The sequence below is a fragment of the Somniosus microcephalus genome, chromosome 5 (assembly GCF_052327205.1).
Source record: "Somniosus microcephalus isolate GS21.2 chromosome 5, FLI_Smic_1.0, whole genome shotgun sequence".
NCBI lineage: Eukaryota > Metazoa > Chordata > Chondrichthyes > Squaliformes > Somniosidae > Somniosus > Somniosus microcephalus.
Window position 1 is genome coordinate 239,520,050 of NC_140991.1, and position 233,382 is coordinate 239,753,431.

The window sequence follows — 233,382 nt, forward strand, 5'->3', positions numbered from 1 at the left end:
TACCTTCTTCCTTCCTTCACAGGGGTCCATCGGGCCAAGTTCCCCCCCAGTCGCACTCTCTCTTCCCCCCCAGTCACTCTCTCTCTTCCCCCCCAGTCGCTCTCTCTCTTCCCCCCAGTCGCTCTCTCTCTTCCCCCCCAGTCGCTCTCTCTCTTCCCCCCCAGTCGCTCTCTCTCTTCCCCCCCAGCCGCTCTCTCTCTTCCCCCCCCAGTCGCTCTCTCTTCCCACCCAGTCGCTCTCTCTCTTCCCCCCAGTTGCTCTCTCTCTTCCCCCCAGTCGCTTTCTCTCTTCCCCCCAGTCGCTCTCTCTCTTCCCCCCCAGTCGCTCTCTCTCTTCCCTCCGTCGCTCTCTCTCTTCCCCCCCAGTCGCTCACTCTCTTCCCCCCCAGTCGCTCGCTCTCTTCCCCCCCAGTCGCTCGCTCTCTTCCCCCCCAGTCGCTCTCTCTCTTCCCCCCAGTCGCTCTCTCTCTTCCCCCCACAGTCGCTCTCTCTCTTCCCCCCACAGTCGCTCTCTCTCTTCCCCCCCCAGTCGCTCTCTCTCTTCCCCCCCCAGTCACTCTCTCTCTTCCCCCCCCAGTCGCTCTCTCTCTTCCCCCACCCAGCCGCTCTCTTTCTTCCCCCCCAGTCGCGCTCTCTCTCTCTCTTCCAACAACAACATGCCCTCAAAAGACACTCAGCACCGCCGGGCACTTCAGCTAGTATATACTTATAAAACACCTTAGGATTTTCCTTTATTTTGCTCGCCAGTGTTATTTCATGGCCCCTCCTCGCTCTACTAATTTCTTTTTTAAGTATCCCCCTGCACTTTTTATACTCCTCTAGGGCTTCCTCTGTCTTTAGTCCTTTGTATCTGCCAAAAGCCCCCCTTTTTTTCCGAATCCATTCTCGTATATCCCTTGACATCCAAGGTTCCCTGGGCTTGTTGGTCCCACCCTTGACCTTTACGGGAACATGTTGCCATTGTACTCTCTCAATTTCCTTTCTGAAAGACTTCCATTGCTCCGATGTGGATTTTCCTTCAAGTAGCTGATCCCAGTCCGCATCGGCCAGATCCTGCCTTATCATATTAAAATCGGCCTTCCCCCAATTTAGAACCTTTATTTCCGGTCCATCCTTGTCCTTTTCCATGACTACCTTAAACCTCACCGAATTATGGTCACTGTCACCAAAGTGCTCACCTACTAACACTTCTACCACTTGCCCGGCCACATTCCCTAGAATTAGGTCCAGTACCGCCCCCTCTCTTGTAGGACTTTCCACATGCTGGCTCAAAAAGCTCTCCTGGATGCACTTTAAGAATTCTGCACCCTCTAAGCCTTTCACACTCTGACTATCCCAGTTAATATTGGGGAAGTTGAAATCCCCCACTATAATTACCCTATTATTTGCACACTTCTCTGAGATTTGCCTACATATCTGTTCCTCTATCTCCCCCTGGCTGTTTGGGGGCCTATAGTACACTCCAAACAAAGTGCTAGCCCCCTTTTTGTTTTTAAGTTCAACCCATATGGCCTCATTAGAGGAACCTGTTAATATATCATCCCTCCTTACAGCAGTAATTGTTTCCTTAATTAATATTGCGACACCCCCTCCTCTTTTACCCCCCCCCCCCATCTCGCCTGAAGATTCTATACCCCGGAATATTGAGCTGCCAGTCTTGCCCCTCCCTCAACCATGTCTCCGTGATAGCAACAATATCATATTCCCATGTGTTCATCCACAACTTCAGTTCATCCACCTTATTCGTAAGACTCCTTGCATTAAAATAAATGCCATTTAGCCTTGCCCTATTCCCTTGTGTCGTTACATATTTGCTCTGCCTTCCAGCCTGACTTATTTTTTCCTCTATATTTGGCTGTACATCACCCCCTATTATAGCTCCACTCTGTATCCCATCCCCCTGCCAAGTTAGTTTAAGCCCCCCCGAACAGTGCTAGCAAACCTCCCCGCAAGGATATTTGTCCCGTTTTGGTTCAGGTGCAACCCGTCCGACTTGTACAAGTCCCACCTTCCCCAGAAGCAGGCCCAGTGATCCAGGAAACTAAAGCCCTCCCTCCTGCACCAACTCTTTAGCCATGCATTCATCTGCTCTATCCTCCTATTTCTATACTCACTAGCACGTGGCACCGGGAGTAATCCAGAGATTACAACCTTTGAGGTCCTGCTCTTTAATCTGCTACCTAGCTCCCTAAATTCTTGCTGCAGGACCTCATCCCTCTTCCTACCCATGTTGTTGGTCCCAATGTGAACCACGACCTCTGACTGTTCACCCTCCCCCTTCAGAATGCCCTGCAGCCATTCAGTGACATCCTTGACCCTGGCACCAGGGAGGCAACAAGCCATCCTGGAGTCACGTCTATGGCCACAGAATTGCCTATCTATTCCCTTTATGATAGAATCCCCTACCACTATTGTTCTCCCACTCTTTTTCCTCCCTTCCTGAGCAGCAGAAGCACCCCTGGTGCCAGGAAGTTGGCTGCTGCTGCCTTCCTCTGGTAAGTCATCCCCCTCAACAGTATCCAAATCGCTATACCTGTTTGAGAGGGGGATGGCCACAGGGGTCCCCTGCACTACCTGCCCGCTTTTACTGCTCCGCCTGATGGTCACCCATTTCCCTTCTGCCTGTGCAGCCCTTACCTGCGGTGTGACCTGTTGTGCATGTACCTTTAAGAGAAGAACTGATTTTATACTGCAGTAGCGGCAGTGACCACCTCTGTATAAAAGACCCTAGCAGGCTTCTGTACTTCAGTCTGACGTTACCCTCTGTTCAGTAAAATACCTGTTTAATTGTTCTCCCGAAGTCCGTGTATTATTGAGGCGCGGACTTTACAGTGGTGACGAGCAAGTTCGAACTCACCTGCAGTACTGCATCACCTCACGGGGACCTTTCCCTGAGAAGAAGTTTCTTGGAGGTCGAAGTCAGAGCAACGGGCGTCGACCGTGGGCAACCGCCCAAGGATCCAGCGGTGTTCGGAGAATTGCGGGAGAGGCTGTGGAGAGCTGAGCTTGGCTCCCCAGTCAAGGTGTTCCAGCAAATTGTGCTGGTAGCAGGTAGTGCGCTGACCCTTCCGGACTGCGGCGGGCTCGAGCTCGATTGAGCGGCTCTGCAAAAGGGGCCACGCAGCGTCACCGGGAGGAAAGAGAGAGAGAGAGAGGGTGGAGCGCACAGGGCGTGGTCGGTGCTCAAGAACCGGGCAGCAGAAAGAAAATAAACGAGGGGAAGGAAAAGTGAGATGCGCCAAAGCCGCGGGTCGCCGCCATTACCCTGTAGAACACTAGGAGCAGCGTGGCAGCAAGGGGAAGAAGGAAAAGCATGGGAGGCGCCATTTTATTCCATTGGGGAAGAAGGAAAAGCGCGGGAGGCGCCATTTTATTCCATTGGGGAAGAAGAAAAAGCGCGGGAGGCGCATTTTAAATCACCCAAGATGCCAAAAAGTGGCAGTATCACTGTTTTCAACAACGAGGTAGAAGACTGGACCACGTATGTGGAAAGAATTGAAGTGTACTGCAAGGCAAATGAGGTGGCCGATGGAAAGAAGGCGTCGATATTATTAAATTTGATGGGTGCGAGAACGTACGGCCTATTGCGGAATTTACTTACCCCAGCTAAACCAATGGAGAAAAGTTTTGAGGAGATTGTTAATATCTTACAGGAACACCTAAACCCTACACCGCTGCTGATAGCAGAAAGATTCAAGTACCATAAAAGAAACCAGCACAAAGATGAGAGCAATGCTGACTATCTTACGGAACTACGCAAGTTATCGAAGCACTGCCAGTTCGGAGCAGGACTGGCAGACACTTTACGGGATAAGTTTGTCTGCGGGCTCCAGAGTGAAGGAACCCAGAAACGACTACTTTCGGAAAAGGACCTGACGCTAGAACAGGCTTTCAGCGTGGCAGTATCCTACGAAGCAGCAGCACGGGGAGCTGCAGAAATACAACAGAAACCACAAGAATACAGCGCTAACGAAATGGTGTATGGAGCAGAAAAGTGCTATCGCTGCGGCAGAACAACCCATGATCAGAAGGACTGCTGATTTAAGGACAAATTATGCAGGCAATGCGGGAAAATGGGACACATAGCAAGAGTCTGCAGGTCGGGAAAGAAAACCAACACTACAAGAACTACTAAGGAAAAGGACAAGAAAGTAAAAAAAATGACAGACAGTAGTTCGGAATATCAGGAGAGTGATAACGACTCCGGGAGCAGGAGACTAAGTTGTCCAAAGTTACACAACATGATCGCAAAGGAGGATCACCGAACCATTTGGGTCACCCTCATGATAGCAGGGTCCCAAGTAAAGATGGAATTGGTTACAGGATCAGCCCTAACTGTCATGAATCGACGAGACTATGAGCGGCTATTCTCACACATACCCTTAAAGGACACGTCCATTGTATTGAAGACATACATGGGGCAAAAAGTCTACCCCAGTGGAAAAATAAGGGTGCCAGTTAAATATAACGGCAAGGAAACACAGAAACTGTATCTATATATACTACAAGATGGAGGACCACCATTATTGGGACGTGAATGGATCCAAAAAATACAATTGGATTGGCATTCCATTCAGGTACTAACTGTGACTGACAAAAAGGATGATGACGTCGCACCTGGACGTCTGTCACAAATTCTAACTGACGCGAAAGAGGTGTTCCAACAAGGACTTGGGACTCTAAAAGGAGTAAAGGCAACGATAAAAATCGAAGATAACGCAAACCCAACATTTTTTAAGGCCAGACCGGTGCCGTACGCGATCCGCCCAGCCATCGAAGCAGAACTGGAGAGTCTGGAGTGTTCGGGTGTGCTGTCCAAGGTGGATTGGAGCGAGTGGGCCACACCCATCATTCCTGTAATGAAGAAATCATTGAGCAGCACGCCTGGGGAGCCAAAGAAGGTTCACATCTGTGGGGACTTCAAGGTAACTGTGAACCCAGTCCTGCACACAGTACAATATCCACTTCCACGGATAGAAGATATTTTCGCCTCACTATCTGGAGGGAAACGCTTTACGAAGATTGATCTGGCCCAAGCGTATCTACAAATGGAGGTGGAAGAAGCATCCAGGAAATACCTCACGATAAACACTCACAAAGGCCTTTACCAGTACAATCGACTGGTATTCGGGGTAGCATCAGCCCTGGCTATTTGGCAGAGGGCAATGGAACAAGTCCTGCAAGGGATCCCAGGGACCCAGTGTTATTTGGATGATATCCTGGTGACGGGCGAAAATGACAGTGAACACCTTGCCAACCTGGAGCAGGTGCTCACTAGATTGCAGGAATATGGGCTACGAGCCAACCGCCCCAAATGCGAGTTCTTCAGGAGACAAATCTCATATTGTGGCCACATGATTGATGAGGAAGGGTTGCATAAGTCGCCAGACAAGATTGAGGCTGTAGTCAAGGCTCCAGCACCGGAAAATGTGTCGCAACTGAGGTCGTTTCTCGGGCTGGTGAACTACTACCATAAGTTCTTGCCGAATTTATCTACAATTCTGCACCCACTTAACGCCCTGCTGCAAACTGGAGTAACATGGAAATGGAGTGATGAGTGTAAGCGTGCCTTTCAGAAATGTAAATGCCTAACCACTTCAAAAGAAGTATTGGCCCACTACAACCCAACACTACCGATTCGGTTGGCATGTGATGCGTCTCCCTACGGCATTGGAGCGGTGCTGTCACACAAATTCCCTGATGGTTCAGAGAGGCCAATAGCCTTTGCGTCGCACTCGTTAACCTCAGCCGAGCGTAATTACGCCCAGATTGACAGGGAGGCCCTCAGCCTGGTGTGGGGGGTGAAGAAGTTCAATCACTATCTGCACGGGCAGAAATTCACCCTACTGACTGATCATCAGCCCCTGGTCTCCATTTTTAACCCAAAGAAGGGCGTTACGGTGATGACGGCGCAACGGCTGCAAAGATGGTCACTTTTTCTAGGGGCACATCAGTACGACATAGAATGCAAGGGTATGAAGCAGCATGGAAACGCTGATGGGCTGTCGCGCCTACCGTTACCTACGGTAGAGGAAGCACCTGCAGTGGACCCTGTTGAGATATTCCATGCGACCATAGTCGAATGTCTGCCTGTTACAAACTCAAGTATAGAGAAGGAAACCCGAAATGACCCAACACTCTCTCGGGTCTATGATTTGACGGTGAAGGGATGGCCAGCACATGGCGACTCACTGTTGCCAGCATTCTCGCCAAGGAGAGAACAGCTGTCAGTGTGCCGGGGGACCTTGATGTGTGGATCCCGAGTGGTAATTCCACCCAAGTTGAGAGACAGGGTGCTCAATGAGCTTCATGAAGGTCATCTGGGAGGGGTAAAAATAAAAAGCCTAGCCAGGGCTTATGTGTGGTGGCCGGGAATCGATAAACAAATCGAGGACCTGACCAAGAGCTGCTCAGGATGCCAGAAAGTCCAAAATGCACCACCACAGGCCCCTCTACACCCATGGGAGTGGCCCTCATCTCCATGGCAATGGGTACACATTGATTTTGCTGGTCCATTTATGGACTCAATGTTTCTAATCGCTGTGGATGCCCATTTGAAATGGCCAGAGGTCATCAAAATGTCCTCCACCACCACGGAGAAAACTATTGTAGTCCTACGGACCATCTTCGCCAGGAATGGCTTGCCAGAACAGATTTGCCCCAACAATGGGCCACAGTTTGTGTCTGAGGATTTCCGGAGGTTTCTGAGGAATAATGGGGTGAAACATTACACATCTGCCCCATATCATCCAGCCACAAATGGATTGGCTGAAAGGTTTGTTCAGACCTTTAAAAAGGCAATAAAGGCGATGTATAACGACGACATACCACTACAACACAAGGTAGATAATTTCTTGTTTGCTTACCGGAATGCGACACATGCAGTCACCAACCAAGCTCCAGCCATAATGTTCTTCAACCGAAGGCTAAGATGTCGCCTGGATTTGCTCAAACCAAACATAAGACGAGATGTTGAGGATAAGCAATTCCAGCACATCAACGAGAAGCCAACCAGGAGCTTCAAGATAGGACAACCAGTCTTGGCCCGCGACTACCGAACAGAAAAATGGCAGCCAGGAACGATATGCACACAGCAGGGACCACTAATGTACACAGTGGACGTTGGAGAGAGTATCGTGAGACGCCATGCTGACCAGATTCTAGAGTCACAGGAACAAGCCAAACCTATACCACGAGCATGTGCACCTGGTAATGAGCCCGAAGTACAGATTGCGTCTACCTCAGAAGCAGTGGTATTGGAAGCTGACGAACCAACCAATGACAATGAGCCAGAATCGACTCCGCCGCAAGAACAGGATACTCGAGAAAGGCGCTATCCAGTCAGGATTAGGAAGCCTCCTCAAAGACTGAACTTATAAATGATTATTTCAGTTGATGTACATAGTACCGAGAAAATTGTAATTGTAATTAGTTATTATTTAGTGGTTAAATGAATGTTATGTACTGTTTATCTAAAAGGGGAGGAATTGTTGTGTATGTACCTTTAAGAGAAGAACTGATTTTATACTGCAATACCAGCAGTGACCACCCCTGTATAAAAAGCCCTAGCAGGCTTCTGTACTTCAGTCTGACGTTACCCTCTGTTCAGTAAAATACCTGTTTAATTGTTCTCCCGAAGTCCGTGTATTATTGAGGCGCGGACTTTACATGACCAACTCACTAAACGTGTTATTCACAACCCTCTCAGCATCGTGAATGCTCCAAAACTCATCCATCCACAGCTCCAGCGCCGCAATGCGGTCTACTAGTAGCTGCAGCTGGATACATTTCTGGCACACATGGCCATCAGGTACACAGGCAGCGTCCCTGAATTCCCACATAGAGCAAGAGGAGCATAACACGGGGCTGGGCTGTCCTGACATGACTTACCTTTTAATTAATTTAAATTAATTCAATACCACCAATTAAAGATATACACTAGGGCGCTTGTATGGTTTACCAACAGTCCCCGCTACACCAGAAAAACCCTTAGCAACTATAAACCACAGAGTTAAAGTTTACAAAAATAGAGAAATACTCACCAACCAATCACTTACCTGCTTCCTGGTGACGTCACACTCTGATTACTTTTTACCTCTCTTCCCGTTGCTGAGTTGGTATGCCTCACTGCTGCCACCGCTTTTATGCTCCGCCTCGGTCGCTGCTCTCCCCCAGGTCCAGCCGCTGTGGTCGGGCCTCGCTGCTGCCACCGCTTTTATGCTCCGCCTCGGTCGCTGCTCTCCCCCAGGTCCAGCCGCTGTGGTCGGGCCTCGCTGCTGCCGCCGCTTTTATGCTCCACCTCGGTCGCTGCTCTCCCCCAGGTCCAGCCACTGTGTTCAGGCCTCGCTGCTGCAGCCGCTTTTATGCTCCACCTCGGTCGCTGCTCTCCCCCAGGTCCAGCCACTGTGTTCAGGCCTCGCTGCTGCAGCCGCTTTTATGCTCCACCTCGGTCGCTGCTCTCCCCCAGGTCCAGCCGCTGTGGTTGGGCCTCGCTGCTGCAGCCGCTTTTATGCTCCACCTCAGTCGCTGCTCTCCCCCAGGTCCAGCCACTGTGGTCAGGCCTCGCTGCTGCCGCCGCTTTTATGCTCTGCCTCAGTCGCTGCTCTCCCCCCAGGTCCAGCCGCTGTGGTCGGGCCTCGCTGCTGCCGCCGCTTTTATGTTCCGCCTCGGTCGCTGCTCTCCCCCAGGTCCAGCCGCTGTGGTCGGGCCTCGCTGCTGCCGCCGCTTTTATGCTCCGCCTCGGTCACTGCTCTCCCCCAGGTCCTGTCCACAAAAAGCAGGACAAATCCAATCCAGCCAATTACCGCCCTATCAGTCTACTCTTACCTTCCAGCACTTTGCTGATGATTATCATCGACATTGCTATCAAGCGGCACTTACTCACCAATAACCTGCTCACCGATGCTCAGTTTGGGACCACTCGGCTCCCGACCTCATTACAGCCTTGGTCCACACATGGGCAAAAGAGCTGAATTCCAAAGGTGAGGTGAGAGTGACTGCCCTTGACATCGAGGCAGCATTTGACCGAGTGTGGCATCAAGGAGCCCTAGTAAAATTAATGTCAATGGGAATCAGGGGAAAAACTCTCCACTGGTTGGAGTCATACCAAGCACAAAGGAAGATGGTTGTGATTGTTGGAGGTCAATCATCTCAGCCTCATCATTGCAGGAGTTGCTCAGGGCAGTGTCTTAGGCTCAACCACCTTCAGCTGCTTCATCAATGACCTTCCTTCCATCATAAGGTCAGAAGTGCAGATGTTCGCTGATGCTTGCACAGTGTTCAGTTCCATTCGCAACTCCCCAGATAATGAAGCCCTCCGTGCCCGCATGCAACAAGACCTGGACAACATTCAGGCTTGGGCTGATAAATGGCAATTAACATTCGAGCCACACAAGTGTCAGGCAATGATTATCTCCAACAAGAGAGTTTAACCACCGCCCCTTGACTTCAATTGCATTACTATCGCTGAATCCCCGACCATCAACATCCTAGAAACTTAACTGGACCAGCCATATAAATACTGTGGCTACAAGAGCAGGTCAGAGGCTGGGTACTCTGCAGCTAGTGTCTCACCTTCTGACTCCCTAAAGCCTTTCCATCATCTACAAGGCACAAGTCAGGAGTGTGACAGAATACTCTCCACTTGCCTGGATGAGTGCAGCTCCAACAACACTCAAGAAGCACGACATCATCCAGGACAAAGCAGCCCACTTGATTGGCACCCCATCCACCACCTTAAACATTCACTCCCTCCACCACCGGCGCACCGTGGCTGCAGTGTGTACCAAATCACACACCATCGTGACTTGGAAATATATCGCCCTTCTTTCATCGTTGCTGGGTCAAAATCCTGGAACTCCTTCCCTAACAGCACCATGGCAGTACCTTCACCACATGGACTGCAGCGGTTCGAGAAAGCTGCTCATCACCACCTTCTCGAGGGTAATTAGGGATGCGCAATAATTGCTGGTCTTGCCAGGGATGCCCACATCCAGTGAATAAATAAAAAAGTAAGAAACAAAGAATATTTGGGGAACCAAGGGTCTAATGAGAGTGAGGAACTTATCTAATTAATATTAGTAAAGAAAAAGTACTGGAGAAATTAATGAGACTAAAAGCTGACAAATCCCCTGGACCTGATGGCCTACATCCTAGGGTTTTAAAAGAGGTGACTGCAGAGATAGAGTTACATTAGTTTTGATCTTCCAGAATTCTCTAGATTTGAGAACAGTCCCCGTGGATTGGAAGGTAGCAACTGTAACCCCACTATTCAAGAAAGGAGGGAGAGAGAAAACCAAGAACCGTAGACCAGTTAGCCTGACATCAGTAGTCGGGAAAATGCTAGAATCTATTATTAACTATGTGGTAACAGAGCACTTAGAAAATCACAATATGATTAAGCAGAGTCAACACGGTTTTATGAAAGGGAAATCGTGTTTGACAAATCTATTAGAGCTTAATGAAGTTGTAACTAGCAGGGTAAATAAGGGGGTAGCAGTGGATATAGTGTATTTTTATTTACAAAAAGCATTCGATAAGATGCCACACAAGAGGTTATTACACAAAATTAAGGCTCATGGGATTGGGGGTAATATATTAGCATGGAATGAGGATTGTTTAACGGACAGAAAACAGAGAGTAGGAATAAGCGGATCATTTTTGGGTTGGCAGGCTGTAACTAGTGGGTTACGGCAAGGATCAGTGCTTGGGCCTCAGCTATTTACAATCGATATCAATTAATCCAAGTTTGCTGATGATACAAAGCTAGGTGGGAAAGTAAGTTGTGAGGAGGATGCAAAGAGGCTGCACAGGGATATAGATAGGTTAAGTGAGTGGGTAAGAACATGACAGATGGAATATAATGTGGAGAAATGTGAAGTTATCCACTTTGGTGGAAAAAATACAAAAGCAGAGTATTTTTTAAATGGTGAGAGATTGGGAAATGTTGGTGTTCAGAGGGACCTGGGTGTCCTTGTACATGAATCACAAAGTTAATATATAGGTACAGCAAGCAATTAGGAAAGCAACTGGTATGTTAGCATTTATTACAAGAGGATTGGAGTATAAGAGTAAGAAGTCTTACTGCAATATATAGGGCTCTGGTGAGACCACACCTGGAGCATTGTGTACAGTTTTGGTCTCCTTACCTAAGGAAGGATATACTTGCTTTAGAGGGAGTGCAACAAAGGTTCACTAGACTGATTCCTGGGATGGGGGGATTGTCCTATGAGGAGAGATTTAGTAGACTAGGCCTATATTCTCTGGAGTTTAGAAGAATGAGAGGTGATCTCATTGAAACATATAAAATTGTTACAAGGCTTGACAGGGTAGATGTTGGGATGATGTTTTCTCTGGCTGGGAGTCTAGAACTAGGGGTCACAGTCTCAGAATAAGGAGATGGCCATTTAGGACTGAGATGAGGAGAAATTTCTTCACTCAAAGGGTTGTGAATCTTTGGAATTCTCTACCCCAGAGGACTGTTGATGCTCAGTTGTTGAGTATATTCAAGATGGATTTTTGGATATTAAGGGAATCAAGGGATGTGGGGATAGTGCAGGAAAGTGAAGTTGAGGTAAAAGATCAGCCATGATCTTACTGAATGGCAGAGCAGGCTCAAAGGGCCAAATGGGGTACTCCTACTCCTATTTCTTATGTTTTAATGTTAAATTTTGATATTCAGATGGGTTTGGGAGTCCCTGTACATGAATCACAGAAAGTTAACATGCAGAAACAGCAAGCAATTAGGCAGGCAAATTGTATGTTAGCCTTTATTGCAAGGGGGTTGGAGTATAGGAGTATGGAAGTCTTGCTGCAATATATAGGGCCTTAGTGAGACCACACCTGGAGTACTATTTACAGTTTGGTCTCCTTACCTAAGGAAGTATATACGCAGAGGGAGTGCAACAAAGGTTCACCAGACTGATTCTTGCGATGGGGGGATTGTCCGATGAGGAGAGATTGAGGAGACTAAGCCTATATTCCCTAAAATTTAGAAGAATGAGAGGTGATCTCATTGAAACATATAGAATTGTTACAAGGCTTGACAGGGTAGATGTTGGGATGATGTTTTCTCTGGCTGGGAGCCTAGAACTAGGGGTCACAGTCTCAGAATAAGGAGATGGCCATTTAGGACTGAGATGAGGAGAAATTTCTTCACTCAATGGGTTGTGAATCTTTGGAATTCTCTAACCCAGAGGGCTGTGGATTCTCAGTTGTTGAGTATATTCAAGACAGAGATTGATAAGTTTTTGGACATTAAGTGAATCAACGGATATGGGGATAGGACAGGAAAGTGGAGTTGATGTAGAATTTCAGCCATGACCTTATTGAATGGGGAGTAGGCTTGAGAGGCCAAATGGCCGACTACTGCTGTATTTCTTATGTTCTTCCATCTCCTTGTCCTTTGGGCACTCTACATTTGCTTTACCTGAGAGGGAAGACAGAGAGAGGGATTAGTATTTAGTATGAAAGATAGGACGAGATAGATGAATAGCTGTTGAAAGCAGCTGAACTTTATCATGCATAGTGCATGAGAGTGAGATTTCAGTAAGATGTGAAAAAGTGTAAGATAGCCAAGAACCCTGCTCGACCCATCCTTCAGCCTCGGCTCTCTGCACATCTCTGACGCAACCCATCCCCACGATCTCCATGATGTCCTCCTCAACTGGGGAGAGGACCTCAATGGATGCTCCACCTTCTATTATTCTCGCCATCCTCTGTACTATTGCTCGTGATCTTTCCCTGCAATACAAAAGGGAGAGTGTTGGTGGTAGCCTAGTGAGATGCTTTGAGGCTGTTCATGTGAAGTTAGAAAAGGATGCTGGTGTGTAAAGCATGGTAGAGATATGAGGATGTGAAGGATGTAATAGTGAGGAGAGAAGCAGGTGCAGAGTTTGGCATTAGGTGCAGAAGGAGATGGAGTGAAGTGTGCTACAGTGATTAAAGGAGAGTGCTGGTAATTGGGGCAGGGAAGGATTATGAATACTGGGGCTACAGGTAGTGCAGGGGTAAACAGGGATTAATGTGAGATTTGAGTTTGGAGGCTTACTTTAGCAACCCTGGTCAGGCCATTAAACCCGCTCTGCCACCTCTGCCCACTGCTGCCGAGCAGCTTGTCTGAACACATTCCACCTTCCTGCTACCTGGTGGGAAGTGGACGTCCCTCTTCCTGCCAACCTCCTCTACCAGGACCTCTAAATCGGCATCTGAAAAGCAGCATGTGGACCATTGCAGATTTTCTTTTGCCTACCATCTGACAAACCTTCAGTAACAGTTGTCTGCATCCAAAGTGCACCTGCCCTTCAAGGGGTGCAAGCTACCTTTAAATAGTGTCAGGACGCCTGATAGTCCCACTACCCCATTAGGCATACTGCCAATCAATAGCACTAGTAGCACAGGCAGTCTGCTTATTTCATGATAATGAGGGCACCTGACCAATTTTGGTTCCTAATTGCGCCCACATGATTGGGCGCATGCGCTGATTCTGGGCCTGAGAACGGGACAGCTGAAATTCTACCTCATTAAAGCCAAGGAATGGGCGGTGTCAGTAGAAAAGTTGGAGAATTAGCGCCAGGCGCAAATGCTTTAGGCTGCACGAAAAATTCGTGCTCACTGCTCAATAAAATGATTGCAGACCTAAATCAAGTCTTAAAATCCAAGCTCATTGGCGTTAGACTAAAAGGGTGGACCAATATTACATGCAGTCTAATCACAACTCATCATTGCCACAGGCTTTTTTCACTACTTAAAGGGGAGGTTCATTGATGCTGCAGCACCTAATTCTCAGAATTGCTGCCTGCGATGCTGCCTCAGCAAGCAGAAGCAGAATAAGGAGAAGGAGTCGGAGGACTGAACCAGGTGTGCTCATGACAGGTCCACGCCCCAGGGAGAGAGTCCACAGATTCTCTGATGAAGCATTGGAGACATTGGCTGTGGCGAGACGGAGGGCGGTGCTCTACCCGGCAACTGGCAGGAGGCCCTTGCCAGAAGTCTTCCTCACCTTGAGGAGGGAGGTAGTGCAGCACGTCTCGGGCAGCACTGTGGTCTCCAGGACCCACGCACAGTGCAGGAAGAAATTTAACGATCTCACTTGGGTGGGCGGGGTGAGTGAATGCTTCAACAAATGCTACATACCACCATCTGTACCACAATCTTCACACACTGCCCAAAGCACCACACCCCCAGCACTCACCCACCAACAATCTCTACCTGCCAACACTTACACCCACATCTCACACCTTGCACACAATGACAGCTATTCAACTATGGCAGACACATCACCCAAACACATTGCTCCACACTCACTCACACACTCATTGGGCGCCAGGTGGTGTGCGCCATGGCCACTGGCGACGTTGACCCCCTTGGGGACAACAATGGTATGTTCATCCTTACATCTTCTCCCACTTCCCCCCTCACCCCACAAGACTTTCGTACTTTCCAGCTAATCATGCTGTATGCATGCATTTCTCCCTTCCTGCCCCTCTCCCCTCACCATAACCCGACTCTTGTGCCTTTATGCTTTCAGATAATCAGCAAGCACTTGAGCATCCTGTCCCTGAGGGCATCGTAGAGAGCGAGGCGGGAGAAGAGGAGGAGGAAGCACACACTGCGTCACTGCATGTCTCACCCACAGACACCAGTTCAGAAAGTGGCACTAAACGTTCTTTAGAGGCTAGTATAGTATCGGGATCTGCACAGGGTGAGGCACCGGAGACAAATGGCCTGGAGCAAGGCCAGGGGGGAAGGGTAGCTTGGGGGCCAGCTCCCTGGAGGGTGATATCGCACGTGAGTTCTGCTGCACAGGACTCAGATGAGGACCTCGATGGGGAGGCCTTTAGAAGAAAGGTGATGGGCAGTCACATGGAGATAATAGGTGCAATGGCAAGGGTGCCTGAGAGGTTCTCGGCAATGGTACAGAGCATGGAGGAATCCATCTCCAACATTGCACAATGCTCTGCGCACACCATGGAGCCCATCATTTGCAGTCTGCAAAGGATGGTAGACTCCCAGAGAGACCGTGGGCGTGTGTTAAGGGCAATCTGGCAGTTTCCATTGCAGCACAGGCGGAAGCGATGCAATGTCTTAGTGCTGTAATGGAATCGATGCTTGGTGGCATCCAATCTCAGACTGCTCTCATGCAGCCTCAGCTTGATGCCACGTAAGCTCTGACTGCTGCTATCGTGGCTGGGTCTACTACCATCGACTGGGGCTTTCACGGTATCGCAGCAGACCAGCAATCTGTGATCCAAAAGATTGCTAGGGATGCTGAGGCGCTGACCCGGGAGAGTGGCAGTGGGTCAGTGGAGCAGAAACTGCTGTCCTCTCTCAGGATGACAGCATTCCTGCTCCCACCACTGCCACTCCGCCATTGCCCTTGTCACTGCCTGTCATCCAGCCAGCCCAGACTGCTGCCGCCCAGGCTGAGGTGGTGCAGTCTACAGCTGGGCCTTCCAGGTCAGAGCTGGTCGAGGACATCCTGCAAGGCCATCTGAAGTCTCCCGCACGGACACTCAGCAGCCTTCCACCAGCCGTAGGAGCATAGGAGCACGAGAGCAGGCAAAGGCACGGTAACGAGAGGCACTAAGGAATTGCACAAGGGTAAAAAGTAAATATTTTTGGTGTAAAAGTGTGTCCACTACTTTTTTGATAAATTTATTACTTCACTTACCATTCTTTTGTGGTGTCTCTCATTTCAGCTTTGTGCTGTGATATGGCCTGCGAGAGGGATGGAATGATGGGGATGTGGTGAGCAAAAGGGATCTGGGGTTTAAGTTATCCTGGTGTGAGGCTGGAGGTCTGTTTGGAGGAGGTGGCAGTGTTCTGTGACCACCTCCTTGGTGAAGTGGAGCCATCGAATACACACCTCCTCGCTTAATTGAAGGTAGGAGAAGTGCTCTCGGAATATCCTCGGAAAAAAGAAAAAGACTTGCATTTATATAATGCCTTTCATGAGCACCGGACATCTCAAAGGACTTTACAGCCAATGAAGTACTTTTGAAGTGTAGTCACTGTTGTAATGTGGGAAAGGCGGCAACCAGTTTGTGCACAGCAAGCTCCCACAAACAGCAATGTGATAATGACCAGATATTCTGTTTTTGTTATGTTGGTTGAGGGATAAATATTGGCCAGGACACCGGGGATAACTCCCCTGCTGGTAAAGGCAAGGCCTCTTGGTGATAGCCCTGATAAGAACATAAGAAGATAAGAAATAGGAGCATGAGTAGTCCATTCGGCCCCTCAAGCCTGCTCCACCATTCAATGAGATCATGGCTGATCTGATCTTGGCCTCAACTCCACTTTCACGCCTGCTCCCCATAACCCTTGACTCCCATGTAGCTCAAATATCTGTCTATCTCAGCCTTGAATATATTCACTGACTCAGCCTCCACAGCTCTCTGAGGTAGAGAATTCCAAAGATTCACGACCCTCTGAGAGAAGAAATTCCTCCTTCATCTCCGTATTAAATGGGTGACCCCTTATTCTGAAACTATGCCCCCTAGTTCTAGATTCCCCCACGAGGGGAAGCATCCTCTCAGCATCTACCCTGTCAAGCCCCCTCGGAATCTTACATGTTTCAAGAAGATCACCTCTCATTCTTCTAAACTCCAATGAGTATAGGCCCAACCTGCTCAACCTTTCCTCATAAGACAACCCGTTCATCTCAGAAGTCAACCTAGTGAACCTTCTCTGAACTGCCACCAATGCACAAAAAGCAGGACAAATCCAATCCGGCCAATTACCGTCCCATCAGTCTATTCTCAATCTTCAGCAAAGTGATGGAAGGTGTTATTGACAGTGCTATCAAGCAGCAGTTACTCACCAATAACCTGCTCACTGATGCCCAGTTTGGGTTCCGCCAAGACCACTCGGCTCCCGACCTCATTACAGCCTTGGTCCAAACATGGACAAAGGAGCTGAATTCCAGAGGTGAGGTGAGAGTGACTGCCCCTGACATCAAGACAGATTTTGACCGAGTGTGGCATCAAGGAACCCCAGTAAAACTGAAGTCAATGGGAATCGGGGGGAAAACTCTCCACTGGCTGGAGTCATACCTAGCACAAAGGAAGATAGTTGTGGTGATTGAAGGTCAATCATCACAGCCCCTGGACATCACTGCAGGAGTTCCTCAGGACAGTGTCCTAGGCCCAACCATCTTCAGCTGCTTCATCAATGACCTTCCCTCCAACATAAGGTCAGAAAAGGGGATGTTCGCTGATGACTGCACAGCGTTCAGTGCCATTCACGACTCCTCAGATAATGAAGCAGTCCATACCCGCATGCAACAAGACCTGGATGACGTTCAGACTTGGGCTGATAAGTGGCAGGTAACATTCACGCCACAGAAGTGCCAGGCAATGACTATGTCCAACAAGCGAGAGTCTAACCAGCACCCCTTGACATTCAATGGCATTACCATCGCCGAATCCCGCACCATCAACATCCTGGGGGTCACTAATGACCAGAAACCTAACTGGACCAGCCACATAAATACTGTGGCAACAAGAGCAGGTCAAAGGCTAGGTATTCTGCGGTGAGTGTCTCACCTCCTGACTCCCAAAGCCTTTCTATCATCTACAAGGCACAAGTAAGGAGTGTGATGGAATACTCTCCACTTGCCTAGATGAGTGCAACTCCAACAACACTCAAGAAGCTTGACACCATCCAGGACAAAGCAGCCCGCTAGATTGGCACCCCATCCACCACCTTAAACATTCACTCCCTCCACCATCTACAAGATGCACTGCAGCAACTCGCCAAGGCTTCTTCGGCAGCACCTCCCAAATCCGCGATCTCTTCCACCTAGAAGGACAAGGGCAGCAGATACATGGGAACACCACCACCTCCAAGTTCTCCTCCAAGTCACACACCATCCTGACTTAGAAGTATATTGCCAATCCTTCATCGTCGCTGGGTCAAAATCCTGGAACTCCCTACCTAGCAGCACTGTGGGAGCACCTTCACCACATGGACTGCAGCATTTTAGGAAAGCGGCTCACCACCACCTTCTCAAGGGCAACTAGGGATGGGTAATAAATGCTGGCCTTGCCAGCGATGCCCACATCCCATAAACGAATAAATTAAAAAAATAAGGAGACCAAAACTGTACACAGTACTCCAGGTGTGGTCTCACCAGCTCCCTGTACAGTTGTAGAAAGACTTCCCCACTTTTATACTCCATCCCCCTTGCAATAAATGCCTGCATTCCATTTGCCTTCCTAATTACTTGCTGTACCTGCATGCTAACTTTTTGTGTTTCATGTACGAGGACACCCTCTGTACCATAGCATTCTGTAGTCTCTCTCCATTTAAATAATATTTTGCTTTTCTAGTCTTCCTACCAAAGTGGATAACTGGGTGTCCTTGTGCACCAGTCGCTGAAGTTAAGCATGCAGGTGCAGCAGGCGGTTAAGAAGGCAAATGATATATTGGCCTTCATAGCGAGAGGGTTTGCGTACAAGAACAAGGATGTCTTGCTGCAGTTGTACAGGGCCTTGGTGAGACCACATCTTGAGTATTGTGTGCAGTTTTGGTCGCCTTATCTGAGGAAGGATATTCTTGCCATGGAAGGAGTTCATCGAAGATTCACCAGGCTGATACCTGGGATGGCAGGAATGACATATGAGGAGAGATTGGGTCAATTGGGCTTGTACTCGCTGGAGTTTAGAAGAATGAGAGGGGATCTCATTAAAACTTATAAAATTCTGGCAGGACTGGACAGACTAGATGCAGGGAGGATGTTCCCGATGGTCGGGGAGTCCAGAACCAGGGGTCACAGTCTAAGGATAAGGGGTAGGCCTTTTAGGACAGAAATTAGGAGGAATTTCTTCACCCAGAGAGTGGTGAACCTGTGGAATTCTCTACCACAGAAGGCAGTAGAGGCCAATTCATTAAATATATTCAAGAAGGAGTTGGATATATTTCTTAAGGCTAAAGGGATCAAGGGGTATGGGGAGAAAGCAGGGACCAGGTACTGAACTTGGATGATCAGCCAACTTGGATGATCACCCATGATTGCATTGAATGGCAGAGCATGCTAGAGGGGCCGAATGGCCTACTCCTGCTCCTACCTTCTTCTATGTTTCTATAACATCACATTTTCCTACATTATAGTCCATCTGCCAAATGTTTGTCCATTCAATTAACATATCTATATCCCTTTGCAGATTTTTGTGTCCTCCTCACAACTTGCTTTCCCACCTCTCTTTGTACCATCAACAAATTTGGCTATAGTACACTTGGTCCCTTCATCTAAGTCATTAATATAGATTGTAAATAGTTGAGGCCCCAGCACTGATCCCTGTGGCACCCCATTAGTTACAGTTTGCCAACATGAAAATGACCCATTTATCCCGACTCTCTTCTGTTAGTTAGCCAATCCTCTGTGTAATGATCAGTAACATGTCATTCTAGAATGGTACACTAGGTGGAGCTGTATGTTTAGTAGGGGGCTACCCACAAGGCAGTAGTCAAGATGGATGCCTGTACACTAGTCCACATGGCTGAATAAATGACTAGCTCAAGCTAGCTGTTCATAATGAAAACGTCTATTTATTTACGAACATAACATGGTACCAGGATTGGTAATATCTGCTGAATATTGTGAAACACGACATGGAGAATTTGAAGCCACCAGAGGGTTTGAAACTCATGGGGAATGTCGACTGCAATTAGCGGACTTTCAATCAACAATTCGAACTCTACATTGCTGCCATCGGGTTCGGTATGAAGCCAGACGCAAGGAAAATAGCGTTGCTGCTCATGGTTGCAGGCCCGCAGGTGATAGAGGTATTTAATACATTTGTATTTGATCAAGAGGAGGACAGAGAAAAAATGGACGATGTGCTAAAGAAGTTTGATACACATTGTTCTCCCAAAAAGAATGAGACCTATGAGAGGTACGTGTTCCGTTCACGGACACAGCAGCAAAATGAGACTTTAGATAGCTTTGTGACCGATCTGAAACTGAAAGCACAGACATGTAATTTCTCTGAACTGAAATCATCCATGATTCGTGACCAGATTGTGTTTGGTATTCATGATAAAAAGGTCAGGGAACGTTTGTTGAGAGAAACCGAACTAACATTGGAGGATGCTGTGAAAATATGCCATGCCAGTGAGCTAGCTCGGCAGCACGCAAAGACTTTCAGTGAAATTAATAATGATGCGACTGTAATGAGTGACTGTGCTGCTGTCGGTGCTGTGTCCTACAAAGGGAAGAAACATGGGCAGAACAGAAATGCAAAGCAATCGGAGGATGGAACTTTTAATTGTAAACGCTGTGGTTACAAACACCAGTCAAGACAATACCCAGCGTTTGGGAAAATGTGCACAAAATGTAATGGAAAGAATCACTTTGCCAAACAATGCTTTTCAAAAGTAAAAACAAAGAAAGGGCAACAAGTCAATGTGATTGAGGACACTGATTTAAGTGAGACATTTTTTGTAGGAATGGTGTCATGTGACAATATAGAAAAGGATACAGAAAATGTGCAGCCCTCAGGAATGGACAATGCTGAACATAAAGTTAATGCAGTAAAAGAGGACAAATTGATGATGCCACTGCGTGTAAATGGAGCATTAGTTACATTGAAACTAGTCACTGGGGCAAAAGCAAACTTAATCAGTATGAGTGACATTAAAAATATGAAAGAAAAGCCCAAAATACAGAAAAAGTCAGTACTACTGAAGAACTATAATGGACAGAAAATAGATAGCTTAGGTGTATGCACACTCAAAGTGACAGTCAAAGACAAAGTGCATCATCTCATGTTTTCTGTTGTGGCTGAAGGACTTGATTCACTACTAGGTGACAAAGCTTGTGAGGACTTAGAACTGGTCAAGAGAGTCTACCGTATAAACAGTGCCATAAGCAGACCAGATGACTCAGTGGATTCTGTAGTGAGTAATTTCCAGGATGTGTTCAAAGGATTTGGAGTTCTACCATTCACTTACAAGATCCAGCTAAAGGAGGATGCTCAGCCAGTGGTACATGCTCCACGGAGAGTTCCAGCACCCCTGCGTGACCGGCTCAAGAACGAACTGGACAGAATGACCACACTAGGAGTCATCAGGAAAGTCGAAGAGCCAACAGATTGGGTTAACTCCATGGTATGTGTAAAGAAAAAGAACAATGATCTAAGAGTATGCATGGATCCAAAGGACTTAAATGCAAACATAAAACGTGAACACTACCAGATTCCCAAGCAAGAAGAAATCACCAGTGAAATGTCAGGTGCCAGATACTTCACAAAGCTCGATGACTCACAAGGATTTTGGCAACTAAAACTGGATGAAGAGAGCACCAAATACTGTACCTTCAACACACCATTTGGCAGGTATTGTTTCCTCAGAATGCCTTTCGGGATAATATCTGCATCTGAAATCTTTCATAGAGCGATGGAAAACATAATTGAAGGTCTGGAAGGAGTTCGGGTCTATGTTGATGACATCATCATCTGGGGCTCCACACTGAAAGAACACAATGAGAGACTGACTAAAGTGCTACAGAGCATTCGCCGGAATGGACTGAAGCTCAACAAAGCCAAGTGTCAGTTTGGCGTCCAGGAAGTCACTTTCCTAGGAGATAATCTATCTGGTAAAGGAATAGAGCCAGATATGGAAAAAGTAAACACCATACTCAAAATGCCCCGACCCACTGACAAAAAAGGAGTGCTACGCATCATGGGGATGATAATCTTCATTGGAAAGTTCATTCCTAACTTGTCAGCCAAGACAGCCTGTCTGCGTGACCTGCTACATAAAACAAATGAGTTCGCATGGACAGAAAGACATGAACAAGAGTGGATGAACCTTAAAACAGTGCTGACAACCACACCTGTACTCACCTTCTTTGACCCAACAAAGAGAATCAAAGTGTCAATGGATGCATCAAAAGATGGCCTAGGTGCAGTCTTGCTACAAGCAGAGGGTGAAGATTGGAAGCCTGTTGCCTATGCCTCCAGGTCTATGACTGATTCTGAGTGTCGATATGCCCAGATTGAAAAGGAATGTCTAGGCTTGGTAGTTGGACTAGAAAAGTTCCATGGCTACATATATGGACTTCCCACCTTCACAGTTGAGACAGGCCATTGCCTACTGGTTGCCATCATAAAAAAAAATCTGAATGAGATGTCTCCAAGGATTCAACGACTCATGATGAAGCTGCAAAGATATGACTTTGAACTGATCTACACACCAGGCAAACACATAGGCCTAGAAATTGGGTTGAGGCACCAAACTGGCGCCAAGTTCGCCTGAGCACAGGATTTAGCGTTCGAGTCTTCAGCGATCGTCCAATATTCAGTTTCATTGCCCCTAGAGGGAGACGGGGCAAGGCTCGAGGCGCTCCGCGTCCCTCTGAGGGCGCTGAAACTGAATATCACAGCGCAACGTGCCGCAACGCCACACGCTGCGGCACGGCACGCTGCGGTACTGCAGGCCTTCCTCCCATTGTTAAGGGGGAGGGGCCTGCAACAGCGCGATCCCCGATCGCGAATGCCGGCAAAAGAGCCCGGCACCGAGGAGAAGTGCCGGGCTCTCGGGAAACAGCTGGCAATGCCGCGGGGGGGGGGGGGCATCAGGAGGCCGGGGACGGAGGTGCTGGCAGGCGGCCACCGAAAAAGGCAGCCGCCCCGCACCTCCACCTTAACTTAACTTGCGCCGGCACAGTAAGGCCCCGTGAACCGAGCGCGGGTAGCGAACGGCGCAACTGCGGTGTTCGCAACCAAATATCGTGAACGGGGCGTGAATGGGGTGCTGCGCACACCAATGACGTCATCGGTGGCGGCGCTGCGCAAAAGGCTAACGCCACCATTATCGCCCCAACTCAATATCGCGGGAGGTGCAGCCAGTGGCGCTACAGCCACTGCCTGCCTCTTTAGGCGCTAACAAGTGGTGCTACTCACCCAATTTCTCCCCCATAGTGTTAGCAGATGCACTATCCCGAGCACCCACAATGAGTCATGTGAGCTCTACTGAGGAAGACGTGGATGTTCATGTGAGTATGGTCACTGCTGCGCTGCCCGTGTCAGACACAAAATCAAAGCAAATAGCAGAAGAAACAGTAAAAGATACAGGCCTAGAAATTGGGTATAGCCCCGCTTGAGGCGTTAGAACTGGCGCTGCGCAAAGTTTATAGCCAGACGAAACTTATCGCCGCCTGGCGCGATATTGGGTTGCATCGCCCCCAAAGGGGATTGAGGCGCTAATTCAGCTGTTGCACGGTGCTCCTAAGGCGCAAAAGTTCAGGCGCTACTCAATATCGACGCGGACGGGCGCAGCGCAGGTGATCTCAATTACGGGAAAGCACGAGACTTGCAGGCACCGGCCGGCTCTTAAAGGGGTGGGTCAGTCAGCCTGAGCTTCAACACCCAACGCCCTGTAGTCCTCAGAATCGGCGCTCGCCCTTCTCTGGCGTTAGAAACTTGTTGAGCATGGAGAAGGTTAGACAGAGAGCAGAGCGCTTCAGCACTGAGGCTCTGGACCACTTGGTGGCTGCAGTTGAGCGCCGTCGAGATGTCCTGTATCCAGACAATGGCAAGAGGCCGAACCAGAAGGCTTACCGACGATCTTGGAGGGAGGTTGCTGTGAGGGTCAACTCCAGCAGCATGGCTACCAGGACCCCTGTTCAGTGCAGGAAGAAATTCAACGACCTCACACGGATCGTTAGGGTGAGTGATGGTTTACCAAACTTCTAATTCCCTCCATCTGCAGCTGACTTCGGGCACCCTGTTGTGATGATGCCCCAATGGCCATCTGCCTGCAAGCACCCATGGCCCTTTCTGGCCACACACATGGACAGATGTCTCAAGGCCTCATGTAAGGGCTCTTGCACCATGGGGGGCATGCGATGATCTCTCAAGGCCTCATGTAAGGGCTCTTGCACCATGGGGGGCATGCGATGATCTCTCAAGGCCTCATGTAAGGGCTCTTGCACCATGGGGGGCATGCGATGATCTCTCAAGGCCTCATGTAAGGGCTCTTGCACCATGGGGGGCATGCGATGATCTCTCAAGGCCTCATGTAAGGGCTCTTGCACCATGGGGGGCATGCGATGACCTCTCAAGGCCTCATGTAAGGGCTCTTGCACCATGGGGGGCATGCGATGATCTCTCAAGGCATCATGTTACAGCACTTCCCCTTCTTTCCCCTGCAGTCCAAGCTGGCGATGATCCGGAAGGAGCAGCGTCGAACCGATGGCGGTCCTCCACAAGTGGTCACTCTCACGGATCTGGAGGAGAGAGTGCACCAGATTCTTGGAGGACGTCTGTCTGGTCCTGTGACCACTGCATCTGCCGACCCCATTTCCGACAGCGAGGGTAAGAGTCTCACCTTTTTCACCTGTTGCCTTCCACTTGGTCCCCCCGCCAGCATGCATCCTCAGTGTGCAGCCATGTCAGAGCCTTGCCGCAACCTGGCATGCCTTTCAGCAAACCTGTCCTTTTGTTAAAGCCACTCTTCCACCTCCCTACTTTCAGATGAATCAGCACCAACTCGGGCTCAACGCACTGAAGCTGCCAGTGCCAGTGCCACCGGAGGTGAGGAGCAGGAGGACTCCGGACCAGCCATTGCAGAATCCGGGGAGCGGACACATCTACAGACTGGGGATAGTAGTCCCCTGGAGGGGAGGGGGGGTGCTCTGAGGCTGAACCAGTTGCCGGACCAAGCGGCATGCAGCAACGTAAGGGGGATAGGCAAGTTCGGCCGCCGTCTCCCCGGAGGGCAAGGCAGGTAGCCATGACTGCTGCACAGAGTGCAGATGAGGTGCATCGCCTGGCTGAAATGAGCAAACAGGCCCGGGTCAGACACAAGGAGCTGATGGCTGCAGTGGAGAAGATGCCTGAGTCAATAGATTCATTGGTTAAGAGTATGTTGGACTTCGGGGCAACAATGGAGAGGACTCTCCAGGGCTTTGGGGCAACAATGGAGAGGACTCTCCAGGTCTTCGGGGAAACAATGGACAGGTCTATCCAGGGCTTCGGGGCAACAATGGAGAGGACTGTCCACGGCTTTGAGTCGGCCATGGAAAGGACTGTTCAGGGCTTCGGACAATCCCTGGAAAGGTCTGTCCAAGGATTGTCCGAGGCAGTGGAGCGGTCGGCACCTGCCTTGTCCGAAGCAATGAGAAGAACTGTCCAGGGCTTCTCCGAAGCACTGGCACCTGGCACACAGGTCCTCACTGTTGCCATGCAGTCACTTGCTGGGCTCCTCCACTCCCAGATTGAGGCAACGCGATCTCTCACTGCAGCCACCCTCTCTGCATCAGTTAGGATCACCCCGGGCCCTTCCAGTCCCATACAAGGCCAGGAATCAGTGGAGCATGCGATTGTGGCGGATGAGCCGAGCCGCTCCCCTCAGATAGCCAGTGTGTCGTCCGACCATGGTGCAGGTGTCCTCTCTCGGCAGGAGACCATTGCACATGCCAGCGCTGGGATGTCTGCATTGCAGCTGCCACCACCTGCAGGGCACACTGCTTCCAGCCATGGTCACATCAAGCATCCTGCGTCCGCACCCTCCAAGCCCAGAGGTCGGCCAGGCCGTGCCTCAGGGGCTTCTGCGCTTCCACACAGTGAGCAGGCGTCCCCCAGCATTGAGCCCGCCACTGGGGTCCAATTACGTAGGAGCAGCAGGGAGGGAAGGGGCCGGGCGCGAAAGAGAAGTCGTTCTCCCTCAAGGGGCCAGTTGTAGAGGGAGGTGCTGAGACGTTTCTTTGTCCAAATTCAAGGACACCCTCACCTGTTGTTATATTTGCATAAGGTTTGTTGAGTTTTGCAGCTTTGCTGAAGAGTTCACAGTTATTTAGTAACTTATGGTTTCTGTTGACAAAACGTTGTTTTGCTGTAATGAAAGACTTTTGTGCCAATAAACAGAAGTTTCAATGTGGCATGGTGCACGTGACTACTTTCAGTGATGCTGGCATTCAGAGGCCGTCAAACATCCAAAGTGCGCATGAGTTAAGACTCTCCTCATTCCGCCACAGGGGTATCGAAACGAGTCCTGATGAGCCTCTGACGTATGGCCCTTCCACTTTCAGCAGCCCTTCCATCTTCCTCCTCCTCCTCCTCCTCCTCCACCTGCTCTTCCTCCTCCTCCTCCTCCTTCTCCTCCGCCTGCTCTTCCTCCTCCTCCTCTTCATCCTCCTCCTCCTCCACCTGCTCTTCCTCCTCCTCCTCCTCCTCCACCTGCTCTTCCTCCTCCTCCTCCTCCTCCTCCTCTGCCTGCTCCTGCTCCTCATCTTCCTCCTCCTCCACCTGCTCTTCCTCCTCCTCCTCCTCCGCCTGCTCCTCCTCCTCCTCCTCCTCATCCTCCTCCTCCTCCACCTACTCTTCCTCCTCCTCCTCCTCATCCTCCTCCTCCTCCGCCTGCTCCTCCTCCTCCTCCTCCTCCTCTTCATCCTCCTCCTCCTCCACCTGCTCTTCCTCCTCCTCCTCCTCATCCTCCTCCTCCTCCGCCTGCTCTGCTGGTCGTTGAGGGACAGCTGGAATTGGCTGGGTGCGTCGATTCGCCAAGTTGTGGAGCATGCAGCAGACGACGACGATGTGTCCCACTTGCTGCGGCGAGTACTGCAGGGATCCCCCCAAATGTTCCAGACATCGGAAAGGCTTTTTGAGAACACCAATAGTGTGCTGTTTACTGTGCCTGGTCGCCTGATGGCCGCTGCTGATCAGCTCTTCTGCTGGGGTGTCGGCCACATGGAGTGTTGTCATCAGCCATGGCCAGAGAGGATAGCCCTTGTCCCCAGTAAGCCAGCCTCGTCTTCGAGCCAGCCCCTCAAAAAGGTTACAAACTGAGGTCAACCGCAGGATAAAGGCATCGTGGCTGCACCCTGGGAAATGCGCGGTGACTGCCATGATGATTTGGCGGTGGTCACAGACCAGCTGCATGTTGAGGGAGTGGAGCCCCTTGCGGTTGCGGAAGTCCTAAGGATGATGGCATGGCGCCCTCAAAGCCACGTGTGTGCTGTCAGTCGCCCCCTGCACCATGGGGAAGTCCGCAATAGAACCGATACCCTGCGCGCTCCGCCTGCTTGTGCAGGGTCAGAGGCAAGGTCATGAATTGATGCCTTCGCCTATAAAGGGCATCTGTTACTTGCCGGATGCAACAGTGGACTGCAACCTGAGTGACAGTCGCAATGTCCCCAATGGCTGACTGAAAGGATCCGTTGGCATAAAAATTGAGGCCATCACTCAGTTTAGCGATCACGGACAGAGAGGTTCTGCACCGTTCACGTGGCTGCAGATCCTGACCAAGCAGGTGGCACAGATCAGTAACAATGTCCCTCCAGAATCGGAGCCTTCCCAAACACTGCTCCTCCGACATGTCAAGGCTTGTCACCTGCTGCCTAAAGACCCTTGCAGCATCCCGTCGGTTTGGCCGACCTCCATTGCCCCTCCTCCTTCTGGCCAATCCCGGCCCTGTCTCCCGCCGTCTCTCTGCCCCTTCACAGTGTTGGGCGATGAGGCCATCGCCCTACAAAGAAGCTCCCATTCCGATGCAAGTTGGTCAAAAGGCTTTTAGGTGTAGTGCTGCAAGTGCTTCGGTTTGAAGGTCCCAAGTACTGTAAAGCTCAATTCCCAAAACTCCGCTCCACAGTAGCTCGCCAGCTCTATCCAGCAACGATCGCAATGAGCAGGCCAAGTGGCTGAGGATTCTGCACAAGAGCTGTCCCCTTTAAATAGCGCCCCCTACTCCGAGAAGGGCCTGCTAGCCCTCCCTCGAACTGTCACTAATAGCGCTAGGCGTTAAGGCTCCGGGCGCCACCCAATATGCGCTCAGGCGTTCCTAGAAGGTGTTGCACACTGAAATGACGTCATGAACTGCTTGCGCTCGCGGGCGCGCGCAAACACTTAGCGCAGGCGCTAAATGTATAGTCAATATCTGAGTTGTCGCTATCTTCATAGCGTCCGCCCCAACATAGGGCATCGCCCCAATTCTAGGTCTCTTTAGGCGCTCAGCGCCGGTGCTACCAACCGAATTTCTAGGCCACAGTGTTACAAACAGTAATAGAGAACATTCATCATGGTTGGCCAAAAGGTTCCTGTCCAAAGTGCTATCACATCAGGTCAGAGTTAAGTGTCACAAGTGGACTATTACTAAAACAGAACAGAATAGTCATTCCACAGGCTCTACGTCAAGACATGCTCAAAAGGATTCATGAGGGACACCTCGGAATTGAAAAATGCAAAAGGAGAGCAAGAGACACTGTTTATTGGCCTGGCATAAATAAGGACATTGAGAACATGATAGGCATATGTGAGACATGTCAGAAACACCAAAACAAACAAGCAAAGGAACCAATGATAGTAGCTGACATACCAACAGCACCATGGCAAAAGGTTGGTATGGACCTCTTTCATTTGAATGGTAAAGACTATCTAATAGTGATTGACTACTATTCTAACTATCCTGAGATGGCGCTGCTCTCAAGCACTTCAGCAAGCAGTGTCATAATGCATGTTAAATCCATCTTCGCCAGACATGGAACTCCCAGGATTGCCGTTAGCGACAATGGTCCATGCTTCAACTGTAAGGAGTGGCAACAGTTTGCAACACATTATGACTTTCAACACATCACATCCAGTCCGCTGTATGCTCAGTTGAATGGTAAGGCAGAGAAAGGTGTTCAAGTTCTCAAACAGCTACTGAAGAAAGCAACAGAAAGCAAGTTTAATCCTTATCTCACCCTGCTGAGCTACCGAGCCTCCCCTTTAGACTGTGGTTCTTCACCTGCTGAACTCCTAATGGGTCGCAAGTTGTGCACCACGCTACCCTGCTGTGCAAAAGAAAAGCAGAGTAAGGAACTGAGACAGAGACTTCAACTGTTAAAGCTGAAACAGAAATCACACTATGACAAGTCATCCAAAACTCTGAAACCATTGACAAGGGATGATGTTGTCAGGATTGAGGATCCAGATGCATGGAACAGGAAAGCTACAGTTCTTGAGGAAGTAGGACCAAGGTCATACACTGTTAGAACTGAGGAAGGACAGATTCTCAGGAGGAACCGCCGTTCCCTCCTGAAAACACAAGAAACTATCCAAGAGCAAATCGATGACAATGCCGCAACTGAATCTTGTCACTCACCACCAGAACAATCTAACACAAACACACATACAGGCTCTCATGAAAACACATCAGACTTACCTGTGCTGAGAAGATCCACACGTGAAGTAAAAAAAGCCTGATAGACTTAATCTTTGAGTACAAAGAAAACTATAATAAAAGAATGAAAAGCTTAGAGTTCATAAAGTAAAGCTTTGAAAATGTGTTGACTGTTGTAAAGATGTTTATGTCGTTATGATTGATTGATATTGATTGATATTGATTTTGCTTAACCTCAAAGAAAGGGGGATGTAATGATCAGTAACATGTCATTCTAGAATGGTACACTAGGTGGAGCTGTATGTTTAGTAGGGGGCTACCCACTAGGCAGTAGTCAAGATGGATGTCTGTACACTAGTCCACATGGCTGAATAAATGACTAGCTCAAGCTAGCTGTTCATAATGAAAACGTCTATTTATTTATGAACATAACACTCTGTCCATGCTAATATATTACCCCCAACACCATGAGCTTTTATCTTGTGCAGTAACCTTTTATGTGGCAGCTTATCAAATGCCTTTTTGAAATCCAAATACACTACATCTACTGGTTCCCCTTGATCCACCCTGCTCATTACATCCTCAAAGAACTCTAATAAATTTGTCAAACATGATTTCCCTTTCATAAAGTCATGTTGCCTCTGCTTGATTGTATTATGATTTTCTAAATGTCCTGCTATTACTCCCTTAATAATGGATTCCAGCATTTTCCCAATGATAGATATTCGGCTAACTGGCCTCAAGTTTTCTGCTTTCTGTCTCCCTCCTTTCTTGAATAGGGGCGTTACATTTGCGGTTTTCCAATCTGCTGGGAGCTTTCCAGAATCTAGGGAATTTTGGAAGATTACAACCATGCATCCACTATCTCTGCAGCCACTTCTTTTAAGACCCTAGGATGCAGGCCATCGGGTACAGGGGATTTGTCAGCCTTTAGTCTCATTAGTTTGCCTAGTACTTTTTCTCTAGTGATAGTGATTGTTTTAAGTTCCTCCCTCCCTTTTGCCCCTTGATTATCTACTATTATTGGAATGCTTTTAGTGTCTTCTACCATGAAGACAGATACAAAATATTTGTTCAAAGTCTCTGCCATTTCCTTGTTTCCCATTATTAATTCCCCAGTCTCATCCTCTAAGGGACGAATGTTTACTTTAGCTACTCTCTTCCTTTTTATATACTTGTAGAAGCTCTTAAGGCCTGCTTTTATATTTCTTGCTAGTTTACCCTCATAATCTATTTTCTCCCTCTATTTTTTTTATCCCTCCTCATCTCTCTGTGCACATGATCCCATATTTCTTGCTGCCTACGCTCCCTCTGCCATAGATCCTGGAGGGCGAGGTGGCATGCCAGTACAGCCCCCATTAATGTTAGCACGTATAGCAGTTTGAATCTTTGAAGAATAAATGTAGCTACTTTTTAGTTGCCAGAAGACTCCTGATAAAAAAGAACCTTGAAATTACTGAATGAAACTGCTGCAGTGGGTGAAACTAACAAAAAACCACTGAAACTGCACTAACCTGACAGCTGGGAGTGATTACTGATGATCCCTTTAAATAACGTCGCTGGAGCAAGCTTCCTGGTGCTGCATGCCAGCTCTCTCTGTTGGTGTTTACTCCAGGCGGTGAGGTAAGTTGCGAGAATCAATTTTGCAAATCGGGCGGTCAGTGAGTGTTGTATACTCATTGACGTCACGATCTACCTGGTGTTGATGTTCTGGCGATAACTCTTACTGACAGCTCTTACGGGGGGTGGGGGGCGGGGGTGCGGATTTGGCCTGCGGCGCTGGATTCACCTCGCCCTGGCGATAGTGGTCTAGCGCCCCAGTGGCGCCATCTACTGGCACTAACGGGAGGTGCTAAGGAGACAAAATTTTCCCCCCATGATTTTATTTTTAAATGAAAAATTCTCTTTTGAGAGAGTATGAAATTGACATCTCCTTTTGTATGCAAAGTCTCTAAATTTGATAAATCTTGACCTTAACTATAAGGCAAGTAATTGGCTAAGTTGTTAATCACCACCTGTACTTGCACAATGTAGCAACTCACTCTGCTGGACATGTTTCAATCTGAAGTATCACAAATGACTTACCTAAGGCACATTCTTGGTATACAATGTGACAACAGCAAAAACAACTTACATTTATATGTAAGTGTTAAGGAAGAATGAGGAAAGGCAATATAAACTAAATAACCAGTAGGGCCATACTGCCCCGGCCAAAATGCTGCAGTCTGTAGCTAGGCCCTCAAGGTCCAGAGTTACTAAGGATCACCCTACAAGGCCATCTGAAGTGTCCTCAATGGAAGCTCATTAGCTTTCCACCTCTCAAGCTGTAGCCACAGGGGTACACTTCATAGGAGCTCTAGGATAGGTAAACAAGCACAGAAGACAGGCCATAAGGATTTGAACAAGGTTGATTCTCAATTCAGCAAGGTGACTGTTTTATAAATATGAACTGAGTTGTTGAAGTAACATTTTTTATTCTCGATTTCATGTTGGTGCTAATATTTGTACTGAAGTGAGGGCAAAACCCATAAGGCTGGATTGCAGGAAGGCAATCCAATAGTAGTTGTGAAGACAGTGGCTATAAGGATGGCAGGACTGTTTCTGTATTGGGGAGGGGAGGGATGGTTCATGTTAGGCGCTGTTGTATCTGTTGTTCTCTAAGAGCTCTGGCAGCTAGGGAGCCTGGTGGTTGATGCTGCTCCTGCTCTTCCTCCTCTTTATGCTGCTCTTCCTCCTCCTCCACTTCTTACTGCCCAGCCATTTATATATATTTTTCAGCTGACCAGCCAAACAAAATTACGTTTTTTAAAAAAGTTTTCCCCTGAGAATCCCAGCTGTGGGCTGGGACAATTTTTTTTTAATTGACCAGCCAACAAAACCAATTTTTGTGGCTCATTGGCCATAGCCACAGGCTGGGTTCCTGGCCATGGCCAGCTAACAGCATTTCATTTCACTTTTGCAACATAAAGACTTGCATTTATATAGCACCTTTTACAACCTCATAATATCCCAAAGCGCTTTACAATCAATAAAGTACGTTTGCTGTGTCATCACTGTTGAATGTAGGAACCGTGGCAGCCAATTTGCACACAGCAAGGTCCCACACAGCAATATGATAATGACCAGGTAATCTGATTTGGTGATGTTGGCTGAAGCATAAATATCGACCAGAACACTGGGGAGAAAGCCCCTTCTCTTCTTTGAAATAGTGCGATGGGATCTTTTACATCCACCCAAAAGGGCAGATGGGGCCTCGGTTTAAGGTCTCATCCAAAAGACAGCACCTCCGACTATACAGCATTTCCTCAGCACTGCACTGGAGTGTCAGCCTAGATTATGTGCTCAAAGTCCCTGGGGTGGTACTATGAACCCACAATCTTCTGACTCAGAGGTGAGAGTGCTACCACTGAGCCACAGTAAAGAGATAGAAATGGGGCAACAAAGAGACTGGAGGAAGTGACAGAGAGAGAGACTTTGAAGGGGGTGCAGAGAGATGGGGCAGATTTTTCAGATGCCCTAGTGCCATCAGTGGGGCCTGGTACACACAGGGCTTATTGCATCATTAATGCCAATGGATAGAAAATTGCAGGTAGTGCATCTCTAATTATCCAATAAGCCATCACTGTTTCCAAGTCTCGGACCTCAGAAAATTCTGCCTGGAGAGAAATGGGGAGAAGACTTAGTGAAAGAGACACAGACAAATTTCACGGGGGCAGCCAACTCACTGTGAGCCAATGACATGAGAAATCTATTAATGAGTAATTAGTAACTGTAGATTATATTAAGTGAATATCCCCATCCCACCAGATCTCTCAGTTAAGTCGTCACTTTGAAAAACATGATGTCAATTGACCATTGCCCCAGTAGTGACGTCAGTCACTCGCCACCCCTTCCCATGACGTTAGTTGCTCTGCCCTCCTCCCGCCAATAAAAAGTCAGTTTGCAACCTTCCCCTCCCGACAATGACGTCATCGCGTAACACACAGGAGGACCAAACCCCCAACAGTGGTTAACTACGTCAGGGCGCAAGAAGCAGCACAAGTAAACACATTGGGAAAACAAAAGATGGCGAGTGCGGGGATGTGGTGGTCGCTGGGCACCAGTGACGGGCAGCCGGAGAAGGCGGCCGCGGGCTCTGGCCATCCCAGTCCGGAGGTCGGCCTGGAGGAGTCGGAGCTCCGCGTTCAGGGCGACCATGAGCCGGGCTCGGCTGATTCAGACTCTGCCTGGCGCTGCCTGCTGAATTACATGGAGACCGCTCTAACCTGGCACAGACCGGGCTACAGCATTGCAATGTTCATCTGCTGCAACGCTCTCTTCTGGTAAGGGCAAGCTGGGTAACGAGTATAGTCTTCCAAAAAAATAGGATTATGTGAGAAAGCATTTATATTTAACAGCCAGGGCGCACAGGCGACCGAGACAAGCTTGGGCATAGCTTACTTTACAGTCCGTTTACACAAGCTTTTGGCTTATTTTTGTAACTGAATTTGACTTGCATCCGATGCAGCATTACATCAGCTTTGTTGAATGACAAATGAGGCTGGCTCCTGAGACTTGTTCCACTTGACAAGGGGCTTGTGGCCGCAGCGTCCAGGGTCACTGTTTTGTGTTGTACTGTAGGCCTGTCGTATACTTTCGTTTTACAGTCGGGTTGAGTGCACGATTTTAAATATCTCCTCCTCACGGTAAAATGTATTTCTATGATTATGGCTCACTTTGGATGATACATCTCAATATGACATTGCTGATTGGATTATTATTCACAAATAAAGAGGAACAAACACACGAGTTGCGTAAACAGCCGAAACAATATTCAAATGTTCAGTGGGAACCATTATGCCGTGTTTCTAAGTGACGAATAGTTTCGAGTTTTGTGGCAATATACACCCATAATTCTAATGGTTATATTGTTGTTTATAACGGGCAGCTCGATCTACTATATTCTCAGGATTAAATATTGAGAAATAAAAGCTCGATTGAGCAGCGTACACTTGAAAGCAATAAAATAACCAATACATTGGGTGGGTCTTAGGTGATGTCTGATTTGAAATGACGGTTGCTGTATTTTTAATCCCTCTCTCTCCCCTGCCCCTGTGTTTTCCCAGGTTTCTAGCTTTAACGCCTTGGAGGTTATATTCCCTTGTTGCTTTGGGCTTCCTTTTGTTGGTTGTTATGGAAAATGTAAAGGCTTTGATTTTGTTCGTCACGAAAGGTAAGGAAGACGAGATAACAAGTGTCGCTAGTAACAGCCGTTACAAATTGCAATACCAAGGCTCACAAGTAGAAGGAGTCGTCCAATATCGACAATTCATGGATCACCTTTATTTAGAAGTCAGAGAAGGCTAATGTTAAATGCCACAACCAACAGCCTCATTTTATCCACTAAGCCCTGGAAAAATAAACAGTTAATACAGTTTTTACGTGCCACATCACATGGCTCCAGAAAAATAGTTTTGAAAGTAAAATACTTGCCTAGTTTAAACATTGTAGCCTAGAATTTCTTGCGTGGGCGCAACCAGAAGTTGCACCCAAAATCACGCCCATTCTGTCGATGTTAAATTACACTCAAATTTCCTAGAGTAGAATACACCCAAACACAAAAATGGGCATAAATCAGCGTAAACTCATGTACAAGACTCTTAACTTGGGGGTGGATCCAGTTTTATGGGCGGAGATGCGTTTGGACAGAGGGATCGATAGACGATTGTAGAAAATCGAGGCAATTTGGGACAAAAAGAAAAACTTACATTTATATAGCGCCTTTCACGATCTCAGAACGTCCCAAAGCACTTTACAGCCAATGAAGTACTTTTGAAGTGTGGCCACTGTTGTAATGTAATGGGCGCATTGTACTTGAGCTCGCAACTCACACCTCAAATTCTGCTGTCTTTTAGGCTGTGTATTTGCTTTGCGCGCGTCTGGGTGCTAATATGCAGGAAATTCCAGGCATGTATTTCAAAGTGTCCCATATTTTTGCATCAAATATTCTAGTTATTTTGAAAGACCTTCTGAAATACTCTGTAAACTAAACAAAAAATTGCCTGATGGATTAGTTATTTTTCTTGGTTGTTAGTGCCTACAATAAAACGACAGACTTTTTTTAAAGCTCTCTGTTCATGTGCTATAATACAAATTTTTCTGTATTTAGCTGGATACTGTAATATTTTTCTTTACATTAGTACTCGTATCGGTACAACAATCACATAGATTTATTTCTGTACTCTCATTTTGAGTATCAATCTGTATTGACTGGTACATCGGAATTCTAAGTACATTTCTGCTGGCCTTGACCTGACAATAGCAGGCGTTAAACTGGAACTTGATCACGTTTTTGACCTTTGTGTCCCAGGCAACAATCTTAAACTCTTAAAACAAAGTTTTTGATAGTGTAAAAAAAGAGGGTGGAACCAAGATTTGGGGAAATTTGTTTCTGTTCAAAAATAAACTCTGGAAAAAGACTAGAAAATTGCAACTCAAAAGAGGAGCATCACATTTATGAGGAAGGAAGCGCCCAGAGGAGCCGTAGTTTATTTTTTACACCAGGACATCTATGTCAACACACTGTTTTCTGATGTAACTGGTACTATTGTGATGTGAAAAATATTTTTGTCATTTGCTTACAAATTGTACCTGAAAACATTCATACAGATTAAAAATATATATAATGTTTAGAACCCCCTGCTTTTTAAAAAAATTGGAGTGGTGAAAGTTGCTGAAATAAAGTAATCTGACATAGTTTCACTTTTCTGAGTAATTTTATAATATATACTTATTGCAACTAAGCCTAGTACAACTTGTGTAGATTCCTGCGATTCATTTTTCCAGCGTTTGGGGAGGGGGCTGGGCAGCAGGAAACAATGTCAAAACAAATCTTTGGTACCTGATAACCAGCTATTTGGGTAATGACACTTTAATCTCTGATTAATATAGTGTAAAAAGCTAAGCAGAGCTGTTACGTTATTTTTGTTTTATATTTCTATTATAATTATGCATGCTTATAAATAGAATCTGACTGTTGCAGCCTGGTACTGATTGTCTCCTAGACCTAACAAAACAGCATTGCTTATTATTCTTCCTAATAGGTTCAGTTAGGATCTTGTTATGTGCTTTTAAAAAAAGGTTGTCACTATTTTAATTGTTTTCAAAATATATTTATTTATATATATATATATATATATCGTTACATCACGGGAAGCCTTTCATTTTGTGATCAAGTACTTTGGTGTGCTTAGTGATGGTAATTTTATAAATTCCCTAAACTGTGTAACTAAATTCATTTCTTTAAGCTTAAATAAAAATACGCAAGTTCGTTTTTTGATAATAAGTGCATATGGATAACTATGGATTATGACTGGTAAACTTAGCATGATTATGTCATGATCAGTAATCCTTTATAGTGAATGTCATCGTACCCAATTACATGCAGTGCATAAGCTTATGACACCTGCTGCTGGTATTTTTTTACTAAAACTGAATAAAGTCGGCACTCTTAAGCTCCCAAGGTATATGTTTACGTAAACCATTTTTTAATATATAAAGATACATGTAATGTAAAGACTATATTCTGATTTTAGGGTTCAGATAAGTTACAAACTGCTTGAGCTTTATTCCTGTTATTTGGCACCCTTAATCTCTTGATTTAAATAACTACTTTGTATTTGCTCCTGGGCATCTGTTATTCTCTGTACAACCAATTTCATGTAAGTGCTTACCTCTATCTCCAAACCAGAATAATGATACTCAGAGTGACATTCATAAAGCAGAAACAGATTTCTTTGTAATGTTCCTTGCACCATTCTTCATATGGCCATTTAAAGCAGATATGCTGATATTATAAACCTTTGTCACAATTTATACTGTGGGTGTGCAAATATGTGTAAATACTGTAGGATGTGAAGAATGAAATCTATGGGGCCATTTTAGCCCAAAGTAGAATAACAATTGCCTTACTTGATTCATTGAATTGGTTGTAAGAGAAAACCAGTAACACATACTCTAAAATGGGAGTTTTACTACTGTATGGAGTAATTGAACTCTAAGAAGTATTTGATATTGTTTGGCACTTCTGTTATGTGTTTGCTCATCTTCTAGTGACTCAGACTGCTTGTGAAATAACTCCAAAAGGAAATGTATTTCTTGTGGACATTTAATATGTGGCTAAGAGACACCAGAAGGAATGTTCAGTGAATGTTACAATTTGATTAGCCTTGCAGATTATTATATTAATAATGTCACTAATTATTGGCATCTAGTTCTAATACATACTAAGAAATTAGAATATGGAGAATAATGCATAGGCCTTTAAATGAAGAACTGTGAACCCTGTTGGGGATCCCAAAGAGTTTGACAGCTCATTAGATTTCTGTCCATCAGGGGCCAGGCATTGTGAGCACAGTGTCTTGAGTGTGTGTGTACTTTCTGCAGCAATAACCCTTTTCCATTGTGTAACTGACACTGTCTTTCAGAATTTAGGACAGGGGATCCCGAGGGGTGCGTTAATATTTTCAGGGGGTTACCAGGAGTGTATTAGTATTTGCTGGAGACTCCACACAGAAAAGTTTGATAAAGTACTGGAATAACGAGCATAAGGGAGTAATTTTACCTTTTTGGCGATAGTGTAAATGGACCGCTTCGGATTGGCTGTCCGTTATATACACCCTGATTTTTGTTAAAATTGCATTGGGTAGATGGGAGAGGAATTTGAAGTGGAGACTCCCTAGGAAGTGCTTTCGGATGGACCAATAGCTATTTTTTTGCTTCTACCTGTTGTGCCCGTCAGTAGTAAGACACAGACTGCAGGAGAATGGTACAACAGGTGTTTACTCAACGTGGCTCACTCTGGAACTGACTGTACAGATTACTACTCAGTGCTATATACAGGTGTGGTTACTGCCGGTACTGCAGTATACATGAGCTGTAAAAAGTAGTTCCCTCCCTTAAAGGTATATACATTACAATTCCTCCCCTTTTAGATTAACAGTACCATAACACTCATTTAACAATTAAATATCAAACTAATTACAATTAACACTTTTAACATACAACGTTAGCTGAAAATAGTCCATTTATATATTCAGTCTTTGGGGAGGCTTCCTGATCCTTTCTGGATAGCGCCTTTCCCGAGTGTCTTGCTCTTGGTGCGGAGGCGATTCGGGCACCCTGTCGTTGGTTGGGTCATCAGCTTCCGATGCTACTGTTTCTGGTGTAGATGCGACCTGTACGTCGGGTTCCTCACCAGGTACGTATGGCCGAGACATGGGGTTGACTTGTTCCTGTGACTCTAGGATCTGGTCAGCATGGCGTCTCACGATGTTCTCCCCAACGTCCACTGTGTACATTAGTGGGCCCTGCCATGTGCATATCGTTCCTGGCTGCCATTTTTCTGTTCGGTAGTCGCGGGCCAAGACTGGTTGCCCTACATTGAAGCTCCTTGTTGGCTTCTCATGGATGTGCTGGAATTGCTTACTCTCAACATCTCTTCGTACGTTTGGTCTGAGCAAATCCAGGCGAGATCTTAACCTTCAGTTAAAGAACATCATGGCCGGGGCCTGGTTGGTGACTGCATGTGTCGCATTCCGGTAGGCGAACAGGAAATTGTCCACCTTATGCTGCAGCGGAATGTTGTCATTGTACATAGCCTTTATTGCCTTCTTAAAGGTTTGTACGAACCTCTCAGCCAATCCATTTGTGGCTGGATGATACGGGGCGGATGTGTACTGCCTTACCCCATTCTTCTTCATAAACCTCCGGAACTCTTCGGACACAAACTGTGGTCCGTTATCGGAGCAAATCTGTTCTGGCAAGCCATTCCTGGCAAAAATGGTCCGTAGGACTGCAATAGTTTTCTCCATGGTGGTGGAGGACATTTTGATGACCTCAGGCCATTTCGAGTGCGCATCCACGGCTATTAAAAACATTGAGTCCATGAATAGACCAGCAAAATCAATATGCACCCGTTGCCATGGAGATGAGGGCCTCTCCCATGGATGTAGAGGGGCATGTGGTGGTGCATTTTGGACTTTCTGGCATCCTGAGCAGCTCTTGGTCAGGTCCTCGATTTGTTTATTGGTTCCCAGCCACCACACATAAGCCCTGGCAATGCTTTTCATTTTTACCCCTCCCAGATGACCCTCATGAAGCTCATTGAGCACTCTATCCCTTAACTTAGGTGGAATTACCACTCGGGATCCACGCATCAAGGTCCCCTGGCACGCTGACAGCTGTTCTCCTCTTGTCGAGAATGCTGGCAACAGTGAGTCGCCATGTGCTGGCCATCCCTTCACCGTCAAATCATATACCCGAGACAGTGTCGGGTCATTTCAGGTCTCCTGTTCTATACGAGCGTTAGTTACTGGTAGGTAGTCAACTATAGTTGAATGAAATATTTCGACAGGATCCACTGCTGGTGCTTCCTCCGCAGTAGGCAGTGGCAGGCGTGATAGCCCATCAGCATTTCCATGCTGTTTCGTGCCCTTATATTCAATCTCATAGTGGTGCGCCCCTAGAAAGAGTGACCATCTTTTGTAGTCATTGCGCAGTCATCACCGGAACGCCCTTCTTTGGATTAAAAATGGAGACAAGAGGCTGGTGGTCAGCCAGCAAGGTGAATTTCTGCCCGTGCAGATAGTGATTGAACTTTTTCACTCCCCACACTAGGCTGAGGGCCTCCCTGTCAATCTGGGCGTAGTTACGCTCGGCTGAGGTTAGTGATCGTGACGCAAAGGCTATTGGCCTCTCTGAGCCGTCCGAGAATTTGTGCGACAGCACCGCTCCAATGCCGTAGGGTGACGCATCACACGCCGACCGAATTGGTAGTGCCGGGTTGAAATGGGCCAATACCTCTTTCGATGTGATTAGTATTTTGCTCTTCTGGAAAGCTCGTTTACATTCGTCACTCCACTTCCATGGCACCCCAGTTTGCAGTAGGGTGTTCAGTGGGTGTAGTATTGTAGACAAATTTAGCAAGAAGTTATGGTAGTAGTTTACCAGCCCGAGGAACGACCTCCGTTGTGACACGTTTTCCGGTGCTGGAGCCTTGACTACTGCCTCAATCTTTTCTGGGGACTTATGTAACCCCTCTTTATCGATAACGTGGCCACAATACGAGATCTGTTTTTTAAAAAACTCGCATTTGGGGCGGTTAGCTCGGAGCCCATATTCCTTCAATCTAGTGAGCACCTGCTCCAGGTTGGCGAGGTGATCACTGTCATTTTCGCCCGTGACCAGGATGTCGTCCAAATAACACTGGGTCCCTGGGATCCCTTGCAGGACTTGTTCCATTGCCCTTTGCCAAATAGCCGGAGCTGATGCTACCCCGAATACCAGCTGGTTGTATTGGTAGAGACCTTTATGGGTATTGATTGTGAGGTTTTTTTTGATGCTTTTTCTACCTCCATTTGCAGATACGCCTGGGCCAGATCAATCTTAGTGAAGCGTTTCCCTCCAGATAGTGAGGCGAAAATATCTTCAATCCGCGGAAGTGGATATTGTACGGTGTGAAGGACTGGGTTCACTGTTACCTTAAAGTCCGCACAGATGTGAACCTTCCTTGGTTCCTCAGGCGTGCTGCTCAACGACGTTTTCATCACCGGGATGATGGGTGTAGCCCACTCGCTCCAGTCTACCTTGGACAGTACTCCTGTGTGGTAAACCACTGTTTGTATTCCACTGTGTACATGCCTGGACATGCCTCGGCTGACTCCTCCCACAAGTCCTAGTATAAAGGTGACTGCTCCCCAGCCCTTTGTATTTCTGGACCGGTCGACCACTCGAGGCAGACCTTCATTCTTTTGTTAATAACAGCCTTTAGTTACTCTCTTAACTCTCAGTCTTTTATGAGTAATTGATAGCGCATCAATTTTATTAACAAAATTTTTATAATGGAGAAGATCCTCACACCAGCATGCCTGGACTTAGATCATCGGGAGGCGGACTCATCCACCAAGTTTACTCACTGGCTTAAGTGTTTCGAAAAATTCCTGACCGCCTCCGCAGCAATCAAATCGGACGAGGACAAACTGGATGTCCTGACCTCCAAAGTGAACCACCGAGTGTACTCGGTCATCCAAGACGCGACCTCGTACGCGGACGCTATCAAGCTCCTCAAGGACCAGTACACGCGCCCAGTGAACGAAGTGTACGCCAGGCACCTTCTGGGGAGTCGTAAACAACAACCTGGGGAATCGACCGTGGAATACCTTCAGGCACTGTCTGTGCTTGGCCGGGCCTGTGGTTGTAAGGATGTAAAGGCCGCCGTGTACACAGAGGAACTTATCCGGGACGCTTTTGTAGCGGGCCACAGATCCAATTACACCCGACAGCGAATGTTGGAGCAGAGTGACCTCGACCTCAACAAGGCCTCTGAACTCGCACTATCATTGGATGCAGCCTACCGGGGCATGGATGCCTACTCCTCTGCACCGTGGACACCGCGGGGAATGACAGCCTGGGACACGGTAGGACCGCCTCATAGCGCCGTGCCACCCCAGCCACACCCCAGCAACGGCCCAACTACCGCAGCAGTGTCCCAAGGCCAGACAGCAGTGCCCCAAGGCCAGAAATGCTACTTCTGTGGCCAGGCAAAACACCCCAGAGCGCGCTGCCCGGCGAAAAACGCGATCTGCTCGGGCTGCGGGAAGAAGGGACACTACGCTAGCGTCTGCAGGGCCAAAGCCACCCCGAACCCCAGCAGCGCCGCGTGTGGGCCATGCGGGCCGCCATCTTGGGCCTCCCCGGCCATGTGCGAACCACCGGTACAGCAGCCATTTTGGACGCCTCCAGCCACATGGGGATCATGGACGCCGCCATCTTGGACGACAGCCGGAACGCAGCAGGCCCCCAACACCGCCTCATCTGATACCCGCAGCGACACACCGACCCCTACGCTGGCATCCGTTACACTGGACCAAGCGAGACCGCACCAGCTGGCCAGTTCCACAATGGACATTAAGGTAAATGGTCACGATACAATCTGCCTTTTTGACTCTGGGAGCACGGAGAGCTTCATCCACCCCGACACGGTGCGGCGTTGCTCTCTCCCAGTCCTGCCTGCGCACCAGCGGATTTCTATGGCCTCCGAGTCCCAGTCGGCGGACATCGGCGGCTACTGCATGGTGACACTCGTAGTAGACGGGACTGTGTACGATCATTTTAAACTTCTGGTCCTGCCCGACCTCTGCGCTGCCGTCCTGCTGGGGTTAGATTTTCAGTGCCACCTTAAAAGTGTTACGATGGCGTATGGTGGACCCCTACCCCCACTCACAGTCCGCAGCCAGCAGCTTCCAAATTGCCCGCCGCGCACCAGGTGCAACCTCTCCACACTCAGTCACCCCCCCCCCCCCCCACTGTTTGCTAACCTCACCCCCGACTGTAAGCCCATCGCCACAAAGAGCAGGTGATACAGTGCCGGGGACAGGGTTTTCATTAAAACCGAAGTGGAGCGGCTCCTGAAGGAAGGGATTATTGAGGGCAGCACCAGCCCCTGGCGAGCCCAGGTTGTGGTCGTTAAGCCCGGCGAGAAGCAGCGCCTGGTCATCGACTACAGCCAGACAATAAACCGCTACACCCTGCTGGACGCCTACCCACTCCCCCGCATAGCTGATATGGTCAACCAGATCGCGCAGTACCGCGTCTTCTCGACCATTGACCTGAAATCAGCGTACCACCAGCTCCCTATCCGCCCTGAGGACCGCCAGTATACCGCCTTTGAGGCAAACGGCCGCCTCTATCACTTCCTTAGGGTTCCCCTTGGCGTCACCAACGGGGTCTCCGTCTTCCAAAGGGAGATGGACCGGATGGTAGATCAAAATGCGTTGCAGGCCACTTTCCCATATCTGGACAATGTGACCATCTGCGGCCGTGACTTGCAGGACCATGACGCAAACCTCGAAAAATTCCTCCGCACCGCCCAACTCCTGAACCTGACATATAACAAGGAGAAGTGCATATTCCGCACAAACCGCCTCGTCATCCTTGGCTGTGTTGTGGAACACGGAGTCATCGGCCCCGACCCCGACCGGATGCGTCCCCTTATGGAACTCCCACTGCCTCAAGGCCCTGAAGAGGTGCCTAGGGTTTTTCTCCTATTACGCCCAGTGGGTCCCCTACTATGCGGACAAGGCCCGTCCGCTGATCAAGTCCACCTCTTTTCCCTTGACGGCAGAGGCCCGCTTAGCCTTCCACCGTATCAAGGAGGACATTGCCAAAGCCACCATGCACGCAGTGGACGAATCCATCCCCTTCCAGGTGGAAAGCGGCGCGTCCGACTTTGCCCTGGCCGCTACCCTCAATCAGGCGGGGAGACCCGTGGCCTTCTTTTCACGAACCCTCCAAGGCCCGGAGACCAGACACTCCGCTGTTGAGAAGGAGGCCCAGGCGATTGTGGAGGCTGTGCGTCATTGGAGGCACTACCTGGCCGGAAAACGATTTACCCTGTTCACTGACCAGCGTTCAGTTGCTTTCATGTTTAACAACAAGCAGAGGGGCAAAATCAAAAATGACAAGATCTTGAGGTGGAGAATCGAACTTTCCACCTACAATTACGAGATCTTGTACCGGCCCGGGAAGCTCAATGAACCCCCGGATGTGCTATCGCATGGCACCTGCGCCAGCGCGCAGATCGATAGACTGCGGGCCCTCCACAATGACCTCTGCCACCCGGGGGTCACCAGGTTCTTCCACTTCATCAAGGCCCGCAACCTGCCTTACTCTATTGAGGAGGTCAGGACCATGACCAGGAACTGCCAAGTCTGCGCTGAGTGCAAACCACACTTTTATAGACCAGACCGGGCCCACCTGATAAAAGCCACTCGCCCCTTCGAGCGCCTGAGCGTTGATTTTAAAGGGCCTCTCCCCTCCTCCGACCGCAATGTGTACTTCCTCAATATTATTGATGAGTACTCCCGTTTCCCGTTCGCCATCCCCTGCCCGGACATGACCAGTGCCACGGTCATTAAATGTCTGAACGACCTCTTCACCCTGTTCGGTTTCCCCAGCTATATCCATAGCGACCGGGGCTCATCGTTTATGAGCAACGAACTCCGTCAGTTCCTGCTAACTAGGGGTATTGCCACAAGCAGGACCACCAGTTACAACCCCCGGGGGAACGGACAGGTGGAAAGAGAAAATGCGACAGTTTGGAAGGCTGCCCTGCTAGCCTTAAAGTCTAGGGGCCTTCCAACCTCCCGCTGGCAGGATGTGCTCCCCGATGCGCTCCACTCTATTCGGTCACTGCTCTGCACTGCCACTAACGCCACCCCTCATGAGAAAATGTTTGTCTTCCCAAGGAAGTCCACATCGGGGACATCGCTACCGCCATGGCTGACGTCCCCAGGGCCGGTCCTACTGAGAAGACACGTGAGGACCCATAAAACGGACCCCCTGGTCGAGAGGGTCGACCTCCTCCACGCCAACCCCCAGTATGCTTACATTGCATACCCGGACGGGCGGGAGGACACAGTCTCCATAAGAGACCTTGCACCCTCGGGGGCCGCAGTAACCCACTACTCACTACCACCCCCCCCCACGATCCGATATCCAGCCCCAGCAGACGGCAGGCCTGGGCCCCGCGACCCGCTCGACATCTACGAGGACGACACTCCTGTGCCACAGCCTACGCAGGACTCGACGCCGGAAGCTCCACTACCTCTGCCGTCGCCACGCCGATCACAGCGGCAGACAAGACCTCCGGAGAGACTCCAATACACTAACTTTTAATACACTTCACCCCGCCGGACTCAATTTTAAACAAGGGGTGAATGTGGTAAACCACTGTTTGTATTCCACTGTGTACATGCCTGGACATGCCTCGGCTGACTCCTCCCACAAGTCCTAGTATAAAGGTGACTGCTCCCCAGCCCTTTGTATTTCTGGACCGGTCGACCACTCGAGGCAGACCTTCATTCTTTTGTTAATAACAGCCTTTAGTTACTCTCTTAACTCTCAGTCTTTTATGAGTAATTGATAGCGCATCAATAATAGCGCATCATCCTGAACGTTCCAAACACTCCAGCTCTGCTTCGACGTCTGGGCGGATCGCATAGGGTACCAGTCTGGGCTTAAAAAATTTTGGGCTTGCGTTTTCTTTGATTTTAATTGTTACTGTCATGCCTTTTAGTGTTCCGAGTCCTTGCTGGAACACTTCTTGCGCGTCGGCTTATGACTGTTAGGGCTGATCATGTGTCCAATTCCATTTTTACCTGGACTCCTGCTATCTTGAGAATGACCCAAATGGTTCGGTGATCCTCCGTTTTGATCACATTATGTAGTTTCAGACAACTCGGCTCCCTGTTTTCGGAGTCGGTATCACACTTTTGTTCGTCTGAACTATTCTCTGTCACCTTATGTACCTTCTTGTACTTTTCTTTTGGAGATTTCTGATTGCTGGTTTTCTTTCCCGACCTGCAGACTCGTGCTATGTGTCCTACTTTTCCACACTGTCTGCACACTTTGTCTTTGAACCAGCAATCATTGTGGTTGTGTGTTGTTCTGCCGCAGCGATAGCACTTCTCTGTTCTGTATGACATTTCGTTTGTGCCATATTCTTGCGGTCTCTGTTGTATCTCTGCAGCGCCCCGTGCTGCTGCTTCATATGATACCGCAATGCTGAAAGCCTTGTCCAGCGTAAGGTCCTTTTCAGATAAAAGCCGTTTCTGGGTTCCTTCACTTTGAAGCCCACACACAAACTTGTCCCTTAAGGTATCTGCCAGTCCCGTTCCAAACTGGCAGTGTTTCGATAGTTTGCGCAGTTCTGTTAAATATTCAGCATTGCTTTCATCCTTATGCTGGTTCCGTTTGTGAAACTTGAATCTTTCTGCTATCAGCAGCGGTGTGGGGTTTAAATGTTCCTGTCGTATCGTCACTATGTCTCCAAAACACTTTTCCACTGGCTTCGCTGGGGTTACTAGATTTCGTCTTTGCACCCATTAAATTTAACAATACCAGCGCTTTCTTGTCATCTAACACCTCATTTGCCTTGCAGTATACCTCTATTCGTTCGACATATGTAGTCCAATCTTCGACTTCATTGTCAAATGTGGTGATACTGTCACTCTTCGGCATTTTGGGTGTGGTTTAAAACGGCTTAAAATGGCGTCTCCCGCGCTTTCCTTCCTCCCCCGCTGCTGCCAACGCCGCTCTCGGTGGTCCTCGTGGCAATGGCGGCGCCCTGTAGTTTTCACGCGCTTCTCCTGCGCTGCTGCCAACGCCGCTCTCGGCGGTCCTCGTGGCAATGGCGGCGCCTCGCGGGTTTCTGCGCATCTCTCTCCCTCTCCTCAACGCTGCTCGGCCCCTGAACACCGGCTGCGCTCTGCCCTCTCTCTCCCCCGTCGACGCTGCTCGGCCCTTTGCTGTGCCGCTCGGTCGGGCTCTAGCCCGCCGCTGTCCGGGAAGGGTCTGCGCACTACCTGTTGCCAGCCCGTTTTGCTGGACCACCGCAACTGGAAAGCCAAGCCTGGCTCTCAACAGCCTCCCCCCGCAATTCTAGAGTCTCTGCTGGATGACTGGGCGGTTGCCTGTGGTCGACGCCCGTGTCTCTGGCCTTGACCTCCAATCTACTGGTCTCCAGGAACGAATCCCTGGGAGGTGATGCAGAGTTGCAGGTAGGATCGAATTTGTCTCGTCGCCAATGTTGTGTCCGTCAGTAGTAAGACACAGACTGCAGGAGAACGGTACAACAGGTGTTTACTCAACGTGGCTCATTCTGGAACTGACTGTACAGATTACTACTCAGTGCTATATACAGGTGTGGTTACTGCCGGTACTGCAGTATACATGAGCTGTAAAAAGTAGTTCCCCCCCTTAAAAGTATATACATTACACTACCTACTTGGCAGAATATAATCTGTAATAATCTGCAAAATCAATCAAAATGTTTATTTGTAGCATGCCACAACTTGTTTTGTGCTCTCTCATCCATCTTAAATAAGACTTCACCCAACAACTACATTTTCAGATCTGGCTTTGCATGTTGAGCAGTCTGATTCATTGGTGGTGCAGTAGTTCTATTTTTTTTTTAACTACTATTCTGAAACCTGAGTAGATTCCTGATTTGTAGACACCATCAAGTAAAAGGAGAACAAAATATTTCATTGATTGTGTAGAATGCTTATTTTGTTTGTTGATGTGGGAAAATCTTGGTACTAATCAATACCTGAAAGTTTGCTCCAGTATAAATGCCCTACACAGAATCTATAACATCTGATATGCTAAACATGCATACTGCTGTACATAAATTTGTCATTACTGGTTACCACAGTTCTAGGAAAAACTGGCTGCAGCTAAATCCTTTGGTAATGTTATTCTGAATACAGTATGTGAACCGCTTCAGTAAAAATATTGTTGGAAATATTTCACAGTGTTAAATCCTTTTTCTTTTGTGTTTATAATCCTAATGTTTACTGTATTCATCATAAGGTCAAATTAGATACAGTAATGAGATTATAATTCATGTATGATTGCTAATACTCTCACTTTTCAATAGGTTGGAAGAAAAGCAAGAGCCTTAATGAAAGGTATGTGCCACAATAAACTCTCCATGCTCTTGAATTGGACGAGTTTTAAATCTGCATCATTTCTTACATCAGTGATTTTTAAATGAAGTCCAGTTACCCCATTCCTGGTGTTTTTCAAATAATGGTGCTTCTCTTTCATCCCCCCTCCCCGGCACTGAGGGAGTGTAAAAAAAAACCCTAAGATTCGGGAAAGGAATGCAGCTTTAAATGGTAAAATTTTGAATGGAGTAGAGGAGCAGGAGGACTTTGCTGTGCAGATACACAGGTCAGTAAAGGTGGCAGCACAAGTAGATAAGGCACAGAGGGTAAATGCTGACACTGACTAGTTGGGCCAAATGGCCTGTTTACATGTATTTTTTATGTATTCCTGTGTATGAAAAAAGCAAATGGGATCTTTAGGTTTTTTGTATCTAGAGACAGAATATAAAAGCAAGGAGATAATGTTGAATTTGTACAAGACTTTAGGCCACAGTTGGAGTATTGTGCATAGTTTTAGATACTGCATCTTTTCCACTATATTTAGGTATCGGTCAGCAGGATGTTACTAGGGATGTGGAGTTAAGAAGAGGTACTTGAGAAGTTAGGTTTCTTTTCCACTGGAGCTGAGAAGATTAAGGAGTGATCTAATGCGAGGTCTTCAAGATTATGAAAGGTTATGATAAGATAAATAGTGATTGGTTTTACTGGTAGCAGTGGACACAAATTTAAGATAATCACTAAATGAATGAAGGGGGAGGTTAGGAAACATTTCTTTACATAGATGGTTGTTTTAATCTGCCACAAACCATTGTTCGGTAGGCCAATTTTTGCCTTCAGATCCAAGTCAGTTTTAAATGATTTAGAACTGGTACAAATCCCACTTGCAAGGTCAAGTGCAAACAATTCTCCGTTCTCAGATCTAAGCTCAATTGAATAATTGTTCACAGCAACAAGTGTTGGGAAAGGAAAATTGCATGTAATTCAAATTTAAAAAGATAGGGCCAATAAAGGGTATCAAAGAGAGGCCAAAAATTCTGAAAGCTTTTGGAAAGCTTTAAAAGGCATCTGAAGCTATTAGCAGCCAAGTCTGAAAGGACAGGGAATTAAGACATGGCAGATATAAGCGACGAGAAAGGGAACCTAGGTTCAGGTATGAGTCTGCAGACAATCCCTTGTTTAGCTGCTGAACTCTACTTTGTGCTGCATGAGGTACTTGTGAGGAAGGTTGACCATTAGTGCTACTCCATTGCAGCATGCCTGCAAGGAGGTGCAGCCAAGCTTCAGGTCACAGCTGATATTGTTCCTGCATGTAGAAGCCCTGTGTTATATGGTAGCTATATGTGTCCTCCTAGCAGATGGCACAGCTCTGCACCTGTCTCTCTGACCGAGACACTAAGAAAACAGTTCCTCATGATCATTGACAGGTAGATGTACCAGAGTCTCCAGAAATGGTTGGTGGCATCTTGACATCTTCAGCCAATCAGACAGCGCTGGCTGTTGTTCACCCAGGGATGCTTTCTTTCATACAATACCACGTAAAACATGATCTGATGTGGGGTGCTTCTGAAGAACCATCCAGTTTAATGGTTAGTCAGGTATTTAAATATGACAGTGAAGCCACTGGGGATCTTATTGTGCAGCTTTCTTCGGGACAACGATCCTCCACCAGCATCGTGTCTGCCAAAGTAAAGTAAGTTCACCTTTCTCTGCTGATGTAGGTTTGCGGGTGCTGACAGCAAGGCACAGAGCATTTTTCAGGCAGTTTTCAATGCTGAAAATTCACGATTTTTTCCTACTGTTATTCATCTTCGCCACGCCTCCTATGATTGGCTACAGGGACACGTGGGTTAGGTCAGGGGTTATTCTCAAATGGGGGCCCTCGGGGACCGCAAGAAGATTTCCGTGAGTTGGTTTGCCCCATTAGTAGTCTCCCAGGAATTGGCTTACCAGGAGTTGGTTTCCCATCGTTGGTCTCCCCTGTGTATTGAGACGATTGGAATAGTCTCCGATACAAAGACTGGGCATGCGCACTGTTGGACACCATTTGCAACATGGTTGGGTGAGTTGAACCTCTCTAGTACTGCAGCCTTCTTATCACTGGCTTCTAATCTACTGATTTTTATCTCAGTAAGTTTTTTTTTGATTGCTTCAATAGCCCACTCACTGCTTTTAATAAAATAGAGGGAGTTTAGTTAGAGCTTCTAATCTTGAAACCTGAGTTGAGGGCGGGAAAGTTAGTCTGGCATTGCGTGGGCTGAGGGCGAGCCTTTTTTCAGCTTTTCTTTCCCATGCCTCGTGCCGAGCCACTCGCAGCCCTGTGTAGGTTGGAAGCCGGTCGCGTGGTTGAAAAGAGACAAGCGGCATTTCCTCATTAAACTGGTCAGTGGTTGAGATGGGGAGGGTGGCGCCATTAATGGAGAGTGTGCGTGCCACGTCTGGGCCTGCAGCAAGGCCGTAACCTGTGTTGGGGTGGTATTGAGATAAGAGGAAACTGGCTTCGAGACCAATTGTAGCATTGCTACTGCCACCCCAGCTCAGATCTGGTAACTCAGCATAGGCCAGGGATCGAATCCAGGCACCTTCCTGCTGTTACATTAAGTAAGTAAAACAAAAATAATAATGAATATATATGCTTAATTGTATAACTCATTTTTATACAGAAGAAATACTCATTGTGTTACGGGGGTTCCTGAACTTTTTTTTAACACTGGAGGTGGGCCTTGGAAGCAATAGGCCCGAGGATCGATAGAAATCTGTCCTCGGGCCACAACTGCATACTCTGGATGAGGTGCTGATACTGTTTGCGCCTCCATGGGCAGTTTGCTCGAGCAAAGACATCAATGCCAGCACCAGCCCTCAGGCTTCTTCTTTCGTATGGTAGTAGCAAAGCAAATCAAATGTCAATATCTAAGTCAGATATCCAGGCTAAAACTTCCGGTGTAACAGCGTGGCTATCTTGTAGGCTGCCTGCAAATTTCCTCTGAGTGCAGTGCTCAATGATGTGCTCCAGGGTCTGATTAGGAGCTCCACAGTCGCTTGATGTGGATACTTTAATCTTCCATCTATGGAGAAGGTGGCAGCATCTACCATGACCGGTTCTGAGGCAGTAGATGGTTGTCCACTGTTTGCGAGGAAAGTTTGATCCTTCAGGTTGTACTGTGGGGTCCCCTATAAGGAATCCATTCCATATGTCGCAGTTCTTCCAAGCATTTTGCCATCGGCCCTCAGGCAAGTCCCAGGATGGGGGCTTGGAGCGGCCTATGGCGGGGGTGGGGGGTGGGGTATGGGGGTGATCGCAACTCCTGCCTCCATGGGAAGGTGTTTCTGATTTTTATTTTCCCCAAAACTTACCTTTTATTGCCAGCTGCAGGGATTGCATTGTGTTGGGCACCAGGTGGAGGGTGGTGATAACGGGTAGGATTTTTAAAAGGTTTATTGTAAAGGATTTTCAGATGCAGTATATAGTTTTTGTAAAGAGCTGTGACCTGTTGGAGATTAATTAAAGCCACTAATGAAGTTTATAAACCAGCTGTCAATCTATATTGGTTTATGTTTGGAAAAAAATTGCAACTCATGATTTCGAGACCAAATCTCGTGATTTTTAAGAGTTTGTCTCCTGAATTATGAGGCGGTGAGGTTGGCAATACTGCATTGGCACCAGTAAAGAGAGCTTAAAAAAAAATGACAACTAGCACAAAACACATGAAATCCTAAAAGCCAGCAGGAAAAAAAACACACAAAACCTAAAATTAAATAAAACCCCAGAAATGATCAAAAAATAAGTTAAAAGACCTGCTGCCTGAGAGCACTATCCCTAGTAACTTTGGACCCAGGTTTCACAGGTGTTCTTTAAACTTGCTGTGAGTTATGTACCCCCTGCCCCTCCCCCGACTGCAGAATCAAGTGAAGGGTTTTTATGCCCTGTTTTGAATAAGGAATTAAGCCTGCTTCAAAAGGGAGTTCCCGACACTCTGCCCCGGACCAACGGGAAAGTTAAGCGCGATGGTAATCGGGTGGAACTGATTGCCACCTAATTTTGCACAACGTCCTTACTGCGTGTAAAAACAGGTGCGGACAACATGTACCAGACTGTAAAATCGGTGACTGTAAACTCATCTGAAAGGGAATTTGATTGTTTCTTGAATAACAATAATGTTATAGGTTATGGGTAGCCAGCAGGAGAGTGGTAGTAGACCAGGTGGTTCATGTGGAGAAGATATTGGCACAGACTTGATGGGCCAAATGGCTTGTATCTGTGCTGTAACATTCTATTATAATTCTACATTTTTAAGTGGACGTGAGTTTCAAGCAGGGAATTCAGCTTTATACTTAAAAACCTTTTCCTCAAAAATAGTGAAGACAGGAGGTTCACATGCTGGATTCCCTGTGAGAGCCGTGTCACTATGGGGAAATGATGAGTGGTGGCCAGATGCCAACCCACTGGGAGGGAAGAGAAATCAAATGGAGAGTCATCTTTATGCACTATCTAGTGTCTAGCTCAGATTAGCATTAGTGGAAGCCTGGGATAGCTGGCCACCCCCTTGGCTGTAGTTGGTGTTTTGCCAAGACAGAAAGCCGAAGAGAAGGGAAATACAAGTATGTGCTCTTTTTTTTCCTGGTACATTTTTTTCCTTTATTATGGAAGGAAATCTAAAATTACCTGTGGTGAAGTAAGTGTCCCAGAAGATAATAAGAAAGAAAGAGATACGAACATAATTTTTTAAAGCCCTCAAAAAGGATTTTAGCCAATTCATTTTTTTAAATGTTTCACGCAATCACTTATGTCACTGGACTTTATTGTTTGTTGCGTTTTTTGAATTAAAGGCATTTTGATTTTTCAGTTTCTTCAGAAATTACTTAAAAAATATGAAATACTAGATGGCCTTGACCTGCCTGCAGTGTGAACATCCATTCCTCCTGGTCCTGAAAATGTCTGATGGTTTTCGACACCTACATACTACATGCAGAATTCAAATTCACATATTAGATTGCTAATTTGTTGTTTTTTATTGCATGGCCCTACACTTTAATAAAAACTTTTGGAAATTCATGTGGTATCCAAAAGTGTTTACAATGATTGTCATTTAAAAAATCCCATGAAAAATATATACCAAGTAAATTTTGTTTGTGACTTGCTTGATTTGGGGGGAAATTTTAACCTGGAGGAGTATATGGGTGGGGGGTTAAATCCAGCAAAAATGCGAGCATGTCTAGAAGCCGGCTCCAACCCGCCGGTTTCCATGTTTACCTCAAGTGCCTGGTTGCACGCAATCCTCTCTGGTGAGGCGGGTTGTCTATTAACATATGGTAATCAATCAATTGGAGCAATATTTCAACACAGTTTTAAGTTTAATTTCTCATCCACGGGTTTCCCAGGCTTTCTGAAATTCGCTATTGGAAGTAAGGCAAGAACACAATTGAGGGTACTAATTAAAATTCATGGAAATACTGCAATAAATACTCAGTACTCTCAGCTGCTTTCTTGCCTACTAGCAGGAAAAGGTTTGTTCACAGTACTTTTGCTGAGAGCTTACTTTCTACACTTTGGAGGTTTTCTGAATCACATTAGGATGGGTGGTGTCTTGGCTGCCTTAGATTGGACCTCAGACGAGAAGCAATATGACCATCACCAGCAGCAGCAGTCAGCAGTTGAGAGACCTGTAGCTGAACAGCAGAAAAGGGAGCAGCAGATGGGTGCAGCTCCCGGGAGGCACTACCCGCGACACAGGTGTACAGACAGAAGCTGAGTTTCCTTGACATGTCGAGAACGGCAGTGCTTCAGGAGGCTCAGGCTGTCACGTCAGGTGGTGGCAGACATCTGCAGCCTGCTAGAAGAAGACCTGCTCCCTACTGGACCTGGTGGCCACGCGTTACCAGTGGCTGTCAAAGTGACCACTACCCTCAACATTTTTGCCTCTTGATCCTTCCAGGGCTCTGCTGGAGACATATCCAGGATCTCCCAGTCGGCGGCCCATAAATGCATAACTCAGGTGACTGATGGCTTGTTTGCCAGGGCCGGTAATTATGTGAACTGCGCCTACGATGGTGTCAGTCAGAATGAGTGGGTGCTCGGGTTTGCGTCTTTGGCTAGCTTCTCACCAATGCAGAGTGTCATTGACTGCACATACATGGCAATCCGCGCACCCCCAGAACAACCAGGAATATTTGTAAACTGTATGGGCTTCCACTCTATCAATGTGCAGCTGGTGTGCAACCACAAAGATATTTCTGCAGGTGTGCACAAGATTCCCGGGGCGCTGCCATGATGCATTCGTCCTGCGGCCATCCAAGCTCCCTGACGCCTTTGGACTTGCAAGCAGACTTGAGGTGTGGTTGCTAAACGACAAGGGATACCCACTTCAAACTTGACTCATGACATCCGTCAGAAACCAGCCAATGAAATCCAACAGCACTACATTGAATACCATATGACCACCAGATGTGTGATCTAACAAGCCATTGGCATGCTGAAGATGCACTTCAGGTGCCTAGACAGATCTGGAGGCGCCTTTCTGTACGTTCCAGCCAGGGTTTCCAGAATGGTTGTGGTGTGCTGTGCTCTGCACAACATTGCACAGCAGCAAGGTTTGGACCTGCAGGAGGAACAGATGGAAGATCGTCTATAGCCGATTCTAAGGAGGAGGAGGAGGAAGACAAGCAGGAGGAAGGTGATGAGGGCAATGCAGCACCAGCTGCTCACATTGCTGCCAGTGGACGGATGTCAGAGCCACATTTCCCCTCCCTCCCCCCCCCCCCCCCCCACCCCCACCCCCCACCAATGCCACTGACACAAAGTAGTCCAGCAAACCAGCAACCACCCCTTGCACATCACCACCATTGGTCCCCATCAATTCATGTCTTCCCATTCATCATCAGGCAAGTTAAATGGTGACTTGCCAACCAGCAACCAAGAATGGGCAAGACAGGAAAGTGGTGCAAGCTAATGAAATTTGTGATTCTACTATGGAAACTTCACAACATAACATTTTCTCATATACCCTTGTGCAACTACAAAGTTTTACTTTTCTTTTTCCTACTGCTCCTACGTGGTGCAACTGCTGTGGAAGAGAATCTCTCTCCAGCTCCTCCCAGCCCTCAGCACTACATCAAGGGAGGCATCATTGAAGGGAGGCACAGCCTTTGAGCATCCTGAATTCATTGTCATACCTTGTCTTCTCTTACTTCCAACTCCAAACACCTCCAAATTTCATCTTTAGATTGGCCCTTTTAAATACTGGAGTTAAGGTCGCATCATGCGGGTCCTCATCACGCCCGCTGCCGCGTAATCGATGCCAAACCGGAAGTAAATTATAATGAACTGGCTGCATGCCCCGCTCCTAATGTGCCTCCGAGTTAATATCGGGGCCATTGTCTTTGTTTTCTGTTGAGCTGAAATCCTGTTCACATATTAAAGTGATTATTTGGATGTATTTTGGATATCCTAGTTCGATTCTGGTACATGCCTCCTTCAAACTGAATTTATTTTAGAGGGGGAAATATCAATGGCTCCTTGTTTATAGTGGATTCTCATTCAGATGGTCAGAGTTCCAGTATGCCAGTTTTAAGTCCTTTTATCTCGATCTCACCTAAATGGGACCATTTTGTTAGCTCTTGGTTGGGATTGTTTTTGAAGCACTTTGTTGTAGCTCAGTGTTTCATCTCAGAGGGGTCACATAATGAACAGAACTCTGGAAAATTGAGAGGGGACCTCATAGAAGTGTATAAAATTCTGACAGGTCTAGACAGACTGGATGCAGAAGGAATGTTTCCCTTGGCGGGTGAGAACAGAACTAGAGGACATAATTTAAGGATAAGGGCTAAACCATTTAGGACAGAGATGAGGGGGAATTTCTTCACTCAGAGAGTGGTGAACCTGTGGAACTCATTGCCACAGAGGGCAGTGTACGCCAGCTCATTAAATATATTTAAGAGGGAATTAGATATATTTCTACGGGCAAAAGGGGTTAAGGGTTACGGAGAGAAGGCGGGGACGGGATACTGAATTAAAGGATCAGCCATGATCTCATTAAATGGCGGAGCAGGCACGAAGGGCCGAATGGCCTACTCCTGCTCCTATCTTCTATGTATCTATGTATCTATGTAAAAGCATATGTACTGTTTGCTGATCACTCATATTGATAGCAGCGGTTGCAGAGAAGTGTGTAGCTCTGATCATTCTACCCTCTGTGTAGGCGGTAGGAATTGAAGTAAATAATGGATTTTATTGTAAAATCCATGGCTTTCCTTCCTGAGTATACTCCTGTCTGATTTATATTGCACTGCACCAGATGGTTTTGCAACACTGGAACAAAACTAAATCATATTTAAATATAAAAACATGAATTATCATATTGAAGGAGTAATCAAGCCTGATCTAGAGCACAGTACTTAAGAACATAAGAAGCAGGAGCAGGCCATACAGCCCCTCGAGCCATTCAATAAAATCAGGGCTAATCTTCCACCTCAACTCCACTTTCCCGCCCGATTCCCCATATCCCTTGATTCTCCAAAGGTCCAAAAATGTATCTCTCGGAATATACTTAACGATTCAGCATCCACAGCCCACTGGGGCAGTGAATTCCAAAGATTCATAACCCTCTGAGTGAAGAAATTCCCCCTCATCTCAATTTTAAATGGCTGACCCCTTAGCCTGAGACAATGCCCCCTAGTTTTAGACTCTCCAGCCAGGGGAAACAACCTCTCAGCATCTACACTGTCAATTCCCCTCAGAATCTTGTATGTTACAACGAGATCATCTCTCATTCTTCAAAACTCCAGAATGTGTAGGCTCAATCTCTCCTCAGGACAACCCTCTCATCCCAAGAATCAATCTAGTGAACCTTCATTGCACCTCCTCTAAAGCATGTATGTCATTTCTAGATAAGGAGACCAAAACTGTGCAGTCATTGATATTATGAAAAATAAAGCTTGTAAACTGGCCATTTTACATTAAAAGAGGAGAGGGAAGTTATGGACAGGATAGTAATAGAGAAGTCATACTAAAAAGATTAGCATTACTGAAAGTTGGTAAGTCACCTGGTCCAGATGGAATGTATCCTAGGTTGCTGAAAGAAGCAAAGGTAGAAATAGCAGAGGCATTGGTCACGATCTTTCAGTCCTCCTTGGATATAGTAGTGCCGGAGAACTGGAGGGTTGCTAATGTTATACCACTGTTCAAGACTGGGGAGAGAGAAACCAGGAAACTACCACCTAACATAGGTGGTGGGAAAGTTATTGCAAACCATTATCAGGGACAAAATAAACTTTCATTTGGAAAGGCATGGGTTAATCAAGGAGAGCCAACATGGATTTTTAAAGGTAAAGCCTGTCTGACGAACTTGATTGAATTCTTTGAGGCAACAGAGAAGGTTGATCAAGGAAGTGCAGTAGATGTTGTATAGATGGACTTTCTGAAGGCATTCGACAAAGTGCCACATGAGACTTATTAAGAAGATGGAAGCCTATGGAATTAAGAGGAAAGTGGTGGCATGGATACGGAATTGGTTCAGTGACAGGAAGCAAAGGGTATGTCAATTTTGGGTTGGTTACTCTTTCCAATTTTTATAAACAACCCAGACTCTAGGGAGCAGCATTATAAAGTTTGCAGATGATACGAAACTTGGCGAAGTAGTAGATAGTGATGAGGATAGTTATAGGCTTCAGGATGACCGGCAGGATGGTGAAATAGGCAGAAGCATGGCAGATGGAGTTCAATGCAGAGCAGTGTGAAGTGATACACTTTGGGAGGACTAATATGGAAAGACACTACTATAAATGGCACAATTTTGAAAAGTGTAGATGAACAGAGAGACCTTGGTGTCCATAAACACACATCCTTAAAGGTGGCATGGCAAGTTGATAAGGTGGTTAAAAGAGAATATGGGTTACTTAGGTTTATAAATAGAGAAATAGAATATAAAAGCAAAGCGATCATGAAGCTAGAACTTTATAAATCACTGGTTAGGCCTCAGCTGGAGTATTGTGGACAATTCTGGGCATCGCACTTCAGAAGAAATGTAAAGGCCTTAGAAAGAGTACAGAGGAGGTTTACCAGGATGTTAAGAGTTGAGGGACTTCAGTTATGAGGAGAGATTAAAAACTTAGGACTATTCTCCTTGGAACAGTGAAGAGTAAGAGGTGACCTAATAGAGGTTTTCAAGATGACAGGTTTTGACAGTAGATAGAGAAAAACTATTCCCTTTGGTGAGTGGGTCAATAACCAGAGATCATAAATTCAAAATCATTGGCAAAAGATCTAGAGGGGAGATGAGGAGAAATGTTTTTACTCCAAGTTGCTGGGATCTGGAATGCTCCAGCTCAAAAGGTGGTGGAAGCTGATTCCATAAAAGGGAGTTGGACAGGTACTTGAGGATGAGGAATTTACAGGGTTACAGACAAGAAGCGGGGATGTGGAACTAAGCACGACTGCTCTCTGTAAGAGCCAGCGCAACACGATGGGCCGAATGGCCTCCTTCTGTGCTGTAAGTTTCTATGAAAATTGGAGGAAAGATGTTACCTAAAATCACCTGTTCCTCTGGTATCAGGAAGTGAAACTTAAGTGTATGCTTCAATAGCTGTTGTCATCTCAGCATGTCCACAGGCCTTTCAGACTGCAGGTTGCTGACTTTAAAAAAATATTTATATGAATTAATGGAAAATGTTTTCATTGCATTGAAAATCAGGAATATTTGACCTTTACTATGCCAGTAGCGCATTCAAATTATTTTCCTGGAGCAATATGTTCTAGAACCAACAAGAGGGCGGGCCATACTAGATTTATTAATGAGTAGTTAATCTAACAGTAAGAGAACATTTATCGAACAGTGACCATAATACATCAAATTCAATGTTAAGTTTCTCCTTTTCAAACCTAACACAGTTACTAGATTTTGGTAAGGCTAACTGTAATGGGATGAGACAGAGACTAACAACAGCAAACTGGTTAAAACTGTTCTCTGGTAAAACTACAGATGAACAGTGGGAGGTGTTCAAAAAATAATTTAGCTTAATACAGGACCAATATATACCCCCAAGGATCAAGAGCTCTACTTACTAAATAAAACCGCCATGGTCGACAAAATAAGTGAGTGATAACATAAAACTAAAGGAAAGAGCAGACAAAAGTGCAAAGAATAGTGTAGATCGATGGGAATGGGATAAATATTTGAAGTCACTGGTATTCGGGGAAGACTCCCCACTGGCTGGAGTCATACCTAGCACAAAGGATGGTGGTTGTTGGCAGCCAATCATCTCAGCCCCAGGACATCACTTACTTGCCAAGGCTTCTTTGATAGCACCTCCCAAACCCGTGACCTCTACCACCTGGAAGGACAAGGGCAGCAGGCGCATGGGAACACCACCACCTCCAAGTCCCTCTCAAAGTCACACACCACCCTGACTTGGAAATATATCGCTGTTCCTTCATCGTTGCTGGGTCAAAATCCTGGAACTCCCTACATAACAGCACTATGGGAGTACCTTCACCACACGGACCACAGCGGTTCAAGAAGGCGGCTCATCAACACCTTCTCGAGGGCAATTAGGGATGGGCAATAAATGCTGGCCTTGACAGTGACGCCCACATCCCATGAATGAATAAATTAAAAAAAATAAAGAACAGCAATGGAAGACAAAAAAGATAGAGCTTCAAAAAGGGAATACAAAGAGAAGCTTGTAAGGGATATCAAAATAACACCATTTTTTACAATTATATTAGAAGAAAAGGGTTACAGGAAACTTTCTGGTATCCGGCACTGACTACCATCAAAACTGCCGTAGAAACCAGTGCTAATGTTAAAACATACGGAGCTTTTCAGCTCCGTGTGAATCAACAAACCCTGTTGCTTAGCAACAGCTTCAAAGCAGTCGGACGCAGCTTAAAAGCATCTCTGTAGCTAAGCAACAGCTTCAGCTAGACCTTGCACAGCCTGACTGGAAAAAAAAAGCAACGAGAAGTAAAAAAACTTATAGGAAACGGCTCCTGAATTTTGCTGGTAGATAGAGCTTTCCGGACATTTAACCTCCGGTTAAACAAAAGTTTCCTGTATTTAAAAACAGATGGAAGTAATATTGCAAATGAAAATAAGGAAATGACAGACTTGTTGAATAATTCATTTGTGTCAGTCTTCACAGCAGAGGAAGAGGATAATATTCCAGGGAAAATAATAATATATCCAGGACTGGAACTCACTAAAGTTAACTTAAGCAAGAAAACATTAGAAAGCTAATGGCGCTAAAGACTGACAAATCCCCAGGACCTGATGGTTTCCACCCCAAAGTTTTAAAGGAAGTAGGTGAGGAAATTGCAGATGCTTTAGCCATAATATTCCAAAGTGCTCTTGATTCAGGAATTGTCCCTTTAGATTGGAAAATTGCAAATGTAGCTTTATTACTTAAGAAAGGTGAGAGAGAAACCAGGAAATTAAAGACCTGTTAGTCTAGCATCTGTTCTGGGGAAGTTATTGGAATCTATAATTAAGGACAAAGTGGCTGAGCACTTAAAGTTTGAGCTGATTAGAGAGAGCCAACATGGATTTTTAAAGGGTAGGTCATGTTTAATGAACTAATTAAATTTTTTGAGGAAGTAGCTAAAGTAGCAGATAGTGGAATGTCTATGGATGCAGGTTATATGGACATCCAGAAGGCATTCAAAAAGGTTCCACATAAGAGGGCTGGAAATATAAAGGGGAGGAAGTTTCCCTACAGCTCTACAAAGCCCTGGTTAGACCACATCTGGAATACCGTGTACAGTTCTGGGCACCGCACTTTAGAAAGGATATATTGGCCTTGGAAGGAGTGCAGCGCAGATTCACCAGAATGTTACCAGGGATTCAGGTGTTAGATTATGAAGAGATAAACTAGTTTTGTATTCCCTGAATATAGAAGGTTAAGGGGTGATTTGATTGAGGTTTTAATGATTTTGAAAGGAATTGATAGGTTGGATCGAGAGAATTTTTTCCTGCTGGTGGGGGACCTTAAAATCAGAGCCAGGCTATTCAGGAGAGAAGTTAGGAAACAATTCTACATGCAAAGAGTGGTAGAAGTGTGGAGCTCTCCCACAAAAAGCAGTAGATGCTAGCTCAATTAATCATTTTTAACCTGAGATAGATAGATTTTTGCTAGCCAAGGGTTTTAAGGGATATGGAACCAAGGTGGGTGGATGAAGTTAGCATACTGATCAGCCATGATCTCATTGAATGACAGAACAAGTTTTTAGGGCTGAATTGCCTACTTCTGTTCCTATGTTCCTAATAGTCAGTTTACAAGTCTAGTGTCCATTAATTGTCTTGCACTATAACCAGATGAACATATTATTGGCAAACATTCAAGAAACTTTGGCCTAGAAATTGGGTTGGGGCGCCAAAGTGGCGCAAAAGTCGCCTGAGCGCAGGATTTAGCGCAGCGATCGGAGTAATTCCGATCGCCAGAAATTCAGTTTCAGTGACGCTCGAGGGACACGGGGCGAGGCTCAAGGCGCTCCACGTCCCTCTTAGGGCGCTGAAACTGATTATCGCAGCGCAACGTGCCGCAGCGCCACACGCTGCGGCATGGCACGCTGCGGTACTGCAGGCCTTCCTCCCACTATTAAGGGGGAGGTGCCTGCAACAGCGCGATCCCCGATCGCGAGTGCCGGCAAATGAGCCCGGCACCAAGGAGAAGTGCCGGGCTCTCGGGAAACAGCCGGCAATGCCGCGGGGGGGGGTGGTTAGGCGGCCGGGGACGGAGGTGCTGGCAGGCGGCCGCCGAAAAAGCGGCCGCCCCGCACCTCCACCTTAACCTGCGCCGCTGCCGGCACAGTAAGGCCCTGTGAACCGGGCGCGGGTAGCGAGCGGCGCAACTGCGGCGTTCGCTACCAAATATCGCGAATGGGGCGCTGCGCACACCGATGACGTCATCGGTGGCGGCGCAGCGCCAAAGCCTAACGCCACCATTAGCGCCCCTACTGAATATTGCGGGAGACGCAGCCAGTGGCGCTACAGCCACTGACTGCCTCTTTAGGCGCTAACAGGTGGCGCTACTCACCCAATTTCTCCCCCACTAACTTGATGCTGTAAATTATTGGGCCAAAATTTGCGGTCTGAGGCTTCCCGTGGGGCGGATAGAATTCTTCATTAAGATGGAGAGTGAAGTAGTTGACTCAGAGACTAGGGTCCTAAATTTAAATAAAGGAAACTACGATGGTATGAGGCGCGAGTTGGCTAGGATGGATTGGAGAACGTTACTTAAAGGGTTGACGGTGAATAGGCAATGGCAAACATTTAAAGATCGCATGGATGAACTACAGAATTTGTTCATCCCTGTCTGGCATAAAAATAAAACAAAAAAGATGACTCAACCGTGGCTAACACGGGAAATTAGGGATAGCATAAGATCCAAGGAGAGGACATATAAATTGGCCAGAAAAAGCAGCAAACCTGAGGATCGGGAGCAGTTTAGGATTCAGCAAAGGAGGACAAAGGGATTAATTAAGAGGGGGGAAATAGAGTATGAGAGTGAGCTTGCAGGGAACATAAAAACTGACTCAAAGCTTCTATAGATATGTGAAGAGAAAAAGATTGGTAGGTCCCTTGCAGTCAGAATCAGGGGAATTTATAATGGGGAACAAAGAAATGGCAGACCAATTAAATACATACTTTGGTTCTGTCTTCACAAAGGAGGACACAAATAACCTCCCAGAGATGTTGGGGAACATAGGGTCTAATGAGAGGGAGGAAGTGAATGAAATCAGTATTTGTAGGGAAATGGTGTTAAGGAAATTGACGGGATTGAAGGCCGATAAATCCCCAGGGCCTGATAATCTACATCCTAGGGTACTTAAGGAAGTGGCCCTAGAAATAGTAGATGCATTGCTGGTCATCTACCAAAATTCTATAGACTGGAACAGTTCCCATGGATTGGAGGGTAGCTAATGTAACCCCACTATTCTACTGGAGTTTTTTGAGGATGTGACTGGTAGAATAGATAAGGGAGAACCAGTGGATGTGGTGTATTTGGACTTTCAGAAGGCTTTCGATAAGGTCCCGCATAAGAGAATAGTGTGCAAAGTTAAAGCACATGGGATTGGGGGTAAGGTACTGACTTGGTTAGAGAACTGGTTGGCAGACCGGAAGCAAAGAGTTGGAATAAACGGGTCTTTTTCCGAGTGGCAGGCAGTGACTAGTGGGGTACCGCAGGGATTGGTGCTAGGACCCCAGCTATTCACAATATATATTAATGATCTGGACGAGGGAACTAGATGTAATATCTCCAAGTTTGCAGACGACACAAAGCTGGGTGGGTGTGTGTGCTGTGAGGAGGATGTAGAGAAACTCCAGTATGATTTGGACAGGTTGAGTGATTGGGCAGATGTATGGCAGATGCATTATAATGTGGATAAATGCGAGGTTATCCACTGGTGGCAAAAACAGGAAGGCAGTTTATGGCAAAAACAGGAAGGCAGTTTATTATCTGAAAGGCAATAGATTGGGAAAAGGGGAAGTGCAACAAGATCTGGGTGTCCTTGTGCAACAGTCGCTGAAGGTAAGCATGCAGGTGCAGCAGGCGGTTAAGAAGGCAAATGGTATGTTGGCCTTCATAGCGAGAGGATTCGAGTACAGGAGCAAGGATGTCTTGCTGCAGTTGTACAGGGCCTTGGTGAGACCACACCTTGAATATTATGTGCAGTTTTGGTCGCCTTATCGGAGGAAGGATATTCTTGCCATGGAGGGAGTGCAGCGAAGATTCACCAGACTGATACCTGGGATAGCAGAAATGACGTATGAAGAGAGATTGGGTCGATTAGGCTTATATTCGCTAGAGTTTAGAAGAATGAGAGGGGATCTCATTGAAACTTATAAAATTCTAACAGGACTAGACAGACTGGATGCAGGAAGGATGTTCCCAATGGCGGGAGAGTCCGGAGAGCCCCAGCGAAGTTAACACCCCAAAGGGGGTGCAACTCAATTTTTCAGCCAAAATGTTTAAAATATTTAATTCAGTGGCATTTTAATTAATTAATACGTAATTTTGGTTTTTTAATTTATTTCATGTGTTCGTGTATTTTTGAAGTGGTCCTCATTAATACTTAGGGGAGTTCCGTTCATGCAGAATCCCCATAAATATGAATGGGGATTCAATTTCCCTTCTTTCATTGTCTGGGCTGGCCCACGTGATCCCAGGGGCGTTTGTGAACCGCCTGCACCCCTGGGATACATGGGCCTCTACCTGCAGGTACCCGGAGAGCCCCATGAGCGCGAATTTACAAACCTCCCGACCACCAAGTAAATTTGTAGATTTTTTTGCAGGTCGGAGGCATAGAAACATAGAAGATAGCAGGAGTAGGCCATTCGGTCCCTCGAGCCTGTTCCGCAATTTAATGTGATCATGGCTAATCATCCAAATTCAGTACCCTGTCCCTGCTTTCTCCCCATATCCCTTGATCCCTTTAGCCTTAAGAAATATATCTAACTTCTTCTTGAATATATTTAATAAGTTGGCCTCAACTGCCTTTTGTGGTAGAGAATTCCACAGGTTCACCACTCTCTGGTGAAGAAATTCCTCCTCATCTCAGTCCTAAATGGCTTACCCCTTATCCTTAGACTGTGACCCCTGGTTCTGGACTCCCCCGCCATCAGGAACATCCTTCCTGCATCTAGCCTGTCTAGTCCTGTTAGAATTTTATAAGTTTCAATGAGATCCCCTCATTCTTCTAAACTTTAGCGAACATAAGCCTAATCGACCCAATCTCTCTTCATACGTCATTCCTGCCATCCCAGGTATCAGTCTGGTGAATCTTCGCTGCACTCCCTCCATGGCAAGAACATCCTTCCTCAGATAAGGCGACCAAAACTGCACACAATATTCAAGGTGTGGTCTCACATAAGCCCTGTACAACTGCAGCAAGACATCCTTGCTCCTGTACTCGAATCCTCTCGCTATGAAGGCCAGTATACCATTTGCCTTCTTAACCGCCTGCTGCACCTGCATGCTTACCTTCAGCGACTGGTGCACAAGGACATCCAGGTCTCGTTGCACTTCCCCTTTTCCCAATCTATTGCCGTTCAGATAATAATCTGTCTTCCTGTTTTTGCCACCAAAGTGGATAACCTTGCATTTATCCACATTATACTGCATCTGCCCAATCATCCAACCTGTCCAAATCATACTGGAGTTTCTCTGCATCCTCCTCACAGCACACACTCCCACCCAGCTTTGTGTCATCTGCAAACTTGGAGATATTACATCTAGTTCCCTCGTCTTGTCAGAAACAGTCCAGGTTCAAGAAGACGAGTTGCTGGAGGACCTGATTTGTATTCATTGGTGGAGCACTTTAAAGCGCCCCTGAAACATGGCTGACATTCAAATGCAACAACTTTGCTGTTGTAGGTATGGAATAAGATTTTGCACATCTACTGACCTTGTGACTGTTCAAGCTGACACCCATCTGCAGTGTGACCTGAATGGAATAATGTCAGGCCACTTCGACTGTGCACTTGCAAGCTTGTTGCCTCAAATGAAATCTATAGCAAGGGGATGGGAAAAATGTATGTCCTCTCATCCTGGTCCTCATAATCGGAGGAACAGCAGCCACGTGGCTCAGCGCAGGTCTTATGGGGAAGAGGAGGAGAATGAGGGGTGCTGGGGAAGAGGAGGAGAATGAGGGGTGCCTCGCATGCCCTGTTGTGACCAATGCAGCATTCCTCCAGTTCACTGCTGCTCGTCAAGCAGGGTATGCACACTGCCATGCCACATTCACAAAAGCTTACTCTTCAACCATAGGTGGCTACCATATGGCTCTTTAATTGTAGGTGACATTTGTCCAACATCATACATCATCTCTGCTATACCCAGTTATTTCCTATCACTTTCACCATCAGCATTACAAAAGCAAGTCGCCCTGAGCCCTCAACGCACTTTTGCCATTTCCCAGAACACATAGGCCACACAATCAACTGTTTGCCATAATTTTTCTTTTACATATTACAAAAGGATCATAAACCAAGAACAGTCAGAAAAAAAAGACAGAACACCCACATCCCCTTGTGACTATATGTGCTTAATCTTTCTCTTACGCATGCTTCTGCGTGGTGCTTCCCCTGTGGCTTCAGCAGATATAGAGGCACCTTGCTGATTAGGATGCTGCGTCTGCTTAGACTCTTTAAGCGGGCGCCTGGGAGGGCTCTTCAACAGTCTGCTCTTCCGGCAGCTCTGCAGAGGCTGAAACGGCCATCTCAGTTGTCTCTGCAAAGTGGGTCTCTGACTGAGGGCTCTGCAGTGGCATGGTTGTGTGAGCGCTTTAAGAGGAGCCCACACTTCCTTGTGTCCTGCTAACAACACCTCTCTCATGGGTCAGCCATTCCTCAGTGCTGGCAAATGGCTGGAGAGCACCTTGCTGCACATCAGGGGGATGATGAGGACCCGTATCTGCACTGGCAGTCCTCATCACAAGGACGTCCATGAAGCTCTGGTCTCTCTGCTCAATAGCTGCCCATATCTCCTCCAGAGATTACATTTTATTTTGAACACTTATTTCTTCCACGGAGGTAGCCAGCCTTTCCACGGAGGTAGCCAGCCTTTCCACGGAGGTTGCCATCCTATCCATGGTGGTGCGTTCATACGCCATTGCCTCCACCACGGCAGTGCTGATGTTACAGATGGACTCCTCCATTCTCTCCACACTCGCACTAACCCTGGAGGCAAACCCTTCCAGAGACTCCTGCACATGTTCCTGTATTTCCCGAGATGCTCTTTTTCTAGATGGCCCCAGAGGCACAGCGTCTGCATCCAGCTCCACAGAGCTAGGAGATTGCTGCGACCTCTGCCAAGGACTCTCCACTGCTGTAGCTGTCTCCACCATCTGCTGATGCTCACTTGTGCGCTGTGATAGACCAGGTGGTAACACCACTCTAACTCGCGAGGGCCCCACCGAGGTGTGTGTTGCTGCGCTGGTGCTGGGTGCGCTGAGTCCTGGTGACGCTGCTCCCTCTGAGGCTTCAGGTTCCTCTGAGGAGTTGTCCGGCTCTTTGTCCTGGATCGTGGGGAGGGGGTCGCTTGATGGTCCTGTGGGAAAGTAAAGGCATGATTTAGACATCTGATATTGATGTAGCTGACGCATCCTTTTGAGCAGATGATACAACGCGACTCTCTATGAACATCATATGCCATTGCAGTCAATCACTAAATGTCAATGAGAGGGATGAAACTCTATTATGTCACCAGCTTCCACTTGTTTGCCCGTCTCTCCATCGCCACTTCCAGATCCTCGCTACCTCCAACAATTTTGTGTGCTGCCTCCTCAGCACTTGTCAATGTGGCTAGGGTAGGTGTACCACCTCCAGTCATTGCTCTCTCCCTCTTATTGTGGGCTATCTTTTCCTGCAAGGATGGACACAAGTGAAGTTTCAACCACAGTGATGGAGTGAGTGTGAAGAATCCCTTCCATAGAACTTTTGAGGGAGACGAAGATGAGGTAAGGTGCCAAGAGGGAGGTATCTCCCTGTGTGTTGTTAGTTGTTGTCACTGCATGACAGTGAGAGCGAGTCTAAGGGGTGCATAGGCAGGATGCTGATGTGATTCAGTGCAGAGGCAGAGATGGATAGGTAAGGGTGCAAGGAAAGTAAGGGTAAGGTGGGATGTGGAGGAGCAGGCTTATAACGCAGAGTGGTGGTGATGAGAAGAGAAGGGAAGCAGATTGAAGGTAAGTGTGATGGGATACTCACTTTTGATGTTCGCAGAAGAACATTAAAGCGTTTCCTGCACTGGATCCAGGAGCATGAACAAATGGACCTTGCGCTGACCTCCTCAGCAATGCGTAGCCAGGCTGGCTTGGTCTGCTGAGGAGGCTTCATCTGGTCATCCGGAGGGAAGCGAATCTCCCTGCGCCCTCTTACAGCTTCGACAAGAACATGGACGGACTCATCATTGAATCGAGGAGCTGCCTTGCCTCTGGAAGAAGTCATTGTGGATGGAGCAATATCACTGGTTATCAGAATGAAGAAGAGAAAGGCTTAGGCTGAATGGGAGATTTAACACCAGCTGCTATGATGACTGCATCAGAGGCAGCCAGCCAACCTGATTGCACTCATTGGACCGGCCAGCACGCCCCAATGAACAAGCTGATTTCATTAAAATTGGACATCAGCAGTTGATCCCTCGGAAGCGGCTCCGGAACCCACCCACCATGCAACCCAATTCCAACCCGCCTCGGGAATTAAAATTGAGCCCTATTTTTCTGTTCTACTGCTGGGAACAGGAAGCTACCACATTTATGTTTCTTTAATTAAAAAAAGAAGCTGGATTGCCAATTCACTTGTTGTGCTTGTTTTAAAATAAATATGTGATTGTTTTTGTATGTTTGTTTTCCTATACACCCTACCCTATTGTGTTGTCGGACATGTTTCTGTTACAACCATAGTTTCTGCCTCAGATGTAAACACTTCAGAACATAGTTATCTTACTTATGTTTTTCAAGTTAGCATCCTTTGCCAGTTTGACTGTGACTCATTTTGAATTAAACAACAATTTTCATTTATATAACACCTTTTAACACAGTAAAACATCCCAAGGCAGTTTGACACCGAGGTACACGAGATATTAGAACAAGTGACCAAAGTTGATCAACGAGGTAGGTTTTAAGGAGCATCTTAAATGAGGTAGAGAGGTTTAGGGAAGGAATTCCAAAGCTCAGGGGCTAGGCAGCTGAAGGCACGTCCGGCAATGGTGGAGCAATGAAAATCAGGGCTGCGCAAGAGGCCAGAATTGGAGGAGCGCAGAGACCTTGGAGCGCTGTAGGGAGGAAAAAGGTTACAGAGATAGGGAGGGGAAAATCCATGGAGAGATTCGAAAAGAAGAATGAGAATTTTAAAATCGAGGTGCTGCCGGACTGGAAGCTAATGTAGGTCAGGAGTGATGGGTGAATGGGACCTGGTGCGAGTTAGGATACGAGCAACAGAGTTTTGGATGACCTCAATTTTACAAAGGGTGCAAGGTGGGAGGCTGGCCAGGAAAGCATTGGAATAGTTCAGTCTAGAGGTAACAAAGGTATGGATGAGGGTTTCAGCAGCAGATGAGCTGACGCAGGGGTGGAGATGGGCGATGTTACGCTGCCTGAATTCCATTAGGTTATCTGCATTTAAAAAAAATGAAGTCGTAGAAGGAACATGAGTAAACCTTTAAGCAATTTTTAAGACCTAAAATTATATAAATGCTTGCTTTTCACTTAATTAAACCTTTCAAACCCTGAGAAGTAAACTAAGCAGCCTAAAGTTAACCACCACTTCAAAGTTACATCTGGTCAATGAAAGCTAGGGTATGGTGATTTAAGTATTAATTATAGAGAGCGACTATAATTTTGAAAGACCAGTTGTCTATCGACCAGTAGCACTGAACTGATTTGCTCAACTTTGCCTGGATTGCATGTCACTACAGATAGTTACTCTTGCCCCACCCCACCCCACCCCACCCTCACCCTAATTAGTGTTATTCTGAAATGTAACCGTACTCCATTGTTCTTGCTCTCCAATGATATTTCAGGCCGAATGTCACGGAATGATTCAATTCAATTCCTGTCATCTGTAACCTCTAAATTTGATGGGTGATAGAGCTGTAAATCTATATATCTAAAAGGATTGGACTGTCTTGTCTGTCTGTCCTTCGGTGTTTCTGTCCGGCTATACACTCTCAAGTTATAGAGCGTACCTACACGTGCGTTACGTCCAAAGAAAGCTTACGATTCCAGGACGGTCGTAAGCGTATTTACTTTTCGGTCGGACAAAAATTGTTCGCACGTTATACAAAAAACCTTCAAAATTCCACTCATTATCCGCTCATTAGCATTGATTGACTGACGTCAAGGTCGACCAATCCTGTGCCGTCATGATTGACCAATCCTACAGTTCGGTCACCTGATGGTTGGCCAATCGCTGCGTCTGTGGGCGGGACTAATCATTTTGAACTCGGGCATCGGGCAGCCATTGCTTCAACTACTTCCAGCTCAATCTGCTAATCCAGCTTCGAAAAAGTTAGTATCTCTTTTAAAAATAACATAACATTTACCAAAAACGTTTTATAACTACTTTCACTTTCATCTTTGAAGGTATTAAAAAGTACAAATGTTGCCCGGCAGCAGATTCACAGAGGGACAGAGAGACAGGGCCCAAAGCCTGGGACTCGATTTAAACCGCCCGGCCCAAAACAGCCCTGGCAACGCGGGGCCCCCCCAGCTAGTAAATCTATATTTTCCCTGCAGCTAGAAAGCCATGATTCTCTAGGTGTAGGAGTACTAAACCAATGGTCCTGAAATCGTGGTCTGTATGCCGTCGTAAGCGTTGTAAAAGACCCTGCAAGTTCTGGGTTTTCACATGCACTGCGCATGCGCGAAAACCCGGAACTTGCGACCTGTCGAGGTTTGTCTTGACAGATCGGCCGCTTACAACCCAAAAACACTTTCGCTGGTGCAGAGTTACTACTGCCCAACAAATGCCCATGAAGCCCTTAAGCCTGGTAAAAGCAGAGTTACTACTGCCCAGCAAATGCCCATGAAAATGGGAATATTTATTTTTATTTCAGTTGTGTAAATTTATTTATTTATTTGGGGATTCCGTTCGTAAATGGAATCCTCAGAAGCTTATGAGGAATCCTTTCTGATGGGAAGACTGGGCCCACGTGATCCCAGGGACGCTTCCAAACCGCCTGTGTCCCTGGGATCTGTGGGCCTTTACGCAGGCATACGCCTGCAGGCCCAGGACCGGAAAACTCCGAAGCCTGGTAGCCAGCAGGTAGGTTCGGATTTTTTTTTGGGTTGGCGGCGTACTCCGGAAGGTACACCTCCGACCGCAAATTTTGGCCCAATGTATATTGCATAAAATGCTGAAGTGTTCCTAATTTTTTAATGGGTGTAATATGCTTGTCTGTTTGTATATAGCGCTTATTCCTGCCTATTTATAACTTATTTGTACATTCGAGAACACTATCCTTGTTTTGTGCTGTGCACCTGATGAGCAGTGTTCTACAATATTCAGTACAGATGTAGCCTTGCTTTCAAGTAAGAAAAGTAGCTTTGTTAAACTCTCCCACTCTTACGATTTTTGCTGATTACTTGGGTTCATTTTTATACAGATTTAGGAAACTTTAAGATGAGTCTCTATTGAGACTCTTCGTAACTGTTTCCGATCTGTGTCCTGGGGTCTAACCATACATTTGGCTCTGTATAATTTCTAAAATCAAATTTTGGTGGGGTCCACAAAGTTGAGGAAGAGAGTATGTCTTAAAATTCACAACCATTCAACTGTTGCTTATCTCAGATTTATGCTACTAGGGTTTCAAGAATGTTCCTGGCAGATCCGCCTTATTCTACTTGTCATGTGTACGTTGGCATTTCTCCAACACTTGATTTCCCAAGCAGCCTGCCACTGCCCCATGTGTTGACAAATCCTAGAAAGCCACGCAATCCTCATTTTAATGATGGAAGACATTTTGAAGGAGTTGCTTCTCATGTTTCCTATCACTGCAAGAAACTGTAGGAGAGCACAAAGCCTTTCAGATGTAAGTATTTTCATACATTTTAGATCTGAAACAAACCATTGATGATTGAGATCTAGACTCCAAATGTTATTTATGCAATCTAATTTAAGCTTTCTAAGTTGTCCTAAACAATTTTATTTGCCCGGGTTTTATGGTAAAAATAACAGTGAGGCTATCAGTGCTCACTGTTATTTAAAGTGTAAATTGGACAGCAACTTCCGGCGGCCACACATGCGCAGTAAAACGCAGAAATCAGGAAGTTGCTGTCGGAGTTGACCTGTTCTTCCAGTATCTCGCTGAGAGACTCAGCATTGAAACACATGGAAGGGCGTGAAGTTGTGGTATTTGCGTGGTAGATACGCAGTAAACGCTCCAGAAAAAGTTATGACTTGTCCGTTCCAGTGTATGTAAATTTAGGGTGCATTAAGTCTTAATTACTGCCAAACAACCCCTGTAGCACTGAAAATTAACTTTTCAAGTGAGGAGTCTCATTCCTTCAGATTTTAATTATTGTTGAAGATTAAAAAAAAAAACTTTTTTTTGTCTTTTTCTATCTTTTATCTATCTCTCTCTTAAACCCATCTTTCTTTCCCTCCTTTATTTTGCTTTCTGTACATGATTTAGCATTGAATTAATTATTCTAACTTGCACTTCCTGGTTCAGACTCTGTGTACCTCATTAAGAATTCCTGAGCCAGATTGGTTAAAGAGATACACAGTTGCTTTCCCTGTTCACACAGGTCCCAGATCCCCTGTAGAGGGCGCTGCACTGAAATGGAATTCTAATCACCGCAAGTTCCAGTGCAAAAGCCCATAGAAAGTCTGTGGGTAAGTGTAATGAATGGCTGGCGCTGACCGCAAAATCTGGTCCATTGTTGTAAATTTAGAACCACATTTTATTTAGTTCTTGAAGTGTGGCCCCTTAATGTGCAACTCTGATAATTATTCATTTATAAATAAAAGTCTTGAGTTCGGGCATGCCTCATTATGCTTCAGAAATCATACCCCAGACAGATATTGCACCAAGACATCTATGAAAAGAGAAAGAAACCCAGGCATTTTATTCAGGATTCTTCTGACCTGTAGCCAAAAATTTACAAAGAATTTACTGACCTCTAATTAACCTAATCAATTTACAAGCAATTACAATTATCTGGATTCCCACTGGGGAGCATTTGAGCAATGGCCTTAAAGCCAGGTTCGTAACTAAACATCATAGTCCAAATTACTCATGAGCAGTGCCACAGGAGACTACCAGGTCTTTTTTTAATACAATATTGACTGTAAACTGAACCGCTTGGTATAGGATATAAGTACTGTAGCAGGGTCATTGCATTCAATGAATTTTTGCTAATTTATGTTCCATGTTTTAAGCAAAACATTGCTGGCACCTTTTAAATTGGAACTTAACTCCTTTTAAAGTTTATTGGCTTGCAGTTATATGGAGATAAATTGGACAAAGCTTAACTGCTGGCAGTTATATAATGTATTTGCACTTCGGTTTCCTCTGCTGCACACCCTGTCCTCAAGACAATGGTTTGTGCTTGGTTCCATTAGGAGGGCATCTTTCTGTTAATTTTCCCAAGTGGCAATTGTACAATTGGGATCCTGGACAGCCAATATTGAGCCAATTTACATAGGACCAGGATAGACCATCACAGCATCACAGATGCTGCCTGGCCTGCTGAGTATTTCTGTCATTTTCTGTTTATTACAGTCCAGCCCAGCCTACTTCTGTTTCACCCAATGTCCATACCTGCATATCTTCCATGGGGTTCACAGAATCACAGAAACCCCACAGTGCAGATAGAGGCCATTTCGGCCCATCGAGCCTGCACCGACACATATCCCACCCGATCCCCGTAACCCCTACACCAACACATATCCCACCCTATCCCCGTAACCCCACGTATTTAATCCCCCTAACACTAAGGGTCAATTTTATCATAGCCTATCTAATCCCCCTAACACTAAGGGTCAATTTTATCATAGCCAATCAACCTAACCTGCACATCTTTGGACTGTGGGAGGAAACCGGAGCACCCGGAGGAAACCCACGCAAACACGGGGAGAATGTCTGTGTGGAGTTTGCACAGTCACCCGAGGCCGGATTCGAACCCGGGTCCCTGGCGCTGTGAGGCAACAGTGCTAACCGCTATGCCACCGTGCTGCCCGGTTGCTGGATATATGTTTTTCTGGGGATATGAGCAGGAAGGAGGAATACAGTAGCATCTCAATTATCTGGCCACTTTGATATTGGAAAGGTATCTGAAATATTTGTACAGTTTTTGTCAAGAATTGACACCTTTTATCACTTTTTATATTTGTTTTACTGTGTACACGATGACGCACTCGTGAACATTTAATAAGCAAAGAAGTAACCATTACCATGTAATTTGCTCAGAGCTAATGATCCTTTGATAATAGATAATCTACATGCGACGTTGAAGATATTTTTTTCAAAAGCTACTTGAATAAACCAGAAGTGCTATGGACATATTGCGCAGAACAAATTTATTATGATGAACCCAGTTTGAGTACTGGGATTTGATAACATAGAAACATAGAGATAGGAACAGGAGTAGGCCATTCGGCCCTTCGAGCCTGCTCCGCCATTCAATGAGATCATGGCTGATCTTCGTCTGAGATCATAGCTGATCTTACCAGTTCAGTACCCCGTCCCCGCCTTTTCTCCGTAACCCTTAATCCCCTTAGCCTTCAGAAATATATCCAATTCTCTCTTGAAAATATTTATTGAATTAGCCTTCGCAGCCCTCTGTGGCAGGGAATTCCACAGGCTCACCACTCTTTGAGATAAGGGTGGGGAAGGTCTGTAAAGGGTATGCTTGAAAAAAGACATGATTTATTGGGCACTTTCCTTGTTGCATGAAAATAGGCATTGTTTCCAAATCCATAAACATATTAAAAATGACACAACAAACCTTTTGGATTTGTTTTTCCTTCTCATTCTTTGAATTTTAACCCACCACACTGCTAAAGTTATCATTTTTTATTTGCTTGTCATTGATGTGATTTTTGCACATTGTTCTATATATGGAATTACAGTGATACAGGGATTAGTATTGCCAAGAAAGGAAATATATTCATTACTCGAGAAGAAAGCAAAATACTCGTGTTAAGGACTTTGGTGCCTTATCTTTGAGAATATTTGTTGTCAAAATACACAGTTTGTTTAATTCTTCTATTTATTTTAGAAGTTGTGTAAAAAAGAAAGAAAAACTTGCATTTATACAGCGCCTTTCACGACCACCAGACGTCCCAAAGTGCTTTACAGCCAATGAAGTACTTTTTAAAAAAATGTATCATTTTTAACCTTGCCACAAGAGCTTCCCCCAGTGCCCTCAGTGTGGCAGTAAGCAATACAGATGAGAAGATCCCATGTTTGATTTCTGGTCTGCTGCGTAGCTGATCTCAGTTGAGACAAAAGTCAGGGATATTGCAATTGGCCTCAGTGTCCTGGGCTAGGGAGAGGTAAATTAGCTAGGGTCTTGCTATCCAGCAATCCTGACTGCAAACTTTGGGTATGGTGATCGGATGAAATGAGGACCAAGTTCTTTGAAGTAACACAGAGGGTTGATGAAGGTAGTGCAGTAGATGTGTGTATACATGGACTTTCAAAAAGCATTTGATAAAGTGCTAAAAACAGATGTAATCAGAAAATAGAAGCACATGGGATTAAAGGGCTGGTGGTAATTTGGGTATGTAATTGGCTAAAAAGGAAAGACTTGCACTTATATAGCGCCTTTCATGACCTCTGGATGTCCCAAAGCACTTAACAGCCAATGAAACACTGTTGTAATGTAGGAAATGTGGCAGCCAAGGACGATGGTTGTGGTTGTTAGAGGTCAATCAACTCAGCCCCAGGACATCGCTGCAGGAGTTCCTCTGGGCAGTGTCCTAGGCCCAACCATCTTCAGCTGCTTCATTAGTGTCCTTCCCTCCATCATAAGGTTAGAAATGGGAATGTTCGATGATGACTGCAGAATGTTCGGTTCCATTCACAACTCCTCACATAATGAAGCAGTCTGTGCCCGCATGCAGCAGGACCTGGCCGACATTCAGGCTTGGGCTGATGTGTGACGAAAATGTTACTTGTCGCTCAAGTGCCAGGTAATGACTATCTCCAAAAAGCGAGACTCTAACCACCACGCCTTGACATTCAATGGCATAACCATCGCCGAATCCCCCACCATCAACATCCTGGGGGACACCATTGACCAGAAACTTAACTGGACCAGCCACATAAATGCTGTGGCTGCAAGAGCAGGTCAGAGGCTGAGTATTCTGTGGCATATGTCTCACCTGCTGACTCCCCAAAGCCTTTCCACCATCTACAAGGCATAAGTCAGGAGTGCAATGGAATACTCTCCACTTGCCTGGATGAGTGCAGCTCCAGCAACACTCAAGAAGCTCAACACCATCCAGGACAAAACAGCCCGCTTGATTGGCACCCCATCCAGCATCTTAAACATTCACTCCCTCCAACACCGGTGCACCGTGGCTGCTGTTTGTACCATTTACAAGATGCACTACAGCAACTTGCCAAGGCTTCTTTGACTACACCTTTCAAACCTCTACCACCTAGAAGGACAAGGGCAGCAGGTGCATGGGAACACCATCACCTCCAAGTTCCCCTCCAAGTCACACACCGTTCTGACTTGGAACTGTATCGCCATTCCTTCATCGTCACTGGGTCAAAATCCTGGAATTCTCTCCCTAACAGCACTGTGGGAGTACCTTCACCACACGGACTGCAGCGGTTCAAGAAGGCAGCTCACCACCACCTTCTCGAGGGCAGTTATGGATGGGCAATAACGACGCCCACATCCCAGGAAGGAATTTTTTTTTAAATTGTGCACAGCAAGCTCCCACAAACAGCAATGTCATAATGATCGGATAATCTGTTTGTTTTTTTATTTAGTAATGTTGATTGAGGGATAAATATTGGCCGGGACACTGGGGATACCTCCCCTGCTCTTCTTTGAAATAGTGCCGTGGGATCTTTTACATGCACCTGAGAGGGCAGATGGAACCTCAGTTTAATGTCTCATCTGAAAGTCAGCACCTCTGACAGTACAGCACTGGAGTGTCAGCCTAGATTTTTATGCTCCAGTCTCTCGAGTTATCCAAAGGCTAGAAGGCAGAGATTAGTGATGAACGGATGTTTTTCTGACTGGAGAGATGTATTCAGTGGGGTCCTCCAGGGGTCAGGATTGGGACCATTGCTTTTCTTTTGTTATTATATATAAATGACCTGGACTTTGGTATAGGGAGTACAGTTTCGAAGTTTGTGAATGATACAAAACTTGGCAATGTAGTAACTAGTGAGCAGGATAGTAGTAGACTTCAGGAGGATATAGACAGATTGGTGATGTGCGCAAACACATGACAGATAATCAGAAATACACTGCACAGGTAGACTATCCTTTATCCGAAAACCTTGGGACCAGCTGTGTTTCGGTTTTTGGAATTTTTCGGATTTCAGAAGGTTTTCATCTCCGTATCTGCCAACAAACACTGTTGCTTAGCAACAGCTTGTAAACACTTGGGCCCTGCCTTGGAAGCGTCTTTGAAGCTGTTGCTAAGCTACAGAGACTCTTTCCACAGCCTGACTGTTTAAAAAAAAATGCTAGGGGAAGAAAAAAAAACTAACAAAACGGCTGCTGATTTCTGCCGTTAGATCGAGGTTTCCGGCTCCCCCTGCTCCGTATCTGAATTCCTTGACTTAGCGGGGGTCTGGGGCTCGACTGCCGCCGCCAGTTGTGGGAAAGTCGGATATCGGCTGACTCCTACACTAAGCTGGCCCGCAAATCAGGTCGGGGGGTGGGGGGGAAGAAAGACTATCGGACGGGCCGCTGCAGCTATCGGACGGGCCGCTGTATTGTTGGGTTCACTCTCCCGGTACCTCCTTCACACTGCCTGGCTCGGCCTGCAATCTCCTACCCAGGAGGGAACTCTGTGACCCCCTGCCCTGCTCACAGGGAAAGGCAGAGCTCCCGGACCACTCCTGTCATGTTTGGCGCCACTTGGGTCATGTCATGCGCACGACTTACGCTCCACGAAAAAACTTTTGGTTTTTAGAGGTTTTCGGTTTTCGGAAGTGCGGATAAAGGATAGTCTACCTGTACCATACCACCTGCACACTGCCACTTTCACCATCCAAACAGCAATTTGTCTTCCACTTCTGGCGCCGCCACTGGTAAAATCTAACTGTTCACCTGATTTTTTTTTTTTGCGTTCTTTCAGGCACCATCTCCTCGGCCTGGCTGCGCATGCGTAGCGGTAAATGCAACAGCAGCAGCGCCACTGATGCTTGTCCACTTTCGCTGCCTGTATGCACTGCGCGGTTGCATGTTAGTGGCACCAGAGCTGGATAGCAACCCTTGAAAGAGTAGGTAAGGCAAGTGAGACCGGCCTCAGCAGGGCTTGAGCAAAATGGTTCGGCGCTACGTTCGAGTTGGGAGGACATCGTGCTTCTTGGTGCCCGGTATCCGGGGCTTTGAGCTGCAGGTGATTGGACTACACTCACGGCAGGGAACGAGCGGTTAGAAAGGATTCGGGGCAGTGGTGGGTGTTTGGTTTATTACCAAGGATTGAGGTAGATTTCCGCCCTTCTCAATACATGAAGCAGTGTTTAATCATCAGTGGCATCCATAGTAAGTCATATGTTTAAACCAACATTGGTGACTCCTAATGCATGAAATTCACAGGTCTCTTAAGTTTCATTATTTTATAACTTTATCCCCCTTCCACAATGTAGATGTTGCTTTTTTGATTTCCATCTAAAGTTCCCATGTATAATCTTGCTTGGGGAGGAGAGGGATTATTATGCTTTTAAGATCCCACATACAAGCAGGTATATAGAAGCAAGCAAAATACGGCGGATTCTGGAAAAATAATTGTGTTGTGATACAGGGGCTTCGTGGAATTTTTATAATCCGTGGGGGTGGGGCTTTGGAAGCAAAAATGTTGAGCACCCCGGCATATGGGATACTTGGCTTTGTAAATAGGGGCATTGAATACAACAAGGAAGTCATGCTAAACCTATACAAATCAGCTGGAGTATTATGCGTAATTCTGGGCACCACACTTTAGGAAGAATGTCAAGGCCTTGGAGAGGGTACAGAGGAGGTTTACCTGAATGATCGCAGACTTCAGTTATGAGGAGAGGTTGGAGAAGCTGGGATTGTTCTCCTTGGAGCAGAGAAGGTTAAGGGGAGACCTAATAGAGGTGTTCAAAATTATGAGTAGTTTTGATAGAGCAAGTGGGGAGAGAAATTGTTTCCTCTGGCAAATGGGACAGTAACCAGAGGTCATAGATTTAAATTAATTTGCAAAAGAACTAGAGGGAAAATGAAGAGAAATATTTTCACACAGAGGGTTATTAAGGTCTGAAAGGGTGGTGGAATCAGATTCCATAGGAACTTTCAAAAGGCAATTGGATAGTATTTGAAGAGAACTAATTTGCAGGGTTACGGGGATAAAGCTGAGTTGTCTTTCAAAGAGCCAGCACAGGTATGCTGGGCCGAATGACCCCCTTCAGTGCTGTCTGATTCTATGATTCTAAGCTCAAGTGAAGTTGACTCCACCATTGAGTAGCCTGCCGACACTGTCTAGATTCACATATGAAGAATGGGCACTTGGCTGAAGTACCAGAAGAGTTGCTGACGCCCTTCAAACTAAACCACAGCAAAAGCTTGCACTGTCAGGATAAGAGAAAATTGTGAACAATTAAAAACTCGCTTAGTCACCAAGCAACCATCTTTGAAATGTTTTTGAGGCAAGCATTGAATCATGCAGTCTGTGACCAGCAGACTCCCATCCCCTGCTCCCCCTCCATACTCACATCCTGAAATATATGGAAAATAGCAAAGATGGCAGTTCAACTGAGTGGTCAGCCACCGTGAGCTTTTACTTTTACAAATTTTCCTTTTATTATTCACCCTGTATTCAATTAAAAAAAATCTGATATACTTAAAGATAATCCCATTGCAGAGCTCATCCTGGAATATCTCTTTAGAGTAGGAAAAACATTGACAGGGGAAATAAGGGGAGGTGCAGTAGAAAATGAAATTTTCCATGAGCAATTTTACTATAATAGCTGCATATTTGCATGGGAGCAGATAGGAGGTATCTGGATTTGAGTAAATAAGCTGGGCTAGCAGTATAGTATAGTAAGGGGTGGTTTATCACACGTAACATCCAAATCCCTCCATGGCCTCGGTCCTCCCTATCTCTAACCTCCTCCAGCCCTACAAATGCCCAAGTTCTCTGTGCTCCTCCAATTCTGGCCCCTTGCACATCCCTAATTTTAATTGCTCCACTATTGGTGGTCGTGCCTTCAGCCGTCTTGGCCCGAAGCTCTGGAATTCCCTGCCTAAACCTCTCTGCCTCGCTACCTCGCTCCTTTAAGACGCTCCTTAAAACCTACCTCTTTGACCAAGCTTTTGGTCACTGGTCCTAATATCTCCTTATGTGGCTCAGTGTTTTGATAATGCTCCTGTGAAGCGCCTTGAGAGATTTAACTATGTTAAAGGTGCTATATAAATGCAATTTGTTATTGCAATCTACAATAGGCAATTCCAATGAAAGGAATCAATTTCAGTTCAGTTTTACAGACATCATTTACATGCAAAAATTGTGACTGACTTTCCTGTTTTTGCTTTTCCTCTTCCACTGTTCTCTAAAGGTTGCAAATTGAACATTTATTTTAATACTATGTACTTAACACAGCCTATGAGCACTCACTTGATCTGTGCACAACTGTGATGCCAGATCAACAGCTGCTATGACAGTTGAATTTGTAAAAAGTATAGTGGATACCCATGAGTAATTAGAAGGCAATAATCTCATTGATGTGTTCAAATGGCATCATTGGAGCACTTGAATGTTTCAAAACCATCATCTGAACTTTGTGGTGAAATTGTTGTCTGGAAAAAATTCCCATGTATCCATTAATTCTCTTTTTTTTATATATATACTTTAGTAAACATGGGAAACTTGCAGTTATCATGTGACAGATATAATCTGCACTTAATAATCATAAACTTGTTTCAGCTGTGGCTCAGTGGGTAGCACACTTGCCTCTGAGTCAGAAAGTCTCGGAGCGGGTGCAGAGCATTCTGAAGGGGGAGGGGGATCAGCCAGTTGTCGTGGTACATGTAGGTACCAACGATGTAGGTAAAAAGAGGGAGGAGGTCCTACAAGCTGAATTTAGGGAGTTAGGAGCTAAATTGAAAAGTAGGACCTCAAAGGTAGTAATCTCTGGATTGCTACCAGTGCCACGAGCTAATAAGTTTAGAGAGAGTAAGATAGATAAGCTAAATACGTGGCTTGAGCAGTGGTGCAAGGGAGAGGGATTTAAATTCTTGAGGCATTGGAACCAGTTCTTGGGGAGGAGTGACCTGTACCAAGGGGACGGTCTACACCTGAGCTGTGAGGGAGCCGATGTCCTCGGGGTAATATTTTCTAGGGCGGTTCGGGAGGATTTAAACTAATTTGGCAGGGGGATGGGAACCTAGATAGTGGAAAAGAGGGAAGTCATATGAAGTCAGAAATAGATGGTAGAAAGGTGAGAAGCAATAAGCAAAGGAGAGAAACACAAAGGGCCAAACTAATTCATAATGAGAGTGTGAAAAAAGCAAGCCTGAAGGCTTTGTATCTTAATGCTAGAAGCATTAGGAACAAGGTGGATGAATTAGTTGTGGAAATAGAGGTAAACAAGTATGATTTGATTGGGATTACAGAAACGTGGCTGCAGGGTGGGCAAGGCTGGGAACTTAACATCCAGGGATATACAATATTTAGGAAGGATCGGCAAAAAGGTAGGGGAGGTGGGGTAGCATTGCTGGTAAAGGAGGGGATTAATGCAATGGAAAGGAAGGATATTAACTCGGATGAAACGGAATCTGTATGGGTAGAAATGAGAAATAGCAAGGGGAGGAAAACGTTAGTGGGTGTGATATATAGGCCTCCAAATAGTAATATGGAGGTGAGGGAAGGCATAAAAAGGGAAATTAGAGAAGCGTGCGATAAGAGCACAGCTGTCATCATGGGTGACTTTAATTTACATATTGATTGGACTACCCAAATTAGTAAAAATTCTGAGGAGGAGGAATTCCTGGAATGTTTTCGGGACGGTTATCTGGACCAATATGTCGAGGAGCCGACTCGAGATCAGGCCATTTTAGACTGGGTATTGTGCAATGAGAAGGGACTTATCAACAATCTTCTTGTACGAGGCCCCTTGGGTCAGAGCGATCATAATATGATCGAGCTCTCAGTCGAGATGGAGAGTGAGGAAATTGAATCAGAGACTAAGGTCCAGAACTTAAATAAAGGGAATTACGAGGGTATGAGACGGGAATTGGGTAAGATTGATTGGGTGGTGTTTCTGGGGGGATTGACAGTGGATAGACAATGGCAAGCATTCAAAGATAGAATGGAAGAATTCCAGAACATGTTTATACCGGTTTGGCATAAAAATAAACCTAAAAAGGTGGCTCAACCGTGGATAACGAGGGAAATTAGGGACAGCATAAAATCAAAAAAAAGGGCATATCAACTGGCAAAAAAAAGCACCAGACCGGAAGATTGGGGGCAGTACAGGATACAGCAAAAGAGGACAAAGGGATTAATCAGGAAGGGGAAAATAGAATACGAAAGTAAACTTGCAGCAAACATAAAGACAGACTGCAAAAGCTTTTATCGGTATATCAGGAGGAAAAGACTGGTAAAATCCCAAGTCGGTCCCTTGCAGTCCGATTCGGGAGAATATATAATGGAGAATAAGGAAATGGCAGACCAATTAAACTCATACTTTGGTTCTGTATTCACAAAGGAGGACACAAATAACCTCCCAGGAATATCGGCAAACATAGGGACTAATGAGAGGGAGGAGCTGACAGAAATTAGTATCTCTAGGGATATGGTGTTGGGTAAGTTGAGGGGACTGAAGGCCGACAAATCCCCGGGGCCTGATAAACTACATCCTAGGGTACTTAAGGAGGTGGCCCTGGAGATAGCAGATGCTCTAAGGATCATCTTCCGGAACTCCATTGACTCGGGAACAGTACCCGTGGATTGGAGGGTAGCTAATGTTACCCCAATATTTAAAAAGGGGGGTAGAGAGAAAGCAGGGAATTATAGACCAGTAAGCCTTACATCGGTTGTGGGCAAAATGCTAGAGTCCATTATTAAGGATAAAATAGCGGAGCACTTGACAAATGGGGAAAGGATCGGACAGAGTCAACATGGATTTACAAAGGGTAAATCGTGTTTGACTAATCTGCTGGAATTTTTTGAGGAAGTAACTGGTAAAATAGATGGGGGAGAGCCAGTGGATGTGGTGTACCTTGACTTCCAGAAAGCCTTCGATAAGGTTCCACACAAAAGATTATCATGCAAAATTAAGGCTCATGGGATTGGGGGCAAAGTATTAACGTGGATAGAGAACTGGCTGGCGGATAGAAAACAGAGAGTTGGAATAAACGGCTCGTTTTCGGAGTGGCAGGCAGTGACCAGCGGGGTGCCGCAAGGATCTGTCCTGGGACCCCAGCTGTTCACAATATATATAAATGATCTGGATCAGGGAATTGGATGCAATATTTCCAAATTCGCTGACGACACTAAACTAGGAGGAGGGGTGGGCTCTGATGAGGATGTCAGGAGGCTACAGTGCGATTTGGACAGGTTGGGAGAATGGGCGGATACGTGGCAGATGCACTATAATGTGGATAAATGCGAGGTTATCCACTTTGGGGGTAAAAACAGGAGGGTAGATTATTATCTAAATGGCAATAGATTGGGAGATGGGGAAGTGCAGAGGGACCTGGGTGTTCTTGTGCACCAGTCACTGAAGGAGAGCATGCAGGTGCAACAGGCGATTAAGAAGGCAAATGGTATGTTGGCCTTCATATCAAGGGGGTTCGAGTATAGGAATAGGGATACCTTACTACAGCTGTACAAGGTGCTGGTGAGACCGCATCTGGAGTATTGTGTACAGTTTTGGTCGCCCCATCTGCGGAAGGATGTTCTTGCCATGGAAAGAGTGCAGCGGCGATTCACCAGGCTGATACCTGGAATGGCGGGAATGACCTACGAGGAGAGATTGAATAGTTTGGGCTTGTACTCACTGGAGTTTAGAAGATTGAGAGGGGATCTCATCGAAACATATAAAATTATGGCAGGCCTGGACAGGCTGAATTCAGAGAGAATGTTTCCAATGGCAGGGGAGCACAGAACCAGGGGCCACAGTCTAAAAATAGCGGGCAAATCATTTAAAACAGAGATGAGGAAGAATTTCTTCACTCAAAGAGTGGTGAGCCTATGGAATTCCCTGCCACAGAGGGCTGTGAAGGCTAATTCAATAAATATTTTCAAGAGAGAATTGGATATATTTCTGAAGGCTAAGGGGATTAAGGGTTACGGAGAAAAGGCGGGGACGGGGTACTGAACTGGTAAGATCAGCTAAGATCTCAGAGGAAGATCAGCCATGATCTCATTGAATGGCGGAGCAGGCTCGAAGGGCCGAATGGCCTACTCCTGTTCCTATTTCTATGTTTCTATGATTCAAGTCCCGCTCCAGAGACTTGAGCACAAAAATCTAGGCTGACATTGTCTGAGGTGTCCTCTTTCAGATGAGATGTTAAACTGAAGCCCCGTCTGCTCTTTTAGGTGGACGTAAAAAATCCCATGGCACTATTTCGAAGAAGAGCAGGGGAGTTCTCCCCGGTGTCCTGGCCAATATTTATCCCTCAATCAGCGTCACTTTAAAAAAAAGTTATCTAGTCATTATCACATTGCTGTTTGTGGGAGCTTGCTGTGTGCAAATTGGCTGCCACGTTTCCTACATTACAGCAGTGACTACACTTCAAAAGTACTTCATTGGCTATAAAGTGCTTTGAGATGTCCGGTGGTTGTAAAAGGCGCTATATAAATGCAAGTCTTTTTCTTTTCAAACTTAACAGTTTCTTACCTCAGAAATTATATTTAGAGAATACAGGCAACTTCGCGATATCCGGCACCGACGGGACCGAGCTGCTGCCGATCTATCAAAACCTCCGGATAGACCAGCGCTAATGTTGAAGAAGGATACGGAGGTTTTCATCTCCGTATCTGACAACAACCACTGTTGCTTAGCAACAGCTTGTAAATACTCGGCCCTTGGAAGCGTCTCTGAAGCTGTTGCTAAGCTACAGAGACTCTTTCCAGAGCCTGACTGTTTATATAAAAAAAAAACTGCTAGGAGAAGAAAAAAAACCTAACCAAAACGGCTGCTGATTTCTGCCGTTAGATCGAGGTTTCCGGACATACAACCTCCGGATAAACCAAAGTTTCCTGTAATGAGTGAGTGGAATTAATTACAGATAGATCATTTAAATGTCATCCTAAATGACAATAATGCCTTAAATTGGATTATTTTGATTGAATATAATTCACCTGTTATTTGCAGTGGAAGGAATTTTAGTCCAATTTATTATTTGATGCTGTCTAAAGCATATTTTGTGGTAGGCATGACAGGAAAAGTCTTCAATTGCTGCTTGCTGGGAGGGCAGTATACTCCTGTTATAAAATGCTGCTGTGAATCATCATTCATCTCTACCAAAGTCAGGAAATATCAGACTCTGTGTCCAGCACCTCCATGTCATCATGCACCATTTTGCTGTGCCATCCAAAGGTGTGGGACAGATATTAGAAGTAAAAATACAAAGCATCAGAAATGTATGGTTGTATTATAATTTGTTGAGGTCATAAAGAAAGACAGATAGCCTTTTTGTTGTTGGTGTTCCCAAGAGAATCACCTTAAACAGTGAGGCTGATGACTCTTACTACGGTAGCTGGAAACTAGTTGGCAAGAGTCTGTGCCTGTTCTGAGGGAGCTGAATTAACCTCTAATGCTGCATTTATCTTACAGCACTGTCACTGGTGGGATCCCCGATCATTGTAAGGTAGAAGTGTCCAAGCTTTTGGTTTTCGTGGGCCACATCCTGTGAAGCCTTGGATGCCACATAGAAAGTTTAAATCCATGTTGCTATTTGTGTGTGTGTGTGTAGTATATATGTTTGTCTGTCTGTCTGTCTATGTATCTATCAGTGAGGCAACAATGCTAAGAACAGCTCTTTTCAAAATTCCAGACCCACAAAATTCAAACAGGATAAACTAGTGGAATATAATTGCTGATGGTAGTGAGTTGGTGGGGCTTTGAAAGATGGATTGCCAGGGGTCAGAGCTGTGATCCATGGGCTGTAGCTGATGATACCCAGCTCTAACTCGCGACCACCTGCCTTGTTGAACACTACACCACCTCTATGTTGTCAGATTGCTTGTCCGATATCCAGTCCGAGATGAGCTGCAATTTCTTAAAGTTAAACATTGGAAAGACCGAAGCCATCATCTTCGACCGCCGCCACAAATTCCGTCCTCTTGCCTTATAAATAGAGGCATTGAGTACAAAAGCTAGGAAGTTATGCTAAACCTATATAAAACACTAGTTCGGCCCCAGCTGGAGTATGGTGTCCAATTCTGGGCACCACACTTTAAGAAGGACGTGAAGGCTTTGGAGAGGGTACAGAAGAGATTTACTAGAGTGGTTCCAGGGATGAGGGATTATAGTTAGGTGGATAGGCTGGAGAAGCTGGGGTTGTTCTCCTTAGAGCAGAGAAAACTAATAGGAGATTTGATAGAGGTGTTTAAAATCATGAAGGGTTTAGATAGAGTAAATAAAGAGAAACTGTTTCCAATGGCTGAAGGTTGATAACGAGAGGGCACAGATTTAAGGTGATTGGCTAAAGAACCAGAGGCGACATGAGGAAAAACTTTTTTTTTTTTGCAATGAGTGGTTAGGATTTGGAATGTACCATCTGATAGGGTGGTGGATACAGATTCAGTAGTAGCCTTCAAAATGAAATTGGATAAATGAAGGAGAAAAAATTGCAAGGATATGGAGAAAGAGTGTGGAAATGGGATTAACTAGCTTGCTCTTCGAAAGAGCTGGGGAAGACACGCTGGGCTGAATGGCATCCTGTGCTGTACTATTCTATGATATCTGCACTCATCTAATTCTGCCCTCTTGAGCATCCCTGATTATAATTGCTCAACCATTGGTGGCCATGCCTTCAGCTGTCTAGGCCCTGCGCTCTGGAATTCCCTCCCTAAACTGGTCCGTCTCACTACCTCTCTTTTCTCCTTTAAGACACTTCTTAAAACCTACCTTTTTGACCAAGCTCTTGGTCATCTGCCCTAATTTCTCCTTGTGTGGCTCGGTGTCAAATTTTTGTCTAATAATACTCCTGTAAAGCACCTTGGGACGTTTTATATGTTAATGGTGCTATATAAATACAAGTTGTTGCAACAACCGTTTATGTTGCACCTTATCGAATGCCTTTTGGAAATCCAAATGTATTACATCAACTGGTTCCCCTTTATCTACCCTGCTAGTTACATCCTCAAAAAACTCAAATAAATTTGTTAAACACGATTTCCCTTTCATAAAAGTTGACACTGCCTAATCATTATGACTTTCTAAATGCCCTGTTACCAATTCCTTAATAATGGATTAACACGTAACTGTCCTGTAGTTCCATATTTTTTCTTTCCTTTCTTGAATAGTGGGGTTACATTTGCTACCTTCCAATCTGCTGGGATGGTTCTAGAATCTAGGGAATTTTGGAAGATCACAACCAATGCATCCACTATCTCTGCAGCCACCTCTTTTAGAACCCTAAGATGTTGGCCATCAGGTTCAGGGGATTCGTCAGCTTTTAGTCCCATTAGTTTCTCAAGTACTTTTTCTCTACTGATCTTAACTACTTTAAGTTCTTCACTCTCATAAGCCCCTTGGTTCCCCATTATTTTTGGCATGGTTTGATCAGCAACAGGTCTTTGGATAAAAGTCTTTGTTGACATTGGCAATGCAATGCTAAGCGATCCCACAACCAATGGATCAGATCAAAGCTCTGCAGTCCTGCCACATCCAGTCATGAATGGTGATGGACAATTGAACATCTAACGGGATGATACAAATTTACAGTACATCCATGGACTTGAGACCTCCAGCAGTGCATAAGTCGTCCAGGTACAAACTATTGCAGGAACAATAGCATAGTTCAAATCCCACCAGGACAGCTGTGGGAATTCAATTCAATTTATTCAATAAATCTGGAATAAAAAGCTAGTAGCAGTAATGTCGTAAAACCCCATCTGCTTCACTAATGTCTGCTGCCCTTGCCCGGTATAGCCTAATGTGACTCCAGACCCACAGCAATGTGGTTGAATCTTAACTGCCCTCTGAAATGGCCTAGCACACTACTCAGTTGTATCAAACTCTAGCCTCCTCCTATCCTTCCTCATCAAACTATCAGCATAACCCTTTATTCCCTTCTCCCTTATATGCTTATCCAGCCTCCCATTAAATGCATCTATACTATTTGCTTCAACCACTTCCTGTGGTAGCGAGTTCCACATTCTCACCACTCTGGGTAAAGAAGTTTCTTTTGAATTCTCTATTTGATTTCTTGGTGACTATCTTATATTGATGGCCTCTATTTTTGCCCTTCCCCACAAGTGGAAACACTCTGGCCTAGAAATTTAGTAGGCTTAGCGCCCCATTTGGGGCGCTGGAGGGCCTAGCGCCGGAGTTATGGCCAGTTGGCAAATTCAGTGGGGCCCTTCCGTCGGCGTTACACCGGTTGCGCTGCGCCGGCACCGATGACGTCATCGGTGTGCGCAGCGTCCCGGTTGCCGTGGTGACGGGCCCCAGCGCCGAAATTGAGTTACGGCCGCCTCGCCCGTGGCAGCCGCAACTAAGACTTTGGCAACCGAGTCTTGCAGGAGTTAGCGCCGGTGCATTAAGGTCCCGCCGGCCGCCTGCCCGCACCTCCCTCCCCGGACTCCTCCACCCCCCCCCCCACGGAACAGATGCGTCTGGCCTGCAAGCCCGGCACTTGTCCGAGGTGCCGGGCTCATTTTTCTGAACATTTGAACGGCCAGCGGGCGGGTGCAGGCAGCTCCTCCTTAACTGAAGGAGGAGGCCTGCATTTCCCCAGCCTGCCGCACTGCATCGGGTGCCGCAGCGCCGGAATTGCGCCGCAATGCGGCACTCAGCGCCCATTTCGAGGCGCTGACACCCTCTAGTAGCGCCGGCAGCCGTTTGGGCGCAGCGCTACTGAATTTTTGGCGCGCGCAGGGGGACTTAGCGCCGGCGCTAAATTTCCGGCGCTAAAGCCCTGGCGAACCCACAACCGAATTTCTAGGCCCCTGTGTCTACTCTATCAAAACCTTTCATAATTTTAAAGGTCTCTATTAGGTTACCCCTCAGCCTTTTTTCAAGAGAAAAGAGACCCAGCCTGTTCATCCTTTCCTGATAGGTATAACCTCGCATTTCTGGTATCATCCTTATAAATCTTCTCTGCACCCTCTCCAGTGCCTCTATATCCTTTTTATAATATGGCAACCAGAATTGTACGCAGTACTCAAAGTGTGGTCTAACCAAGGTTCAATACCAGTTTAGCATAACTTCCCTACTTTTCAATTCAATCCCTCTAGAAATAAACCCTAGTGCTTGGTTTCCTTTTTTTTATGACCTTGTTAACTTGTGTCGCTACTTTTAGTGATTTGTGTATTTGTATTCTGAGATCCCTTTGCTCTTCTACCTCACTTCGATTCATATTTTCCAAGTAATATGTGACTTTTTTTTACCAAAATGTAATACCTCACATTTATCTGTGTTGAATTTCATTTGCCAATTATGCCCATTCTTCACGTTTATTCATGTCTTCTTGTAATTTGTTGCAGTTCTCCTCAGTATTGACTATCTTTCCCCCCCCCCCACACAATTTGGTGTCATTTGCAAATTTAGAAATTGTGAAACAGTGGTCTCTGCACTGATCCTTGTGGAACACCACTTCCCTCCTTCTGCCACTCTGAATTGCTACTCTTTACCCCTACTCTTTGCTTTCTGTCTTGAAGCCAGCTAGTTATCCATTCTGCTACTTGTTCCCTGACTCCGCATTCTCTGACCTTATTCATTAGTTTACTATGTGATACCTTATCGAAGGACTTTTGAAAATCTAGATAAATCACATTTACTGCATTACCCTTGTCTACTCTCTCTGTTACCTCTTCAAAAAATTTAATGAGGTTGGTCAAGCAAGTCTTTCCCTTTTGAAATCCATACTGACTATTCATTATAAAATTTTGGTTTCTAGATGTTCATCTATTTTCTCCTTTAGTAGGGATTCCATTATTTTTCCTACCACCAATGTTAAGCTGACTGGTCTATAGTTCCCTGGACGTGTTCTATCTCCCTCCTTAAATATAGGTGTTACGTTAGCTATCTGCCAGTTCTATGGCACTATACCTTGTTCTAACAAATTATTAAATATGTGTAGTGACGCCTCTGCTATCTCTTTCGTGGATTCTTTTAAAATGCGCGGATGTAATCCGTCTGGATCAGGAGTTTTATCATCTTTCAGTTTAATTAGTTTATTATAATATTTCTCCTTTTTATTTTAAATGCAGTTATCTCCTTTCTAATCTCATCATCCGATATCATGTTCACCTGTTCTTTCTCCCTGGTAAATACTGAAGCAAAGTAATTATTTAATATTTCTGCCATCTCTCTATCGCTGCCTGTGATATTATACTGTCCATCCTTTAGTGGCCCTATTCCCATCCCAACTTTCCTTTTTTTATTTGTGCCTGTAAAATATTTTTAGGGGGATAAATTCAGTTGGTAGTGCCACCCGTTAGCGCCTTAAGAGGGCCTTAAGAGGGCGCTAAGGTGGAGTGCAAACCAACTAGCGCCCGGGCGCGGCGATATCTGTGCCTCTCGCGAAATTGACTGGACAATTTGCGGCGGCGCTAAACAATATCGCCCGATCTCCTGCGCATGCAGATCTTGACATCATTCGAGAGTGCAACGCCCTTGGGGCGCCCCGGACCGGAAATTCAGTGGCGCCCCCCTCCTTGTAGGGGGTGGTGTGGGTGGCGCGTGCGCCCAGTCAGTTATGCCCCTGACTGTGAGCGGCTCGAATCGCTCTCACGCCCCTGGGTTCGAGACACCGGACTTAGGTACAGGCGGAGAAAAGACTCGAGTAGACAGGTGGTTTGGATGTAAGAAAACCAAGATTTTATTGAAATAGAAATTAACACAAACTTATGAGAAGTCACTAGTATAAAATTACAGGCAAATACAAATAACTATATACTTATATACAGGGAATGGGGAACACACGGCACATCGAGGGAAAACAAACTATCTTAACAATCCCCTTATCCTTATCCCACCCCTTATACCTAACTAGATTAAGCTATGAGGGGCCAGAATTCATGCTCACCAATCCAAAGATAAAAGCCAACTGTTAACGAGTGCGAGTTTTGAAGTCTGGTTTCTGGTCCTTCTAGGTACCCCGTCGCCACGTGGTCTTCAGGGGCGCGGTGCTGGGTCTCCCCTCCGCTGCCGTCGTCATCTCGTCGCGATGGGTTCTCCTCCTCTTCTCCCTTGGGCAGTTGGCGGCGGCACCATTGTGCCTGCAGGGCAGTTGGTAGTTTTTAACTGCCTAGATTTTCCTACCCAAGCTTAGGAACGCCAGTCTATTCGTCGTGGTGTGGCCACCTGCGTTTTCGCAGTGTTCAACGAAGAATGTTCGTTTTCCCAAGCGCCAGCTTATAACTAGGCGCTTGGTTTTCTTATTGGTACGTTTTTCGCTGCCCTGCTCTGCCCTTATCGAGTTATTATCGTCTTCTTCGTCCCCACTCGTCTCATCTCGCCGGACTACTATACAAGTCCTGGGCTACCTGCTCGACTTCGTCTCGCCCCTTTCTGCAGCCTGGGCGTCCTGGATAGCTATGGACTTGGGCCTCGTTCCTCTTCCTTGCAGTTGGTATGGTGTAAATGGCTACTGAAAATCTGCTCTGGGGAGAGAACCCGCCATGAGGCCAGGGCACGAGTACGAGCGGCAGCCCACGAGGCCGGAGCCACGAGAGCAGAGAGCAGAGTCAAGAGCAAGAGAGCGAGATTGCTACCTGGGGCCTTCAGTTATACTCCTTACAAAAACCCTTATCTGCGCGACAAATCAGGTTAGTTCATTGTTCCAATCTTGGCGGGCTAGTTTGAATAATTGTAGCAATCTAAGCTAGCTGTTTTTAGATGGCCGGTGATCGCACCTACTGGCCTGATTATCGAGTTGTTTTATTAATGCATCTTAATCGGCCTGCCCAGCTTCGATGGCTTCCTTTAAGCTGTTCCCGATTATTTATGCAAACAACTTGATGGCCTCAAGTATAGGCCTAACTGGTTTTGGTCTGTCTGCGATTTGGCTTAATGCATCTTAATGCATAAATCAGAGTCCTGCTGTCTGCTTTTCAAAATACAAAAGTCTTTCTTCACAGAAACTGCAGTTTAGGTTTCGATTTCCCCAAAAGCTGCTTGTGTCAGAGTCCAAGCTTTTAAAATCTTGCAGGCTTTTGGCCACGAGGTGCGGACGCCATCTTTGGGTACCCTTTTTTAAATGTCCATGCAGGGTCCCTTTTATTACTAATAACCTTCGGGGGAAATGTGGAAATTTTACGAATCTTGCATCCTTTCCGCCTGGCGCTACCAACGACGGGTTGAGTGGAACGCTTCCCAGTCGCTGTGCAGCTGGGGGGGGGGGGTCGCTATTTAAAGGGGGCCTCTTCCTGGGTTTTGTGCGGTAGCCATTTTTGCACCACTCGTTCTGAGAGAGAGAGAGAGAGAGAGAGATTTGCAGAGAGACAAAGAGAAAGAGAGACTTCCGCATTGAGTCAACGCTGTCTGAGGTAGTTTTGGCTTCTGACCATAACTTTGCAGGTACTTTGCTTTTTGACCTTCATAACTTTGATTGCCCAGATACTATGGGGGCTGCAATGAATGGGAACGTCATCCTTCTCCCTCACATTCGGAGGGCACAGAGACGCAGAGAGAGAGTGGCAATCATGGCCAGACGGAGGAGGGCCAACAGGCCTCGGTACAGGAGACCTTACCCTCCCAGGGTTTTTCGCCAACAGTTCTCCTACATTACTATGTCTGAGGAGCAGTGTTTGCGAAGGCTGCGATTCAGCAAGGAGTTGGTCACTGAGCTCTGCCACCTGCTTCAGCCAGATCTGCAGCCTCAACTGAGGAGCAGGACGTCTTTGTCGGTGGCAGTGAAGATAACAGTGGCTCTCAACTTTTATGCCACCGGCTCATTTCAATCAGCAACTGGGGACATCGCCAATATCTCCCAGTTCGCGGTGCATTGCTGCATCCGTCAGGTAACAAATGCCCTCTTTAAAAGGAGACGAGAGTACATCTCTTTCCCCATGACCCCAAGCAGCAAGAACGCGCAACAGGCTTTGCGATGATAGCGGGCTTCCCCATGGTGCAGGGCGCCATTGACTGCACGCATGTGGCTTTGCGGGCGCCGCAAGAGAATGCCGAAGATTTCTGCAACCGAAAGGGCTTCCATTCCTTAAACGTCCAGTTGGTCTGTGACCACAGACAGCCGATACTCGCTGTCAATGCCCACTTTCCAGGCAGCAGCCACGATGCCTTCATCCTGCGCCAGACTCCTGTGGCAGACCTTTTCCAGGCACTGCATCACCCAGGAGGTTGGCTTCTCGGGGACAAGGGATATCCTTTGTGCACCTGGCTGATGACACCGCTCCGTTCGCCCAGCACCCCTGCTGAGCTACGATACAACGAGAGCCATCAAGCTACCAGGAACATCGTTGAGCACACAATCGGCGTGCTCAAGCAACGGTTCCACTGTCTGGACCACTCCGGAGGAGCCCTGCAGTACTTGCCTCAGCGAGTCTCCCACTTTGTTTGCTGCAATCCTCAGGACCCAGCCAATGCCACCAGACATTGGAGCAGCAGCAGAGGAGGAGGAGGAGGAAGATGAGGAGGATGATCATCAGCAGCACCAAGGCGGGAGGGAGGCACAAAGTGGAAGGGCCATCCGTCAAAGGCTCATAGCAAGTCGCTTCTAGGCCCCCTCTGAGGGAATGGCTTCTGCCATTCAAACAACCTGAATGAAACCATCCCGCAACCCCTAAGCCGGTCAAGGCAACAATGAGTGCAAAGACCAAACATGTACATTTTGAATACAGACACTTTATTTCACAAACTGTGTCTCATTTCCGCATGACAAAGTAATAGAAAAACAAAAAAAAGCAGTCATTCACATAACAACAGAAAATGCTGGAAAAACTCAGCAAGTCAGGCAACATCCGTGGAGAGAAATTTGAGTTGACGTTTCGGGTTTGCAACTGTCATCATTAGTCATTCACATAACTGGCTCTCACAACCTGGAGACAATGTCCAAAACAGTAACAAAAATTTGACCACGAACCTCAGCCTTCAATAAAACAATGAAAAACATTTTGCCACACCTCCTATTTTTTGCCCTTCAAGGGTGATCTGCTTCCCTTGCGAAATTCCCCCCTTCCCACCCTGCAGCTCCTCCGTAATGGGACCCCAGTGGCTGGAGCAAGGCTGGGGGAAGGCTGCTGAGTGTCAGAAACTGAGTGCAGATGCCCTTGAGGGACGGCCTGGACCAGCTCTGGGCCTGGAGGGCCCGGCTGCTGACTGCTCCAACTCTGCATGGGCGGCAGCAGTCTGTCCTACAGGTGGTGGCAACTGCAGTGGAGAAGTGCCAGTGGTGGCAGCAGGAATGCTGTCATCTTGAAAGAGGACAGCAACTCCCTGGTCGACCGACACACTGGCACTCCCATGGGGCAGCACTTCAGCATCTGGAGCAATCTGATGGAGCACAGATTGCTGGCCTGCTGCGGCGCGGTGAGAGCCCCGGGGAAATCTGCCCGATCCAGCGAGGGTGGCAGCAGTCAGTGCTCGCGTGGCCTCAATCTGCGTCTGCATGAGACCAGCCACTGACTGCATTGCAGCACTTAGCATTTGCGTGGCAGCCGCCTGTGCTACAGCGAAGTGCTCCACGCTCCTTGCCAGAGATTCAATAGATTCGGGCAACCTTGCCACTGCAGCCATGTGCTCAGTGTGCCTTTGCTCCACCTGGGTGGCTTCACTCTCACTGGCAGCTCGAAGGCCCATCTCCTCACCTGGTGAATCACCATCCGAAAGCAGGGAGGTACAAGAGTGGCTTTAACGTGAGGGCAGGGGGGGCAGCAAGGGAGGCATGAGTGCAGCGATTTAGTGATTTGGATTGAAAGTTTCAAAGGCTGCTGTTGTGAGGAACAAGTGGAAGGAGAGAGGACAAAAAGGTGATGACCTTACCATTGCTGTCCAGAACGGGGTCGGCGTCTCCAGTGCCGACGGGACCAATCACCCGGCTTGCCACAATCCTGTGGACGCGCTGCTCAAGATCGCTCAGGGGTTGAAGGTGAGGCCGCCATCCACCAGTCCGTTGCTGCTGTCTCCTATTATGAGACAGCTTGGCCTGCAAGAAAAAGGACGGCGTCTGAGTAAATATGCAGCCATGATCTTGCCTGAAATGCCTCCCATGGTTGAATAGCCCTTACTGTATGCAGCCATGATCTTGCCTGAAATGCCTCCCATGGTTGAATAGCCCTTACTGTATGCAAAGTGTGGAATGTGCATGTGTATTTGATGAAAGGGCCATAGGTGTTGGATGAGTGTTAGGCATTGGGGCTTTCAAGACCCTCTGGCCATAAAGTGAGGTTGAGATGGAGGGATGAAGAGGTTTTGAATAAAAGGCAATCACCCTGACGACCCAAGTGAGGCCGTTGAACTTTTTCCTACATTGCACATGGGTCCTATGCACCATGCTGCTTGAGGATACTCTGAGCCACCTCCCTCCACACTTTTCTGTACTCGCGTGGCAAATGCCTCCTGCCATTCTCTGGGTACAGAACCTCTGCGCTCCACCCCGCGAACCAGAGCCTCCAAAGCCCGCTCGCAGAAGCGCTGTGCTCGCTCCCTGGCCCCCTCCATAGTGTCTGGCTGCTAGATTTAGCCACAGGTCTGCCCAGGCCGAGATTCAAGGCTCCTCTGAGCAGGGTGTGGCTGCAGAGCAAGATCGACCCTCCCCTTTAAGAACTGACCGGCGCCAGTGTGTCTGTGTTCAATCGCTAACTGACAGCACCTGCGCTGCGCCCGCCCTCTGAGGTAGCGCCTCGCTCCTCGGCCTTAGCGCCTTAAGAGAGTTGTGTAGCACCTGATTTAGCGCTCCAATCACCTCCAGAGGCGATAAAAGCCAAGTTTGCTGTCGGAGGCGATAATTAGCGCCAGGCGCTAATCTTTGCGCCCGGCCTATAATTGCGCCCCAAATGGGGCGATACCTAATTTCTCCCCTTTACTATTTTGTTTTATGTTCCTTGATAATTTAATTTCGGTTGCTTTTTACCGTTCTAATTTCTTTTTGACTTCGCTCCTAATCCTTTTAGCCGACAGGTTTTCTTCAGTACTTGAATACTTAAGTTGAATAGCTGTCAGTGTGTGCAAGGTGTGAGATGTGGGTGTGAGTTAGAATCATAGAAAGTTACAGCACGGAAGGAGGCCATTTCGGCCCATCGTGTCCGCGCCGGCCAACAAAGCTATCCAGCCTAATCCCACTTCCCAGCTCTTGGTCCGTAGCCCTGCAGGTTAGAGCATCCCAAGTGCACATCCAAGTACTTTTTAAATGAGGTTAGGGTTCCTGCCTCTACCACCCTTTCAGGCAGTGAGTTCCAGACCCCCACAACCCTCTGGGTGAAGAAATTTCCCCTCAAATCCCCTCTAAACCTTCCCGCAATTACTTTAAATCTGTGCCCCCTGGTTTTTGACCCCTCTGCTAAGTGAAATACAGGAAACTTTCGATTTACTGGCACCTAAATAACCGGAAATCTCGGTTAACCGGCAAAATTCAGGAGTAGGTTCAGGTAAGTTTTACTTCATATTCTACTTGCCTTCCTCGATCTGTTGCTGTGCAAGGGTGTGGCTGCAGCTGTTGCTAAGCTACAGAGACGCTTGGAACTTGTGGCCATTGTTCTGAACCTGTTGCTAAGCAACAGGGTTTGTTGCTTTATACGGAGCTCTCAGCTCTCCGTATCTTTTACTATATAGCTTTCGGTTATCCGGAATTTTTGATGAACCGGCACCACGTCGGTCCTGTCGGTGCTGGATAAAAAAAAGTTTCTTGTAGGTCCTTTCTATCCACTTTATCTATGCCCCTCATAATTTTTACACCTCAATAAGGTCTCCCCTCAGCCTCCTCTGTTCCAAGGCAAACAGACCCAGCCTATCCATTCTTTCCTCATAGCTAAGATCCTTGTAAATCTCCTCTGTACCCTCTCTAGTGCAATCACATCTTTCCTGTAATGTGGTGACCAGAACTGCACGCAGTACTCTAGCTGAGGCCTAACTAGTGTTTTATACAGTTGAAGCATAACCCCCCTGCTCTTGCCTTTATTAGCCGTGGCATAGAATACAAGCATTCCGTATGCCTCCTTAACCACCTTATCTACTTGGCCTGCTACCTTCAGGGATCTGTGGACATGCACCCCAAGATCCATTTGTTCCTCTACACTACTCGGTGTCCTACCATTTAATGTGTATTCCCTTTCCTTGTTAGCCCTCCCAAATGTATTACCTCACACTTCTCCGGATTGGATTCCATTTGCCACTGTTGTGACCAATTTATTGATATCTTCCTGCAGTCTACAGCTTCCTTCTTCAGTATCAACCACACAGCTGATTTTAGTATCATCTACAAACTTCTTAATCATACCCCCTATATTCAAGTAAAGATCGTTGCTATATACAGTACCACAAAAAGCAAGGGACCTAATACTGAGCCCTGCAGGACCCCACTGGAAACAGCTTTCCAGTCACAAAAACACCCATCAACCATTACCCTCTGCTTCCTGTCTCTGAGCCAGTTTTGAATCCAACTTGACACTTTGCCCTGGATTCCATGGGCTTTTAACTTTGTGACCAGTCTGCCATGTGGAACCTTCTCAAAAGCCTTGCTAAAGTCCAGATACACTACATCAAATGCACTACCCTCATCTGGCCTCCTTGTTACCTGCTCAAAAAATTCAATCAAGTTTGTCAGACATGACCTTCCCTTAACAAATCTGTGCTGACTATCCTTGATTAATCTGTGTCTTTCTAAATTAAGATTTATCCTGTCCTTCAGAATTCTTTCCAATAATTTTCCCACCACCGAGGTTAGGCTTACTGGCCTATAATTACTCGGTCTATCCTTTTCTCCCTTTTTAAACAAGGGTACTGATGTAATAAAACTCACTACGCACTTGGTTTGAGCATAAAGCAAGGCTTTAATCAACTTATTTCAGAACATGGAAGTCTAGTTGTATCCAGTAGCTCCTTGTCTTTACAAAATGTCCTTGGGAAGCTGGGGCCAACGCCCGAGTATTTATACTCCTTGGACGATGCCACCAGCTGGCCGTCCAGTGTTATTTCATAGGTAGTTTCTCGATGATGAGATTTATGACAGGTACCACATTAGCAGTCCTCCGGCACCACACCTGATGCCAGAGAGGATTGAAAAATGATGGTCAGGGCCTCTGCTATTTCCTCTTTTGCTTCGCTTAACAGCCTGGGATACATTTCATCCGGGCCTGGGGATTTATCCACTTTTAAAGCTGTTAAACCCCTTAATACTCCCTCTCGCTGTTTTATTTCATCTAATATTTCACACTCCTACCCCCCCGATAGCAATGTCTGCTTCGCCCCTCTCCTTTGTGAAAACAGACGCAATGCATTCATTAAACCTACCGACATCTCCTGCCTCCGCACACAGATTACCCTCATTATCTCTAATAGGCCCTACCCTTTCTTTAGTTATCTTCTTACTCTTAATATATTTACAAAACATCTTTGCATTTTCCTGAGTTGCTGCAGTGGTAAGGTTGTGAGGGTGAAGTGAAGGTATGATTGTGAGGTCCGAGTGGTAATGGGTAGAGATTACATAGAAACATAGAAGATAGGAGCAGGAGTAGGCCATTCGGCCCCTCGAGCCTTCTCTGCCATTCAGTGAGATCATGGCTGATCATCCAAACTCAGTACACTGTCCCTGCCTTCTCCCCATATCCCTTGATCCCTTTAGCCTAATGTTACCCCACTATTCAAAAAAGGTGGTAGAAAAAAAGCGGGGAATTATAGACCGGTAAGCCTGACATCGGTAGTGGGGAAAATGCTAGAGTCTATTATAAAAGATGTAATAGCAGAGCACTTGGAAAGCAGTGACAGGATCGGACAAAGTCAACATGGATTTAGAAAAGGTAAATCATGCTTGACTAATCTACTGGAATTTTTTGAGGATGTAACTGGTAAAATAGATAAGGGAGAACCAGTGGATGTGATGTATTTGGACTTTCAGAAGGCTTTCGATAAGGTCCCACATAAGAGATTAGCGTGCAAAATTAAGGCACATGGGATTGGGGGCAAGGTATTGACTTGGATAGAGAACTGGTTGGCGGACAGAAAGCAAAGAGTTGGAATAAACGGGTCGTTTTCCGAGTGGCAGGCAGTGACTAGTGGGGTACCGCAAGGATCGGTCCTAGGACCCCAGCTATTCACAATATATATTAATGATCTGGACGAGGGAATTGGATGTAATATCTCCAAATTTGCAGACGACACAAAGCTGGGTGGGAGGGTAAACTGTGAGGAGGATGTCATGAAACTCCAGTACAATTTGGACAGGTTGGGTGATTGGGCAGAAACATGGCAAATGCACTATAATGTGGATAAATGTGAGGTTATCCACTTTGGTGGCAAAAACAGGAAGGCAGATTATTATTTGAATGGCAATAGATTGGGAGAAGGGGAAGTGCAAAGAGATCTGGGTGTTCTTGTGCACCAGTCGCTGAAGGTAAGCATGCAGGTGCAGCAGGCGGTTAAGAAGGCAAATGGTATGTTGGCCTTCGTAGCAAGAGGGTTCGAGTACAGGAACAAGGATGTCTTGCTACAGTTGTACAGGGCCTTGGTGAGACCGCACCTTGAGTATTGTGTGCAGTTTTAGTCGCCTTACCTGAGGAAGGACGTTCTTGCCATGGAAGGAGTGCAGCGAAGATTCACCAGGCTGATACCTGGGATGGCAGGAATGACGTATGAGGAGAGATTGTGTCGATTGGGCTTATACTCACTGGAGTTTAGAAGATTGAGAGGGGATCTCATCGAAACCTATAAAATTCTGTCAGGCCTGGACAGACTAGATGCAGGAAGGATGTTTATGATGGCCGGGGAGTCCAGAACCAGGGGTCATAGTCTAAGGATAAGGGGTAAGCCATTTAGGACTGAAATGAGGAGGAATTTCTTCACCCAGAGAGTGGTGAACCTGTGGAATTCTCTACCACAGAAGGCAGTAGAGGCCAATTCATTAAATATATTCAAGAAGGAGTTGGATATATTTCTTAAGGCTAAAGGGATCAAGGGATATGTGGAGAAGGCAGGGACAGGGTACTGAATTTGAATGATCAGCCATGATCTCATTGAATGGCGGAGCAGGCTCGAAGGGCCGAATGGCCTACTCCTGCTACTATCTTCTATGTTTCTATGTTAAATATATCTAACTCCTTCTTGAATATATTTAATGAATTGGCCTCAACTGCCTTCTGTGGTAGAAAATTCCACAGGTTCACCACTCTCTGGGTGAAGAAATTCCTCCTCATCTCTGTCCTAAATGGCTTACCCCTTATCTTTAGACTGTGACCACTGGTTCTGGACTCTCCTGCCATCGGGAACATCCTTCCTGCATCTAGTCTGTCTAGTCCTGTTAGAATTTTATAAGTTTCAATGAGACCCCCTCTCATTCTTCTAAACTCCAGCGAGTATAAGCCCAATCGACCCAATCTCTCCTCATGCGTCATTCCTGGCATCCCAGGTACAGGAAACTCTTTTTTATCTGGGACCGGCGTGGTGCCGGTTTATCAAAAAGTCCGGACTACAGAGAGGTATAGTAAAAGGTACGAGAGCTCCGTACACCGCAACAAATCGGCACGGTGGCATAGTGGTTAGCACTGTTGCCTCACAGCGCCAGGGACCCGGGTTCGAATCCGGCCTCGGGCGACTGTCTGTGTGGAGTTTGCACATTCTCCCCGTGTTTGCGTGGGTTTTCTCCGGGTGCTCCGGTTTCCTCCCACAGTCCAAAGATGTGCGGGTTAGGTTGATTGGCTATGATAAATTGACCCTTAGTGTTAGGGGGGTTACAGGGATAGGGTGGGATATGTGTTGGTGTAGGGGTTACGGTGATCGGGTGGGATATGTGTCGGTGCAGGCTCGATGGGCTGAAATGGCCTCCATCTGCACTGTGGGGATTCTGTGTGATTCTGTGTGTGAAATCCAGGCTTCCCTGTTGCTTAGCAACAGGTGCAGGAACCCCGGCCACAGACCAAGAATCCCTGTTGCTTAGCAACAAGTGCAGGAACCCCAGTTACACAGCCACAGATCCAGGAATGGCCACTAATATGAAGTAAAACTTACCTGAACCTACTCCTGAATTTTGCTGGTTAACAGAGATTTCTGGTTATTTAGGTGCCGGTAAATCGAATTTCCTGTATCAGTCTGGTGAATCTTCGCTGCACTCCCTCCATGGCAAGAACATCCTTCCTCCGATAAGGCGACCAAAACTGCACACAATACTCAAGCTGTGGTCTCACCAAGGCACTGTACAACTGCAGCACGATATCCTTGCTCCTGTACTCGAATCCTCTCGCTATGAAGGTCAACATACCATTTGCCTTTTTGACCGCCTGCTGCACCTGCATGCTTACCTTCAGCGACTGGTGCACAAGGACACCCAGGTCTCGTTGCACTTCCCCTTTTCCCAATCTATTGTCATTCAGATAATAATCTGCCTTCCTGTTTTTGCTACCAAAGTGGATAACCTCGCATTTATCCACATTATACTGCATCTGCCATGCATCTGCCCAATTACCCAACCTGTCCAAATCATACTGGAGTTTCTCTGCATCCTCCTCACAGCATACACGCCCACCCAGCTTTGTGTCGTCTGCAAACTTGGAGATATTACATCCAGTTCCCTCATCTAGATCATTTAATATATATTTTGAATAGCTGGGGTCCTAGCACCGATCCCTGCGGTACCCCACTAGTCACTGCCTGCCACTCGGGAAAAAGAGCCGTTTATTCCAACACTTTGCTTCCTGTCTGCCAGCCAGTTCTCTATCCAAGTCAGTACCTTGCCTCCAATCCCATGTACTTTAACTTTGCACTCTAATCTCTTATGCGGGACCTTATCGAAAGCCTTCTGAAAGTCCAAATACACCACATCCACTGGTTCTCCCTTATCTATTCTACCAGTTACATCCTCAAAAAATTCCAGTAGATTAGTCAAGCACGATTTACCTTTTGTAAATCCATGTTGACTTTGTCCGATCCTGTCACTGTTTTCCAAGTGCTCTGCTATTACATCTTTTATAATGGACTCTTGCATTTTCCCCACTACCGATGTCGGGCTTACCGGTCTATAATTCCCCGTTTTCTCTCTACTACCTTTTTTGAATAGTGGGGTAACATTCGCTGCCCTCTAATCCAAGGGAACTGTTCCAGAATCAGTAGAATTTTCGAAGATGACCAGCAATGCATCTATTATTTCTAGGGCCACTTCCTTAAGTACCCTAGGATGTAGATTATCAGGTCCTGGGGATTTATCGGCCTTCAATCCCGTCAATTCCCTTAACACCATTTCCCTACAAATACTGATTTATTTCGGTTCCTCCCTCTCATCAGACCCTATGTTCTCCGACATCTCTGGGAGGTTATTTGTGTCCTCCTTTGTGAAGACAGAACCAAAGTATGTATTTAATTGGTCTGCCATTTCTTTGTTCCCCATTATAAATTCCCCTGATTCTGACTGCAAGGGACCTACGCTTGACTTCACTAATCTTTTTCTCTTCACAATATCTATAGAAGCTTTTACAGTCAGTTTTTATGTTACCTGCAAGCTTACACTCATACTCTATTTCCCCCCTCTTAATTAATCCCTTTGTCCTCCTTTGCTGAATCCTAAACTCCCAATCCTCAGGTTTGCTGCTTTTTCTGGCCAATTTATATGTCCTCTCCTTGGATCTTATGCTATCCCTAATTTTCCTTGTTAGCCACGGTTGAGTCACCTTTTTTGTTTTATTTTTATGCCAAACCGGGATGAACAAATTCTGTAGTTCATCCATGCGATCTTTAAATGTTTGCCATTGCCTATCCACCGTCAACCCTTTAAGTAACGTTCCCCAATCCATCCTACCCAACTCGGGCCTCATACCATCGTAGTTTCCTTTATTTATATTCAGGACCCTAGTCTCTGAGTCAACTACTTCACTCTCCATCTTAATGAAGAATTCGATCATATTATGATCGCTCCGCCCCAAGGGGCCTCACACAACAAGATTGCTAATTAATCCTTTCTCATTACTTAATACCCAGTCTAAGATGGCCTTATCTTTAATTGGTTCCTCGACATATTGGTCCAGGAAACCATCCTGTATACACTCCAGGAATTCCTCCTCCACAGTATTGTTACTAATTTGGTTAGCCCAATCTATATGTAGATTAAAGTCACCCATGTTAACTGCTGTGCCCTTATTGCACGCGTCTCTAATTTCCCATTTAATGCCATCCCCAACCTCGGCATTACTGTTTGGGGGGTCTGTATACAATTCCCACTAACGTTTTCTGCCCCTTGGTATTTCTCAGCTCTACCCAAACAGATTCCACATCCTCAGAGCTAATATCCTTCCTTACTATTGTGTTAATCTCCTCTTTAACCAGCAATGCTACCCCACCTCCTTTTCCTTTTTTGCCTGTCTTTCCTGAATATTTAATACCCCTGGATGTTGGTAGGTGAGTGCTGGGGGTGTGGTGCAGTGAGCAGTGTGTGAGTCTTGTGGTGCACATGGTGGTTTGTGCCATTTGCTGAAGCCTTCACTAACCTTGACCTCCCTTGTGAGATCATTAAACTTCTTTCAGCACTGGATCGCTGACCTGGGGACCACCTGGGGCCGTCACATAGGCGGCTATCTCCTGCCAGAGCCTTTAAGATGTGTGTGGCGAGGGCTTCCAGTCGACAGCCAACTTCCTTTCCACGGCCTCAAGAGCCGTATCTGAGAATCTACCTGTGCTGAGCCATGTTCTTCCATTGCCGTCTTCTTCCAGGTGAAGTTGTAAGTGGGTTGACAATGAAGTGCTGTAGCATCAATGCATCTCCCCTTTAAGTAATGAATAAAGCCTGTCGGCTAAAAAGTTGGGGGCTTAACGCCACCCCTAGTGGCGGGTCCTGCGGCGTCCTCCATTTTCGACGTGTTGGTAGTGCTGCTGGTAAGTAGTAGGGCCCTGCAAAAAAAAAAAATGGCGGAGTGGTGACGCAACTTCAACCCTAGCGCTGAGTCAGTGAAACCCTGCGTGCAAGCAGACTGACAGAGGTGCAAAGGATCACACACATCTTTCAGGTAAGTTTGCATTTAAATTTTGGACTTTTTTAAAATTTTATTAAGTAGTGGCTTGCTGCAATAGATATTAAAAGATTTTTAAGTGTGTAGGGACTGCTGCTGGATGCTTGCAAGGCCTCGGATGGTAAAGGAAGGCCTCTGAGAAGGCAGAAAATGCTGCAAATACTCAACAGGTCAGGCAACATCCATGGAGAGAGAAACAGTTCACATCTCCGGTTGAGATGCTGCCTGACCAGCTGAGTATTTCCAGAATTTTATGCTGTCATTTTAGATTTACAGCATCCGCTCGCAGAGGGAAGAGGAAGACACAGAAGAGGAGGAAGCAGAAGGAAGGATGCATCACGGACAGCCCCTTTCTGACCAGGATATCTGGGATGGAATCCTCTACCTATGGTCCCAGTGACCATAACCCCAATTCCCCTTTCAACATTAGTCCCACACCTTACCTTCCCTCTGTTACTGACCATCGCAGCGTCCTCTTGGTCACGATGCTGAAATAAAAGCCACCACAAAGCAAACTTTCCAATCCAACTTTATGCATCTATCCATCCAATATGACACCAAGAAATCAACTCATCACGCTTCTCTTGGTGACTCTCTTATGTGTGTCTTTGCCTATCCTGCTGCTGTCACGCAGTATTACTCCAGTGGCTGCAGCATGGCTGGTGGAAGGCTGATGACTTTTAGTGGGGGACACTGCAGATGGCCTTGCTGGTCAACCATGAGGAGCTGGTGGCTGGGAGTGTCAAATCAATCTTCCTCCTCTTCCTCCTCCACCTCCTGGACAGGCTGCATTTCTTGGCTGTGTGAAATGAGGAAGGCACAAGGGTGGAGTTGTGGTGAGGGGAAGGTGGGAAAGCATAAGGTGCATGCCAGAAGGAGGATAACGTATGAAGATCCCAGCATCTTGTATCCTTTCAGCACCACTGCTGGCCAAGGGCTTAGCCATGCCCCTACCAAGAATGGCCTGCACCGTCTCCTCCAAGGGGGTGAGGTGAGGCTAGGAATGGGAGATGTGCCTCGTGATTGGTACAGATTGTTGGTAGGTGAGTGATTGTGGGGGGGAGTTGTGCATTGAGAAGTGTGTGAGGCTAGTGATGCAGTTGGTAGGAAAGGGCTTTTGAAGATGCATTCACTGACCTTGACCAGTGGTCTGAGGTCACGAAGCCTTTTTTGGCACTGGAGCTATTATGTCCGTGTGTAATGGAGACACGGACTGCAGGAGTTGGTTATAACAGGTCTTTACTGAGTGGAGACAAACGGGAAACTAACTATGCAAAGTTACTACACAGGCTTATATACAGGGGTGGTCACTACTGGTACTGCAGTATACAGGGGCTGCAGAATATAGTTCCTTCTGCAAAGTACATACACTACAATTCCTCCCCTTTTAGCTAAACAGTACATAACATTCGATTAATAATTAAATAACATATTTACAATTACAGTTGCTAGATACATTAGCTGAAGTTAAGCAATTATAAGTTCAGTCTTTGAGGAGGCTTCCTGATTCTGTCTGGATAACGCCTCTTTAGGGTATCAGGTTCTTCTGGCAAAGTTGATTCGTGATCAACATCGTTGTTTGGTTCGTCTGCTTCCAAAGTCACCGATTCTGAGGTAGATGCAATTGGTACTTTGGTTTCATCACCAGGTGTATCGGATCGTGGTGTGGAATTGACGTTTTCCAGTGACTCTAGAATCTGGTCAGCATGGCGTCTTACAATGCTCTCTCCAACGTCCACGGTATACATTAGAGGTCCTTGCCGTGTACAGATCGTTCCTGGCTGCCATTTCTCTGTGCGGTAGTCCCGGGCCAAAACTGGTTGACCTATCTTAAAACTCCTGGTCGGCCTTTCATTCATATTCTGAAACTGCCTGTTCTCCACATCTCTTCTGATGTTTGGCTTAACCAAATCCAAGCGGCATCGTAGTCTTCGATTGAAGAACATCATGGCTGGAGTTTGGTTGGTAACCGCATGTGTCGCATTCCGGTAGGCAAACAAGAAGTTGTCCACCTTGTGTTGTAGGGGTATGTCTTCATTACACATTGCCTTGATAACCTTCTTGAATGTTTGAACGAACCTCTCAGCCAATCCATTGGTGGCTGGATGATATGGGGCGGATGTGTAATGCTTAACACCATTGTTCTTTAAGAACCTCCGGAACTCTTCAGACACGTTTGTGGTCCATTGTCGGAGCAAATCTGTTCAGGCAGCCCATTTCTGGCGAATATGGTTCGTAAGACTGTGATAGTTTTTTCTGTGGTGGTTGAGGACATTTTTATTACCTCTGGCCACTTTGTTTGTGCATTCACCGCAATTAAAAACATCGAGTCCATAAATGGACCAGCAAAATCAATGTTCACCCTTTGCAATGGAGATGAGGGCCACCCCCAAGGATGTAGAGGGGCTTGTGGTGGGGCGTTTTGGACCTTCTGGCATCCTGTACAGCTCTTGGTCATCTCTTCGATTTCTCTATCGATTCCCGGCCACCACACAAACGCTCTGGCTAAGTTCTTCATTTTTACCCCTCCCAGATGACCCTCATGAAGCTCATTGAGCACTCTATCCTTCAATTTGGGTGGAATTACTACTCTGGATCCACACATCAAGGTTCCTCTGCACACTGACAGCTGTTCTCTTCTCGGCGAGAATGCTGGCAGCAGTGGTTCGCCATGTGCTGGCCATCCCTTCACCGTTAAATCATAGACCCAGGAGAGTGTCGGGTCATTTCGTGTTTCCTTTTCTATGTTTGCATTCGTCACAGGGAGACATTCGACTATGGTCGAGTGGAATATCTCCACGGGATCCACTGCAGGTGCTTCTTCCACCGTCGGCAACGGTAGGTGTGACAATCCATCAGCATTCCCATGCTGTTTAGTTCCTTTGTACTCGATGTCATATTGGTGTGCCCCTAGGAAAAGGGACCACCTCTGTAGCCGTTGTGCTGTCATTATCGGTACGCCCTTCTGAGGGTTGAAAATGGAGACGAGAGGTTGATGATCAGTTAGTAGAGTAAATTTCTGACCGTGCAGGTAGTGATTGAACTTCTTCACCCCCCACACCAGGCTGAGGGCCTCTCTGTCAATCTGGGCGTAGTTACGCTCGGCTGAAGTTACCGAGCGTGACGCAAAAGCTATCGGCCTCTCTGAACCATCAAGGAATTTAAGTGACAGTACCGCTCCAATGCCGTAGGGAGACGCATCACACGCCAGTCTTATCGGTAGTGATGGGTTGTAGTGAGCCAATACTTCCCTTGAAGTGATGAGGTCCTTACTCTTCTGAAAGGCTCGCTTACATTCATCGCTCCATTTCCATGCTACTCCGGTTTGTAGTAGGGCGTTCAGTGGGTGCAGAATTGTGGACAAATTCGGCAAAAACTTATAGTAGTAATTCACCAATCCGAGGAATGACCTCAGTTGCGACACATTTTCAGGCGCTGGAGCCTTAACTACCGCTTCAATTTTGTCAGGGGACTTATGTAACCCCTCTTCATCAATCACGTGGCCACAATACGATATCTGTTTCTTAAAAAACTCACACTTGGGGCGATTGGTTCGTAGCCCATGTTCTCTTAGTCTAGTGAGCACCTGCTCTAGGTTGGCAAGGTGTTCACTGTCATTTTCACCTGTCACTAGGATGTCGTCCAAGTAACACTGAGTCCCCGGAATCCCTTGCAGGACTTGTTCCATTGCTCTTTGCCATATCGCCGGAGCTGATGCTACTCCGAATACCAGTCGATTATACTGATAAAGACCTTTGTGAGTGTTTATCGTGAGATATTTCCTAGAGGATTCTTCAACCTCCATCTGCAAATATGCTTGTGCTAGGTCAATTTTTGTAAAACGCTTCCCTCCAGATAGTGAGGCGAAAATATCTTCTATCCTCGGAAGAGGATATTGTACTGTGTGAAGGACTGGGTTCACCGTCACCTTGAAGTCCCCACAGATGCGAACCTTCCTTGGCTCCTCAGACTTATTGTTTAACGTTTTCTTCATGACAGGAACGATGGGTGTCGCCCACTCGCTCCAGTCTACCTTCGATAACATGCCTGCATTCTCCAGATTCTCCAGCTCTGCTTTGACGGCTGGGCGAATTGCATATGGTACCGGTCTTGCTTTAAAAAACTTGGGAATTGCATTCTCTTCTATTTTTATCGAGGCGGTTACGCCTTTAAGAGTTCCCAGTTCTTGTTGAAATACGTCTTTGGCGTTATCTAAGATTGTTCACAATCGTCCAGGAGTGACGTCGTCATCCTTTTACCAGCCACCGTCAGTGCCTGAATGGAGTGCCAGTCTAAACTTATCTTTCTGATCCATTCACGTCCCAATAACGGTGGTCCACCATCTTGCAGTATGTACAGATACAATTTCTGAGTTTCCTTGACGTTGTATTCGACAGGCACCCTTATTTTTCCTCTGGGGTATACTTTTTGCCCCGTATACGTCTTCAAGACAATGGATGTCTCTTTCAAGGGTATGTGTGAGAATAGCCGCTCGTAGTCTCGTCGATTCATGACGGTCAGAGCTGATCCTGTATCCAATTCCATTTTGACTTGGGACCCTGCTATCGTGAGGGTGACCCAAATGGTTCGGTGATCCTCTTTTGCGATTACGTTGTGAAGTTTGACAAAGCTTAGTCTCTTGTTCCCGGATTCACTATCGCTCATCTGGTCTTCGGAACTACTGTCCGTCATCTTTTGTACTTTCCTGTACTGTTCCTTAGTAGCCTTTTTGTTGTCGTTAGTCTTCTTCCCAGACCTGCAAACTTGTGCAATGTGTCCCATCTTTCCGCATTGCCTGCATATTTTGTCCTTGGACCAGCAGTCCTTCTGGTCATGGGTTGTTCTGCCACAGCGATAATATTTTTCAAATCCCCGTGTGGGTGCCGTATTCCTGTGGCTTTTGCTGAATTTCCGCAGCTCCCCTTGCTGCTGCTTCGTATGATACTGCCACGCTGAAAGCCTTATCTAGCGTCAGCTCTTTCTCTGAGAGTAACCTCTTCTGGGTTCTTTCACTCAGGAGTCCACAGACAAATCTGTCCCGTAGGCTATCTGCCAGTCCTGCTCCGAACTGGCAGTGCTTTGATAGCTTGCATAGTTCCGTAAGGTAATCAGCATTGCTCTCATTTTTATGCTGATTTCTCCTGTGGAATTTAAATCTTTCTGCTATCAGCAGCGGTGTAGGATTTAGGTGTTCCTGTAGGATAGCAACAATTTTGTTAAAACTCTTCGCCTTCGCCTTCGGTTTGGCTGGAGTAATCAGGTCCCGCAATAGTCCGTACGTTCTTGCGCCCATTAGGTTTAGCAGTACCGATGCCTTTTTCTCATCGGCTACTCCGTTTGCCTCGCAATATACCTCAACTCTTTCCACATACGTGGTCCAGTCTTCTATTGCATTATCGAAGGCAGTGATATTGCCAGTCTTCGGCATCTTGGAAATCTAAGATGGCGCCTCCCGCGCTTTGCCTTCTTCCCCGATTTAACAAAATTGCGCCTCCCGTGCTTTCTGTCTTCTCCGCTGTTGCTGGCGTTTTATGCCTTGATGGCGACGCCCTATGGTCTTCGCGCACTTCCCCCCGCGCTGCTGCTAACGCAGTTCCCGTGGCAACTGCAGCTCCTCGCGGCTTTCTGCGCATTTAATTTTTATTATTTCCCCGTCGTCTGAACAACCCTGCGGGACACTTTCCTCCCTCTTCTCGGGTCTGTACGCTGCCCGGCTTCGTAGCACCGGCCGCTCCCTGTGTGCTCCACCCTCTCTCTCCTCTTCCCGACAACGCTGCTCGGCCCCGTTGCAAAGCCACCCGCTCGAGCTCTAGACCGCCGCAGCCCAGGAAGGATCAGTGTACTACCTGCCACCAGCCCGATTAGCTGAAGCACCATCGACAGGATAACCAAGCCCCGCTCTCGAAAGCCTCTCCTGCAAATCTTCAACTCCGCTGAGTCAGAGGTGGATGCCCATGGTCGACGCTCGTATCTTCTGTTTCTTTCTTCCTTCTGGCCTCGACCTCTGATAACTTCGCTTCAGGGATGGATCCCCATAAGGTGGTGCAGACTGTAGGTAAGTTCGTATCTGCTAGTCGCCAGTATTATGTCCGTGTGTAATTGAGACACGGACTGCAGGAGTTGGTTATAACAGGTCGTCACTGAGTGGAGACAAACGGGAAACTACTATGCAAAAGTTACTACACAGGCTTATATACAGGGGTGGTCACTACTGGTACTGCAGTATACAGGGGCTGCAGAATATAGTTCCTTCTGCAAAGTACATACACTACAGGAGCCATGTGGTAGGGGCGACACTGCTGGCTTGCTAAGCAACTTGTGTTAGTGCTGAAGTACTTTTCCCATTTTTTTAAATTCGGAAGGGAATTCAGCTTTAAGTGCTGAAGAATCCCATTTCGGACTTTTTAATGGTAAATTTTTTTATTGAAAGGCAGTACGGGCTAAAAACTGCATTTTTTTCATTGCATTGTAATTTTTTTTAGTTCTGAATGCATTGCCCCTTTAATGCATAGCCCCTTTAATTGCCCACAATTCCTTGCGAACTCCACAGCCTCGCTCCCAGAGGCTGTAAGAATCGGCAACGCCGACTGTGGATGAGAACTTTGGGTCGGAGGCCTCCATTAGCGCCACCAGGAGGGCATTGCGTGGTAAGTTAGCGCTGTGCTATACATCTCCAGCCCCCAGCACGAAATTTTACCCGGTAGTGCTTTGGCCATTTTCAGTGGCTGTTAACTCAAGTTGCAGGTGACACCGGCAATTCCCTTGGCGTGCACAAATTTTTCCCCCTGTGCCAAACATGACTGGGAATTAGACTGGACCCGATATTGGCCCACCTGTTGAGTGGTAAGCCAACGAGTAGCGGTTTTAGCGCTGAGATCAAGACTACAATCATGTTAATGAGGACTGAGCACGAATTTTGCTACCTGGACCATTTTGACCTGGTGCAGCTTAACATTGTTGGGCCTTAACACTGCCCATTTTGTGGCCATATCCAATTTCTAGGCCATACAGTCTAATTGCTCTACCTCCTCCTAGTGTACCTTTTCATTATCACATTCTTCTGTGAAAACCAAGGCAAAATACTCATTTAGCATCTCTGTCATTCTTTCCTCCTCCATGAGATTTCCAATCAGTCCTAGCCACCAATTTTTATTTACATGTTTAGAAAATACTTTACTATTCTCTTTGTTTCCTGACAGTCTTTCTTACTGCCCCTTTAGACTTTCTGATTTCCTTTTTTGCTTTTCTGTGCTCTGTTTGATTTTGTTGTAGTATTGGCTCTTAGATTTGTCATACCTATTTAAAAAAGTTTAATTTTAATTTATCTTCTTATACAAGGGACGCCAGCTTTTGCTGGACTACCTTTACTTCTAATGGCCCAGATATTCCGATCGCAGGCTTCCCGCGGGCGGAGGACTGTGATCTGGAAAAATCTGCGCCCTTACCTGAGGGCTCCCGGGACGCGCACAATTCCGCTGCTGGGCCTCTCCAAACTGCTGGTGCGCAGGGCCCACGTATCCCAGAGGCGCAGGTAGTTCGCAGCGTCCCTGGGATCACGTGGGCCATGGGGAGCCAATCAAAGAAGGGAATCTTCCTTCATACACTTGCTAGGAAGACCTGTCAAATATATGAATGGAGATCACCCCCAAAACATAGTAAAACTAATTTAAAAAAAAAAAATCACATTTTTAAAATGACTTGAAATTACAATAAATTTATTTTAAACAAAACTTTAAATTTTTGAAAAAAATAATCAAAGTTTTTTACTGGGCTAAAAATAAACTTACCTTTTTTAAAAGTATTTTTTAAATGATAAATCAGTGGAAATGTTAAAAAAAAAACTTTTTTCAACTCTTATCCTGGTAAAAGCAGGCCTTACGCCTGCTTTTACCAGGCGCAAGAATTGTAAGGGTTTTCTGAGGGCGGAGGGTCTCCAAAAAGCATAACTATCCGCCCGCAGAAGCCCTTCTCCAGGGCAGCCGGAGGATCTGTCGAGCATTCTTGACAGATCGGTAATACCCCGCCTGATATACAGTTCATTGAATATCGGTTGAGATGTATAACGGCTGGCAGATGAGATACCGCCCGTTTTACATCCCCACCCAAGTCGAATTTCACCCCCACTGTTTCCAAGATCCCCCTGCATTCACTGACTTACTGCACCTCATTTTCAAAACTAGATCCAGCACTACCTCTTTCCTTGTTAGACTAAAAGCATACTGATTATAATAAACTCTCAGGAGGGTAACAGTTGCCTTATTCCTTAACTTCAACAAAATAGTTTCTGCTTTTTCCCCATCCTCTATGTCCTTCTTGCATTCTAGTACTGTAATGGAATCTTCAATTAATACTGCCACCCTTTCTCCTTTTAACCTACTCTATTCTTTCTACATATTTTGTAACCAGTAATGTTCAGCTCTCAATCCTGCCCTAGCCTAAGCCACATCACTTTTAATGCTATTGTAGGAATGTCTAGTTCCTATCACAAGACTGAGGTCCACTCAGGCGATCAAATAAACGAGGTTTAATGAAAACTAACAGAGTTTAACGGATAACTACAGGAGAACATTGAATATAGGTCTAGTCAGTTCGGAGGCTCCACAAGGACTGCTTGGACGGTCCCGTGGCTGACGTCATGACGTCATCACGTTTTTCCCGCCGGTGGGGGATCACGCGATGATCGGCGTGACGTCATCGCGTTTACCCGCGCTATTAAAGTGATCGCGCTCTGTACATGTAAACAGTGAAAACAAAGATACAGACTCAGGCTGTAGCTAACATATTATTAAAGGGAATTATATACAATTGATCGGAGTCCCTTAGTGGCTCTGCCACACTATGATATAATTCTGCCCATAACAATTTGTGCTTCTAGCTCAGCAGTTTTATTTAGAAAAAGCTTTGTGAATTTGTGTAGATGTAACCCACCTTTGTTTGGCAATTTTACTTTTTAATTTTTTCTCCTTATGATCTGTTTGTTATTGCTTTCTTGTTTTTCCTACACCACTTGCTGCTTTTGCTGTCCTTTTCCTTTTCTGCTTCCTTATTTGACTTGGGAGGGTATGCAAAACGGGTAGTATTGCATTATTTTGTTTTTATGTATACTCCTGACATATTTGCCCGTAATTTGCAGTCAGCGGCGAAACAAAGGTGTTCACCGCTGGCTCCGAAGTAAGTTTCCCACAAAGATCTCATGACCTCTGTGGCGAGAAGTTCGGCTTTTATGACGTTCAGTTGCGATCAGTGTAAGTTAATGTGAAATCCCTAATGCGAGCTGCTGTCTTAAGCAGCCAATGCAGAATTCTCACAGACTGAGAACCAGGAAGTGAATAAGCTCCTTTTCTAACTTTTTAAAAGTGTTATAAAGAGCAAAACAAAGATTGGTGCTCTCACATGGGGAAAAGGTAAACCTGAAATAAAGATGAACAAACTTTAAAGTTAGATTTGACACTCCACAAAGTTAAAATTAGTTTTTCAGGGCTGTAATGTTTGTTTAGCAGTCACTATGCTGTTAAAACCCCAGTTACACCTAATCCAAAAGCGTCTAACTTTTAATGGGATATTTAACAGCGATATTACCATGGAAAAGCCAAAGTTTTCGTCAGTTTCATTGATTTCCTTGATTACACTGATTGCCAGCTATGGGGTGGGTGGTGGCCACAGCGAAGCCAGTGTTGGAGCAGTGAATGACTGACCGCAACTTCAAGATTTCCGCATTTAGATGCGCACGCGCCAAATCCTGAAATTGTGGTCAGTTTCAAAAGAGTAATAACAGCAAATGTTGTTCGCTCGCCGTTATTACTCACCACAAATTACGGGCCATTACTTAAAACTCTTTACCACAGCAGGAGATATCTACCCAGTGAGATCATTTAAAAAAAAATATTCGTTCATGGGATGTGGGCATCGCTGGCAATGCCAGCATTTACTTCACATCCTTAATTGCGCTTGAGAAGGTGGTGGTGAGCTGCTTTCTTGAACCTCTGCAGTCCATGTGGTGAAGGTATTCCCACTGCTGTTAGGGAGGGAGTTCCAGGATTTTGAACCAGCGACAATGAAGGAACAGCGATATACTTCTAAGTCAGGAAGGTGTGTGCCTTGGAGGGGAACTTGGAGGTCGTGGTGTTCCTATTGGTCCCAGCCCTGTCCATGTGAAGCTCTCTGTTCTGTACAGGCCTATGTCAAGAATTTGGGACCATCCCTCCCATATAATTTCTCCAAAGATACATTTACCTCCCTTGTATTATTTATACACTGACATTGACGGGGCAGTAGGAGTCATCGTGAAATTACTACTGTTGAGGCTCTACTCTTTAATCTTCCTTCTAATTTCTGAAATTCCTTTTGCAGCATCTCGGTTCTATTGCTACCAGTGTATTTGGCCCCAACATGATCACCGCTTTTGCTATTCTCCTTCTCTGTCTAAAATCCTTTGCATCCACTCTGTTATAACCTTTGCTGTGGCGAGTGGGCCTTAATGCAGGTCACTAAATTCCCTGGACCTGACGGCCTACATCCTAGCATTCTAAAAGAGGTGGTTGAAGAGATAGTGGATGCATTGGTTTTGATCTTCCAAAATTCCCTAGATTCTAGAATGGTCCCAGCGGATTGGAAGGTCGCAAATGTAGCCATTCAAGAAAGGAGGGAGAGAAAAAATGGGGAACTACAGGACAGTTAGCCTAACATCAGTCGTCGGGAAAATGCTGGAATCCATTGTTAAGGAAGTGGTATCAAGTCACTAAGGAAATCATAATATGATTAGGCAGAGTCAACATGGTTTTATGAAAGGGAAATTGTGTTAGACAAATTTGAGAGAGTTTTTTGAGGATGTAACTGGCAGGGTAGATAAAGGGGAACCAGTGGATGTAGTATATTTGGATTTCCAAAAGGCATTCGATAAGGTGCCACATAAAAGGTTATTAGATAAGATTAGGGCTCTTGCAGTTGGGGGTAATATAGTAGCATGGATAGAGGATTGGTTAACGGACAGAAAACAGAGTAGGGGTAAACGGATCTTTTTCAGGTTGGCAGGCTGTAAGTAGTGGGGTGCCGCACGGATCAGTGTTGGGGCCTCCGCTATTTACAATCTATATTAATGACCTAGATGAAGGGACCAAGTGTAATGTATCCAAGTTTGCTGATGATACAAAGCTAGGTGGGTCAGTAAGCTGTGAGGAGAATACAGAATCTGAAAAGGGATATAGATAGACTAAGTGAATGGGCAGTAAGATGGCAGATGGAGTATAATGTAGGGAAATGTGAAGTTATTCACTTTGGTAGCAAGAATAGAAAAACAATATTTTTTAAATGGTGAGAAACTTTCAAATGTTGGTGTTCAGAGAGATTTGGGTGTCCTCGTGCAAGAAACAGAGTTAGCATGGAGGTACAGCAAACAATAAGGACGGCAAATGGCATGTTGGCCTTTATTGCAAGGGGGTTGGAGTATAAGAGTAAGAAAGTCTTGCTACAATTGTACAGGGCCTTGGTGAGACCACACCTGGAGTACTGTGCACAGTTTTGGTCTCCTTATCTAAGGAAGGATATACTTGCCTTGGAGGCGGTGCAATGCAGGTTCACTAGATTGATTCTTGGGATGAGAGGGCTGTCCTATGATGAGAGATTGTGTATAATGGGCCTATACTCTCTGGAATCTAGAAGAATGAGAGGTGATCCCATTGAAACATAAAAGATTCTGAAGGGGATTGACAGGGTAGATGCTGAGAGGTTGTTTCCCCTGGCTGGAGTGCCTAGAACTCGGGGGCATAGTCTCAGGATAAGGGGTAGGCCATTTAAGGCTGAGATGAGGAGGAATTTCTTCACTCAGAGGGTTGTGAATCTTTGGAATTCTCTGCCCCAGAGGGCTGTGAATGCTGAGTCTTTGAGTATATTCAAGTTGAGAGAGATAGATTTTTGGACTCTAGGGGAAATCAAGGGATATGGAGCGGAGGTCGCTGATCAGCCATGATCTTACTGAATGGCAGAGCTGGCTCGAGGGGCCGTATGGCCTACTCCTGCTCTTATTTCTTATGTTGCTACATTGACTCCCGTTCCTCCAATTTAAAATTATCATGCTCGTGTTCAAATCCCTTGCTGATCCCGGCATCCCTATCTTTATAACCTCTTCCAACCCAACAATCCTTCAAAAGCTCTGCGTTTCCCAAACTCTGGCCTCCTGTGCACCCCCCAATCTCTTTGCCCCACCATTGGTGGCCGAACCCTCATCCGTCTGGCTCCAAAGCTCTGGAATTCCCTCCCTAAACCTCTACCTCTATCTCTCTTAAGACAGCCCCTTAAAGCCTACCTCTTTGACCAAGCTTTAGTCACCCCTCGTGATGTCTCCTTTGGCTCGGTGTCAGTTTTTGTCTGATTATGCCTCTTTGATGTGCCCTAGGACGTTTTCCAACATTAAAGGTGCTGTATAAATGGAAGTATTTGTTGTTTTCTATTTCTCTTTGAGGAAGCATTTTGTCTCTGCCTGGTACTTCCTACTGATGGTTTAGACTTTGCTGGATACAGATTGGTGGTGATTTTGATGCTGATAGTTCTAAGAGCCGGTTTCAGTTTGGGCAGACTATGTTCTGTTTGTTTTCCTGGTAACAGTTACTGGTACTATAGCAATATTACTAGGTGATTCAGTTTGGAAGAAATGCCAGTAGTTGCAGTGGCAGCTGTTAAAGTTGGTGCCAGTGAATTGTTATTTCTATCCAGTGATCTTGTTCTGACTATAAATAAAAATCAGTAAATTACAGGCATGCAATGCCATGCCCACTTTTAAAATAGCGGCTGAGGAGTGGCCGTTGATTTGTAAACACAACTGAACACACCAAAGACGCTTGTTCCACCTTTGTTTGCCTACTTTTCTGACATTTTCTGAATTATCCTATAAAATTCTGAAGGTGGGATAATTTAATTTTTTGCTGTAGTTGACATTTTTTGAGCTTTTAGCTCTTTTCTCACCCCTATGTACAATATTGTAAATATTTTCATATATGATGTGATTCAAATAAGTGAGTGCCCCCATCATTTGTTTGAAATGGTTTGGTTTACGGGGGGAAAAGAAACAGATTCCATGGGCTGGATTTTGCCAATGAGGAGCTTTTGGAGGCGGGACTCCAACTTGTCGGGTTTCAGTCCCGCCTCCATCAACTTCTGGCCAACTCCCTTGATTGACCTTGTTAAGCTCGCCCAGCGGGCTTAGCAGGCCAATTAAGGGAAAGCCGGTTACAGAGAATGTCAACGTATGACGTTTCATCTGTCAAATTTCTGTGAAGCTGTCAAACACTGACATTCTCTATAGTTTGATGAATTCTTGAATACAAGAATTCATCAAACCTCTTTCTTTTGCAGGAATTAGATGGTTGTTGCATTGGAGAATGCAACGGCCATCTGTCATCTCTGCTGCGGAGATGCGAGACTCTCCGCATATCCACCAATTGAAACCTGCAGGAAGAAACAAAGGTAAGTAATTTTTTTTTAACACTTTCCACTTACCTCAGATATTCACCTCTCCACACTTGCACCCATCACTCACCCATCACTTACCTTCACAGCGCACTTTTGCACCCCTCCAGCCCTTGCAGACCCACTACTTGCCTCGGTGACCCTGGCGGGTTTCAGAGCCTTCGAGTAGCCCGCACTTGTGTGGCCAAAATGGGGATAATCCTCTTATCTGCCTGTTAACTACCTGTTAACAGGCAGTTAAGTGGCTTTAATCACTTCCCGCCTCCAAGGAGATGGGACCCGGCGCGGGACAGCTACCCGCCTCCTGGCAAGATGGCACGGAGGCGGGTTGGGCACCCGCCCCCAAATTCTGCCATTTTGCCAACTGTCCCGTCTCCAAACCCGCCTCCCCAGAGCTGGCAAAATCCAGCCCCATGTTTCTACTTCTGTGTTTTTAAATTTATTTTTTCAAAATATTTTTGTTCAAACAGTGAGGGGAATTTTAACCCCAAAAAACGGGTGGGTTAGGATCGGGTGGGAGGTTAAAGTGGTAGAAATCTGAATCCCGACCCTAACCTACCACCAACCTGCTCACTTCTGGTTTTAACAGAGCTGGGATGGGGGGAGGGGATCGGTGACCAACCCACTCCCAGGAGACGGGTTGGCTCTTTAACTATATTATAATGAGGCTGCGTGACTCATTTTGAAACTCCATTATAAATTTAACTCTGGGCAACCAGGTTTCCCGGCAGCTAAAGAGAGACGAGGACTGTTGGATCCAGGTGGTAAGTGCCTTTCCACTTGCCTGCTGGATCCAGCGTACCTGCCTCGCCACTCACCCCCAAGGTCTCTAATCCTCTCCGCAAGACCTCCGGACTTCCCTAATGAGGCCTCCGATCACTGGCCACGGATCCCCCTTCCGACCCCTGACCCCCGCTCTGGCCTCCGATCCCTGACACCCCCACCTCCGGCCCACCAATCCAGCCTTACGATCCCGTCCCCCCCCGCCCCCCCCCCCCCCCCAATCCTAGCCTTCCAGCACCCTCAATCCAAGCCTTCCGACTCCCCTATCCCCGATCCCGGCCTTCTGACCCCCCCGCCGCCTCAGTCCCGGCCTCTGACCCCCTCGTCTCTACTCCCCGGCTGTGGCCTGGTGCCAGAAGCCTGACAGCCAGACAGCCTCTTAATCTGGCTGGTGTGGAGGTGAAACAGAGAAAAAATGTTAATCAGGCCTTGCTGTTAAATTCAGCAGGGCCTGAAGTAAATCCGTTCTCCTGGGTTTCCCGACTGCAATCCAACCACCTCTGCCCACCCCACTCCCAGCTCCCTTCCCCATGTGTGCTGATGACGCCAATTGGATGGTGGTGGTACTGGTGCGGTGATATTGAGTGGGTGGAGTTACTGAGCCCAACTCAGAGATTTAAGTAAATGAATGAAAACAGTTGAAATTACAATGCCAGAATCTTCTGGGATTTACCACCCATTTATCTGCTCATGTTGCGCTCCCTTGCCATCGTTTGAATCAGTCGGGTTGATTTTATGACTCTGTTCGGGTTGTGGAACCATGCTCACCATGAATGCGAATCTGGAAAATGTAGGCAGGTTCTCCACAATTTATATATCCATTAATTTTAGCCTACTTTAAAGTAAATGGGCTGACACCCAGTTGATAAAGCGGAGGAAGGAATTTGATACTAACATGTTAAGTGATAATTTCACCGACAGTAATTCTATCCTAGTAATTCCAATTGTGCTCTGCCTGGATTTTCAGCTTTTATTAAAACAGAAATAAATATTAAGGTGAAGTGATGCCACAGAATGGAAAGATGTTGAGCTGCATCTTTGCCAATCTGATGGACTTTTTTTAACCGAGGAGAGGGGAAAATCTCCTTTTGAGTTGTTGCCAAGCTATTCACACATACTTCCTAGCCTATTATTAACTAACAACATTGGAATACTGAAAACAAATTAGCTGCTTTGGTATGTGACCTGAAAATCAGGGGAAAGGAAAGGGGAAAAAATTATTGGAAATAATTTGAAATTCGCACAAACATTTTCGAAGTGGGGAAAAAACCTGTAATTATTGTTGGTGTGCAACAGCTAAGGTTAGGTTTCTTTCATTAAGCATTTATCAAAGATGAATTTTTGGACCAAAAAAATATTTAGATTTGGAGCAGCGGCTTTTGTTACCTCCTTTTCAGCATCAGTAATCTGATACAAAAGCAAAATACTGTGGATGCTGGAAATTTGAAATAAATACAGAAAATGCTGAAGCTACTCAGTAGATCAGGCAGCATCTGTGGAGAGAGAAACAGAAACCGTCAGAAATCTGATGGTGCATTCAAGCCCCCTTCTCCCCACCAAATGCTTCACCTCACCACAGCAGTATCATTGAGACAAAGAGCAGATGCCAGGCATCGTCATCGTGCAGTGGAAAGAGAGAGAGAAAATCCAGAACATGAATCCCATGCACCTCCTGGAACCAGTCAGGTACAGAAGTTTGGAATCAAGAAGATTTGGGAAAAAAGGGAAAGGGAAAAAACAGGAATTTTGTCTCTCATCCATACAAAAAAATTGGGGCATATAGCAAAAGTAAATAATCACAGCATGGCACACAAAATGAACAAATGACAGTTTCATGATCTCATCCATATACACGCTGCTCTCATTTCCCAATGAGCACTTAATATAACAGATCCAATAGGCTCACTCCCTGTCTCATTTCACTTGACCCAGAGACTGGGGAGAGAATTTGGGGGTTATTAGAGAAGGGGGATGGAGGAAAAAAGATGTTTTTAAAAAATGAAGTTGGCTCTTCTGTCAGAAATTTAATAAAGTTGCTCCATTACATATTCTCAAAAGAATGTTTCTGTGCTTTAATGTGCTAGACCTTCCAGTTCTTGGAATGTGATGTGACCTTTTCAGTATTTTTAGAATCAGCCAGCATAAGATAACCAGGCATTGACTCACATCCATATCACATTCGCTAGAGTTGGAGAAACTTAGAGAATACTTTGTCATTTTTCTACGAAGACCTTCTCAAAGAGCCTCTTGAATAATAACTTGCGCCTTAGAAGAAACTACTGTAGTATACTTAAATACAATACACCAGCACTATTTGCAGTAGCTGTGATAGAAGATCCGAAGAACTTAAAATAAATGCCTGAGATGTCTGAAAGCAACATCTTTGGATCAGCAATAAGGTATTTAATGTTCTTTCTTATGATATCAGTTTAGCGTTTTACTAAAGTAGTGACGTCATTGATGGTCAGCTATGTTTTGTTGTAAAATGGAATCCAGTTCTTCCCCGAATCTGTATACGCAGAGGTGATTTTAATAGAGCATTTATTTTATTAATTTTGTAGTACTGTTGGAGTTGAATTAACACAAAGGGACGTATTCTCACATTAGCAGATTCGTCTAAAAGCATAAAATGCTGAAATGCACAGCAAATAGATCAGCATTTGAAAGTGAAAGTTAACATTTCAGGGTGCAATCCTTGATCAGCACTTCATTGTGTTTACAAGTGGACCTGTACATTTTTCATTGCAGTTTCTTCCTTAAGGTACTAATGTAAATAAAGTTAAAATTGCATATATACATAGAATCATAGAATGTTTACAGCACAGAAGGAGGCCATTTGACCCGTCGAGCCCATGCCGGCTCTCTGCAAGAGCACTTCAGCTAGTCCCACTCCCCCACCCTTTCCCTGTAGCCCTGCAAATTTTTCCTTCAGGTACTTATCCAATTCCCTTTTGAAAAGCCACGTTTAAATCTGCCTCCACTATCCTTTCAGGCAGTGCATTCCAGATCCTAATTCCTCATACTGTTCCCTTTGCCACTGTCTCTACATATCATTTCTATAATTTCTTAGTAGGGCCAAATTCAGTCAGTAGTGAAGACAGTGTGATGAACATTAGATTATCACTGGTTTCTTATCACCAAAGCTGTTTTGTTGGGCATTTGAATTTTTATTTTCTTCCAAAAATATCAATTAACTGCTCATATATTTTCAAGTTCGTATAAAGTGGGAGCTGGATTGTTAACAAAACGTGTCAAATCTTTGGGGGTTAAGAGATCTATTATAACTCGTTTTAAAAGGGACTGCACATTATACTATTGGTGTGAATTTGAAACATACTTAGAAGTGTGCACAAATTGCAGCTCCATTATACCTCTGAGCACCTCTATAGTGGTTGCAGGTCTCACTCCAAACTGCTTATGAAAAGGAACAGCAAGAATATGCACCAGGTTTGCCAGAAAGAAAGCAATCCTTTGTTCCATAGCTGATCAATGAAATCTTGACATTTATTGGCCTATTTTGTTTTCCATTGCTTCAAACATCAACCTCTACAGCCATAGTTGTTGTCACATGTATGAGAGAAGGTTGGAATTTTCCATTTGCTTCAGATGCTAATTTTATGCATAAGATAGCTCACTAATGACAGTAGTTCCTCCATGAGTTATGAGATCTTCAGCACAAGCTAAACAAATACCATGGAGTCCTTATTATTGGTGGGATATTTTGCTTAGTCATTGGGAATGTGGCTTCTGCTATGGCATCAGTACTTCTTTAACTCTAGTCAACACCAGTGGGCAGTGTTACAAACAGTCTTTAGTGCTACTTCACGTTTTTTTTTGTCATCTGTACAAAACCTACAGCAATTCTGTAGACACTGAAATTCCATTCCTATTTGTAAATGATAATTTTCATACTTCATCGTGGGAACTTTGCTGTCTTAAACAACAGTAACTACATTTCAGAAGTAATTGATTGGCTGTGAAGTGCTTTGGGAACATCCTGAGAATGGCAGGTGCCATATAATTGCTTCTGAAGAGACTACATTTAATGGAGAATTTACCCTATTCTGTATCGGCAGCTTACTCCATGCAATTCATTGTTCTGTTTTAAGTACATCTTTGGCAGTTACAATCTTTTTGTTTCTACTATTTACACTTTCTTCTCTCTCTCTTCCTGCAGTCCAAACATGCCACCTAGCACAATCTTTTTAACCTCTCCTCCCCCCCACCACGCGCTCTCTCCACTCCTCAAATCAAGTCATTTCACCGTCTTCTACTGTTAACTCCTTCTTTTCCACAAATTACATGCCTCCTTCATTCTTCCTTTCCACTTACAGGCTGCAAAATTCAGCTCAGCAGCGTCCGTTTTTTGGGCTCTACGAGTGCCATTTTATGTTCCAAAATAGTGTCCACGGTGCAGTCCGTGCATGACGCCCTTTGGGCAGGTTGTTGGCGTGTGCGCCGGAAGTATGCAGAGTAGGCAGATCATGACGTCTAGCGCTGCAGCTTTGGAGCTCACCGCTCCAGCTGAACATGCGTTGAGCAGCAGGAAGGATCCCCCACCAGCATTATTTAAAGGGATCACCAACTACTTGCAGGTTAGTTGCTGATTGATTTCTACTGGCTTTTGCTGAGACTGTAGAAGTGTTTGGTGGTTTGTACAGTTGCTAAAGTCTGCAGAGAGTGGCATGAATGACAGTGTCCTGACTTCAAGGATTCTGCACAGACCACTTGCTCACAGACATGGGTGCACTAGTAGACATTCCACTTGGCCTACAGCATGATTGGGTGAATGAGCAGAGGTGACACAGAGGAGGACAGGCTGCTGGCAGAGTGAGGTGGGAGGAGGGGGAGAAGTGCTTTCACCAGGAGGCCATATCCACCCAGGGTGTTCAGGGAGCAATACTCCTACCTGAACCTCAGCGAGGAACAGTCAGACGTCTGCGCTTCACCAAGGACATCTTCACTGAAATCTGCCACCTGCTGCAGCCACAACTCCAACCTCAGAGCAGGGCGAGGACTGCATTGCCAGTGGCTGTGAAGGTGATGGTGGCCATGAACTTTTATGCATCGAACTCCTTCCAGGCTGGAGCAGGAGATAGTTGCAACATCTCCCAGTTTGCCGTCCACTGTTACATAAGAGAGGTAACTGAGGCTCTGTATTCAGAGAGCTGAATATAGTTCCTTTTTTCTCGCCACAGAACAGCAGTTGGAGCGAGCACATGGCTTTGTGAGGATTGTAGGCATACCCATAATGCAGGGTGCCATTGACTGCATGCATGTTGCTTTGCAGATGCCACATGTAAACTGTAAGATGTATTGAAACCAAAAGGGATTCCACTCCCTCAATGTCCAGCTAGTGTGCGACCATACTCAGCAAATCATGCAGATGAATGCCTGGTATCCTGGCATCAGTCATGATGCCTTTATTCTGCGGCAGTCTGCTGTGCCATCAGCATTTGAGCCACCATGACAAACCAGAGGGTGGCTACTGCGAGACAAGGGCCATCAGTTAACAACATGGCTATGACTCCGCAACCCACGCACACATTGGCAGCATTCATGCAACGAAAGCCGTGCTGCCACACAAAATATTATCGAGCAGACCATTGGCGTGCTGAAGCATCGCTTCCAGTGCCTGGACCACTCTGGAGGAGCACTGCAGTACTCGTCAGAGTGCATGTTGAGATTTGTGGTGGCATGCTGCATGCTGCACAACCTCACTATTATGTGGCCATAGCCCTTGCCACCAGCCATACGTCGACCAGCTGAGGAGGAAGAGGAAAGGAGGAGGTGACCCAGACAGCCCCTTTCTGGCCGGGCTGTCCGTGACCGACTCATCTGGCTGCGATACCAGTAAACACAATCCCAATTCCACATTCACCAACAGTCCTTACCTTTGTCACTGACCATCATGCCGTTCACTTGGCCACATTGCAAAAATAAAAGCCAATACAAAATAAACAATCCAAACTAAATTTATAAATTAAATCATGCGATTTGCATACAAACGTCAACTAATCACCCTTCTGCATTCCCTTAGTGCCTGTCTTCCGTGTGCCTTTGCCTGTCCTAGTGCTCCTACGCAGTGCTACCCCGCTGGCTGCAGCATGGCTGGTGGAAGGCTGCTGACTTTCAGTGGGAGAGACTGCAGATGGCCTTGGACGACCTCGAGCTTCTCTGGGCCTAGCCGCTTCCAGCACCTGCTCCAGCCTGAATGCACCTCCCCTTTAAGAGGTGCAGGCTGGCTTTAAGTAGTGCCGGCCAATGTTCCCCCCCAAGGTGCACGATCGTGAGATCCGGCGCAGGCTGCTCACCAGTGCTGCCGCTGGAAGAGATGCGGTGCATGCATGGCCGCGCAGCAAATTTAAAGGGCCTATGCAGGAGGAAAAAAATTTAGAGCGAACATTGGTGCTAGCTAGCTTTAACTGATGCATGTCACAAAATTGGCTCCTTGCTCAGGCGTGCAGCTACTCAACAGCGTGTTTAGTGCTGGGCTGCAAGCTAAAATCATTTAAATTAGAAGGTGTGGTGCCTGCATCGTAATACCGAATTTAGCCCCCACAGTCTTTTAAAACATAAGCTTGACATCATCTAATTACAACTTAACTTCGCTCTTCCACTGTCCTGTTTTCAGCCTTACAGGTGCGCTACATTATAGCTGTTATCCTTTCACCTATGTTCCTCAATTTAAAAAAAACACATTTAGTTCAATTGTAGTACAAAGATAACCAATACCTTGTGAAATAAATGGTTCTTAGCAACTGAGTTGCAGAATTTTTTCTCTCTCCCTTTTTTACTATTGAGACAGGATGCTCGTACATTCTCAAACTTTTCACAATTTTCTTTTGGATTATTTGGAAATAAAGTTGGTATATTGCAAGAAACTATATTCTTTGTCCCTCCAAAGCCAATTGAATATTTGTAGCCTTAAAGTTACAATTCTGAAGACATACAATAAATTTAATATTTTGAAGGTGCTATCTCCGTGAAATATTCTAAGACGGTAGTGCTATTTGTAACGTCTCAGACACTGAATTTTACCTCTCGGACCTGTGCCTTGTCCAAAATATTTTTGTGAGTGTAACTACTGTGCCAAAATGAATGCAGACATAACTGAGACTTAGGAGTAGAAAACACAAATAGTGTCAGTAGAAGGCATGCAAGATCCATTGTATTTGGCCTATGTTCTATTTTTGGTTATTTCTAGAAAACCAGCAAGATATCTACCTTCTGACCCAATACTTTCTTTTAGGAGGGAGTAACCTGGGCTAAACAAATATCTACTGCTTTCATTTTATCACAGGATGTAAGTTTTGTCATGTGTTGCCTTCAACTCTCATTTTCTCACGTAGTGTTACATTCCTGAGCTCCGCGTGTGGCCTGTTTTGGTGTCTGTAACGTGCAATGGAATGATATGTCTAAGAAAAAATACAAGTAGGCTGACCACGTGTCCCTGTAAAGTGAGGCCAGTAACAGGGTTTATCTCTTTGTGGGTTTACTAATTACATACAGAGCACGAGGTATTTAGTCATGTCTAACTGAAAATAGCTCTGTCACTGGGCCTGTACACTGAGACATATTTGTGCCTATAATGTGATGACCACCTGTTACTAGCAACTGTTGTGTAGATGATTTGTTGACTAGTGTGTCTAAGATTGCCGATTTAATTTGTGTACTGCGAGTGGCCAAAAGATTGTGGAAAAGGCTGGGTGAATCACATGTCTTAACACAAGACCGCACAAGGGCTTTTCACATGACCATCATTCATAACAAGAAATAGGAGAGACCTGCTTATATGGCATGGTTTCACTTTGAAATTTTCCAATATTTTCTACAGAAGTAGCCTTGCACCTGACTTGACTGTCAGATAGTGTTTAGCGAATCTTATTTTCTGTCCAGTAGTCTAAAACAGACTGTGTGTGGGTGTGTGCTTTTGGAGATGGAATAGATATGATGGCTGCAATGTGTGAAAATACTAGGGGGTAGATTTTCGAGCTCAGACTTTGGTGCTGTGACTAGCATGCGCCTGAACCAAGAGGCCTGAGGATCGATGGAAATTGGTCCTTGGGCCTCATCAATAGACGGCGTGAGCTGCCGGCGCTAGTCACACCTCCCAGACAGCTCACCCGAGCGAAGACATCAATGTCAGGGTGGCAGCGGTTCTCTGATAAGTCCCGGAAGGGGGCGATCGCGACTCCTCTGGAGTCAGAGCAACACTCCTGCTCATCTTGGTTCAATAGGATTTTTTTTAACTTACCTGGTGTTGGTGGCCGCTGAAAAATCCTGAGCCTCATCGCCGACAAATTTCTCAATAGGGTCCTTCAACTGGTGTTAGGCTCCTTACATAAGTAAATTAGGGGCCAAACCCAAACTTCGTGCTGCCTGCTAATTTACATGATTGTAGTGTTCAGCCTGATGCTGAATGCGCTGCTGAGTGGCTGAATGCTCAGCAGGGAGCCCAAGTTCGTGCGAGGCTAGCTCCAATTAAAACTAGACTGCACTTCTTAAAGGCACTCTGCACCTCTTAAAGGGGTGGTGCATTTTTTCTGCAGCAGTTGCTGGAACTGGTTGTAGAGGCAAGGGTCAGCAAGAAGACTGAACAATGGCTCAACAGGCCAGAGAAAGGGCTCCAAGGTTCTCTGATGGAGCACTAGAAGCCTTGGCTAGGAGGTCAATTTCAGGAAAAAGGGTCTCTTTCCACAGGGGGCCAGAAGGCCCTCTGGGCAACAGACCAGTGGGAGCAGATAACCACTGTGGTAAATGCAAAGCAAGAGATACATGCTTAGCCCCAAGGACCTGGACCCAGTGCAGGAAGACGTTTAATGACTGTTATAAATCGCATCATCATAAAGAAACTACTCGTGAAATGACACTGGATGGCCAGCTGGTGGCGCCGTCCAAGGAGTATAAATACTCGGGGGTGGGCCCAACTTACCCAGGGACATTTTGTAAGACAGGAACTAGTGAAGTACAACTAGACCTCCATGTTCTGAAACAAGTTGATTAAAGCCTTGCTTTATACTCAAACCAAGTGCGTAGTGAGTTTTATTACATCAATTTAATCAACTTGGTATCGACTCCACGCTCTGAGTGATTTCAGGAACAGCCAGCTACGACTTCAACTGCAGAAGGGAACTCCGGCATAGTAATCAATCCATCATGGACAAACTACTCAGACCCGCCCGTCTTGACCTGGACCTGAATTCACCTACAACTGCTAAGGTATGGAAACACCGGTATCGTACCTTCAGCAACTTCCTCAGGGTGTGTGGTGAGAATGTTCCTGATAAATTAGAGATACTTGCCAATTATGTATCTCCTCATGTGTTTGACTATATCGAAGACTGTCTAGACTATGACTCCGCTATCCTAATATTACAGCGACTATATGTTAAGGCCCCAAACGAAATTTTTGCTCGGCATCTATTGGGCACAACTCGACAACAACCTGGGGAATCACTTGACGAATTCCTTCAGAAACTTTGCAGGTGCAGCAAGGATTGTAATCTTAAAGCTGTCACAGCTGAGCAGTACCAGGAGGAGTTAATTCGTGATTCCTTTATTAATGGGATTGCGTCTCGCTTCATACGCCAGCGTCAGTTGGAGAATAAAACCCTCGAGTTACAGGCTGCCTATGACCAGGCATGTTCCCTGGACTTAGCAAAGAGGAATGCAGATACCCATCTTTTACCTCGTGCACGGGCTGCTGCTATCACTTTTAATGACTCCTTCGATAGGTCTCGGGTGGAAGCCCTCACTGATGATGACTCTAACCTAGCAGATGACAACCCTACCCTAGAAGCCTTTACTGATGACGACGACCCTGCCCTAGCGGCATCTTGGCAATCTGGAAGGAAGTGTCTCTTCTGTGGAGGTGCGTTCCATTATAGGAAATTTTGTCCTGCTCGTAACGCAACCTGCAATCATTGCAGCAAGAAAGCTCACTTTTCTAAGGTATGCCAGTCAAGAGCCTCTGTTAGTAAGAAAGGCCACTTTTCTAAGGTATACCGGTCGAGAGCTCCTGTTAGTTTTGCAGCTACTATCTATAAAACTGCTCCTCCCCCAAGAGCCACTACTAAGGTTACAGCTGCTATCTATGAAACTGCTCCTCCCCCAAGAACCACTACTAAGGTTACAGCTGTCAAGGGTAAAACTGCTCCTCCTCCCATCACAGCTGTTTTTCCTCAAAGTCTGTCCCATGCAGCCATGAAGGTTTCGGTAAATGGACAAATTTTGAGTGCACTAATCGACTCATGCAGCTCTGACAGCTTCATTAGTGAGCGGGCTGTCAGTAAGTTAAAACTGCGTATTTACCCCTCGGACAGGGAAATTGCAATGGCTCTGACGACACTGACCACCAATTCTTCCGGCTTTTGTCTTGTTGACCTTATTCTCAATGGCCGCACTTATTTCTCCACCCGGCTCGGGGTGCTCAAGAACCTATGCAGTGATGTGCTCCTGGGACAGGATTTCCAGAAACAACACAAAAGACTCACTTTCGAGTTTGGTGGGTCAAAGCCGGAGCTTACTATTTCCAAAGTACCGTTTTGTGCACTTTCGGCGGCTTCGCTCGACGAGCCCTCCTTGTTTGCCAATCTTTCCCCCCGATGTAAGCCCATAGTCACTAAATCACGACGTTTCAGCCAAGATGATCGATCCTTTATCGAGGCAGAAATCTCTTGCCTTCTAGCTGACGGTATCATTGAGCCATGTTCATCTTTCTGGCGGGCTCAAGTCATTGTTAAAAATCCTCTGAAGCAACACAAGAAATGTCTTTGCATCGATTACTCGCAAACTATTAACCAGTATACTGACCTGGATGCCTACCCACTACCACGCATCGATGACATGGTCAATAACCTTGCCAACTACAATGCATTTTCAAGTTTTGATTTAAAGAGCAAATATCATCAAGTACCGTTAAAGGACTCTGACAAAAAGTATACGGCCTTTCAGGCCAATGGTCGGCTTTATCAGTTTTGTCGCCTTCCATTTGGGGTCACCAGTGGGGTGGCCGTCTTTCAATGGGCAATGAATAGCCTAGTCAAACAGGAGAACTTAACGGACACTTTTCCATATCTGGATAATATCACCATTGTTGGTCATGACCAGAAGGAGCATGATGCCAATCTCCAGGAATTTTTTGACGTTCTCTGTCGTCAGAACTTAACCTTAAATGAGTCCAAATCTATGAAATCAGTACCATCAGTCAACATCCTTGGCTACTGGGTGGGCAACGGTGTCATCAAACCGGATCCGGAGCGACTTCGTCTGCTTCAGGAGCTCCCTCCCCCTACGAATCTCGGCTCTCTTCGTCGGGCACTCGGCATGTTCGCCTATTATGCAAAATGGATACCCCACTTCTCCGACAAGATCCAGCCCCTGCTTCACGCAAAGTCATTTCCATGGAGCCCATCTACAAAGGATGGTGGACTCCCAGAGAGACCGTGGCGACCCAGACCTCATGCTACGTGTGACGGGTGATCTGGCAGCTTCCATTATAGCACAGGCGGAAGCTACACAACGTCTTAGTGCTGTAAAGCAATCTATGCTTGGTGTCATTAATTCTCAGACTGCTCTCATGCAGTCTCAGCTTGATGCCACGTAAGCTCTGACTGCTGCCATCGTGGCTGGGTCGACCACCGTCAACCAGGGCTTTCACGGTGTTGCAGCAGGCCAGCAATCTGTGCTCCAGCAGATTGGTAGTGATGCTGAGGTGCTGCCCCGGGGAGTGTCAGTGGAGCAGGAAGCTGCTGTCCTCTCTCAGCATGTGGAATTGCTCAACAAACCTACATGACCAAGGGTGTTATACAGAATTACATAGAATATACAGCACAGAAACAGGACATTTGGCCTAACCAGTTTATGCTCCACACGAGCCTCCTCCCATCCTAACATGTGCACTAACAATGACAATAAAGTTGATTATGATTATGATCCTTCCCCATCTAACTATCAGCATGCCCCTCTATTCCCTTCTCCCTCATATGCTTATCTAGCTTCCCTTTAAATGCATCTATACTATTCACCTCAACTACCCCCTGTGGTAGCAAATTCCACATTCTCACCACTCTCTGGCTAAAGAAGCTTCTTCTGAATTCCCTATTTGATTTCATGGTGACTATCCTATATTGATGGCCTCTAGTTTTGCTCTTCCCCACAAGTGGAAACATGTGTCTACTCTATCAAATCCTTTCATAATTTTAAAGACCTCTGTTAGGTCAACCCTCAGCCTTCTCTTTTCTTGACCAACCTGTTCATCCTTTCCTGATAGGTATAATCTCGCATCATCCATGTAAATCTTTTTGCACCTGCTCCAGTTCCTCTATATCCTTTTTAGAATATGGCGACCAGAACTGCACGCAGTACTCTAAGTGTGGTCTAACCAAGATTTAACATAACTTCTCTACTTTTCAATTCTATTCCTCTAGAAATAAACCCTAGTGCTTGGGTTGCTTTTGTTATGGCCTTATTGACCAACATCGCTACTTTTAGTGATTTGTGAATTTGTACTCCCTTTGCTCCTCTACCCCATTTAGATTCGTATTTTCTAAGTAAGACGTGATCTCATTTTTCTTACCAAATTGGAATATCTTGGGCTAGAAATTTGGTACATTTGCACCTCTCGTTAGCGCTGGCGTAAACGCCTTTTTTCCCTGGCGTGGCGCCGCTAACAACTCCCGCTAAATTCAGCGGGAGTTTAGCGGCGGCGGTAACCGGTAGCACCCCGCTCCACTGCGCAGGCGATAATGACATCATCATTGTGCACAGTGCCCTGTTTTCGCCCCGCCTGCAAAATTGACCCGCGTCCCCTGAATCTGCGGCGGACAGTGACGGCGACCGATTCAGGGGGCGGGAATGGAGCGGCAGGAGGCTCACAGGGAGCTAACCGAAGGGGAGATGGCGGGCGGGGAAAAAAAATCGTCTGACTTGTTGCGTCTTTGAACGAGGGGTCTGTGCCATGATCTGGCAGCCCGACACTCCTCTTAAGTGCCAAGCTGCTGGCATGGCACCCCGCTCCCTGGTGGTCCAGGTAGGGCCCCGCAGAGTTGTGGGCTTGGGCCCTCCCCTTTAATGAGGGGAGGGCCATGCGGCAGCGCTACGTGGCCCAGTGCTTAGCGCTGCAGAACGCGCCGCCCCGATATTCGGGGTTAGCACTCTAAGAAGTGGCGCGCTCCACCTCCCTCTTCGGGCACTAAAACTGAAGCTAGCAATCGCCGGCACTATTTTTAGCTAAATTTAGCACCCAGGCGATGTTAGCAACCCAAAATGGTCGCTAACGATTTTCTCCCCCCTTACATTTATCTATGTTCAAATTCATTTGCCAATTATATGCCCATTCTGCAAATTTATTAATGTCTTTTTGAAATTTGTTGCAGTCCCCCTCAGTGTTGACTATCCCTCCCAATTTGGTGTCGTCCGCAAATTTAAAAATTGTGTGTTTGATTCCAAAGTCTAAATAGTTGATATAAATTGTGAACAACAATGGTCCCAGCACTGATCCCTGCAGGACCCCACTTTCCACCTTCTGCCACTCTGAATAAGTACCCTTTACCTCACTCTCTCCTTTGTGTCTTTCCACCAGCCAGCTTCCATTCTGCTACTTGTTGCCTGACTCCACATTCTCTGACCTTACTCATTAGTCTATTATGTGGTATCTTATTGAAGGCTTTTTTGAAATCTAGATAAATTACATTGATATACCTATCAATTCATTCCATGAAAAGTGACGAGTTAAGATAGTAACTATAGGTTTTTATTGGCTAAATAACAGAGCCCACCTTCGTGGGTGATCGGTTCCAACAAGGAAGAATACTAGCCAAGCGGTCACCTTTATACCTGGGCAAGCAGGCGGAGCCATGGGCGGAGTCAGCTGAGGTATGCCTAGGTATAACAGCGTGCGTGGCAAGAGGTAACCTTGTGTAGTGATAACAACAGTGTAAACAGTGATAACAACAGTGTAACAATAGTGAACGGTTGTGAACGATAACAGTGGTTTACCACATTCACCCCTTGTTTAAAATTGAGTCCGGCGGGGTGAAGTGTACTACCAGTTCGTGTATGTCAGTCTATCAGGAGGCCTCGTAAGCCTTTCTGATCGGCGCGGCGGTGGTGCAGTATCCGATGTTAATGCTGGTGTCTGCGCGGTCGACGAAGGCTCCTGGGGTTCCGGCATGCCGCCTACAGGAGCTGGATTTGGGGGAGTGGTGGGGGATAATGGTAGTATCTCAGGGGTGCCCGAGGGTGCGAGGTCTCGCAAGGAGACTGTGTCCTCCCGCCCGTCTTGGTATGCCACATAGGCATATTGGGGGTTGGCGTGCAGGAGGTTCACCCTCTCGACCAGGGGGTCTGTTTTATGGGTCCTCACGTGCTTCCGCAGCAGGACGGGCCCCGGAGAAGTCAGCCATGTTGGTAGCGAGGTTCCCGTAGTCGACTTCCTGGGGAAAACAAACATTTGCTCATGAGGGGTGGCGTTAATGGCGGTACAAAGCAGTGACCGGATGGAATGGAGCGCTGCCGGGAGGACTTCCTGCCAGCGAGAGGTTGGGAGGCCCTTAGACTTTAGGGCTAAGAGGACGGCCTTCCAAACTGTCGCGTTCTCTCTTTCCACCTGGCCATTCCCCCGGGGGTTGTAGCTGGTGGTCCTGCTCGCAGCAATACCTCTCGCGAGCAGGAACTGGCGAAGTTCCTCGCTCATGAAGGATGAGCCCCGGTCGCTATGTATATAGTTCGGGAACCCGAACAAGGCGAAGAGGTCGTTCAGGCATTTGATGACCGTGGTACTGGTCATGTCTGGGCAGGGGATGGCAAAGGGGAAACGGGAGTACTCGTCAATAATGTTGAGGAAGTACACATTACGGTCAGAGGACGGGAGGGGCCCCTTAAAATCGATGCTCAAGCGCTCGAAGGGGCGGGTGGCCTTGATCAGGCTTGCTCTGTCCGGCCTATAGAAATGCGGTTTGCATTCGGCACAGGCTTGGCAGTTCCTGGTCATGCTCCTGACCTCCTCGATGGAGTAGGGCAGGTTGCGGGCCTTAATGAAGTGGTAAAGTCTAGTGACCCCGGGGTGGCAGAGGTCGTTGTGGAGGGTCCGCAGTCTATCAACTTGCGCGTTGGCGCATGTACCTCGTGATAGAGCATCTGAGGGCTCGTTGAGTTTACCAGGCCGGTACAAGATATCGTAATCGTAGGTGGAGAGCTCAATTCTCCACCTCAAGATCTTGTCGTTCTTGATTTTGCCCCTCAGCTTGTTATTAAACATAAAAGCAACCGAACGCTGGTCGGTGAGGAGGGTAAATCGTTTGCCTGCCAGGTAATGCCTCCAGCGTCGTACCGCTTCCACAATCGCCTGGGCCTCCTTCTCGACAGAAGAGTGTCGGATCTCAGGGCCCTGAAGGGTCCTTGAGAAGAAGGCCACAGGTCTCCCCGCCTGGTTAAGGGTTGCAGCTAGGGCGAAGTCGGATGCATCGCTCTCCACTTGGAAAGGGATGGACTCATCCACTGCGTGCATTGTGGCCTTCGCAATGTCTCCTTTTATGAGGGAGAAGGCTGCGCATGCTTCTGCTGTCAGGGGGAAGGAGGTGGACTTCATGAGGGGTCTGGCTTTGTCCGCATAATTGGGCACCCATTGGGCATAGTAAGCGAAGAGCCCCAGGGTTCTCTTCAGTGCCTTTTGACAGTGGGGAAGGGGAAGCTCCATGAGGGGGCGCGTTCTTTCGGGGTCGGGGCCGATGACTCCGTTCTCTACTACGCAGCCGAGGATGGCAAGGCGCGAGGTGTTAAACATACATTTCTCCTTATTGTAAGTGAGATTCAGCCGTTGGGCCGTACGGAGGAATTTCTCCAGATTAACATCATGGTCCTGCTGGTCGTGGCCGCAGATGGTGACGTTATCTAGATAAGGAAACGTGGCCTGCAGCGCGTTCTGGTCAACCATCCGGTCCATCTCCCTTTGGAAGACCGAAACCCCGTTGGTGACGCCGAAGGGAACCCTAAGGAAGTGGTAGAGGCGGCCATTCGCCTCGAAGGCGGTATATTGGCGGTCCTGAGGGCGGATAGGGAGTTGGTGATAGGCCGACTTAAGGTCGATGGTGGAGAATACCCGGTACTGTGCAATCTGGTTGACCATATCAGATATGCGGGGAAGGGGGTATGCGTCCAGCTGGGTGTACCGGTTTATGGTTTGGCTGTAGTCGATGACCAGGCAGTGTTTATTGCCGGTCTTAACGACTACGACCTGGGCACGCCAGGGGCTGGTGCTCCCCTCGATGATGCCCTCCTTCAGGAGTCGCTGCACCTCAGAGCTAATAAAAGCTCTGTCCCCGGCGCTGTACCGCCTGCTCTTGGTAGCGATGGGTTTACAGTCGCGAGTGAGGTTAGCGAACAAGGAGGGGGGCGGGACTTTGAGCGTGGAGAGGCCGCAGGTGGTACGCGGCGGGCGGTTTAAAAACTGCTGGTTGTAGACTGTGAGTGGGGGGAGGGGTCCACCGTATGCCAAAGTGACACTTCGAAGGTGGCATTGGAAATCCAGCCCTAGTAGGACGGCAGCGCAGAGCTGGGGCAGGACGAGAAGTTTAAAGTTTTTATATTCCGTGCCCCTAACCGACAGGGTCACCACACAGTAGCCGCTGACGTCTGTTGAATGGGACTTCGACGCCATCGAGATCCGATGGCACATTGGCCGGACAGTGAGGGAGTAGCAGCGCACCGTGGCTGGGTGAATAAAACTCCCTGTGCTCCCGCTGTCGAACAGGCAGGTCGTGGCGTGGACGTTTACTTCGATGTCCATCATGGACCTGGACAGATGATGCGGGAGAGCTTGGTCAAGCGTGACGGAGGCCAGTGTATGGCTGAGTGAGCTGCTGTAGTCGGCAGGTGAGGCGGTGGTCGGGTCTGGAGACAAAATGGCGGCTGAGTGCGGCGAACAAAATGGCGGCGCCCATGACACGGATCCCCACGAGGTCGAAGTTGGACAAAATGGCGAAGAAGATGGCCGCCCCCACGACTCACATGAGGCACTGCTGGCGTCTGTGGCCTTGATCAAAGATGGCCGCCCCCACGACTCACATGAGGGACTTCTGGCGTCTGTGGCTTCCCCCCTGCAGGCGTTTGCGAAGTGGCCTTTTTTTTTGCATCCGGAGCGGGTCGCGTTCCTTGCAAGGCAGCGCGCCCTTTGATGTCTCGCCTGGCCATAGAAATAGCAGCTGGCGGCCCGATCGCGGGGCTCCGCTGCCGCAGCAGGTCCCGATCGGTTCCGGGACACCGACGCCGTAGTAGGTCCCAGGGGCGGCGGTGCGAGGGGTATTGCGGCCGGAGTCGGGCCCGAGTCCCAGGGTCGCGCAGCACTGTACCCGGAGTACGTCTCGAGGTCCCGATGGGCCACTTCCAGGGAGCGAGCGAGGGCTGCAGCTGCTTTCAAGCCGAGGTCCTTTGATTCGAGCAGTCTTTGCCGTGAGTAGTCGGACCGAAGGCCTTTCACGAAGGCATCACGGATATTTCCTTCAGCATGTTGTGCAGACGATACAGCTTTAAAGTCACAGTCCCTGCCGAGTGTAGCGCCCGTAAAAATTCATCTACAGACTCTCCTGGCTGTTGCGAGCAGGATCTTAGGAGATGTCTGGCATACATTGAATTTACTGGGCTCCGGTACTGCTCTTTTAGCAGGTCGAGGGCCTCCTCGTATGTAGCAAGGTCCTGGATGAGTGCAAATACTTTAGGGCTCACCTGGGCGGTCAGAACTCTTAGTTTGTCGGCTTCCGATGGCACGCCGGAGGCTACCAGGTAGGATTCAAAGCAGCTCAGCCAGTGATCGAAGTCGAGGGCTGAATTCGCTGCCTGTGGATTTAGATCCAGGTACGGCGGTCGGAGGGCTCGCAGCCAAGTCGGCTGCTGGGGCTGTTGTAGCTGGCCGTTTGGCTGGTTGTTTGGCTGCTCCAGTCCAGTCATTTCAAAATTTAGCCAATAAAATTGATATACCTATCAATTCATTCCATGAAAAGCAACGAGTTAAGATAGTAACTATAGGTTTTTATTGGCTAAATAACAGAGCCCACCTTCGTGGGTGATCGGTTCCAACAAGGAAGAATACTAGCCAAGCGGTCACCTTTATACCTGGGCAAGCAGGCGGAGCCATGGGCGGAGTCAGCTGAGGTATGCCTAGGTATAACAGCGTGCGTGGCAAGAGGTAACCTTGTGTAGTGATAACAACAGTGTAAACAGTGATCACAACCGTTCACTATTGTTACACTGTTGTTAACGATAACAGTGGTTTACCACATACATATACTGCATTAATGTAAGAAGTCACACAACACCAGGTTATAGTCCAACAGCTTTATTTGAAATCACTTGAAAGTGATTTCAAATAAAGCTGTTGGACTATAACCTGGTGTTGTGTGACTTCTTACATTTGTCCACCCCAGTCCAACTCCGGCATCTCCACACCATATACTGCATTACCCTTGTCTACACTCTCTGTTATCTTTTCAAAAATTCAATGAGGTTGGTCAGCAAGACTTTCCCTTTTGAAATCCATGTTGACTATTCATTATTATATTTTTGGTTTCTAGATAGTTTTTCTATTTTCTCCTTTAGTAAGGATTGCATTATTTTTCCTACTACCGATGTTAAGCTGACTGGTGTATAGTTTCCTAAACATGTTTGATCTCCCTTCTTAAATATAAATATAACGTGAGCTATCTGTCAGTCCTCTGGCAGTACACCTTTTTCTAATGACTTATACATATATGTGTAATAGTGCCTCTGCTATCTTTTTCTTTGATTCTTTTACAATGTGCGGATGTAACCTGTCCAGACCAGGGGTTTTATCCTCTTTGAGTTTGATTCGTTTATTTAATATTTCTCCTTTTTATTTTAAATGCGGTTATGTCACTTCTAATCTCAACTTCCGATGTCATGTCCACTTGATCCATTTCCCTGATAAATAATTATTTTGCTTCGGTATTTAATATTTCTGCCATTTCGCTATCGCTGCCTATGATTTTATCCTGACCATCCCTTAATAGCCCTATTCCCATCCTAACTTTCCTTTTTTTATTTATGTGGCTGTAGAATATCTTACTAATTTGTTTTATGTTCCTTGATAGTTTAATTTCATAGTTCCTCTTTGCCTTCCTAATTTTTTTTTTTACTTCTCTCCTAGTCTCTTTGTATTCTCCCTTGTCTTGCTCTCCTCTGCTGTCCATGTACTTTGTGTATGTCCCTTTCCTTACCCTCAATTTTTCCCTTATGTCTTTATTCATCTATGGTGTCACATTAGTGTTTAGTTTGTTCTTGTTCTTTAACTGAATATATTTTTCCTGCGCTCTGTTGAACACCTTAAATGTTTCTTATTGCTGTTTTACATTATTGTTTGCCAATATTTTTTTTCCCCCAATTTCTATTCTCAGCCCCTCAATCATCTTTTTTCCAATCTATTAACCTGGCCTCTGTCATGCTTATGTCCTTCTCAATTATTACCCTAAACTGTTTTATATTATGGTCACTATTGCCTAGATGTTCCCCTACTTTTAATTCGCTTATCTGCTCTGCTTCGTTCCCCATTACCCGATCCAGTAGCGAATCCTCCCTTATTGGGCTTCTTACATACTGGGTTAGAAAGGAGTCCTGTACACATTGTAGGGACTTCATTCTCTTATCCCTTTTACCTATCTCTGCTGGCCAATTAATTTTGGGGTTGTTAAAATCCCCCATGTGTTACTCATTTCCCTAATTTGTTTGCATATTTCTTCCTCGACCTCTCTTCCACTATTGGGTGGTCTTTAGACTACCCCTATTAATTATTAATTCCTTTTTATATCTTATCGCAATCCACATGGATTCTATTTCTTACTGTTGGCTGCGTTACTTTTTTCTACTGCCATTATGCTATCTCTAATACATATAGCTACTCTACCTCCCCTTATTCCCACTCTATCTTTTCTAAATATGTTATACCCTGCCCTGTTTAATTCCCAGTCCTGATTTTTCTGTAGCCATGTCTCAGTAAACCCGAATATATCTGGTTCCTCACAATGTATTATTGCCTCCAGTATCCCTGTTTTATTATGGACACTCTGGCCTAGAAATTCGGTGGCGCCCCGTTTGGGGTGCCAGTCTCGCCAGGGCGCCGGAAGTACCACCCCGGAAGGAGTCGCGAGCACCCGCCGGAAATTCAGTTTGAGCGCCCCAAACGGAAGCGCGGCGCTATTAGAGGCGCCCTGCATCCGTCTTGGGGCGCTGCAACTGAAAATCGCAGCGCAATGTGCTGCAGTGCCACACGCTGCGGCACGGCGCGCTGCGGTACTGCAGGCCTTCCTCCCCTTCTTAAAGGGGAGGGGCCTGCTGCAGCGCGATCTGAGATCGCGAGTGCCGGCAAAAGAGCCCAGCACCGAGGAGAAGTGCCGGGCTCTTGGGAGACAGCCGACACAATGCCGGGGGGGCGGGGGCTCAGGAGGCCGGGGACGGCTGCGCGAAGAGGTGCTGGCAGGTGGCCAGCAAAAAAAATGGCCGCCCCGCATCTCCGCGCCTCTACCGCTGCAGGTAGGCCCTCCTGAACCGGTTGCAAATTGCGACCGGTGTTACAGCGGGGGGTGCTACCAAATTTGGCGATCGGGGCGGTAGCGGGGTGCTGCGCACAATGATGACGTCATCAGTGGCGGTGCAGCGCTACTGGCTAACGCCGCCATTAGCGCCCTGCTAAATTTCGCGGGAGGCGTGGCCAGTGGCACTAAACCCACTAAGTGCCCTCTTTGGGCGCTAACTGGTGGCACAGCCCACCGAATTTCTAGGCCCATGTGCGTTGCTGTACAAACTGTTTAATTCATTTTTAATAGCAGTTCCTCTCACTTTATTTTTAACAATATTTTTACACTCCTGTTCTGTAACTTTATTTATTCCCTGTCCATTTTTGTCCTCCCTTAGTTTAGTCTGTCCCATGCTCTACTTTCCTGTCTCATTCATATTTAAGCTTGTTTCATTTCATGTAGACCCCTCCCCGTCTTGCTAGTTTAAAGCCTTTGCCACCTTCCTCATTACCCTTTCTGCTAGAACACTGATCCCTTTCTGGTTCAGGTGGAGCCCGTCCCATTGGTGTTATTAGACCTGATATTAAATAACGATCAGGAGATGGCAGAGCAGGTCAGAGTCAGAGAATATCTTGGCAATAGTGACACCAATATATTGGAGTTTATAGTTAGGCATTTGACAGAAAAGAGAATGAGGGTAATAGAAATGTTTAACTTCAGAGAGGCAGATTTTGATGCATGAGGCTGAAGTCAGGAATGTGGTAACAGGGCACTTAGAAAATCATAATATGATTAGGCAGAGTCAACATGGGTTTATGAAAGGGAAATCGTGTTTGACAAATCTGTTGAAGATGTAATTAGCAGGATGGATAAGGGGGAACCAGTTGATATAGTGTATTTGGATTTTCAGAAAGCATTCGATAAGGTGCCACACAAGAAGTTATTACACAAAATTAGGACTCATGGTATTGGGGATAATATATTAGCATGGATTGAGGATTGGTTAATGGACAGAAAACAGAGAGTAGGAATAAACGGGGCATTTTCAGGTTGGCATGCTGTAACTAGTGGGGTATCACAAGGATCAGTGCTTGGGCCTCAGCTCTTTACAATCTATATTAATGACTTGGATGAAGGGACTGAGTGTAACGTATCCAAGTTTGCTGATGATACAAAGTTAGGTGGGAAAGTAAGCTGTGCGGAGGATGCAAAGAGGCTGCAGCGAGATATATAGACAAGTTGACTGAGTGGGCAAGAACATGGCAAATGGAATACAATGTGGGGAAGCGTGAAGTTATCCACTTTGGTAGGAAAAACAAAAAAACAGAATATTTTCTGAATGGTGAGAGACTGGGAAATGTTAGCACTCAGAGGGACCTGGGTGTCCTAGTACATGAATCACAGAAAGTTAACATACAGGTACAGCAAGCAATTAGGAAAGCAAATGGTGTGTTAGCTTTTGTTACAAGGGGATTAGAGTACAAGAGTAAAGAAGTCTTAGTACACTTAGTATTATTCTTCTTAGGCAGTCCCTCGGAACCGAGGATGACTTGCTTCCACACTAAAAATGAGTTCTCAGGTGACTGATGAGTCCAATGCGGGACCTACAGTCTCTGTCACAGGTGGGGCAGACTCTTATGCCCACTTATACAGGGCATTGGTGAGGCCACACCTGGAGTACTGTGTACAGTTCTGGTCTCCTTACCTAAGGAAAGACATACTTGCCTTTAGAGGGAGTAAAGCGAAGGTTCACCAGACTGGTTCCTGGGATGAGGGGATTGTCCTATGAGGAGTGATTGAGTAGACTAGGCCTATATTCCTTAGAGTTTAGAAGAATGAGAGGTGATCTCATTGAAACATACAAAATTCTTAAGGGGCTTGACAGGGTTAATGCTGGGGAAATGTTTCTTCTGGCTGGGGAATCTGGAACATGAGGTCACAGTCACAGAATAAGGAGTCAGCCATTTAGGACTGAGATGAGAAATTTCTTCACTCAAAGGGTTGTGAATCTTTGGAATTCTCTACCCCAGAGAGCTGTGGATGCTCAGTCATTGAGTATATTCAAGGCAGAGGTCGATAAATGTTTGCGAACGAAGAGAATTAAGGGATATGGAGATAGTGCGGGAAGGTGGAGTTGAGGTAGAAGATCAGCCATGATCTTGTTGAATGGCGGAGTAGGCTTGAAGGACCAAATGGCCTACTCCAGCTCCTATTTCTTATGTTCTTATGAATGAAGCGTTTGGAGCTGGGTATTGTAGCACTGGTGAAAGTTATAGAGATAAGGAGTGGCAAGGTCACAGAGGGATTTAAACGTAAGGATGAAAATGTTAAATTGGGGGCCTTGGGGAGATTAGTTTACTGAGAATGGTGGTGATGGACAAGCAGGACTACTTGGGGCATAGTATATGGACAGCAACGTTTTGGATGAACTGAAGTTCATAGAGGGTGGAGGATGGGATGATGGTCAGGAGAACATTGGAACAGGAGTAGGCCATTCAGCCCCTTGAACATGTTCCACCATTCAGTGAGATCATGGCTGATCTGTATCTTAACTCCATCCACCCATCTTGGCTCCATATCCCTTAATACCCTTGGCTAGCAAAAATCTATCGATCTCAGATTTAAAATGTATGCTTTTTGTGGGAGAGAGTTCCACACTTCTATCACTCTTTGCTTGTAGAAGTGTTTCCAAACTTCTCTCCTGAATGGCCTGACTTTGATTTTAAGGTCTCCCACCAGCGGAAAATTTTTTCTCTCTAACTACCCTATCAGTTCCTTTCAAAATCCTAAAAAACGTCATTCTAATCACCCCTTAACCCTCTCTATTCCAGGGGATACTAGCCTAGTTTATGTAATCTCTCCCCATTAATCTAACCCTTGGAGCCCTGGTAACATTCTGATGAATCTGCGCTGCACTCCTTCCAAGGCCAATATATCCCTTCTAAGGTGCGGTACCTAGAACTCCAGTACACAGTACTCCAGATGTGGTCTAAGCATAGTTTTGTATAGCTGTAGCAAAAATTCCTCCCCTTTATATTCACAGATCACAGATCACAGAAACCCCACAGTGCAGATAGAGGCCATTTCGGCCCATCGAGCCTGCACCGACACACATCCCACCCGATCCCCATAACCCCATGTATTTAATCCCCCTAACACTAAGGGTCAATTTATCACAGCCAATCAACCTAACCCGCACATCTTTAGCCTTCTAGTTACAATTTTAGCTAACCATCTTTTATGTGGAACCTTATCGAATGCCTTCTGGAAGTCCATATAAACTGCATCCATAGACATTACCCTGCTTACTACTTTAGTTACTTCCTCAAAAAATTCTGTTAGACATTTACAAATCCATGTTGGCTCTCTCTAATCAGCTCAAATTTCTATCTAAGTGCTCCGTCACTCTGTCCTTAATTATAGTTTCCAGTAACTTTCCCAGAACAGATGTTGGACTAACAGGTCTATAATTCTGTGGTTTCTCTCTCTCACCTTTCTTAAATAATTGAGTTACATTTGCAATTTCTGAATCGGGAGTGCTTTGGATGATTATGGCTAAAACATCTGCAGTTTCCTCACCTACTTCCTTTAAAACCCTGGGGTGGAAACCATTAGGTCCTGGGAATTTGTCAGTCTTTAGTGCCATTATTTTGTTCCAATACTGTTTCCTTGTTTACGTTAACTGTAGTGAGTTCCGTCCTTGATTATTAGTTTCCCTGGAATGTCAGGTATATTATCCTCTTCCTCAACTATGAAGACTAACACACAGTAATTATTCAACACATCTGCTATTTCCTTATTTTCATTTGCCATATTACCTCCATATGTTTTTAAAGGGCCCGCATTACCCTTCCCAAGTTTCTTCTCGTATTCCCTTTCTGCAGCTCTTACTATCTTTTTTCGCCTTCCTTTGCTGTTCTTTATATCTCTCCCAGTCCCTTCGATTTACACTATTCTTTGCACTTTTATATGCTCTTTCCTTAAGTTTTATGTTATCTTTCACCCCTTTTTTGTCGCCCATGGCTGTTTTACTTGGGAAGTAGAGCTCTTTCCCCTTAGGGGTATATATTCACAGAATCACAGAAACCCCACAATGCAGATAGAGGCCATTTCGGCCCATCGAGCCTGCACCGACACATATCCCACCCCCGATCCCCGTAACCCCTACACCAACACATATCCCACCCTATCCCCGTAACCCCACGTATTTAATCCCCCTAACACTAAGGGTCAATTTTATCATAGCCAATCAACCTAACCTGCACATCTTTGGACTGTGGGAGGAAACCGGAGCACCCGGAGGAAACCCATATTGGTCCTGTATTAAGCTAAATTATTTTTTGAACACCTCCTACTGTTCATCTGTAGTTTTACCCAAGAACAATTTTGACCAGTTTGCTGTTGTCAGTCTCTCTCATCCCATTAAAGTTAGCCTTACCAAAAGCTAGAATACTAATAACTGTGTTATGTTTCTCCTTTTCAAACCTAACATTGAATTCAATCATATTATGATCACTGTTCGATAAATGTTCCCTTACTGTTAGATTATTAACTATGCCTGGCTTATTACTTTCTTACTAAATCTAGTATGGCCTCCCCCCCCCACCCCCCCCCCCCCCTTGTTGATTCTAGAGAGCATTAGATTAATTGAGTTTGGAGGTGACAAAGGCATGAATGAAAATTTCAGTGCCAGATGGGCAGAGGTGGGAAATGTATATGCCCTCTTTGTGATGAGGAGGATATGTGGTCGGTAACTCTGCTCGGGTCAAATAGGACGCCAAGGTTGCAGTCTGGTTCACCCTGAGACAGTTACAGGGGAGGAGGATGGAGCTGGTGGTGAAGATCTGGAGTTTGTGGCAGGAGCCAAAGACAATGGCTTCAGTCTTCCCGTTGTTTAACTGGAGAAAATTGTGGCTCATTCAATACTGTTTGTTGAACAAGGAATCTGACAGGACTGAGGCAGTGGAGAGATAGAACTGGGTGTCATTGTGTACGTGTAGAAACTGACCCCATTTCTGTGACGAATGTTGCCAAGGGGCAGCATGTAGCTGAGGAAGAGTGGACCAAGGATAGATTCATGGGGAAGTGATAGTGTGTGGATAAGAGAAGTTATTGCTGAAGATACTCAGCTGGCTACGATTGGATAGGTAAGAGCGGAACCAAGATGGACAACGGAGGAGAGGCGTTGGAAGAGGATGGTATGGTCAACCATGTTAAAGACTGCAGAGAGACCAAGGAGGACGAGGAGGGATAATCCACCATGGTCACGGTCACAAATAATGTATAGAATATAAGAGCAGAGAGGTTATGCTAGAATTGCATAAAACACTAGTTAGGCCACAGCTAGAGTACTGCGTACAGTTCTGATCACCAAGGAAAGATGTGATTGCACTAATGAGGGTACAAAGGCGATTTATGAGGATGTTGCCAGGACTGGAGAATTTTAACTGAGGAAAGATTGGATCAGCTGGGGTTGTTTTCTTTGGAACAGGTGAGGCTGAGGGGAGATTTAATTGGGGTGTATAAAATTATGAGGGATCTAGATAGAGTGCATAGGAAGCACCTATTTCCCTTAGCAGAGAGGTCAATAACCAGGGGAAATAGATTTAAAGTAATTGGTAGAAGGATTAGAGGGGAGTTGAGGAGAAATGTTTTCACCCAGAAGGTGGTGTGGGTCTGGAACGCATTGCCTGAGAGGGTAGTAGAGGCAGATACCCTCATCACATTTAAAAAGTACTTGGGTATGCACTTGAAGTGCTGTAACCTGCAAGGCTACAGGCCAAGAGCTGGAAAGTGGGATTAGGCTGGATAACTCTTTTTCGGTCGGCGCAGACACAATGGGCCGAATGGTCTCCTTCGGTGCTGTAAATTTTTATGATTTTATAATAATGTTTGTGATTCTAGTTAGGGCTGTTTCTTGGATGGCTGGAATCCTGATGGGAGAGATTCAAATGGGAAATTGCAGAAGAGATGGGCATAGATTTGAGAGGGGATATGCATTCATGGACTTGAGAGGAAAGGGAGGTTGGAGATGGGGCGGTAGTTTGAAAGAATAGTGAGAGCAAGAATGGATTTTTTGAGGAGACGGCAATGAATGTTGTTTTGAAATAGAGGGGGATATACCTGAGAAAAGCAAACCATTTATAATTTCAGCTAGCATGGGGGCCAGGAAGAGAAGTTAAATGGTCAGCAGTTTAATGGGAATGGGGTCCAGGGAGCAGGAGATGGGTCTCAAGGACACAATTAGATTGGAGAGGGCATGGAGAGATAGGAGAGTATCTAGAGTGAGAGAAACAACAAGTCAGGGCTAAGGTGGGACATGGTTTGCCTTACTAGGAAAGGGGCGAGGCAGCTGAACAGATGGTCTCTATCTTGGTGACAAAGATATCCATGAGCTGCTCACACTTGTTGTTAAAGGCGAGGGTGGAGTGGGCAGGGGAGAATGCTTTCAGGAAATGGGTGGCAGTGGTTAAATAAAGCCAGGAATTATCTTTGCTCTCCACGATGATCCTAGAGTTGTGGTGGTTTTGGCAGAGGAGTGTGAAGTCCCTTGAGCTTTATGTGATCCAGTCAGATCTGACAATGTTCACCCATTTGTGCACTATATATGCTGAAGTCTGCACCCCTTGGACTTGAGAGAGTGAAGGTGGGAGCTATATCTGGGATGGGAGTCGTTGGGAACAAGGGGATCAAAGGTGGAGGTGAGAGAGAAGTATTGCGGTGAATGGAGGCCAAAGGCTTGGCGGTTGGCAACTTGAATGTGCTGTTATAAGCAACTTGGAGAATTTGTTTTCCAGAAGTAGGTGCAGAAGGAAGTGGGGTTGGAAGGGGATAGAGAGACATAGGTGGTGAGGGATACAAGGAAGTGGTCGAAGATGGTCTTGATTTTTAAATTCTCATTCTTGTTTTCAAATCCCTCCATAGCCTCTTCCTTCCCTATCTCTGTAACCTCCTACAACTCTCCGAGATCTCTGCGCTCCTACGATTCTGGCCTCTTGAGCATCTCTGATTTTCATCGCTTCACCTTTGGTGGCCGTGCCTTCAGCTGCCTAGGCCCTAAGCTCTGGAATTCCCTCCCTAAACCTCTCCGCCTCTCTACCTCCTTTTAAGATGCTGTGGGAGCTGCTGAAAAATCCTGTACAGGGCAGCAGTCATCAGCAACTAATTTCTCGATGGGGGTCCTTCAGCAGGTGTTAGGCCCCTAGTCCTTCAACAGGTGTTAGGCCCCTAATGTACATATTTAAGGGGCCTGTTTTAGTTGTCTGCCCAGGATGTCTTTAAAAAAAGGCCGCCATGAATTTAGCAGTGGAACCAACGCTTACGCAGATTGCGCGCAGGCCGTCCCACTGCTGAATTGGTATACTTTGCGTCAGTATTATGCCTACATCAGGAGCAGATGGAATCCCCGCCGAGGCACTAAAACATAGCGGAGAAGCACTACTGGCGCGAATTCATGAACTCATTTCTCTTATATTTGGAAGGAGGAGAGCATGCCAGGGGATCTCAGAGATGCCGTAATCGTGACCATCTTCAAGAAAGGTGACAAGTCCGATTGCGGTAATTACAGAGGAGTTTCCCTGCTATCTGCCACAGGGAAAGTCATCGCAAGAGTCCTCCTCAATCGCCTTCTCCCAGTGGCCGAAGAGCTCCTCCCAGAGTCGCAATGCGGATTCCGCCCACTAAGGGGCACAATGGACATGATCTTCACCGCACGTCAATTACAAGAGAAATGCAGGGAACAGCACCAACCGCTGTACATGGCCGCCTTTGATCTCACAAAGGCCTTCGACACTGTCAACCGTGAGGGATTATGGAGTGTCCTCCTCAAATTCGGCTGCCCTCAAAAGTTTGTCACTATCCTCCGCCTGCTTCACGACGACATGCAAGCCGTGATCCTGACCAACGGTTCCACCACAGACCCAATTCACGTACGAACTGGGGTCAAGCAAGGCTGTGTCATCGCACCAACACTCTTCTCAATCTTCCTTGCTGCAATGCTCCATCTCACCCTCAGTAAGCTCCCCACTGGAGTGGAGCTAATTTACAGAACAAACGGGAAACTGTTCAACCTCCGTCGCCTCCAGTCCAGATCCAAGGCCGTCCCATCCTCTGTCGTTGAATTACAGTATGCAGACGATGCTTGCGTCTGCGCTCACTCAGAGGTCGAACTCCAAACCATCGTAAATACCTTCACCGAAGCATATGAGAGCATGGGCCTTACACGATAAACATCCGTAAGACAAAGGTCCTCTACCAACCTGCCCCCGCCACACAGTGCTGCCCCCCGATTATCAAAATCCACGACAAGGCCTTGGACAACATGGACCACTTTCCATACCTCAGGAGCCTACTGTCAACAAGGGCAGACGTCGACGACGAAGTCCAACACAGCCTTCAGTGTGCCAGTGCAGCCTTCGGTCGCCTGAGGAAGAGAGTGTTTGAAGACCAGGACCTCAAACCCGGCACTAAGCTCATGGTCTACAGGGCAGCAGTGATACCTGCCCTGCTGTATGCCTCAGAGACATGGACCATGTACAGCAGGCACCTCAAAGCACTGGAGAGGTACCACCAACGCTGCCTCCGCAAGATCCTGCAAATCCATTGGCAGGATAGGCGCACCAACGTCGGTGTTCTTGCTCAGGCCAACATCCCCAGCATCGAAGCTCTGACCACGCTCAATCAGCTCCGATGGACGGGTCACATTGTCCGCATGCCCGATACGAGACTCCCAAAACAAGCGCTCTATTCAGAGCTCCGGCACGGCAAGAGAGCCCCAGGTGGGCAGAGGAAATGCTTCAAGGACACCCTCAAAACCTCCTTGAAAAAGTGTAACATCCCCAGCGACACCTGGGAATCCCTGGCCCAAGACCGCACAAAGTGGAGGAGAAGCATCCGGGAAGGCGCCGAACACCTCGAGTCTCTTCGCCGGGAGCAAGCAGAAGCCAAGCACAGGCAGCGCAAGGATCGCACGTCAACCCAAGCACCCCACCCACCCACCCCTTCAACCACCGTTTGCCCCACCTGTGACAGAGACTGTAGGTCCCGCATTGGACTCATCAGTCACCTGCGAACTCATTTTTAATGTGGAAGCAAGTCATCCTCGGTTCCGAGGGACTGCCTAAGAAGATGATTATTATGCCTACAAAACAGGCGCAATGTGTACCAATTTTAATCCTATGTTTCCTAACATTTGTACTGTAAAATTCATCTGGAATTGATGTGCTTGCAAAGCTTGAATACATCAGACTATTTTGAAATTTCTTGGTCTGAAAGGGGAAGAAAAGAAATGATTGCTCTTTCAACCTTGATCTGCCACTTGTATGTGCAACTCTTGATTGCCATTGCATTGTTTACTGTAGAAGCTGGGAATGGAAGTACATAAGAACATAAGAAATAGGAGCAGGAGTAGGCCATTCGATCCCTCAAGCCTGCTCCACCATTCAATATGATCATGGCTGATCTGATTATGACCTCAACTCCACTTTTCTGCCTGATACCCATAACCCTTGACTCCCCTGTAGTTCAAAAATCTGTCTATCTCAGCCTTGAATATATTCAATGACTCAACCTTCACAGCTCTCTGGGGTAGAGAATTCGAAAGATTCACGACCCTCTGAGAGAAGAAATTCCTCATCTCCGTCTTAAATGGGCGACCCCTTATTCTGAAACTATGCCCTCTTGTCCTAGATTCCCCCACGAGGGGAAACAGACGCTCATTATTTAACCTGCCAATCCCCCTCAGAATCTTATGTTTCAATAAGATCACCTCTCATTCTTCTAAACTCCAATGAGAATAGGCACAACCCCTTTGTTGTATCCGTGTGTTAATAGAGATACTGAAGGCAGGAGTTAGTTTCACAGGTGTTTACTGAACAAAGTCTGGAGGTGAACTAACTGATACAACACAATATACAGGCTTATATAGCCCGAGTGGCCATTACCGGCATTACAGTACACAGGGGGCTCTTAAAGGCACATACACTACAATTCCTCCCCTTTTAGCCAACCAGTACATAATATTTTAAGTAATCATTAATTACATGTTACAAGAACAATAATCTACACATTGCTGCAGTTAATCAATTATAAGTCAGTCTCTCTGGAGGCTTCCTGACTCGGTCTGGATAACGTCTCGGTGGTGTAGTAGTTTCTGGTGGTGTAGTAGGTTCTTTTGGCAAGGCTGATTCGGCTTGAATGCCAGTGTCGGGTTCATCTGGTTCCAGTATCACCGGATCGGAGGTAGATACTATGGGTATCTCTACTTCATCATTAGGCGTATAGAGTTGTGGTGTAGGTTGTCCCTTTTCGGATGACTCTATGATCTGGTCAGCATGGCGCCTTATTATGCTTTCTCCAATGTCCACGGTATACATCAGCGGTCCTAGTCGTGTGCAAATAGTTCCAGGCTGCCATTTCTCGGTACGGTAGTCCCGGGCCAAAACTTGTTGACCTATCTGGAAGGTTCTAGTTGGCCTTTCATTCATGCCTTGAAATTGCCGGTTCTCCATGTCCCTTCTGATGTTTGGCTTGATCAAATCCAGCCGGCATCTTAGGCTTCTATTGAAGAACATCATGGCGGGAGTTTGGTTTGTAACCATATGTGTTGCATTCCTGTATGCAAACAAGAAGTTATCTACCTTATGCTGAAGTTTTATGTCTTCATTACCCATGGCCTTAATGGCCTTCTTGAAGGTCTGGACAAACCTTTCAGCCAATCCATTGGTGGCGGGATGGTATGGGGCGGACGTGTAGTGCTTAACCCCATTGTTTTTTTAAGAACTTCCTGAATTCTTCGGACACAAATTGCGGCCCATTATCAGAACAGATCTGTTCAGGCAGCCCATTCCTGGCAAATATGGTCCTTAATACTGTGATGGTTTTTTCCGTGGTGGTGGAGGACATCTTTATTACCTCTGGCCACTTGGAGTGTGCATCAACCGCGATTAAGAACATTGAGTCCATAAATGGACCAGCAAAGTCGATGTGTACCCTTTGCCATGGAGATGAGGGCCACTCCCATGGATGTAGAGGGGTTTGTGGTGGAGCGTTTTGGACCTTCTGGCATCCTAGGCAGCTCTTGGTCATTTCTTCGATGTCTCCATCGATACCTGGTCACCATACAAACGCCCTGGCTAGGTTCTTCATTTTTACTCCACCCAGATGCCCCTCGTGAAGCTCCTTTAGCACTTTATCCTGGAGTTTGGGTGGAACCACCACTCTGGATCCACACATCAAGGTTCCTCGGCACACTGACAGCTGTTCTCCTCTTTGCGAGAATGCTGGCAACTGGTTCGCCATGTGCTTGCCATCCCTTCACTGTTAAATCGTAGACCCGTGAGAGAGTCGGGTCATTTATCGTTTCCCTTTCAATGGCAGAATTTGTTACTGGTAGACATTCCACTATGGTAGAGTGGAACATCTCCACTGGGTCTACTGTAGGTGCCTCTTCTACCGTTGGCAACGGTAGGCGCGATAAACCGTCAGCATTCCCATGCTGTTTTGATCCTTTGTATTCTATGTCGTATTGGTGTGCCCCTAGAAAAAGGGACCACCTTTGTGCTGTCATAATGGGAACACCCTTTTTAGGGTTGAATATGGAGATGAGGGGTTGATGTCAGTCAACAAGGTAAATTTTTGTCCGTGTAGGTAATGGTTGAATTTCTTCACTCCCCATACCAGGCTGAGTGCTTCCCTGTCGATCTGGGCACAGTTACGCTCAGCTGAGTTCAATGAGCGTGACGCAAAAGCTATCGGCCGTTCCGAGCCATCAGGGAATCTATGCGATAATACCGCTCGTACGCCGTAAGGGGATGCATCACACGCCAGTCTGATTGGCAGTGATGGGTTGTAATGAGCCAAAACTTCCTTGGACGTGATTAAGTCTTTGCATTTATGGAAGGCACGTTTACAGTCCTCGCTCCATTTCCAAATTACTCCTGTTTGTAGCAGTTCATTAAGAGGGTGCAGAAGAGTTGATAAGTTCGGTAAAAATTTATGATAGTAATTTATCAATCCCAGGAACGACCTTAATTGTGAAACATTTTCAGGTGCTGGGGCTTTTATGACCGCTTCAATTTTTTCAGGTGACTTATGCAATCCTTCCTTATTAATTATGTGGCCACAATATGATATTTGTTTCTGGAAAAATTCGCACTTGGGGCGATTTGCTCGTAGGCCCTGTTCTCTCAGCCTAGTGAGCACCTGCTCCAAATTGGCAAGGTGCTCGTTGTTGTTTTCTCCTGTTACAAGGATGTCGTCTAGGTAGCATTGAGTCCCCGGAATCCCTTGCAGGACTTGCTCCATAGCTCTTTGCCAGATAGCTGGAGCTGATGCTACTCCGAAAACCAGTCGATTGTACTGGTACAGGCCTTTGTGTGTATTTATCGTGAGATACTTTTTAGAGGCCTCTTCAACCTCCATCTGTAGATATGCCTGTGCCAAGTCAATTTTGGTGAAACGTTTCCCTCCGGATAGTGAGGCGACAATATCTTCTATCCTCGGAAGAGGATACTGTACCGTGTGAAGGACCGGGTTTACAGTCACCTTGAAGTCTCCACAGATGTGAATTTTTCTCTGTTCTTCAGATTTATCATTATTCAACGTTTTCTTCATGACCGGGACGATGAGTGTTGCCCACTCGCTCCAATCTATCTTGGATAATACGCCTGCCTTTTCCAAATTCTCCAGCTCTGCCTCGACTGCTGGACGAATTGCGTATGGCACCGGCCTTGCCTTAAAAAACTTGGGAATTGCTGCATCTTCCACTTTTATTGAGGCGGTGATGCCTTTCAAGGTTCCTAGTTTCTCTTGAAACACTTCCTTGGCGTTGGCCAAGATGTCTTTTAATCGTTCAGGTATGACGTCATCATCATTTTTTTTCTTACTGGTCACCGTCAGTGCCTGAATGGAGTGCCAGTCTAAACGTATCTTCCTGATCCATTCACGTCCCAACAGCGGTGGACCACCATCTTGTAGAACGTATAAATACAACTTCTGTATTTCCTTGCCGTTGTATACAACAGGCACCCTTATTTTTCCTTTGGGGTATACTTTCTGCCCCGTATATGTTTTCAAGATAATGGATGTGTCTTTTAAAGGTATATGCGGAAATAGCCGCTCGTAATCCCGTCGATTTATGACGGTCAGAGCTGATCCTGTATCTAGCTCCATTTTAACTGGGGAACCTGCTATCGTGAGGGTAACCCAAATGGTCTGGTAATCTTCTTTGGCAATTACATTATGTAATTTGAGACAGCTTAGTCTCTTGTTTCCGGAGTCGCTATCGCTCTTCTGGTCTTCGGAGCTACTGTCCGTCATCATTTGTACCTTTCTGTACTTTTCTTTATTGATTTTTTTTTTTCTGTCCGTGGATTTTTTTTGTCCAGATCGGCATACCCGTGCAATGTGTCCAATCTTTCCGCATTGCCTGCATGCTTTGTCCTTGAACCAGCAGTCCCTCTGGTCATGGGTGGATCTGCCGCAGCGATAACATCTCTCGAAACCCTGTGTCATTTCATGGGTGCCGAAGTCCTGTGTCTTTTGCTGTATCTCTGCAGCTCCTCTTGCGGCTGCTTCATATGATACAGCCATACTGAAAGCGTTGTCCAGTGTCAAATCTTTCTCAGAAAGCAGCCTTTTTTGTGTTCCTTCACTTAGGAGACCGCAGACGAATTTGTCTCGAAGAGAATCTGCCAGTCCTGCCCCGAATTGGCAGTGCTTTGATAGCTTTCTTAATTCGGTGAGGTAATCCGCGTTACTTTCATTCTTGTGCTGATTCCTCTTGAAGAATTTGAATCGTTCCGCTATCAGCAGCGGTGTTGGGTTTAAGTGCTCCTGTAGGGTATCAACAATTTCCTTAAAATTCTTGTTCTTTGGTTTGGCTGGAGTGATTAAGTTTCGTAACAGCCCATATGTCTTTGCGCCCATTAGATTTAGAAGTACTGACGCCTTTTTATCATTTTCTATTCCATTTGCTGTGCAATATACCTCCACTCTTTCCACATATGTGGTCCAATCCTCTATATCGTTATCAAAAGCATCAATATTGCCAGCCTTAGGCATCCTGGAAAAAAATGGCGCTTCCCGCGCTTTCCTTTCTTTCCTGCAGGAAAAAAAAATGGCGCTCCCCGCGCTTTCCCGCCGCTGCTGCTGCTGACGACGCTGTTTTCCGCGGTTCTTATTTTTTTATTTTTTTATTTATTTACAGGTGGAGACTCGTTCCCGCTGGACTCTCTGGGAATTTTCCCCCCCTCTGCTAGGTCCAAGCGCCGACCTGCTTTGCAGCGCCGGCCGTCTCCCGAGTGCTCCCCCCTGTCTGTTTCTGCTTGACTCCGCCTTCGCTGCTTGGCCTTGATGCAGAGCCAGCCGATGGAGCCCCAGCCCGCCGCCCAGGAAGGATTATTGCAGTACCTGCCACCAGCTCGGCTAGCTGGTGAAACCACAGTTTTATTTTTTTTTTCTTGCTTTTCTTCGACTTTGGACGTCTGAGGAATCGATGTCCTTGAGGTGCTGCCGAATTGCAGGTAAGTCCGTTTCCAATTCGTCGCCACTGTTGTATCCGTGTGTTAATAGAGACACTGAAGGCAGGAGTTAGTTTCACAGGTGTTTACTGAACAAAGTCTGGAGGTGAACTAACTGATACAACCCAATATACAGGCTTATATAGCCCGAGTGGGCATTACAGTACACAGGGGGCTCTTAAAGGCACATACACTACACCCTTCATCCCAGGAATCAACCTAGTGAACCTTCTCTGAACTGCCTCCAATGCAAGTATATCCCTCCTTAAATAAGGATACCAAAACTGTACGCAGTACTCTAGGTGTGGTCTCGCCAACGCCCTGTACAGTTGTAGCAAGACTTCCCTACTTTTATACTCCACCCCCTTGCAATAAAGGACAACATTCCATTTGCCTTCCTAATTACTTGCTGTACCTGCATGCTAACTTTTTGTGTTTCATGTACGAGGACACCCTCTGTACCATAGCATTCTGTAGTCTCTCTCCATTTAAATAATATTTTTCTTTTTTGTTCTTCCTACCAAAGTGGATAACCTCACATTTTCCCACATTATACTCCATCTGCCAAATTTTTGCCCACTCACTTAACCTAACTATATCCCTTTGCAGACTCTTTGGGGTAGATTTTCCTGAAGCTGTTGGGTAGGAGGCGGGACTACAACTTTCGGGTTTTAGTCCCGGCTATATCGACGTCTGGCCAATCTGCGCGATTTTCCCTTGATTGACCTTGTTGAGCCCAGCAGGCCAATTAAGGGTCACCCGGCAACAGATGACGTCACAGACTGAAATTTCATCTGTCAAGAGTTCTTGACAGATGAAATATCAGTGTTTCACAGCTGTTTGAAGCTGTCAAACACTGACAGTCTGACTTCTAACCTGAGTCCTTCTACACAGACTCAGTTAGAACTGTCACCGGCAATGAAAGCTGAAGGCTGTCACTTTTGACAGATCGCAGCCATTTTGCTTTCAGTGCCGGCTGAGTGATGGACTCCCGAAACCTAGAGGAAGAAAGGCTGTTAAGGTAAGTAAAGGTAATTTAAACTTCTTTAGACACACCAAACACACTTACCTTTGCACTTATGCACCCATCACTCACCTGAACACCGACATCGCGACCCCTCCAAGTCCTTCAACCCGACGGCCCGACTGCTCTAACCTGGCGTGGTTTGGAGCCGTCGGGAATCCCACACGACACCCCTCAAAATAGGGATTAGGCTAAAAACTGCCTGTTAACTACCTGTTAACAGGCAGTTAATTGGCACTAATCCTTTCCCGCCTCGGGTTGGCGGGTCCCAGTGCGGGGCGGGTACCCACCTCCTGTGAAACTTACGTGGAGGCGGGTTTTGGGCGGGATGGTGTCGGGACCCCCGAATTCGGGATTTCCCCCCCCCCCCCCCCCCCCACACGCCTGAAACCCTGCCTGACGGCTCCAGGAAAATCTACCCGTTTGTGTCCTCCTCACAAGTTGCTTTCCTTTCTATCTTTGTATTGTCAGCAAATTTGGATACAGTCCCTTCATCCAAGTCATTAATATAGATTGTAAATAGTTGCGGCCCCAGCATTGATCCCTGTGGTACCCCACTAGTTACAGTTTGCCAACCTGAAAATTACCCATTTATCCCGACTCTCTGTTTTCTGTTAGTTAGCCAATCCTCTGTCCATGCTAATATATTACTCCCAACACCATGAGCTCTTATCTTGTGCAGTAAACTTTTATGTGGCACCTTATCAAATGCCTTTTGGAATTCCAAATACACCACATCTACTCGTTCTCATTTATCCACCCTGCTCGTTACATCCTCAAAGAACTGTAATATATTTGTCAAACACGATTTCCCTTTCATACAATCAAGCAGAGTCAACATGGTTTTATTATGATTTTCTAAATGTCCCGCTACTACTTCCTTAATAATGGATTCCAGCATTTTCCCAATGACAGATGTTGGGCTAACTGGCCTATAGTTTCCTGCTTTCTGTCTCTCTCCTTTCTTGAATAGGAGCATTACATTTGCAGTTTTCCAATCCACTGGGACCTTTCCAGAATCTATGGAATTTTGGAAGATTACAAACAAAGCATCCACTATCTCTGCAGCCACTTCTTTTAAGACCCTAGGATGCAGGCCATCAGGTCCAGGGAACGTCAGCCTATAATCCCATTCGTTTGCCTAGTAGTTTTCCTCTAGTGATAGTGATTGTTTTAAGTTCCTCCCTCCGTTTTTCCCCTTGATTTTCCACTATTCTTGGAATGCTTTTAGTGTTCTACCGTTAAGACAGATACAGACTATTTGCTCAAAGTCTCTGCCATTTCCTTGTTTTCCATTATTAATTCCCCAGTCTCATCCTCTAAGGTACCAACATTTACTTTAGCTACTCTCTTTTTTTATATACTTGTACAAGCTCTTACTGTCTGTTTTTATATTTCTTGCTAGTTTTCGCTCATAATCTATTTTCTCCCTCTTATTATTTTAGTCATCCTCTGCAATTTTCTAAAAATTTCCCAATCTTTTGGCCTACCACTAATCTTCACAACAATGTATGCCTTTTATTTCAATTTGATACCCTCCTTAACTTCCTTAGTAAACCACAGATGGTTCATCCTTCTCGTAGAGTCTTTCTTTCTCACTGGAATATATCTCTGCTTATCTACTGTCTTACCTTTTAATCTATTTTCCCAGTCCACTTTAGCCAACTCTGTCTTCATGTAGGTCACCTTAGCACTGCATCTACATTGTAACTACTTTAGAACAGCTGGTGTATTGGGTTTGTTCAAAGTAAAATGTTTCTTGACATGCTTTCCTGTGCAGTCTGTGTTGCAGTTGACATAATGGGGTCAATAATATGGCCTAAGAGCCGAGACTATCGTTCTTGTAGTGCTGTGCACAGTTGAGCTGGATAAGGTGAGGTAAGTTTGTTTAAATATTTTTCTGGTACTCCATGTGTGTCTTTCATGACGTGCTGGAATCATCTAGGCTGCTTTGTCAGGCTGTAGCAACCAGTAAAGGACTGCTGTCTGCCCATTGTATACAGAGCACTCTCCCAACATGGGGCAGGAAAGGAGCACAATGCAGGGTGATTGAGGGGCACACGGGGGAACTAGTTGTTGGTGGCAGGCAGACAGCGGTTGACTGGAGTAAACAATACATTCTCCCCTTCAGCAACTGTTCTAATTGGATGATGTATGGCTCCCACATTATGGGATGGTCTCCCAGTCTACATTAAATTTGGAGGACTAATGAGCCTAGTTGAATAGACTGAGTTTGGAGGCCACTCCGATTACACAGGGACAGTTGGTATCCTAAACAAACACAGCTTATTTCTCCCTACATGCCCAACTTGTTTGCTTTCTGCCATGCATGCAGCAGCATGTTTTTGTGTGTTTTCACATAGATTAATTAACACATTAAAGGAGTGAGGGAAATATGTCAACAAAGGCATTTTCAATTAAATTAATGATTAATGTATTTCCATGATTAAATAATTAATGCGTTTCCATCAGCCCTCAAAGATTGTTAAACTTTCTGGCATTAGTAATGGATTAACAGGTCAATTAAGAGGCTGAATTGTGAGGTTTCCATTGATTTTTATTGTATACTCTTTATTGTAGACTGTTTTTAAATGCTGTATGCATATGCCATTTGAAACTGGTGGAGTAATTTGGGGGAAAAAACAAGCACACATCTATCCAGAGCCACCAGTGTATGTCTAGTGCCACAGCACATTTTCAAGTACTATATTACAAAATGAAGGAATCCAGCAAGCCATCAGTGTTACATCTGAATGCTGTATCCCTTTGAGGTTTTGTGTTCCATTCTCTATAGTAGCTAATGCTCTGACCTGCTTAGCATTTAAATAGTGAGAACTGACATTTGCGCAGGCTTGAGCAAATTTAGGAGTCATATTTAGGGAAATATATTTTTCTATATCAAAATTTAAAAAAAGGTAATCACTTCTTGTTTATCACATCACATTTCCTGTCCCTAGATTTCAGCGCCACACTTTAAATTCCTCTCACTTGGAAATCACATTTTTTGATTTGTTCAAATTTCATATTCAATAAATTGCAACTAAGTAGCAAAGAATTACAACTAAAATTATTGATAAAGCAAGGCACACCACGAACCAATCAAATCACTCAAAATATTTTAATGACATTTTGTATGCCACAACATTTTTTTCTCAAGCACAGGTAGGGAGCCTTATGTTTAGCCAGCTTTTTCACCCTATCTAGTGCTGACAGGCACTAGACATGCTTTCCCAGATATGGCATACCAAGGTGCCTTCCTTCAAGTGACCCAGTGTTCTCAAATACTGGGCCCCTCACCTCAATACTACCAGATGCACAGTCTAGGCTTCCCCAGTGTGCTAGGGCATGAGGATCCTTCCCCCACATCCCAGGACAGTGTTGCCATATGCTGGAAGCCCCTTTGCTGCCAGACTTTAGGACAGAACAGCGCACCACCTAATGTTGGGAGGCCTGAAAGGTGAATATAGTAAGTATAGAAACCTACACAAACCATACAGTTTATTTTTAAAGGAATTTTAGGCACTGTGTCTGGCCAAGCATGGGAAAACCATAGTGCAGGAAGTAAGTGTGACAAGCTGGATGTGTATACGAGATAGGAGACAATATATTGTAGACTTTCATTGTTTTCCTATAGTACAGTATACTGACTTTTTTTTTCTGTTTTGTGGAAAGCAATATCCTGGATAAATAAAGAACTGTTATAAGTACAGTGAAATTCACCCCCGTAGCGCTGGAGGGTTTGGGTGTTTTTTTTAAAAAAGGTGTTCGCCTCACTTCTGCCCACTTACAGCATGGCCCGCTCTGTTTGCCATCTTGGTGAGGGCAACAGCCTGAACAGTACATGCGTGCGCCAGCAGTATGCAGAGTAGGCAGATCGTGACATCAGTCAGCGTGTAATGCTGATTTGACGCACGACCTGCTATTTTTGACGTTGCCACGCCATTTAATGCTCTCTCCTAAACGCGCACTGCTGAACGTGTGTTCAGCTGCACAATGGACCCACCTGCCAGCGCTACTTAAAGGGATACATCCAACTTGCAGGTAAGTTGCTTATTGCTTCTGTACTGATTCTTGGAGAGTTTGTAGGAGTACTGGGTTGCTGAAGAAGATTTCAAAAGTTGTTAAAGTGTGCAGGGAGTGCTGCTGAACATGGGGAAGGCGTTGGCTGCTACTGGAAGGCCTGAGTCATGGGGGCTCCAGTTGCAGTCCCCCTCACGCTGCAGCATGACAGGGAGATGGAGCAAAGGCAGCAAAGAAGACAAGCTGCTCGCAGAGGGAGGAAGAGGGGGAATGATGGGGAGAGGAGGGCTTTCAGCAGGAGGCCTTTCCCACCTAGGGTCTTCAGGGACCCCTTCACCTACCTGCACCTAAGCCAGGAGCACTGTTTTCGACAGCTCTGCTTCACCAAGGAGGTGGTCACAGAACTCTGTCAGCTCTTGGAACCAGACCTGCAGCAGCAGAGCAGGGCGACGACAGTGCTGCCAATGGTCTTCAAGGTGACTGTGACCATGAATTTTTTTTTTCCAGCAGATCCTTCCAGGCTGGAACAGTTCGCTGTCCATCGCTGCATCTAGGCGGTCACAGAGACTCTACACTAGGAGAGGGGACTTAATTGTCCTTTCTCTAAACGGAGAGAAGCAGGAGGAGCACACACATGGCTTTGCCAGGATTTGCGGCTTCCTCATGGTGCAGGGTGCCATTGACTGCACACACGTGGCTTTGCGGGTGCCGCATCTCAATGGGGAGATATTCCGTAACTGCAATGTGCAGTTGGTGTGTGACCATGCCCAGCACTTTATGCTGGTGCATGCCCGCTATCCTGGCAGCAGTCATGATGCGTTCATCCTGCGCCAGTCTGTTGTGCCAGCAATCTTCCAGCCACTACGTCGAACCTGAGGGTGGCTGCTCGGCGACATGGGCTATCTGCTCTATACCTTGCTGATGACTCCCCTCCGCAACCCCACCACTCGTGGCCAGCACTCATATAATGAGAGCCATGTTGCGATGAGGAATGTCATCGAGCAGACCATTGGGGTGCTGAAGCAACAGTTCCGCTGCCTTGACTGCTCGGGAGGAGCCCTCCAGTACTCTTCGGAGCGGGTGTCCCAATTTGTGGTGGTTTGCTACATTCTCCACAACTTGGCCATCATGAGGGCGTAACCCTTGCCACCACGGGCTCCGAGACCACCTCAGGAGGAAGAGGAAGGGAGGAGCCAGCCTGCGCATCCACATTCCAGATGGGCTGTCCGTGAGCACATCATCCGACTCCGGTTCCCCTGAATGAAACCCCAGATCCCCCATTGCTCAACACTTCTCCACCTTACCATCCCTTTGTCACGGAACATCACAGTGTGTTCTTGACCACAATGTTGAATGGAAAGCCACCACAAAACAAACATTCCAAACCACATTTATAAATCGATCTGCATAAAAAAGTCAACTAATTACCCTTGTGCATTCCCTTAGTGCCTGTCTTCCATGTGCCTTTGCCTGTCCTAGTGCTCCTACGAAGTGTTACCCCAGTGGCTGCAGTATGGCTGGTGGAAGGCTGCTGACTATCAGTGGTGGAGACTGCAGGACGACCTCGAGCAGCTCTGGGCCTAGAAGGCCTGGCTATAGACTGCACCACCTCTGCATGGGTGGCAGCAGTCTGGGCTAGCTGGCTGATGGGCAACAGCGAGGGCACTGGCAGAGTGGCAGTTCTGAAAGTATGAATGCTGTCATTATCCTGAGTGAGGACAGCAGATTCGTGCTCCATGGAGCCATTGCCACTCGCCCACTCCCTCAGCAATCCTAGTAATCTGTTGGAGGATTGTTTGCTGGACTGCTATGATACTCTGCAAGCCCCTTGACACACTGGTACTTGCAGCCACGATGGCAGCAGTCTGAGCTTGCATGGTAGAAGTCTGAGCTTCCACTGCAGCTTGTGTTGCAATGGAAGCTGAGACATCAGCCATCAGACCCTGCATCATGGTTGGGTCCACAAGTGCGCTAATGGAGTTGCCCTTCACTTCCATCCTGGAAATCAGGGGCTCCAAGCTCTGTGCAAAGTTGGTGCTGGACTCCTCCATGCTCCTTGACAGTGACAACACGCTCTCTGGCAGGCCTGCCAATGCATCAAGCATCTCTGTGTGAATGCGCATCAGCCTTCTTCTGTAGGCCGCCCCATCAAAGTGCTCATCTGAGTCCTCTGCAGCAGAACTCATGTGCGACCTTGCTCTTTGGGGGGGCTGATACCTGTGCTACCCTTTTCCCCCTGCCTTGGCTGCAGGCCACTCATGCTCAGTGACTCACCAAGTGCAGTTTCTGCCTCTACTACCCTCTAAAGTACACTCGGTGCCAGTTTCTGAGCTGGTGCCTGCGAGTGTGAGATTAAGTATTGGTGTCTTCTTCATCACACTCTTCTTGCTCTTCATGCACTGGCTGGCCTGGTTGGAGTTCTTGGGTATCTGAAAGGAGAAAGATAACAGGGTAAGGTTGTGGTGAGGGGGTGGGGTGGGAAGCATGCTTACACCATCAGCGGTTTGCAAGTGAGAAGAGATTGTGGGATATGAGAAGACGGATTAGTTATGAGCAATGGTTTCAGCCTTGCCGATTGCCACGGCCTCAGTGATGGCCCCTCCAATAATGTTGAGCACGGTCTCCTCCAGCTTTGTTAGAATATGCAGGCATGCCCTTGCCCTGCCCCTGCTTGTTAGCTGCTGCTGCCTGTGGTTATGAGCCACCTTGTCCTGCAAGAGAAAGGGAAGTGTGTCAGTGAGTGTAGTGCAATGTGTTTGGCTGATGTGCCTGTCATGGTTGAATAGTTGGCAGTGTGCGCAAGCTGAGATATGTGGGTGTGAGGCTTGCAGCAGTGGCAAGTGTGTGAGGATAAGGTGAAGCTATGAATGTGAGGTATGAGTCGTGATTGATGGAGATTGTTGGGATGTGAGTGATGGGGGTGTGGTTAGGGTTGCAAAGGGGTGGAAAGTTTCCGGTAAATTTCTGGAAATTTTCCACGGGAAGTTTAGCTTGGGAATTTTGGGAATTTTTCCCAAAAAAGCACATGCTAGCATAATATTGTTTTTTTTGTATTTCTTTCTTTTTTTTCCACAGGTCCTCTCTTAAAATTACTAACAGAGATGGAATCTTAATTATTAAGGAATTTCTTAATCAATATATGTTTATCTTCTTACTTGGCTTGTTTTAATAATTACAAGTTTTGTGTGTGACTGTGAACAAATGTGTCCTGATTGGTTGGATGAGTGGATGAGCGATTAGCTCCCTCTATTTGTAATATTTGCATATCGAATTGTGATTGGCCTGCAGGCATCTATAAGACTGCTATAGTTTTTTTAAGATCCAGGTTAGGGGTCCTGAGGGAAGTCATTTTGTTTTCTGCTGATGTTGTGATGATGCAGTAAGTAAATCAGCCTTTATACCAAATAAACCAGTTACTTGTTGAACTCTGTTGTCCTTCAATTTAAAATATACAAAATAATACACTATTGGTGATGTAGCGTCATGTGTGTAGGACAACAGACACACAGACACATACATTGCTGATGAGCTGAAAGCGGTCATCAACGATCTTGGATCACAAAAGGTCTTTGCAGTAGTTACTGACAATGCTGCGAATATGAAGGCTGCTTGGGCTCAAGTGGAGGAGGCCTACCCTCATATTACGTCTATTGGGTGCGCAGCTCATGGGCTTAACCTGCTCCTCAAGGACATCATGGGTTTGAGAACCATGGAAGCACTGTACAAGAGAGCCAAGCAAGTTGTTAAGTATGTCAGGGGAAAACAGGTAGTTGCAGCAACCTACAACTCCAAGCAAATGACAAAGAACAAGAACACCACACTGAAGCTGCCCAACAACACTAGATGGGGTGGTGTTGTCATAATGTACAACAGCCTTCTGGAGGGTAAGGAGTCGCTGCAAGAAATGGCAATATCCCAGTCTGGGGATATGGAAACCACCATCAAGAAAATACTGCTGGATGATGTGTTTTGGGAGAGAGTGGTTAGCAGCCTTAAACTACTCTCACCAGTAGCATCTGCAATTGCTCAGATTGAAGGAGATGACGCTGTCTTGTCAGATGTTCTCAGGCTTTTTACTGATTTAAAAGAACAAATCAGCATTGCCCTACCCACATCCCTGCTGCTCAAAGCAGAGGAGAAGGCAATTGTTCAATTCATAGACGTGTCAAGAATTTTGTGTCAAGCCGATTCATGCTGCAGCATACATGCTGGACCCAAAGCATGTTGGGAGACCAATACTTTCTGGAGAACAGATCAACAGCGCTTACAGTGTGATTCCTCTCACACCATCTCAATCTGGATGTGGGCAAAGTTCTGGGAAGTCTGGCAAAGTTCTCTACCAAGCAATGTCTTTGGAATGGGGATGGGATATGGGAATCATGCAAGCAATATCAGTGCACATACCTGGTGGAAGGGACTTTGTGCATCTGAGGCCCTGTCACCTATTGCATCGGTGATACTCCAAATCCCACCTTCATCAGCGGCCTCTGAACGAAACTGGTCACTTTTTGGGAATACGCATACAAAGGTGCGCAACAGGCTGACTAACAAGAGAGTGGAGAAACTGGTGGCTATCCGGGCGAACCTACAACTTATTGAGCCAGATACAGAAGTGTCCACCACACAGCTAGACACTGACACAGAGGAGGAAATGGACACGTCAGAGCCAGAGTCAGAGAATCAGGAGGAGCAATGAGGAGTAGAAGACTCAAAGGGACAAAATAAGGACAAATTACAGGCTAAATAAGCTGACGCTCTTTTTATTTTATTTTAGACGGGTCTTTTTGTGGGGGTTCAATAAAGTTCAAAATTATAACCTAAATAAAGTTTTGAAAGCCTGTTTTTATTTGTATGGAACAGTATGTCTATTTTGACGACAAAGATAATATAAGGGTCAGAGACAAAAACCATCAGTGTGCAAAAAAACTCAAAATTCCCATAAAGTCCTGAAAATTCCCATGGAAAGTTTCCTCTTTTAAAAATTCCCAGAATTTTGCAACCCTAGGTGTGGTGCATTGAGCAGTGTGTGAGGCTAGTGGTTCAGTTGATGGGCGAGATGGCCTTTGCATTCACTGACCTTGATCACTCGTGTGAGGTCATTAAACTCCTTTCGCCACTGGATCCAGATCCTCGGGGCAAGACTGCTGACCTGAATACTGCACTTGGTCTTGACTTGTACTATGCAATGGCATGGAAGATTGACGTGTCTGTTATAAAATATATTAAATTCTTTTGTCTGCACGCACTTCCTGTTGCAACTTTTTCTGTTGTAAATTTCTGTGTCCATGTTTATAATGGAAATTTCTTATGTAAATATGTCACACTGTAATTACACCCTTCCACCATTGGTGATGATGTAGGCGTGTGTCTCCCAGCTTCTCAGCCTTTGCTGCAGAGATGTTTTTATTTCTCTGTTTCCCAAATTGCTATACCTCTGTCTAATCTCCTTACTGTGTGAGAAGTAGAGGGAATTTATTTTGAGTACTGAGATCTATTAATGGTCATTCATCTCTGAAAATGAAACTGGCAACTTCCCAGTTCTTGAGCACATTTCTAACTTAATACCATGTATTTTTTTTCTGGCTATAATTTAACTTATGTAATAAAAGATTCAGGCCTAAAAATTGACCTCCTTAGCGCCTCCCGTTATTGACTCTGGGGGACGATAACGTGGCGCTAACAACTTACTGACTGGGCACGGTGAAATGAACGACTCCTGCTAAATTGGCCGCGAGGTTTGTGGCGGCAGTAACACATTGTGCCACGATCTCCTGTGCTCGGAGATCGTGACATCATTGTCCTGCACATCGCCCCGGTAGCACGGAGCAGGGAGGTGAGGAGCCCAGTATAAAAACCGGCGACCAGCGAGGCCCGAGACCAGTCGGAGCACGGAGCAGGGAGGTGAGGAGCCCGGTATAAAAACCGGCGACCAGCGAGGCCCGAGACCAGTCGGAGCACGGAGCAGGGAGGTGAGGAGCCCGGTATAAAAACCGGCGACCTGTGAGGCCCGAGACCAGACGGAGCAGGGAGGTGAGGAGCCCGGTATAAAAACCGGCGACCAGCGAGGCCCGAGACCAGACGGAGCAGGGAGGTGAGGAGCCCGGTATAAAAACCGGCGACCAGCGAGGCCCGAGACCAGTCGGAGCACGGAGCAGGGAGGTGAGGAGCCCGGTATAAAAACCGGCGACCAGCGAGGCATACCAACTCAGCAGCGGGGAGAGAGGTAAAAAGTAATCAGAGTGTGACGCCACCAGGGAGCAGGTAAGTGATTGGTTGGTGAGTATTTCTCTTTTTTAAACTTTAACTCTGTAGTTTATAGTTACTAGGGTCTTTTCTGGTATAGCAGGGACTGTTGGTAGACTATACAAGTGCCTTAGAGATATCTTTAATTGGTGATAGTAAATTAATTTAAATTAATTAAAGGGAAGGTCATGCCAGGAGAGCCCAGCCCCGCGATATGCTCCTCTTGCTCTATGTGGGAATTCAGGGACACTGCCGGTGCCCCTGATGACCACGTGTGCCGGAGATGCATCCATCTGCAGCTACTAGCAGACCGCATTGAGGCGCTGGAGCTGCGGGTGGATGGGTTGTTGAGCATTCACGATGCTGAGAGGGTCGTGGATAACACGTTTAGTGAGTTGGTCACACCGCAGGTAAGGGCTGCACAGGAAGATAGGAAATGGGTGACCACCAGGCGGAGCAATAGAAGCAGGCAGGTAGTGCAGGAGACCCCTGTGACCATTCCCCTCTCAAACAGGTATACCGATTTGGATACTGTTGAGGGGGATGACTCACCAGGGGAAGGCAGCAGCAGCCAACTTCCTGGCACTGGGGGTGCTCCTGCTGCCCAGGAAGGGAGGAAAAAGAGTGGGAGAGCAATAGTGGTAGGGGATTCTATAGTAAGGGGAACAGATAGGCGTTTCTGTGGCCGTAGACGTGAATCCAGGATGGTTTGTTGCCTCCCTGGTGCCAGGGTCAAGGATGTCACTGAGCGGCTGCAGGGCATTCTGGAGGGGGAGGGTGAAAAGCCAGAGGACGTGGTCCACATTGGTATCAACGACATAGGTAAAAAGAGGGATGAGGTCCTGCAGCAAGAATTTAGGGAGCTAGGTGGAAGATTAAAGAGCAGGACCTCAAAGGTTGTAATCTCTGGATTACTCCCGGTGCCACGTGCTAGTGAGTATAGGAATAGGAAGATAGAACAGATGAATGCGTGGCTAAAGGGATGGTGCAGGAGGGAGGGCTTTAGTTTCCTGGATCACTGGGTCTGCTTCTGGGAAAGGTGGGACTTGTACAAGTCGGACGGTTTACACCTGAACCAGAGGGGGACCAATATCCTTGCGGGGAGGTTTGCTAGCACTGCTGGGGGGGGTTTAAACTAACTTGGCAGGGGGATGGGATACAGAGTGGAGCTATAGTAGGGGGTGATTTACAGCCAAATACGGAGGAAAAAACAAGTCAGCTGGGAAGGCAGAGCAAATATGTGAAGGCAAAAGGGAATATGGCAGGGCTGGAAGGCATTTATTTTAATGCAAGGAGTCTTGCAAATAAGGTGGATGAACTGAAGTTGTTGTTGAACACATGGGAGTACGATATTGTTGCTATCACGGAGACATGGTTGAGGGAGGGTCAGGACTGGCGGCTCAATATTCCGGGGTATAGAATCTTCAGGCGAGACAGAGGGGGGTGTAAAAGGGGAGGGGGTGTTGCAATATTAATTAAGGAGTCAATTACTGCTGTAAGGAGGGACGATATATTAGCGGGTTCCTCTAATGAGGCCATATGGGTAGAACTTAAAAACAAAAAGGGGGCAAGCACTTTGCTGGGAGTGTACTATAGGCCCCCAAACAGTCAGGGGGAGATAGAGGAACAGATATGTAGGCAAATCTCAGAGAAGTGCGAAAATAATAGGGTAATAATAGTGGGGGATTTCAACTTCCCCAATATTAATTGGGATAGTCAGTGTGAAAGGCTTAGAGGGTGCAGAATTCTTAAAGTGCATCCAGGAGAGCTTTTTGAGCCAACATGTAGAAAGTCCTACAAGAGAGGGGGCTGTACTGGACCTAATTCTAGGGAATGTAGCCGGGCAAGTGGTGGAAGTGTCAGTAGGAGAGCATTTTGGCGACAGTGACCATAATTCGGTGAGATTTAAGGTGGTCATGGAAAAAGACAAAGACGGCCCGGAAATAAGGGTTCTAAATTGGGGGAAGGCCGATTTTAATATGATAAGGCAGGATCTGGCCAAAGTGGACTGGGAGCAGCTACTTATAGGAAAATCCACATCAAAACAGTGGGAGACTTTCAGAAGGGAAATAGAGAGAGTACAACGCCAACATGTTCCTGTAAAGGTCAAGGGTGGGACCAACAAGCAAAGGGAACCTTGGATGACAAGGGATATACAAAAATGCATTAGGAAAAAAAGGGGGGCTCTTGGCAGTTACAAAAGACTAAAGACGGAGGAAGCCCTATAAAAAGTGCAGGGGCATACTTAAAAGAGAAATTAGGAGGGCGAGGAGGGGCCATGAAATAACACTGGCGAGCAAAATAAAGGAAAATCCTAAGATGTTTTATAAGTATATTAAGGGCAAGAGGATAACCAGGGAAAGGGTAGGGCCCATTAGGGACCAAAGTGGCAATCTGTGTGTAGAGCCAGATGATGTTGGCGGGGTTTTAAATGAATTTTTTGCATCTGTGTTCACTATGGAGAAAGACGATGTAGACATAGAAATCGGGCAAGGGGACTGTGACAGACTTGAACATATTAGCATCGAGAGGGAGGAGGTACTAGCGGTTTTAGCAGGCCAAAAAGTGGATAAATCCCCAGGCTCGGACGAGATGTATCCCAGGCTGTTGTGTGAGGCAAAGGAGGAGATTGCAGGGGCTCTGACACAAATTTTCAGAACCTCTCTGGCCACAGGGGATGTACCAGAGGACTGGAGAACAGCTAACGTAGTACCATTATTCAAGAAGGGTAGCAGGGATAAACCAGGGAATTACAGGCCAGTGAGCCTAACATCTGTGGTAGGGAAATTATTGGAAAAAATTCTGAGGGACAAAATTAGTCACCACTTGGAGAGGCAAGGATTAATCGGGGATAGTCAGCATGGCTTTGTCAAGGGTAAATCATGTCTGACCAATCTGATTGAATTTTTCGAGGGGGTGACTAGGTGTGTGGATGAGGGAAATGCTGTGGATGTGGTTTACATGGACTTCAGTAAAGCTTTTGACAAAGTCCCGCATAGGAGACTGGTCAAGAAGGTAAGAGCCCATGGGATCCAGGGTGCCTTGGCGCGTTGGATCCTAAACTGGCTGAGTGGCAGGAGGCAGAGGGTGATGGTCGAAGGTTGCTTTTGTGACTGGAAGCCTGTGTCCAGTGGGGTACCTCAAGGATCGGTGCTGGGTCCCTTGCTGTTTGTGATCTACATAAATGATTTGGATGAGAATGTAAAAGGTATGATCAGTAAGTTCGCAGATGACACGAAAATTGGTGGGGTGGTAAATTGCGAGGAGGAAAGCCTCAGGCTGCAGGACGATATAAACGGGTTGGTCAGATGGGCGGAAAAGTGGCAAATGGAATTTAACCCTGAAAAGTGCGAGGTGATGCATTTTGGACGGACAAATAGGCAAGGGAATACACAATGAGTGGTAGGACCCTAGGAAGTACAGAGGGACCTTGGTGTACATGTACATAGATCCCTGAAGGCAGCGGAACAGGTAGATAAGGTGGTTAAAAAGGCATATGGGATACTTGCCTTCATTAGCCGAGGCATAGAATATAAGAGCAGGGAGGTTATGATGGAAAAAACGCTGGTGAGGCCACAGCTGGAGTACTGTGTGCAGTTCTGGTCGCCTCACTATAGGAAGGATGTGATTGCTTTGGAGAGGGTGCAGAGAAGATTCACCAGGATGTTACCTGGGATGGAGCGCCTCAGCTATGAAGAAATGCTAAACAGGCTGGGGTTGTTTTCCTTGGAGCAAAGAAGGCTGAGGGGGGACCTGATTGAGGTGTACAAAATGATGAGGGGCATAGATAGGGTAGATAAAGAGGAACTTTTCCCCTTAGTAGGGGGGTCAATAACAAGGGGGCATAGATTCAGGGTAAGGGGCAGGAGATTTAGAGGGGATTTGAGGAGGAACTTTTTCACCCAGAGGGTGGTTGGAATCTGGAACTCACTGCCTGAAAGGGTGGTAGAGGCAGGAACCCTCACAACATTCAAGAAGCATTTGGATGAGCACTTGAAATGCCATTGCATACAAGGCTATGGACCAAATGCTGGAAAATGGGATTAGACTGGACAGGGATTGATGGACGGCGCAGACACGATGGGCCGAAGGGCCTCTTTCTGTGCTGTAAAACTCTATGACTCTATGACTCAACTTCTTCGCCTCAGGCTCCTTCCAGGGATCTGCAGCAGACATTTGCGGCATCTCGCAGTCGGCCGCCCACAGATGCATCACACAGGTCACCGCTGCACTCTTTTGACAAGCCAGCCAATTATATCAACTTTGCCACTGATGAAGCCAATGTTAGTGAGCGGACGTTCGGCTTCGCCCCTCTGGCTGGCTTCCCACAAGTGCAGGGCGTCATCGACTGCACACATGTGTCCATCAGGGCACCCCATCAGAACCCAGGAGTGTTTGTCAACCGCAAGGGCTTCCACTCCCTCAATGTGCAGCTGGTCTGCAACCATAGGAAGATCATCATGCATGTGTGTGCCAAATTCCTAGGCAGCTGCCTGACTCTTTCGTCCTTCACCAATCCACCCTCCCTCAGCTCTTTACACCTCCAAACAGACATTTCAGCTGGCTGCTTGGAGACCAGGGCTATCCACTGAAGACATGGCTCAGGACACCCTTGAGGAGGCCAAGTACTGAGGCCCAGGAGAGATATATTGAAAGCCACATTTCCACCAGATGTGTCATAGAGCAGACAATAAGCATGCTGAAAATGCACTTCAGATGCCTTGACAGATCTGGAGGAGCCCTTCAGTGCGCACCAGCCAAGGTCTCCAGAATCGTCTTGGTCTGTTGTGCCCTGCACAACATAGCGCAGCAGCGAGGATTAGCGCTGCATGAGGAGCAAGGCACTGAGCGCATAGCCTCATCACAGGAAGAGGAGCAGGAGGAGGAGGAGCATCAGCTGGAAGATGAGGATGAGCAGGAGCTGGAGGAACCTGCGGACAAGTTCCCACCAGCACCCAAGTACATAGCTGCCCGGGAGGCCAGGGATGGCCTCACCATGGCCAGATTTATTTAACTTTGCGCAGTACACCCATATGGCTGCCACATGCTGCGCCAGGTTGGCATCACCCTACAACAACACCAGATAGGATTCCTACAATGGCCAAGCCATTCCTTTCACACTGACCACCATTGCTGGATGTACCGTTATGTCTCACCTTTCACTGCAACTCACTAAGCCACTTCCAAAGGTGCACACAAATTTGTCTAAGACAGGAAAGTGGTGAAAATAAAGATTTTTATGGTTGACATCACATTAATGCAAACTTGACATTAACATTGCTAAAACACCCAAGTGGCTACCCTTGTGAATCTACTTGTGTGTCATCTTTCTCTTCCACGTGCTTCTACGAGGTGCCACCCCTGTGGCTTCAGCAGAGGTAGAGGCAGTCTGCTCCCTTCCCTGCTCAACTGCTTAGACACTCTTGGCGGATGTTCTCTGGATTTTGCAGCCTGTGATGGCCCCGCCAAAGTCTGCTCCTCCTGCGACTGTGCAGGGTAGACTCAGCCATCACTGTCCGAAGAGGCATCTGGGGCTCTGACTGAGGGGGTGGCAATGGAGGAAAAGTGTAAGCGCTTTAAGAGGAGCCCACACTTTCATGTCCCCTCTCACCGTCATCACTCTAAGGGCCACCCACACTTCGCTGCTAGCAAGGAGCTGGAGAGCACCTTGCTGCACATCAGTGGGGCCATGAGGACTCACATCTACGCTGACATCCCTCCTAGACAGGAGGTCTATGAGCGTCTGCCATCTATTCTCCATAGATAGCCATCTAGTCTCCATAGATAACCATCTATTCTCCATAGAGACCATGTGCTCCTGTGAGTGGCGCATTAGCTGCTCCATGCAAGTGGCCATCCTATCCACGGAAGAGCCTACAGCCACCATCGTCTGCGACACGGTGGTGCTCATGTTGGAGATGGACTCCTCCATTCTCTGAACATTTGCAGAAGTCGAAGTCACAAACCCTGTCAGAGCCCCCTGCACCTCCAGGATCGTCCTCTTTCTGGTTGGCCCCCGAGGCGCAGCGTCTGCATGCAGCTGAGCAGAACTGGGAGCATCCTGCGCCCTCCGGCGAGGAGTCTCCACTACTGTCCCTATCTCCACCATCCGCTGTTGCTCACTTGTGACTTGTGACAGATCAGGTGACAACATTATTCTATCTCGCATGGGACCCACCAAGCTGGAGGCTCCTCTGAGGAGTCGTCTTCCTCTTCCTCCTGGACAGTGGGGGGGAGGGGGCTCTTGATGGACCTGTGGGAGAGTAAAGAGATGAGTTAGATATGCCATATGAAGAATGGGTACAGATACCATTATGCACATGATGACCATTCAGTAGCTGATGACATCAGTCCCCATATGTGTGACTGATGTATGCCATGTAGCTGTATGATATGTAATTCTGTCACCAGGTTGCTGAGATGTCCCCCTCGCTCCGTCTCCCACCTCCAGCTGCTCGGCCACTCCCGATACTTCCAACGCTGCCTCCTCTGCTGTTGTGAGGTTGGTAAATGATGGAGGCCCACCTCCCATTCTCTCCCTCTCCCTCTTATTGTGGGCTCTCTTTTCCTGCAAGGGAAAGAAGAGAAGGTTGAGTGAGAGTGATAGAATGAGTGTAAGGAATGGATGGGTTACATCTTTAGAGGGTGACTATGATGGAGTGGGGTAGGAATGCCAAGTGGCCTCCTTGTGTGCTAGTTGGTATGATTGCATTAGGATGAGGGCGAGTGTGAGGGTGGCTAGTAAGATGGGGATGTGATAATGTAGATAGAGAGAGAGGGATGGATGGATGTGCAAGGTATGTTGGTGTGAGTAATGATGTGCAGGAGTAGGGTTGGGAAGGCTGAGTGATGGGGGTGTGATGAGAGGCACAGCAGGATGAAGTTAAGTATGGCTTTGTACTCACCTTTCCTGCTATAATGACATAATTGAAACGTTTGCGGCAGTGCACCCAGGTCCTCTTGAACACATCCCTGCTGTTCACCTCCTCTGCAATTTAGAGCCAGGCTCTTTTTGTCTCCTAGGGAGGTCTCTTCCGCCCATTTGAAGGGAAGAGGACCTCCCTGCGTGCTCTGACTCTCTCCACAAACATATGGAAGGAGTCATCAGAGAGCTTGGGTGCAGCCCTCTGCCTCTGTGCAGTCATCTCTCCAACTGTTTGGAGCAATCAAAACCTCCAGTGTGATGTCTGCACACTTCTAGATGAACGTTCAAATGCAATGTAGCCATGGCTCCTTTAAATATCCCAGCTGAAAACGCATCATCGATGACATCATCAGACCTGCACCATTTAATTGGGCCGGGTAACACGCAGGGCGGGCTTAATAGGCCCCATTAGCACAGAGTCGATTTCTGCAGTGGGATGGAAGCAAGAATGGGGTCGCGATCTGCCGCTGACCGCCCGCACCCAACCCGCCCAGGTAAAGAAAATTCTGGCCTAAGAATCTAAATGGGGTAGAAGAGCAAAGGGATCTGAGAGTACAAATACACAAATCACTAAAAGGTTAATAAGGCTATAAAAAAAGAAAAACAAGCACTAGGGTTTATTTCTAGAGGAATAGAATTGAAAAGTAGAGAAGTTATGCTAAACTTGTATCGAACCTTGCTTAGACCACACTTGGAGTACTGCGTACAATTTTGGTTGCCATATTATAAAAAGGATATAGAGGCACTGGAGAGGGTGCAAAACAAGTTTACAAAGATTTTAAAAAAAGTTTACAAGGATGATACCAGGAATGCGAGGTTATACCTATCAGGAAAGGATGAACAGGCTGGGTCTCCTTTCTCTTGAAAAGAGAAGGCTGAGGGGTGACCTAATAGAGGTCTTTAAAATTATGAAAGGTTTTGATAGAGTAGACACAGAGAGAGTGTTTCCACTTGTGGGGAAGAGCATAACTAGAGGCCATCAATATAAGATGGTCACCAAGAAATCCAATAGGGAATTCAGAAGAAACTTCTTTACCCAGAGAGTGGTGAGAATGTGGAACTCGCTACCACAGGGACTGGTTGAAGCGAATAGTAATAGATGCATTTAAGGGGAGGCTGGATAAGCATATAAGGGAGAAGGGATTAGAGAGTTATGCTGATAGAGTCAGATGAGGAAAGACGGGAGGAGGCTCATGTGGAGCATAAACGCCAGCATGGACTGGTTGGGCGAATGGCCTGTTTCTGTGCCGTATATCCTATGTAATCCGAGATAAAGAAGGACACCTAGAAAGTACTTACTGAGTGAATAGATGTGAGCAAGCCATTATCTTGGAGTGAGAAATTAAATGAAAGGAAGAAAAGCAAAATAAAATTAAATAAGGCTGTCATGTCCCAGCTATAATTAGAGTGCATGAAATTGAATCAAAATGTAATTCCTTATTAACCGTGAAGATAGATTGGCTCAGTTATTGAAGTTAGACATTGTATATAGTGGAGACTGACACCTATGAAGCCTAGTAACCACCACCAGATGTAAAAAGGGGAGAGCAGTGCACAGAGATCACTTTTTCCAAATGGGTCAAAAAAGGTACATAAATGTAAAAACATCTGGACAGTACCTGTGACAGATGTAATGTCGGACTATTGGGTGGGAGGAGAATATCATGTTGAATCCCTCAGAGGTCATTGCTTGGATCCCTATTGTTTCTAATCTGCGTAAATCACCTTGGATGCCACATACCAGCAGCAAGCTGGTCACGTTTGCTGGTGACACAAAAATAGAAATTGAAGATGTAGCACAAGATTTGCAAAAGGATCCAGAACAGTAATTTGATTGAGTATTTTTAATAATGTCTAAATAGATAAATGAGAAATGAAATTGAAATATAAGGGCTAATTCCTCAAATAGTACACCAGCTGCATAGCAGAGCTTGCATGGATTACAGATCAGGGAATGGAAAACCCACGGTCATTAACTTTAATGGACGGAAAATCATGGGCTGCAAGCCTGCCGTTTCCCAACCTGCACTCCCTGCAAGCTTTGCTCTTCGTTGGGAGCGATCATTTGCGGAAACAGCCCTGTAAACTGTTGCGCACAGGTCAAAATAACTGTGTTTTAGTTAGAGAATGAATGACATTAAATTAATGTAGACAGAGTTAGAAAAAGAATCTTGGGGGAGTATGGAACGTTATTTTCAGTGCACAGTCTGTACACAAATTATGTTGAGGCTTTACAATTTATCGATTAGATCTCAATTAGAATATGGTCTTCAGTTTTGGCATCACCCCCACAAAAAATATATATCCATTAGAAAGTATACAAAAAAACAATAGGACTGATCCCAAGAATAAAAGGGTGTGTGCAAAGTACAAGGAATGATCAGAGAAGACCAAGCTTTGCTGTTTAGAAATAAGATGGTCGAGAGGGGATCTCATCAAAGTAGATTAAAAAAACTAAATGGCATAGGTAATGAAAACCCAGATTTATATTTCAAAATGTACCAAGAAAGTAAGACAGAGGACACAAATGGAAATGAGTGAAAAGTAAATTTAGAACAATATTAAGAACAACTTCTGTACTCTGAATAAGTGGAATAATTCCCCAAGCAAAGAATTAGAGAGAGAAGTATTGGGAGTAATTTAAAATATGAATAGACACCATGATGGGAAAGTTAATTTATTAGAAGAGTGAGCATGGGATGTTTTTCTCTTTCTAGATTTTTATTACGGTCTTCTGTGAGTTATGTTAATGAATGAGCTATAACTAGTTTATATTAAATTTATGTTTGTTGTAGTAGATCAGAAAGTAGTCTAAGAGGAGATACTAAGCTCGAAAGAAATATACTATTTGTAAAGTGCGAAAGATATAGCTACAGGAAACTTTGTGCTATCCGGCACCCACGGGACCGAGCTGCTGCCGTTTCCTCAAAACTGCCGTACTCTCCAGAGTTAATGTTGAGAGATACGGAGATTCTTATCTCCGTATTTGACAACAAACACTGTTGCTTAGCAACAGCTTCTAAACACTCCGGTGTGGCCCTAAAGCTCTGTAGCTGAAGCTGTTGCTATAGCTACAGACCTTGCACAGCTTGACTGTTCAAACAAAGCAAAAAAAACAAAAAGAATAAAAAACGGCTGCTGATTTTTGCCGGTGGCTCCAGATTGCCGGATAGCTCACCTCCGGATAGCACAAAGTTTCCTGTATATTATTGTTGGAGTTCAAAAGCTCATATAGCATTTTCAAAGATCAGAAAATGATAATGATACTTGATATACTGTTCAGTAGTGGGTGGTATTCTAGCAGAGTATTTGAGTTGATTTGCGCAAATATCTTACTATCATGTGAGTTCATACCATGAGATTATTCTTATGAAAGGCCATCGGTTTTTGCAATCACCAACTGTTACTGAAATACTGTATTTTGCTGGTTAATTATGTTGCACAAAAAGTAAACAGTGTCGCACAGCAGCAACTGTTTCTGGTGATGATGATTTCTGTTTACACCTTACAGTCTATTTTCAAAAGATCTTCACTTCAACCAGTATTCCTGGTGTACTGATTTTAGAAATCAGAAGGAATACATTTATCAAATATATATTCGGTTACGTTTTAACCACATTTGTTTTTAAAACATACTGATCAGGATGAAATTGCCTATTGCATCTGTTGAGACTTAATTTTGCTCTGATCCTTAAGCACGATATACAGGTATATAATGGAAATGTACAGAAAATTTAAACAATATTGACTGTTATTTGAAATTGTGGCCCCGTAGTGGTTGTGGGGGGACACCTGGAAATTCCAGGAACACGAATGTCCTGCTGAATTTAATGGCAGGTCTTCATTATCATTTTTTATTCTGTTTCCTGCCCGGCAGCCAGCCAGATTGACAGACTGCTGGGCGGGGAAGCCAGCGGCAGAAGGCTGCAGTTGGGGATTGTCCTCAGCAATCGGGAAAGATTGCTGGCAGAAGTGTTGGCGGGGGGGGGGCGCGTCGGACCGGCAATCAGGAGGGAGGAAGGGAGAGAGAGGTCGCAGGGCAGAAGGGGGGGGTGGGGGGAAGGTCAGACCAACAATCGGGAGGGAAGGAGAGGTCGCGGAGCAGAAGAGGGGGTCAGACCAACAATCGGGAGGGAGGGAGAGGTCGTGGGGCAGAAGAGGGGGTCAGACCAACAATCGGGAGGGAGGGAGAGGTCGCGGAGCAGAAGAGGGGGTCAGACCAACAATCTGGAGGGAGGGAGAGGTCGCGGAGCAGAAGAGGGGGTCAGACCAACAATCGGGAGGGAGGGAGAGGTCGTGGGGCAGAAGAGGGGGTCAGACCAACAATCGGGAGGGAGGGAGGGAGAGAGAGGTCGCAGGGCAGAAGGGGGGGTGGGAAGGTCAGACCAACAATCGGGAGGGAAGGAGAGGTCGCGGAGCAGAAGAGGGGGTCAGACCAACAATCTGGAGGGAGGGAGAGGTCGCGGAGCAGAAGAGGGGGTCAGACCAACAATCGGGAGGGAGAGGTCGCAGGGCAGAAGGGGGGTGTCAGACCGACAATCGGGAGGGAGGGAGAGGTCGTGGGGCATAAGGGCGGGTCAGACCAACGATCGGGAGGGCGGGAGAGGTCGCGGGGCAGAAGGGGGGGGTCAGACCAACAATCGGGAGGGAGGGAGGGAGAAGTCGCGGGGCAGAAGGGAGGTCGAATTGGCAGTCGAGAGGGAGGGGGACATCGTGCAGCAGAAGTGGGGGGTGTCGGGCCACAATCAGGAGAGAGGGAGGGAAAGATCACGGGGCAGAAGGCTTGGCATCACAGAATTGGGGGGGAGGGTGGTGGTGTGCGGCAGCCGATCCTGGCAGCAAGTATAGGCTGCGATCGTCAGAAGGTTTGCTTGCGGGGCCGGTGGGAGCTCACAAGCAGTGCTCAAAAAAGCACTTAGCTGCTGCAGCCGGCAACTCGCGTCTCCATTTAGCTGCCAGGTTTCCTGAGCCATGGTAAATCCAGCCCGCCGCCATTAAATTTAAATCAGGTTCCCAGCTGCACTTTGGGAGCCTAATTTAAATATGATAATGATGTGTCCCGCCTCTCCAAGACAGGACACGTACATGCCACGCAACCTGCCATCGTAAAAGAGGCAGCAGGTGCATATGCGGCGGATTAGGGTCACGTTTCGCGATTTTTAATTTTTAACCCCCTCCCACCCGTCATAGAAAGGGTTAATATCAACCCTTGTGTATTAAAATAGTGACTTCAGGTTTCAACCAAAATCTTTCATTTGCAGTAATTATTTTTTACTTAGATCATCATCGTGCAATTACTTAATTCTTTAACTTTGGTGCAATACTGTGCAACAAAATGTTAATGCACTTGAGAACTTGGTATATTGGGTGCATTTTCCTATTCAGCTTCATCAGCATTTCAGTTAGGTGTAATTGTGGGTCTGTCGAATTTCTATGCTTTGTTCACTTGAACTGTGAAAAATGCCCAGCAGTACAGTTGTAAGTTTTATCCTTGCAAGGTTGGGATGATTCTGGAGAGACCATTTTGAGCTCTCTAAAGGTACTTATGTGGCGACATGCCACACTGGACATAATCCGCTCACAGCGGCATGGACAGTTTAAGCAGACGCCCCCAGCCGGGGGCCCTTTCCTCCAGCAACTTGTTTCCCGCAGGGACAGGCTGCCGGGAGCACTTCCTGTCTGGGGAGTATTTAAGTGGTTGCGCGGGCTTTTCCAGTTCCTCTTTGCCATGAGGTTGATTAAAGCAGTTGTGTTTCACTAACTCTGGTCTCGACTCCCACGTTTGCCGCGGTATCTCAACAATGGTGACCCCGACGCTCAGGACGAATCCTAAGCTAGCATGGCGGATACAAACGCAGTCACGGTTAAACTACCGGACTTTTGGGAGAACCTGGCCGAAGCCTGGTTTGTTCAAGCCGAGTCCAGATTCCGGCTGAAAAACATTACAGTCGACGCCACGAAGTACGACTACCTCGTCGCCTCTCTCACCTACGCCACAGTCCCCAAGGTTTGGGCAGCACTGCAGGAGCCACCAGTGGAAGGCAAGTACGAACATCTGAAGGCTGCGCTCCTTAAAAAATTTCAAACGTCCTCTTACCAGCGCAACTGCCAACTCCTCGACCTCCCCGGCCTTGGTGACGCTTCACCGTCGGATCTGCTTTCCCACATGCTGTCCCTCTCGGACGACAGAAACACCGGTGCCCTCTTTCGCACGCTTTTCATTCGGCAGCTCCCCGCCAGCATCCGCCCGCTCATTGTGGAATCTGGCTCCACGGACCTGAATGAGATAGCCGAAAAGGCCGACCGGCTGCTCTCTGCGCAGTCCGCCCGCGACATCGCGCCCGACCTCGCGGCAACGACCACGCGGTCTTCCTGGCCCACTAGGCCCGACCGCCCTACCACTCTGGGTCACTGCTACTACCACACCCGTTTTGGCACTAGGGCCCAACGCTGCACGCCACCGTGCACTTTCAAACCCCCCCCCCGCACCGGCCCCCACGATGGGCGCGGGGCAAAAGGGGCCTCTACTGTACGTCACCGACGACAGCACCAACCGCCGATTTCTGTGCGACACAGGGGCCCAGCACAGCATCACCCCCGCCTCTGCCCTCGAAATCCAACGCGGCGCACGGGGTATCACGCTGGCCGCAGCCAATGGCTCTGACATCCGCACATATGGCACCCGCATGGTCACACTCGACCTCGCAGGCCGCCGCTACCGCTGGGAGTTCCTCACAGCCAGGGTCCTCTGCCCACTCATCGGCGCCGACTTCCTACGCGCCCACGGCCTCCTTGTCGACATTCCGAGGCACCGCCTCGTCGACATCAACACTATGGCCCCCATCCCTGGCGCATTCACCCCGGCCCATTCGGCCGGCCTGACGACCTACTGCCTCGCCAGAGCCACGGACGACTACTCGGCACTCATAGCCGAGTTCCCCACCCTCACTAACCCGACCTTTTCGGCCAAAGCCGCCAAACACGGTGTGGAGCACTATATCCCCACCACCGGCCCCCCGGTTTCTGCCCACGCCCGCAGACTCAACCCGGCCAAGCTGGAAATCGCGCGGGCCGAGTTCACCACCATGGAACAACTCGGCATCATCCGCCGCTCCAGCAGCCCTTGGGCCTCGCCCCTCCACATTGCCCCCAAGCCCGGCGGAGGCTGGCGCCCTTGCGGGGACTACCGCCGCCTCAACGACGCCACCACCCCCGACCGATACCCGGTGCCACACATCCAGGACTTCTCGGCCCGACTGGCCAGACGAACCGTCTTTTCCAAGGTCGACCTGGTGCGCGGTTACACCCCGCGGACATCCCCAAAACGGCCGTCATCACCCCATTCGGCCTGTTCGAGTTCCTGAGGATGCCCTTCGGCCTCAAGAATGCAGCCCAGGCTTTCTAGCGCCTTATGGACTCAGTCCTCCGGGACCTGAACTTCCTATTCATCTATCTAGATGACATTCTCGTGGCCAGCTCCTCCAAACAGGAACACCTCGAACACCTTCGCATCCTGTTCGGGCGCCTAGCCCAACACGGGCTCATCCTCAGCCCGGCGAAGTGCCAATTCGGCCTAACCGAGATCGATTTTCTTGGTCACCACATCAACCCTGCTGGGGCCGTCCCCCTGCCCAACAAGGTGCAAGGCCGTCCAGCAATTCCCCCGCCCCAAAACCATCAAGGGCCTCCAGGAGTTCCTCGGGATGGTGAACTTCTACAACAGGTTCATCCCCAGAGCTGTAGCCCTCATGAAGCCCCTATACGACTCCCTCCGAGGTAAATCCGGCAAGATGGCCGTAGCCTGGACCACTGACACGTCAGCCGCCTTTGACGCCACCAAAAACGCGCTCGCCGATGCCACCCTGCTCGCGCACCCGAGGACCGATGCCCGGGTCGCGCTCACCACCGATGCCTCCGACCACGCGGTCGGAGCCGTGTTCGAGCAGTGGGTCAATGGCGCGTGGCAGCCACTTGTCTTCTACAGCCGCCAACTGCGCCCCCCGGAGGTCAAATACTCTACTTTCGACCACGAGCTTCTCACGCTCCACCTGTCGGTCCGCCATTTCAGGTTCCTCCTGGAGGGCCGCCCCTTCACCGCGCACGTGGACCACAAGCCGCTCACATACGCGATGGCCAAGCACACCGAACCCTGGTCCGCTAGGCAGCAACGCCAGCTCGCGGCCGTGTCCGAGTTTACTACGGACATCCAGCACGTCTCCGGTAGAGACAACGTTGTCGCCGACTGCCTTTCCCGTCCCGCCATCTGCGAGAATCACCTCGCGGTCGACTACGCGCAACTAGCAGCGGCCCAGCTCACGGACCCAGACCTCCTCTCGGCGGCTACCAGTCTGCCAGGGCTACGCCTAGCCAAGGTCGCGCACGGGCCTGAAGCCACGGCAGTCACTTGCGACGTCTCACTCGGCCAACCCAGGCCGGTCGTCCCTGCAACTTCGACGCGCTGCACGCGCTCTCCCATCCGGGTGCCCGCGCATCCGTCAAACTCCTCTCCCAGCGTTTCGTCCGGCGCGGCCTCAGCAAAGATGTTCGGACTTGGGCCACCTCCTGCCTCGCCTGCCAACGGGCTAAGGTACAGCTACACACAAAAGCACCCCTGGGAGACTTCAAGGTACCCAGCCGCCGCTTCGACCACGTACACGTCGACATCGTCGGTCCTCTGCCGCCATTGCAAGGCCAAACTTATCTCCTCACGATCACAGAATCACAGAAACCCCACAGTGCAGATAGAGGCCATTTCGGCCCATCGAGCCTGCACCGACACATATCCCACCCGATCCCCGTAACCCCTACACCAACACATATCCCACCCTATCTCCGTAACCCCACATATTTTAATCCCCTACACACACACGCTGGCCTGAGGCAGTGCCGCTGACCTCCACCACCACAGCCGACATCGCCAGGGCGTTCGTTAACACCTGGGTCGCAAGGTTCGGCGTACCAGCCGACATAACCTCCGACAGAGGCGCCCAGTTCACCTCCGAACTCTGGACGGCCACAGCACGCAACCTCGGGGTGACGCTCGCAGGCCAATCGGCTGTGTGAACGCTTCCACAGGTCACTCAAGGCCTCACTCCGCGCCGGCCTGCAGGACAGTACCTGGACTGACCGCCTACCGTGGGTGCTACTAGGCCTACGCACCGCGGTCAAGAAAGACCTCCAGTCCTTGGCAGCGGAGTTAGCCTACGGACAACCGCTGCACGTCCCAGGCGAATTCCTTCCGGAGGCTACCACGCCTTGGTCGGCAGAACAGCAGCGGCTCAACTCTTTCTCTTCCGCTCAACAGTTCGCCCCACTTCCGGTCAACCGACACGGCGAACTCGCACCTCACGTCCCGCCAAACTTACAGCAGGCACGCTTCGTCTTCGTGCGACACGACGCGCACCGCGGACCCCTGCGACCCCCGTACGACGGACCGTAAGAGGTACTACAAACTGGGGACAAGGTCTTCAAGCTGCGACTCGGCGACAGGGTCGACACAGTCTCCATCGACCGGCTCAAACCAGCACACACAGAACCAGGGGAACAGGTCCCCGTGGCCCGACCTCCAACTAGAGGCCGTCCCGCCAGCACAGCCGGCGGCGAACCGCCCGGCCCCACCAACTAGACCGGCGACCACTCAGAGCCGCTCCGGCAGAACCATTAGACCACCGTCACGACTCGTCCACTCCTCCTTAGCTGATTCTGGGGGGAGCTCTGTGGCGACACGCCACCACTGGACATAATCCGCTCACGGCGGCACGGACAGTTTAAGCAGACGCCCCCAGCCGGGGACCCTTTCCTCCAGCAACTTGTTTCCCGCAGGGACAGGCTGCCGGGAGCACTTCCTGTCTGGGGAGTATTTAAGTGGTTGCGCGGGCTTTTCCAGTTCCTCTTTGCCATGAGGTTGATTAAAGCAGTTGTGTTTCACTAACTCTGGTCTTGACTCCCACGTTTGCCGCGGTATCTCAACACTCATGTATTTAATGCTTCTGTAGTTCAGCTGACGGGAGAGCAGCATCTGTGCTGTAGCTACCTGCATTTATATTGCTTAATTCGGCTCCCTTATTCCAGTTGTAAAATCATACTGCCACATTATTGTGCATCTATGATTCTGCCACTGGGGTAAGGATGATGTAATAGAGCCACCTGGTGAGCTACAGATGTATATATAATAATAATAAAGCCATGGGCAGTGCAGTTCTTACCGTTGTGCTGTTGTGTATATATATTCTGTGTCTCGAGATATTACAGAATTGGCGATGAGGATGCGATTGTGGATTCCCTAGCTGGATTTTTTTTTGGAGGATAATCCTGCCAACCGACAGAAGGATTGTTAGAGGTTCTTCGTTTTGCAGAAAAACTTAAAAATCCGAGGTAAATTTCAAGCACACGTGGCTGAACTGTCGACATTACCAGAGTCCAGGTGGCTGCGCCTATGGGAATAATAGGTCGCTTGCGTGAGTTCCATCACGACCGAGAGACTTTCAGAGCGTATGTGGAGCGGCTAGAAATGTTTTTCACCGTGAATAGTATCGTCGAAGTTCCTGATGATGTAAACTGTAACCGGGCGGTTTTAGAAATGAAACGGGCTATTTTTTGCTTGTTCCCGCCAAGCCGAAGGACATGCTACTGAAGGAGATCCTAACCAAGTTAGAACAGCACTACAGTCCTGAGCCCCTGGAAATTGCTGAAAGTTATCGTTTTGGAACACATGATCAATTAAATTACGAGGGTATCAGTGAGTACATTGTAGCTTTAAAAAAGCTATTTATTCACTCATTTCGGAAACTTTCAGGACCGAGTTTTGCATGACCGCTTTGTTTGTGGGTTGAAAAATGAACATATCAGAAGTAAATTGTTGGCAACCCCTAACTTGACAGCTACGTCGATGGTTATGGCCGACCAATACTCCCAAGAGTTCCGCGCCATTTCCAGTCGTCAGACAACCGAGGTGAATCGGCTGCAGGCTAATAGTAAAAGGCAGTTGGGCCCCAAGGCCTCAGCAACTGGCCAAGGTAACTGCATTGAAGTCGTGCTATCGGTGCCTGGGACAACACATCGCTCAAAGCTGTCCAAAGGTGAAGGCAGTGTTTCTACTGCAAGAAAACTGGGCATCTTGCAAAGGCATGCCGACAGAAGAGTAAACCAACTGGCAATGCTAGAAGTAGAAATCGCCAGATACTACATACCATGGAAGAGAAGCAGCAGGATGAGGAGTTTCTGGAGATTCACGTCATCAGGAGCACGAAGATATCTAACAGTGATTCGCAAGGTATCGTCATCCAAGTAGATGTTGCAGGGACCAAGATACCCATGGAAATTGACACTGATGCATCCGTGAGCGTAGTACCGGAATCACTATATCGCGTGACTATTGACTAGAGAAATCGAAGGTAGAGCTGTGAGGCTACTCAGGAGACCAAGTCCCTGTAGTAGGAAGTGTCACCATGTCAGTGAAATACAAGGATCAGTGTCAGAGCTTGCCTCTCATAGTAGTGGCAGGAGACAAGCCTGCCTTGATAGGTAGAAATTGGTTGGGATCACTGAAGCTGGATCGGAATGAGACTTCGTGTGGAAGAGAAATTTGCATTGAAAGGTGATGTCATCAAGCAGCATCCGAAGGTGTTCAGCGAAATGGGCAGTCTGATCCAAGACTTCAAGGTGAATGTCAGAGTGCAGAAGGACACAAGACCAGTTTACTGCAAGCCATGTCCCGTACCATACGCACTCAAGGAGAAAGTTGAGCAAGAACTCAAAAGACTAGAAACTGAGAACATTATCTCAAAGGTAGATCTGAGTAATTGGGCTGCACCCATTGTTGTTGTACCTAAATCAGATGGTAAGGTAAGGTTGTGTGGTGATCATAATGTAACCATAAACCAGGTTCTAGAGTGTAATCTACCCAATACGTTGCCAAATGTGCAAGATTTGTTCACACCGCTGACAGGTGGCCAGGTCTTTTCGAAATTAGATCTAACAAACGCCTACCTACAACTTGAATAGGATGAAGAGTCCAAGTCATGCTTGACTATAAATACTCACTGAGGCCTATATCAGTTCAATAGGCTACCATTTGGAATGTCTTCTGCTCCCGACATATTCCAGGGGGTGATGAACCTATTGAACTTGTATGTTGAAAGACCTTGTTGTTGCAGGGCTACTTCTTCAAGGCTTAGGCACAGCTGTGGAAGGTTGCAGCCTCACACACTTCTCCAATGCGATCTCCTGGGAAGCGCCTCTCGCCACCCTCACTCAGCGCTTCCTCAGCGGAGGCATCTACGAGAAGCATGGGACGCCTTTTTTTCCTTCCCTTCTTGCCATTAGAGGATCTCCAGCAGCAGAGGCGGCAGCAGCAGAACCAGGAACAGCAGGATCAGCAACAGGAGCACCAGGATGCTGCTCACTCACCTGAGGCTGCACAGGCCAGAAGGGGCCAGCACTTGGAAGTGGCTTGAGAACACCCTGCTGCGCTTTAGGGGGCCATGGGGACGCGTTTCTGCACTGGCAGTCCTACTCAGAAGGACTTCCATGAAGGTCTGGTTTCTCTGTTCAATAGATGGCCAACGCTCCTCAAGAGATGTCATTCCCTTATGAGCACTCACCATGTTTTCCGTACCCTGACGTGTTATCTCCTCCATGGAGGTTGCCAGCCTTTCCATGGTGATGCATTCATGCGCCAATGACTCCACAAAGGCTCTGCTCATGATCGCTATGGACTCTTCCATTCGCTCCACACTCGCAGCAACCCTGGAGACTCCTGCATCTGTGCATGGAGATCCATCACCTCTTCTCTTGCGGGTGGACCCAGAGGCAGAGGGTCGACATGCAGCGCAGCTGAGCTGAGCTGGCAGAGTCCTGCGCCCTCCGACGAGGACTCTCCACTGCTGTCCCTGTCTCCAGAATCTGCTGAGGCTCACTTGTGAGCTGTGAAACACCAGGTGACAACACTACTCTATGTCCCGAAGGCCCCCCCGAGGTGTGAGTGTCTGTGCTGGTGCTGGGTGTGCTTACTTCTGCTGACGCTGCGCCCTCAGAGGTTGGAGCTTCCTCTGAGGAGTCTGGCTGCACAGCCTCTTCCTCCTCCACAGTGAGGACGGGGGCTCTGGATGGTACTGTGGGGGAGTTAAGGAAGGAGTTAGAGATGTAATGACAAGGTTCTTCTGGTGACTCCCAGCGAGTTGGCATCTGCTGACACCTGCATCCATGCAGCATTGGTCTCAGTGGGAGGCCTCTTCCTCCTTGACCTAGGGAAGAGGACCTCCCTGTGGGCCCTAACCCCATCCAATAATGCCTGCAGTGAAGCCTCGTCGAATTTGAAGGCAGCTCGGCCTCTGCCGCTGGCAGCAGCTGGTGCAGGCTCCTCTGCCATTGTGCAAGAGTGGCTGAGAAGCCTGCAGAGGTGGAGAAGCTTGCTGGACACTTTGAAAGCACCATGAATGATGACATCATACTGTGGGGATTTCTGACTCGAATTGGACAATTAGCAAGGCTTCCCACATGCTGGGAATTAATTGGCCACTTGAGGGAAAATTGCGTGGAGCTGGCTGACACATTTTTACGTGTGTCAGAAACCCCACATTCGGGGAAACCCGACCATTTCCCACACAAGCCGAAAATCGGGGCCATAGAGTTCATAGTCAGTCAGTGTACAACATGTCAATCGGTGAGCAAGAAACCACCATTACAGCCATGGAAATGGCCTTCCAGAGTGTGGCAAAGGTTACACGTAGATTTTGCTGAGCTAGGACAGCAATTGTTCATAGAGATAGATAGTCACTCGAAGTGGGTAGAGGTGTTTCCGATGTGGATAATAACAACAAGCAAAACACTAGACAATTTGCGAAGATTGTTTTCTTCATATGGCCTCCCAGAAGAAATTGTGTCTGATAATGGGCTGCAATTTTGTTCAGAAGAGTTCACACAGTTCATGAGCAGAAACGGTGTGAAACATACCAAAGTTCCACCGTACCACCCTGCTTCAAATGGTGCAGCAGAGTGCACAGTACAAATTGTCAAATGTGTCCTCATCAAGCAAATGTTGGATCCAAATCCAAAGAAACATGAGTTGTCGTTGGACCACAAACTGGCAAATTTATTGATTACTTAATCGTGCCACAACTGGAATACTCCTCATACCACCACTGGTAGAAAACCGGCAGAGTTGTTTCTCAAACGACAGCCACAAACCAGGTTCTCATTGTTTCTCTTCCATGGACTGTGCCAAGTTTGGTTTTAACAATCAAGGCAGAAAGAGAGAGTCATGATAAAGGTAGAGTTAGAGAGAGAAGTGTGAAGTTGAACCAGAAGGTTAGAGTGAAGAACCATCACCATAAATAGTTAAAGTGGTTACCAGGAAGAGTAGTGAAGATATGTGGCCCTCGCACATATTTGGTCAAGATGTTTGATCATGGAAAGGTTAGGTTTGTTCACATTGATCATACCTTACCTACAGATGTGGAAGGAGTTGAAAGCTGGGATGATTCACTTTATTCTGATGAGTCAGATAGTCTAGTTACAAGTAGAGTACCAGTGGCAAATCCTACATCAGAAGTACCAGAAACAAGTCCAAGACAAAGTCAGAATTTAAGTCTGACTGAGTCAGGCAGACAAACAGTCTGAAAGTGTAAGAGTCCAAATGTAGATCAAGGTCAGCCCTTGGAGAAAAATTCTCCGCAGGCTAAGCCTAGAATGAGTCAAAGTCCTTCAACAAGATCTGAAAGTTCTGTTCAAGAAAGAAGGTATCCTCTTCGAAACAGAAAACCAGTGGTTAAGTTTAATCTATAAATATGGAAAATAAATCCATATCTTTTGTTTGTTTTACAGAATTCTATAGTAGAATTTGGAAACATAAAATGGGTTCCATTTGAGAAATGTATACCAAGAGTTGTGTATACCATGCAAGTCATGTACAATCATTATTTTCTATGATTAACTTCTTCAATAAGGAGCGAGAAGTGTAATCGAGCCACCTGGTGGACTACTGATGTATATAATAATAAAGCCATGTTGTGCTGTTGTGTATATATATGCTGTGTCTCAAGATATCACAGATGCCAGATTTAACATTGCAAACTGTGGGAGCTGGCACATGGATGTTGTTCCTCTGATCCAAATGATGGAAATGTCAAGTACACATTAACATTGATGTACTAGTACACTAACTAACTCTGGTGCCAAGATGGACTAATGTATCTCTAGTTGATTCCACTCTTAAAAGAACATTTAACTTATCTTTTATTTAGCTGGAAATTGACTGATACTAAACAGGAGAGCACACCAAGGCTCAGCCAGTGCATCACAGAGTCATGGATGAGTTGTACTGTGTTTTTTGAGGAGATGTCTCATTTCAAAAAGCAAAGCCCTGGGAAGGTAAGAAAATTCTACTTCCCTACAATGTATAGAGTTCACAGTTAAAGTGGAAACTCCCACATTTCCAAAATAAATTTGTAAATACAGAATTCTAAAAAGGGATGGAGAAAGGTAGTTCTGATTTGCCAATTGCAAGGTTGGGTTGTAGCTAGATACTGAGTATGAGAGAGACTGAAAAATTCAAAAGCATTTGGATTAAATGATCTGGCGAGAAATGGTAGATGGATCAGATTCCTTGTTTCCTTCTGTTTAACATTATTTATCATCACTTTTATGTACTTAAGCAAGGCAGATCAGAGTACAGAAGAAAATTAACTAAAAAAATGATTTTTTTGTGTTTAAAAATTGACTAATGCATAAATTTTATCTGAGTCCACTGTTTTTTGTTTGTGTTAAAATCCATAGGAATATGTTTTTTTAAAATCATTCTGCTTTCAGGAAGAAACTTCCCTCCCCCTTCCGAGAAGTGACATATGGGACCAGGAGGAGTTTTAACCAACCCTGCACAGTGGGATCAGGGCGGCACGCAGTTAAGAGGCGTGCAAAGACTTACCGACCTGTTCCTGCTCGATTCCTGCCCATCACCATCTTAACTGGGCCTGTTTATTTTTAGGCAGCTGCGGCTCCCCGCTCAATAAAACTGGGCAGGGAAGGAGAGGAGGCGCTGTAAGATAAGTCAAAAGCTTTCCTTAGTGGGCTCAAGAGCAGCTGAGGTGCTCCTCCGAGCCCCACAAGGAAACTCTGAGTCTCTGCTGCCGTGGGCTTCTCCCCCTTCCCACCTGCGAAATGGCCTCGATTCCCCCGCCCCCCCAGCAACTGACATTGGTGCTGGTGGGCAGTCTCCAGGCCCGTGAGTTTGACCTGCCCGAAGCCAGCTGCTTCTTTATGCTCGATTTAGGCGGGCAACTGGCTAGCGGGATGTAAATGAGGCCCTGGTGTTAAAATAGCACAGGGCCTCAAACTGATGACATTGGCCGGGTTTGGCGATCTCTCCACTCCTTCCCCGAAACCTACTCCGTTAAAATCCCCATTCTCTTGCTGTACATCTTTGTAGTGTTTTACAATGAGATTGGCAAATCATTTGAAAATTATTTTACTCAGTGGATTGCTGTCTACCTGGAAGCTATACTGAAAATTATCCCCATTTTCTTGGTTTGATTCAAATCCAAGATCTGAATGTGAATGGTTAATGTTCCAACAATTGTTCATGGTTATGCAAATGTCTTTTTCTCTTGCAGTTTGTGTCATACAGCAGTCTGATGACCTTTCTTTCCATTTCTCTCCTCCCCCACCCCCCAGTTTTGCCTTCTTGTTTGTAGTCTCTGTACATTTTGCGCTGTTATTGGACGCTACATTCCTGGGGCTCTGGTGTCATACTTCTTGCGTAAGTAACCCTCCTGTAGTTTAAGACCAATTTCAATAAGTCTAACTGTTTTTGTTATACATGTTCTCACTCTGTTAAATTGCAGACAGCTGCACCATATCTTGTGGGAGTTCTAATGGTGTTTTTTTTTAAACAATGGACAGGGATTGATCCCATTTTGTCTAGCATCACATTTGTGCCAATCTGTGGAATGTTTTTACTCATTCTTATTTTATTACTATAAAGTAGATTTCATGGGATTGGGAACAGTGGCCGGAATTTTCTCAAGGGAGGCGGGTTGGGGGACTTGGATGTGGGTGTACAGGGCACAATTTCTAAATTTGCATTTGACACAAAACTTGGAAGTACAGTGAACAGTGAGGAGGATAGGGATAGACTTCAGGAGGACATAGACAGGCTGGTGGAATGGGCGGACACATGGCAGATGATAGAGACCTAGGGTATATGTGCACAAATTGTTGAAGGTGGCATGGCAGGTTGAGAAAGCAGTTAAAAAGGCTTACGGGATCCTGGGCTTCATGAATAGAGGTATAGGGGGGAAAATTCAGTTGGTTTGCACCTCGCGTTAGCACCTTAAGTGGGCGCTAATGGGGCGCAAAGCAACTAGCGCCCGTGCGCGGCGATGTTTGTGCCGCTCACGAAATGAACTAGACATTTTGTGGCGGCGCTAAACACTACCGCCACGATCTCCTGTGCCGGCAGATCGTGACGCGAGTGTGCAATGCCCCGGACCGGATATTGAGTGGCGCCCCCTGCCTTTACCTCCTGCCGCTAGCAACGACAGGTTGAGGGGAGCATTTTGCAGTCAGGAAGGGACTGGGGAAGCGCTATTTAAAGGCGACCGCTTCCTGCCTTTTTTTGTTGGTGACATTTTGGCACCCCCTTGCATTCTGAGAGAGAGAGAGAGAGAGAGAGAGAGACTGACTTCTGGAGAGATTCAACGCAGTGTGAAGGAGTTTTGGGTACTGAGCAGCACTTTGCAGGTTCATTTTGATTTGCCCTTGTATCGATTTAGAAGAGACTGTGGGGGCTGCACTCAGCTCTTTCCCTGGGCCTCTCCATTGTTCTTTCCAGCAGATTTGATGTAGAGGTCTCTCCAGGCCGAGATTCAAGGCTGCAATGAGCAGGATGTGGATGGAGAGCAAGACCAACCCTCCCCTTTAAGAACTGGTCGGCACCAGTGTGTCTGTGTTCCATTGCTGACTGATATCACATGAGCTTCACCAGCGCTCTGAGGTAGCGCCTCGCTCCTCGGTCTTTGCGCCTTAAGAGAGGTATGTAGCGCCTGATTTAGTGCTCCAATTAACTCCAGGGGCGATAAAAACCAAGTTTGCAGTTGGAGGCGATAATTAGCGGCAGGCGCTAAACTTTGCGCACGGCCAATAATCGCGCCCCAAACGGGGCAATATTGAATTTTTCCCCCATAGAGTACAAAAGCATGGAAATTATGATGAACCTGTATAAAACACTGGTTCAGCCGCAACTGGAGTATTGTGTCCAATTCTGGGCACTGCACTTTAGGAAGAATGTGAAGGCCTTAGAGAGGGTGCAGAAAAGATTTACGAGAATGATTCCAGGGATGAGGGACTTCAGTTACATGGATAAGAACATAAGAACATAAGAAATAGGAGCAGGAGTAGGCCATTCGGCCCTTCGAGCCTGCTCCGCCATTCAATGAGATCATGGCTGATCTTCTGCTTCAACTCCATTCACCGGCCCTATCACCATATCCCTTGATGCCTTTACTAGTCAGAAATCTATCAACTTCTGTCTTGAATATACCCAATGACTGATCCTCCACAGCCCTCTGGGGTAGAGAATTCCAAAGATTCACCACCCTCTGAAGAAATTTCTTCTCATCTCAGTCCTGAATGGCCTACCCTTCATCCTGAGGCTGTGGCCCCTGGTTCTAGACTCCCCAGCCAAGGGAAACAGTCTCCCAACATCCACCCTATCAAGCCCTGTAATAATTTTGTATGCTTCAATGAGATCCCCTCTCATTCTTCTGAATTCAAGAGAATACAGACCTAGTTTACGTAATCTTTTCTCATATGACAGTCCCACCATCCCAGGAATCAATCTTGTGAATCTTCGTTGCACTCCCTCTATGGCAAGTATATCTTTTCTTCGGTAAGGAGGCCAAAATTGTACACAGTACTCCAGGTGTGGTCTCACCAAGGCCCTATATAATTGGAGTAAGACTTCTTTACTCCTGTACTCAAATCCTCTTGTAATGAAGGCCAGCATACCATTTGCCTTCCTAATGGCTTGCTGCACCTGCACATTCACTTTCAGTGACTCATGTATAAGGACACCCAGGTCCCTTTGAGCTTCTGCATTCCCCAATCTTTCACCATTTAGGAAATACTCTGCCTTTTTGTTTTTTCTACCAAAGTGGATAACTTCACATTTATCCACATTATATTCCATCTGCCATGTTCTCGCCCACTCACTGAGCCTGTCGAGATCCCCTTGAAGCCTCTTCACATCCTCTTCACAACTGACACTGCCACCTAGCTTTGTGTCATCAGCAAATTTGGAAATGTTACATTTAGTCCCCTCTTCCAAATCATTGATATAGATTGTGAATAGCTGGGGCCCAAGCACCGATCCTTGTGGTACCCCACTAGTCACAGCCTGCTATCCTGAAAAAGACCCGTTTATCCCTACTCTTTGTTTTCTGTCTGTTAACCAATTCTCAATCCATGCTAGTATATTACCCCCAATTCCATGTGCCCTAATTTTGTTCACCAACCTCTTGTGTGGGACCTTATCGAAGGCCTTCTGAAAAGCCAGATATACCACATCTACCGGTTCCCCTTTGTCTACTCTACTAGTTACATCCTCAAAGAACTCCAATAGGTTTGTCAAACAGGATTTCCCTTTCATAAATCCATGTTGACTCTGCCCAATCTTACTATTAGTTTTTAAGTGCCCAGTTATTGCATCCTTTATAATAGATTCCAGCATTTTCCCAACTACTGATGTGAGGCTAACAGGTCTGTAGTTCCCCGTTTTCTCTCTCCCTCCTTTCTTAAATAGCGGGGTTACATTTGCTATCCTCCAATCTGCAGGAACAGTTCCAGGATCTATAGAATTTTGGAAGATGACAACCAATGCGTCCACTATCCCAATGGCCACCTCTTTCAAAACCCTAGGATGTAGGTCATCCGGTCCTTGGGATTTATCGACTTTTAGTCCCATTAATTTTGCTAGTACTGTTTTTTTTACTAATGATAATTTCTTTAAGTTCCTCATTCTCGCCACACCCTTGGTTTTCTCGTATTTCTGGGAGGTTTTTTGTGTCTTCCTCCATGAGACTGGAGAAGCTGGGGTTGTTCTCCTTAGAGCAGAGAAGATTGAGAGGAGATTTGATAGAGGTGTTAAAAATAATGAGGGGTCTCGACAGAGTAGATAGAGAGAAACTGTTCCCATTGGCAGAAGGGTCGAGAACCAAAGGACACAGATTTAAGGTGATTGGCAGAAGAACCAAAGGCAACATGGGGAAACACTTTTTTACTCAGCGAGTGGTTAGGATCTGGAATGCAATACCTGAAAGGGTAGTGGAGGCAGACTCGGTCACTGCTTTCAAAAGGGAATTGGATAAGTACCTGAAGCAAAAAAAATTGCAAGGCTACGGGGAAAGGGCAGGGGAGTGGGATGAGCTGAAGTGCTCTTGCAGAGAGCCGGCACGGGCTCGACGGGCCGAATGGCCTCCTTCTGTGTTGTAACCATTCTATGATTCTAGGGGGGAGAAATTCGGTGGTGCTCCCTTTGGGGCGCTAAAAGTCAACACCCCTGCGCCGTAAATTCAGTGGTAGTGCCCCAAGCAGGAGGCAAGGCACTACTGCAAGCACTCCACCTCCTTCCTGGGTCACTACAACTGAATATCACGACGCTATGTGCAACAGCGCCATGCGTGTCGGCACGTAGAGCCATGGTATTGCAGGCCTCCCTCCCCTGATTAAATGGGAGGGGCCTAGCGCTGCGCACACCGGGGCCCTGCTGGACCACCGGGGAGCGGGAAAGCTGCCCGGCACTCAAGGTGTGCCGGGCTGAACGATCGCGGCCGGCACCCTGAATAAAAAAGGGGACGGGGGCAGGTGATGGCAGTCGGCCCCAGAAAAATGGCCACCCGACACCTGCCCTTTAAGTAGCATTGCTGCCAAAACGCCCCCTGATACTGTCGCACATATTGTCCGATGATAGGTCAGGGGACGCAACTGACGGTTGTGGCCGGGGCGCTGCGCACGGCGATGACGTCATCGCCAGTGCCGCAGGGCGCTACCAGCTACCGTCGCCGCTAGCCTCCTGCTGAATTTCGCGGGAGGCATTAGCAGCAATGCGCCCAGGTGCTGGAGGCTTTGCGCCCCATTAGCGCTCCCTGAGGGTGCTAACAGGAGGCGCAAAGCAACCCAATCTTTTCCACTATGATTCTATAATTTGCACTTAGATCGCCGATTGCATCCAAAGTTGAAACTCCAACCCTTGTCTAACAATTACAGCCTTAATCTTAGTGTAAAATGGCACGTGGTTTGACATTACTGTGCTCCAAGATGATCTTAAAATGAGACTTTGTAGTAAAATAAATAAATAAATAAATAAAGACGTATATATTTATATAGCACCTTTCACGACCTTGGAATATCCCAAAGCGCTTTACAGTCATTGAAGTACTTTTGAAGTGTAGTCACTGTTTTAATGTGGGAAACACAGCACCCAATTTGTGCACAGCAAGTTCCCAGAAACTGCAGTGTGATAATGACCAGATAATCTGTTTTAGTGATATTGATTGAGCGATAAATATTGGCCAGGAGACCGGGGATATCTCCCCTGCTCTTAGAAATAGTGCCATGGGATCTTTTATGCCCACCTGGGAGAGCAGACAGGGCCTCAGTTTAATGCCTCATTCAAAAGATGGCACTTCCAACAGTGCAGCAGCTCCCTCAGTACTGCACTGGAGTGTCAGCATAGGTTGTGTTCAAGTCTCTGGAGTGGGCCCTATTGGCATGTCATGATTGAATGAACAAGTTGTGTAAGAATACCTGCTGCGGATAAGATCGCCCTCATACTGTAAATGTAGATCAATCTCCCCTTCCAAGCTGCCCATCTTACTTTGTTTCTGATCTGGTGCATTTTAAAGCTTTTTTTTGGGTGTTTGGCCTCCATTATTTAAGTTTGATGTAGCTGCTAACCTCTGTCAAGGACCAAAGTATGGTTCAGAATGAGGCCCTTTTTATAAACTACAGGGTGAAGAACACCACCTGACTTAGAGTTCTTTGCAATAGCAAACTCTTAAAAGGATAATGGGGGGAATTTTAACCTCGAGGAGCGCGTGGATTTGCGTACGGGTGGGGGGTCAAAACCGGGAAAAACGCAAGCGCTTCAGGAAGCCAACTCCAACCCGCCGACTTCCGTGTTTAACTGGAGCGTGTTAGGCTGTTTGCATGCAACCCCCTCTGGAGAGGTGTGTTGCCTATTAATATACACGCTAATCGCTCATATTTCAAATGACTGTCAAATTTAACGGCACCTCCGTGGATTTCCCAGGCTTCCTGAAACTCGCCAGTGAAAGCAAGGCGAGAACACAGTGATAATTGAGGGGGCTGATTCAAACTCATGGAAAACAGCTGCTTTCTTACCTACTAGTGGGAAAGAGTTTGTTCACAGTACATTTGCTGAATGTTTACTTTCTATTTTGGAGGTTTTCTGAATCACAGAATGGATGGTGGCACTTTGGCTGCCTTAGATTGGACTTCAGACGAGGAACAAGCTCTTGCGGTTCACAAATACTCTTGGGTTGATCTGGGAGTTCCCGCCTCACCAGCCTGCTGTTGAGAAACCTGTAGCTGGACAGCAGAGAGGGGGGCAGCTCGCAGGAGGCACTACCCGTGACACAGGGTCTAGAGGTAAGAGGCTGAGTTTCCTTGACATGTCAAGAACGGCAGTGCTTCAGGAGGCTCAGGTTGCCTCATCAGGTGGTGGCAGACATCTTCAGCCTGCTAGAAGAAGACCTGCTCCCTACTGGACCTGGTGGCCATGTGTTACCAGTGGCTATCAAAGTGACCACTACCTTCATCTTTTTTGGCTCCAGATGCTACCAGAGACATATCCAGGATCTCCCAGTCGGCAGCCCACAAATGCATAAGACAGGTGACTGATGGGTTGTTTGCCAGGGCCGGCTATTATGTGAACCTGGTCTGCGGTGAAACCAGTCAGAATGAGCGGACGCTCAGATTTGCGTATTTGGCTGGCTTCCTACAGCTCCAGGGAGTTATCAACTGCACACACGTGGCAATCCGGGAACTCCCAGATCAACCCAGGAGTATTTGTGAACCGCAAGAGCTTCCACTCCATCAATGTGCAGCTGGTGTGCAACCACAAAAAGATCATTTCTGCAGGTGGGCGCAAGATTCCCAGGGAGCTGCCATGATGCTTTCGTCTTGTGGCAGTCCAAGCTCCCTGACGTCTTTGGACCTGGAAGCACACTTAACGGGTGGCTGCTAGGAGACAAGGGATATCCACTTCAAACTTGGCTGATGACACCCATCAGAAACCCAACCAATGAAGCCCAGCAGCACTATAATGAAGGCCATATAACCACCAAATGTGTGATCAAACAAGCCATCAGCATGCTGAAGATGTGCCTCAGGTGTCTAGACAGATCTGGAGGCACCCTTCAGTATGCACCAGCCAGGGTGTCCAGAATGGTCGTGGTGTGCTTCGCTCTGTACAACAGCAAGGTTTGGACCTGTAGGAGAAACAAGGCACAGAGCGCAGATCCTCTTCAGATGATTCCGAGGAGGAGGAAAGTGATGAGATCAATGCACCACCAGCTGTTTACATTGCTGCCACGGATGCCCTTATTAATGCAAGGTTCATTTAGGTTGCACCAGTGGACCAATGCCAGAAGCATACGCACTGGCCACTCTTCCCGCCATCACCAATGCCACTGACACAAAGCAGTCCTGCAAACAGTAACCACCCCTTGCACATCTCCCCATTGGTCCCTGTCAATTCATGTCTTCCCATTCATCATCAAACAAGTTAAAAGGCAATGTGCCACCCAGCAACTAAGAATGGGCAAGATGGGAAAGTGATGCAAAAGAATCAAAATTTATGTGATTGAGCTAAAGAACTGAAACTTGACAAAATAACATTTTCTCATACACCGATGTGCATACCCTTGTACAACTACAAAGCTTTACTCTTCCTTTTCCTACCGCTCCTACGCAATGTTCCCTTTAAGGGGCTGTGTGGGCCATTAAAAGTAACGCGCTTGGGCGGTTTTTGTATTGAAAATCTGGCAAGCTAGCTGCACATGTTCCCTGGAGTGGCAGCCCAGCTTACAGGGAACATTGCTCCTTCATGGTGCAACCCCTTTGGCTTCAGCAGAGGTAGAGGCAGGCTGTTCAGATCCCTGCTCTTACTGTAGAGATGTTCTTGGCCGAAGTATCTGAGTTTTGCAGCCTGTGAGGGCCCTGCCAAAGATTACTCCACCTGCACATGTGCAGGGACAGGTTTGGTCATCAGGACACGAAGCAGCATGTCAGATACTGACTGATGGGGGCAACGGGTGAGAAGTGGAGGTGCTTTGAGTGGAGTTCCCAATTCCATGTTCCCTTTCGTCATCATTCCTCTCGTGGCTCAGCCGAACTTCACTGCTACCACTCTGCAGGAGAGCAGCTTGCTGCAGATCAGTGCGGCACTGTAAGGTCAAGGCTAGGTATCTATCATCCTATTTACGACAGCAGACATGTTGTCATCCAGAGTGTGCACAGCCGTGGTCAAGGGCTGCATTGAGTCATGTGATTGCCAAGTTTGATGTTCCACCGAGTTGGTCACTCTATCCATGCAAGAAGACATCATCGCAATGCCCTATGGCATCAACCCACTCATGCATGAGACGGACTCCTCTATTCTCTGTGCAATCGTGGTCAGTGTGCTTGGAAGGCCTGTCAGTACATCGCACATTCTCTGCTGCTCCTCAATGATTCTCCTTTTCATTGACGGCCCCCAGGGTACAGCATCTGTGTCCAGCTGAGCAGAGCTTGGAGAGGGCTATGCCCTCTGACGTGGACGCTCCACTAATGTCCCCACCACTACCATCTGTTGTTGCCGCCCCCCCTTTGAAGTGTAAGTCACCAGGCAAAACCCTGGACCCACCTAAGCGCGAGTATCTGAGCTGGTGCATGGTATGCATGAGCCCTGTGACTGTGCACCCTCAGAACGAATCAGCTCCTCTGAGGAATTGCTGTCCGCAATGTCCATGAACTGCTGCTGCACGCATGAAGGCCCTGGCGGAGATAAAAGATATGAATTGGTACTGGCAAGGTAAGAATGTTGCAACTTATCATTATGGAGATGATTATATTTCACTCACTGTTGAAATCAAGTCAACATTTAACATGTGGGTCGCTGATATTTAATTGTGTCACCGGCTAAGAGGTCCCCATCTCTGACGGCCAGGGATGCCGAAATGCCACTGATCTCCAGTGCCTCCCCCTCTGCATTTGCAAGCTGAGAGACCTGTGGCGCCCCACCTCTGGTTCTCTCCCTCTCCTTCATGTTCTGTGCTCCCTTCTGCAACAGGGGAAAGAACAGACCTATGAGTGACTATAATGGCATGTGTTTACCCGATGGATGCAGTGCATTTGGTAAGGATGACTTATCAGGGAAGAGGCATGAAATTGTATAAGGATGAGGGTGGGTAAGTGGGAATGGTGGATAGATAAATGGGGATGTGAGGAAGTGCATAGAAAGATAAGGATGGGTGTGCTTGCAAAGTAAGTTGGTGTGTGGAGTGATGTGATGGAGTAGGTTTGACAAAGCAGTGAGGGGCTGGGGTGATGTGCACAGCAAGGTGTAGGTGAATGTGCAACTGTACTCACCTTTCCTTACCTGGTTAGGTCATTAAAGCGGTTCCTGCACTGAATCCAGGAGCATGGCACAGTGCTCCTGCTGCTGACCTCCTGGGCCACCTCCAGCCCAGCCCCGCCTTCTTTCTGCCAGCAGCAGGTCTCTTCTTCCCATTGCTGAGGAAGAGTATCTCTCTCCTACTCCTCACTGTCCCCAGCAGTGCATCAACCGAGACATCGTTAAAGCGGTGTGCAGCCTTTCATCGTCCTGATTCCATACTGGGAGTTCTTCCTCTGTTGCTTCCAATTCCAAGCTCCTGCAAATTCCATCTTTGGATTGGCCCTTTAAATACTGGCGTTGAGATTGAGTCATGCGGGTCCTCATCCCGCCCGCTGCCGCGCAATCAACGCCAAACCCGGTAGTAAAATGATGAGGTGGCTGCATTAAAAAGCCACAGACAGATCATAGAGTCATAGAGTAATACAGCACGGATAGAGGCCCTTCGGCCCATCGTGTCCGCGCCGGCCATCAAGCCCTGTCTAATCTAATCCCATATTCCAGCATTTGGCCCGTAGCCTTGTATGCTATGGCATTTCAAGTGCTCATCCAAATGCTTCTTAAATGTTGTGAGGGTTTCTGCCTCCACAACCCTTTCAGGCAGTGAGTTCCAGACTCCAACCACCCTCTGGGTGAAAAAGTTCTTTCTCAAATCCCCTCTAAACCTCCCGCCCTTTACCTTGAATCTATGCCCCCTAGTTATTGACCCCTCTACTAAGGGAAAAAGCTCCTCAGCATCCATCCTATCTATGCCCCTCATAATTTTGTACACCTCAATCATGTCCCCCCTCAGCCTCCTCTGCTCCAAGGAAAACAAACCCAATCTGCCCAGTCTCTCTTCATAGCTGAAGCGCTCCAGCCCTGGTAACATCCTGGTGAACCTCCTCTGCACCCTCTCTAACGTGATCACATCCTTCCTGTAGTGTGGCGACCAGAACTGCACACAGTATTCCAGCTGTGGCCTAACCAGTGTTTTATACAGCTCCATCATAACCTCCTTGCTCTTATATTCAATGCCTCGGCTAATGAAGGCAAGTATCCCATATGCCTTTTTTACCACCTTATCCACCTGTTCCGCCGCCTTCAGGGATCTGTGTACTTGCACACCCAGATCCCTCTGACCCTCCGTCTTGCCTAGGGTCTTTCCATTCATTGTGTATTCCCTTGCCTTGTTAGTCCCCCCAAAGTGCATCACCTCGCACTTTTCCGGGTTAAATTCCATTTGCCACTGTTCCGCCCATCTGACCAACCCATCTATATCGTCCTGCAGACTGAGGCTACCCTCCTCGCTATTTACCACCCTACCAATTTTTGTATCATCCGCGAACTTACTGATCATACCTTTTACATTCATATCCAAGTCATTAATGTAGACCACAAACAGCAAGGGACCCAGCACCGATCCCTGTGGTACCCCACTGGCCACAGGCTTCCAGTCACAAAAACAACCTTCGACCATCACCCTCTGCCTTCTGCCACTAAGCCAGTTTTGTATCCAATGTGCCAAGGCACCCTGGATTCCATGGGCTCTTACCTTCTTGACCAGTCTCCTGTGCGGGACTTTATCGAAGGCCTTACTGAAATCCATGTATACCACATCCACTGCGTTACCCTCATCCACACACCTAGTCACCCCCTCAAAAAATTCAATCAAATTAGTCAGACATGATCTTCCCTTGACAAAGCCATGTTGACTATCCCTGATTAATCCTTGCCTCTCCAAGTGGAGACAAATTTTATCCCTCAGAATTTTTTCCAATAATTTTCCTACCACTGATGTTAGGCTCACTGGCCTGTAGTTCCCTGGTTTTTCCCTACTACCCTTCTTGAATAATGGTACTACATTAACGGTTCTCCAGTCCTCTGGCACATCCCCTGTGGCCAGAGGGGTCCTGAATATATGTGTTAGAGCCCCCGCAATCTCTTCCTTTGCCTCACACAGCAGCCTGGGATACATTTCATCCGGGCCTGGGGATTATCCATTTTTAGGCCAGCTAAAACCGCCAATACCCCCTCCCTCTCGATGTTAATATGTTCGAGCATATCACAGTCCCCCCGCCCTATTTCTATGTCTACATCGTCCTTCTCCATAGTGAAAACAGATGCAAAAAATTCATTTAGAACCCCTCCTACATCTTCCGGCTCCACACACAGATAGCCACTTTTGTCCCTAATGGGCCCTATTTTTTCCCTAGTTATCCTCTTACCCTTAATATACTTATAAAACATCTTAGGATTTTCCTTTATTTTGCTCGCCAGTGTTATTTCATGGCCCCTCCTTGATCTCCTAATTTCTTTTTTAAGTATCCCCCTGCACTTTTTGTACTCCTCTAGGGCTTCCTCCGTCTTTAGCCTTTTGTATCTACCAAAAGCCCTCCTTTTTTTCCTAATCCATTCTCGTATATCCCCTGACATCCAAGGTTGCCTGTGGTTTTTGGAACCACTCTTGACCTTTACGGGAACATGTTGCCATTGTATGATCTCAATCTCCCTTCTGAAAGCCTCCCATTGCTCCGATGCGGATTTTCCTACAAGTAGCTGATCCCAGTCCATTTTGGCCAGATCCTGCCTTATCCTATTAAAAGGGTTAGGGTTAGGGATGCGCTGTACTTACTTCCAGGTTTCCCATGCGATATTGGACCCCCCAGCTCCCAACGCATCTGTGTTAATATTGGGGCCAATGTCGAATCACCTGCAATGGCTTCTCTTTCTGCTCCCACATCATTACCTCTGGTGACCCCCAAGGATCTATCCTTGGCCCCTTCCTGTTTCTCATCTACATGTTGCCCCTTGGCGACATCATCTGAAAACACAGCGTCAGTTTCCACATGTACGCTGACGACACCCAGCTTTACCTCACCACCACATCTCTCGACCGCTCCATGCTCTCTAAATTGTCAGACTGCTTGTCCGACACGAGTAGAAATTTTTTCCAATTAAATATTGGGAAGACCGAAGCCATTGTTTTCGGTCCCGACGTTTTTGTGAAGCTAACGGCGGAGCGGCACATCTCGCACAACAACTTTTAAATTTGCACGTTTAACTGCACATCTGCCCTCACCTGAAGTTGCTGTAGCATTTGTGCATAAATAACATGCAAAGCACCATTAGCCTCACCGTTTTTTTGACAGCAAGTTATGGCCTATTAAGTTTTACGTTCCCTTAACTTGTGGGTGTAGTACTTTAGCTCAGGACTTTGTAAAATCAGATAATTTGTCAGGTATCTATGATGATTACCATACATAAAGGAAAGCAGGAGTTTACCAATGGCTGACTGAAGGTGCACCACCACTGTCAATATATTAAAGGGAGGAGAGAGACAGAGACAACAGTCTAACAGTCTCAACCGATGTTATTTTTGTTCCAATGGTAACTATTTAAATATCCTCCTGTCTTGGTCTAAATAATACCAAAACAGGCTTGCAGTTTTCTCCAAAATTTTTACATAATGTTTACAAAAAGGTTATTGCAAGAGAAGATTTAAGAAAGGAATGTGTGTCTCTTTTTAAGAGACGTGTGGTGAGAAAGTAGAAAGCAGTAAGTTATGTGAGAAGAATGACACAATCAGGTGTAATAAATTTGCCAATATTGGAATAAATTTCGGCTGATAATAAATTTGACAATGATTCCAAGTGACGGAAAAGTGTCACAGCGCAAAATTCGGTTATGCCCCGTTTGGGGGCGGTAATTGAGTTAAGGCAGGACATTTAGTGCCCGGCGCGGAAGTACCGCCACGGCCGCTAAATTTGGCTTACCGCCCCGCACAGGAATTGGAGCGCAATCTCAGGCACTCCACTTCCTGGTGGGGCGGTAACCGAGGCGATGCCAGGACACGATCGAAAACGCTCCACAGAGGCTCCGCGGAGCACTGCCGCATTTCAATGTCACTCCCCTTCAGTTAAAGGGGAGACCCGCTGCGCACTCTGCAGGTCCTCCGATGGCTCACACTAGGCCACCAGGGCGGCGTGGTGCCAGACCGCGCAATGACGGCCAGGACCACACCACAGCTCACCACGGAGGGCCAACCCGGCGTGGGTTGCAACCGCACCTCCCCTTTAAATACCTCCCTGCGGAGGTCGGCCCGGTTTGCGACCTGCAAGGCTGGCGCTGACATCGCCGGCGGCAGCCTCACGGGCTGCAGCCGAATTTCTGCCAAGGGACGGTAAGTGGCCGTGGCGGGGCGCTTAGGAGTCACAGTGCACAGCCATGACATCATCGTTGGCGGCGCAGTGGCCTGGGGTGATACCAGCGAGGCGCGGCGCTATCGGGTAGTGCCTCAGCAATGCCCCGCCGACTTTCTCAGGAGGTGCTTTTTTCGCCCCCCCCTCCCCGGACAATAAGCCTTTTGCGCCCCATTAGCACCCCCTGGAGGCACTAACGGCAGGCGCAAAGGAACCGAATTTCTAGCCCAAGACTTTTAATATATTATTAACAGATCTCATTTGACATTACTCATGATGAGTCATGCAGTGTTTTATGTTATGTAATATAAAATATACAATTAGATTTACAGTGATTGATTCAGTCAAATTGAATTTTAAGAGTAATGTAATCGTGTTATTTTCTGGCTCACTTGGCATGATTGGATGCATATTTGCTTCCAAACTATGGCCCATAATTTCCGACAGCAGGCTTCCTGTGTGCAGATGCCTCCTATCGGAAAAAAATCTACGCCCTTACCTGAGGGCTCCCAAGGTCCGGACACTTCGGCTCCACAGTCAAAATGCGCAGGGCCCACGTATCCCAGGGGCACAGGCAGTTTGCAAGCGTCCCTGGGATCACGTGAGCCAGGCCAGCCAATGAAAGAAGGGAATCCCCCTTCATACTTTTGACAGATAGACCTGTCAGAAGTATGAATGGGGATCACTGAAAAAAGACAGTAAAACATTAAATACATTTTTAAAAAACAATCACGTTTTTAAAATGAGTTAAAATTACATTAAATTAAATATTTTAAACAAAAATTTAATTTTCTGAAAAAAATAATTAAAGTTTTTTACGGGGCTAAAAATAAACTTTTTTAAAATAGAGCCATAGAGTTATACAGCACAGAAAGAGGCCCATCGTGTCCACGCCAGCCATCAAGTCCTGTCTATTCTAATCCCATTTTCCAGCTTTTGGTCCGTAGCCTTGTATGCTGTGGCGTTTCAAGTGCTCATCTAAATGCTTCTTGAATGTTGTGAGGGTTCCTGCCTCTACCACCCTTTCAGGCAGTGAGTTCCAGATTCCAACCACCCTCTGGGTGAAAAAGTTTTTCCTCAAATCCCCTCTAAACCTCCTGCCCCTTACCTTGAAACTATGCCCCCTGGTTATTGACCCCTCTGCTAAGGGGAAAAGTTCCTTTCTATCTACCCTATCTATGGCCCTCATAATTTTGTACACCTCAATCAGGTCCCCCCTCAGCCTTCTCTGCTCTAAGGAAAACAACCCCAGCCTGCCCAGTCTCTCTTCATAGCTGAAGCGCTCCAGCCCAGGTAACATCCTGGTGAATCTCCTCTGCATCCTCTCCATGCAATCACATCCTTCCTATAGTGTGGCGACCAGAACTGCACACAGTATTCCAGCTGTGGCCTAACTAAGGTTTTGTACAGCTCCATCATAACCTCCCTGCTCTTATATTCTATGCCTTGGCTAATGAAGGCAAGTATCCCATATGCCTTTTTAACCACCTTATCTACCTGTCCTGCTGCCTTCAGGGATCTATGTACATACACACCAAGGTCCCTCTGATCCTTTGTCCTTCCTAGGGGCCTACCATTCATTGTGTATTCCCTTGCCTTGTTCGTCCTCTCAAAGTGCATCACCTCACACTTTTCAGGGTTAAATTCCATTTGCCACTGTTCTGCCCATCTGACCAACCCGTCTATATCGTCCTGTAGCCTGAGGCTTCCCTCCTCACTATTTGCCACTCCACCAATTTTCGTGTCATCTGCGAACTTACTGATCATACCTCCTACATTCATATCTAAATCATTAATGTACACTACAAACAGCAAAGGACCCAGCACCGATCCCTGCGGTACACCACTGGACACAGTCTTCCAGTCACAAAAACAACCTTCGACCATCATCCTCTGCCTCCTGCCACTAAGCCAATTTTGGATCCAATGTACCAAATTGCCCTGGATCTCATGGACTCTTACCTTCTTGACCAGTCTCCCATGTGGGACTTTGTCAAAAGCCTTACTGAAGTCCATGTAGATTACATCAACTGCACTACCCTCATCCACACACCTAGTCACCCCCTCGAAAAATTCAATCAAATTGGTTAGACATGATCTCCCCCTGACAAAGCCATGCCGACTATCCTTGATTAATCCTTGCCTCTCCAAGTGCAGACTAATTCTGTTCCTCAGAATTTTTTCCAATAATTTCCCTACCACTGATGTTAGGCTCACTGGCCTGTAATTCCCTGGTTTATCCCTACTACCCTTCTTGAATAATGGTACTACGTTAGCTGTTCTCCAGTCCTCTGGCACCTCCCCTGAGGCCAAAGAGGTTCTGAAAATTTGTGTCAGAGCCCCTGCAATCTCCTCCCTTGCCTCAGACAGCAGCCTGGGGTAAATCTCGTCTGGGCCTGGGGATTTATCCACTTTTAAGCCCGCTAAAACCGCTAGTACCTCCTCCCTCTCAATACTAATTTGTTCAAGTATATCAGAATCCCCTGCCTGATTTCTATGCCTACATCGTCCTTCTCCATAGTGAACACAGATGCAAAATATTCACTTAAAACCTCACCTACATCTTCCGGCTCTACACAATGATTGCCACTTTGGTCCCTAATAGGTCCTACTCTTTCCCTGGTTATCCGCTTGCCATTAATGTACTTATAAAGTACCTTGGGATTTTCCTTAATTTTTCCACCAGTGTTTTTTTCATGCCCCCCTCTTCGCTCTCCTAATTTCTTTTTTAAGTACCCCCCTGCACTTTCTATACTCCTCTAGGGCTGCCACTGTTTAGTCCTTTGTATCTGTCAAAAGCCTCCCATTTTTTCCTCATCCATTCTTGTATATCCCTTGACATCCAGGGTTCCCTGGGCTTGTTGGTCCCACTCTTGACCTTTACTGGAGCATGTTGGCATTGTAATCTCTCTATTTCCTTTCTGAAAGACTCCCACTGCTCTGATGTGGATTTTCCTACAAGTAGCTGATCCCAGTCCACTTTGGCCAGTGATGCACTATCAATTGCTACAAAAGACTGGAGATTGAGAAAGTAATAAACAGGCTTTTATTACCAAAGAACAGAGCATGCCTCTTGTGGTTGCCTGGTATCCAAAAGGGCCGGGGGCTGCCGAGCAGCGACCTTTATACCCAGCCATGAGGGTGGAGCCAGGGGCGGAGTCAGCTGAGGCATGCACAGACAAGTACAACAATATGCAAGAGTGAACAACAGTACTAACAACAGTGGTGAACAACAATACTAACAACAGTGGTTTACCACAGCCAGATCCTGCCTTATCATATTAAAATCGGCCTTCCCCCAATTTAGAACCTTTATTTCCGGTCCATCTTTGTCCTTTTCCATGACTATCTTAAATCTCACCGAATTATGGTTATTGTCACCAAAATGCTCTCCTACTGACACTTCTACCACTTGCCCGGCTACATGCCCTAGAATTAGGTCCAGTACCACCCCCTCTCTTGTAGGACTTTCTACATGCTGGTTCAAAAAGCTCTCCTGAATGCACTTTAAGAATTCTGCACCCTCTAAGTCTTTCACACTCTGACTATCCCAGTTAATATTGGGGAAGTTGAAATCCCCTACTATTATTACCCTATTATTTCTACACTTCTCTGAGATTTGCCTACATATCTGTTCCTCTATCTCCCCCTGCCTGTTTGGGGGCCTATAGTATACTCCCAGCAAAGTGCTTGCCCCCTTGTTTTTAAATTCTACCCATATGGCCTAATTAGAGGAAACTGCTAAGATATCATCCCTCCTTACAGCAGTAATTGACTCCTTGATATATATTGCGACACCCTCTCCTCTTTTACACCCCCTCTGTCTCACCTGAAGATTCTATGCCCCGGAATATTGAGCTGCCAGTCCTGCCTCTCTCTCAACCATGTCTCTGTAATAGCAACAATATCATACTCCCATGTGTTCATCTATTCAATTCATCTGCTTTACTCGCAAGACTCCTTGCATTAAAATAAATGCCATCCAACCTTGCCATACTCCCTTGTGCTGTTACATATTTGCTGCGCCTTCCAGGCTGACTTGTTTTTTCTCTATATTTGGCTGTGTATCACCCCCTACTATAGCTCCGTTCCTTATCCCATCCCCCTGCCAAGTTTGTTTAAACCCCCCCAACAGCACTAGCAAACCTCCCCACAAGGATATTGGTCCCGTTCCAGTTCAGGTGCAACCCGTCCGACTTGTACAGGTCCCACCTTCCCCAGAAGCAGACCAAGTGATCCAGGAAACTAAAGCCCCCTCTCCTGCACCAACTCTTTAGCCACGCATTCATCTGCTCTATCCTCCTATCCCTATACTCACTAGCAGGTGGCACCAGGAGTAATCCAGAGATTACAACCTTTGAGGTCCTGCTTTTTAATCTGCTACCTAGCTCCCTAAATTCTTGTTGCAGGTCCTCATCCTCTTTCTACCCATGTCGTTGGTACCAATGTGAACCACGACCTCTGACTGTTTGCCCTCCCCCTTCAGAATGCCCTGCAGCCGTTCAGTGACATCCTTGACCCTGGCAACAGTGAGGCAACATACCATCCTGGAGTCACGTCTGCGGCCACAGAAACATCTATCTGTTCCCCTTATGATAGAATCCCCTATCACTATTGCTCTCCCACTCTTTTTCCTCCCCTCCTGTGCAGCTGAGCCACTCGTAGTGCCACAGACTTGGCTCTTGCTGCATTCCCCTGAGAAACCATCTCCCCCAGCAGTATCCAAAACGGAAAATCTGTTGGAGAGGGAGATGGACCCAGGGGACTCCTGCACTACCTTCCTAGTTCTTTTACTCTGTCTGGCAGTCACCCATTTCCTGTCTGCCTGTGCACTCTTTACCTGCAGTGTGACCACCTCATTAAATGTGCTATCCACGAAGATCTCAGCTTTGCGGATGCTCCACAGTGACTCCAGCCGCAGCTCCAGCTCCGAAATGTGAATTTCAAGTAGCTGCAGCTGGAGGCACTTCCTGCACATGTGTTCGCCCTGGACACCGAAAGTGTCCCTGACTTCCCACATAGCACAGGAGGAGCACTCCACACTGCCGAGCTGCCCTGCCATGTCCTACCCTTAATTTACTCCCTTTAAATTAAAGACTATTAAATACACTAGGGACCTTACTTCCCTTTAAACACTACTTACTCTAAACTGGAGACCTTACTTTTACTTTAACGACTGGACTGTAGAAATACTCACCAGGTCTTACCAATCAGTTGCTTCCCTGGTTGTGACGTCACTTTAGCGGTTTCGCAGTTGTTGTTGTTTGACTGCTCCCGCTCTTGGACTCTTTCCTTGGTGTAAAGTAAGAACCAATTCCTACAGGGTGAAAAGTTAGGAAAAACAAAGGCGAAGCAAGGGAGCTCCTCCTTCCATTCCTCAGATAACTCGCTGACTCACCCAACTCGCAGCATTCTGTTTAAACTGCACTCAGTGCAAAATCGCACTGCAAAGCCTGTTTTTATAGGCCCTGAAACAAATGAGCTTGCTGGGTTCTGCTGCAGGAGAACCAGTTTAATCTAGCTTCTCTAATTAACTGCCTTCAGCTGCTCTGAATTGTAGGCCTTGTATATCCCTTTATAACCTTGCTTAAAGCTGGGAGATTTAGATTTTAAACAATAGACAGTCATAGTAAATATGGAGAGAGACACACAGGCTGCGAGATTCTCAGCAGCTCAGCTCTGCTCGGTGCTGTGTGAACGGGCTGCTCCACACCCCGGCTGCTCGCGGGGAATGCCAGTGTGCAGGGCCCAGTGCAGAAGGCCCAGGGTGGAAGACCCAGAGGAGAGTGTCCTAGGTGGGAGGCCCAGCACGGAGGACCCTAGGTGTGGGGCGCAGGCCGGAGCGGCTGGTCGACAGAAGTGGCGTTGGGAGATGCTGTGGGTGAGCATGCTGCACGGTTTCTAAAGTTGAAGAACGGTCTCTGGCCCGAATGAGTTCTAGCGGCCCCGTCTGTTCTCCGTTTGGTGGTAGCTGTGAGGCTTTTTCTCGGTGACGGGTGCCGGTTTGTGTGCTGCCATTTTGGTGGAGGAAAGACAGACTGTTTCCATCTATAGTATGGCACTTGAGCAGCCATAAGATGGGAAAACAGAACGGAATAAAAGTGAAAAAGGAAGATAAAAGGCAAAACAAAGTAATATCGACAAGGAATAATGAATGTCTTGATGGCTGGGTCCTGTGAGTGATAACAGCAAGATGAAGGAAATTTGAGTAGCCGTTTTCTTTTACGGGATTTGAGAAAGTGGTTGGCTTCTTTTCTGTGGAAAAGTTGAAGACTGTAAACAAGGATCATGACATTATATGGTTAGAAGATAACATCAAGTGAAAACAAGGAGTTATTAGAGTGCCAATAGGACTGGCGTAGAACTGGTATTTACTTGTTTTGTTGAAGAAGTTTCGGGTTTCTGGTTAAAAGTAGTCTATTTGAAGCTTTAATTGATTTCTGATATGGTTATGGGACTTTGTATATTGTGGTGGTGTTTAGTGTTAAAGCCTTCCTTAATGTACGAACGATTGAACGCAAGAACGCTCAAGTGAATGCATGCACGCGGACACAAATGATACGCACGCACGCACGCATACACAATGGAACTTACGCTCGACCGAATGAAGGGCCCTCGCTCCCCAGGATGAAAGTTGGCATCCTACTGGGTGAGTGTGAGGCCTGCCTGGATGGATGAACGAACGCACACACGCACGCACGCAGGTAGACAAATGACACGCACGCACGCAGACATGCACAATGGAATTTACGCTTGAGCGAACGAACGAACGGACGGAGGAATGAATGACCGAATGATTGAGCGATGCCAGTAGGACTGGCGTATACGGGTTCTTTTCTTGGTTTATTAAATAGTGGCAGTTTGTGCTGTAAACATTATTGATTTACCTGTAAAAATTTTTATTATTGTATGTATATTGTTGACCATAAAGCTGTTTTTGAGGCTTTATTTTTTTTTATTGTGGTCAATGAATGTAATGGATTTACTATGTAATTGATGAGTTGTATAAGTACTGTTGTACTTGAATGTTAAAATAAAAAAAACAGTAAATGTGGAGAGAGACACACAGGCTGCGAGATTCTCAGCAGCTCAGCTGCTCCACACCCCGGCTGCTCGCGGGGGATGCCAGTGCGGAGGGCCCAGTGCAGAAGGCCCATGGTGGAAAACCCAGAGGAGAGTGTCCTAGGCGGGAGGCCCAGCATGGAGGACCCTAGGCAGGGGGCCCAGGGTGGAGCAGCTGGTCGGCAGAAGCGGAGTCGAGAGATGCTGTGGGTGAGCATGCTGCATGGTTTCTAAGGTTGAAAAATGGTCTCGGGCCCGAATAAGTTCCAGCTGTTCCGTCTGGTGGCAGCTGTGAGGCTTTGTTTCGGTGATGGGATTGGGTTTGTGTGCCGCTATTTTGGTGGAGGAAAGACAGAGGCCTAGAAATTGGCCTGAGGCGCCCAAGTGGCGCAAAGTTCGCTTGTGCGCTGGAATTTGCGCCGCGATTGCTGCATTAGCGATCGCCGCAAATTCAGTTGAAGTGCCCCTAGAGGGAGACGGGGCGCGGCTCGAGGCGCTCCGCGTCCCTCTTAGGGCGCTGAAGCTGAATATTGCAGCGCAACGTGCCGCAGCGCCACACGCTGCGGCACGGCACGCTGCGGAACTGCAGGCCTTCCTCCCACTGTTAAGGGGGAGGGGCCTGCAACAGCGCGATCCCCGCTCGCGAGTGCCGGCAAACGAGCCCGGCACCAAGGAGAAGTGCCGGGCTCTCGGGGAAACAGCCGGCAATGCTGCGGGGGGGGCGGGGGAGGGGGGTTAGGAGGCCGGGGACGGAGGTGCTGGCAGGCGGCCGCCGAAAAAGGCGGCCGCCCCGCACCTCCACCTTAACTTGCGCCGCTGCCGGCACAGTAAGGCCCCGTGAACTGGGCGTGGGTAGCGAATGGCGCAACTGCAGCGTTCGCTACCAAATATCGCGAACGGGGCGCAAATGGGGCGCTGCGCACACCGCTGACGTCATCGGTGGCGGCGCAGCGCAAATCGCTAACACCACCATTAACGCCCCTGCTGAATATCGTGGGAGACGCAGCCAGTGGCGCTACAGCCACTGACTGCCTCTTTAGGCGCTAAGAGGTGGCACTACTCACCCAATTTTCCCCCCAGACTGTGTCCATCTATAGCATGGCGCATGAGCGGCCATAAGATGGGAAAAGAGAACGGAATAAAAGTGGAAAAAAAAGGAAGATAAAAGACAAAACAAAGTAATATCGGCTAGGAATAATGAGTATTTTGATGGTTGGGTCCCGTGAGCGATAACAGCAAGTAGAAGAAAATTTGAGTATTCGGTCTTTTTACGGGATTTGAGAAGTGGTTGGCTTCTTTTCCGTGGAAAAGCTGAAGACCATGGACAAGGATTATGACATTACATGGTTAGACAACATCAAGTGAAAACGAGGAGTTATTAGATTGCCAATAGGACTGGCGTAGAACTGGTATTCACTTGTTTTGTTGAAGAAGTTGCTGGTTTTCTGGTTGAAAGCAGTCTACTTGAAGCTTTAATTGATTTCTGATAAGGCTATGGGACTTTGTACATTGTGGTGTTAATTAGTGTCTATGTGGAATTTACTTTGAGATTATTGCTCAGTAAATGGTATCTTTTTATTATTTATCTATCTAAGACCTCTTCTGTCTGTCTGTCTGTCTGTCCGTTCTCTATACGTTCGAAAGTTATCGAGCGTACCTACATGCGCGTCACGTCAAAAGAAAGCTTACGATTACGGACCGGTCATAGGCGTATTTACGTTTCGGCCGGACAAAATTCGTGCCCACGGTATCCCAAAAACGTTCAAAATTCCGCTCATTAAATGGCAAAAGTTCCGCTCATTTGCTCATTAGCATTGAGTGACGTGAAGGTTGACCAATCGTGCGGTCGAGCGACCTGACCGTTGACCGACGGTTGACCAATCGCTGCGTCTCGGGGGCGGGTTCATTACGCGTGCCATCCTACAGTTGAGTGTTGAGTGACAGGACGATTGACCAATCCTACAGTTCAGTGACCTGATGGTTGACCAATCGGTGCGTGTGTGGGCGGGCCTTATCATTCTGAACCGAGGTGAGTGGCCGCCATCTTGATTCTTCACAATTTTTTCCCCACACTTTCTGTGTGTTAGGGAACTAAGGTAAATATTTGAATTATGTGTTAGGGAATTAAATAACAATTGATTTGAGTAGGAAATGAAGTGATCCCTTCGCCCAGAGGTGCGCCTACTTTGACGGCCGTTTCGAGCGGCTGTGCCGGCGCCAGGCGCGGCCTAGCAGCCCGGGAAGCCTGGGCCTCGAGTTCAGCGCTGCGCTCTAACCGCCGCCGTCCCCCCCCCTTCCTCCTCCTCATCCTCGCGCAGGGGGGACTCGGGGCTGCTCTCTGCCCGCTGCAGGCAGGCCTGAAGCTGAAAATTTTTCTCTCTCTCTCTCCTCTTTCCTCGCTCTCTCTCCTTTTCCTCTTCCCTCTCTCCCTCTCCTTCCCTCTCTCCCTCTCCTCTCTCTCCTCTTCCCTCTCTACTTCCCCCTCTCTCTCCTGCCGTGAGTGCGGGACCGGCAAAACCGGCGCTTTTGAATCAGCTGTCCCCGATTGCAATCGGACACGGGTGTCTGCAGCCCGGCCAACCGGGTCCAAAGGCCCGCCGCGTTCACCAGCAGGGCACCCGGCCTCCCGTTGTCGGAGTGACTCCGTTCTGCTACCGAGGTGAGTCCGGCCAGGCCTGAGGCGCTAGCGAGGGAGAGGGGAGGCAGGGAGAGAAAGGAAAGGAGGGAGAGGAGAGTGTGTGAGGGAGAGGGAGGGAGAGTGTGTGAGGGGGGGGGGTGTGTGTGAGGGTCGGGGGGTGAGTGTGAGGGGGGGTGAGTGTGGGGGGGGGAGAGAGTGTGAGGGAGAGGGGGGAGTGTGAGGGAGAGGGGGAGTGTGAGGGAGAGGGGGGTGTGAGGGAGAGGGGGGTGTGAGGGAGAGGGGGGTGTGAGGGAGAGGGGGGGAGTGTGAGGGAGAGGGGGGGAGTGTGAGGGAGAGGGGGGGAGTGTGAGGGAGAGGGGGGGGAGTGTGAGGGAGAGGGGAGTGTGAGGGGGAGGGGGGGAGTGTGAGAGGGAGGGGGGGGAGTGTGAGGGGGGGGAGTGTGAGGGGGGGGAGTGTGGGTGGGGGGCGGGAGAGTGTGAGGGAGGGAGGGGGAGTGTGAGGGGGGGAGTGTGAGAGAGGGGAGTGTGAGAGAGAGGGGGGGGGGAGTGTGAGAGGTCGAAAAAGGCAGACACAGGCAGACCAGGCTGCCAAGAGAGGACAGGATATGCTCTCACTGCAGTCAGGGAGTGGTGGAGACAGAGATGCACTTCCTCACAGCTTGTGGAAAATATCAGGGCATCAGGGAGAATTTCTACCAAAAATTCTCACAAATATGCCCTGATTTCAGAAATTTGAATGACAACCAAAAACTCCCATTCCTACTGGGAGAGGAGAGAAGCTGTGTAACACTGGCGGCACACTATCTTACAGCTTGCCATGAACAGAGGGACAACCAGTAAACTAAGAAAAGAATATATATAAACAATGCGAATGTATATTTATACACTCAGGGATATACCTGTTTATACACTGTATGAATAGAACTGCGTTTATGTGCTAAACCATAAATGTATTTTGATGCTTTGGCAACATAAGATGCAACTTATCATGCCAATAAAGCGATTTGAATTGTGAATTGTGAATTGTGAGAGGGAGAGGGGGGGGGGCGGGGGAGTGTGAGAGGGAGGTGGGGGCGGGAGTGTGAGGGAGGGGGGGGAGTGTGAGAGGGAGAGGGGGGGGAGTGTGAGAGAGAGGGGGGGAGTGTGAGAGGGAGAGGGGGGGAGTGTGAGGGAGGGGGGGAGGGAGAGGGAGAGGGGTGGGGAGTGTGAGAGGGAGAGGGGTGGGGAGTGTGAGAGGGAGAGGAGGGTGAGAGGGAGAGGGGGGGAAGTGTGAGAGGGAGGGGGGGGAAGTGTGAGAGGGAGGGGGGGGAAGTGTGAGAGGGAGGGGGGGGAAGTGTGAGAGGGAGAGGGGGGGAGTGTGAGAGGGGGGGGGGGAAGTGTGAGAGGGGGGGGAAGTGTGAGGGGGGGGGAGTGTGAGGAGGGGGGGGAGTGTGGGGGGGGGGAGTGTGAGGGGTGGGGGGAGTGTGAGGGGTGGGGGAAGTGTGTGAGGGGGGGAGTGTGAGGGAGGGGGGGAGTGTGAGGGAGGGGGGGAGTGTGGGGGGGGAAGTGAGAGGGGGGGTAGTGTGAGGGGGGGGAGTGTGTGAGGGGGGAGTGTGAGAGGGGGGGGAGTGTGAGGGAGAGGGGGGAGTGTGAGGGGGGGGGAGTGTGAGGGTTGGGGGGGAGCGTGAGGGTTGGGGGGGAGTGTGAGGGAGAGGGGGGGGGGAGTGTGAGGGGGGAGTGTGAGGGGGGAGTGTGAGGGAGGGGGGGGGAGTGTGAGGGGGTGGGGGGGGAGTGTGAGGGGGGTGGGGGGGAGTGTGAGGGAGAGGGGGGGGAGTGTGAGGGAGAGGGGGGGGGAGTGTGAGGGGTGAGTGTGAGGGAGAGGGGGGGGAGTGTGAGGGAGGGGGGGGGAGTGTGAGGGGGGGGGAGTGTGAGGGGGGGGGAGTGTGAGGGGGGGGGAGTGTGAGGGAGAGGGGGGTGTGAGGGAGAGGGGGGTGTGTGAGGGAGAGGGGGGGCTGGAGTGGGAGGGAGGGGAGTGTGAGGGAGGGGGGGAGTGTGAGGGAGGGGGGAGTGTGGGGGGGGGGGAGTGTGGGGGGGGGGAGTGTGAGGGGGGAGTGTGAGGAGAGGGGGGGGAGGAGTGAGGGGGGAGTGTGAGGGGGGGGAGTGTGAGGGGCGGAGTGTGAGGGTTGGGGGGGGAGTGTGAGGGGGGGGAGTGTGAGGGAGGGGGGGAGTGTGAGGGAGGGGTGGGGGGGGAGTGTGAGGGAGGGAGGGGGAGTGTGAGGGGGGAGTGTGAGGGAGAGGGGTGTGTGGAGTGTGAGGGAGAGGGGGTGTGGAGTGTGAGGGAGAGGGGGGTGGAGTGTGAGGGAGAGGGGGGTGGAGTGTGAGGGAGAGGGGGGTGGAGTGGGAGGGACGGGGGTGGAGTGTGAGGGACGGGGGGCTGTGAGGGACGGGGGAGTGTGAGGGACGGGGAGTGTGAGGGGGGGGTAGTGTGAGGGGGGGCGGAGTGGGAGAGGTGGGGTAGTGGGGCGGGGGGGAGTGTGAGAGGAGGGGGGGGGGAGTGTGAGGGGGGAGTGTGAGGGGGGTGGGAGAGGAGCGTGAGGGAGAAGGGGGGAGTGTGAGGGAGGAGGGGGAGTGTGAGGGGGGGAGAGTGTGAGGGGGGGAGAGTGTGAGGGGGGGAGAGTGTGAGGGAGGGGGGGGGGGAGTGTGAGGGAGGGGGGGGAGTGTGAGGGGGGGTGAGTGTGAGGGGGGGGAGTGTGAGGGTGAGGGAGAGGGATGAGGGAGAGGGAGGAGTGTGAGGGAGGGGGGGAGTGTGACGGAGAGTGGGGGAGGGGAGTGTGAGGGGGGGGAGTGTGAGGGGGGGAGTGTGAGGGGGGGAGTGTGAGGGGGGGGAGTGTGAGGGGGAGGGAGTGAGGGAGAGGGAGTGTGAGGGAGGGGGGAGTGTGAGGGGGGGAGTGTGAGGGGGAGGGAGTGAGGGAGAGGGGGGAGTGTGACGGAGAGGGGGGGAGTGTGAGGGAGGGAGAGGGAGGGGGGAGTGTGAGGGAGAGGGGGGGAAATGAGGGAGGGGGGCCAGTGTGAGTGTGAGGGGAGGGGGAAGTGTGTGTGTGAGGGGAGGGGGGGAGTGTGTGTGTGAGGGGGGGGGAGTGTGTGTGAGTGGGGGGAGTGTGTGTGTGAGGGGGGAGTGTGTGTGTGGGGGGGAGTGTGTGTGTGAGGGGGGGGAGTGTGTGTGGGGGGGGGGAGTGTGTGTGTGAGGGAGGGGGCTTGAGTGTGTGTGAGGGAGGGGGGGGAGTGTGTGTGTGGGGGGGGGGGAGTGTGAGGGGGGGTGTGTGTGAGGGAGAGGGGGGGTGTGAGGGAGAGGGAGGGGAGTGTGAGGGGAGGGGGGAGTGTGAGGGAGGGGGGGGTGTGAGGGAGAGGGGGGGAGTGTGAGGGAGGGGGGGAGTGTGAGGGAGAGGGGGGGTGTGAGGGAGAGGGGGGGTGTGAGGGAGAGGGGGGGTGTGAGGGAGAGGGGGGTGGAGTGTGAGGGAGAGGGGGGGTGTGAGGGAGAGGGGGGGTGTGAGGGAGAGGGGGGTGGAGTGTGAGGGAGAGGGAGGGGAGTGTGAGGGGGGGTGTGAGGGGAGAGGGGAGTGTGAGGGAGAGGGGGGGTGGAGTGTGAGGGAGAGGGCGGGTGGAGTGTGAGGGAGAGGGCGGGTGGAGTGTGAGGGAGAGGGGGGGTGGAGTGTGAGAGAGAGGGGGTGGAGTGTGAGGGACGGGGGGCGGTAAGTGTGAGGGACGGGGGGGAGTGTGAGGGAGAGGGGGCGGGGAGTGTGAGGGGGGGTAGTGTGTGAGGGAGGGGGGGAGTGTGTGAGAGGGGGGGAGTGTGAGGGGGGGAGTGTGAGGGGGGTGGGAGAGGAGTGTGAGGGAGAAGGGGGAGTGTGAGGGAGAGGGGGGGAGTGTGAGGGGGAGGGGGGGAGTGTGAGGGGGGGGGGGAGTGTGAAGGGGAGGGGGGGGAGTGTGAGGGGGAGGGGGGGAGTGCGGGGGGGGAAATGTGAGGGAGATGGGGGAAGTGTGAGGGAGGGAGTGAGGGAGGGGGGTAGGGAGGGGGGGGTAGTGTGGGAGAGGGGGGGTAGTGTGGGAGAGGGGGGGGTAGTGTGGGAGAGGGGGGGGTAGTGTGAGGGAGGGGGAGGAGTGTGAGGGAGGGGGGGTGTGAGAGGGGGGGGTGAGAGGGGGGGGAGTGTGAGGGAGAGGGGGGGAGGGAGAGGGGGGGGAGAGTGAGGGAGAGGGGGCAGTGTGAGTGTGAGGGGAGGGGGGGAGTGTGAGTGTGAGGGGAGGGGGGGAGTGTGTGTGTGAGGGAGGGGTGGGGAGTGTGTGAGGAGGGGGGGGTGTGTGAGTGGGGGGAGTGTGTGTGTGAGGGAGGGGGGAGTGTGAGTGAGGGAGGGAGGGGGGGAGTGTGTGTGTGTGAGGGAGGGCGGGGGTGAGTGTGTGAGGGAGGGGGGGGAGTGTGTGTGAGGGAGGGGGGAAGTGTGTGTGAGGGAGGGGGGGCGAGTGTGAGAGGGAGGGGGGGGCGAGTGTGTGAGGGAGGGGGGGCGAGTGTGTGAGGGGGGGGTGGGTGTGTAGAGTGGGGGGAGTGTGTGTGTGAGGGAGGGGGGGAGTGTGTGTGAGGGAGGGAGGGGGGGAGTGTGTGTGTGTGAGGGAGGGCGGGGGTGAGTGTGTGAGGGAGGGGGGGAGTGTGTGTGAGGGAGGGGGGAAGTGTGTGTGAGGGAGGGGGGGCGAGTGTGTGAGGGAGGGGGGCGAGTGTGTGAGGGAGGGGGGGCGAGTGTGTGAGGGAGGGGGGGAGTGTGAGGGAGGGGGGGGAGTGTGTGAGGGAGGGGGGGAGTGTGTGAGGGAGGGGGGGGAGTGAGGGAGGGGGGAGTGTGAGGGAGGGGGGAGTGTGTGAGGGAGCGGGGGGAGTGTGTGAGTGAGGGAGGGGGGGAGTGTGGGAGGGAGGGGGGGTGTGAGGGAGGGGGGTGTGAGGGAGGGGGGAGTGTGTGGGGGGGGGTGTGTGAGGGAGGGGGGGAGTGTGTGTGAGGGGGGGTGTGTGTGTGAGGGAGGGGGGGGAGTGTGTGTGAGGGGGGGTGTGTGTGTGAGGGAGGGGGGGTGTGTGTGTGAGGGAGGGGGGGAGTGTGTGTGTGAGGGAGGGGGGGAGTGTGTGTGTGTGAGGGAGGGGGCTTGAGTGTGTGGGGGTGTGTGTGTGAGGGGGGGGTTGTGTGTGAGGGAGGGGGGGAAGTGTGTGTGTGAGGGAGGGGGGAGTGTGTGTGTGAGGGAGGGGGGGAGTGTGTGTGTGATGGAGGGGGGGAGTGTGTGTGTGAGGGAGGGGGCTTGAGTGTGTGTGTGAGGGAGGGGGCTTGAGTGTGTGTGTGAGGGAGGGGGCTTGAGTGTGTGTGTGTGGGGGGGGGAGTGTGTGAGGGAGGGGGAGGGAGTGTGTGAGGGAGGGGGAGGGAGAACTAAGGAGGGTCTACAGCAGAACCTGGACCTGCTGGAGTCGTACTGCCAGACTTGGGCCCTGACAATAAATCCCCAAAAAACCAAAGTCCTTGTGTTCCAGCAAAGATCCAAACAACATGGACCCACAATAAATTTCACAGTAGGAACAACCAAAATTGAACAAACCACTCACTACACATACTTGGGCTTAAAAATCAGTTCTACGGGAAACTTCAAACTGGCTGTGAATGAACTGAAAGAGAAAGCAAGAAGGGCTTTCTATGCCATCAAAAAATCAATCCAAATAGAAATCCCAATTAGCATTTGGCTCAAAATTTTCAAATCAGTAATTGAACCAATTGCACTCTATGGCAGTGAGGTCTGGGGACCACTAACACAACAAGATTTTGCAAAATGGGACAAACACCCAATTGAGATCCTACATGCGGAATTCTGTAAAAGTATCCTCCGGACTCAAAGGAAAACAGTAAACAACGCATGCAGGGCGGAACTTGGCCAATACCCATTAATAATCACTATCCAAAAAAGAGCCACCAAATTTTGGAATCACCTACAAATGAGCAACCCCCAATGCTATCACTACGACGCCCTGAAATGCCAAGAGCTGACCATAAAGAAGAATACCCTCAGTCAACTAGTCCTGGGACTCAATAAAGTAACTAATAACAATACTAACAATAACCAGCCCCAGGACAGTGACAGGGTAACACAAAGAATTCGACCCAACACAATCGTCGCTAAGCAAAAGGAAAAATATCTGTCATATTGGGCAGAAACAACAAAAACCCAAAGCAAACTCAATTGCTACTTGGCCCTAAACAGACAATACAACATAGCTGATTACCTGACCATGGTAAAGGATAACAAACTGAGAAGAACCTTGACAAGGTACAGACTTAGCGAACATAGCCTAGCGCAGGCAGACCAGGCTGCCAAGAGAAGACAGGATATGCTCTCACTGCAGTCAGGGAGTAGTTGAGACAGAGATGCACTTCCTCACAGCCTGTGGAAAATATCAGGGCATCAGGGAGAATTTCTATCAAAAATTCTCACAAATATGCCCTGAATTCAGAAATCTGACTGACAACCAAAAACTCCCATTCCTACTGGGGGAGGAGAGAAGCTGTGTAACACTGGCGGCACACTATGTTACAGCTTGCCATGAACAGAGGGACAACCAGTAAACTAAGACAAGAGTATATATAAACAAGGCGAAAATATATTTATAAACTCAGGGATATACCTGTTTATACACTGTATGAATGGAACCGCGTTTATGTGTTCAACCATAAATGTATTTTGATGCTTTGGCAACATAAGATGTACCTTATCATGCCAATAAAGCGATTTGTATTGTATTGTATTGTATTGAGTGTGTGAGGGAGGGGAGTGTGTGTGAGGGAGGGGGGGGAGTGTGTGAGGGAGGGGGGGTTGAGTGTGTTTGTGAGGGAGGGGGGTGAGTGTGTGGGGGGGAGTGTGTGTGTGGGGGGGAGTGTGTGCGTGGGGGGGGAGTGACAACCAAAAACTCCCATTCCTACTGGGAGAGGAGAGAAGCTGTATAACACTGGCAGCACACTATGTTACAGCTTGCCATGAACAGAGGGACAACCAGTAAACTAAGAAAAGAATATATATAAACAATGCGAATGTATATTTATACACTCAGGGATATACCTGTTTATACACTGTATGAATAGAACTGCGTTTATGTGCTAAACCATAAATGTATTTTGATGCTTTGGCAACATAAGATGTAACTTATCATGCCAATAAAGCGATTTGAATTGTGAATTGTGAGTGTGTGTGTGTGTGGGGGGGGGGTGGTGGGGAGTGTTATAGGCGTGTTTAGTTTTTAAAAATGTTCAAAAAAACTGACTAAATAACCTCATTAGCCTCTCTTCCCCCTCCAGTCGCTCTCTCTCTCTTCCCCCTCCAGTCGCTCTCTCTCTTCCCCCTCCAGTCGCTCTCTCTCTTCCCCCTCCAGTCGCTCTCTCTCTTCCCCCTCCAGTCGCTCTCTCTCTTCCCCCTCCAGTCGCTCTCTCTCTTCCCCCTCCAGTCGCTCTCTCTCTTCCCCCTCCAGTCGCTCTCTCTCTTCCCCCTCCAGTCGCTCTCTCTCTTCCCCCTCCAGTCGCTCTCTCTCTTCCCCCTCCAGTCGCTCTCTCTCTTCCCCCTCCAGTCGCTCTCTCTCTTCCCCCTCCAGTCGCTCTCTCTCTTCCCCCTCCAGCCGCGCGCTCCCTCTTCCCCCTCCAGCCGCGCGCTCCCTCTTCCCCCTCCAGCCGCGCGCTCCCTCTTCCCCCTCCAGCCGCGCGCTCCCTCTTCCCCCTCCAGCCGCGCGCTCCCTCTTCCCCCTCCAGCCGCGCGCTCCCTCTTCCCCCTCCAGCCGCGCGCTCCCTCTTCCCCCTCCAGCCGCGCGCTCCCTCTTCCCCCTCCAGCCGCGCGCTCCCTCTTCCCCCTCCAGCCGCGCGCTCCCTCTTCCCCCTCCAGCCGCGCGCTCCCTCTTCCCCCTCCAGCCGCGCGCTCCCTCTTCCCCCTCCAGCCGCGCGCTCCCTCTTCCCCCTCCAGCCGCGCGCTCCCTCTTCCCCCTCCAGCCGCGCGCTCCCTCTTCCCCCTCCAGCCGCGCGCTCCCTCTTCCCCCTCCAGCCGCGCGCTCCCTCTTCCCCCTCCAGCCGCGCGCTCCCTCTTCCCCCTCCAGCCGCGCGCTCCCTCTTCCCCCTCCAGCCGCGCGCTCCCTCTTCCCCCTCCAGCCGCGCGCTCCCTCTTCCCCCTCCAGCCGCGCGCTCCCTCTTCCCCCTCCAGCCGCGCGCTCCCTCTTCCCCCTCCAGCCGCGCGCTCCCTCTTCCCCCTCCAGCCGCGCGCTCCCTCTTCCCCCTCCAGCCGCGCGCTCCCTCTTCCCCCTCCAGCCGCGCGCTCCCTCTTCCCCCTCCAGCCGCGCGCTCCCTCTTCCCCCTCCAGCCGCGCGCTCCCTCTTCCCCCTCCAGCCGCGCGCTCCCTCTTCCCCCTCCAGCCGCGCGCTCCCTCTTCCCCCTCCAGCCGCGCGCTCCCTCTTCCCCCTCCAGCCGCGCGCTCCCTCTTCCCCCTCCAGCCGCGCGCTCCCTCTTCCCCCTCCAGCCGCGCGCTCCCTCTTCCCCCTCCAGCCGCGCGCTCCCTCTTCCCCCTCCAGCCGCGCGCTCCCTCTTCCCCCTCCAGCCGCGCGCTCCCTCTTCCCCCTCCAGCCGCGCGCTCCCTCTTCCCCCTCCAGCCGCGCGCTCCCTCTTCCCCCTCCAGCCGCGCGCTCCCTCTTCCCCCTCCAGCCGCGCGCTCCCTCTTCCCCCTCCAGCCGCGCGCTCCCTCTTCCCCCTCCAGCCGCGCGCTCCCTCTTCCCCCTCCAGCCGCGCGCTCCCTCTTCCCCCTCCAGCCGCGCGCTCCCTCTTCCCCCTCCAGCCGCGCGCTCCCTCTTCCCCCTCCAGCCGCGCGCTCCCTCTTCCCCCTCCAGCCGCGCGCTCCCTCTTCCCCCTCCAGCCGCGCGCTCCCTCTTCCCCCTCCAGCCGCGCGCTCCCTCTTCCCCCTCCAGCCGCGCGCTCCCTCTTCCCCCTCCAGCCGCGCGCTCCCTCTTCCCCCTCCAGCCGCGCGCTCCCTCTTCCCCCTCCAGCCGCGCGCTCCCTCTTCCCCCTCCAGCCGCGCGCTCCCTCTTCCCCCTCCAGCCGCGCGCTCCCTCTTCCCCCTCCAGCCGCGCGCTCCCTCTTCCCCCTCCAGCCGCGCGCTCCCTCTTCCCCCTCCAGCCGCGCGCTCCCTCTTCCCCCTCCAGCCGCGCGCTCCCTCTTCCCCCTCCAGCCGCGCGCTCCCTCTTCCCCCTCCAGCCGCGCGCTCCCTCTTCCCCCTCCAGCCGCGCGCTCCCTCTTCCCCCTCCAGCCGCGCGCTCCCTCTTCCCCCTCCAGCCGCGCGCTCCCTCTTCCCCCTCCAGCCGCGCGCTCCCTCTTCCCCCTCCAGCCGCGCGCTCCCTCTTCCCCCTCCAGCCGCGCGCTCCCTCTTCCCCCTCCAGCCGCGCGCTCCCTCTTCCCCCTCCAGCCGCGCGCTCCCTCTTCCCCTCCAGCCGCGCGCTCCCTCTTCCCCCTCCAGCCGCGCGCTCCCTCTTCCCCCTCCAGCCGCGCGCTCCCTCTTCCCCTCCAGCCGCGCGCTCCCTCTTCCCCCTCCAGCCGCGCGCTCCCTCTTCCCCCTCCAGCCGCGCGCTCCTCTTCCCCTCCAGCCGCGCGCTCCCTCTTCCCCCTCCAGCCGCGCGCTCCCTCTTCCCTCTCCAGTCGCGCTCGCTCTCCTCCCCCCCTCCAGTCGCGCTCGCTCTCCTCCCCCCCTCCAGTCGCGCTCGCTCTCCTCCCCTCCAGTCGCGCTCGCTCTGCTCCCCCCTCCAGTCGCGCTCGCTCTCCTCCCCCCTCCAGTCGCGCTCGCTCTCCTCCCCCCTCCAGTCGCGCTCGCTCTCCTCCCCCCTCCAGTCGCGCTCGCTCTCCTCCCCCCCTCCAGTCGCGCTCGCTCTCCTCCCCCCCTCCAGTCGCGCTCAGCTCTCCTTCCCCCCCCCGTCGCTCGCTCTCCTTCCCCCCCCCAGTCGCTCGCTCTCTTCCCCCCCAGTCGCTCGCTCTCTCTCTTCCCCCCCCAGTCGCTCGCTCTCTCTCTTCCCCCCCAGTCGCTCGCTCTCTCTCTTCCCCCCCCAGTCGCTCGCTCTCTCTCTTCCCCCCCAGTCGCTCGCCCCCCCAGTCTCTCTCTCTCTCTCCTTCCCTCTCTCTCTCTCTCTCTCTCTCTCTCTCTCTCTTCTTCCCTCTCTCTCTCTCTCTCTCTTCTTCCCTCTCTGTCTCTCGCTCCTTCCCCCTCTCTGTCTCTCGCTCCTTCCCCCTCTCTGTCTCTCGCTCCTTCCCCCTCTCTGTCTCTCGCTCCTTCCCTCTCTCTGTCTCTCGCTCCTTCCCTCTCTCTCCCTCTCTCTCCTTCCCTCTCTCTCTCCTTCCCTCTCTCTCTCTGTCTCTCTCTCCAAACGGGGCGATACCCAATTTCTAGCCCTCTCCCTCTCTCTCCCCCAATCTCTCTCTCTCTCTCCCCGTCTCTTTATCTCTCTCAATTCAATTCAATTCAATTCAATTCAATTCAAATGCTTTATTGGCATGAAAGTTTACAGAGAACCATATTGCCAAAGCTTACATATCAAAAAGGTACAGTTTTCCAACATTCTGTAGGTGTCAATCGATTTGACATTTGTTGGGTACATACAATATTACTTTTAAACAATATTAATTTTAAACAGTCTTACTTTTAAACAGTCCTCAGGTTGTGACATGTTGTTACATATTTGGCCCCAATGTATGGTCTGTCTCCTTCTCCCAGGACTAATCTCAATTTTGACAGGTCATCCAATTCCTTGAAATCTGGGGTTGTTTGGCTTAGCTTGTTGAATAATATGTTTCTTGATGTGTTGAATTTTTCGCATTTTAGGAGGAAATGCATTTCTGTTTCAACCTCGCCGGCCAGACATTGATCGCATATTCTATTCTCTCTAGGCTGCCAGGATTTCTTGTATCTGCCTTTTTCAATTTCCAGTTGGTGGTCGCTTAGTCTGTACCTGGTGAGGGTCTGTCTCTGTTTTGTGTCTCTGATGGTCGTGAGGTAGTCTGCCAGTTTATAATCTCTTTTTAGGGCCCGGTAACATTCTAATCTGCTTTGGCTTTCGGTTATTTTGTTCCAATGTTCCAGGTAGGTTTCTTTGCATTGTTTAATGATTTGGTTCACTCGGATTGGTGTTTGGACGGCTGTGTTGGTCTGGGGCTGGTCAGGGTCCGGCTGAGTACTTAGTTTCAGTAGCAGCTGACTCAGGGGACTCTTTTCTGGGTTTAGCTCTTGGGTCTGAAAGGCTTTGAAATGAAGGGTGTCTGGGGAGCTAGATTTGAGGTGATTTAGGAAGTTTAGTGCTCGTTTTTGGATGTTTATTATCAGTGGGTATCTGCCTAGTTCGGCTCTGCATGCATTTGTTGGCGTTTTTCTTTGGGTGCGAAGGATGCTTCGGCAGAATTCTGCATGTAGGGCTTCTATTGTGTGTTTTTCCCATTTAGTGTAGCTTTGGTGATTTAGCGGGCCCCATACTTCACTACCGTACAGTGCAATGGGCAGGATTATACTGTCAAATATTTTGAGCCAGATTTTGATTGGGATTTGGATGTTGTAGAATTTTCTTTTTATTGCATATAGGGCTCTTCGGGCTTTTTCTTTTAGTGCATTCACTGCTATGCTGAAGCTCCCTGATGCTGTAATAGTTAGACCAAGGTAGGTGTAGCTCATAGTGTGTCCTATAGCGGTACCACTGAGGGTAAATTGGTATTTGTTTTCCTGACATCTGGGCCTTTTTTGAAAAATCATGATGTTGGTTTTCTTTAGATTTACTGTTAGAGCCCAATTTTGGCAGTATTTGTCGAGTAGGTCTAGTTGTTGCTGTAATCCCTGTTCTGTGGGAGACAGCAGAACCAGGTCGTCCGCATAGAACAGGGATTTCACTTCTCCATCAAGGAGACGGAGACCTGGTGACTCGCTTTGCTCCAGCATGTCTGCTAATTCATTTATGTATATGTTGAACAGGGTCGGGCTCAAATTGCAGCCCTGTCGGACGCCTCTTCTCTGGGTGAAGAAATCGGTGCGTTTGTCTCCAATTTTGACCCCGCATTTGTTTTTCAGATACATTGATTTAATAAGGTCATAGACTTTGCCCCCTCTCTCTCTCTCTCTCTCTCTCTCTCTCTCTCTCTCTCTCTCTCCCTCTCTCCCCCCCCAGTTTCTCTCTCTCTCTCTCTCTCTCTCCCCCCCCAGTTTCTCTCTCTCTCTCTCTCTCCCCCCCCAGTTTCTCTCTCTCTCTCTCTCTCTCTCCCCCCCCCAGTTTCTCTCTCTCTCTCTCCCCCCACCCCCCCCCAGTTTCTCTCTCTCTCTCTCCCCCCACCCCCCCCAGTTTCTCTCTCTCTCTCTCTCCCCCCACCCCCCCCCCAGTTTCTCTCTCTCCCCCCACCGCCCCCCCCCCAGTTTCTCTCTCTCCCCCCACCCCCCCCCCCAGTTTCTCTCTCTCCCACCACCCCCCCCACCCCCCCAGTTTCTCTCTCTCTCTCCCTGGCTCTCTGTCTCTCTCGTCACTCAGTCTCACGCTCTCTCTCTCTCTCTCCCAGTCTCTCTCTCTCTCCCAGTCTCTCTCCTCCAGACTCTCCCTCCTCCAGTCTCTCTCTCACAGTCTCTCTCTCTCTCTCTCCCCCAGTCTCTCTCTCTCTCCCCCAGTCTCTCTCTCTCTCCCCCAGTCTCTCTCTCTCTCCCCCAGTCTCTCTCTCTCTCCCCCAGTCTCTCTCTCTCTCCCCCAGTCTCTCTCTCCCCCAGTCTCTCTCTCCCCCAGTCTCTCTCTCCCCCAGTCTCTCTCTCCCCCAGTCTCTCTCTCCCCCAGTCTCTCTCTCTCCCCCAGTCTCTCTCCCCCAGTCTCTCTCTCTCCCCCAGTCTCTCTCTCTCCCCCAGTCTCTCTCTCTCCCCCAGTCTCTCTCTCTCTCCCCCAGTCTCTCTCCCCCAGTCTCTCTCTCTCTCTCTCTCTCTCTCTCTCTCCCCCAGTCTCTCTCTCTCTCTCTCTCTCTCTCCCCCAGTCTCTCTCTCTCCCCCAGTCTCTCTCTCTCTCTCTCCCCCAGTCTCTCTCCCCCAGTCTCTCTCTCTCTCTCTCTCTCTCTCTCTCCCCCAGTCTCTCTCTCTCCCCCAGGCTCTCTCTCTCCCCCAGTCTCTCTCTCTCCCCCAGTCTCTCTCTCTCCCCCAGTCTCTCTCTCTCCCCCCAGTCTCTCCTCTCTCTCCCCCCAGTCTCTCTCCTCTCTCTCCCCCCAGTCTCTCTCCTCTCTCTCCCCCCAGTCTCTCTCCTCTCTCTCCCCCCAGTCTCTCTCCTCTCTCTCCCCCAGTCTCTCTCCTCTCTCTCCCCCCAGTCTCTCTCCTCTCTCTCTCCCCCCAGTCTCTCTCCTCTCTCTCTCCCCCCCCCCCGTCTCTCTCCTCTCTCTCCCCCAGTCTCTCTCCTCTCTCTCCCCCCCCAGTCTCTCTCCTCTCTCTCCCCCCCCAGTCTCTCTCCTCTCTCTCCCCCCAGTCTCTCTCCTCTCTCTCCCCCCAGTCTCTCTCCTCTCTCTCCCCCAGTCTCTCTCCTCTCTCTCCCCCCAGTCTCTCTCCTCTCTCTCTCCCCCCAGTCTCTCTCCTCTCTCTCCCCCCCAGTCTCTCTCCTCTCTCTCCCCCCCCAGTCTCTCTCCTCTCTCTCCCCCCTCTCCCCCCCAGTCTCTCTCCTCTCTCTCCCCCCCAGTCTCTCTCTCCTCTCTCTCCCCCCCAGTCTCTCTCTCCTCTCTCCCCCCCCAGTCTCTCTCTCTCTCTCCCCCCCAGTCTCTCTCTCTCTCTCCCCCCCAGTCTCTCTCTCTCTCTCCCCCCAGTCTCTCTCTCTCTCTCCCCCCCAGTCTCTCTTTCTCTCTCCTCCCGAGTCTCTCTTTCTCTCTCCCCCCCAGTCTCTCTTTCTCTCTCCCCCCCAGTCTCTCTCTCTCTCTCCCCCCCAGTCTCTCTCTCTCTCTGCCCCCCAGTCTCTCTCTCTCTCTCCCCCCCAGTCTCTCTCTCTCTCTCCCCCCCAGTCTCTCTCTCTCCCCCCAGTCTCTCTCTCTCCCCCCCAGTCTCTCTCTCTCGTCTCTCTCTCTCTCTCTCCCCCCCAGTCTCTCTCTCTCCCCCCCAGAGTTGGGGTCACTCGGGCCAGGCCTCACAACCGCTCGGCCCGAGACACAGAGCTGGGGAGCAGCAGCGGCTGGCCGTAAACCGCGCGGCCCTGTAAACTGCTGTTTTACAAAAAAGCCTTGGCAACGCCGGGCCCCCCCAGCTAGTCTATATATATATAAAAGACCTCTTCTGTCTGTCTGTCGGTCGGTCTGTCTGTCTGTCCGTTCTCTATACGTTCAAAAGTTATAGAGCGTACCTACACGCGCGTCACATCAAAAGAAAGCTTACGATTACAGACCGGTCATAGGCGTATTTACTTTTCCGTCAGACAAAAATCGTGCCCACGGTATCCAAAAAACGTTCAAAATTCCGCTCATTAAGTGGGAAAAGTTCCGCTCGTTTGCTCATTAGCATTGAGTGACGTGAAGGTTGACCAATCGTGCGGTCGAGCGGCCTGACAGTTGACCGATGGTTGACCAATCGCTGCGTCACGGGGGCGGGTTCATTGCGCGTGTGGGCGGGCCATCCTACAGTTGAGTGTTGAGTGACTTGACGATTGACCAATCCTACAGTTCAGTGACCTGATGGTTGACCAATCGGTGCGTGTGTGGGCGGGCCTTATCATTCTGAACCGAGGTGAGTGGCCGCCATCTTGATTCTTCACGAGTTTTTTGCCACACATTCTGTGTGTTAGGGAACTAAGGAAAATAACAATTTATTTGAGTTTTAAATTGTATTTAGCAACAGCAGGAAATGAAGTGATCCCCTGCCCTTCGCCCGGAGGCTCGCCTACTTTGACGGCCGTTTCGAGCGGCTGTGCCGGCGCCGGGCGCGGCCTAGCAGCCCGGGATGCCTGGGCCTTGAGTTGCGGGCCGTGCCGGGAGCCGCCGCGTACAAAACTTCCCCGCGGCGTCAACAGTTCCGCCCCAGAGCCTGACCCAAAGCCACCAGGTCACCGGCCGCGGCGGGCCGTGCCGGGAGCTGCCGCGCGCAAAACCTCCCCACGGCGTCAACAGCCCCGCCCCAGAGCCCGACCCAAAGCCATCAGGTGAGCGGCCGCGGCGGCCCAGTCTCTCTCTCACACTCCCAATCTCTCTCTCTCTCACACTCCCAATCTCTCTCTCTCTCTCACACTCCCAATCTCTCTCTCTCTCTCACACTCCCAATCTCTCTCTCTCTCACACTCCCAATTTCTCTCTCACACTCCCAATCTCTCTCTCTCTCTCACACTCCCAATCTCTCTCACACTCCCAATCTCTCTCACACTCCCAATCTCTCTCACACTCCCAATCTCTCTCACACTCCCAATCTCTCTCACACTCCCAATCTCTCTCACACTCCCAATCTCTCTCTCTCTCTCACACTCCCAATCTCTCTCTCTCACACCCCCAATCTCTCTCTCTCTCTCACACTCCCAATCTCTCTCTCTCTCATACTCCCAATCTCTCTCTCTCACTCCCAGCCTCTCTCTCTCACACTCCCAATCTCTCTCTCTCACTCCCAATCTCTCTCTCTCACACTCCCAATTTCTCTCTCACTCCCAGTCTCTCTCTCTCTCACGCTCCCAACCTCTCTCTCTCTCACGCTCCCAATCTCTCTCTCTCTCACGCTCCCAATCTCTCTCTCTCACTCCCAATCTCTCTCTCTCACACTCCCAATCTCTCTCTCTCTCTCTCTCTCCCCCCCAGTCTCTCTCTCTCTCTCCCCCCCCGCAGTCTCTCTCTCTCTCCCCCCCCCAGTCTCTCTCTCTCTCTCTCTCCCCCCAGTCTCTCTCTCTCTCCCCCCCCAGTCTCTCTCTCTCTCTCTCCCCCCCCAGTCTCTCTCTCTCTCTCTCCCCCCCCCAGTCTCTCTCTCTCTCTCTCCCCCCCCAGTCTCTCTCTCTCTCTCTCCCCCCCCCAGTCTCTCTCTCGCTCTCCCCCCCCAGTCTCTCTCTCTCTCTCCCCCCCAGTCTCTCTCTCTCTCTCCCCCCCAGTCTCTCTCTCTCTCTCCCCCCCAGTCTCTCTCTCTCTCTCCCCCCCAGTCTCTCTCTCTCTCTCCCCCCCAGTCTCTCTCTCTCTCTCCCCCCCAGTCTCTCTCTCTCTCTCCCCCCAGTCTCTCTCTCTCTCTCCCCCCCAGTCTCTCTCTCTCTCCCCCCAGTCTCTCTCCTCTCTCTCCAGTCTCTCTCCTCTCTCTCCCACCAGTCTCTCTGCTCTCTCTCTCTCCCCCAGTCTCTCTCTCTCCCAGTCTCTCTCTCTCTCTCTCTCTCTCTCCCCCCCAGTCTCTCTCTCTCTCTCCCAGTCTCTCTCTCTCTCTCCCCCAGTCTCTCTCTCCCCCAGTCTCTCTCTCCCCCAGTCTCTCTCTCCCCCAGTCTCTCTCTCCCCCCCAGTCTCTCTCTCCCCCCCAGTCTCTCTCTCCCCCCCAGTCTCTCTCTCCCCCCCAGTCTCTCTCTCCCCCCCAGTCTCTCTCTCTCTCCCCCAGTCTCTCTCTCTCTCCCCCAGTCTCTCTCTCTCTCCCCCAGTCTCTCTCTCTCTCCCCCAGTCTCTCTCTCTCTCCCCCAGTCTCTCTCTCTCTCCCCCAGTCTCTCTCTCTCTCCCCCAGTCTCTCTCCCCCCCAGTCTCTCTCCCCCCCAGTCTCTCTCCCCCCCAGTCTCTCTCTCTCCCCCCCAGTCTCTCTCTCTCTCCCCCAGTCTCTCTCTCTCTCCCCCAGTCTCTCTCTCTCTCCCCCAGTCTCTCTCTCTCTCCCCCAGTCTCTCTCTCTCTCCCCCAGTCTCTCTCTCTCTCTCCCCCAGTCTCTCTCTCCCCCAGTCTCTCTCTCCCCCAGTCTCTCTCTCTCCCCCAGTCTCTCTCTCTCCCCCAGTCTCTCTCTCTCCCCCAGTCTCTCTCCCCCAGTCTCTCTCTCTCCCCCAGTCTCTCTCTCTCCCCCTCAGTCTCTCTCTCTCCCCCTCAGTCTCTCTCTTTTTATCTCCCCATTCTCTCTCTCCCCGTCTCTCTCTCTCTCCCCCCCAGTCTCTCTCTCTCTCCCCCCCAGTCTCTCTCTCTCTCTCCCCCCCAGTCTCTCTCTCTCTCTCTCCCCCCCAGTCTCTCTCTCTCTCTCTCTCTCCCCCCCAGTCTCTCTCTCTCTCTCTCTCCCCCCCAGTCTCTCTCTCTCTCTCTCCCCCCCAGTCTCTCTCTCTCTCTCTCTCCCCCCCAGTCTCTCTCTCTCTCTCTCCCCCCCAGTCAGTTCAGTTCAGTTCAGTTCAAATGCTTTATTGGCATGAAAGTTTACAGAGAACCATATTGCCAAAGCTTACATAGCAAAAAGGTACAGTTTTCCAACATTCTGTAGGTGTCAATCGATTTGACATTTGTTGGGTACATACAATATTACTTTTAAACAATATTAATTTTAAACAGTCTTTCTACTTCATTTGGTATGTTCAATATTAATTTTAAACAGTCTTACTTTTAAACAGTCCTCAGGTTGTGACATGTTGTTACATATTTAGCCCCAAGGTATGGTCTGTCTCCTTCTCCTAGGACTAATCTCAATTTTGACAGATCATCCAATTCCTTGAAATCTGGGGTTGTTTGGCTTAGCTTGTTGAATAATATGTTTCTTGATGTGTTGAATTTTTCGCATTTTAGGAGGAAATGCATTTCTGTTTCAACCTCGCCAGCCAGACATTGATCGCATATTCTATTCTCTCTAGGCTGCCAGGATTTCTTGTATCTGCCTTTTTCAATTTCCAGTTGGTGGTCGCTTAGTCTGTACCTGGTGAGGGTCTGTCTCTGTTTTGTGTCTCTGATGGTCGTGAGGTAGTCTGCCAGTTTATATTCTCTTTTTAGGGCCCGGTAACATTCTAATCTGCTTTGGCTTTCGGTTATTTTGTTCCAATGTTCCAGGTAGGTTTCTTTGCATTTTTTAATGATTTGGTTCACTCGGATTGGTGTTTGGACGGCTGTGTTGGTCTGGGGCTGGTCAGGGTCCGGCTGAGTACTTAGTTTCAGTAGCAGCTGACTCAGGGGACTCTTTTCTGGGTTTAGCTCTTGGGTCTGAAAGGCTTTGAAATGAAGGGTGTCTGGGGAGCTAGATTTGAGGTGATTTAGGAAGTTTAGTGCTCGTTTTTGGATGTTTATTATCAGTGGGTATCTGCCTAGTTCGGCTCTGCATGCATTTGTTGGCGTTTTTCTTTGGGTGCGAAGGATGCTTCGGCAGAATTCTGCATGTAGGGCTTCTATTGTGTGTTTTTCCCATTTAGTGTAGCTTTGGTGATTTAGCGGGCCCCATACTTCACTACCGTACAGTGCAATGGGCAGGATTATGCTGTCAAAAATTTTGAGCCAGATTTTGATTGGGATTTGGATGTTGTAGAATTTTCTTTTTATTGCATATAGGGCTCTTCGGGCTTTTTCTTTTAGTGCATTCACTGCTATGCTGAAGCTCCCTGATGCTGTAATAGTTAGACCAAGGTAGGTGTAGCTCATAGTGTGTCCTATAGTGGTATCACTGAGGGTAAACTGGTATTTGTTTTCCTGACATCTGGGTCTTTTCTGAAAAATCATGATGTTGGTTTTCTTTAGATTTACTGTTAGAGCCCAATTTTGGCAGTATTTGTCGAGTAGGTCTAGTTGTTGCTGTAATCCCTGTTCTGTGGGAGACAGCAGAACCAGGTCGTCCGCATAGAACAGGGACTTCACTTCTCCATCCAGGAGACGGAGACCTGGTGACTCGCTTTGCTCCAGCATGTCTGCTAATTCATTTATGTATATGTTGAACAGGGTCGGGCTCAAATTGCAGCCCTGCCGGACGCCTCTTCTCTGGGTGAAGAAATCGGTGCGTTTGTCTCCAATTTTGACCCCGCATTTGTTTTTCAGATACATTGATTTAATAAGGTCATAGACTTTGCCCCCTATTCCACACTGAAGAAGTTTATAATAGAGCCCTTCGTGCCATATAGAGTCAAAGGCTTTCTTGAAGTCGATGAAACAGGCGAATATTTTCCCATTTTTTGTTTGGTGTTTATGTTTTTCAATGAGGGTGTGAAGGGTATAGATATGGTCGGCGGTGCGGTGTTTTGGAAGAAAGCCTATTTGGTTTTTTCTGAGGATATTATGTTTGTTAAGAAAATCAAGTAATCTACTATTTAGAATACTGCAGAATAACTTCCCTAGACAACTGTTGACACAGATGCCGCGGTAGTTATTTGGGCCTGATTTGTTTCCACTTTTATATATGGGGGAGATTAGTCCTTGGCACCAGATATCGGGAAAACAGCCTGAGCGTAATATGATGTTGAATAGTTTGAGTATCGCACCCTGCATCTCCATATTGCTGAACTTTAGCATTTCATTTTTGATGTTGTCTGGGCCACAGGCTTTCTTTAGGTGGAGAGATTTTGTTTTTGTGGCCAGTTCTTTCCATGTGATTGGGGAGTCTAGAGGGTTTTGGTTGTCTTTAATTGTTGCTTCTAATGTGTGGAGTTTTTCTGTGACCTGATGTTGACTTGGGTTTGTTTTGTTTTTTGGGATGTCTTTGTAGAGGTTTTCAAAATGTGTTCTCCAGATGTCGCCATCTTGGATTGGTAATGCTTGCAATTGTGTTGTACTCAGGTTATTCCACATTTCCCAGAATTGTTTTGGATTGGTGGAGTTTTCAATTTCTTCGAGTATTTTGTGGGTATAGTTTTGTGTTTTGTTCCTAATGGTGTGTTTATATCTTTTGAGGGTTTCATTGTATCTAGTACGTAGGTCCGGATTGTTTGGTTGCCGATGCTTTTGGTTTGATATTTTTCTCAGGTCTTTTCTGGCATTTTTGCATTCGTGGTCAAACCATTTCATATTTTTATTTTGTCTTTTGTGATGCTTCCTCTTCTGTTTCACGAGGTCGGCTTTTACAGCTGCCTCATGGAAGATCATATTTATATCCTCTATGGCCGTGTTTACACCATCTCTGGTGATCTCATATAGATTTTCTTTAAATTTTGAAATTTTACTTGTGAGATCAGGTGAATTTAGTGCTGTGATGAATTTATCTCCACTGTCTGGGGCCCATCTGTATGTCTGGTTTATTTTATGTAGCTTACTGTGTTCCTTTTTTGTGTCTGTAGTTTGGGCAGAAAGTTTAAGGTACACATTTATTTGGTTATGGTCTGAGAGGGGGGATTGCTGCCTGACAGTGAATGCGTTGATATCGCAGGGGTCCAGGTCAGTGATTGTATAGTCCACCACACTAGACCCAAGAGTTGAGGAGTATGTGAGTCTCCCTAGGGAGTCCCCTCTGAACCTACCATTAACTATGTACAGGCCTAAGGCTCGGCAGAGTTGCACTACCTCCCTACCGCTTTTATTTATTTCACGATCAAGGTTGTTCCGATTTGCGATGGCTGGTGTGACATCTAAAGGGGTCTGGCCAAACACATGGTTGTTTCCCTGTGGGTCTATGAAGTCAGGTTCACAACCGGTCCTTGCATTTAGGTCCCCACATATTATCACCTTTCCTTGGGCCTGGAAATGGCTGATTTCCATGTGGAGAGTATCAAATAACTCCTCTTCGAAATATGGCGAATCTATTGGAGGTATGTAGATCGCACATAAGTAAACATCTTTTTTTGCTATTCCTATATTTTTATCTAGTTTTAGCCATACGTGTGATTTCCCCTGTTTTACCGGTGAGATGTGTTTGTCCAGTTCTCCCTTATACCACACCAATATTCCCCCGGAGGTTCTGCCCTTGCGTGTTTTAGTGTTCTTTACTGAGGGCACAATGATTTCATGGTACATTGGAGGACAGTGGGTCGGCATGTCCTTTTGGCACCATGTTTCTGTTAACACAATTATATCAATGTCTTTTATAGCTTTTAGGAATTCAGGGTCTGTACTCTTCATCCCAAAAGTTGAGGAGCGGAGGCCCTGGATATTCCAGCAGCTTATGTGGAAAGAACGCATTTATATAGTTCAATAAAACGAAATAAAATGGACCTATTTTGTGGGATGAGTGTGGAAACACTATTTTCTATAATGCTAAGTGATGATTTAGTATAAATTTCATGAGGCATGCACATATATCTATCTAATAATAGTAATAATACTGATAAGATAACAATAATGATAATGATAAATAACAATATTAATAATTTCTCCGGCTTTCTATCAGGCTGTTCAGCATCGTCATGATCTTTCTCAGTTCTTGGTCTACAGTCTGTGGTCTAGAGGGGGGTCTTGGGTCAGGTATAAAAGCACAGTCTCTCTCTCTCTCTCCCCCCCGTCTCTCTCTCTCTCTCCCCCCCAGTCTCTCTCTCTCTCTCCCCCCCAGTCTCTCTCTCTCTCTCCCCCCCAGTCTCTCTCTCTCCCCCCCAGTCTCTCTCTCTCCCCCCCAGTCTCTCTCTCTCCCCCCCAGTCTCTCTCTCTCCCCCCCAGTCTCTCTCTCTCGTCTCTCTGTCTCTCTCTCCCCCCCAGTCTCTCTCTCTCCCCCCCAGAGTTGGGGTCACTCGGGCCAGGCCTCACAACCGCTCGGCCCGAGACACAGAGCGGGGGAGCAGCAGCGGCTGGCCGTAAACCGCGCGGCCCTGTAAACTGCTGTTTTACAAAAAAGCCTTGGCAACGCCGGGCCCCCCCAGCTAGTCTATATATATATAAAAGACCTCTGTCTGTCTGTCTGTCTGTCGGTCGGTCTGTCTGTCTGTCCGTTCTCTATACGTTCAAAAGTTATAGAGCGTACCTACACGCGCGTCACATCAAAAGAAAGCTTACGATTACAGACCGGTCATAGGCGTATTTACTTTTCCGTCAGACAAAAATCGTGCCCACGGTATCCAAAAAACGTTCAAAATTCCGCTCATTAAGTGGGAAAAGTTCCGCTCGTTTGCTCATTAGCATTGAGTGACGTGAAGGTTGACCAATCGTGCGGTCGAGCGGCCTGACAGTTGACCGATGGTTGACCAATCGCTGCGTCACGGGGGCGGGTTCATTGCGCGTGTGGGCGGGCCATCCTACAGTTGAGTGTTGAGTGACTTGACGATTGACCAATCCTACAGTTCAGTGACCTGATGGTTGACCAATCGGTGCGTGTGTGGGCGGGCCTTATCATTCTGAACCGAGGTGAGTGGCCGCCATCTTGATTCTTCACGAGTTTTTTGCCACACATTCTGTGTGTTAGGGAACTAAGGAAAATAACAATTTATTTGAGTTTTAAATTGTATTTAGCAACAGCAGGAAATGAAGTGATCCCCTGCCTTTCGCCCGGAGGCTCGCCTACTTTGACGGCCGTTTCGAGCGGCTGTGCCGGCACCGGGCGCGGCCTAGCAGCCCGGGATGCCTGGGCCTTGAGTTGCGGGCCGTGCCGGGAGCCGCCGCGTACAAAACTTCCCCGCGGCGTCAACAGTCCCGCCCCAGAGCCTGACCCAAAGCCACCAGGTCACCGGCCGCGGCGGGCCGTGCCGGGAGCTGCTGCGCGCAAAACCTCCCCACGGCGTCAACAGCCCCGCCCCAGAGCCCGACCCAAAGCCATCAGGTGAGCGGCCGCGGCGGCCCAGTCTCTCTCTCACACTCCCAATCTCTCTCTCTCTCACACTCCCAATCTCTCTCTCTCTCTCACACTCCCAATCTCTCTCTCACACTCCCAATCTCTCTCTCTCTCACACTCCCAATCTCTCTCTCTCTCACACTCCCAATCTCTCTCACACTCCCAATCTCTCTCACACTCCCAATCTCTCTCACACTCCCAATCTCTCTC

General features: G+C 48.0%; 1 protein-coding gene across 3 annotated transcripts; it reads left to right on the plus strand.

Annotated features, from left to right (window-relative positions):
• Positions 1-33,058: 33,058 nt before the first annotated feature.
• Positions 33,059-191,400, plus strand: LOC147117620 (reticulophagy regulator 1-like). 3 transcript variants are annotated; one of them, XM_085988753.1, is made up of 5 exons: positions 33,059-33,424; positions 34,208-34,314; positions 47,581-47,611; positions 186,261-186,387; positions 186,826-187,680. In XM_085988753.1, exons 1-5 carry the CDS (start codon positions 33,168-33,170, stop codon positions 186,880-186,882), a joined length of 579 nt encoding a protein of 192 aa, XP_085844879.1. In that variant the 5' UTR covers positions 33,059-33,167; the 3' UTR covers positions 186,883-187,680. The 3 variants fall into 3 exon arrangements, with proteins under 3 accessions (XP_085844879.1, XP_085844880.1, XP_085844878.1); XM_085988752.1 differs by lacking the exon at positions 186,826-187,680 and adding an exon at positions 187,687-191,400 and having other exon boundaries at positions 33,062-33,424; XM_085988754.1 differs by lacking the exons at positions 34,208-34,314; positions 47,581-47,611; positions 186,826-187,680 and adding an exon at positions 187,687-191,400 and having other exon boundaries at positions 33,060-33,424.
• The last annotated feature ends 41,982 nt before the right edge of the window (positions 191,401-233,382 follow it).

Coding starts and splice junctions, on each gene's coding strand:
- LOC147117620 (XM_085988752.1), top strand. CDS start 33,168: ATGGCGAGTGCGGGGATGTGGTGGTCGCTGGGCACCAGTGACGGGCAG. Junction 34,315..47,580: donor GATTTTGTTCGTCACGAAAG/GTAAGGAAGACG, acceptor ACTTTTCAATAG/GTTGGAAGAAAAGCAAGAGC. Junction 47,612..186,260: donor AGCAAGAGCCTTAATGAAAG/GTATGTGCCACA, acceptor TCTTTTATTTAG/CTGGAAATTGACTGATACTA.